Below are 288,358 nucleotides of genomic sequence, written 5' to 3' on the forward strand. Positions count from 1 at the left end.
AAAAACGTTGCAGGGGCCCCCATTATTAATTGCAATGAAAAAGTACAAGATTTCACAGCACGAGTAACAAGCATTGCACACCGAAATCGACATACTTCGTGACAACAAAATGAGCTATGCTAGAAATAGCGTAGCTCACGCAAATCAGTCGAATCAATAACGAACTCCAGTGAATTGAGAGATTTTGCACATAAGATCTGTTTTGCTGAGATGGTTGCTCTGGTAGTTGCAATTAATCAAGAGGAGCTTCTCAAATAGGCTGTCTTCTAGACAGCGTCCGTTCGGCCTCAGCACAAGACTCACGAAAGGAAAAAGCCTTTGTACCGCTGCAGACGAGCACAAGTTCGTGTTACAGTGAATAAATACCGCCTTCATAGCCGGATAGTCCAGCAGCGTGGCGAAATCAATTCTCGGATCACTTAGGTACCGAAGCCCTTCCGCCGTGACGTGCGTCTGTTCTGACCGTCGAGAAGCCGAAGTCAGTCCCCATCTTCGGAATCCTCAGACGTCTGGCCCAGTCGGCGCTGCGCCAGACGGTTGAGGCGCCGGGCCAGACGTCTGAGGATTCCCCTGCTCATATAGGTTGGCCGTAATTACCTACGCGCAATGGAGCCCAATATGTGAAAACTGCACAACTCAAACACTGCCTTCCTAAAATCACGTTCTTTGGGGGTGAGAGGATTTAAGCCCCCCCCAAGTCGCTCCTGCCAGCTCTCTAAACAGGCGTGGCAACCGGGATAGATGCTCAGAGCGCCCGATCAGAGACTACAGCAAGCACTCGTCGTCGAAAGGGTCACTTTTAAATAAAGCTCTGACCACCACCGATGCTACAAGCACCCATTTCAGCAAGCCGCTATAGGCGAAGTCAGCTCTGGCGTTGGGGAGCCTGATACCACAAAAGACCATGCTTGTAAATCAGTTAGGAACGCACCCTGACACGTTGAAAGGGTGGCTGAAAGCGCGACAAAGATAGCCATCTTCTAGTCGCTTCCACCGCGACTACGGGAACTGCTTTTGGAAGTGCCGCCGCTTTGAGAAATGAACTCACGCGAAGCGTTGCAAAACCACTGTTTAAAGGCGGTATCCGCGCGGGGAGTCACGAAATAATGGCTTGCCACCTGAAAAAAATTAAGCGTGCTGCACAGGCCTTGAGAGACAGGGGCTTTCGTCGGCAGAGGCCGACAACACTGCCTCCGCGATTCTACTGTCAGCGGCGTCGCGCCCTTTACCACATGGGCCATCATACAACGAGCTAGCCATTGTGTGCTTCAAGGGAAATCATCACCACCCCTCCCATTTCACCGAACGAGATACCCGTGTCCTGTATAGTATCGCGATGCAATCTATACATCGTAAAAGTATTTCACTACTCAGATACAAATATAATTTTCAAATGTATCTGTATACAGAAATACAGATACTCAAAAGTATCTCTGAAATACTATCGCGATCCTCCTGTATCGCGATAGTATCTTAAAGATACTTTTGGGTATCTCTATTTCTGTGTAGAAATACATTTGCAAAATGTATTTGTATTTCAGTAGAAAAATACTTTTACGATGTATCGATTATATCGAGATAGAGTGCAGGACAGGGGTATCTCGCTACTTTTTTTTGTAGGAATGACTTGGCGTGTTTCTAAGGGGGAGGGAGGACTTTTTTTTCCTAATCTAAGCAAACGCGCTCTGCCGGTCGGCGACACAGTGAGGGCGGCGAAGGGTTCCCCGCGCGCACAGAATGGCCCATGTGGTAAAATGCTCGACGCCGCTGACGGCATAATCACGGAAACAATATTGTCATTCTCTGCCAACCAAAGTCGCTGTTTCTCATGGCAGGAACAGCACCCCAAAATCACATGTATAAAAAGCAGAGCAAACACACGTTCATAGCATTTGTAAAACTTGCTCAACTGCTTTTTATACATGTGATTTTTTGAGCAGCAGCTGCGAATTCAAGCTCGAAAGTTGCGTAAGCTGTCTTACGCAATGGTTCATTGTCGAGATAAGTATACGACAACGAACGCCATGGGCACGCGCGATAACGTAGCCACGAGCGAAACGTGGCGAAAACGGGGTGCCAAATGAGAGCATTCAACCCGCCGGTCAGGCAGACTGGAAACAGAAATTTATTAGTGAAACCGACGCGTGCTCCATCTATCGTTAACTGCAGTAAACATATCATTTTCAACGCTTGGCGGCGCTGACCTCAGTCCAAGCGAGCCGAGGCCACACGTCGGAGCGTTCGAGTTAAAGGTGCTGACGGCTGTATCTCAGTATCTGTATTTTGATGCTCCCAGCACATTTATTTCGATGTCCGTATTCCGGATTACTCTTCCGCGTATCTCTGCCCAGCCCTGCCTTGTGGGTACCGTTATTTAAAATGCTAATATCGCGATTCTATGGCCACAATGTATGTTTCATAAACTCACTTAAGTTGCGGAATCTCTCCGATACGCAAGCAAGCGATGTGGATAAGTTTCACCTCTTGTGTGATGTTTTTTGTTTCCAGTGTCCGCCTCCCTCCCCCCCACCAAAAAAATAGGCGTGATATTCTATGATCTTAATTCACGGCATGCTTACGAAAGCTCAATATACATGACATGTGGTAACAAAGGTAAAGGGGCCGTGCAATACTTTTCCAAGATACCATCGAATGGCTTCATGAAAGGAGTTTGTTGCATCACGAATGGACCGGCGCACAAATTTTAGAACCCGTCAAGTAGGAGCGCAGTTTCAGAGACATGTCGCCCGTTTAATTGCTTTCATCGTCCCGACGAGGGCGCTCCAAGCTGAGCAGGGAGAGATGGGGAGAGAAGTCATCCCCTTGAGCACGTTTTCTTTTTTTTCTTCGAACGCACGGCTCTATGATCGCGAGCAGGCGTGGCGGCCTCGTGCCACTATGGAGCACACGATGCTCAAATCAGCCAATGGCCGTGAATTTGGTTTTGTGGCGCGGTCACTTGGGCATCATTGGTTCAAAGAAGAGGGAATGATTTCTAGCTGACTTTGAAAATTAATTGTAAATTCCAGGCCCCGTGCTGCGTGTTTGGCTCGTGTGTTCTCGGAATCCTCGACTACCAATTGGTAACGTTTTCTGATCATGCTGAATAAGTGTTGCAGGGCCCCTTTAAGCATGTATGACGAATGTGTAATGAAGGAAATGGTATTTGTTTCAGGCCACGATATCGCTGCTTCAAAATTAACAAGTAAAAACTCTTCCATCGCATACTCGGTGTTGGAGCAAATGTTATACAACTTAAATATGCTGGAAAATTGCAACGTTGTAAATCCGAAGCATGACCAGACTACAAAACGGTGCGTTGCAAAGCGTTGCCTGAGTGTTCAAGGTGGTCTATGAGAGCAATCTTTTAGTAACGCCATTCTTTCTTTCACAGGCGTACACCCTGCGGGCAACTTCTTATTTGGTGTTATTTTCATCTGCTCTAAACTAGTACTTGCAGTTAGAACACGAGTAACCCGTGCGTGAAAGCTTGGCGCCTGTCAATACAGCCTTTCTGGCGCGCACGGCGACGAGAATTACACTGTCTGGTTAGAGGCGCGAATTCGCGGTGTGGGAAGAAACCTATATAATTCTGCGCCGCGTTCAAGACGGAAGGGAGGTAGACGCGATCGGTATTTGTCGCAATCCATGCGCATTCATTTCGTGTCATACTGACTGCCTTTTGGGGCATTCACATTCTGAAGGGTCCCCTAGGTTTACTCTAGGTCTATCCGAAGTAGGCCTTAGAAGGGGGTTAAGGAGGGCTTTCTGCCACACTATGCAAGAGACTCACGCTGTGTGCACGCGCGGCGGAAAATGGCTGAACCCGTCGTTGCCACCTACTTCCGCCTGCGCTTCGCTTCCTTCCACGCCCTTTACCGGCGGAAGATGAACCGCCTCCTCGACTACGCGAGCAGCGCAAGGGGCTACACTCGCAGCAGCGGCATATTTAGGACAGCGAGGAAGCACGCTTGAAGCGGACGAAATCGAGGTTGCTTAAAGCGAAAACACGGCGCTCGTGAGTGAGCACGAGTGCGTTATTGTGAGGCAAAACGAAACGTCGACGACTGCGTATACCTAGTCAACAAGGATATACGGCCAATGACATAGAATGTAACCGGAGGTCAAGCATCGGCGCATGTCTTCATCGAACTGAAGGTTGCCTGGTTCTCGTGCAACTTGTACGTAGCTCATAGTGTTACGGTGGCACTGCTGTGTTTTCGCAAAGTTCTTTATCTTAGCACTGTGCTAAGGCTAGCTGCGGAGGCATTCCGTTGGCTTCACTGGTGTGGCGAAATAAAATGATTCGATAAATTCATGCGTGAGTACTACGCGCTTGTGCTGGAAGCAGAGTTACTGAGCTAATAATGCGCATGCATCATTAACTGGCTAACAATGCTCATAAGGGTATGCATATGATGCGCATGCGTTATGTGGCTCACCTTGTCATAATACCTCTTTCACAGAGAATTTTGGCCCAACACCGAGATAGTGAAGTTTCGAGCTATTCTGGTTTTGGCGTTTTAATGGAAGAGCGCAAAGATACGCAATCAAGAAGCAGCGAGTCCCGTCAAGCGATGTTGTGTAACAAGAAAAAAAAAAGAACTATATGCACTCGGACGCTTATCACAAAAAAATAATAAGACGTACGTAAGTTCGCACGGACGTTGTGCTATCGGGAGTAAGCACTGTACGAGAGAGCGTTGAAAACCCCCCGCGTTTTCTCAGATTGATTCTTATTCAGCGTAATGCCTCCTCAGGCCCCTTTCACAATGGTGTTTCACCTTTCCAGTCCGTTAAAAAAAAAATTCGGCAGATCCCACGCTTTGTGGGAATCGGTTTCATGCGAAGCAGTCAACGAGTACTTCTATGCTGTATTTTATGGCTGTGAGCCGAGCGTTACGGGGTGGATCGACGTGTTTTGGTAAGTGTAGTTTCTGTGTGCACATCGTGGGCTTCTCAGGCACGTCGACAACACTGGCGTTTAAAGGGTAACTTAGGTGCGACGTAACGTCAGCCGTCACATTAGAGTACATACGTCAGTATTAAATGCGAAGCATTTCTTAGCGAACCTCAGGCACTTTGGGCGTTTCTATCGACGTATCTATCTATCTAGCCGCCTACGTCTGGTCGCTCTCCTGATCGTCTCGATAACTTGTAATATACCAAAATTGGCACAGCAGGGGACCAGTATATGACAAACACGATTCACTTGTCATGACATGAATAACGCAAAATACCTGTCGCGTACGTCATGAAACCCTTTCTCTCAGTCACGTGTGGCACATACCCGCCTACCAGAGTTCATGTTATGCGAGTATGTGCCACAGGTGATACAAAGTCTCAGCCAACACAGCAACTGCGAACACCCACATTGACACGCAAGGAAAGTGATATCCACAAGAATTGTTGGGTTTTGTGTCCGAAAACCACGATATGATTATGAGAGACGCCATAGCGAAGGGCTCCGGAAATTTTGAACATCTGGTATTCTTTACGTGCACCGAGATCGCACAGTACACGGGCATCTAGCATTTTGCCTCCATGGAAATGCGACGCCGCGGCCGGTATCGAACCAACGACCTTCTGGTCAGCAGCCGAGCACCGTAACCGCTACACCACCGCGGTCGACGTAAGGAAAGTGAGGGAGCTGACGACTTACCACCCCTGGAAGACGCTCAACTACCATGCACTCGTTCACGTGGTCCGCAACGTGGACCAGGTTGATTACGCAAAACCCGGGGTGAATGTTTCCTACAATAAATCTGCCGAGAGAACCCGGCCTCTCATCATTAGCCGTGATTTCGGCATTGCTTTATCAAGACCCAACAACGCCTGGTCTTTATACTGCGTGAAAGACGGCCTAAATGTGGACAGGGCATCAAGAAACCTCGCTGCCATGTCCAGGACAGAAGGCATAATAGATCGTTCATCGTAAGAGGCATCCAGGATTTCCACCAGCTGTGCTATGTACCTCGTAATTCACTACACTGAGACCCCTCGTAGCCGCGATAACGAACGGGTCCGATTAACAAGTCTGGTCCAGCTGCTGGTGCTTACTGATCACGGTGATGATGACCTTGTTCAAGAACTGTCAAGAACCCCTTCTACACATACACACGGGTTCGTGAAACGTGCGCGCGTTCTCCGTGAAAACCGACAAGTATAACAACTGTAACGTAACTGTAACAACTCCAATTGTGACTGTAAATAACGTGCAGTGTGCCTGCGCGTGCCACTCGGCTGTGTGTATATCCAGGGAAACTTTCGTGAATGAAGCTTCGTTGCGAGCTACGCCTGTCCTGTGCATATGTGTTCCTTCTTTGTGCTGTTCGGATTCGCGCTATCCAGTATTGAAGAATATATGCACTACATCCAGCTTACCGAGTCCGGCGTTGGTAACACCCATGTTGCTGTTGGCATCGTTTCGCAACTTTAAACAACTGGTTACATAAAACACATGCGACTCTTCAACATATGAGTGTGCGTATACCACTTCCACATTTCTCTAGCGTCATTCCGTGAAGTTTCGCTCAATGTGAAAAATTACGCCACGGTCACCATTTCGCGCATGCTTCGCATAACACCGATTCCCACGGTACGTGGGATCTGCCGAATTTTTATTGAAACTAAGTGTACTTTATGGTACAATCATGTGAATATCATACGCAACTTTCTTTAATGTATTCTTCCGGGGTGGAGCAATGCTGCAATATAGCTTGCTGAATCATAGGAATACAGGGGTAATCTTTATTAGACTGCTATAAAAGCGGAGCCAACACTGGAACCATAGGCGTTAATCTGATATCACGTCTGTATAGTAGGAGTACATATGTGGCATTTACTGTTTTCTTTTAAAATTAGATAGCCAGCACGACAAGCACAATTCATGTTGCACCGTCATTACGCCTGCATAGGCTGTTTTTCAAAACCAGTTTATAGACCTGGCGTGGCTCTGTGGTAGAATAACTGATTGCCACGCAGAATGCTTGGGTTCGATTCCTGTTGGGATCCTCATTTTTATTCTTTCCATCCGTCGGGTCAGCACTGCCGATGTCGGTTTTTCTTAACGCTCGCGCATTTCAATTAACAATGTGTGTTGAAATGAATGGTTTGACGAAGCATCGTCTGGCCGGGAAGAAGAAATGAAATAACGCCGACGAAATTAAAGGTTTTATAAACATTAAAAAAAAAACGTTTCGGCTACCGTACGGTAGTCTTGTTCACAGTAAAGTGGCCCAGCGAAGACGGCTTATGTCAGTTTTAGAACGCTGCCGAGACACCTGGCGTACGCTGGAGGCAGACTTGCATCATTTCTGTTGGGCGTTTTTTTCGTAGTCTGGATAAGAAGCGATTCCAGATACTGACGCGAACAACAGTTTCCTTTGCGATTACGGTTGCCTTGGCCCAGTCAATGTCGTGATTACATGTAGCCACTTGCGGAACACGTGGCTACATGTAATCACCCTGCACTCGGGTTCTGTCTGCCGCGTGGCCTCCTGTGCAGGGGCTTCAGGGCGCAGATGGAAAATTGGTCTGGTGTCCCTCGCAAGCTCCATGTCTGAAAGAGAGCTGGTTGGTGCAGGGCAAAGCAGCCCCGTCGAAGCTGGCCGTGGAGGGTCTGGCACAGATGGACCATCGCGGTGGTGCCGAGCTAGGTCGCCGAGAGAGGGCTGGGTGATGCAGGGCAGAGCTGATCCGTTCAAGTGGTTCACATCGCGAGTCTGTCGCGGCAATGGGGAACCCGGCCTCAAACAGGAATGCCACTTGTACGATCGGGGTTCCCCAGGACCAAATAAAGTTCATTTCATCATCATCATCATCCATTGCATCCAGGCACGTTGCGTCACGCTTTCGTACCATGCCTCGGCAGCACCGGTCAATGGCCGCCAGCCATTTTGGTTTCAGGGCATGGCATGGCGGTCACGCATTGGTGGTCGCCAGCCATACATCGGCGTCAACTTGCAAACCCCAGAACTCCGATAGTTCCCAGGATTGTGTGCACAGCAAGAGAGGGTTTGACTATAGATCCCGACCACCTGCTTCTGTAAATTTGTACTAACCAGAGGCGAAAACAAGGAGAAACGATTTGAATACCGGCGGCCTTCTATCAGCTAGACAAGTCCCTGAAGCTATAAATCAATAAACTTGTGCGTATTGATGACTATCACGCTAACTTTGACATATTCTGCTTTGGACGTATCAAGCAATAAAAAATGAATTCTTTTTCAATGGTGCATGTTTTCTTTTTTTTTTCAGAAAATTCCTTGTGAACAGCAGTTTCGTGCAATGCTTGAATTGGTCCTCTTTTTGTGTGTTGTCTTTAACGTAACCTTTCGTTTAGGTACACAGTCTTGTACGCCTTCACAAGCCGTGTTCTACATCGCATGCTTAGGAAAATTGAACAGTGCTCCTATATTGCAAAAGCTCTTTTCCCTATCAGTTCTGTGTTTTCCACCCACGCAAAAAAATCGTAGTGTCAAAGTGCAGTTATCTGTGAGTTAGCATCATTACAAAAATGCAGACATTCCACGCACAACCCGAGCGGCAAAAGTGAATGACTGACGAGCACCCTGTCTGCCCTCTAGGTTTCATTGTGCTGCTCATGCGCAAGGTGCCAGCAGTGATAGAATCACGACTCTGATCACCTCATATATCACGGGGCTCCACTCAGTATCACCGCTCTGCCCGTGCTCCACCAACCCAGGTGTCGCCTATGAAAGGGTAGGTGTTTTTCTTTTTCCATCTTCTTTCTGCGACACATTGCGGACCACTCGTTACGCACATGATCTTCCCAGCCAAGTGTCGCCTAGCAACGGAAGCGTGGCTCTTCCTTTAGTGCTTCTTTCTGTGCATGCCTAGTCTTTTGTACTTCTTTAAGAGGCTTTATTATGCAGCGTACAAATATGTACTCATATGATGAGAACTTTCATAGAGGATGTCATATGGCCTGCCCTTTCCTGCATGCATACGCTGGAGCTTTGGAATAATTGTGCATGTCCCCTAAAAGGACGACAGTTGCGGTGTCCGCGGCAAGAGATGTACGTTTCCCTCATCGCAAGAAAAAGCACGAAACAATGTACTTTTGGAATTGGCTTAGAGCTTGCATGCATCATAACGTCACACCTTCGACCACAAGCATTGTGTCGTTCAAATTTGGTCTGCCACTAAAACGATAATTATGAAGAGCAGGTGATTTAAAGATATTCTTAATCATAAATTGTGCCATGTGTGTCAGACAAGTATCCTCTCTTGATCCAATTACGTAGATGTTTAAGCATTACAATTTGCATCTCGAGAAAACCGCGTTGCGGCTCTTGATATGCGCTCTTGGTATTATTGTATTTGTGCGTATGCATACATTTACACTTAGTGCGTGATTTTCTGATAATATCATTCAGCATTCGTATATAATATGCACATACGTACCAGCCAGCTACTTATTACGCGATGATTTCAGACATTTCTTTGGGTTTTGCGAGAAGTATGCAAAACTGAGTTAACGTGGCGTATGGCGAGCGGTTTGTATATCAATTTTGAATATACTCTACGCCGTGAGGAGCAGTGTTAATCCTCCGCGCACTTCTTTACCGCCTTCCGCAGCGTCCTTGCTTTGTCAACTTCACATTGCGTCAGTATCCGTGTTTCCATTACTCATCCCAATTTGAAGGTGAACGAAATGGCAAACAGCCCTATAACAAATAGACGACATGCATTTAATGTCACATAATGCATAGTTTTATAAGCGCGAATCACACAGTCAGTGGAAGTGCACGAGCAGGAGAAAAATAACTGAAGTGCACGCCAACCTATGCCTAAACTGCATAGAAGTTGGACCAAGAGAGGATTGCCTGACACGTACATCACGACACTGTTATAAAATCTCTGGTCTTCATTGGTATTGACGGGTCGAGGACATTTTAATAATAATCGCGGTTGATCATTACTGCATTGCATGCTAACTCCAAATCACCTCGAATATACGAATGCTTTGTTAGCTCTCTCTTCTAATGAGCGAAGGCGACGCGTTTGGCCTCGGCCACCGCCATTGTCACGTTCTAGCCCAGGTAGCACAAAACGGATAATTGACGTTTTATAAACGTTTATCCGAGACGATAAAAACGTTTAGAAAACGTCACGGAATAGAAGCTAAAGGTCTAGAAAACGTTTTGTATCTCGTCTGATGTCTGGCTAGAATCCGTTTTTAAGACCATCTAAAAAACGTTTTTAAGACGATCTAAAAAACGTTTTTAAGACGTTCTAGAAAACTTTTTAAAAACGTTTTAAAAACGTTGCAAAAAATCCCATTTTTAAAACAGATAAAAATATCCCATTCCATCGTCTTTGAAAAGACGTTTTCTAAACGTTTTTAAGACGATCTAGAAAACGTTTTAAAAACGTCGCAAAAAATCCCACTTTAAAAATAAAAATATTCCATTGCATCGTCTTTGAAAAGACGTTTTCTAAACGTTTTTAGGACGTCATGCAGGATCTCTTTTCTTTTAGCTGTTTTGTTTTTGCGCATGCAATTGTATTAGTGCACGTCTTTAGGAAGCCCCCTCTGTTATAGTAATTACAGTTACTTTATTCCGTAATTACTATTACACAGTGAGAGCTCAGTAGATTCACAGACAAAAGTGGTCATGTCATAATTTATTATGTAAAACAGCAACGATTCCTGTACAGCATAGAAACGTGAAAACCACCAAATGCGACTATGTAATATTATTCAGAAGCGGCAAAAGAATACAAAATATCACGGTAATTAAAATGCAGCTACATAGTATCCAACCTTCAAGAACACTTTTTGTTGCATGATTCATCATTCGCAAAATTGTTGTCAAACAACTAACAGTGCAATATGACAAAATTTAGGATCTGGCACAGCCATTCTGCAATATGTAAGCGTCGACTCATTAGCTTTACTTAATCAAACGCAAAGATGAAGTGAACAGAAATTGTCGAAAAGGGAATGTCGCTGAAGCCAACGCCTCGACAAGGGGACTAGTTTCCGTCAGGCAGGGGCGTAGCCAGAAATGTTTTTTTTTTTTTTGGGAGGGGGGGGTTCAACCATACTTTATATATGTTCGTGCGTGCGTTTGTATGTGTGCGTGTATATAAACACGAGCAAAATATAAAATTTTCGGGGGGAGGGGGTTTGAACCACCCAACCCCTTGGCTACGCCCCTGCCGTCAGGGCCCTGACGAAGACAAGCATTCATGATGAAACGTTTGCTCAACACTTCATCTTTCGCTGAACTTTTTTCTTGTAGGAAGGAGAGAGAGCGAGAATGAAGAGAGGATAGGCAGGGAGGTTAAATAGCGTCGAGTTTGCTACCCTACTCATGGGAGGAGAATGAGGGGGTAAAAATAGAGAGAAACAGACACATTTCACAACACACACACAGAGGAGTGTATCACAGGTGGTCACTCAGTTTGGTGCCTTGAAGTACTGCAGGAGGGCTCGTGTGGTTTTCTGGGCTGATCTGCTATGAAGACAGACTCCCAAGATCTTTCTTTCGGGAAAAGGCCGACCGTCAAGTCTCCTGAAGGCACACTGGAGAGTCCGGCGATGTGCTTGAAATAGCATACAGCGGCACAAATGATGATCGATAGTCTCCATGCACTTGCAGTTATCGCACATTGATGAATCTGCCCTACCAATCCGATAGGTGAATGAGAAGACGCTACACCGAGCCACAGCCAACACAGCAACACAACAAAAAGACATGGACAGTAGAAGTGGACAGGACAGCACTTACTCCTGTCCACTTCTACTGTCCACGTTTTTTTTTTTCAGTGTCCTTCACCCTAATTTTCCAAACATGAACGTAAACTAACAGGCCCAACTCGCCATCTTGCTCCAACACAGCATTCCAAGCAGGAAAAGAGGCATGCATCAAGCACCTGGTGTGTGCCTCCCTTCGTTTCAAAACAATCGTTCAGTAGCGCTACTTAAGGCCACAGTTAAAGGAAATCGTCTCCAATGTGTTGAAATCACTAAGAACAAAACAAAACTGCAAAATAATATTTGGCCCACTGAGCCAAGAATGCGTAATGAAAAAAGAACGTAAATTGCTTGCAAAATCACTGTTGCTGAAGTGTATTGCTCACAAAATGAAACTTTTAGGAACGTTCTTACAACATGCCTCTGTTGGAACATTTCTCACTGAAAAAAAATTTTGGAAAAAGCTCTGGCATCATTACAGAAGTAAGATAGACGTTGGGAACAAAAGGCGCCATTTTAGACGTTAGCTAAAATATTTGTGGATGCAGCATACGTATTTCAACGGTGCCCACTAAAGGAGTAACGGTTTCAGGCTTCGAAATGCACGTACAAAATTATCACAGCAATTATGGTCTCACATCCCTAGAGAGCACACAGTGAAGCTTAAATGTGCCATGGCTAGCAGAAAATATGAGCACTGTAAATTACAGCGACATATAACAAAAAGTTCAACTAAACCAACTGTAGCGCGAAAACAAAATGTATGAACAGAAAACTAATCGAAACGACCGCAAAAATTACAATGAATGAGCCACTTACTAAAATGAATAGATAAAAATTAGGAATATGAAAATACCAGCCTGATAAAAAAACATGATTCTTTTATGATGCCCAGTATTAGAAAATGTCAGGCTAAAAGAACAAATAATGTTATAAGACACATCACCTAAAGAAATTCGGACTCTTCCCCATTTTTTACTCATTAAGCACACAGCTGTAAACTCAGTATTGTCAGAGGCAGATCAGGGTATTGCACTTAGTACATCCCATTTCTCAGTGTCAAAATATCACAATGTGTGGCAAGTCAGACTGAACACATGGCTTCATGACAGGTACTTGATGGAAATCACTAGGCACATCAGGAAGTCTGCAAAGAACACTAAAAATAGCATACACACGAACGTTGTTGTGCCATTAGCAGCATGGGGCAGCGTCCCACGTCAAATATATTTTAGCACAATAGCCCTAGTGCGGTTTCTTGAAGATGCCGACAAACAAAGACGCTCAAAAACGTTAACTGCTTTACAAACTGTGACCTTTTGTTTTTGAAAGTTTCCAAGGAAAAGAGGAAAATGTCAATCTCTTTACATCCATCTTTTTTCATACTAAAACCTGTCAGTCAGCCCATCAAAATGAAGAAAGTAATAATTTAGTTGGTGTAGCATTTAATTCTAAACATCTAGGGCAACTACCATCTGCAATAAATAGTACAATAGATCATTTCATTATTTGTTAATATACCCATAGGACGGTGTGAAAAGTTGAAAACTCGATAACACCACACGGCGACAGAGAGCGAGCCTCTTATATTTAACCAGGTGCGTCTCTTAACATGTAGGGCAGTACCACCTGCAATAAATAGGAGAAAAGATCATTTCATTATTTGCTATTATACCTAAAATAGGACGGTGTGAAAAGATGAAAACTCGATAACACCGTACGGCGACATATAGCGAGCCTGCTATATTTAACCAGGCGCATAAGGCGCGCAAGAGAACCTCTTGGTTCTGTTAAGAGCTGCAGGCTTTACCGAGAAAGGAGGAGGTTAACAGAGTAGGGGAAACATAAATCAGAAGTCCGAAAGCGCATCGAGATATTCAAGGCAGCACTGAGAAAAATTCCACCATTTCCCGCTAAAGGGGCCCATGAGGCGATGCGAAGCCGGAGCACTTGCACGATCGCGTTCCGTTGGCGTTCGTTGGGCATGCTACCGGCCTCGCGTCGTGGAACGCGAAGAGAAACGCTACGCGCGTCTTGTCTTCCCTCTAGCTTGGCCGTTAATTCTCACAGGGTGAGCGGGGAACGCGGTCGACAGGTGTGCGAGAGGGGGGCAGCGTAGGAAAGGAGAGAGAGGGGGAGGGGACGCGCATGAGCTGGTGCTCATCGTGGCGTTGCGCAGGAGAGAATTTCGGCATGTCTAGCCCGCGTTTCAGAGGAAGAGTGGAAAGGGGAAGTGGAGAGAGGGAGGGGAGAGGGAAACGGGAGAGCGGGGAAGGGGAGAGGGAAAGTGGAGAGGGGAGGGTGAGTGGAGAGAGTATGCGCATGCGCAGTAAGGGTGATCACGCCGCACACCACCACCACCACCGGATTGAACTCCGCCATAAGATACTTCGCATCTAAAAAATGCCGAACTCCTCCTGTGAAACGCGTCTTTGACACTCATGCCCTCAGAAATTCGCAACTAACGGAGAAGCGTGACCAGCCTCTCGTTACATGCAGCTAGTACTGTGGAAGAAACCATGAACCAGTACGCTGTCGCTGCAAAGATTCTCGCATCCACAAACTTCAGTGACACAATAAAACAGATGACACATGCCGTAACTTCCAACAATGCAGTTTTAAAATTGGGTGCGCAAAGCTTTGCGTTCGTTCATCGCCATTGCGTATGCATTATACGCTACGTACATAACAAACGCTATCTGCGTATCCCATTGTAAAACTGGCTACTCCGCATGCGTCGCACGCCATCCTCTTGCGTACTCACGTTAAGTGGCGGAAATAGCATATGCGCCCAACGAACGCTATCTTTGCGTACCCCATTCTAAAACTGCTTCTTACGCGGCACACGTAGCTTAAGCTAACGTATATATTGAAGCTACCTCATCAAGCGGCCAAGAAAAAAAGATAGTCATTGTGCTGAAATTGGGTTAACAAATATACATACGGTTTTCGCTCATGTTCGTTCGAACATGGACGGAAACCATGACGTGCATTTACGTTTCGACAGCCTTATCATGTATGCTGAATAAATTCCGCAATCACGTACTGCTGAAACATGTCACACATGCAGCCCGTGATGCAACGGAACACGCTTTTTCATTTGTCATAGTTCTCAAATACTGAGCGCAAATGCAGTAAAAATGAACTTACCTTGAAAAATGACAGAAGCTCGTGGTTTACAGTATCCGCAAATCTGCAGAAAACTAATTGCACATCAAAGTAACCACGCCCGTCCCTCGAGCATAGAAGAAAGGCAGTTGCGAGCGCGTCCCGCGCGCAAGCTGATGAGTGAAGTTTTCCACAGAGAATCTTACGGGACTCTAACCGTCAGTCAGCGTAACAGTCGCTCCACACAGACATACTTGCATTCGGGTCCACAAGTCTAACACGCTGCGAAGTATAGTTTCTTCACAGCTGCGTTTATAGCCTCCACGAACCACGACACAAGCACGAAATATAGCAAAAGAGTGCATGACCGGTGAGCTCGACCGCCCATGCGAAATCGGCAAGTTTAACTGACATTGCAGAAGCAACGGCCGCGCGGATGGATACAGTGAGCGCTAAGGCCTTCGTGCGGAAGTTAGACGGTTATCGCTGCGAGTAAATTACAGTAAATTACGTAAAGTTTACTGGTTAACGAACTTTGATGTCTTCATTAATGCTGATGCAATGTAGACACCATTCGCCTTCATCCTTTTGCGCGTTACTTTCTTTATCGCAATGAGAGATGGCGTGCGCAGGCTCGAGTTCAAATTTCAATTGAAATTCCCAGAGTGAAACAAAACGTTGCTTCATGTCAAGATGAGTATATACACCATATGTCGCTCGATGATGTCACTCTCTAGTACGCACGTTAAAAAATAAAGGTGACTTAATCCCATTTGAATAGCACAGAGAGCAGTTAAACCTCAATAAAGCGAAGCTGGTCAAAGCGGCAATTTACTTCTTTATATAGAAACTTGTTTATATAGAAACTTCACAGAAATTGCTCCTGTGGTATCGAATAATACAACTCTTGCACGTCCACACTAAACGCGCTGTATAGGCCCGGTTCACATTTCCTTAAGTGATCTATTACGCCTTCCAAATTTGATATCAATAAGGGATCTGGGACTATCAGGTTGCCTAGGCACTTCTGAAGGTACTTCGAAACAAGCAGTTGCCATGAACCCACAGGAGCAATTGTTGTCATGTGTTAAAAGGTGCATTGATTTGTACAGTGATGAGTTTAATTTTGTTACCAAGTGTGGCGTTTCCGTGGTAGCCTTCCTGGAAATTTTAACGTGCTATTTTAATTCTGCTGTCATTGGTTTCCAAGACAAACGGTTCACAAAAAAGAAGGTATTTGCATAGGGTCTAGGGTGGCCCCATCCTTAGCCATGTGTTTCTAGGATGTGTAGATGGAGGCATTGAGCGGGACATAGAACGTCAGAACATGAGGATCTTCCATTACGTAGACGATTATTTGGTGCTCATAATGAGGGTTGGTGTTCAATAACTATGAATGAAATTTTAGAGCTGTTCAAGCAGGAAGGCATGGGCCTAAAGTTCACGCACGAGGTTCCGGAGGAGCAGAAATTAAGATTTCTTGATTTGGCGATCTTCGTGACGCCTGGTCCTCTATGTTGGGAATTTTGGCCACGCTCCGAAAAAGGCCTTCAAAATTACTCATCAGCCCACTCCAAAGTAGCAAAAGACGGCATCGCCACTTCATGCCTGAGGTCGGCTGTCCAGAAGAGATGCCGTCAAAGAATTAAGGAAAGCGTGTTTAGACAAGTAGGCCGGTTGGAGTGCGCCGGTTTCCCGGAACGTGTAGTATCCAGAACATGTGAAAAGTTAATCAGATCAATAAAGGCTGAAGGGAACGGCGACAAGAAAATCAAAAACTAGGGAAGCAACAAGAAAATAACTGTTGTACCATATGTGCATAAATTGTCGCAGGGGTTGAAGGACGTGGCAGGCCGGTTCGGTGTTAAAGTAGTTTTCTCTGTGCCTAATCAGATGGGACGAATATGTGCAAACGTAAGCAAAAGGGCAAGAGAAAGAAAAGGGAAGAAGATGGTAGGATCCGGCGTCAACCACCGATCTCCAGACACTGACTGCGCCACGGGGGTTGTGTACCAGCTTCCCATGTCTTGTAACGCGGTATACATAGGACAAACCGGAAGGTGCATCAATGTTAGACTAAGGGAACACGAGGCCAATTGCCGCACCGATGGCCTTTCACATATAGGCGCGCACTGCAAAGAGTGCGGGTGCGCCCCTCAATTCGAAAAAACCAACATCATCGCTAGGAATAATAATCAGACAAGTCGCGAGACAATAGAGGCTTTGAACATTCATAACCGCAACTCACGCATCAGCGTTCCGTCCATCGCCCTGCAGCAAAAAGAAATTTCGTATTTGAGCAGGCCAGCGTGATAAAACCCTGTATATTTTATCACCTTCGCGTGTTTTTTGTGTAAAAACGTGCATGTATATAAGTGTGCGTCGACGTGAATAAAGATCAGTTGAGAGTGCGGCGCCTGTCCTCGTGTACTCTTCGTTTGTATATCGTGTCCGCTACGCCGAGTTTAATCATGAACCCATACCAACTCGCCCAACTATCAGTGTTACTGGACTGAGCGGACCAAAGCAAAAATCACACACACGCACGCACGCACAAGCACACACACACACGCACGCACGCACGAGCACACACGCCGCACGCACGAGAACACACACATACACGCACACGCACAAGCACACACACACATGCACGCACGAGCACACACGCACACGCGCGCGCACTCACATACACACGCACGCAAGCGCGCACACAAGGACGCGTCGGCTCCCACACGGAAGCCTCGTTCACAAGTAAAATGAAAACACGTGTCCGAGTAGTTCGCTTTAAATGTGCTTGAATATATCACGCCGGCAGCGCCATTGCTCGTGTAGAGAGTGCGCGGAGTGGTCTGCATCAAGAGCGACTCGAAATAAAACAGTCGTGACAGTCATTTTTCTCTGGCGAGAGCGCGTGCCTTCCCCCCAGTCGATTGCATGTCCCCTGAAACGCGCTCAGCCAAAGCACTGGATTTAACAATTCATTTTTTCAGGTCATAAACGTCCTTTTGTGTGCGTGTATTAAATGGTTACCTTGGTCGGCGCAGTGCCTCGGGTTTTCTGCATTCAGCAACACAGGGAAGGATGCGTTGATTCCCTTTAAGACACTTGAAAGGCACTTTTAACGCCATTTCATTGCCTTTCGTGTACTTAATCTCTCACTGACATTCATTTCGGTATGGTATGGAAAAACTTTATTTAGGTCCGTCGGGGCGTGAACTAGCGCGTAGTGGGCCGCTCCCACGTCGGGACAGATAGGCCTAACCTGTCCGCCACGTCGTGGGCCCGTTGGACTGCCCATAGCTGCGTCCTGAAATCCGTAGTGCGTAGCGCAACATCCCACTTTGACGATGTAACGTTTTGAACCCGTAACGCAGGGCACCGCCAGAGCATATGATCTAAGCTGGCAAAGTCTTAGCAAAGCGCGCATGTGTTTGACGTCTGCATTTCTGGGTAAATTTTGTGCAAAAGTGCGGGACTGGGATATGCCCCGACCTGCAGGAGTCTGAGCGTCAATGCCTGAGGCCTGTTCAGTTTACTGTGCGGTGGCGGATACTTTCGCCTCCTCAGATAAAAGTTCTTGCAAAGTTCATTGTACGTCGTTGGGGGATCTTTGTTGGGGGATTTCGGTAGCGCAAAAAAATTACACACAAACACAAGAGAGCACACGTGGACAGGACTGGCGCTAGACATGAACTGACTTTACTGCAAGGAAACATACAAAACCCGTTGCACAGGGGTCCACGCGCTACATCACTCTACGAGGGCATTTTTTTCGTTAATGTGTGTAATTTTCTTTGGGCACCGAAATGAATGCCAGTGATCGCAACCAACTAGTCTGCATTACCGCCTTAAACCCTCACTCGTGCACTTTAAACTACCGCAGCTGAGAATGAAGCATGGCGAAAAGTTTAATTAGCCGACACTTTGCGTATAGACGCTACGCGATATCATCTACCTTGCGACCAAGGCGTGACAAGGAACAGCCCAGACTGCCATGGACAGGAACGAGTTACAGCGCAGTCAGAGCTCGCCTGGACAACACTGATCTGGGGCACTTTGTTGAATCCGCCTACAGCCTTTCACACCATGACTGCAGTCTTCATTGAGCGTGTTGAAGGTACCAAGACGGCCACAGCAAGAAAGGTTAAACTTCTTTCCTTCATCGCTTCTCACATAAACGAGTACGATAAGAAATGATCTTAGTCTGATGTTTCATAATATACGCCCAAACACCCATCTTGATAAGTCAAACGCCGAGCAAATACTGCCGATAACAATGCGTTGCATAAAAGCTTGACACGATTTGTTTTTCTGACTCGACCCATCTCGTACAGTAGCGTAAGCAAGAGCATGAATTCAGGTAAACACGCGACATAAACACATATACACAAGCAAATAACTTACTGAAAATAGATGAGTGCTTACCTGTAGGTCACATTTACTACTGTGTTCGGCCAACGTAACAACGGGTGCAACACACTCGACAATTGCCAGTCTCAGCCAAGCGAAGAATCAGCAATGCAGCTCGTTGCAACGGCTGCTCAGCGTACGGAACGTGTCCCTGTTGCCTTGCCTCGTGTCTGATTTGCAGCGGATCGCGCACCATAATGAGTGTCCTTGCTTACTGTATCACCAGTTACAGGCCGCTCACGTACAGAACACGATTAGACCCCGCACGTCACCAAAGCGCGGAGCGTAAGACATGGTTAATTGGATGAAACAAAGAGCAGCACAAACACGACTTCAACAACCGCACGAACCACCTCGCATTCGAATGCTCTTCCCGGCAAACGCCGAAAGTTTTGCAACACTTAGGAGAGATGACGCCGTGCCTGGTTCGATGAGGTTGAAGCGGCGCCTGGAGGACGCCACATTTGTGACTCACCGCGAGCTCACACATCTATCTATGCGCCATCACTGGAGCGGCTGTCGCATGCTATTTTGTGAATTTAGCTGCTTCTTTTTCTCTTGTGTTGGCAAACTGATAAGCGTATATGGTGCTATGTTGTGACCTCACGTTGGCTGTATTTTACGGCCACCTAATTTTAACGCTGAAAATACCCTAGACAAGATGACAAGGAAATTCTCATTAATTGTATTGAGAGTCCTAGAAAAAAATTTTCTGGCGCCACGGAATGGTTCTTCGATCGCATCGTTAGTTTAATTTTGTCGGTTGTCGCGTGCTCACAGTACTTTATCGTGTCACCTTTTTCAACCGCTGTTAGAGATGCTTCACGTGGTCAAATCAATTTTAAATGCAAAATGATGTAAGAGCAACTAAAGAATTTATCTAGCACAAACATTTCACCAACATAAGAAGGTATTTCGTTCTTGTGCTTCTGCCCATGTGTATGCGAATTTTATGCCACTTCTTAAATTACATGTTTCGGACGCGGGCTCGCTTTATTGAACTCCACGTTTAATTCATACCCCATCACCGCTTGCCACGGTATCCCGCAATGTAAAATCGCTGCTTCTATGATTTGCATTTCTGCTGTCAAGACCCGTTCTGTGTATGCATTATACGCTGTTCACTTGGTAAAGCCAGCCTTGTACAAAACAGACCGCCATGTGACGCAATGATTAATAAACTTCCACTCCATAGTTTGTGTCCCCTGGCGGATGAATCACTAAGCTTTTTATAAGTTACAATCTAAAGCATATCGTGGTGCTTGAGCCCTTAAAATGGCATGTCAATGTAACCTATATGTGAGAGGGATATGGAGAAAACACAAAGATAAAATTGTTGTAACAGCCACGTAACTTTTAAATTATGTTACTTGCCGTTTTATGCTGTCGTACACGTTACCGTGATTAGAGTGTACCCAGCAACGGCGAGAACAGACATTGGTCATTTAAATGCGAGAGCGTTAAGAACACCGACATCGGCAACGTTGACCCGACGAATGGTAAGAATAAATATTAGCACCTCAGCAGGAATCGAACCCAAGCATTCTGCGTAGCAATCAGGTATTCTACCGCAGAGCCACGCCAGGTCTATAAACTGGTTTGCAAAAACAGTCTATGCAGGCGTAATGTCGGTGCAACGTCAATTGTGGTTGTGGTGCTGGCTATCTAATTTTACAAGAAAGCGATAAACACTACATATGTACTCCAACGATACAGTCGTCATATCCCATTAACGGCTAAGTTTTCAGTGTTGGCTCCGCTTTTATAGCAGTCTTGTATGTGCCCTAACATTAGTTCTGACGTTACGTCAAACAATGTGTTGCCCTTTAAACACCAGTTTTGTCGACGTGCCTCGTAAGCCCATGATGTGCACACAGCTACTAAACTTACAAAAACATGTCGATCCACCTTGTAACGCTTGGCTCAAAGCCATAAAATACAGCATAGATGTACTCGCATAAACCATTCCCACAAGGCGTGGGATCCGCCGAATTTTGTTTAGCCAGCTGGCGTCACGTAGCACGTGATCTTCTAGCGACCGGACAGCTGACCAATAAGCCCTCGCATACAACCTGAAGACCTGCCGGAACACTCGCTATGAGGGAAGAAGAGAATTTTGAGGGCTGGTTTCTTTGTTTGATACAACCTTAATGGAAACCAACAGATAATTAAGCCGAGCGTCGTGATTTGTACTAGTTCAAGTACACTGTAGTCAATTTTTTTTTTGGGGGGGGGGGAGGGGGGGACTTGCTGAAAACCTTGACTGTTTGAGAAAAACGCCTATTTTGATTATTTATTTTTGGTCAAAACGCCTAGTTCAAATTGCGGGGTGGGAGTCCGGGCCCCTAGCACCCCCCTCCCCCTCCTGGCTACGGGCCTGATTGAAGTAATTATGACATAGGCGTGAAGAAAGTAAAGTGGACAAAACGACAAAATGAGGAATTCTAAATGGAAGGCGGCAAAGCCAGGCACTTATCAGCACCCTATCGTACTGTCCCGTGGTACCGTTGAAGAAGGCAGCAGTCGGCGGGTTCAAGACGAAACTTTATTCTGGCGAATTTGCGCCCAGGAAATGAAAAGTTAAACTACAAGCAATACACGCTGTACACTAATAGCGGCCAACAGAGCGTTGGTAATCGGGTCATCGGAGAAACGCGTCGTCTTTTGCACCTCAGTCATCGAACCTTCCAGAGTTATCGCTGGTGCTCGCGTAAGCTCTCGAATGCACTTGAACATTCGCGTTCTGCGCGTAATCTTAACGGAATGATATCAAACAACGCGAAGCTTCCCAAAAATTGTGGCCCAATCTGCGCCGAGCGTTGTTAACTATTTTTGTGGCTGAAAGCCGAATACATCAAAACAAACTTAGAAACGCGCGTGGCAGCATGATCACACAACAAAACGGTACTGTACTAGCCAAAAACCACCATTGCCTGCCCCATCCTTCTCCCCTACACACATACACATGTGCAAACTAACATCAAGAAGGTCTGGTGGTATTAAGAACATAAAATGCTTACTTGTTATGCCGCAACTAGGCTCTGAGCTTGCGCTTTTTTTTCTATTTCTTGTTTAATCTGCTTTAGACTTGTCAAAGCCGAGACATTCAAAGCCCGATATTTTTTTTATTTACTCATACTGTTGGCCTGTCGGCCGTTACAGGGTGGGTGAATAGCAGCACTTTTGCATGTTGTACATAAAAAATAGAACAAAAAAAAACACTTGAGAAGAGAAAAAATACATATGAAACCACACTACATAAGAAAAAAAAACACAAGCGTACATATAAGAAACCATACTACATAAGAAACCGTGCATAAAATACTACAGAAGAAACCATATGCGTACATAAGCCAAATAGTTCGTATATACGATCAAACAACACCAATTATACAATTATACAACACCATAAACACAATTATACATGAATAAACGAACAGCGCAACTGACAAGGACAAAGGAAGGTAACAACACACAGCGCAACACACAGCGCTGTGTGTTGTTACCTTCCTTTGTCCTTGTCAGTTGCGCTGTTCGTTTATTCAGTTATGACCTACCAACTTGCCCAAGTTTCCACGCTTCATACAATTATACAACAACATAAATACACAGTTAACGAGCGATGTAAGAAAATATAACCGACCATTGCCGTACAAAAACACACAGCCGTTCATAAGCGAAATAATCTGCACATACACCGATCAAACAATATAAAGCTAACAGCACAATACTAACAAATGAACTCACACAAACACAAAATAAAAATCATGCGTAAATGCGTGCGTCTTTATTGGCCTGCTAGGTTATTTTCAAAATGATCTGCACTGATACTTTCTCGCGTTATTAGTGGCAACTGATTCCATTCTTTAATGGTTCTCGGGAAGAAGGAAAACGCGTAACTCTTAATATGCATCTGAGGTATTTCGAAAGTACCATCTTTGCTTTTTCGTAATGCTCTACCTTGTCGTGCTATCAAGTACTGACTGCTATTGATGTTAAATTTGTTTTTAGTGAGAAGGTAAAAAAACTTTAATCTTGCTATGCGCCTGCGTTCAGCAAGCGTGGGCAAGTTTAGCAAACTGAGCATTTCGGTGACGGAATCTTTACGAGAGTATCGCGCTAGAATAAACCTTGCTGCTCGACGTTGAACTCTTTCCAGTCTCTGAATTAACCCTGACTGATGAGGGTCCCAGATTATACTGGCATACTCTAGCGTGGGCCGAACGTAGGTCAGATAAGCTGTTAGTTTTACTGACTGTGAAGCTAAACACAGTTTCCTTCGCAAGAACCAGAGCTTCTTTTCCGCAGTTTCGCATATTTTGCCAACATGGTAAGACCAGCTTAAATTCGTGGATATATTTACGCCTAAGTATTTCAGCACGTCAACTGTAGAAAGCACCGAGGAATTTGCTGTGTAATTAAAGTAGAAGATGTTATTTACTTTATTTGTTACACGCAATAGGACAGTTTTATTCTCATTTATTTTCATTTTCAATTTGTCGCACCATTCTTCTACTGTCCTAAGAGCGTCACTGAGCAACTCCTGATCTTCCGGGCTATCAATTTCTTTGTACAGTAGACAATCATCGGCGAAAAGCCGTACTGTGATTCTTTCGTCAATTTCAGAGGCGATATCATTAATATAGACTAAGAATAGCACTGGGCCTAATACAGACCCTTGTGGAACACCTGACGTCACGTTCAATGGCTTTGATTTAATGTGCTCTACTTCTACGTACTGCGTTCTGCCCCGAAGGTACGCGGTTATCCATTTTACTATTTGTTCGTTTATTCCCATAACTTCCAGTTTCAGAAGCAATTCTGCATGTAGCACTCTATCGAATGCTTTCGACAGATCAAGACAGATGGCATCTATCTGTTTCTTTTTGTTAACGTCATGGCAAAGTCATTAATTGTTTCAAGAAGCTGTGTTGTGGTGGAAAGGCGCTGTCGGAATCCATGTTGGTTGGGAAAAAATGTGTTGGCATTTTCAATATACGTGTAAATTGACTTGGCTACAACGTGTTCTAGGAGCTTGCAGCAAACGCAGGTCAGCGATATTGGACGATAGTTTTCAATGAACTGCTTATCGCCAGACTTGTGCACAGGTATAACCTTTGCCGTAAGCCAATCATCAGGTATTTGGCATTCTGCGAGTGACGTGTCAAATATAATCTTTAAGTAATGAGCAACCCATTCCGCATACCTGTGCAGAAATGCATTCGGTATCTCATCAGGGCCTACGGACTTTTTTACGTCAATATTCAGTAGTTGGGCCACAATTCCCTCATAAGAGACTTCAACGTCTGGCATTTTTTCCGAGCGAAACAATGGAGAGGGAGCGGATTCGACACTGGATTGTGACGGAGTAGAAAACACCGACTGAAAGAACTCGTTGGAAGAAGAAGCGATTACTGCAGGATCAGTAACCACTGTGTTATCCACTACAATGCTAAGTGACTCGTTATCCTTTTTCGACATGTGACGCCAAAATTTATCAGGAGACTTCGTCATGAACTCTGTCAGCGTTTCTTTGTAATATCTATTTTTGGCTTGTGTAATCATGGAACGCAGTTGTGCAGACAATTCAGTTATTTTTGCGCGGTCTTTTGTTACTTTGCGTCTCTGGCGGCTTATTCTACGCTTCAGTTGGATTATTTCTCTACTTATCCAAGGGTTCCGCTTAGCATTCCTTCTTTTCCGAAACGGTACGAAATTTTTGATACAATGGAAGATAATATCCTTGAAAGATTCCCACATGGCATTGACGTCACCTTGAGAATCAAAACTGTCCAGTGCAAATGACAAGTAGTCAATGATACTTGTGTCATCGGCCTCAAAAAAGTTGGGAACATTCGTAATCGCCTCTTTATGTTTTGACATTCTTTCGTTATGTGTTATGTCGACAAAGATAGCTTCATGGTCTGAGATACCCTTATCAACTGACACTTCGAACTGGTCAAAGCGCCCGTCAAGGAAAACCAGATCCAAAATAGACGGACTTTCCCCCGATTTTCGCGTACTTTGGCGAACAACTTGTGAAAGGTCATAGGTGAATGCAATGTCTAGGAGCAAATCGCAGTGTGCCTGCTCCCGACACTCTGCTGTGAACGTGTCCCAGTTAATTGCAGGTAAATTGAAGTCGCCGGTTAGGAGCAGCCGACAGTTGCGCTTTTTGTTTGCTTCTATGTAACTCTGTATCGACTCTAAGAATGAGAGGGGTGAGTTTGGCGGTCGGTAAACAGTACCGAGAAGGACTAGTGACGTTCCAATATGCATTTCACACCAAACACTTTCATGCCCTGCAATACCGCCTAGTGTTTTAAATTCAATACCTTCTTTCAATATTATTGCAACGCCGCCTCCTCGAGACTGTCGATCCCGACGCACTATCTTGTATCCGGGAGGTATGATCTCATTATCTTGAATCTCTGAACGCAACCACGTCTCCGTGATTGTAACTACATGAGGATCATAATTGACTAATATGTATTCTAAGTCTGCCGTCTTATTGACTATACTTCTAGCATTAAAGTTGACTATTCGGAATTCCTGATGCCCTCTCCATTTCGTTCAATCCTGGCTTGCTGCGGACAGCGCGTTGTTATTACGCCTGATTTTGACTCGACGGTTCTTTTCGTCGTCCCAAGTGAACATATCAGCATCGATGAATAGTTTATCATAATCAAGACGTACGCGTTGTCCTCGTTTTCGTTCTTCCTGCGCAGAATTCCACAGAAGCTTGCGTTTGGCAACTGTTTCCTTGCTGTAGTTATCAGCACTTTCTGTAACAGATAGACACGAGATCAGCCGCCACGGTGGTCTATAGTGGTTATGGTGCTCGACTACTCACCCGAAGGTCACGGGAGCGAAACCCAGCCGCATTTCCATGGAGGAGATATGCTTAGAGGCCTGTGTACATGGATTTAAGTGGACGTAAAATAACCTCAGTTCGAAATTTCCAGGGCCCTCCACTACGGTGTCCCACATAATCATGTCGTAAAACTCCAACAATTATTATTTCCTTGTGGCTTCGTGCTGCAAACGGGTGGTTGTCTATTTTCCCTTTCTTAACCCTTCCGCCACCTTTCCGCAGAACTGATTTGCAATTATTTAAACATGAGATGGGTAGATGCTTGATGTGTCGCAATACTGCTGCGGCCCTTTTCGCGCGCCCTTTACAGCCCAGCCGGTGGGTTCGCCCGGGTGGATATGTATGTCACCGGCTTGCGAAGGTGTGCGTTCACATGTTTGCCGCATACCCGCTGAGCGAAATGGGGGTGAAGCACGCCCTTTTTTGGAGATGGCAGGAAAGCCGGCAGAGGCGTACGATACAAGGAATGGAAAAAAAGAAGTAATGAAAAAGGAGATTCCTGGCACACGCTGAGCTGTGTAGTCCGGGCGTGGCAGGTGTTGTACCACATTTCGCGCACGGTATTGCGCTTCTCCGAAAGAATTTAAAAAAAAAGCAGAAACGATACTGACGATGTGATAGTGCTTTTGATGATATTAACTGCTGGGGTTTTACGTCCCAAAACCACGATTTGATTAGGAATGATACCGCAGTGGAGTGCTCGGGAAATTTTTACCCCCAGTGGTTCTTTTAAAGGGACACTAAAGACAAACCGGAAGTTGATCTTCGATGGTAGATTATCTTAATACGATTATAACGGTACCATTGTTACGGCGAGCAGAGCTTTCTTAAGCGAGAAAATAGCGAAAAACCGAAGGATGGGTGCTGACGCCCCATCGGCTTTCCCGCACTAGGCGCTCGTGACGTACAAGATCACAATCGCAGACGGGCCGCGATTGGTCGACAGTGATATAATGCTGCTAATAGAAACGCCCGATGAAACTTATCTTAAACATCCATAAACAGTACTCGGCACCTATTTAAGCCATGCCACTCAAGGAAGTACAAATTTAACACAAAACTAAAATAAAAAAGAAGAAAAAACGGCATGGCGCTGCGTGCGGCCGTGGTGGTTCCGGTTTTGCGCCGCGCACAGCGTGCATGCTTCGCCCACTTCGCCAGCGTCGCGCTCCAGCGTTGCAGTTTCGTTGGTTTCGTTGCGTGGCTTGTCAAGTTTAGTTTGGAAAATACCAAAATGACAGGCGCCGGTGTGCGTTGAGGTTGACCTGTCGGCAGGAAACCTTTCCTGCACTATTAGCACTGCACGGAAGCATCGAGCCCTGCATACCTGGAAGGTGCTTGGTAAACCTGGTCGAGTGAGCGAGGCGGCCTGTTGTCATGGCGTTACGCGGAAGCCTGACGGGGCAGTCGCGAACACCTCTTTCTGCGCGGCGTTGTGAACGTGAGGCGGAGGCGCTGGAAAGGTTCTCATCGCGCCAGGCCAGTTTTCATATGAACGCAAGCACAAGCGTTTCCAGGTGCTCGAGACAGTGGCCGTCATGGAAGATCTTCGAAGTCAACGACGCTTCGGACCACTCTCCGGACTCAACGCGTACCTCGTCGCCGGGGTTCTCGGAATCAAGTCGCCAAAGCGTGGGACTTGTACATCGTCATTGCGTGGTGCATTTCTAGACCCCATTGGGCACCTCGTCCATGCTCACCAGCGGATGATACGCTAAAGCGTTCTCCTCCCTGGAAATATCGGCTTGAAGGCAAGCGATGTGGACGACGGCGTGAGCCGGCTGTACAAACGGCCCAAGGCGTCGGCTCAAGGGCAGCGGCAGTGTCAACCCAACTGTATCGCTTCATGTGGTGCCGCGCGATAAGCCCCGTCGTTCGCAATGGCTCAACGCTATACACATGATTACACGGCAGAAAGAGCCAGAGAACCCGATGCTATGTTCTCTGCACTTCTCGCCATCGGATTATGTGTACAACCCTGCGCTCGGGAAGGCTCTTGGCGTGCTCAAAAGGGGAGTCCTCTCCCGATCAGCTGCGCCGTCCAGTCATTTCCGCCACAGGTGCCCTTGCAGGAGCAAACCAGCGTCTCGTTGAGTGTCGAATCCCACTTATGATCGCCACCGTAAACGTATACCGAGTAGGCGCGCCACTTTTTCCTCTTGTTTGTTTTTTCAGCTAGGTTGCTAGTAGGGCATGTAAATCATGTCCTACTTGACGTGCATGTCATGATAGTCGTGTTAAACCTGTCATTCATGTGCGTCGTACAGTCAGTCCACGCAATACCAATTTTGGTGTATCTGAGGCTAACGAACCGGCCGTCACAGTACGATGAGCGTGGCATGTAAATCATGCCCTACAGGACAGGCATGCCATGATTGTCGTGTTTACACCTCTCATTTATGTTCGTCGTACAGTCACGTCATGCAATATACTTTTTGGTGTATATCAAGCTAACAAACCGGTCACGAGTGCACCATGAGCGTGGCATGTAAATCATGCCCTACTTGACATGCATGACACGATTCTCATGTTAACACCTGTCATTTATGTTCGTCGTACAGTCGCTTCACGCAATACCAATTTTTGTGTATATCAAGCTAGTGAACCCGCCGCGAGTGCACCATGAGCCTGGCATATAAGCCATTTCCTACATGACATGCTTGTCATGATTGTCATGTTACCACCAGTCATTTATGTTAGTTATGCAGTCACGTCATGCAATACTAAATTTGGTACATGTCAATCTAGCGAAACTGCTGCGAGTGCATCATGAGCATGGCAAATATGTCATGCCGAACATGACGTGCGTGTCATGATTTTCATGTTACCGCCTGTCCTTTATGTTCGTCATACTAAATTCTTTTGTGATACCAGTTTTGGTATATATCCATTAATTAAACAGTCGCGAGTGCCCCGAGACCATGTCATGTAAAGCATGTTGTAAATGACATGCGTGTCACGATTTGCATGTTCGGATCTGTCACTTACCTTCGTCATACGCTCTTGTCACGCCGTACGAATTTTGGTATATATCAATTTAACGAAATGACCGCAAGAGCACAAAGACCGTGGCATGTAAATCATGCCGATCATGACACACGTCATTATTTTCATTTTATTACCTGTCATTTATGTTCATCATACAGTCATGTTAGGCCATAGCAATTTCGATATACATCCCATTAACGAAACGGCCAGGAGAGCACAAAGTCTTAGTCGTCTGATAGATCGATAGATAGATACGGTCAAAGTCGCAGAAGTTCGCTAAGAAATGCTTTGCATTTAATAATGTTCATTACAGAGGCTGCACTAAAGGCTGTCTTTTGGCAGCTGTAAGAGCTACATATGCTTTCCTACATGGATTGGGCCTGTTATAGGTGCTGCCTATCTGTCAGTACCAGTGGATTGCTGAAGCAAAAGGATTCTTTCCGGTGTCCTGCAAGTGGTACAACTGGCCGCAGTACTGGAATTGATAAAAGTGTGCAAGTTCATGTGCGAGGCATAAGTGTCGGTGAGTATAGTGCATTGGTCACAACTATATATATGTTTAAACTCTATGACATGAGAAAAATGTGTCTCGCAATACTTTCGTTCGCAAAACTTGAAACATTCATTCTCTTTCAGCATGACCAAATGGAAGCATTATGTTTTCAAACCCAGGTTGAGGTTATAGCTAGTATGTTGTCAAGTAATCATTGGCTTATTTTAGGAACATGAAGCTACATAAACAGGCTCCTGTCTAATTTCATTTCAAGTCTCTTCAATAAACCTCTGTCCATCAATAAGGTTAATGTTGTATCCATTAGGCCCAGTTTCTCCCACTGTTTCCTCATGGCTGGCAGCACTGGCTGCTCTGTCAGCCCAGTTCAGGTGACCATGCTTCCTCATTAGTGTGCAAGAAAAAAATTTGATGTTATATTAATAACATCACCATAATCTCAGAACTGTTGTGTTTGTGCATGGAAAAGTAGATAATAGTTGCAAAGTGGGCAAGGTACTGGTTCATTTTGAAAAAAGCAGTTAGACCAGGGGGGGGGGCAAGATAAACAAAACAGTGTCTTGTGTCCACTTTTTTTCCCTAATTCCTAGCTCTAAATATTGTTCCAAAGATTACACGTGCTGCATTGCTTTGAGGAACTCCACAGCAACCAATAATTAACTGCCTGAAACTTCTTTGCATAGCGATTGTCACAGCATACAGGCGTGCATTATTTCTGCTAACAGCAGTCTGAAGTTCATAGAATTCGTACAGTGAAAAATGTTGAGCTCATCAGTTTTTCCACTTACGTTTCATACTGTTATGATTGAAGTTTCATTTATAACAACCTTCTTGCTCTACGTAGAGTTCAAGTGAACCTCACTCTAAAGGGAAAAAAAAAGATGAGGGCCTCCAGATTAACATTGACGATGTGTCACCGACATCCACACCATAAAAGCGACAACAAGTCCCTCCTGAGACCAACTATATCTCCTCACCTAATTTATCACCTGTCCGGACCAATATGGACACCACTGGCTCCACATACCAACCATACAAGTCAGCTTGGACCCTGGACTAGGGGAGGATGACGACTAAGTGGGCTTTGATTATTTACGTTAGCCCGTGTTGCATAGACGGAATGGATGAAATAGAATTTCTAGGGGTGTGCGTATAGTGAAATTTTATCTCGAATCGAATAGTGCCGAATAGTGGCCAAAAATATCCAATACAAAAGATTTATCTAAAACTTAAAGAAAGGACAAAGAAATGAAATCTGCTTATGCCCTCGAACATAAAGCGCGGTGAGTAACTGCTACCGAATGCCTACAAATTGTCATGCATAAACACAACCTGTTCTACATGACCTGGCTTCAGATTCCCTCGCTGTGACGTTACAGTGTTTCCTGCAGTTGAAAACATGCGCTCACTGAGCTGCCCTTATTTATATATCTTATTTACACAAAACGTGTACCGCCAGTTACGGCAAGACAAAGGAAAAATGAGGGACTACGGTACGGTGGCAGCTTTATTACGCGCTTGTTCGGGACGTTTTCTTTTTTTTTTACGCTTTTATGGACGCGCAGGCATGTTGATAGAAGAGCCGCCATTCTAGTCAGCAGCGGCACTTCTAACCTCCGAACGGCTAATAGAGGGGGGTGCAGTAGCTATTCTTTTTTTTTTTTCCCTATGTCGCGTAACATGGCTCATCTCACAACGGTGATGTTGCGCTTTATCGTCATGAGTGCTCCGAGCTCAAAAATCTTCGGGCTCCCGTTCACAGCAGCATTTTAACTGCGTGACGGAGGAGTTTCTGAACGAGTGGTGTGCTGCGGCAGTGACGACTGCACAACGTGAACCAATTTGAACATATGAAGCCAATCGCTGAGGGTTTCACGGGCCAAAGTCAGAATGTTTTACGGCGCTTGAGGCATGCGCAACCAAACTACGCAACAAGTCCGTGTCATCGTTTCGAAAGCGAAGTTGTGAAGAGCTTGACAGTGCGGAAATAACATAATCTCCTTTAAAAATAAACATGCACTCCTTTTTGAACCAGGATATTGGTGAAAGTATTAACGAAAGTTGTTAATGCATTAAGCTGGGCTAGTTGGTATTGATTGCGGTGGTCCTGTCTCCTTCTATGTCGTCCTTTGTGTGTGTTCGCTAGCAATATGGAAGCATACTATTAATGAAAGGCCTGCTGAATTACGTTAGTGTTAGTTTTATACACCCTGCCCTAACAACGTGGCACCATTGGCCTTTGTCGTGTTTTAGATATTCGTCCTGTCTAATTATTTGAAACTTCAAATACTAGCTATTCGAAAGTTGAATCAAGCTATTCGATTCGAATTCGAAACTCGAATATTTGCACAGGCTTAAGAATTTCCCAACATAATACCCCTGTCACACTGGACGTTTTAATGTCATTCGAATGGAATGACATACGCACTTAATGACATTATGCGGCTGCTACACAGTGATATTTAATGTCATTAGAGGCGAATGACTTAAGCAATCAAATGAGTTCGAAAAACACATTCGCTGTCCAAGTCGAACCGAATGTATAGTCTGTACACCAGAGACTACTTAAAATTATGTCATTTAGTATTCCAAATTCGACACGCATTCGTGCTAACACGCAATTATAGTTTCTTTTTTAAAGGCGTCTGTGATTTTAACGAGCACAGGTGTACGGAAGGCTGTCGCAAAATGTTTTTACTCTCCACCTCAACGGCGTCTGGCCGCCGGCACTGTCGGCCATAATGTAAACAAACAGACGCCTGTGTGCATGTGTGTCTGCAGCGATGGAATGAACTCCACGAGCGCACTGGACCGAGGTGGAGATGTTTGCTCTCATAAGGCTATGAGAAGACAATTGTGCGCAGTTTCGTTGAAAGCTCTTTTCCCGCATGGACGCGTGCGAGACCGCGTCTTGAAAACGAACAAACGCGGAACGCTCTGAGTTTCCGTCAAAGCTCTTCTGGCTTATGCGCGTTCCTTGCAACGCTAAGTTTTATTTGCTGCAGCTTAGCGTCGTCGTTCAGCGGTACGGCCATGTCAGCCATTCTATCGGCTCTGGCTACTGGCTAAGCGTCGTCTTGGCTTATGGTGTCCAGATATCCTGCGATATGAAATTTTATCCGTGTTTATCTAGCGATGCGACTTCCCACATGCCTTTTAAAAAATAAAGAACTTCGTTTTCATGCCACTCTACATTTACCTCCCTCAACCTGCCCAGCCATTTTTTTCTGAATTATCGACATTGATATCACGAACGAATGACATTACTTTTTCCTGTGTAGCACCACCACGGATCGAATGGCATTCGTTGCGCCGAATGACATTCGAACCTAATGACATTAACACCTCCAGTGTGACAGGGGTATAAGTTTGCTTACAGTCTATTGACATCATACATGGATAAGTTTGAACACAGCCCTTGCATTCATATTGCAGGACCCAGGTGGCACTCAAAAAAAAAGTAAACAGAAGCCGTTGGTTGCATGGCATTAGTGCATGCTTGGATGGTAAGCAATATTGTCTGCAGGAGCATGGCAATCACACTAAAAGAAATAAATGACTGCATAGCCTTATTATGTAATTTTATGCATTAATGAGAATTCACATTTTTCACATTCTTTTTCAGACGGTGTGGATATGGAATACGCTCGGCCTTCGAGTTATTACATCGTCTTTTATACATGTCTGATGGTGCTCTTGAACCTCTGCCACACATGCCTCGCCACTGCCTGCACGGTGAAGCTTCGGAAGTCTGAGACTCGCATCACAGCAAGAGTCGAGTGCCCTAACACACACACGTACGCATGGTGATGTCAACCTCTTGTTGGCGACAAGCCAAAGGGGAACATTGACTTGGCCACAGCACTGCTGTTTTCTGGATTGAGTGTTGCCTCCAGCCTATGAATGATGCTTTTCATGGGTCTCCAAGCCGTCATTGAGCAATCTTTCTTTTGAAGTAAGGCATTTTGTTGGTATAGTTGGTTCATAAATTTAGAAGAACGTTTAAACTGCACGAGGAAGACGACACGTTAGAAACATATAACACGCACACACATGAAGTGCAGACTTTCAAGTGTGTTTATTTTTTAAAGGTAGAACATTTATAAGAGTTTACAGAGAGCAATTGCACTAATAATCAAACAGGCTGCGAAAATGCGGCAAGACCACGGGCGCGTTACAATTCCAGAAGGGTCCATCTTAGAGTGACCATCTAAGAAATTTATTTCTTTTTTTGTCTTTTTTGCGATGAAGAAGCCTTGATGACATCTTTCTGTTCTCGTTTTTGCCTTATAAAAGAATTTAGCTTTTTCCAGCTGAGGAAAACAGCTCATGTTGTCGCAGTTCTTGCATTTTAAGGCATGATTACTGTCCGAGCCAGTGCGCATGGATTGCTTGTGTTCCTGTGCGCATTCATTGAAGCAGCGGCCGGTTTGACCAATATACGACCGACCACAGGACAAAGGAATTTATTAAATATTATTTGAAATGCATTTGGTGTACTCATTCTTGTGGTCCTTTGTGCACGATCCTTGCTCGTTTTTTTCCTTTAGTCAGCAGAGGGCACACTCTTTAAAGTTTTCGTGGCACTAAAAATACGCCGCAAATTCCGTACCTTTCTCCTACCTTTTGGATGTGTGATAGGCAATGCAAATATGGCATGACGGCGTAGACACCGCTGCGGACTGGGCTCAGTGACATCGCCCTGATACTGCACCAATAAGAAGCCGCAGGAGAGATTGCACGGCGCACGCGGACGGTATCCTGGCCCTAGAGGTAAACCCTCGCTTCGTCGCGTTGACGCACCATCCTACTTCCGAGGCACTTAGCAGAAGCACCATTCCTTTTTCCTGAACGGAAAAAATACGTGGGCAGTTAAAGGCTTTAGCACTTACCATTCAGTACGGGTGAGTCGCGAATGAAGCTCTTCACCGACGACGTCGCTTGGCTGACTGGCCGCCTCGCTTTCCGTCGACGAAAACGAGGCTTCGCTCTCCGATGGCGTGCGCTGAACACTAGCCGCGCGAGCTCGAAGAAATACATCGCGCTCCACTTGGCTGAAGTCGCTGAAATATAAACCCATTTCCCTTGCGATGTCTTCGTTGCAAGGTTCAGCGGGTTCAGTCTGCACCGCTATCCATCGGACAGCCATGATGACGGAAAACACGGAAGCAGCGGAAGCCATATGGCGGAAGCAGTCGCCTACGCATGCTGTGACGTTTCATGGCGCCCTCTGATTCGCTGAGAGCAATGAACGCAGTGACGACACAGCTCCAGCGCCAAATTTCAGGCGAGTGAAATTGAGGAAAAGATATTTGATCTTTGATTACGAATTTCTCCACTAATAAGTCCTCTTTTTGCACCGAACAAAAACCTACACGCATTCTCCAATGCCCATCTTTCGTCACGTATTAACTTCGTGTTGCTCTTTAGTGTCCCTTTAACGTGCACCTAAATCTAAGTACACGGACCTGTAGCATTTCGCCTCCGTCGAAATGCGGCCTCCGCGGCCGGGATTAGATATCGTGACCTTAGGATCAGCAGTCGAGCACCAAAACCACTAGACCACAGTGGCGGATGAGTGCGCTTTAGGCGCAATGCTGAAAGTGGCCAAAGAGCGCCAGGCTGATATGTGCTTATGAAAATTTCTGCGACTAATGATTACGATCACCGAAAAGTCGGAACGATAACAAGAAACCAATTATTTGGGGAAAATAACAATACGGAAATGAAAGAACCCCCCTCCCCCGCCTTGAAGGGACCCTCGAAAGGCAAATGAAATGCATGAGAACCTTCCACGTGATACAAACGAAGGTAACATAAGATACGCGACCGCAGAGACAGCATTCTGTAAAATGAATCCTTCCATCCCGTGTACTGGCTATGCCAAAAGATGAAAGTCGGCTTTGCTAATTTCGCGAGCGTTCAGGGAAGAGAGGCGTTAGTCTTTTTTTTTTTTTGTTCGAAGGTTGCCTCGTTCGCTATTGCTTTAGCCGCATCTTTAACCGCATGATTAAATTTTGAAAAAAAATATAGTCGGCTACTACCTAAGCAAACGTTCCGGCTAATCCCACGCACTGTGGAATGAATCAATGTAATGCAATCATCTCAAGGTGCTGTTTGACCTGGATACAAGTGTTGCGAGGCGGACGCACGCCTTTGCGTAAATGGAGCAGTTGTGCGCGGTACCATGTAAAGTAGAAACTGCAACGATGCCTTGTCATTATGACATTCATGTCATGTCATACTGTACGGCATGACATGGTGCTACTGCGCTCCTCCTGCATTTCCCCAAATGTCAGCTAATCTGTGCCCACCCGGCGCCAAAGGGTAGTGCTCCGACTTTCACAAACGAAGCTAACTATCATCGCGTATTAGATTCGCGGAGCACATGGCAATGCTAGCCAAGCCAACGCAGATAGCGATGTTGCGTCAACTGGAGCTGGGGAGCTCTTCTCGATGTGTCCACCTTGTGTACATGTCCACTTCGGGGCAGCGGATTCAGTTAGTTAGCCCGGCATCTGTTGTTGAGGACCGAGCGGTCGTGGGTTCGATGCCCGTTGATGGAAGCTTTTTTCTTTGCCATCTAATCGTGTAAATTTTTTCGACGGCATTTCCGTGACGGAAATACGTCACTGAAGTCTTGGTGGACCCCGGCATAAAAGAATTTGGTGTTAAAACTGCGATTCAGTCCAACTCCAAAGATGTCGTTCAGCTGTCCTCTTCTTCTTTTCCCCGAGAGGCACACGAGCGCGTGAAGCATGCGAGCCGAATCCGGCCAGGTGCTCGTGCCACGATAGTCGCTGCGCGGCACTACGATACGGCGCGCAGTTTCGTATGCATGGTGACGGGTGCACCATTTGAATGCGGCCAACATGTCGCGGCAATATGATTCTGAGGGACGGCGTAGTGGAGGGCTCCGGAAATTTCAACCACCTGGGGTTCTTTAACGTGCACCTAAATCAAGTACAGAGGCCTCCAGTATTTTCGCCTCCATCGTAAGTGCGGCCACTGCGGCCGGGATTCGATCCCGCGACCTTCGTGTCTCTAATAACATTTGCAGCGATATTCAAGGTGCAGCGTGCGTCTACTCGCGGAAGCGTGAAAAAGAAGTCAATTCCTGAGAGAACACTTCGGTGTACTAAATAAATATAATGGCTTTTTTGGTTCAAGACGATAGTTTGAGGCGCAGATTTAGTGCAGCCCTTCCAGCACGTACGCGGCATTCGGTTAAACTTGAGACGCCTTGTCGGGTAGGTGAACAGCTCTAGATAACGGCGTGCGTTGCCGGGGCACAGCCGTGCACGCTTTTACCCTCGTTTTTGGTTGCTGTTTTCGGGGTTTGCCTGCATCTGCGGTGACAATTTGGGTTATAATCGAGCAGAATGAGCGTACGTGGCTCTGTGGGTGCTATGTACGGCGATTCTATATCATATGATATGTCTATTCTCAACTCATCGGTATTCACTGACTTCCTTACTCCACTCATCCTCATTGATACTCACCCAATTTCATACTCACTTATACTCACGCTCATAGGTGCTTATTCCTGTTTGTTCTCAGTTTCACTGACACGTCGGTACTCACTTTCATACTCACGTCTACTCACGCTCATGAGTACTCACTCACATTCATCCGTCATCACTCACGTTATACTCACGGCCCCTCACGCTCATCGGTACTAACTCACGTTTTTCTCACGTTCTCACACTCCTCGATACTCGCATTCAACTCCCGTCTACTCACACTCATCGGTATTCGCTCACGCTCACAATCACGTCCACTCACACTAGTCCATACCCACATTCATACTCACGTCTACTCACGCTCATAAGTACTAACTCACATACATACTCACGACTACTCACAGTCATCGGTAATCACGCACGTTATACACAGGGCAACTCACGTTCACCGGTACTCACTCACGTCCACTCACACTCGTCAATACTCACTAACACTCAACTCACGACTCCTGACACATATGTACTCACTCACGTTCGTACTCACGCCCACTCTCTCAATTGACCACTCGCTCACGTTCATACTCACGTCTACTCACAAGCATGGGTACCCACTCACGTTCATACTCACGACTACTCGCACTCATGGGTACTCACTCACGTTCGTACTCACGCCTACTCTCACAACTGAGTACTTAGTCACGTCTACTCATACTTATGGCTACTTACTCATGCTCATACTCATGCCTACTCACACTAATGAGTACTCACTCAGGGTCATACCCACGCCTACTTACCCTCATGAGTGCTGACTCACGTTCACACTCACATCTACACGCACTCATGAGTATTCACTCACGTTCATACGTCTACTCACACTCATGAGTACCCACTCACGTTCATACTTACCTCTATTCACACTCATGCCTACTCACTCCCGTTCATACTCACGTCTACTCACAATCATGAGCACTCACGTTCATACTCACGTCAACTCACACTCATGAGTACTCACTCACGTTGATACTGTTATGCCAGGGCTCCCAACCCAAACTTCCTTGCTTCGGCAAGGTATCAAGCTGGTAGAACGTCTGACGCAAGTGGCGCCAACATCGATACACTGTCTGATGCAAAAAACGTCAACAGCAGCGAGGATGATGCAACGGGTGCCAACCACGGCGGGAGTCTCATGCAACCCCTGGCAACTCCTGCGATGCGCCTGACGTAACGTGTGGCAAGCCCTCTCATCCACGGATCCGATTCCAGCCAGCGACCAACGGCGGTTCCTGATTGGAGGCTTAGAACTACTGGCTGATGCAAGGAATCAGTCAGGGCTATAAAAGAACCAAGCTGCGCGGAGAGGGAGAGCAGCGAACGAAGAAATCCCGGGTCGTCGTCGCACCTCAGTGCAAGCCCCATAAGCTGTCGGCCCCAGTGTCGAATATGTAACGCCTCTGTTTATATGTATATAAATTTGCCTTATCTCACCGTCGCCTTGTCCGCTCTGTCTATCAGCTCTGCGCAGAAGCAGCCGCAAGCTGAGAAACCCGATACCCAACAATACTCACTTCTACTCACACTCATGAGTACTCATTCACGTTCATGCTCACCTCTATTCACACCCCTCGTCACTCACTGATACTCACACTCGCAACGTTCAGATGAGTGTGGGCGAATGTGATTGAGTGTACTCATGAGTGAGTATTCCGAGCTATGCCTATGTGCCCATAAAAGGTTCAGGCTGCACTACTGCAGTGCGTATTGACAAATCACGTCAGCAGCAGGGTACCTGCAGCTCAATTCAAGCATCAGAAAAGCTAAGGGTGATGCAGAAGCAAAGATACCTAAATTTGTGTACGTCAAAAATTTATTTTAATGCTTGTCTAACCGAATGTACATGTACCTCTTCGAAACGCCTGCATGATATTAAAAGTAACAAACACACAAATGAGTGGTCTACTCTCTGGGGAGAAAGAAGTGAATGGTTTTCGAAGAAACCAGCAGGGTGAGCTTTATTTCCCGATGCACAAATTGGCAATGCACATCGCACTCTGCTGTGCTTTCTTTACTCCTATTGGGAAGCAATGCATTGCTGTCCTTCCACTGTAATGACACGAATCTAGGTGTATACTAGTATCTCGACAGCACTTTTTTGTGCTTCGGGTACCGCTGCCGAACAAACTTCATCGTACCCAGTCAGGGGCGTTGGCACAAATTTTTTTCGGGGGGTGGGGGGAACACCTCCTTGATCAGGGGTGCCGGGCAGGCAGGTGCGGTTGAGTGTCATTTTGTGCTCTGTATGCCATGGCAAAAAAAAAAAATCGGGGGGGGGGGGGGGTGCGCACGCGCCCAGTGTGCCACCCCTGGCTACGCCAATGTACGTCCGCTCAACTGTTTCCACCGTGAGGCCCTTTTGTACAAGGAATTACCGTGCGTAAAAGTACCATTATTAGCGAAGCATACGGCAACAAAGCGTAGAAATTTGCTATTTAAAACGCCTTGCTGGTCGATTCCCTGTTCGGGTAACACTACCTAGATTAATTGCTCGGGCCCCTGTCGGGCCCTATCTGCGGTTGAGCCGGGCCGGGCCGCGTAGGTGAAATATTTTCTCGGGTTCGGACCGAGCCGGGTTTGGGCGGATAAACTTGAACGAGTGCCGGGCCGTGCAGTGTCCTACACTCTAAGCCAAAAATGGAAAAAACGAGAGTAACTGCCGGTTTTACTCCTAAAGACCAACTGTTACTCCCCAAAAAGACCAACTGGAACAAGATGGCTGACATGGCTCAAGTTGGGGGAGTAAGCGTTTAGGGTTAGGTTGGAAGGGAGCAACAGAAGGACGAACGGCAACAGTTTCTCTCGGCGCGCAACCGCTGCTCTCCTGCAGGACGCACCCTGTATCGGTCGATGCATGGGCCACATTTTCTTGCGGGCTGGCATAAGGAAACTAGTTTTTGTAAACTGAACAGAGAGATACACACGCTAATAGGGACATTTGGCTTGTACGTAAACTTTTTAATGCTCCCGTGTTACCGGAACACATGTTTTAGAAAGGTTTTACCTCCCCGTACGTAAACGGATACCTTTACGTTTGAATAAACCATGAAATGTTGATGATAACGGCATTTAAATTATATTTGATTTATATAAGATTGTATAACCGCTGCAGAAATATCTCGAGGGGTTTTTAGCGTAGAATACCGGGTTATCCGACGATGGTGTCGCCATCTTGTGACGCTTCGTGCAACCATAGTCGTGGACACGTTTGTTTTCGCCTAGTGTTTTAGAGGAAAAAAAATTATTGAAAAGGTAACTCATTCGTAATAATGCCGCGGCAAGGCATTTACACCAGAAGTGGAACACACGATGTTTCTGAAATAACAATTTTTTGCTTGCCTGCTTCATCTTGTTCCCGCTAGATGGCGTCACCTATCCAGCCTGTCGGGGTATTTATGTCAAGGCTTCTCACGTTTTTACCGCTTCGGTATTCTAATTCTAGGTCACTCTAGTGACTCTAGCCGCTGAAACAAAGTGATCGCAATTACCGCTCGCACTTCGGCTTTTTTTCACTCGGCGGCTGGAGCCTCGGCAAAGCGGATATCGCGAGTAACCGCGAACGAATGTGGATTTTCGAGATAGGGCCGTAAACGTAAAGCCAATCCGGAGAGTAGTTCACGTTCTGTAAAGGCCCGCGTATGCGCAAATTCGTTCCGGCAACTCGTAACACGGTAACGTAAAGCTAAAAGCCCACAATACAAGCTAAAATCGCCCAATAAAAGGCATGGTTGCACTAGAACGCCAGCACCTGAAGCTGTTGTCGTCGCAAGTCAAATGGCGTGTTTACGTATAACATTTGGCATAAATATATAGCCTGAGAGTGTGGCAATAAAATGCGAAGCTTCGCGAGACTCCGTGTATACTTCGCGACAAACAAGCGGTTGAGAGAAGTACACAATTGATAGACTTTACATTTGCGGTTTTATGGTGACAACGAGACTGACAGCGAGCTAACGCCGCTGCCTCCCCTACCCCCTCATCTCTACCTTGTCACTGGCTGATTTTGGCGGGAGGACAGTTATCGCAATCGGGTCCGGTAGTTTGAATTTGTGTTTAATCTCAGAGCAAACGGACGTTATCAGCTCGGGCGGTGTTGTCTTTTCAAAGGGGAGGCGACTCTTCCGCAAAAAATAATGTTATTAATATTGATATAAATAATAACAATGATAATAAAGAAGAAGAAAACACACCTCCGGGCAAAAAAGAAAAAAAAAGAAAAAACTGGCTTTTAGCTAGCGCAAAGGGAGCACGGCAAAGCCTGTGTTTTCGCGAGAGACTCATTGCCTTGACGTTTTCAGATGTATACATTGTTACCTTCTATTCTCTTTCGAACATCACCACTGGTTCTGCACGCCTATACTCATTTCACTAACATGTCAGAACGCGCAACGACCCGTCGGTACCTACATAACCCCGTTTCCTTTCAGACGGCGCCGTAGCGTTTGGTGGCGCAGTGGTTAGCGTGCGTGCATGGTGATTAAGTGGTCGCGAGTTCGAATCCTGTGTGTTTGTTGCAATTTTTCTGAAATTTCTTTCTGAACGAGATGTCTGTGTATCATTTGTACATCCAAACAAATATGTGTATAAACCTCAATGTGCTCTAGAAGTCAATCAAAAACGAATTTTTTTTTCGGCCCAAGAAGAAACTAAGGAGTAACGGGAAGGAGCATCCGTTGCTCCCTTAAGGAGCATCAGGAAGGAGTAACAGTTGGTCCTCAAGGAGAGCAACGGTTCCTCCCCTTGCCGTTGCTCCTTTTAGGAGAGTAATGGGAGTGGCAAAGCACTTGCTCCCTCAAAGGAGGAACCCATATACCCCCGTTGCTCTCTTTTGGCTTAGAGTGTATCGGGAAAATGGGGGCAAGCGAAGCAAGGAGTAACGCTTTTCTCCCTCGCACTGCTCCCTCCCGTTTCCTTCCTCCACGCCGGGAATTGAACCTTCATCCACGTGCTTAGCAGCGCGACACTACAAGGAAATGTGGCAAGGTGAAATGTCAAGTGACCTCGATGAAAGATCGGACATCTGAAACGGCTCAAGTCCACGATCGCGTCAGTGATTGGTAAACAACGCGTTTGACCGGGGCACCTCCCGGGGCCGCATTTCTCGCCGGGTTTTACGCGTAATATGCCGTCACGATAATATGCAACTTATAACAGAGGTCGCTTAAAAAAATACTTCCGCAGCTGCCACCCACACCGAATACTTGGCATCTGCAGGCACACACAGCGTGCCCGCTCCTCCGTCCGTCCTTTTGTCTGTTTACTTATCCAACCATAGACTATGTTACGTAAGGCTAGTAAGGCATATGGGCGCCGTCATTATGGGCTGTTGAACGAATGTTTTCTTAATTTTTATCCCCTGACGCGAATTGATAAAGTCAGGAAACGCCAAATGCACCAACCCAGCAGTTTTCATGCGTATACACCCATCGTAACACTGTTCACTTAGTTGTTCAAGATAAAACATGGCAAGGTTAACAGCCCCAAAATGGCGGCAGCGAAACCCGTCCATAAAATAGTCTATTGGCTGAGTTTTTTCTGCAACGTTGCGACGACTGCTAGTAGACTAACTGACGCTTCAGCTCAGTCAGCGGAAAGGCAGCGGAGCACGCGCTCGCCTTCGTCCCCGTTCTTCTGCCTTTCAGCACGGTCAAACTTTTCTGTGATCGTATTAGAGAATGGTTATTGTCCCGACTAGGCACTTGTCCCTTCGTTTCGCATTACTCGCAGTTTTCATAGCCAACAATATACATCGTATCTACTGCCCCTTAAAAAAGCATGAAGCTTTTACGTACCTCAATCCACGATCTCTTCTTGGATCCATGCTTATTGTAACTGCGCAAAAAACGGACGGAAACACGAAGGGCGAGAAAAGGACAAACAAGCGCAGACTATCAACTGAAGTTTTATTGCAAGAACGAGGCAATATAAAGGGCAGGAAAAAGCGAGAGAGGGCAAAAAAAGGAGGAGACAAAAGGCACGTGGGACCAAATAAAAAAAAAACTATGGCCACATCAGGCATGGCACACCCGTCATACAAAACCAAGATAACTTAAGTCTTTATCATGTATGGCGACAGAGGGAACACTGAAGCAGGACTCAGAATTCTTTTGAATATGCGCAGCCTCAATTAGTTCTCGCGCTCTTTGGTTCTTATGCCGGAACAACACAGAGGTATCACCAAAGAGCGGAGTGCAGCCGCATTTCTTACACTGGGCTGCTAGATGAAGACCGCAGTGGCCTTTCAGAGAATTAAAATGTTCTCGAAGTCTAACATTAAGGCAGCGGCCTGTTTGTCCCACGTAAACACGTTTGCATGACAAGGGTATGGAATAAACAACACCAGTGATACAGGATACATAATTATTGACATGACTAACATTACATGTATCTTGCCGAAGATTTTGCTGATTTGCTATTCGTCTGTCTACTTTAGCGCATAATGTGGACAACTTGTTCCTGGCAGATATAACCACTTGTACGTCATATCTTGACGCAACCTTTTTTAGGCGGTGGGTAAAACCGTGAACATATGGCAGAACAGCAAATTTCTTATGCTCCGCCTTCTCATCCAAATCACATCCATCACCAGGACCTCTCTTTATTTTCTTAATCAACTTCTCGCAGACCTTTAATAATACGTCCCGTGGAAAGCCTGACTGTCGCAGTTTTTTCACCTGCGCAGAAAAACTGCTTTCAACCAAATGCGTGCAGGTTTTCTTCAGTGCAGAGGTAAAACAGGAGAGTGCAATGGCATTTTTTACAAGTTTTGTGTGACCTGATTTATAGTTTAGCAGAGGCTTCACAGACCAAGGGGCGTAGCACCAACAGACATGCATGGACGAGAACTGCAGCTGCAGATCCAAAAATTGGATACATTCGTCCTTTAAGTATTCCGAAGTAAACTTCAGGCCAAGACCACACTGCTCAAAACTCCTTAGGATGCCTGCCGAGATATCTTCAGTGCCCTTACGGAAAAAAAACAATATAGTCGTCCACGTAAGGAAAACTCTGATTATGGATGCCTGTAAAACCGGTTGGAGCTCCCGGTCAACTCTACTTAGAAAAATATCTGATAGAACCGGCGCCACGCTAGACCCAATCGAGACACCTTTCTTTTGCAGGTACACCTCACCTTGGAAAGAAACAAATAAAGACCCCAGGTAAAAGAACAAAAGTTCTGTGAAGGAATCAACTGACATGCCACTTAAACCTATAAAGGCAAGTTCATCATTGTGACACGTTATACATTCCTTCACTGCGGTCAGGAGGTGATTATGGGGGAGAGAATAAAAAAGATCCTCTACGTCAATGCTCAGTGTGTGCAGTGTGAGGAGTGGTACGCCGTCCCACCGGTTCTACAGGAATCGACTCCACAGACATTGGTGTGCTACCGCCGACCTAGCTACTGAGGCGCTCTGGAATATAGTCCGCCCGACGTTGCCTCGTCGTGAAAGGACTTCTGCTACAAACGGACATGTTTTCACTTTGGGAAATGCGCATCTACCGGACCAACACAGGCAGGTTCTTGAGCTAGGGCCCAAGTTTGCCTTTGAGCCTCGTCTGTCGAACGTTGACAAGGTCAGTCTGTTGCATGATATTTCCCGCCATGTACCAGAGGTTGAAAAACAGCGGTGTATTAGAGACTGCATGGACGCTATAGGTGGGACGCCAGGCAAGCCAGGGCTGACTTTTAACTGGAAAGGGATGGTTGATTTTTTAGCTAACAATGCGCTTAGACTACTTGTTTCTGACAAAGAAGGTCAGTTCGTTGTTTTGCTGGAGGGAATGTATTGCGAGAAGGCGTTACAGGCTGTGCGAAAGAATTTCCGGACTACGTCAATTAAGCCAACGGAAAGGAAAAAAACAAGCTGTCGCCCTGTTGCTGGATATGAACCTGCAGAAGCTTGCGCAGTCTGTAAAAAAGGCGAACAAATTGCAGCTTGAACTTTTTTACACTGCAAAAACGCACAAGCTTGGGATGCCTTTCCGTGCAATAGTCACGGAACGTGACTCGTGGCAGTATTGTGTGTCTGGTTTTTTGCAGACTTGCCTATCATCTCTATATATAGATGACCCATACGTTGTTCCTAACTCGGAAACGGTTGTGCAATTCTTGCGAGTTGACAACCCCGTTGATTGTGATGCCGTGCGCATTGACGTAGAGGATCTTTTTTATTCTCTCCCCCATAATCACCTCCTGACCGCAGTGAAGGAATGTATAACGTGTCACAATGATGAACTTGCCTTCAAAGGTTTAAGTGGCATGTCAGTTGATTCCTTCACAGAACTTTTGTTCTATTACCTGGGGTCTTTGTTTCTTTCCAAGGTGAGGTGTACCTGCAAAAGAAAGGTGTCTCGATTGGGTCTAGGGTGGCGCCGGTTCTATCAGATATTTTTCTAAGTAGAGTCGACCGGGAGCTCCAACCGGTTTTACAGGCATCCATAATCAGAGTTTTTCGTTACGTTGACGACTACATTGTTTTTTTTTCCGTAAGGGCACTGAAGATATCTCGGCAGGCATCCTAAGGAGTTTTGACCAGTGTGGTCTTGGCCTGAAGTTTACTTCGGAATACGCAAAGGACCAATGTATCCAATTTTTGGATCTGCAGCTGCAGTTCTCGTCCACGCATGTCTGTTGGTGCTACGCCCCTAGGTCTGTGAAGCCTCTGCTAAACTATTAATCGGGTCACACAAAACTTGTAAAAAATGCCATTGCACTCTCCTGTTTTACCTCTGCACTGAAGAAAACCTGCACGCATTTGGTTGAAAGCAGTTTTTCTGCGCAGGTGAAAAAACTGCGACAGGCAGGCTTTCCACGGGACGTATTATTAAAGGTCTGCGAGAAGTTGATTAAGAAAATAAAGAGAGGTCCTGGTGATGGATGTGACTTGGATGAGAAGGCGGAGCATAAGAAATTTGCTGTTCTGCCATATGTTCACTGTTTTACCCACCGCCTAAAAAAGATTGCGTCAAGATATGACGTCCAAGTGGTTATATCTGCCAGGAACAAGTTGTCCACTTTATGCGCTAAAGTAGACAGACGAATCGCAAATCAGCAAAATGTTCGGCAAGATACATGTAATGTTAGTCATGTCAATAATTATGTATCCTGTATCACTGGTGTTGTTTATTCCATACCCTTGTCATGCAAACGTGTTTACGTGGGACAAACAGGCCGCTGCCTTAATGTTAGACTTCGAGAACATTTTAAATCTCTGAAAGGCCACTCTGGTCTTCATCTAGCAGCCCACTGTAAGAAATGCGGCTGCACTCCGCTCTTTGGTGATACCTCTGTGTTGTTCCGGCATAAGAACCAAAGAGCGCGAGAACTAATTGAGGCTGCGCATATTCAAAAGAATTCTGAGTCCTGCGTTAGTGTTCTCTCTGTCGCCATACATGATAAAGAGTTAAGTTATCTTGGTTTTGTATGACGGGTGTGCCATGCCTGATGTGGCCACAGTTTTTTTTATTTGGTCCCTCGTGCCTTTTGTCTCCTCCTTTTTTTTGCCCTCTCTCGCTTTTTCCTACCCTTTATATTGCCTCGTTCTTGCAATAAAACTTCAGTTGATAGTCTGCGCTTGTTTGTCCTTTTCTCGCCCTTCGTGTTTCCGTCCGTTTTTTGCGCAGTTACAATAAGCATGGATCATTACCAACTAGCCCAACTTACCACTCTTCTGAACTCTTCTGAACTCTTCTTGGAGAAAGCCGTTTTGGGCGACTATTATTTTGGTCCAACTGTTTCGTTTTTTCACCTTGCAAACAATGCGCAGAACATGAGTGTTCTTGAATTCCGTCCCCAGCCTGTGTTGTGTTTAACGGCTTCATACAATATAAATAGCTCCTCATTTATAGAAACCAGTATCATATGCGTCATTTAACCTCAGAGCTGGGGTGACTTTTATTTTTATTAGATGTGACAGGGCGACACGACATTCTATTACCACCAATGTGATTTCATAACCCGTAAAAAACACCATAACCCGTGAAAAAATGCCAGGCCACGCATGAGTGTGGCATTTCTTCGAAACGCCTGCCTGATATTAGAACAAACACACAGATGAGTGGTCTACTCTCTGGGGAAAAAGAAGTGAATGGTTTTCGAAGAAACCAGCAGCGTGAGCTTTCTTTCCCGATGCGCAAATTGGCAATGCGCATCGCACTCTGCTGTGCTTTCTTTACTTCTCTTGGGAAGCAATGCATTGCTGTCCTTCCACTGTAATGATATGAATCTAGGTGTATACTAGTCTCTTGACAGCACTTTCTTGTGCTTCGGGTACCACTGCCGAACAAACGTTCACCGTACCCAGTCAGGGGCGTAGGCAGAAATTTTCTTCGAGGGGGGGCAGGGGGGACACCTCGTTGATCTGGGGTGCCGGGCAGGCAGATGCGGTCGAGTGTCATTTTGTGCTCTGTGTGCCGTGGCAAAAAAAAAAATCGGGGGGGGGGGGTGGTCACGGGCACAGTGTGCCACCCCCTGGCTACACCACTGCACGTCCGCTCAGCTGTTTCCACCGTGAGGCCCTTTTGAAGAGATGCTTTTCCACGAGGAAAGTCGAACACAGAGAATGCAGTGTAACAATGCTTTAATATAACACGTCAGAAGACCAACATTCATGATAGTGTCGTCGACAAGCGGGAACTGGTGGCTCTGGCAATGGCTATCGCATCCTATGGCATTGTCCGCTAAGTTAGATAAAGCGCCTCGCGGAATGTTGACAGGAAGGAGCCCGAGAAGAGTTGCCGCGCTGCGCCAAAGAGGCACAATACAGTGTACGCCATTAATCCACTTGCGCGTGATAATCAATGAAATTTATACTAAGCTGAAGCTGCTCATGCATCAATAGAAGGGTTCATATATGATATTGTAGGCACAATGGAAATAAAGATAGATGTTTCGTCGTACTGGGTTAGATTCCTGTTGGCTAATAGATAGAACCTCTGCATTGTGCGAAGCACGTCGCATGTGCGCAGTAATCTGCCATTTCCACTTAAAGGGACGCTAAAGGGAAAGAACGATTAGTAAATCTCCGTTCCCCAAAAACATTACTCGTACCGTAATGAAGCCACTTGGTAAGTCAGAAAAGGCGCAAAAATAAAGACCGCTTACGCACTCTGCACTAACCAGCAAAAGTTGGTTCACATGCAAACAGCGCAGAAATACCACGAGCGTTGTTTCCTACTGTTTCAGTGCACTAACCAGCGAAGCTGAAACATGCGGCCCCGCTGTTTATCACGAGCTATGTCTTCTCTTGCGGTTTTTGATTTCTCTATCACCACATTTAAAAGATGCGTGTTTCAAACTTTGCGTTTGGTGACGTCAGCTTAAAGGATATCAAGAGCCAAAGGGTAGCGATTCATGCTGCGGCGGGTATCATCCGTACACTTGGCGTTTGTTTTTAAGGGCGAAATCCAGAAACTGAAACTGGGCTAAATTTCACGGGAGCGTAAAGTGCGCCTAAGTATCTTTCATTTTTCAAACAATTGTAATTGAAATGGGGTCATTCCTCCGTTGTAACGTCTACTCAAAAAGGCTGTTTCGAATAAAAAATGACCCAAATCCTGCATCTGTTTCAATCAAACTGAGCCAGATCCATTAAACCAGCGCTGCGTGAACAATCGTGACCAAAACAAGCAACGTGACCGCATCCAACCTGCTTCATTTGTGCTTTCCTATCGTGCTTTCGTTCCACAATTAATTTTTCTTGAGTGAGTTTCCACTTACTGAAGGACATCATGCTGTAAGACAAAGCTCGAATATAAAGATTAAGAGGCCGACTTTCCTACTTCTTTCTGCCTTTTATTGTTTTTTGTCGAGTTTTGCGCTGCCGTATCATGTCCTTCCTTCGCTACAAGAAGGTATACTTGAAAAAGAAGACAACTGAAATGACGTTATTGGGAATTGATCTATTCCTTGAAGGAGAAGTGATCCCGAACGGCGCGGCGTAAAATGAGCTAAGAGCTGAAGCATTTTTTGAAGGCGTTAAGTAGGGGCCAAGAACAAGAAAACGCTGCCGGCATTCCAGAATGGTGCGCATTTTGCCTGGAAGGTCTACTCGCTCTACAAGGCTAGTCATCGCCATTAAAGCCGTGCAACAAAGGACGGCTCAAGGATGGAGTTCATTTTGTCGCAACATATTGCTACGTCGTTCATTCCCTGCGATTTAGACGTCTTTTACGAGCTAATTAAAGCCCAAATCAATTTTTCCAACCTATAAGAGCCACATCCAAATGTTATTCCTGAATACCGACGATAGTGGGCTATAAATATTTTAGCCGCAATATATATTTGTGGTATTCTGGTGACATGAGCACACTGGCAAAAAATTGTTGGAGCAGGCCCGACCATATTGTCAGTAGCAAAAAACTGAGCTTTTCTCAGCTTCAGTTAAAGTAGACTTGGCTCTTTTAGAAAAAACAAAAAACAACGCCTCATATATGCTGACAAAACCTGAAGATAAACGAGTGCCAGGGCGGATACCGTTCGAGGTAGCACATGCTAGCGTTGATTCCTCATCCTGCGCACTCACGGATCGCCACAGTTTTTCCAAGCAGCTTGGCTGTAAAAGGTTACGCCGCCTCGGGCCATGCCGCCATACGTTTCCACAACATACGCCCATACTATTCGTTGTCGCTAGAAATGGGTTGTGCCAAGGCAGCCAGAGCCTAAAGATGGCAAGTTTTTCTGATGCAGCGTGGCAAAAAACTAAGAAATAAATTTGAAATACGTGATTTTACACTCGTGTACCGCTGATGGGGATTCAGCGCGAGACTTAAAAAAATTAACTCTGACTTTACCTTTACCTTCTAAGAATAACAAGGAATTATCTATCAATCTCAAGTGATTTAATATTTCACTGTTGCGTTCCTTAAAAAAAAAAATGTTGTCTCGAAGCTTTAAAAAAGAAAGGAAAGCTACTACACGTCCAAAACTGTCGGCGTCACTAGTGGGATGGTGAACAGAGGCGTCAAATGTGTTTCGTCGCGTAGTAGGCCGTGGCAATAATGCAATAACGAAGGACGCCAACTGCTCCACAATTGATCCGAATACACGGGCTACTGAAAGTGTGTTGAGAAACGGCATCAAACGAACGTTATACTGCAAGCTTGAGTTGCCTGGGAGATTCTCATCAGAGGGTGAGCTTAATTTTGCTCGTAGATATTGTAAAAAGCGTATGGTACGCGGTGAGCGTCTTGACAAAGTGCAACCCGTGTTTCCTCTACTTGCACGTGTTTAAAGCTTTCATGTAGTAAACGGCCTCACTACTGGTAAAATATAGAAAATATTGAAGCAACGCGTGGAGCACTTGTCGCTGTTACTTTCGTGTTTTTCGCTTTTATACTGCACGCAACGCAGTTGGCATGTCAGTTACTCGGCGTCCTTGCACATACGGGCGTTGTGACGTCCATTGAGAAAAATAAAGGAAACATCCATAGTGGCACCACACACTGTTCGAGCACTATTGCATCGTTCACTGAACTATACGGGCTCCTTCTTGACGCCATTTGTGGCCGGGCTGGTAGTTTCCTGCTGCGGCTGCTTGGTGACGACGTGCTGAGTGACGCGGGGCGGCTTGTGTGATCCGGTGACATTGTCCCAGAACCAGACGATGGGCTTTTCGACGACCACGGATGCGACGAAGCCCAGTATTACGGCCACCACGAAGTTGGAGATGGCCGACATGAACTGCGCATTCCATGCGTTAGGCGAACGAAAAAGGCAAGGCAATCATGCAAGTTCACAACAACAACGCTAACGCGACCGGCCAATATATTGAGCTGCAGATAGAGCAGCAGATTCAAGTTTTCACATTTCAACTCTAAAACTTATTCTTTTCGACACAACCAGTACACCTCGAAGCAACGTTACATGTGATTATTGATTCGTTTACATTGCACCTCAACACCAAATATTTTTCCACGAAATAAAAGCTACAACCACAAATTCATTCCAAGCGTACTGGGCGTCACTATGCGAAGCAGCGAAGAAGGATTTAATACGACGATGGAGATATATTTCATTGCACACGAGCATGCCTCTATATCTTGGACACGGAGAAAATGCCTTGCTCCATGCGTCTGAATGTAAGGCAAAGTACCTCTGCTATTCAATAATCAAGTAGCATGTACTTTGAGCATAATTTGAAGCGTACTTCATTGGCTTGGGGTTTTCTTGTTGACATCTTACTAACTCTGCTTCTCTAACTTTAGTGAAAAAAAGAAATTGCACTTAAATTAAGAATAGTAACTTTCCTCAGATGCATCTTGTTTTCTCAGAAAAGAGCTCCCCAACTCTTAGGTTTCGCCTGCATCATTTCGCTCATGATTCGCAGCTATTTATTGGCACTGTGCAATTACAGACCAGTCAGTGAATTTTTAAACAACAATAATTAGCTTTCAGCTTAATCTAGTTGTTCTCCTCGGCAAAACTTGTGTCAGAAACAGCACACCGGCGCCCACGCCGCCGCGCTTCCTCACCCAAATGAAAGTGCTGAATTCTGGTGTTGAAAATAATCAGGCATACTTCATTCAGAAAGTGTACTTCATTTCAAAGCATAATCGAGCTAACCTTCAAATCCCTAATATAAATGGGCGTAGGCGGACACATTTTGGTGTTATCGCTAAGCGCGTCGCGCCATGGCTTTTGATTTTTCTCGGTTATGTACCCGGCATTGTTTTTTCATTGTAGACGATTTTACATAAAACTTAAAATTTGGGTGGATGTTACAACTTGTGTATATTTTTCTTTTTTATCTTCCCGCTTGTTTCGAGGTTGCCCGTGGCCGTGTATCATAATTTAAGGCAAGGTGAGCATCAGAAAATTCAGGTACTTACCACATGGAAATGGTCGGGGCTTAATCGTTCCCGGATGGTCCACAACTTGAGGTAAATAACGTATATGTGTACAACATAAATAGTGAATGAGATGCGGCTAACTGGAACTAGAGGTTTCCACGATAAGATGGTGTTGATGATTCCTGCATAAATAAACAACCATTAGGATTCTGCTGTTGTAATTTTTACCAAGCTCAACAGCGGTCACATGAAACATTTCTATGTCGACATAAGGCTTTCTGCATAAGAATGGAAGCTTGAGCGAGTTGGTATGCGTTCATCTTTGTTGAAACAGCGCTCACTAGACGACGACGAAGTAAAAGAAGGCACAGGACAGGCGCTGACTCGCAACTAAAGTTTATTAGGAAAAACACGCATATGTATAGGTGATGTGCAACAACAAAACAAAAAAAAACACCAAAAGCGAAAAAGACCCAAACAAGTCTCAAGCAAGTAAAAGCAAAAAAAAAAAACCGGTATCATAGCCTGCAGGTGCTGAAAAGGTACGAAAATTCTGCGTCACTCAGCGAAATCGATGGCATGCTAACACACTTATCTCCTTTTCTTCTAATGTGGAAGGCCTCGATCACTTCCCTTGCTACCTGCTCTTTATGATGCGATAAAATTCAGTGACACAAAGATTTTATCGCATCATAAAGAGCAGGTAGCAAGGGAAGTGATCGAGGCCTTCCACATTAGAAGAAAAGGAGATAAGTGTATTAGCATGCCATCGATTTCGCTGAGTGACGCAGAATTTTCGTACCTTTGCAGCACCTGCAGACTATGATACCGGTTTTTTTTTTCTTTTACTTGCTTGAGACTTGTTTGGGTCTTTTTCGCTTTTGGTGTTTTTTTTGTTGTTTTGTTGTTGCACATCACCTATACATATGCGTGTTTTTCCTAATAAACTTTAGTTGCGAGTCAGCGCCTGTCCTGTGCCTTCTTCGTCGTCGTCTAGTGAGCGCTGTTTCCACAAAGATAAGGCTTTCTTTCCACTGAGCTCTAGCTTCAGCAAGAGAGAACTTTTGAGAAATGAAGCAATGAGTAAAGAGCCTCGTACAGATGCCTTGTAAGAGCGTTTTCTCTCGCGAATAGCAGCAGTGAAAAATGTAAATTTCTTCTATGATGCGTGCTTCGACAAAAAAGAAGCGTTTCCATCAAATATAGTAGGACTCAACTCTTCAAGTGTCCACTAAGTGGACTGTCTCTCTCAGTGTCAACTGATCGGTCAAAGGTCAATGCCGGGGTTCACTGCAAGTGCCGACCCGCTTGCTCTCAAGATCGGGCCAACCAGAGCGCGCTGAAATGGACTGTCCACTCAATGGACACTTAGAGAATGCCGCCCATAACTGTTTGGTTCAGAGTAGGTGTGCACAAGATTTTGAAATGTTACAAGTAAATATCACTTTCGGTAGGTAAGGTGTTTCTCGAAACGGCAGCACGGAATCATACAGCATCGGGGATGTACCACGGCAGCTGAAAGTGAGATAACGTAATGACAGGAGAATTCGTTAATAGCCACTGGCAAACTTAATAACACGTTCACCTCCATAAAATAAGTAACGTTTCGACTGCAAGTAAGACCCTTTGAACCTCAATTTTTGTATGCTCATTTGGTGGATATTGGCAGCATTCACTATTGGTTAAACTTGATCCACCATGATTATAACTGATATAAAAAAAAACAGTGGGTTCACGTGGCAGAACCAAGATACGATTATGAGGCATGCCGTGGTGGGAAATCTTCAAAGAATTCTGACCACATGAGCTTCTTTCATGCACGCGCAAATTTCAGTTCGTGAGCGTTTTTGCATTTGGCACCCATTCAAGTACGGCCTCCTTGAGCGCGATTGAACGCACGTGCTCGGCATTGCAAATTCGCAGTCACTAGGCTACAGTGGAAGCTAAACGACTGAGATGCATTCCAGAACTGCACGTACATGAGGCACTAAACGTGTTGAGTGCATCCTTGTTGTCTTATTCTATTATGTTCACCACCACGTTGCCAAGGTCTTTTATAAGATCGCAGCATTCACAAATACAAATAAAAGACAGCGAGAGCGATTAGTCTCTACGGCAACCGTACTCGTTGTGTCCAATTATACGCTTTCTGTGTATTGAAGGTGTTGTGGTACATGAATGTATAGGTACCATTTTTCACAGCCGAGCTGTGATGCTTTTTCGTTATTCCGGTACGCGTTCGCACAAACTATCGTCATGAACGCCCTCTGGCTGCGCGTGCCACGAATTAACTCGGCCGGCTCTCCTCTTCATCTGCTGCTTCGCTCGCTGAAAATATGCGCCCGGCGCGCGCTTCCCCGAAGCGCCGATGAACGAGTACAGACAGAGAGAAATAAATAGAGAGAGTGAGAGAAAGATATTAGAGGAAAAGAGAAAAATTCTTGACGAAAAAAAAAATGCGTAACGAGGCGGGATTTGAACGCTGCTATCCACGATCCCAAGCGAGCAGCGTAACCTCTCGGCTATCCACCCATGCTAAAACAGAGCGAAACATAGCCTTGTATAGACGGTTTCGCCAGCGCTTACCGTTCTCTGGCAACATTGTGCGTTCACCGGAAACGCTCCCTAGAAAACTTGCTGTTCACATTGTTTTAGTGTGGTTTTAGCCTGCGTTGCAGGCCGCGGCTGCTTGTGTTTCGACGCTTTCTGCGGATAAAATTATTCCGATGAAGCGCTCGCAACTCGGGCACTTATCTGTAGCGCCAGGATGCAGTCTGCGATCCGCAACTAATTTGCTATCGCAAGTCAAAACGTTCTGTTTCCCGACAGATGAATGAAGAAAGAGCGCCTGGATCGCAGCGATAAGGCGACAAAAACTGAATTCCCACAAAGATTTGTTCTGCCCACTTCATCAAAGGCAAGCAAAGTTCAATGCATACTCAGACAATGCTCAGACGTTAGTCGAGGGACCCCAATTACACGGAACACGTCGGACGCCGTCGTCTGCCACCCATGCCAGATAGCTGCACTGACGCCTGAAGTGGATAGCAAAAAGTGAAAGCTGCCTAACACCGAAAACTCATCGCAAAGGGGTTTCTTCTAGTTGGAGCCTCATCAGTGATACGTACTGTTCGAAGCAGCGCTCGGGACACCACAGCAGCCGTGATCAACATAAATTCGCGACAGAGTGTACGTTGCGGCGCCCACGTTTTGTTGCCAATTGCAGTGACGCCGTTGCATACGCTTTTTATGAGAGCGACGCCTGCGAGTGGGTTCTGATTGGTGCGAGCAAATGACTCATCGACTGTCGTGTTGCCGCCAATAGACATAGTTGCACTCTAGATAATTTATCTTTTGGCTGGAGCGTGGACTGTAGATGTAGGCGGGTTAACTTGAAAGCTTAATACATGAATCCTGTGCTTGTGAGTAAGCCATGGTAGTTCGCGTGACACAGCCTCACCTGGCGTCATCACATAATGAATGCGTTTTATATTTTCTCAGTCACACGGAACACTTTGGATCACGATCGATTCCGATGGGCACCGATCTCTATCAAAAGTACTCGGCGTGACACAAGCCCAATAATAACTTTATCGTGACCTTGTGTGCCTAGACCAAACTACGTAAATATGGCCGCGGCTGTGACAGGAGACAGGTTTCTAGCTCTAGTAGAAAAGCCGAATCGCACAACTTCCCTATCCAGCGTATCAGGCAACTCTTCTCTTCGCCACTGCAGTTTCTGCTTGTACCTCCCGCACGACACCGTTGAGCTCCTTCATATACTCCCTCGACATCGCTCCAAACACATCTGAAGGAATACCCCAGAAAAAAATAGAGCAACAAACTCAAACACACCAGCAAACACCGCTGAAACCGTTGAAAAAGTATTGCCGGAAGTGACGCACCGGAAATCTTCTTGGGCAGACCGTTCGGCGCATGCCAGTTTGTTTACAAACAGCGAAACCGTCTATAGCAAGGGGGTGGGAAAGGGGAGGGAGGGTCAGGAGGAGGGGAGACACTAAAGCATAGCATAGAAACAAAGAGAGGAATAGAAAGAAAAGGAAAGAAAGACAGAAAAACAGAGTCAAAGAAAAAGAGAGAAATAAATAGAAAGCTAGAAATAGAGAGAGTAAGAAAGGGAAGAGAAACAATGTTAGAAAGAGCGAGAAAGAGAAAGAAATATATAAAAAGAGAAAGAAAGAAATAGGAACAGATAGATACAAAAAAGATAGAGAAAAATAGTGAAAAGAGAGAAAAGGAATGAAAGAGATGAAGAAAGAAAGAGAAAAAAAATTGGCCGCGTATCTGCATGCTTCGCTGCAAATGTCGTCGAAAGACGATAGTCTTCCGCCATTTATGTTTTGCCTTGCCTCAGAGAGCGCCTCCTCTATGTTGAATCGGCCGCATCTGGCTGGCATTGATAAAATAGAGGAGGCGTTGCGTGAGATATGGACGTCATCTCGCAGTGGTGTCGGGAAACATGAGCTTGTGCAGAACCCAGGGTCACTGCTAGGTGGCAGCACCATATCGTCGGCAGAGGGCTTTTTCATGCACAGCGTCGCATTTTCAGCACAGGCTAAGAAACACTAGGGTCTTCAGAATTACGTATCTATGTATTTTCTAGTACAGGAACACACCACGTAGTATTTACGTATTGATGTTGCGCCTCAGATACGGGGAATACTTGCTTTTTTGGTCGACAATCTTCACAAGTATTAACGCAGCTACCAGTTCAAGATGGCTGGGCGCTCAGCAAGTGGTTCAATTTTGGCCGGGTGGCTGAATCATGTGACGTACAGAAGGACAGAGAGACCAAAATTTCTGCGTTCAAGTATCCCAAGAAAGACTATCGTCTTTAAAACAAAAAGAAACAGAGAAGGCCGCCCAGCTTCTTTCGGGCTTGGCAGCACTAGGGCGAAGCTGCCTTCATTTTTTTCTGTATCGCCTAGTAATGTGGCGGAAGCCTGTGGCCAGCACACCCATTGAGGTTGACAATGTGCAATGTAGGCGTTTCTTCAATGCGTGTGCCTTCTGGAGAAAAGAGAATAGAAGCACAGAATAGACAAACGGAAGAGAGAGGAACAGAGAGAGAGAGAGCGCACCTTGCTAATTAGGAGCATGCTAATTAAAACCTCGCTGATGAAAACTATTCTAATTTACACCTTGCTCTAGGTCGGCCACAAGCTCCGCTGTTGGCCCAGCCTTGCACCACTAGTGAAAGGCTGTCATTGATATTTGTTACATGCTCTGACTGTTCACACTTGACGCTAGCACACAGTTCCCTAAAGCCGAGAGACATTACCTTAACAGCGACTTCAGTAAGATATAGTCGCTTATCTTTATGCGGCAGTAAAATTCTTCAGCGTCACACTCGTTTTTCACGATTTCATTTATTGTCGCTTATCCAAAAGCAAATACTGGGCATTCATACTGCACCTAAGCGGAAAGGCTACTTTTAAACATGCTGAATGTGCAATGTTTGCGCCGCAGCGGTGTTACAGTGATTACGGTGCTCGGCTGCTGACCCGAAGGTCGTGGGCTCGATCCCGGCCGCGGCGGTCGCATATCGACAGGGGCGAGATGCGATAGAGACCAGTATACTTGGGTGCACGTTAAAGAATCCAATATGTCATGCCTCATAATTATATCGTGGTTCTCACACAAGAAAGCCCAGCAATTATTATGATTGTTATTACATTGTTTGATCAATGCTCATTTCCTTGTGTTGTTCACCGAAGGGAAATACGTACCGATCTACAAGGTGTTTTTTTTCTTAAATGCAAAGCATTTCTTAACGAACCCAAGGCACTTTGAGCGTTTCTATCTACGTATCCATCTCTCTCTCTCTCTAGCCGCCTACGTCTGGATGCTCTCGTGATCGCCTCCTCAACGTAGTCTAGGCCAAAATTGGCATGGGAGGGTAAGAGGGTTTGACGAATATGACTGCCTGGTCATGACACGAATAACGTGAAAATCCTGTCGCGTACGTCGTCAAATCCTTTCCTCCAGACACGTGTGGCACATACCCGTATACCACGGCCCGTGGTATACGGGTATGCGCCAAAGGTGATTGACAGCTTATACCTACCCAGGAACCGACACCGGCAGCGTAGACCCGAATACAAAGAATAAAAATTAGGATCCCAGCAGGAATCGAACTCAAGTATTCTGCGTGGTAGTCAGGTATTCCACCACAGAGACATGCCAGGTCTAGAAATTGCTTTGGAAAAAGACCCTATGCAGACGTAATGTCGGTGCAACGTCAGTTGTGGTTGTAATGCTGGCTATCTAATTATGTAACAAAGTAATAAACAATAAACATGTGCTATAATACAGGTGTCATGTCGGGTTAACGTGAGTTGTGGTTCCAGTTTTGGCTCCACTTTTATAGCAGTCTAATAAACATTACATTTGTATTCCTATGATTCCGCAAGCTATATTCAAGCGTTGCTCGACCCCAGATGAGTACGCGAACGGAAGTATGATATTCACATCATCGCACTGTAGCATGCACTTTCTTTCGATAACACAGTCGTCTGCGAATGTGAGTGCTGATACTACGTGAGACCACACGTTATCTTTTAAACGTGAGTGTAGTCGGCGTGCCTGGTAAGCGCAGTTTGCACACACAACTGACTGCTTAGCATTAAACGGATTCCCACAAGGCGTGCGATCTGCCGAATTTTTTAGACAATACGGATTGTTTAATAAATATTTTATGACAGTCAGGCTCCTGTCGTTTTCGACAGGAGCCTGAATGTATGTCGAGACTGTATCTCGAACGGAAATACTTTTCTGCAGCTAAATTTTCGTTGACGTGACTAATTAACAAAAACTCGTTAATTACCTGCTTAGTTATGGAATTGAGTGGAGTTGTTTATATTAGAAAGTTGTAGTACATGATAATATAGGCATACCCAGTTTTTAAAAGTCACAAAAGTCGCGCGTGGTTCGGGACATTGATCATCGAACTTCAAGGGCGAAATCCATAAAGTTTCTGAGAATATTACCTAGAGGTAAATCTGGCGCCACCGTCTATGCGAATTTCCTAAGGGGCGCTGTGCTAATATGGGAATGACAGTATATGTGTCTGCGAGGCTTGTATTGGCTGGCGTTGATCGAAGCTTCGGCTAAATATCGGATAAGACTTCGCAAATAAAGCTTCTCTAAAACAAAACTTTTAAAAGCGGATCTCGTTCACGCGTATTATATTGTCATGGGGTTGTGACGTTGACGAAGGCAGCAGTCGGCGTGTCCAAGGTTAAAAAGTTTATTAGGAGCTGGCTCGTCAGGTTCTTAAGCTGGTGCAAAGTCCCTCGCCGTAACCGTAACCTTAGTTCCAGAGGTGACCGCTACAGGTGCAGCTCGCGCGAAAGAGAATCCTTCTTGTTCTTCGAGCGCCTTGATGATGATATTAACGCAGGCAAAACCACATATAGCATAGCTAACTGTAGCATGCGCACGCTCGCGCAAAACAGAAGTCTTATTGATCTTGCTCTTCGAGAGGCTTGACGATGATATTAATGCAGGCAAAACCACATATAGCAGTGCCAAATGTAGCATGCGGCGCTCGCTCCACTGCGGCAGTGCGCTTCGATACTGATAACATGAACGAAGAAGACAAGGCGGCAGAGCGTAGGGCTCGCAAGGCAGCAGCAGCAACGCGGGCTCGCCGCCAAGACCCTGCGGTGAGAGCTCGCGAGGCCGCAAACAGGCGTCAGCGTCGCGCGGACCCCGAGATACAAGCCCGCGAAGCCGAAGCAGCGCGGAGCGGTGGCAAGAGAACCTCGAAGAGGTACGAGCGCGGGATGCAGCGGCCAAGCGCCGAAAGCGGTCTCTGCCTGAAGTTGGTGGCGCCGACGCGCGCTTCAAGCGCGATTTCCTCAACCACACGTTCTGCCACAGCTGGAAGGTCTGCGACCGCTTCTGGTTCGACAACAACCTGACCACAATCGCTACTATAACAACGTGTCACATCTTTATATGACAGTAGAGGAACAGTACGGAGCATTCACGGTTTACCCGATTATCTCCGAGCCAGCTCTTCAATCACCGTTCACTTCGTGGATATGGCGTGATTTTTTGGCCGAACTTGTGGCCGGGAAACGGACAGTAAAACTACAGCAATGCGCATTTATAGCGACGAACAGAGCGTCGGCTGTCGATAATATGATCTGTGGTAAGGCGCGTCGGTATTTATATATGCGGCATCGAAGGTTCTGGCGTTCTCGCGAGCGCTTGCTAAAACTCTCCAAAAAACTTGACTATTCGCCTCCTGCACGTAATCATGACAGAATCATCTCACACAGTCGTGAACCTTCACGAACATTGGGGCGCGGTCTGTGCCGAGTGTTGCTAACAGCTTTTGCGGGTGAAACTCCAGAACATAAAACAAGAAGCGGGCGTGGCAATATTCAGAATAAAATTCCACTCATCTGTACGGCATAACGAAACGGCGAAAGAAAGAAATAGACGACAAACACTCGCAGAGTGAACGGTGGCATTGTCGTCTGCCTTCCAAGTTTAGCGGCCGTTTGTTACCTTTTCCGCTTCGTAAAATTCTACAGTCTGCCCCACCACTGTGGTCTAGTGGTTATGGCGCTCGACTGCTGATCCGAAGGTCGCGGGATCGAATCCCGGCCGCGGTGGCTGCATTTTTGATGGAGGCGAAAATGTTTGAGGCCCGTGTACTTAGATTTAGGCAGGGCTGGGCAGTATCGCGATACAAGAGTATTTCAGAGCTACTTTTGAGTATCTGTATTTGTGTATCGAGATACATTTGAAAAATGTATTTGTATCTCAGTAGTGAAACACATTTACGATGTATCGCCTGTACCGCGATACTATGCAGGACACGGGTATCTCGTTACATTGTTTTTTGTGTCGGAAATGAGTTGAGGCGTGTTTCCAATGGGGGAATGACATTTTTTTTTTCTTTTTTGTGCCAAGACAAGCAAAGGCGCGCCGCCGGTCGCCGACAGATAGGGCGGCGATGGTTTCCCCTCAAGCACAGTATGGGCCATGTGGTAAAGCGCGCGACGCCGCAGACGGCATAATCGCGGAGGCAGAGTTGTCTGCCTCTGCCGACGGAAGTCGCTGTCTCTCAAGGTCAGTGCAGCACGCCTAATTTTTTTCGGGTGGCAAGCCATTACTTCGCGACCCTCCGCGTGGTTACCGCCTTGGAACATGCTTTGCAATGCTTCGCGTGCGTTCAGTTTTCAAAGCGGCAGCACTTCCAAAAGCAGTTCCCGTAGTCGCGGCGGGAGTGACTAGAAGATGGCTATCTTTGACGCGCTTTTAGCCACCTCTCCAATGTCAGGGTGCGTTCCTAATTGATTACATGCGTGAAACGGTATTTTGTGGTAGCAGGCTCCCCCACCGCCGGAGCCGACTTCGCCTGTTGCGGCTTTCTGAAATGGGTGCTGGTAGCGTCGGTGGTGGTGAAAGCTTCATTGAAGCCGACAGGGTCAGACGGCTGACGTTTCCGAAATGGGGACCGACTTCGGATTCTGAACAGTCAGAACAACCCAAGTGAGGGCGGAAGTGTTTCGGTATCTAGATGACCCGAGAAGAGATATCGCCACGCTGCATGGCAATCCGGCTATGAATGCGGTATTTATTCACTATAACACGAATTTGTGCTCGCCTTCAGCGGTAGACAGACTTTTTCTTTCGTGAGTCTTGTGCTGAGGCTGAACCGACGCTGTTAGAAGACAGCCTATTTGAGAAGCCTACACAACAACCTTCTCAGCAAAGCAGATCTTCAAAATAAATGTGTGCTTTTTATCAATTCACTGGTGTTCATTAGTGATTCGAGTGATTTGCTTAAAGTGTGCTATTTCTAGCATACCTTAGTTTGTTCGCCAAGTATGTCGATTTCGGTGTCCAATCCTTGTTACTGTTGCTGTGCAATAGTGTATTTTCATTGCAATTGATACTTGTAATTATGTCATTATTACTAATTATGTACTTTGTCCGCCCCCCTCCACTGCAATGTCTTAATGGCGCTGAGGGTACTGTAATAAATAAATAAATGAACTGAACGTTTCGATGCGCTGTAACTTTAATTAGAACATTATGCTGCACTAATAAGTGTCTTTGCGTAGTATGAGCATCCTTGAAATAAAAAAAAGTATTCCAGTATCTGTATCGCTGTAACTGTATTCCGGAATACTTTTTTCGTGTTATTGCAAAAGTATCTCCGAAATATCCCGTTACGTTAAAGGAGTCCTGACACAAAAATTTTCGCCCCGCGTTTTTTTGCTGCAATGTGTTGCTGGGGGCCTGTTAGTCATAACACGGCACATCGTTTGCTGCAGCGCGCGACAGATAATTAATTACAAGCTCCTCATTACCGACACAGCCTCAGTTTCGGTTTGACAGAGATCCAAAAACGGCAAGCCGCCGGGTGCAACTATCACCACCTAGCGAGTGAAACGCTCGGTCACGTGAGCACACAGAACAGTGAGGCATTTCCGCGCGGTATGTCGTCGTCGGGCTTATCGTCGTCTGATGGCGACGATTTTCTTGCGGCGGGGATCGAAGGAATTTTCGACGTGTCGAATCACTTCATGTTTGACCCGCTGGCGAGGAGCGATTCGTCGGGAAGCGCGTCAAAACAGAAATGGCGGCTACGACGTCATCGTAACTTGTACCAGCTGCAACGGTTACGTAGGGGAAGTAGGGGGGTCACCTCGGGTCACCTCCGAGGGTGTCAATGCACTAGGTGTGGCCTATAATGCTGGATCGCGCTCGCGAACTTCAAAATTCATATAGAATACCTTCCAAGCTTTATTCGCTGCCGATATTTTGCAGATGGTACGCGCACGTACACGGGAATCGATCCAGCAGGCTATCTCGGCTGCGAAATTTTGTGTCAGTACCCCTTTAAAGGCAAATGTATCTCAGTATCTGTATTTTAGGCTTCCAATACATGTATTTCGATATCTGTATTCCGGAATACTTTTCTGAGTATCTCTGCCCAGCCCTGGATTTAGGTGCACGTTAAAGAACCCCAGGTGGTCGAAATTTCCGGAGTCCTCCACTACGGCGTTCCTCATAATCATATTGCCGCGTCCATATTTGTGTCTGACTATACGCTGGCGACGACAAGGAAGACAACCGGTGCGCTCGAGAGGCGCAGCGAAAAGGACTGAAAAAGAAGACGTTCTTGGCGGCTGCACGCCTTCAGCGCTATCTTGGAGTACGACACGCCGTACGCCTTTCTGAATAAAGCCCCTGTGTTTTATAACCCGCGACACTGGTGGAGGAGCTGGGCACCATCGCCTCATGATCGGTACTCCTGTGAGCAGCCCTGCATCCAGCCCGACGAGACCGCCACGCGTGGAGACGCCTGTACACCGCTCAAGCCGTGGCCTGCAAGGTCTGAGACCAGAATTTGGCCTTTTACAAGGACCCCCGCTGCCGACAGCCACCCCTGCTCAAGAAATGGCGTTTTCAAGGAGCCCTACGCAGGTAACGGTCCAGAATCTTCGGATTCCCGAACCATTTCACGGCCGCCCGAACGAAGATGCGGAAGACTGGCTTGAGGAGTTTGAACGGGTAGCGAAGTCGAACCACTGGAGCCCCGACGAGAAGCTCTTCCACGTATACTTTGCCCTTGAAGACGGTGCGAAGACGTGGTTCATAAACCGCGAGGCAACTCTGACAACATGGGACGAGTTTTGCCGTCGGTTACGCGATACCTTCGGCACCACAGACCGACGTGAAAACGCACAACGCCTTCTTGAGTCACGCATCCAACAGCTACATGAAGGCGTCGCCATGTTTGCCGAGGATATGGTGCGTTTGTTCCACCGCGCTGACCCCAACATGTCCGAGGCTAAGAAGCTAAGCCATCTCATGAGGGGCGTCTGTTTGTTGGTCTCGTGCGCAATCCGCCGACAACAGTCGACGAGTTTATCAGGGAAGCCACCGCAATAGAGCGGGCGCTGCAGCAACGGTACCATCAATGCGATCGCCGAGCCACCGGCGCACCTGCAGGTGCCGCAGCACTCACTGCGACCGATGAGTGCTCTCTACGCTTACTCATTCGGCAGATCGTGCGCGAGGAGATTGCAAAGGAGAACGCGAGGTGCACATCGCCGTCGCAAGCGCCGCAGCAGCAGGAGTTCACGGTTGCCTCCGTCGCTGAAGTCGTCCGCCAGGAACTTCGGCAAGCGTTTGCCCCTCCCGAGCATTACCCTGATGCGTCGTACCAGCCCAACGCATATACCTACGGTGACGCTGTACGTCGTCCATTGGCTCCAGAACTATCGTACCAGCCGGACGCATACAGCTATGCAGACGCTGTTCGTCGACCGTTGCCCATGCCCGCGCCGCAGTACCGCCAACCGCCACCTGTTGCAGCCTGGGCCCAGCAGGATCCCATAAGGCGACCTCAACTGCGTAAGACGGATATATGGCGCACTCCGGATCGTCGGCCACTGTGCTACAATTGTGGAGAGCCAGGGCACATTTACCGTTTTTGCCCCCATCGTCCAGCTGGGTACCGCGGAAGTGCACCTGCCGCTACGCGCCGACAGTTTTGTGAAAGCCGCGCCCCCATCGACGACGACCTGGCTGGCCGGCAGGAGAGCTCCGCTACCTTCCGGACGCGCTCACCATCCCCGGCTCGTTTTGCCTCACCGAGCCGCCGTAGTTTTGCTGACGCCGTTAGAGGTCGGTCTCCCAGCCCACGGCGGGGAAACTGAAAGCAGCGACCTCTGGGGGGAAGGTTGCAGGTCCTCGAATTGCCGAAAATCCCCCATCGTTGCCGAAACATGAGAACGACGAACAAGAAGATTACGCCGAGAAAACTGTGACTGCCGACCTCACCGTGACAATTGATGGGCTTGAAGTGACGGCCTTAGTCGAGACTGGCGCAGACTTTTCTATTATAAGTGAGCGACTGGCAGGCGAACTCAAGAAAGTCAGAACGGAATGGACGGGCCCTTATATTCGAAATGCTGGAGGCCATGTAATGACGCCTTCAGGCAAATGTACAGCAAGACTCACGATCGGGAATAGAGCTTTTGTAGCCTCATTCGTGATCCTACCGGAGTGCTGCAAACCTCTGATACTAGGAATGGACTTCTTAAGGGAGTACGGCGCCGTTGTCAACATACGTGAAGGCGTGATAACATTTGCCTCTAACAGTCCCGTGACCTCGGACGCAGACCAAGATCCCAGGGCGTTACGTGTGGTAGACGAAGACGTCTGCGTGCCGCCGCTGTCATGTAGTCTTGTTTCCGTCAGTTGCAGCGTGCAGTGTAATGAAGACGCCATAGCCGAACGTGTAACTGCCCTTCTCTTCCGTCAAGGTGTTGCCATCGCTCGCGGCATCGTCAGCTTAGTTGATGGCCGTACGGAGGTGCTACTTACCAATTTTACGAACGAGCGCCGGCACATTGGTAAAGGCACTGCTGTGGCATACCTCGAGGAACTCGACTACTCTTACGACTGCCTTGCTATGCAAGGGGAAGCAACGGCTCGTACAGCACCGGAGGCACCAGATGTCGACATCGGCCCAAGGTTAATGCCCACTGAAAGATGTCGTCTTATGGAACTTCTTGGCCGGTTCAAGGACTGCTTTTCCTCGACGTCACGAGTGGGTCAAACGCCGCTGACTAAACACCGTATAATCACGGAAGAGACAGCAAGACCCATCCGACAGAACCCATATCGCGTCGCTCAGAAAGAACGTGAGGTCATACAGCAGCAGGTCAAGAAGATGCTAGAGGATGATGTGATCCAACCATCAAAAAGCCCCTGGGCATCACCGGTGGTACTCGTGAAAAAGAAAGATGGCAGCTTGCGTTTCTGCATTGATTATCGTAAGCTCAACAACGTTACTATAGTGCCTAGAATATACTGGCTAGTGTGCTGAGCGCGCGCTTTGGCGTGGCCACCGCGCCGATGCCTTCCCACAGTCACCGCATGGCGGCGCTGCGACTCGCTAAGGTCCATCGCGCGTCGGCGGCTCCTGCGCTTGCGGCTGCGTAGCACGGCGCTTTCTGCTGCGAATACAGTGTTATTCGTTCCTTTTGACACACTCGACAGAACACTCGATCGGAAGAAGGAAATCTTAGCGGCAAATTACTGCCCGCAGAGAATCCTCAACTGGTTGGGCACTACAAAATGACGAAGGTTTCACACGTACCTCACGGTCGTCTGCTAGCTTTCGCGACTCTGTGCTTCACCACCAAAGCGAAGTAGCAAATTTAAAGTCACAATTAATATACTACGATACACCCAACTTGCCAGTTGAAAATAATCAGCTAAGGTTGACACGTTAGGTGCAAGGAATCGTGTCGTAAGGATGGCTCACGGCAATTTCGATCGCGATCAAGTCCGACTCGGATTCTTCGCTGCTACACGTGAACATTCGCTGGCGATAGCAGGGTGCTTTGAAGGGCCAGTTAGTACATCATATTATGTTGAAAACAGCGCGAAGACGGGACGAAGGCTAAGGAACAGCGCTTGTGTTGTTTGTTATCCTTAGCCTTCATCCCGTTTTCGCGCTGTTTTCAACGCAGCGATTTTACTCGAAGTCGATCCAGCCAACTGCAATTCGCACCGCTCAGTCGTGGTCATATTTTATTATATTAGCGGCGCATCACACTCGGTATGGTGCACTATCATGGACTTGCAGAGTGTATTATGCGCCGAGGTAGTCGGATCGGTGGCTACAATAATTCTCGCGAGCAGATATTTTACTCGGAGCAGGTGAACAGTGATCGCAAATTCCCGTGTAACGCTGGTATTACACAAATACACTTATATTTATTGCAGACATTATGACACTAGTTTTTGCACATTGTTCGCTTTCACAAACAGGATGAATATTGCACACCCAGTGCTGCAGATATCAGCATAGGCCCCATACTGTCGGATCGGTTGTTTCGATGTTTCTGCAGTTCAGCTGTGGCTACTGCATTGTTGTATCTACATGAGCAAGTCTGTAGTTAACAGAGCATCGTTTATACGCAAATGTAGAGTGGGGTGGGGTCACTTTCACTGTTCTGCGTTTTCCAGCATGACATCCGTATTTTCAAGACCACATGCCATGAACACAAGCCAGTCTCAATAGGATTCACTACTCATGCATTTTATCTGAAAGGTACTACTCACTTCACACAAAAAAAAAAAAAACATTACGAATGTGCCTGGAGCTTCAATTTCATTTTAACGGAAGGAAAGATAAGTGCAAAGAAACCGAACAAGGGTCATTAGTCAAGATCGGCATCTCAATTAGATAATTTCATTAGTCTAGCATTGTGATTAGCTGAAATATTGCCTGAAAAAATCAAGTGCAAGGCACCTTTGTGAATATGGGCTTTTGTTTTTAACCGCAATGAACTAACAGTTTAAGGCGGGATGAGACTTCCTTTGGTAAAAAAAAAATTCAATTTTGGGATTTCAAAATTACCTGATACAACATTTCTTTATCTTTCAGAAAATATATCACATTTGGGTAGTCGCCGTTTCAAAAAGGATTTTAGGTCCTTTTTCTTTGACACATTGACAGGTAATGCTCGCGTACCCCTACGTTATTTCTGCGTTTTTCTCAAAAGAACATTTTTGTAGTTTCTGTACCTTTTTCTCGAGAACTAGTGGGCTTAGAAAACAAACATTTCCACGTGTTAACTAATGGCATTTACATAACTGGCACTAGAAGCAGTAGCCTATGCGCATTTGTATTTTTTAGTATAAAAAGATCAGTCATAAGTGGCAATTTTCATAAATCAACAAACGTAAGAAAACATAACAAATCTAGTTTTTGTTGCACGCTCACAATTTTAGTTCCACTTCTGTAAAGCGTTAGTAGCTACCTTTGTGCAAAATTGCAATGGTCTGCAGTTGGCAGATCTTATTTAAAAAGTACATTAGAAGAAAAACAAACACAAATAAAAAATACTAAACAATTTTAAACCACTTTTGAGCTTTAATGCAACCTGCGTCTACCTTAAGATACCTCGCAAATTTTAGTCATAGCTTTCATTACCACTGCTGTACAGCCAAGCTTTGAAACTCACTTTCGAAGTTTCACCCTACCTTAAGAACTGAGAATATAATCTGAGTTTCACTATGAAAAATCCTACTGTTCCACAACTTAACCATCAACTTATCAAACATAAGTAATGTTCAAAACACACAACCCACACATAAATGTAAACAAACGCTCAACAGAAGAGACACAATATAAATAGTCATAATACCAGTTCTTAAATCAGCAAAATACAGTGAAAAATGTTAAACGGGCAGGGAAATACTCAAACAACTGCTTAATACAAGCATATTAGTGAAAAACCCGATCTGTACTTCAACAGAAAATGTGATACCACTCCGACACAGCGGAACGAAGCATGTTTTCTGCCTGCCCTGATGCTTCTCCCGTTGCATCATTACTCTTTGCAGTTCTCATTTACTCGTGCGTACACAAATAACAGCGCAAGCACGATAAAAGCAGCGCAGACGTCACCAAGAAAAATTCGGACACGAGGCACTAAAGCTGCGGAGGCCAAACCGGCGCGCGGCCTACACCTTTGCGACAAGCGTCGCCGCCTGCCGGCGAAAGTTGGAAGGCATCACCGGATCTGCCACCTCCTCCCATAGGAAACCCCCTCCGCTCAGCACACTAGCCAGTATATTCTAGGCACTATAACGTTACGAAGAAAGATGTTTATCCGCTGCCACGGATCGACGACTCTTTGGACAGGCTACGGCATGCGCGCTACTTCTCGTCAATGGACCTTAAAAGTGGATACTGGCAAATAGAAGTAGATGAGCGTGACCGAGAAAAGACCGCATTCGTGACGCCTGACGGGCTTTATGAATTCAAAGTCCTCCCTTTCGGTTTATGCTCGGCCCCGGCCACATTTCAAAGGCTCATGGATACCGTTCTATCCGGTCTGAAATGGAAAACGTGTCTTGTGTACCTTGACGACGTGATTGTTTTTTCGGCCACGTTTGAAGATCATCTAAAACGGCTGCTGTCTGTCCTTCAAGCCATACGGTCCGCAGGACTCACATTGAAACCAGAAAAATGCCACTTCGGCTTCGAAGAACTTCAGTTCCTGGGGCATGTGGTCAGTCAGGAAGGTGTTAAGCCTGACCCAGATAAAACTGCAGCCGTCGCAAAGTTCGCAAGGCCTGTAGATAAGAAGGCGGTCCGACGTTTCCTGGGTCTTTGTGCCTATTACCGGCGATTTATAGCGGACTTTGCGCACATCGCTTCTCCACTCACCCGCCTCACAAGGGAAGATGTTGCGTTTGTATGGGGCGAAGAGCAAGAAGCGTCGTTCAACGAGTTGCGGCATCGTCTACAAACTCCGCCCGTACTCGCTCACTTCGATGAGGATGCACCAACAGCCATCCATACAGACGCCAGCAATGTGGGCCTCGGCGCTGTTCTTGTTCAGTGCCAAGATGGTGCGGAGAGAGTAGTTGCCTACGCTAGTAGAACCTTGTCCCGTGCTGAGTCCAACTACTCAACAACTGAGAAGGAGTGTCTGGCTGTCGTTTGGGCAGTTGCAAAGTTTCGCCCGTATTTATATGGCCGCGCGTTCCAAGTGGTAAGCGACCACCACTCCCTGTGTTGGTTGACCAACATGAAAGACCCGTCTGGACGTTTGGCACGCTGGAGCTTACGGCTTCAAGAGTACGACATGACCGTAGTCTACAAGTCGGGAAGGCAGCACTTAGATGCCGATTGCCTGTCAAGATCACCGATTAAACCACCGAACCCAGAAGATGATGAATGCGCAGGCTTTTTAGGAGTTGTCGATGCGGCTGTCATCTCCCGGCAACAGCAAGACGATCCGGAGCTCAACTCACTAATCGACTTCTTGAATGGACGAGCCACGAATGCGCCGAGAGTGTTTTCGAGAAATTTATCAGCATTCTGCTTGCGTAACGGAATTCTCTATAAGAAGAATTTCTCATCAACAGGCAAAAGCTATCTGCTGGTAGTTCCGGAAATCCTCCGCAAAGAAATTTTGCAAGCCTGTCATGACGAAGCCACGTCGGGCCACCTCGGTTTCACAAGAACATTGACACGTATCAAAGAAAAATACTACTGGCCAAGAATAGCAGTGGAGGTGAAACATTACGTCCGAACATGCATTGACTGTCAGCGGCGCAAGGTACCACCGGTCAAACCCGCTGGGCTATTACATCCCGTTCCAGTACCGGAAACTCCGTTCGCTCAAATTGGCATGGACCTTTTGGGCCCATTTCCAACATCGGACAGCGGCAACAAATGGGTTATAGTGGCGACGGACTACCTCACCCGATACGGCGAGACCAAGGCGATTCCGAGCGGCACTGCAGCTGAAGCGGCCCGGTTCTTCATTGAGAACATCGTGCTGAGACATGGTGCTCCCGCGGTCGTGATAACAGACAAAGGTACCGCGTTTACAGCCGAACTGTTGCGCACTGTGCTTACGCTCAGTGGTACAGCGCATAGGAAGACGACAGCTTATCACCCCCAAACAAATGGACTTACGGAACGATTGAACAAGACTATCACCGACATGCTTTGCATGTACGTCGACGTGGAACACAAGAATTGGGACAGGATTTTGCCGTACGTCACATTCGCGTATAATACGGCACGCCAGGAAACAACGAAAATGACACCGTTTGCACTAATTCACGGCAGAGACGTAACTACGATGCTTGATGCTATGCTGCCTCATGACTGTGATTCAGAGACGGACGCCGCAGATTTCACTGAGCGCGCCGAGGAAGCAAGACAGCTTGCCCGCGTCAGAATAACTAGCCAGCAAGCACTTGACGCTCAACGGTACAATCTATCGATTCGTCACCTTTAAGCCCGGGGAAAGAGTCTGGGTTTGGTTCCCTGTACGACGGCGAGGCCTCTCGGAGAAACTTCTGCGCCGTTACTTCGGACCCTACAAGGTTCTGCGCCGCCTTAGCGACGTCACGTACGAAGTCGTCGCTGACGGCTCTTCTTGTTCAAAGCGCCGCCAGCATCTGCCTGAGACAGTCCACGTGGTACGCATGAAGCCGTACTTTTCTGAGTGATGTGACCGCCCACTCGCTAACTGCGCATCGACTGCTACTTCGTGAGCATCGAGACGATGCTCGCTCTGGAGGGAGGGTAATGCCGCGTCCATATTTGTGTCTGACTATACGCTGGCGACGACAAGGAAGACAACCGGTGCGCTCCAGAGGCGCAGCGAAAAGGACTGAAAAAGAAGAAGTTCTTGGCGGCTGCACGCCTTCAGCGCTATCTTGGAGTACGACACGCCGTACGCCTTTCTGAATAAAGCCCCTGTGTTTTATAACCCGCGACAATATGGTGGTGCTGGGACATTAAACCGTAGATATTATTAATAAAATTGTACAGTCTGTTCGGAAAAAGACTGGCACAAGTGACCGGTGGTCGGAGCGGAAAGATTACGACACGCGGTACTTTTTTTTTCGAGCACGCCGATATCGAGAGTGCCAAGCGCATTCCATTCCTCAAAGCAGGGGTGGCGGAAAGCACTCCAACAAACAGCATTTTCGGGGCACGATAGATATACGGTTGCTGGCAATTTCAGGGGAAACAAAGAAAAAAAAAATGTCACGTGCGCTTATGTCACCTAACCTTATAGGAAAATGTCACGTGCACAGCCACATCTGCCGATCAGCAATGAACAAGCGCTTCTTTAAGATGCCGGGACTTTGCGCCCTTATCAGCGGCACGCATGCTGGAAAGCCGTTGAAGCAGGCGCCAGGATTACACACGCTGCATTTGCCATGCGCGTGACGCGCGGTAGCGTTGGAAAAGCCACAGGGGGGGGGGGGGACAGATGGACGCTGGCCGAAAGAAGGAAGGACAGCCGAGCCTGGGGGCTTTTTGGCCAGGGTCCAAGGGATGCAAGGATGGTTGCGCGACGCGTCGGGCGTTTCCTCCGTGAGTGCTGCAGAGCGGGGCCACGGTGGTTTGGGGAGTCCGCTAAGGCGAGGCGTTGGCTCGTCTTCGATTGCCAGTTGAGTGTGAGTTCGTTTGCGTACCGGCCTTTATGTTTCGCGTCGTATGTTCCGTGGTTAACCGCCAGTCTGCGGGGATTGTCCGTTGCGGGCCTTTGGACCTTTTCATGTACGCGTTTGTGCCGTGATGTGCCGGCGTTCAAGACTTTTTGAGATTGCTTTGAGTCGCGAATTAATGCGGTCCTTGTTCCTAGCGTTGCTGGCTCTTTGTCGTACGGATTGTGGCTCACGGACCCCCTTGAGCGGAGGCGGAGGCCTTCGAAGCTTTCGGTTTCGGATGGGCCAACAGCATGATTGGGCTGCTTTTCGCCCACGGTGCAAGGATACTTTAAGTGAGCGAACGACGCGGAGGGAGCGCCTTGTTGGGGAGAGGCGGATAGGGTTCTCGTTTTCCGCGTACCGAGAAATAGAGCGCCGGACTGAGGACCGTGGCGGGCTGCTGGCAAATTCCGCAAAGCGCCTCCGGCACGTGAGCGATGTTTTCCAAGTCTGAGAAACCGAGTTATCGCGCGATGTAGACCACGCGACTCGTCGCGCGAACGGCCCATTTCGTCGCTCATAGCGTCGCTCGTCGCTGTGCAATGCATTTCCGTGCATATGGGGTTCGGCCTTCACAGTCCACGTTAGCCGTGCAGTGCACGCACTTTTAGGAGCTTGCTCTTTGTGTGCTGGGGGGCTGTCTCTTGTCCCTCCTGCTGTGTACGCTAGTTCTCATTGCTCCCGCAAGAGGCGCAGCTGTGCCCTCCGTTGATTGAAGGGCGCGCGCACTGCTCTCGGCGGAGCAGGCGCCCTTGAATCGTGCACTTGAAAAAAAAAATAAAAAAAATACAAAAAGAAACAATTATCTAGTTTGATAGGAGACCGCTAGAGGGTCGCGCCTTAGATAGCGCTCATTCTTGGCGCGCCTGCTTTCTCTTTTCTTTTCTTTTTCTCTTTTCGCTACCGCTACTCGTCATGAACACCAGCATCGCGAGCCCTCGCTGCTGCCGCCGCCTCGGTGCTGGTAGTAGTGTGTGCTTGCTGTCGGCGCTGGCGTCTCTCTTCGGCCTCGCGATGCCGAAGCTAAACGGGCTCGTCGAGAAGCGAACCCGGAGGCGGCACGGCCCCGCGAGGACGCAGCGAAGCGGCCGAAAACACAAGCGTACTCGAGATGAGAGCCCGCGAAGCAGAATAAGCCGTTATACCAAAAGGAAAACGCTCCCCCCGAGCTTATGTGATCCGTAAATGAGCTCTTGAACAAAATGTATATACTGCATCAAGATGCAAATTTGTGTATATAGTGCATCGATATGTAAATTATAAACATCGTGTATATAATGTGTATACACAATCGCACCACAACAACTCTCGTGTCACTTCTTTATATGATGATGATGATTGAGCCGCTGTACAGAGGATTCACGGGTTACCGGATTTAACCTCTGGAGCAAGCTCCTTCATCATCAATCACTTCGTGGATATGCTGTGATTGTTTGTCTTGTTGCTGCCGTTGTTTTTGAGCTCGTTTTTGAAAATGTCATAGTGGTCAAGTGTTCTTGCGCTGCGGAAGAATAGGCGAGTGCTTTGTGGCATCTCGCAAGAGCGGCTACAAATCTTGCAAAAAGAAGTAAGCGCTTTTCACGCCGCCAGCCACTACCGTCCTCGCAAGCTTGTACGCTAGGTATAGCGTAGCTTCTTCACAGTTACAGAAAAGTTTTACCTGAAATTTACTTAAGTTCTTCAAAAACAAGGACCCAATGGGACCGGGACGCTTCTTTAATAAAGTGAAACCAACGTTGGCATGCGTTTGTTCAATTCTCCTTTGGAAGTTTCCACAGAACTTCAAAGTTGGAGATCCGTTGCGGCATTTTAACACTAAAGTATTTTATGCCGGGGTCCACCAAGTACATCCGTCACGGATATGACGTTGATAAAATGGACGCCAACGGGTGAGAAAGAAAAAAACCAAGAAAAAGATGCCCCGCTGGAAATCGAACCCACGACGTTGCGGCCGCGACGGCAAGCGCCCGACGCCCTACCGACTAAGCCAACTCGGGAGATGCTAGACACGGCGCGAACGCGCCTTATATCTTTCACACATTCTCTTTGTAGAAATTGCGTGCTGGACGGACTGAAAGACGAAGAAGAGGAGAAGTGGGTCTGAGGCTGGAGTTCTGGAACTGTTCTTACGTACGCCATGTTGGGACGGTATCGCGCAGTGCGCTAATAAAGGCTGCAAAGGAGATTTCCCACAACATTTTGGTGCCGAAACCCGGGATCGAACCAGGGACCTCTCTCTTTCGCGGCGGGCGGAGCGGGGTGGTGCTGCCCTCTGTGAGAGGTGAAAAGAAGTAATGCTTCACGATCGACACTTACTAACGCTTACTCCGAGATTGTACGCTATATCGGAGGTCATGGTTAAAGCGTCTCGATACCAGAGAGGTAGACTGGCCGCGCTGGCGTCGCCGAGGCACGCTTGACGCAGTTACTTTCTTTGCCTTTGGCTTCGTGTTAGCGTGCGTCAGCTCATCGGAGTAGTGCAGCTTCCACGTGCACCAACGGGATTTCTCCGCCGCCGACGGCTTCAATTGCGAGAGCACCGACTAACAAAACTGCTGCAATATGCGTTGCAGAAAGGACGCGATTTCGACGGGCAAATGTCGTGCATTGGTGGAGCGAGAGCAGCGCCTGTGAGACAGAGGCGAGCGGGACGCACGCATTTGCGGCTCAGGCTACGAACCTCTACCTCACGTGTTGCTGAAGCGCAGTGTGTGTTATGTATGCATGAGCATAGGCGTCGGCCACCCATTACTAGAAAGCGCACACCGTGCCGTTTCTCTCCTTAATTGACGACGCTTTGAAGAAGTGCATACCGGGTACCAGTGTTCATTATGAGCTTGTTGATATCATCCTTACGCGGGATTCACGATTCGCTGTGTCCAAATATATGTTCACACCGTCAGCTACCACAACGGTTTAATCATGATCATGGGCGTTCGTCGTCGCGATTGAGACATGCTGTCAACATGGGTGCATCCACGTCAAACGGTGCTATAGCTGCCAAACACGAATAGACATTGTACAAGCTCTCATATATCATTACACAATAAGCAGTACTTCTGTGAAGACACGTTTCACTTTCGTGTTTTACCGATTCCTATGACGGAGGGATCAGCCATGTTTTCTATTTACTTTCTGAATTAATTTTGATTACTTGGAATCCTTAGGCGCGCGAGAAATCAAAAGAAACGGATTATTCCTGCGTTCCGCTCGTTTCGAAATGTAATCGCCCGGCAGTGAACGTTTGAAAAATGCATGTGCTTCGCCTCAGCGACCGTATCAGTTGATTGAACGTGATAATAGGGTGCTATGTTTTGTACTAAATACTGCAGGCACCGTTGCATTCGTCACTTTCGCTATATGCACACTGGTTAACTGGAAGAGCTGCAACAGTAGGCGCAGGCTCCGGCCGCTGTGCACACGGTGACGTTGCGTCCGCTTGAACGGGTCGTAGAGTGCCTCGATGCACGCGGTCGTCAAGGCAGCCTGCCGGGTCGAAGTTGGTAGCGCCATCTCTCGGGTTGCTTGCAAAGCAGAACTTAGTCGCGCAGCGGGTAGTCCTGGCGTTCGCTCACTTAAAGGGGCCCTGCAACGCTTTTGCGACTGTCTTATTTAGCGCTGGAATGCGTGTAGTAATGAATACCGAGACGAACGCAAAAAGAATTACGAAAATTTGTGCACCAAAACTGATGTTATTAGTCTTCATACTTCAAAACTCGAGCAGACGACGACAAGAAACGTTCCCTTTCTCTTTTCACTCTCCCGCTGACGTCAAAGGCCGTTTCCATACAGTTTCATACAATAATACCTAGAGGGGAATCTGGCGCTAGTGTCTACGCGGGCTCCTTGAGCAGCGCTTCAACCACCATGGGAATGATGGGATGTGCAGGCTTCGGATTTGCTTCGGATAGATTAGGTTCTCGGGATTCGCGAAGCTAGTTTGCCGAATGTAAAACAAAGCGATGTGAAGTTATCTCCAATTAAAACTTGCTTCATTCTTTTGTACGTAAAACTTATTGCAAAAAGTTTGCGTGATTGTGAGATGGAACTAATACCATGAAAAATTCAACCACCAGGGTATGCAGTGCTCTTCAATTGTGTTTCATATTTGGCATCACAATGTAATGAATTATTTTCTTTACAACACTTAAAACAAACGCGCTTGTGTTTCCCTCGAATGTACACATTACATTTCAGCTACTAGCCACGTAGGCTATTGGTCCAAATATTATGTAAGTATTTTTTGTATACAAGTCCTAATAAACTCATTTTGATTTGATTTGATCTATTTATGGAAATAACAGTACCGTATTCAGTGAGAAACAACGTATCATCTGCTGCGATGCCAGATGCGTCTTTCCAAGTGGTCTGCCCCCAACGCATCTCTCGTTTTGTTGTGAAGTCGAGACGGAGGAGCGTGACGGTGCGTCTACTTAGCTTCGCCATCGTTTTACAGTCGATTTCAGAGAGCTTTGACAAGTAGCGCTTATCAAAAAAGAACGGAAAGCAGCTCGAAATTTCCAGCGCGTCGCTCAAGCGCCAAGGACGCACGAAAAGAACACACACAGGACGAGCGCGAACTATCATGTGTCACAGCTCGACACTTGAAGCGCACTGCTCAAACATAAAGCAGGACGCGCGAAACGAATGAACAGGTACACACAGGACGAGCGCGAACTAACTGTCATAATTGTTGCTTTTTTCTGTTTGAACAGCGCGCTCCTTTCGCAAACGCGGCCGCTGCAGGGAGCGAAGTGACTTTCGTACACTCTGTGACTTTAGCGCGGACATCGCGGGGAAAGCACAAGACATACAACCCCAACAAAAAAAGAACAGTAGACAACGTTTACATGTGACCAGGTCGGTCTCGTCGTGTTGATGGGCGCGCGTCGCTTCGCTGAATAAGTATTAGATAAAAAAAAATAAAAACGAGTAATCATGTTCCTGTCGTCATGACAGCAAAAATCTTTAGTGAACGTGAGCACGCGAGCGATACAAGTTACAGTGTGCGGAAAATAACTTGCCCAAACGTAGAGCTCTCCGCGACTACGAAGACGGGAAAAAAAAACAGATGGGACGAAACGAAAGAAAGCTTTTTGCGCTTCTTTTTTGTTCAAGCAATACTTTCAACGTACAGTACGTACATTGTGTTGTCAGCGCAGGACTTCGAGCACAGTGATGCCTTAAACGTGAATGAATATGAGACGGTCGCCGTGAAGCAGGTTAGAAGCGCGCCCGCGGGGCGACGACTGGCCGCATGCCGTTTGCAAAAGTTTAACGTCACGGAAATCTTGTGAACGGCAAAATATTTCCTGCTGCACAAGGGATGGATGAGTCAGTAAGAGGTTTTGGTGACACACACAATGTGGCGGATGAGCAGTAGCCCGCTCAGGCCGGCGGCGGCAGCCTCAGCTGATTGCTCGGCGCCGATATCGTCGCTAGGCCTATACTGCTTCGAAGCTGCAGTGTAAAGGTATGTATACGTACGTAAAGAGCCGCCTACGCTTATATAAGAAGCTAAGCTTTGCTACCGCTGTTGCTGCTTTACGCTGCGTTCGCGATAATATCACATTTTGAAAAGAATAGGGAAATCCCGGCGGCGAAGTTGGCTGCGATGCCGGCACGGTCGAATTTTCGCCGTGCACTCCATGGCGCGAGCTGTAAACAAAAGTTTGGCTTGTATCACAGGTATCGTTCACGCTAGACACTTCACAGTCGTGGTCGCTTTTGATGAGAGGTCGGTTTAGTTGTCGCTATATATTTAAGCGATCTCTGTTTTGCCCGGAAAACACGTTGTGTCCAACCTGTCGCCGCTGGCGGCGATCGCCCCGACGAGGGAATCGAGCACACGTTGTATGAAGTTTCGCTGTCGCTGATCGGCACATCAGTAGCGCAGAAACCTTGTTATGACGCAATAGATTGTTGCTAAATTACCATGCATTATACACACGGAATTCACAAATACGGTGAACAATACGTTGAAAGTGCACCGTAGTTGCCGCTCCGTCCGACTTCGTTGACTGTCGCACACATTCCTGTCGGAGCATCACATCCTTTGAAAACACGTAAAATCCTAGTCCTTTTGCTTCAGGTTGCTGTTGTAGCATCTCAGCTTGCAGCACGTGAACCAAACGATCACGATTCATCCAAATACGGCCCCTAAAGCTCGATAATGCAGCTCGCCGATGCACCAGCTATATACAGCTGAAGATACAGAGTACTCTAAGTACCGGCATGCACTGCGGCAGCGGTGGCGTAGTGCAACTCGCGGTGAGATCGGTCTATTGCTATCGCAATAAAACGAGAACTCTACGCAATCTCCTGCACTGGCACAGCGCAGCGGTGAGTGCACGACGCTTTGCTAAGACTGTCAAATACAACCTGTAAAGCTGCAACGCGGCAGCAAACCAAGAAACCTAGCGGTATTCAGCCTCTTTGAACAATAAAGGCGCTGCTTAAGTGCTTTGAAACGCACCCCACTACCCACGCCTCGCGAAGAACGAAACTGAAACTGTAGAAAAAAAAACCGTAGACAGCTCGCTAGCTAGCGCTAACCAATCCGAAGCCTTTGCTTCCTATCATTCCCATGGTGGTTGAACGATCGCAGCGCCAGTTTCCTCTCTAGCTTATTGTATGAAACTCTATGGCCGTTTCCAATCACCACGCGCCTCTTATATAGGCATACTAGAAGTCTCGCCTCATGGTAGCCTTCCCGCAGTGCCTTACCACCGCTCTTTTTGACAGCGTTGCAACCACGGTTACGAGGAACCACGTGTGTCGCCTAGCAGACGGTCCCATGGTTTGTCGTGTAGTGCACGCAATAAGTCTGGATGATCTAACAAACCTTGAGCGCGAGATCTTGCGACGTAGCAATGCCCTGCATGTAGTGCCGTGTCAGGATATGCCATTATAAATTGAAAGTGCGTCGCTGAACCCCGCGCAACGCGAGGATGGCTCCAAGGGCTCGGACAAGGCGCTACCGCCCGATGACACGGAAGGCGTCGGTTGGTAAGCGTTTAGAATTTGTATTTTTGTTGACAGCATTGTGCCGAACTGAGCGTTTCGCGTTCAGCAGCTGCCGGTGTGGCCGATATCGCCAGACGCCGCAAAAAGCAAAACGCCGGAAGAGCATCGTTTGATTACCATTCCCACCAGTTCCACAACGCACCTATCCTCGTCTCCATTGTTTTGAAAATATATCATTCAGAAAAAGAAGTGATCTGTTTCTGAGAAAGCATAAAAAAGGATTTTTATTCTTCTTACGACTCAGTTACATGGCCTAGCTACCACCATATGAATATTACATGTCGCGTCAAGCCAATCAAAACGCACGGCCTTTGTCGTCACTTCCACATGACAAAACGTCACTTCCCATAACAAAAATAGCCGATGTCTGTAGCTATAGTCCGAAATCAAGGTAGTTTATCCGGTGAAATAAAATTATAACGCCTTCGTTTTCGGCGATGCCACTTGCGCAACAAGGTCGGCGCATTCCACAGTACCAGAACATGCGTTGAAAGTGACAGGCTTAATTTGTGTGGTAGGGCCCCTTTAAGTATTTCTTGCACCGTGTTTCCGCCGGACCGCAGGCCACCCCTGCTTTGAAAATGGAATGTGCTTGACCATCTCGCTACCGGCGTGCTCGTGAGCAACAGCGCCGCGTGTCGGGATTTTGCGGCGCCGGTCACTTGTGCTAATCTTTTTCCGCTGAGGCTGTACATTGACGAAGAAGCTTTCAAAGCTAAATAAAACTCGTTTCTGTGCAATAATAAAAAAGAAATAGCTTACTCCTTCAGCACGAAATCAACTATTCTGACGCAAGGAACGTATTGAGGCCACACTATATATATATATATATATATATATATATATATATATATATATATATATATATATTTATTCATTTATTCATTTATTCATAATACCTCAAAGGTCCCACATGGGACATTACATGAGGGGTGGGCGAACGAAAAAACTGGCGGGTCAGGTTAGGTTTCATGTCATGAAAGATGGTCCTCAATGGCAGCTTTGAATTGAGCAATGTCGGTGATGAGGGCGATATCGGATGGAAGGGCATTCCATTCTCCGGCAGTATGCAGGAAAAATGAACGTTGGTAGGTTATATATATATATATAAAGTCGTTTGACTCCTTTCGTGGGAGTCTTGACTTGCCACGTATCTCTTTAAAGAGACCCGTCAACTCCCTTTGGAGAGTCGTGTGACCCACAATAGTTCTCTTTAAAGAGATTCATATACGTGGCAAGTCAAGACTCCCCAAACGGAGTCACTCATAATCTGCTTTTTTCTTAGAAGGCAGACGCGTCTTCGAGGCGTCCGGGTTCTTTGTGAGCCATGCAATCCGAATCAAGTCTGAATCCGACACATAACAGCATTCCCATGCGTACAACAGCTCACAGCGCCAGTTTTCTCTCTAGGTAATTGCAAGAAACTCTATGGCGAAATCGAAACTGATCGCGCCCGGAACTCTACCGGAACACACCAAAACTACACGTGACAAGGAACACACGAAATTCGAATGAAAGCGTGCCGAAGCAGCATAATGATCGGGAAAATCGGCAAGGATTCTGAAATACACAAGTAGACAGCCTCTTGTTTGCATGCGATGTCTAGTGCTTGTCTGTTTCTTTCTTAAACTATAAAGAGGCGCCAAAAACTATTTCACCTGTCCGCAAGAAGGCGCGCCGCAGTATACAGCTGCCCTTGAGTTTTATTTCCCCAGACAAAGAAATCGGTTTTCTTGCGCACAATTCCAAAGAAACAGATAAGCACCAACATTACACACAAAAGTAAGGCGATGAGCTGGCTCAAAAGAGATGACTTGCAGTTTTTCAAGAAAAGATGCGGCCGCCGCGTGCCTTCATTCAAATTTTCGTCACTTCCTTGTCAGGGGTAACTTCGGTCTGACGTAGCAGAACGGTCGCGCTTCGTGCGCGCCATTGAAACTCGATGACGAATATCTCGAACTACGTGGAACTTTTGTGATTTCTAAAAAATAGGCATGCCATAAATCGGCACGCACTACAACCTTGTAATATAAACAACTGCCCTGGTAATTAAAAAGCTAATTAACGAGTTTTGTTAATTATTCGCAACAGTGTCATTTCAGCTGCGGCAAAGTATTTCTCCCTTGACGTGGAGTTGATGTGCGAAAACGACAGGAGCCTCACTGTCATTGGATTTTTATAAAAATCTGCATCGTCTAAAAAAACACCCTGTACAATACCACGATAAAACTGCTGCTAGCCAAGGCAGTCTATTACCTTTCTGCACTGTAGAATAGGGCTCATTCCACGGACCCGTTTTGGCGACAATCTCAAACGTACACAAAAAAAAACCGTCCTGATGTATTGCATTGAAAAGAGTGAATTGGAATTGCTAAAATAATTCGGAGAGAAAAAATTTTTGGTCACATGCAAAACTTCTGAATTTCGCAGAATGTCGTCTAAGTGTTATTCGTCATAAAATTTATTCTAAAAGTATCATTGCTCTTTTCAATACTAAATTTAATTGGTTTACATATTAAGGCTGGTATAAGGCTTTCAAAGCTCACTAATAATGCTGAAATTTTTCTTACATACACCCCTCCAGAAATTTCGGCAAAATGCTCTAGGTTTGGATTTTTCCCTTGTAATATTGCGCTATGTATGAATATCTGAGGAATGAATGATTACTACACGGGAGGTATATTTAGCGTTAAAAATAACTCCAGACCACTGCAGTTTCTCAATTTTATGAGAAAATTACGAATTTGAGAAAATCTTAATTTTGGTTCACATTGAGACGCAGTTTACACCATGTGGTGCTCCAATGAAAAATCAGCTTGATACCTCAATCGAAAGCAAATTAATTGTTATTTTTACGTAACAAGTAAATTCCCCATTGACGGCACTGGAAAACTTCAAAGAAGATGCCGTATGACCAAATGGTAAGATATCAGTCAATGGGGAAATTCAAAACTTATTTTCTTCCCTAAAACAAAAAATGTAATGATGAAACCTGGTATGTACGAAGACCTCTTTATTCGCTTTCGGTTAAGGTATAAAGATGATTTTTCGTCGGATTACCAGATGGTGTAAATCGCGTCTCAATGTGTACCAAAATGAAGATGTTCTCAAACGTGTGATTTTTTTGTAAAATCGAGAAACTGCAGTGGTCGGTCATTATTTTTTGCCTAAAATATACCCTCCGTCGATTAAGTATTTATTTCTCAGATATTCATACATAGCGCAACATTACAAGGGAAAATGGAAACATAGAACGTTTTGCTGCAATTTCTGGAGGTGCATATGGCAGAAAAATTGCAGTAATACTAGTGAGCTTCGAACACCTTACACAAACGGCTTCCCTTAATATGTAAACAAACTTTAGCATTGAAACGCCTTTGGAAACGCACCTGTCGCACTCATTCGTCGGTTCAACGCTTGAGACCCGTCGGACCATTGAGGCATTGAGGTTCTGCTCCCTGGTAAGCCTGCCAGCAACAACTTGCCTCTTAAGAAAGTTTCCACCTTTCTGCTACAGAATTAATTGTGCTAGCAGATAAAGAGGGAGGTTTCTGCTGTGCTACAAAAAGGATGTATGCATTAGAAAAGCGCATTGCGCGGACTGCCTCTGTGTTCAATCCTGATGTATCTCTGACGAATGTAAAGGCAAAAGCCAAGGAACTCAGATATCAACTTGCATTGAATGAACTGGCGCAAACAATAAGAAAATGCGGTAATTTGGCCCTTGATATGCTTTTTTCATGCAAAACTCACAAAGAGCAGTCACCCTTCCGCATAATAAATTCAGAAAGGCAAACACGGCAAAAAGCACTAGCAAGCTTCATTCAATAAAAATTGAAGCTATAAATGATTGATGATGTCTTCCTTATCCGAAATTCCCAAGAAGTCATAAACTTCATCAACCCTCATGAGTCGCTCACCCATTTTTCAATGGGTGTCAAAGGTCAATTATCTGCCTACTGTTGAACTAATTTCCTGCATCGAAGAAGGCATCGATGAGTTTGGCCCCATGGCATTTCAGAACACGTCATGTATAAGTGCTGGAGCTTTCTTTCTCTATACCTCAAATCCACCTATGTGGAATGGAATAAAATTTGTCGTCAAAGAAATGGTGCTTCTATAGGTTCATGTGTTACCCCACTTTTGGGTGACCTGTTCCTAGCAAAGCTAGACAGGGCTCTCAGCGAGCACCTTCGTAGTAGCAGTGTTCTCAAAACTTTCCGGTTTGTCGATGACTATCTCGTGATTTTGCAGTGCAACGCTGCTAACTTCCAACCTGAGAGCAGGAAAATGATCACACTGTTTGAAGAATGTCTATAGCTACTGTCTATCACACACGAAATCCTGCGGGACAACACCATTCGCTTCTTAGATCTACGGCTGACCTTTTGGAATGCTAAATGTACGAGCCGCGAGCACAAAAACCATTGTTGCATTGTACGTACATCATCACGCACAAAGTTAGTGAAGAGAAGCATTGTCCAGACATGTTTTTCCAATGACATGGAAAACTCTTCAAGCCATGGTGTCGCCGAATGCTCAGGTACGTCGACTCGAAGCAGCAGGAAAAGCTGCTCACGTCAGTAGCGGAAACGATCCACAGAAAGAAGAAGAAAAACCGCAGGGAAAATGTCCAGCAGCTAGAAATGGAAGCTGGTCGGCGAAACAGGGTTTCCGTCATTCCATACATGCATAAAATTTCGCACGACATAAGAAAATAGGGTCACACTGTGGTGTTCAAGTGGTTTTTTTCAGCACCACGTAAACTATCATTCGTTCACGTGTCACCTGCCCCATCAAGAAAAGAAAAGGCAAGTGCACCGTCAGGCCTCGCAAACAGTACGTGGAATGCACCTGCAATGTCGTATATCGAATCCCACTTTCAAGCAGGAGATGATATGCAGGTCAGGCGGGCAGGTGTCTACATGACCGTCTTCGTGAGCATAACAATAATGTACGCAATGCTAAAGAAGGTTTTCTAGCTCTTCACTGCCATTCCTGTGGATGCATCCCCTTGTTCGAAGAAACCAAGATCATCGTTAGACATCAAAACCAACGCACTCGCGAAATGATTGAAGCCGCCCAGATAGCGCACGAAGGCTCATCCTGCATCAGCAAGGCATCTGTCTGTCTGTCGTGAAAAGAATCGTCATTTCCAGAGGAGCACATGTGATTATGCCAAGAAATCATGTCACGCTTTTATGTTTTTTTTATAAAATTTCCCGTAACCTTTCGTGTGCCATATAATTTCAGTTGAAAGTCAGCGCTTGTCCGAGCCGTTTGCTTTTGTCCCCGTGTGAAAAAATCACGCTGTTTGCACTCCGGAATATTCTAGCAGCTCACCTTATCAATGCAAGAAATCAGCATGATCGAATACATTTGAAATGGTCGCCAAAATGGCTGAGACGTTTGGCGTGGAATGACACATACGTTATCACAGCAGCGAAGAAATGCCACTTGAATGCAATTCGTCTAGATAACAAGTTATGAAACACTTGGACAGATAAAGGTGATGAAGAGGAGCAGTGTGCGGAAACCAGAGCGCTCACCTCCCCTACCAATGGCGCACGCGTAGACAACCCAGCCGAGGCAGCCTGCCCACACCACGCGGTGGAGAGCGGCATAAGCGCTCGACCAGAGTGGACTCGGATAGCGGCCGTCCTCCCAGGCCACCGTCACCAAGTTGACGTAGGCGCCAGCCGCAACGCATGCTAGCCAGCCGAGCACCTCCAGGAACTGTGTAGGATAGGAGCGCAACTCTCTTGTTTGCAGCCAGAATTTATGACTGGCTGTCAGCATAAATGCTTACCACCAGGTTACCGATATTTCTATCACAAAGTAATGGAAGGGATTGAGTGTTGCTCCTCGAAGCTAGGTGAATTGCAGTACTACTACTGGTACGGGCGCCACCCTTGTTCGACAGACCCTGGAGACAAGCTAGAATAAATGGAATATCTTGACTGTAGGGGGCGGTGTGGTTACTACTAGCACCCAGGTCAATGTAATATCGGTCGAACTGGCGGACACATATCCGAAGACGGTGCGTCAGCGGCAGCGGTGGCACCGCGATGACGGCAGCAATGGCAAACTACTTCCTTACTCCTTGTGAAGATAACACCATGAGAATGACGGAATATTCAATCAGGAATAAGCTATGCGTCATCTTCTACAATCACACGGACGCTCGTTCAGCGTAATGCAGTGGTAAACTTGATTTCAACTCAAGTGCTTCGCGTTTCTTCGCACTCTTTCTGTGTACTGCTATTCCGAGCCTCTCATTTGCATTGTGTACAGGTGACGCTCTGTCGCGAAGATAGTAACGGGTCAGAGCATCCTATTTTCACGGGCAGGTACAGGTGGCATTAATATCTATCAAAAGTAGTAGCGGGATAAAGTCTTAATCGAAAGATTACAGTGCTGGCTTACAGGACCACATTGCTCCAGGCCACAGCCCATTACATAAAAAACCAGGGAACTGTAACGCACTCCTGGGGGCCATCCAAATCTGTAGTAGATATCACTCGCTAACTTCGCCCCACGATCTTCTATGGGGAATCTCTCGCTGGCGGTTTGCTGTAGTGTTTCCTGTTAGCTTGAAGAAATTTATCCGCATCGTTTGTTCCTCTAGAGCTGTCTTTTGTCTTACAACTAATCTTGGCGTTCGTGCTTGTGGTCACTGGTCAGTGAGCATCGCACGTTCGTTGGCAAAATACTTGGAACAGGAAACAAAAAGTAGTGTTCTCATAGTGCTAGTTCCTATTACTTATTTTGTTTTCGCACTCATGCACACTATGCTGCTTTCAATTAAGTCCAACGTCAGCGCAACCGCACACTAATGCGTTCAATGTTCGTGTGAATGGCGTCATGAGCACACATAAGTTGGACATTTGTCCCCGTGGTCAAAGCTCCATGCTCTGCTTCTCTGCCAATTCGCGTCTAAATGGGTTCAACTGGCCTTTATTACGGATACACTGTATGCTAGCGGTGGCCTTGAAATGAAGAAGGAAAAGTTGCCCCATAAAAACCAGGGCAACTTGACCATTCCTTGATAGTATTCCCGTGGTGCATGGACACGCACGACGTCCTTGCAGTAGCGCTTGTTGCCTTTTAACGGCTACCAAAACTGGAAGCACAATGGTTGCACTTACGGGTGGGATGCGAACATGCCGGCGATGGAGGTACAGGCAGGCCACCAGGGAGCCCATTATGTACGGACCGATGTGGACGTAGGGTCGGAAGTAGATCTCGGACAGCAGCTCCTTCGAATAGCTGTAACGTCATTCACAGATACCAGCACACCCAAAGGTATTAGGCCACACTGTGTCTAAATCGAAGTAAGTACAGTCCCGAAAGACGAAGGACCGTGTTCCAAGATATACGATTTTGCTTCTGCGCTGTACGTGCAAAACAAATTGTAGCCGGTTGCCTCATGTGCGCAAAACGACATTACAGAACATATTGATGCGCCAAAGTAATTAAATGTCAGGAACACGAATATGCGAGATAATATCACGAAAAATATAATGAGAACTAACAGTCCAAGAAAGTACAGGGGATGTTATGCGTAATAATTGCGACATAACTGTGAAGAAATTAAAGTGGCCGAAAAGATAACTTGCCGCCGGTAGGGACCGAACCTGCAACCATCGAATAAGACGTCCGATGCCCTACCAACTGAGCTACGGCAGCAGTAACCCACCCGTCCACATTCTCGGTATCATATATGCGCATTGAAACCCAGCAGTGTTAATCAGCGCCGCCCGTAGCCACAACGGCGAGTGTGGACCACCTTTCTTCTTTACGAGCTCGCAGTTGACGAATAATCCCTGGCATAATATCGGAAGGCCCGAAGAGGTTCGGTCCCTGCCGGCGGCAAGTTATCTCTTCGTCCATTTTAAGTTCTTCTCATTTATATCCCAATTACTACAAATAACATCCCCCACACCTTCCTTGGCTTGAATGTCTGTCAGTTCTCATTAATGATGTGTCTAACAAAGAAAAACGAGCCTTCGAAATTCCCTTTCTGCGTCAAACAACCCACATCATCTCATTTCAAATTTCATACCTAAACTGGCGGCTGATTACATTCGTTTCACAAAGATTCAGTCCTGTGAACTCCCGGTTGCAATTCGAAAATTACCATATCTGACTTAAACTAATTACTAAAAAAACAGAAATGGTAAAATTTTAATATTGGCCCGTCATAAACGTTTATTTATCGCTTAAGTCCGCCTAATGAAGCAATACAGCTCAATCTGCCACAAAGCAATTAAAAAGATAAGTAGCACAAACAAACAAACTAAAAAAGCACGCACGCGATTTGCAGGTGGATTAAAAGTGCAGTGCAGGAAACATGCACACGTTGCACTGCAATGCCGCCCTTGAGAAGCTACGCAACATTTCGCCGTTGAACAAGGATCTCAGCCAAACAAAGGCGAGCGACGCGCGAAAAATGCGTATATCAATTACTCGCTTGTCAACACGGACTGCCCGTCTACTCACAGGACGTCCTTGCCGAGAAGAAGGATGGCAGGCGGGTAGCCGTTGACATACGTGAGAGCACCAACCACCCCAACGCTTACAACTAGGATGCTGGCGGAGATGATGACACCCAGCCGGAGGTTCCTACGATAACGCCACATGTTAACTCGCAAGGCAAAACAAGCACTTCACAGAGCTCGTGGGTCCGGTAAGAGAAGACTTCCGGCAACCATGAGATATTATTATTGAATGCGTCAAGTCAATGCACGAAAACACAAATGAGATGTTTCTGGCTCCATATGAGAGCTTAAGAAGGCCTGATTCTTGCGCTGTCGTCTATAACGTCCTGAATTAGAATAAACTGCAATTTTATTTTTGTTCAACTCGCGTGATGCTTGCCTAAATACAACGTGGAGTTGTATTTGAAATGAATTCTACTGTGCCAATAACAATACGGAGCAAATTCAACAACTCAATTATCCCGTATTTCTACTTTTAAGGTATTTCGAACGCTTTTTGCTTAAAGGGGTGGTGACACCAAATTTTGAGGCTTTGAAAAGCCTTCTGTAGCTTCCTCTGTATGCAAGGACAGTCAGCACGAAGTACTGCACATAGCAAACGTTTAGAATATATTTGCATTCGCTTTCAAAGTGTTCCTAATGCTCATTCTCGCGATCGAGACCCATCGCTAGCGCGACTGACACTGACGGAACTGTGTAGGAAGTGTATGGAATGTTTTAGTGACGTCAGACCATATTAGAATGACGTCCAGCGAGCAGTGACCCACAGCTCCTCTGCACCAGGCAAGAAAGAGTGCATCGGCTACGAACCTACACTCATTTTTGCTCAGCGTGTTGCCGAATCAGCCAAACTTGCTCTTCTTTGCTTTAGCGTAACGGGTGCCCGTGCCGTAGCCGTAAACTTGAAAAGCCAGATAGGTGGGGCCACCTGGCGGCGCAAAGGTCAACCAGACAAGCACAAAATTGCTGTTGCAGACACCTAATATATTCTACTTCTCTGCTGGTGTAAACTCTCGGCAGCGGCGTAGCTTGAAATACGTTGCCTTTTATAAATTGTTTTCGTCACGGTCACTCAGCGAAAAGAAACAAGCGCGCCTATAATTGTGGTTGCACGAAGGGTCACAAGATGTCGTTACCGTCGTCCGGTAACCCAGTACTCCGCAAAGGGTTCCGCAATACCGGAATTCCGCGATTCCGCAATACCGGAATTCCGTACAAAACTCATATTCTCTATTAGCAACTTTTAGCAAGTTTTGAAAGCAACCGGATGGTTGCTCGCGTGCGTGTGCGAAAGAGAGCCGATGATGGAACACTGCGTGCGTCACCGCTTTGCGGGCCCACGTGTTGCGGGCCCACTGTCCAACTCGGCGCCCAGAAGCCGCAACCGAAAGCGTTCATATAAGTGTGGCAATATCAAATTATTTAGCGAGAATACAAGAATCTTGGAGCGTGTATCATGCTTCCTAGAGCAATAAGAAACGTCTTCAACAAAGAACGCCCAAGTAAAAAATTTGGTGGCACTACCGCTTTAAGGGGTGGTGCATCCAAATTCTGATGCTTTAAAAAGCCTCCTGTAGGCTTCCTCTGTATGCAAGGGCATTCAGCACGAAGTGCTGGACAGAGCAAACGTCTAAGGTAAAAATAGATAAAAACTAAGATTAGAAATAGATAATAAGATAAAGTAGATAAAAACTCTCAATGTGCCTTGGGTTCGCTAAGAAATGCTTCGCATTTAAAACCCTGCACCAACGTTGCCGACTACGTTGCGCACATGTTGAAACAAATTCACCAAAAGTTCATTGTTGGAGTTGCTGTAGTGCATTGATTATACCAAAAGCGCGAAAATGACATATACAGAGAAACAAACAGAATGTTAAGGCTTTAAATCTCCGCCACGGTGCTCTAGTGGTTATGGCGCTCAACTGCTGACCCGAAGGTCCCAGGATCGAATCCCGGCCGCGGCGGCTGCATTTTCGATGGATGCGAAAACGTTTGAGGCCTGTGTACTTAGATTCAGGTGCATGTTAAAGAAACCCCAGGTGGTCGCAGTTTCCGAAGCCCTTCACTACGACGTTCCTCATAACCATATCGTGGTTTTGGAACGTTAAACCACAGATATTATTTAACCCCTTGAGCAAAGCACGGCAGACGAATGTACGAAAACCCACGTGACCTACGCCGCTCATGACGTCATCATACGTAACACATATTAAAAATTTGTGACGTCATTGCATGCTTTCATACAATGACATCAGTTTACCTGGTTTCTGGCAAAGGTGGGTCGGAGGAAGCACTCGTTTAAAGGGACCTATGTGACTTCTCAGACAAGCTGGCCAAATTTTAGCGCAAACACGCGAGAGTGGGGAAACACTGGCGCACTCGCGAGCCGTGACGTACCAAGCTGCTTGGCTTGCAAGCACTCCGGCGAACTATTTTCTTCTGTGCTCAGCTGTGCATGCAATCGAGCTATTTCACATTTATTCAGTTTGGCAATGAAATTGAACAATTTGCAACGGCAGAATCTTTAAAAGAAGACGAAGGATTCCCTCCGTGCGGCACATGACGTCACACACGCCTTGGGAAAATGGCGGTCGCCAGAGGTTTGGGGGCTTTATAGCCGGAGACATCTAGGGCTTAATTTGCATTGAAATATCCTCTTAAGGTCCATCTTTGATGTAGGCCCGATAGACCCTTGTATTTTCGCTGAAAAGCGCAATTTCCTGGGTGACCGTGTGATTGCCCCTTGCGCGCGTTTCTCACACTGCGGCTCAGTGTGTCTTACTAGAACTCTCGTCCTCCACTGTAATGCATTACCATATGTGAAGCACGCTTTGGCCTTCAAGTGTTACACAGCTTTTCATCTCTGGGTAGGTCATATTTGCGCACAATGTTTATGCGAGATCTCTCTGCAATCTTGTTTTACTAAACTGTCGGCCGTCGGCCATTTTTGGTAAGGAAGTGCTACAGCACCGCACAGCAAGTTCTACAGCAACATCAGTTACTGACAAAATCCGGCAGATCCCACGCACTGTGGGAATCGATGTAATGCGAAGCAGCCAGCAAAGAGCTGCATACATCGCCTTGTTTGTCTTTGAGGCAGATGAAATCATTCATGCCATGGCATCTAGTTCACCATATATCGCATGTTTGCCATGCACGCATGCATGCACAATATGGTATATACCATGCCAATGAAACGTATATTCTGGTATATAGAATGCATGGCCTGTCATTTATGTTCATCACGCACTCGTGTCATGCCATACCAATTTTGGTATATATCCAGTTAACAAAACGGCCGCAAGCGCACCATGACAGTGTCATGTAAATCATACCGTACATGAAATGCATAACATGATTCGCATGTTAAGGCCTGTCATTTATGTTTGTCATACAGTCACATCGAGCAATACCAACTTTGGTGTATATCGAACGAGCGAAATGGCCGCGAGTGCACCATCAAGTGGCATGTAAATCACGCCACACATGACATGCATATCATGGTTTTCATGTTACCACCTGTCACTTATGTTCGTCATACAGTCGCGTCGCAAAATACCAATTTTGGTGTATATCAAGCTAGAGAAACGGCCGCGAATGCATCAGAGCGTGGCATGTAAATGATGTTGTACATGACTTGCATGACATGACTTTCATGTTACCACCTCTCATTTACGTTCGTCATACGGTCACGTCGCGCAATACCAATTCTGGTGTATACCAATCTAGTGAAACGGCCCCGAGTGCACCATGAGCGTGGCATGTAAATCTTGTCGTACATGTCATGCATGACATATGTTTTATGTTACCACCTCTCATTTACGTTCGTCATACAGTCGCGTCACGCAATACCAATTTTGGTGTATATGAGGCCAGCGAAGCGGCCGCGAATGCATCATGAGCGTGGCATGTAAATCGTGACATGCATGTTATGGTTTTCATGTTACCAACTTTTATTCATGCTCTTCATACAGTCACATCGCGCAATACCAGTTTTGGTGTCTATCAGTCTAGCGAAATGGCCGCGAGCGCACCATGAGCGTGGCATGTAAATCATGTCGTACTTACATGACTTGCACGTCATGCTTTTCATGTTACCACCTTAACGAGCCCTTAAAAATCATCTGCTTTCCTTCATTCATAGCGAGGGTCTCGTCCTGGCAGACTTAATGCCTTAAGGTAGTATGCGAGGGATTATTGGTCAGCTGCCAGCTCGTAAAAAGATCATGTGCTACGTGACGCCAACAGGCAAAAAAAGAGTGTTCCACACTCGCCGCGATTGGCGCTGACTAACACTCCTTGGTTTAAATCAACATATATACCCCAGAAAGTGGACGGGAGGACGACCGCCGCCGTAGCTCAGTGGTAGAGCATCGGACTCGTTATTCGAAGGTCGCAGGTTCGGTCCCTGCCGGCGGCAAGTCATCTTTTCGTCCACTTTACTTTCTTCATATTTATATTCTAAATACTACAGATAACACCCCCTATACTTTCCTTGGCGTTATTGTCTGTTAGTTCTCATTAATACTACCTCTCATTACGTTCGTCATACAGTCGTGTCAGGTAAGTTTTCGTGCATTCTTTCTTTTCAGCCGTTGTGCGTCTCTTCAGTTGTTAGTCGGCGTTTGTGGTGTCCTGACTTCTTTCTTGTGTCCGTGTTTGCACGCCCTGCCTTTTTAGAATGAATACTTACCAACTAGCTCAGCTCTCTGTTATTCTAAACCAATTTTGGTGTATATCAAGCAAGCAAAACGGCCGTGACTGCACCATGAGCATGGCATGTAAATCATGACATGCATGTTATGGTTTTCATGTTAATACCTGTTATTCATGTTCTTCATACAGTCACATCGCACAATGCAACTTTTGGTGTATATGAATTTAGCGAAACGGCCGCTAGTGCGCCATGAGCGTGGCATGTAAACCATGTCGTACATGAAATGACATGCATGTCATGATTTTCACGTTACCACGTGTCAGTTATGTTCTTCATAGAGAAATATCTCATCATACCAGTTTTCGTATATCTCCATTCATTGAAACGGCCGCGAGCGCCCCGAGACCATGTCATGTAAATCATGCTGCGCATGTCATGCGTGTCATGATGTGCATGTTAGGACCTGTCATTATGTTCTTCATGAACTCTTGTCACGCCATACCAATTTTGGTATATATTAAAGTAACGGAACGGCCGCAAGAGCCCTAAGGCCATGGAATTTAAATCATGCTGTTCATAATATGCATGTCACGATTTTCATCCTATGACCTGCCATTTATCTTTGTAACAAGGTCATGTTATACCACACGAATTTTGGTATACATGCGATTAACGAAACGGCCAGGAGAGCATAAAGTCGTAGGCGGCTAGATAGATAGATAGATAGATAGATAGATAGATAGATAGATAGATAGATAGATAGATAGATAGATAGATAGATAGATAGATAGATAGATAGATAGATAGATAGATAGATAGATAGATAGATAGATAGATAGATAGATAGATACGCTCAAAGTCGCAAAAGTTCGCTACGAAATGCTTCGCATTTAAAAGAACCGCACATGGAAGACGCTGCAGTTGAGTATATGAGTAACAAAGAATTCTCCCATTTGCTGCAGCATAGGCCCATTGTTAAAGGGATACTGAAGGAAAATGTGGCTTCAGATCTTTTCAAAATCACCCTACCAAGCACACCACTCTTAGCCGGGCGGCGACGCTGCCTTCAAGTCCTATAAAAGTTCGTCGTGACAGTTTTATAGGCCACTCAGGTCCTCATCGGTAAAGATGAACAACATTATGTTCTAAAGGAGCGAAAGGGTTACTATGGAAAGTTGGGGTATTTTTAATTAGTCAATGTAGCCTGAATACGAAACACAAAAAAACACTTTCAAAGGCAACAAGTAAAAAAGTTGGAGAAAAACCGAGTCAGATAGGAGAGTGCCGTCCTGTTTACGGCACAAAATTAAAGATACCGTGTATTTTTTATCTTTATTTTCTCTTCCTATAATCAACGCACTATAGCTAAGTTAATATGACCATATAATGTTTAAGCAGTACTTGATCAGACGACATTATTGTTGATTGGATTTGCACTCCTAGCACAGCATTTAGACGTTCACACGGAGCAGTCGTGAACAGAGCACTGCGTGTAAGTGAATTCAGTGATCAGGACAATGCGGAGCCTTCGCCTGAGGCATCTCTCAAGACCAGGGGTGCTCTTAGAGTTAAACCCCGTTACTATAGTACGACAGTTAATGTGATGTGCTGATCATTCAGCGCCCATGAAGGGCCGGTGGATAACCTACGGGAAGGGCCTTTCGTATATTTAAAATACCGAAGCTTGAGATTCTTGCCCGCTCCCTGGCATTGCGTTAGTACAGAGATTGGACCCACCTGCCCATCAGTATAGATGTCGCAAGCACAACAGGGAATATCTGGAGGTCAGCGCTGATGTACCAGTAGTGGGGTTGGCACTGCAAAGCGAAATGAATAAACAGAGCAGAAGTGAGCATCATAAGACGGAATAAAAGCCCCATGGAAAAGAAATCTTGCCGAGCAAAAAGTCGTCCACTGCGTATTATGTTGCCAAAGTCACGCAGTAGACGGGCCAGTTAAGTTAACTCGGTGCTAATGACTATGTGCAGTCCTTGTCTTTGTGTAAGCATGCTTGGAACAAAGACTAAGTTGTGACGTCACTAGTATACAACCTTTGTATCGCAACGAACCTTTATAAGGCACCCGTATGCAGCGTATTCATGAATAGTGCTGACGCACTGTCGCACAAATTCAACGAAATCATTTTGTGCGCAAGAAATGAAACGCACAGAAGAATATAGCTTATGCAAGAGATAGCGGGAGAGAAAGAAAGCAAATGTGCTGCCGGGCACGGAGGTTAGATGATGAAAAGAGAGATGATAGTAGAGCACAACGAAAGAGCGCGCTACATCGGCAAAGGTTTGTCCAAGTGGACGGATGGAGTGAACGGCGCCAGGTCAATACTGCAGTGCACCATGAAGCCAGACCATGATGTGCTCTCTAACGAAAGCGTGTCGGCGAAGCCCTCAACAGTTTATCATTGCTGTGACATGGCCACTGCTGTGAATTCACTCCACTGCTGCTGTGCAGCGTCCCAATTCTGGATGCGCCGCCTATATAAGTATTTTAAATGGCCCGTAAACAGGCTGCGACTTTTTTTTTTACACCCCCCAAACAAGCTCGCTAATTCGTACAGTAGACCGCGGCGATCACGTTTTTCTGAATATTACAGCGCCGCGCAGACCCTTCATTTCGGAAAACAATTCCCGCGCTTCTTTCCTACGCCTGACCCACGGAGAAAGCAGTGTTGTATGCGTTACCGAAAAAAAGTAACTAAATACGTTACTCGTTACGCTAAAGAAAAAGGAACGCGTTACCGCCCTGCGTTACCCATAAAAAAAGTTAACGCGTTACCGTTACCGAGAAAAAGTAACGGACGTTACTTCTGCCGTTACACCATAGTCAGAAATATTAATCAGTGCTTTTTCAACTCAGTAACCTACAATAGCAACTTTATAAAACTCCTATTCACATGTAACATTAAAGTTGTCGCCCAAGCAAAAATTTTACCCGAAATACTGATTAAACAAGAACAATTTGCACAAATCTGCCGTAACTTCGCAGTATTATAGTGGCCTAAAGTTACCTGTATAATTACGTGTGATGGCTTCTAACTGCGTGGCACATGGGGAAGCTATTTTTCGGAATGGGTCATTAAACACAAAGTGATCGATTTCATCACCAACGCTCTCCGCAATGAAAACACCACTGAACAAGCCTGCAGTAATTATGACGGCGTGCTTCTACTACCAAAATAAATGCGCAGATTTTGTAGCAATAAAAGAATGCTTAAATGGCATAAATCTGGGGAAAAGTATTTGCGCACATAAACAAGTTCTTTTTTTTCCAATATGACCTGTATAATTGCCTCAAATATTGCGACTGCGTATGTGAAAGTGTTCAAGGTCAGCGTCGCTTGCTCAGGATTTCAATAACCAGAAACAAAGGCGCAGTTGCAAATAACAAGAAGCAAAACTAATTTTGAATACGAAGCTTATGAACAGTGCTAGAGTATTGCAGGAACAGTTTCCTGATGTAACTACAAACTGCTGAATATACGCAACAGCTGCGTTTCAAAGCTTTAATCGGACAGCTTGACTCGTTTATTAGCTAATACGTCCGCACCTCGCTAAATAGGAGCTCGACGGACGCACTATATGGTACTCCTGTATTCACTTTAAGGAAGAGCTGGTGAGCGCGCGGAAAGCTTTCCTTGACGATGCCATGCGTCATCAAAGGTACCGAGACAGCCGCTCATCTTCAGTTGGCGATTAGGTTCAAAAGGCATTTCCGAAGAAGTCATCCTTCTTTGTGCTGGATCTCGGTCATCCTTCTTTGTGCTGGAAGTCGATGTCCTCAAGCCGAGCAGATCTCGACAGTTCGCTTTTGACGGTTACGAGCACCGCATAACGCTTCGCTTCATCGACATTCAACGACAACTTGAACCTCCATAGCAAGGTAGCCGAAGCTAAAGCAGATCTAATTAATACATTTCGGGAATTTGCTCCCCATTACAATTTCCCCTGCGCAAAAAAGGACCCCGTGCGGGGTCGTTTTGTCAACGCTTGGCGGGCCGACAGCAGTCCGCAGCAGCAACAAAATAACGTCGGGGCGAGCTCAAAGGAAGGCGCTCCTACAAGACGAATGAATTGTGTGTAAGACTGCGAGGATAATTGGAATGAAAAGTAACGAGTAACGTGACACCTCACGTTACCGAAAAATGGTAACGAAAGTACGTTACCCGTTACAGTTCCGAAATAGTAACGAGTACGTTACTAAGTTACTGAAAAAAGTAACGCGTTACCGGTAACGCCGTTACTTGTAACGCGTTACCGCCAACACTGGGAGAAAGAAGTATTTGAGGAGGAGAATCTCTCGGCCGCGGCAGCGCGCGAGGGCGGCGCGATAGCGTCACGGCGGAATGCGGTTACGCCGAATCACGACAGATGACGCTTTCGGCCTGTTGCCATCTTTTACACGGTCTTCTATGGACGCGACGCATAAAAATCGTGATAGCACCTCGTACATTGTCAAATTTCTAAGATTTCTGTCTGTAACATCAATCGGTAGATATGACAGATATTTTAGTTGCAGTTCCTAATCGATACTGCCAGAATTATAGGCCGTACAGCGCTTGAAACGAACTGCTAGTAGTGGCCCCTGAGCAGACGACGTCTATCGCCGCATGCACGCGCCCCTCGCTCCTCGCTCGCATTTTGTGCGCGCGCATGCGTAGGTGGCCTTGGGAGAGAAAGTTCCCTTCGCGATTTACTGGTTTCTTTCTCTTTGGCGCTCTCAGTCGCTTCCGCGCGTTGCGCCGGTGGCGCCCACTCCTCGATGTTTGCGCGCGCTTTTCACGCCGCGACAAAGGAGAGTGCTTTGCAGATTTCGACCAGTGCTTCTTCAGGATGGGGCGGAAATGTGTCGTGCCGAACTGCAGCAGTGGGTACGCGTCCTGCGAGGAGAAGGTAATTACTATCGAAGCTCCTAGTGACCCTGTGAGGTTGGAAGCGTGGGCTCGCGCCATACCAAGAAAAGACCGACAGCTGACGCCTCGTGACTACGTTTGCGAGAAGCACTTCTCGTACAGTGACATAGACGGGCGGCGCTATTATGGCGAACTTGGTGGCGAAGTTCTCCTTGACAAACCGAAACGGCCAGTGTTGTTACGAGACGCCGTGCCTTCAATCTTTCCGCGCGCTGTCCCAGATACCTGTCTGCTGTTCTCAAAAAAAGACAATGTGAAATTTCAACCACCGGGGGTTTTGTAACGTGCTCCTAAATGTAAGCACACGGGCCTATAGCATTTCGCCCCCATCTAAATGCGGCCGCCGCAACAACCTAAATCTGAATTGATGGCATGTAGGGTAAGTCCCATCATTCGTTGAAATAAATTATACCTAACTCATTGAGTTCACGTTATCAAAAATTATAGATTTCACGTTGTACCAAAAATATCACGGTGGTAATTTTCCTGTATGTGACGCCATTTTTCTCGTTAATTTACAGAAAAAACTTGGAGTGTGCTTGAGCTTCGCCTTTAAGAGTAGAACGCGATAGCGTAATCGGGCCCCGTGCGCATCGCCTTCTCATTTGCTAGCCTCACCGACACGGACGCCGACACCGGTATTTCTGCGAAACGGGCTCTTTAACGCTGTCGCGTTAAAATATGGAGCCGGCGAGGACGCACAAAAACACATCCATTCGGGCGGGAAGCGCGAACGGCGAATCGGCGACGAATGGCCTTGAACCATGCCTTGAACCGACGAGCTTAGTCGGAGAGCGCGGTGAGAGAGACGCGCGCATTTTTCCTTCTCCGCTAGCGGACTCTACCGACAGAGGGCGCGTGAGCGCTGTGCCCGATTTCGTGACTTTATTAGGATGCCCGAGCGAGCGCAGTTTCGCCTCCTCAAGAATTCTTGCTCCGTGGCCTGACCAATCCTCCTCGTACGCGCAGTAACGCACACTCAGCGATCGGCGAGTTTACGTAGCACTGAGCTCATCGATTGGTCTAAACCAGGTCTCAACAAGTTGACGTCAGTTCCCGTTCCCACCCACCGCTACGAAACTGCGCCTTGTTTCTTGGCCCTGCGGTGATGCGGTTTCGGCCACGCAGTTGTTGCACGCACTGCATGGCACCTGTACAGTGTACTAGAAGGGGGCAGTGGAACGAACGAAGCGGCCGCGCCGCATCTCAGGTGATGCTCCGACGGGCGATCGTAGAGGAGGCGCAGTAGTCACTTTGTACTGAAGCTGTGGAGAGCGTCTGCATTTGACGCGCGCGCGCCGCAGCCTACGAAAGCGTGTAATTGCGCGTTTTGAGCGTGTTTAATACATTACTGAGCTTTAATCGGTGTCTCAACGCCTGCTACGCGCCGTGGTGCACGAGTGAATATGCAGGCGTGCCAAAATTGCTCCGCGATATTCCCTGTTTTTGGAGCCTGCCGGCCCCCAAAGAAGGCGACAATTGGATTTTGCACCTAGCTGCTCACTGATTGCTGCGCGGTTTGCAAGCAACACTTCGAGCCGCGCTACACTATACATGACTACGAAGAAATAAAAAACCAGCGACGAAAGCCTACCATTCTTCTGCCGGCAGTCTCTACGGTATCCAGAGCGTTTATCCTTATATGAGCTCCAATGCGCTCGACTGTTTCATGAGTAACCTGAGTACAAATAACTCTATCACAACATTTATATTAGTGACGGCTGAGTTCTGCCAGTTTTGCTCTGTTTCTTTAATGCCGAAAGGCTATCTTGTTTCAACAGCGTGCTTCCGCGCATAGGCGTGCGCAGTGTCCACCTTCAGGGGGGGGGGGTGAAGTCGGGCGAATGTTCGTCGCAGCGCCCCCCCCCCCCATCCCTATTAATTCAATGTATGGGGCAGACTTTGCGCCCCCCCCTCTTAAGCGACTAGGGGGGGGGGCGGCCGCCCCCCTGCCTCCACCCCCCTTGCGCACGCCTACGCTTCCGCGGTTACTATGCATCGGTTATGCGACCTCTGAGTGCTTAAAATACCAGGAATCGAGCCAGCCGCAGGAGCCGAGCCGAAGGCGCGCTCCGAGGCACAAACTTCATGCATCAGGGCTTATGTCAAGCATCTTAAAATGCGCAGATGTAAATATAGCCCGTCGGTTATTCTGCCTAAATTCACTACAACCAGTTCTCCTTTTCAATGGACAGCTTAATATTGCACTTTTCCTGACCTATCGATGCCATTGGAAAAACTTCTTTTTCACAATGCATGTTTTGTATTATAATTTCGTTGCTTTATCTGTAAAGTGTCAAAAGTCAAGCCAGCAGGGGCGGTGGTGCTCTGCGCTTTGCGATATTATGTTTTTATATATATGTGCATATATATTTACACGCATAAATACGGGCAGTAAAGTCTCACCTCCCCACCCGGCGCCAATAACAATATCCATGCAGCGCCCCTGAGGACGACCGCTATTTGTACCGGTCGAGTTACCATTGACTTCCAATACCTTTCAGCCCTCGTAATGTCGAAAAAGTCACAATTACACAGCGCATTTGTAAAGATACGCACCGTACACATAGCTTCGCCAACGCACGGTAAATGTACGGCGTGCTTTCGGCAGAATATCAGCACACAGCTTTCTGTGCACAGTTAAATTCCAATAGAGCAGCTCAGTTACGCTGAATAAACTAGACGCCGAATCACCACGAGAAGAAAGCATTAAAACAAGAAATTAGAATAAGGCACGCCCTTTCTGTTTCCTCTGTCTCTTCGGGCGGTCGTTCGGCGTCTAGTTAATTGACAGTAATGTAACTAGCCCAGCAATGAGTTCGGCTCAATTACACCGAGATAGTGAATCTTCACGGTTGGTATCAGCCCATTTTCATTTTTATATTTTGCGTACCTTGCAGCAATCACTTCGGCTATAAGAACTGATTTGCAGTATCTCTCAAAGGCATTTATGATGCAAGCATCCATTAAAAGCTTCGAAGTTTCGTCGATCAAGGCTTACGACGACGAGTCCTACGCTTAATAATGATAGACACGCAACGAAAGCCGCATCAGTAATAGTACCGATTAGCCGGGTGCCGCCGACTCACCCAGCAGTTCTTGCGCGCGGCGCCGCGCGCCTTCAGTACCGCGCGACTGCAGCGCCGCCGCTACGGTCGACGCGGAAGGCATCAGGCGGCGAGGCGCATTCACGCCACTCGACAGTTCTAGTACACTCTAGCACCTGTATAGTGCCTAGAATATACCAGCTAGTGTGCTGAGCGCGCGCTTTGGCGTGGCCACAGCGCTGATGCCTTCCCATAGTCACCGCATGGCGGCGCTGCGACTCGCTAAGGTCGTCACAATGCAACAACATATGGTAGATGAAGGAGGAAATCAATTGGAAGGGTATGAAGCGCTAGGTTACATCCGAAAGATAACAGCCGATTCGTTTAAAAAGGTCGCCCAGGGGATTCCCCCGGTGAGTAAAAGTGCGCAAAGGAGTGCAACCGACGGAGATGTAGTACTAGAGAATTTCAATTGGAAGAAAGCCGAAGGAAAAATTCCTAGGCGCACTACACCGGGCTTAGATGGGGTTCCCGTCAGCCTCATTAACGAACTCGGACATAACACTAAAGAAGCACTGCTGAAAGCCGTAGAAAAGTGCTTACAGGAGAGTGAAATACCAGACAGTTGGCGAAAAAGTAGAATGAACTTAATCTATAAAGGCAGGGGAGAAAAGGATAACATTCGCTCGTATAGACCGCTAACCATTACATCGGTGCTATACAGGTTGGCGATGCAGGCAGTAAAATTAAAAATAGAAGCGTGGGTAGAACAAAATGATATTTTGGGAGAACTTCAGAATGGATTTCGAATCGACAGGCGGTTAGACGATAATCTGTTTGTTCTTACCCAGTGTATAGAAATATCGAAAATAGAAAACAGGCCCTTATACGTAGCTTATCAAGATATTACCGGGGCGTATGACAACGTTAATCAGGAAATTTTGTGGGACATACTGAAAGAAGTGGGCATAGGTGACGACTGTATACAGCTTTTGAGGGAAATATACCGAGAAAATACAGTTTGTATAGAATGGGAAGGAATAAGTAGCAAGGACAGCGTTGAAATCAGCAAGGGGCTGAGACAGGGATGTCCTTTGTCCCCGCTGTTATTCATGCTGTACATGGTGAGGATGGAAAAAGCGCTAGAAGGTAGCAACATTGGATTTAATTTGTCACACAAACAGGTCGGCACGATGGTTGAGCAGAAGCTTCCAGGTCTATTTTATGCTGATGATATTGTCTTATTTGCGGACAGTCAAGATGATATACAGCGACTGGCAGATATATGAGGAAGGGAATGTGAGGTTTTAGGACTAGGATTTAGTGCAACAAAATGTGGATTGATGGTATTCAGTGATCACGAAGACCATGCGGTCTTTATACAGGGCCAAAAAATACCGAGGGTAAGCGAATACAAGTACCTCGGAGCATGGGTAAATGAGGGGGATAGATATATGGAGGTACAAGAGAAAGCATCGGTAGCAAAGGGAAAGAGGAATGCTGCCATTATGAAGCACAGAGCTTTATGGGGGTACAATAGGTACGAGGTGCTTCGAGGGCTTTGGAAGGGTGTGATGGTCCCGGGGCTTACATTTGGGAACTCAGTGGTGTGCATGAAGTCAGAGGTACAATCAGGAATGGATGTAAATCAAAGGACGGCGGGCCGCCTCGCGTTGGGCGCTCACGGGAAGACGACAAATGAGGCTGTAAAGGGTGATATGGGATGGACAGGCTTTGAAGTGAGGGAAGCTCAGAGCAAAATGAGATTCGAAGAGAGGCTGAGGAAAATTAAGAACAGTAGATGGGCAGAGAAGGTTTTCAGGTATTTGTATAGAAAAAGCGTTGACACGCAGTGGAGAAAAAGAACTAGGAGGCTCACCAGTAAATATACGGCTAGCAGTGCGGGCGATATGGCAACAAGGAGCATTAAGCGGAAGGTCAGAGAGGCGGAGAGGACTTATTGGATGGCAGCGATGGAAAAGAAGCCGGCTCTGAGTAACTACCGAAAGGGAAAAAAACGAAATAAGGAGGGAAACGTTTTATGATAATTCAAGGGGAAGCGCTTTACTGTTTGAAGCAAGGTCGGGCTGCCTTAGAACGCGTAGATATAAAGCGAGATTCACTAACGAAGAAGAACAATGTACATGCTGCGGAGGAACTAAGGGAACGATGGAACATGTACTGATTGAATGTGGCGACATTCACCCAGGTATACGTGTGGGCACGAGTCTACATGAAGCCTTGGGTTTTAGGGACAACAATGGAAAGCTGAACACGTCCGCTATAGAAATAAGTAAGAGACGGTTAGAGTATTGGTGGCAGAAAATAGAGATAAAGAACAAAAATAAATAATGGGGGAAAAATAAGGTCATTCTTTCTTAAGAGGCAGAGAGATAGACCGTGAATTTATACTTTTTTTGGTATAATACATAGATTTAATCAATGTAGATAAGGTATTAGGCCAACATGAAACAAGGAAGTCTTTTTTTTTTTTTTTCTTCGAGCCTGGTGGCAGACATGTCACCGCCCCGTTACAAAGGGGACGCTCATAGCATCCATCCATCCAGCCATCCACCGCGCGTCGGCGGCTCCTGCGCTTGCAGCTGCGTAGCAGGGCGCTTTCTGCTGCGAATACAGTGTTCTTCGTTCTTTTTAACACAGTCGTCAAAACACTCGATCGGAAGAAGGAAATCTTATTGCCAAATTATTGCCCGCCAGAGAATCCTCAACTGGTTTTGCACTAGAAAACGACGAAGCGTTTCACACGTACCTCACGTCGTCTGCTAGTTTTCGCGACTCTGTGCTTCACCACCAAAGCGAAGTAGAAAAGTCGCAATTAATATACTACGACACACCAAACTTGCCAGTCGAAAACAATCAGCTAAGGTTGACACGTTAGACGCATCGTGTCGTAAGGATGGCCCACGGCAGTTTCGATCGCGATCAAGTCCGACTCGGATTCTTCGCTGCTACTCGTGAATATTCGCTGGCGATTTTACTCGCAGCACGGTGCTTTGAAGGGCCAGTTGGTACATCTTATTCCGTTGAAAACAGTGCGAAGACGGGACGAAGGCTAAGGAAGCGCTTGTGTTCCTTAGCCTTCATCCCGTGTGCGCGCTGTTTTCAACGCAGCGATTCTACTCGAAGTCGATCCAGTCAACTGCAATTCGCGCCTCTCAGTCGCGGTCATATTTTATTATATTAGCAGCGCATCACACTCGGTATGATGCACCATCATGGACTTGCAGAGTGTATCATGCGCCGTCAGATCGGTGGCTACGATAATTCTCGCGAGTAGATATTTGATCCGGAGAAGGCCGACAGTAATCGCAAATTCCCGTGTAACGCTGGTATTACACAAATACAAATATTACACACGCTGGTTTTACACAAATATTTCTTGCAGACATTATGACACTAGCTTTTGCGCTTTGTTCGCTTCCACAAACATGATGCATTTTGCTCATCCAGTGCTGCAGATATCAGCATATGCCCCATACTTTCGGATCGGTTGTTTCGATGTTTCTGCAGTTCAGCTGTGCCTTCTGCATTGTTGTACTACGTCAGTAAGTCTGTAAAGCATCGTTTACACGCAAATGTAGGGTCGGGTGGGGTCACTTTCACTGTTCTGCGTTTTCCAGCATGGCGCCCGTATTTTCTAGACCACATGCGGTGAACACAAGCCAGTCTGAATAGGATTCACTACTCATGCATTTTAGTTGAACGGCACTGCTCACTTCACAAAAACATTACGAATGTCTCTGGAGCTTGAATTTCATTTTAACAGAAGGAAAGGTGAGTTCAAAGAAACCGAACAGGGGTGATTAGTCAAGCTCGACATCTCAATTAGATAATTTCATTATTGTAGCATTGTGATTGTCTGAAATATTGCCTGAAAAAATCAAGTGCAAGGCACCTTTGTGAATATGGGCTCTTGTTTTTAACCGCAATGAACAGTTTAAGGTGGGTTTTCGGCAAGAAAATTCAATTGTGGGATTTCAAAATTACCTGATACAGCATTTATTTACCTTTCAGAAAATACATCACATTTCGGCACTCGCGCGTTCCAAAAGAATTTCTGGTTCTTTTTCTTTGACACATTGACAGGTAATGCGCGCGTACCCCTACGTTATATCCGCGTTTTTTTTCTAAAGAACATTTTTGTAATTTCTGTACCTTTTTATCGAGAACTAGTTGGCTTAGAAAACAAAAATTTCCACGTGTTAACTAATGGCATTTACATAACTGGCACTAGAACCAGTAGCCTATGCGCATTGGTATTTTTTAGTATTAAAGAATCAGTCACAAGTGGCAATTTTCATAAATCAACAAACGTAAAAAAAACAACAAATGTAGTTTTTGTTGTACGCTCACAATTTTACTTCCACTGCTGTAAAACCTTTATACAAAATTCCAATGCTTTGCAGATGGCAGGTCTTATTTAAAAAGTACATCAGTAGAAAAGCAAACACAAATAAAAAATATTAAACAATTTCAAAGCTATCTTTGAGTTTTAATTTAACCTCCGTCTACTTTAAAATACCTCGCAAATTTTAGTCATAGCTTTCATTACCTGCTGTACAGTCAAACTTCGAAACTCACTTTCAAAGTTTGACCCCGCCTTAATAACTGGGAATATAATCCGAGCTTCACTATGAGAAATCCCTGTTTTCCACAACTTGACCATCAACTTATGAAACATAGGCAACGTTAAAAACACACACATAAATGTAAAAAAAAAACGCTCGACAGAAGAGACACAATACAAATAGTCATAATACCAGTTCTTATGAGCAAAACACAGTGGAAAATGTTTAACGGGCAGGAAAATAATCACACAACTGCTTAATACAAAAATATTAGCGAAAAACCTCATCTGTACTTCAACAGAAAATGCGATAGCAACTCCTTGGGACGTTAAACCTCATATATTATATTATTATTATAACGATAGCAACTCCGACACAGCGGCACGAAGCATGTTTTCTGCCTGCCCTGATGCTTCACCCGCTACATCAATACTCTTTGCAGTTCTCATTTACACGTGCGTACACAAAGAACAGAGCAACCACGATAAAAACAGACAGATTTTGACACGAGACAGTGAGCACCTATAAAGCTGCGGAGGCACTAAGACGAAGACACACCGGCCAAACCGGCGCGCGGGCTACACGGATCGATGGATGGATGCTATGAGCGTCCCCTTTGTAACGGGGCGGTGACATGTCTGCCACCAGGCTCGAAAAAAAAAAAGCTTCCTTGTTTCATGTTGTTTCATGTTGGCCTAATACCTTATCTACATTGATTAAATCTATGTTATTATACCAAAAAATACAAATTCACGGTCTATCTCTCTGCCTCTTAAGGCAGAATGACCTTATTATTCCCCCATTATTTATTTTTGTTCTTTATCTCTACTTTTCTGCCACCAATACTCTAACCGTCTCTTACTTATTTCTATCGCGGACATGTTCAGCTTTCCATTGTTGTCCCTAAAACCCAAGGCTTCATGTAGACTCGTGCCCACACGTAATAATGCTCCTTGTTGCCATATCGCCCGCAATGCTAGCCGTATATTTACTGGTGAGCCTCCTAGTTCTTTTTCTCCACGGCGTGTCAACACTTTTTCTATACAAATACCTGAAAACCTTCTCTGCCCATCTACTCTTCTTCATTTTCCTCAGCCTCTCTTCGAATCTCATTTTGCTCTGAGCTTCCCGCACTTCAAAGCCTGTCCATCCCATATCACCCTTTACAGCCTCATTTGTCGTCTTCCCGTGAGCGCCCAACGCGAGGCGGGCCACCGTCCTTTGATTTACATCCATTCCTGATTGTACCTCTGACTTCATGCACACCACTGAGTTCCCAAATGTAAGCCCCGGGACTATCACACCCTTCCACAGCCCTCGAAGCACCTCGTACCTATTGTACCCCCATAAAGCTCTGTGCTTCATAATTGCAGCATTCCTCTTTCCCTTTGCTACCGATGCTTTCTCTTGTACCATCATATATCTATCCCCCTCATTTACCCATACTCCGAGGTACTTGTACTCGCTTACCCTCGGTATTTTTTGGCCCTGTATAAAGACCGCATGGTCTTTGCGACAAGCGCCGCCGCCTGCCGGTGAAAGTTGGAAGGCATCACCGGCCCTGCCACTTCCTCCCATAGGAAACCCCCTCCGCTCTTCTTCTTGGTGGTTCGGGAGGAAAAGGAAAAAGGCACCTAATGGACCTTTTTCAAGCAATCCCAGAACCCCCCGCGGGCGCGCGAAGCACTATGGGAATTGTGAGTACGGCGAGCCCGCCGGCTGTTCCGTCGCTCGCTGCTCTTTGGCGCCGTGGGAGCACCAAACGAAAAAAAAAAAAAAAAAAAAACGCGTCGCCGCTGGTTGATTATTATTAATCCTAAATACTACACATGTCTGAACGCACCTGCATGTATCTCTACACATGCAATGCGAAAGTAATGATGCAGTCAGTGTAGGTATTACCGAGCGGATGTACTTGATGTAGCAGTAAAACGGCACGCGCGAGTTATCACGTGCCGATACATGCAGTCAAAACGTGCTATCGCGAGCAATGTGAGCTGGAACACCGAATTCGTATTTATTCAATGATTACTTGTTCACAAGCCGCTATGGCATTTAATGCCATAGCGGCTTGTGATCGGGTTTAACCAAAACTGTAGAGAGGTGTTATAGTGTTCAGGTATACAGATGATTATTTGAATTTAATGGACAAGTCACGCGCTGTACAAAGAAGTGAGCACATTCTAAACGTGTTTATAGAAAAAGGGATGGGACTAGAATTCACTTGCGAGATGCCTTGCTCTGATAATTTGCAGTTTCCTGATGTATGCTTTTAAATTTCACTGCGGAGCATGTTTGCGGGTAGTATAGCCCGCGTTCAGCGAAATAGGTGTTTAATTTCGCGTCGGCTCATTCGAATATTGTTAAACGAGGAATTGTGATGTCATGATTACGCACGGCATTGGAAAAAGACTTGCGCACATAAGATGAGCAGTAGTTTCCAGCTGCAAAGTGATCAATGAGGCGGGATATCTAAGCTTAGTCGCATTAAGGTCGCAGGGGTCTGCGGTGGGCAAAGAAAAATGCGGTCAGAGGCATGCCAATTGTTTCGTAAATTGTGTAGGAGTTAACCGCCAATTTCTCTTTCTTGTGTCCACATGTACATCGGTCAGACTGGTCATGTATTAATACGCGCCTCAGCGAGCGCCGAAATTCATTGAATGGAGCCGTCTCATCTCGCATCGCTATGTCGGTCATGGAAATGTAATCCCATCTTCGAAAGCACAGTAATTTTGTACCATCAACGTAATCAGACAACGCGAGAAATTTCGGAGACATATGATGTGACAAATAACGCCACACTTTATGTCAGTCAACCTTCTTAGTCGTTACAAGACAAGGAATTCGACCTTATTAATCGACTGTAAACACGCGCCTTGGTTGTTTACTTTTTGTGACTCTTTATGACACGCGCAACTCCCTCCCATGTTTGTATATATGCTTTTTTTTTTCTTCACGCGTGCAACAAACTTTCAATTGTGTGTGAGCGCTGGTTTGTGCATTTCGTGCCTTGTACTGCTCCTTTCTTTTTTCGCTCTAAGTATTATTCCAACATGTAGTTATAGCACCAACGAAAATTAGTAGGCACTTATCGTTCGTTACATATATGGTGCGAGCAATGCAATGAATTTGTCTCATTTCCCCAAATGCCGAATACACTTTCTAGTGTACTCTTTAAATATCAGAACCTCACACTCTACTCGTCGACAGTGTTGATGGACGTTGATTCCAAATGCACCCGCGAATCATAGACCGTTCCTGCACTTCATAGGCAACCGAGTTGTATTTTTTTTTAATTTATGCCGTAAGGCACACTGGCGCAAAAAATAAATAAATAAATGGTGACGCTTCTGAGCCGCTCAACTGTTCCAACAGTGGGACAGATGGAAATCGTCGAGAGGCCGTCGCAGCTAAACACTGAAGTTCGTGACTGAATTGCGCAGTAACACGTTGCACCTTGCCAAATTTACTGTGTCTGAGAAGTCCTGGCACGGTGAAAGCGGAAAGGTACAGCGCGAGGCCTGCGCGCTCGTCGCGGCGGCTGCTGCGGCGTACACACATTTCCCATGAGCGCTTGCGCGCCCGTTGGGGCCTTTAGGCGACACGGTAGAAAGAAATAGGGAAGGTTGTGATCGGAAGTCGACAGGGGCCACGATAGAAGAGAGCAGAAGACAGGAAAGATTGGGGAGCCGGTCATAGGAGTTCACGGACGGGACCACGATTCAGCCAGGGGCACGATGCACGTCGGTGACGAGGCGGCGAAGGCCCCGCCGATGAGAGGCGCACGGCATGGCGGTCGAGGCAGCCGTCACGGTGCGCCGACGGCGAGAGGCACGAGCGCGTCCTGAACGGGCTAGCGGGGCATCGCGGGCGGCACGTCCGTCGTGCGTGAAATCCTCCGAACACTAGCCAGTATATTCTAGGCACTATAGCACCTGCACGCAGTTTGCCTTCCACATGAGCAACACGTGGAGGAAGCGTTGTTCAGTTGTCGGCTGCGAATCGAGCGGAGAGAGGGGGAATCTCCGGTAGCTCGGACGGGTCGCCCTTGCGGCGAGCAGGGTTCTCAACGCTTTTCTCTCGCGCCCCTTCGTCGTCTTGGAAAGCAAGCACACATTCCTGCTGCATTGTGAACTGTCACAAAGGTTCAAAAATAGCGAAAAGCCGAAAACTGCCCGTCAAGTTGCGGAGCACGTGCGACAATGTAAACAATAAACAGCCAGGAGCTGCAGCAAGCGGAAGTACATTGCAACCAGGGTTGCCAGGTCGAAAAGACAAAAAATAGCCACAAAATTGCAAAAACTAGCCAAAATGTAGCCAACTTGAGCCTAGGGCAATAAAAATAGCCAAAAGTAGCCACGCATGTGTGAAAATCTCACATCTTTAGTTAAATCCTAAGATTCCAGCACAAATTGTTGACTTTAGCAATCATTTCATGAATGATGACGCAGTTATCGCGCTGATGAAAACATTACTCTCTCTTCATGCGTGTTGGATGACTTTTCTTGAAATGACTAGAAGTTGCGACAATAAAAATGAGTCTACGCCATGATGAGTTCGCTCAAAATCTCAGTCACTGCATTGAAGCATAAATTGAAGCCACTGTCACAAAAATTTCTTCGGTGATGACGAATCCAGAGTCGTAATCCGTACCCAAGCCTAAGAAATGATACAAGCAGTTCGATGGATATCCTAGAAGGATTGTTTGTTGGGCGAGTTAGTACGACATTCTAAAGAGAGCAATAAAAAAAACTAGGACACAAGAGGCAAAGGCGGCAACACAAGCGCTCACTAACAATAGTTGTTAGTGAGCGCTTGTGTTGCCGCCTTTGTCTCTTGCGTCCTGGTTTCTTTTAGTGCTGTCTTTAGAATGTCGGATATCCTATTTCTAATGTCGATGAGTGCAGGGCGCCCGGAATCCGGAGCGCTTTCGATTCTTGTTCACTTGCAATTGCGGTTTGAAGCCGCGTTCAGCAATGGGTGATCTGCAAAATGACGCCCCTTGCAACAGTTCTCGCCCAGTCCCAACCACACATCCAAAAGCATTTCTTTTTGTGTGTGTGCGAAGCCTGCTTGACTGGCAGGTTATAAACGTGTAGTTATGATCGACCATTGACCCTTACGCCTACTTAGGCCACGGCGCCATTCTTTTCATCAAAGTTCATTAGGTCCGTAATCAAAATGCAAAATTCCATTTTCGGAGCTGGAAACATGCTTTCATTTCCATGTTTTGGCACCATATACTCGAGCACCAGCGGCTGCCACGTTATCAAATATTGATAATTTTGCTCATATCCAGGGGACAAGAAAGTAGCCAAAAAAGAGCCAAGTAGCCAATACGGTTTTTTTGCCGCCATTGGCCAAAAAAAGTAGCCAAATTGGCGCAAAGTAGCCAAACCTGGCAACCCTGATTGCAACTGATCCCGCTCGCCGGTGACGTCAATTGCTGACGTCGTGTCACGTTGCCGAAATGGGCGGAGTCACGACGACGGGCTACGCCTTCCCCTCCCTGTGGCGGAGAAGGGTGGCGAGGCCGCGCGAAAATTTGAAACCAGCTGAAACGGATGTTCTAAACCCTGTAACTTCCTTACTATAGCACGTACTCGCAAAATTATTGCGGCAGCATGTTCACATCGCAAAAGTGCGCATATTTCCCTTCATTATAATTTTTGGACCTCGGGGTTGTTTACTGGCCCTTTAACACAAGAGTGTTTTATGCCGGGGTCCACCCGGCATTAATGACGTATTTCTTAGCAAGGGTGGATCTTTGGCCTTGTTGGTGCGACATAATGCCACGTGCGTGCTATGAGAAAGACGAAGACGACAGCGAAAAGGCTCATACGCGTTTTACAGGAGCCAGAATGAGGAAAGAAGAGGAACTCGCTTGCGCGCGGTATTAAAAAGACCGACCTGCTGTTCTCTCGATCTTGGCGTTACGACATCTCTCTTGACGTCGCGACACTGGTGGAGGTGCTGGAGCCTGCAACCTGATGCAGGAAAGCCTTATTCGGACACGTACCCCCAGTCCGGAGACTCAGCCTCTCGTCACGACTCCAGTCCACCGATTCAGCCGGCGTCTCCTAGGCCTAAGTCCGGAGTTCTCGACTGTTCCTCCTCTTCCCAGCATGGCCGCTCCTACAACATCAGCGGATCTCCTTCCTTCCCAGGTGACTCTTGAGCATCCTCACGTGCCTGAAATCTTCCGTGGGGAAGCGTATGAGGATGTCGAGGACTGGCTCGAACAGTTCGAACGGGTCGCTGTGGTGAATCGCTGGAACGAACAACAGAAGCTTGGCCGCGCCTATTTCGCGATGGAAAATAGCGCTCGCACATGGTACGAGAACCGGGAGCCCACTTTCCAAACTTGGGCCAATTTTCGCCACAAGCTCCTCGAAACATTCCAGAGCTCGGATCGGCGGGATCACGCACAGCAACTGATTGAAGCCCGCGTGCAAAAGCCCAACGAAACCGTTGCCATGTTCGCAGAGGACATGACTCGTCTGTTTCGCCGAGCTGACCCTGACATGCCCGAGTCGAAGAAGGTGCGTCATCTGATGCGGGGCGTCAAGGAACCGCTGTTCGCGGGCCTCGTACGAAATCCGCCGACAACAGTCGACGAATTTATAAAGGAGGCGACTGTTATTGAGCGGGCACTGCAGCAACGATGCCGCCACTTGGACCGCCTGCCCAACCACACGCCAATAAGTGCTGCGGCTCAGAACGCTGCCGTTGGCGAAAGTTCCCTGCGACAAATGATCCGGGAAATACTGCGTGAGGAACTTCGGGCCCTCGGCGTTCCTTCTACCGAGCCGCCAGTTGCGTCTGTCGCTGAAATCGTGCGCCAGGAGTTGCGGCAAGCCTTCACATCGCCCGCGCCATGTCCTGAGCAGCGTTCGCTCAGCTATGCTGAAGTGGTCCGTCTCACTGCCGTATCACAGGGGACGAATGGCTTCTTGTGCTTCCTTTCGCACCCTGATTTCTTGGTTCTTGGGTGCGAAAAGAAGCACAAGAAGCCATTCGTCCCCTGTGATACGGAAGTGGTATATAAAATCCCACTTAGTTGTGGTAAAGCTTACATCGGCCAAACGGGCCGATGTCTTAACGATAGATTAAGAGAGCATGCGACCACGCTGGTGTCACAGAATGACGGGGCGCACCTTCCTGCGCATTGTAGGAAGTGCGGGTGCACAGCACTTTTTGAGGAGGCAGACGTAATGAGTAGAGCAAAGGGAAGTCGTGAAAGAGAGATACTTGAGGCGGACCAGATTAAGATTGCTGCAGACGCGTGCATCAGTGCACCTTCGTTGCATTTGACGAAGAAGGAAATGGACTTCCTTCACAGCAACTGATCAAATGTAGCACCTTTTAAGTGTTCTTAGATTGTAGCCGCATGGGCCAGTGATTCGGAATTTTTTTTGTGTATGACAGTGGCTGTTCTGAACGCGCTTGCGCATTAGCTTTCTTGGTGAGAAATTTTTTTAGAATAAGCTCAGTTGCAAGTGAGCGTCCTTTCTGTCGTGGTGTCTTTCTTTCTAACCAAATCCGCGCTCCCCTACGCAAGACATGTCGTTGCCATTATGCAAAAGCCGTTTCGCACGCAGGAACACCGAACACTATAAAACTCTCTCTATTGGTGCAGAAGAGAGGTAAGCTTATTCGCCGCTTATGTTCTCTTGTCAAGCACTGCGAAGTTGATAGCAGCTTACTTTGACGGCGCGATAATGATGCCCCAGAATTGCTTATAGACAAAAGAAGCGTCGGTGCAAGTGGCAGCAAGGGTAAACACATTTCTTAATAAAGGCGACAAAGTAAGCTCGGCCTTTTTAAGGCGAAAGCCTTAGATGCCTTATGAAACGCGAAAATTGACCGGCGTGCCCCGTCGGTGTCGTCAACAGGAGTGATGAGAAAAATCACCATCACGTCATGACGTCACCATATGACGTCATCATGACGCCACAGATCGCCAAATGTGTGACGTCATCATGACGTCATAGTGAAGTCACGTGACGAGACGTGACGTGATGACGTCATCACATGCATCTTAGCTTCTTCAATGGTGTACCGATCACGGAGGCAGTGCAAAACCAGGTGAGGTGCCTCCGATCCTGGAGGCAATGCAAAACCACATTAGGTGCAGAAAGCTTTCGGGGGTCGCGGCGCAGATCGACTGAGACGGCTTTGGCCTTCCAGTCGTCTTAGGTTGAGTGGTTAAGCGCATTACGTGCAGCACGAGATATCGCAAAGGAGACAGTGCCACCAGTGAATATGGTTCGTTTTGAGCTGGAATGAGACGAAAAAAAGTAACAGTTTCGCCGCAAGGGCGAACAATGAATGCGATAGGAAGAAATTGGAATGTCACACGAAGAACGAGAAGCAGCACGATACTTGCAGCGCGCCGCTGAAGCACAAAGAAGGACGCCCGAAAAGAACGCACAGGCATGTACAGGGCAAGCGTGAACTAACAACTGTCGCAGTTGTTACGTCTTTGTGCTTGAGCAACGCGCTGCAAGTGTCGACAATAGAGAGTTTCAGAATTGGGGCCCCAAGAAGCTTGGGGACCAAGGAGCTTGCGAGCCACCAGAGCGCATGCACAGAACCCAATCCACTCTTGGACTCTTGTGATCGTGTTGGCCAAAGACCCAAAAATCGAGAACTAGCGTGGGTCCCCAAGACGTCTTGGGTCACCGCGAGACTATGTAGACGCCGCGCGGGCCACGACGATATATGGCCCACGTCTCGCATTATTTTTCACCACGTGTGGCACCCTGTGCGTTTGCGCCAACGCAATTGCTTTTCACCCAGTTATCAAACTCTGCTGATCCTCCGAATGCAAGAGCAGCTTATCCAACGCAGCTTAGTGACCCAGTGTCTTGGGTCCCCAATTCTCAAACTCTCTAATGGAGAATCAGGTGCTCTTAGATATTTCTTCTTCTTTTAAACTGCTGCGCGTGGAGTGACCGCCTGCGTTTCCTGCCACACGGGGGCGTCTGATGCAAGGTGTGCCTGGTGTGCCTGGTGTTTTTTTTTTTAGATGTGAAGCAGCATTTGCTCGGGGCTGTGTCCGTCCTTCCATCGGCGTCACGGTGTGTACAATTGTACACATCAACTTCGGAGTCGCATCACGCACCGCGTCTTTCTTCAAATGGCCTGAAACTTAGTGTGCACATTCGTGCAGGCTTCCTGAGTGGACAACTAGCGGTTATTTAACTTCATTACGACGCTTATTGCTGCGGATGATCACTTTGCTAGAGACACTACCATGTTCGACGATCGTTCGACGTGCGACATCCCAGGACCGACATCAAGAGTATTTTTTTTTCTTCGCTCGAAAAGCATACTACCAAAAACAAACTGTGCATGCATTTTAGGCCTAATAGTTGATTCCTTTTATGCAAGGATTGAAGCTGACACTGACTGCAGAATATTTAGGTATTTGTTTACACGATGATAAACGTTAATTGCTGAAACTCACACAAAACGGCACATTCCTTCATTTTATTTCTAGGAATGTAATATTGAGTGCCTTCAAATCATGGCATGCAAATTTCATGCATTTGCAGACAGTGCATCACAATTCGTGACTGAAAGGGATATATATATATATATATATATATATATATATATATATATATTGTGATGACGAAGAGCGGCAACGGGCTTGGGCGCATGCTCGGGTAGCGCGAGGAAGAGAAGGACGAAGGCCAGAGAATAGAACAGCCGGCCCACGAACGGGCGTTGTCACCTGTTTCTCTCTTTACAATGGCGCAGTCGCGAAACACAGAGCCATCAGAAGACGTTAATCCGCCTGCCTCTATCACCCTTCGAAGCGGGCGACTGCTTTCGGACTCGCAGCCACTACATTCCGGGGAAGGCGTTCAGGCCTCCACGGCGGCTCAACCACAGGGTGGCGACTCCGAAATGACCCGTTTCTTGGACGTGTTGACGCAACGCCTCACCAACATGGCAAGCAGTTCCACTACCGCCATTGGATGCGCCGCACCTGGGCCGCTACCTGAGACTGCTATTCCAGAATTTCACGGGTTTCAGCACGATCCGACCACCTGGGTCTCGACCGTCGACTCTGTCGCCACGAAATACTCTTGGCCAGAGTCTACGAAGAAATCCGTCGCGGAAGGGCGCCTTCGAGGAGCTGCACAAGCCTGGCATCGTCTTCAGGGAAGCAAGTATGCCTCGTGGACTACTTGGTGTGCGGCCCTCACGTCCACATTTGCACCGCTTCCGGGCGCCTATGACACTCGCTTCATGGAGATGCGGTCGCGCCGGCAAGCCCGAACTGAAGACATTGCCGCATACATCTGCGACAAATTATGCCTCCTGCAAGCTTGCGATATTGCCTGGCCCTCTCCGGCAGCCAGACAGTATGTCATCGATGGCATATACGATTCGACGCATGCGGCCATCCTGTCTGTGCAGACAGTCCATCAAAGCATCGATGCTTTTATCCGACAGGCAGCAGAGTTGCAGGAAACTGCAAGACGCCGCGCTCCTGCAGTCTCCCCACAGGAACCCGCTACCACGCGGCGCGGATGCTTTTCCTGCGGGCGCTTGGGGCATGGATACAAGGACTGCCCACAAACGCCACGCCAAGCCATCCAGTTCCAAGCGCGGCCACTTCCGACTGTTCGGGTCCGCGTCGACGGCATCGGTGAACTCATGGCACTCGTGGATACTGGAGCCCAGCGAACGGCGCTGCTTCGCCGACACGCCCCAGTCACCCTCCAGCCTTGGACCGAGCCGCCCCTACGGGGCCTCGGCGGCAGCGTACTCCCTGTAGGTGCGGTGGACCTGCAGCTACACACCGAAGCCGGGAGCAAGTTACTTTGCGCCGTTCCCGTCTTCGATGACCTACCCGCTGACATGGTTCTGGGAGCGGACTACATCATGTCAGGTCAAGTGCAGCTCACCATAGATGGCGACGGCGTCCACATCCGTGGATTGACCCCGAGTACTTCTCCGGATAATAGCTCCCAAGGTGAGCCAGCAACGCTGCACTCAATCTCAGCCGTGCTCGAAAGGCACACATCACTTTTTGCTGATAGTACTGCGCAGCTCCCTGGCACTAGCTTATTAGAACATCGTATACCGACTGACAATCATCCGCCGGTGTCTGTGCCGTTACGGCGATATGCAGAAAGAGAGCGGGCCGTCATTGCCGAACAAATAGAAGAAATGCTAGCCGCTAATGTAATCAGGCCGTCTTCTAGTCCATGGGCTGCGCCTGTCGTTTTAGTCCGCAAAAAGAACGGTAGCCTACGATTCTGCGTGGACTATAGGGAGCTAAATAAGCACACCATACCCGACTCATACCCGCTGCCGCGTATTGACGACGCTATTGACACCATACGAAATTCAAGATTCTTTTCATCTCTGGATTTGAAAGCGGGGTATTGGCAAATCAACGTCGCCGAAGAGGATAAGTGCAAGACGGCTTTCCGTACGCCTTCTGGCTTGTACGAGTTTAACCGTATGCCTTTCGGGTTGCGAACCGCCCCAAGCACGTTCCAGCGGGCCATGAATACAGTACTGGGTTCGCTGAAAGACCAAGCCTGCGTTGTGTACCTCGACGACATCCTCGTTATCGGTGTAACTGAAGAAGAGCATCTACGAAATCTCGACGAAGTTCTGAAGAGGCTGCATGACGCTGGATTCCGCCTTAACCGGGAGAAATGTCAGTTTGGCATGACGACAATATCCTATCTCGGGTATACCATATCTCAGGACGGCGTGCAGCCCCTTCCTGAAAGAATTCAAGCTGTGACCGACTATCCCGTGCCAACCTGTATTAAACAGCTGCAGGTATTCCTGGGAATCGCGTCGTACTTGCGCAAGTTTGTCCCCAACTTTGCGTCGACAGCTGCACCGCTCACGGACCTGTTAAGGAAGGGAACTCAATTTCAGTGGGGACCATCGCAGGACGACGCTTTCCGGACCCTTAAACATCAATTGACCCATAGCCCTGTTCTGTGCCACTTCAATGAAGAATGGACTACAGAGGTACACACCGATGCAAGTCAAACTGGTATAGGGGCCGTTCTTATACAGCGTGACCCGCACGGACGTGAGCACGTCGTCGCCTACGCCAGCCGCAAACTGTCTGACGCGGAGCGCCATTACCACTCCAATGAACTAGAGTGCCTGGCTGTCGTCTGGAGCGTTGACGAGAAGTTCCGGCACTACCTGTTTGGCCGACAATTCACTATTGTAACGGATAACTCCGCTGTGGCGTGGATGTTCGCTAAACAGCACCTCAAACACAAGTTTGCGCGGTGGATAGTTCGGCTGCAAGATTACACTTACAACATCCGTCACCGCGCAGGAGCACAAAACCAGGTTGCGGATGCCTTATCGCGAAACCCAACCGAGGAACGCTCCCTGCAAGACCGCGAAGACTGGATCATGTTCTCCCAGGAAGAAGTTTCGAATGCCCAACGCATCGACAAAGATTTAGACACCATTATGAATTCCCTATCAGACACGGGCCGCAACGCCAAATTTGCTTTACGCGACGGCACGCTGTATCGTCGTCGTTGGGTCGAGAAGCAAGACGAACGCCACCTTTTGGTCATTCCTACCTCCTTACGTTCGGGTATTCTGCGTGCCATCCACGACACACCCGAAGGAGGCCACATAGGCTACCGAGCAACATTGCGCAAAGCACAAGAGCGCTTTTGGTGGCCGAGAATGGACAGGAGCGTGCGTTCGTACGTTGCAAGCTGTAAAGTGTGCCAACAACACAAACGGCGTCCGGGCTGTCAACCTGGATTACTAACACCGATTACGCCTCCGGAGACAATTTTTCACACTGTGGGAATAGACCACATCGGGCCTTTTCCAACGTCGGCAGCAGGCAACAGATATATTATAGTCGCGGTGGACTACTTGTCAAGGTTTATAGAGGTCGCTGCCGTGCCTTCCCTTGCCGCCAGTTGCGTCATAAACTTTCTGCGGGACCACTTCGAATGGAGACACGGCCTCCCTAAACTCATCTCCGACAGGTCGACCACTTTCCGCAGTCGTGAGCTCCGTACCTACCTCCGGCAAGCGGGAGTTGAGCATCATTTCGCGGCAGCCTACCATCCACAAGCGAACGGCCTGACAGAGAGGTCGAACCAGACGCTACAAGCTCGACTGGCACCGTATTGTACGAGCAACAAGCCCGGTGAGGCGGACTGGGACGAGCATCTCAAAGCAGCTGCATACGCAGTTAACACGGCGTTGCAAAGTTCAGCCGGAACCTCTCCCTACGAAATTGTCTACGGTCAACTACCAAAACTTGGCGCTACACTCTCCTTGGACACGCCTGTACAACTTGGACGTTCTGCTGCACGAGGGACACTTTGCCGCAAAATACGAACCGAGGCGCGCAAGAAGATAATGCATGCCCAACAGGAGCAAAAGCGACATTACGACCGCCGCCACTGTCGGGCACCGCCATACCGTATCGGCGATGAGGTGTGGGTGCAACGAGGTACACCGTCCCCTGCGAAGAAACTATGCGCGAAGTTTGAAGGGCCCTTTATTATTACGCAACAACTGGGCGAGAACACTTGGCGAGTGCGGTCCTCGGATTCTGACTCGCGCGCAGAAAGGAGGCGCAACAATTTTGCCGTGCATGTGTCGCGTATTAAGAATTGTGTCCGTAGAGACGTCTGAAGTGCCGAAATCTGCTTTTCTTTCAGAGGTGCACCTTTCGCTAGCGTGGCCGAGTGTGATGACGAAGAGCGGCAACGGGCTTGGGCGCATGCTCGGGTAGCGCGAGGAAGAGAAGGACGAAGGCCAGAGAATAGAACAGCCGGCCCACGAACGGGCGTTGTCACCTGTTTCTCTCTTTACAATATATATATATATATATATATATATATATATATATATATATATATATATATATATATATATATATATATATATATATATATATATATATTGTAGCGAAGCCTTTGAGATGAGTAATGGGTTGCGCTCTCTATAGCCTTCTAGTGGGTCGTCCTCTTTGGCTCTTCCCGCTCGCGCTCTGAGTTCGGGTTTTGCCTTGACTGTCGCCATTGCACATCGTCGCCAACTGCCGCCCAATAAACACCTCAACAAATTGGTGGAGAGTGCTGCGCTCCCATTCGATGCCCCTGGAGCTTAGATCCCGTACCCTACCAACTACCATGCATCAAGACGCTGCTCAGCAAACGCCTCCTCCCAAAACGACAACATGCTCCGGTGTCCCCCGCATCCGCGACCCTCCTATCTTCACCGGCGCGGATGGGACCGACGTTGAGGACTGGCTTGCGATGTACAAGCGTGTGAGCGTACCCAATAAATGGACGAAGCAGGCAAACTCGGCAACCTGGTTTTCTACCTCGCGGGTGTGGCGGGCCTGTGGTACAACAACCACGCCACCGATTTCCCCACGTGGTCTGCTTTCAAGACCGCCATCATCGACGTGTTTGGCCGCCCTGCCGTTCGTAAACTGCAAACCGAACAACGTTTACCTCAACGAGCTCAGCAGACCGTTGAGTCTTTTACGAGCTACATAGAAGACGTCCTGGACTTGTGCAAGAAAGCCGACGCAGCCATGCCTGAGTCTGACAAGATCCGCAATGTTATGAAAGGCATCGACGACGATGCCTTCACTATGCTGCTCGCCAAGAACCCTCGTACTGTGGCCGAGGTGATCACGCTCTGCCAAAGCTACGAGGAGCTGCGCCGGCAGCGGTTGCTGACCCGTCGACCTCCATCACGCGACGCTGATCTCGCAGGTTTGTCGGCCATTTCTGATCGGTCCACCTTGCTCGCCGAGATCAAGTCATTCGTGCGCGACGAAATTGCCCGTCAGTTCTCCCTACTGGCCTTCCCTCACCCGCGGCATGGTGAACAGCCGTCGGCCACGCTGCTGGCTCCCTTACGCCGCGCTATTCAGCAGGAAATCGCGGAGGTCATGCCGGAATACCACCAGCCCTCTCCGGCGCCTGCGCCGCTCAGTTACGCGCAAGTTGTAGCCAGGTCACCCCAAGCGATCCCTGTGGCTGTCCCACTTACTTACGCCGAAGCCGTCACCAGACCTCAGGCCTTTGAAGCGAGTGTGCCGGCTGCGTTTGCCGACGTCATACCTAGGCCACCGATGCAGCCCATCATGCAGTCGTATCAGCAGACGCCTCGTCCACCGCGTCCTGCGTCATGGATGGGACCTACCCCGACGAATCGGTGGCGCACTTCTGACAACCGCCCGATCTGCTTCGCGTGCGGTTGCGCCGGCCATGTCGCCCGCTATTGCAATCGCGTGCAGCCGCCTCGTGTCGCCTCAACCATCCCAGCCAGTCAAGCCGCCCGTATTACGATTCACTGCCGCCTATGTCACCGTCGTCTCGCCCAGCTCAATCTACCCACCGTTCGCTGTCACCACGACGCCGATCACTGTCACAGATGCGGCCACGTCCGGTCCCGCATGACCAGGAAAACTAGTCGTCGCAGTCCACGACGCAAGGGCTGCGACGCTATCGAACTGCGAAAGCCCTCAGCGAAGCCCATCGAACTGTTAGACGTGTTTGTGGACGGTGTTCGCGCATCGGCCCTTATCGACAATGGAGCCGCCACGTCCGTTATTGACGCCAAACTTAGCCGATTACTGCGAAAAGTGACGACGCCATTTCCCGGGCTCTCCCTCCATACAGCCAGCGCCCAAAGTATTCACCCTACAGCGGTGTGCACAGCCCGCGTCATGATTAAGGATGCTCTGTACGCTGTCGAATTGATCATAATTCCAGCATGCTCTCACGACGTCATCCTAGGATGGGATTTTCTCTCCCACCACGACGCCGTGATTCATTGCGCACCAGCCGAAATAGAGCTCTCACAATTCCCTGATCTGACGCCGGCTGACAGTCCATCGTCTGTGAGCAAGGTACTCGTCAAAGACGACACCAAAGTGCCTGCATACTCGTCAACGGCGGTATTCGTCTACAAGTGTTGAAGATTGGGCGAGTTGGTTCGTCGTAATTTAACTGGTATAGCGCATTACGGAGAAGAAGAAACGGCCGAGCAGACCGACACAAGAGGACAGAGCGCTAACTTCCAACTGAGCTTTATTGTGAAAATGCATCAAATGTGTAGACTTGCGCAAGCATACAAAAATCACCCTTACGCAACGCCAAGATTAGGCACACCATCGCACCGTCACACGCCACAGATTCATAGACGGTTTCCTTGATTAAGGAAGGCCACTTCATGTTCAGATAAAGCCAACGAAGGGGCGCTGATACATCTGATGCCAGCTCTTGCTATACAATGCGCTTCAATAATCTCTCGAGTGATTTGTGACGGGTGCTTTCTAAGTACTTCACATTGATCAAACATAGGGGAGCATCCACAATCGCGGCAGTGCATTCCAATGTGGCCCTGAACTGCTTTGTGAACATTATAATGGTGCTCTTTTAGCCTTTCATTAAGGCAGCGCCCCGTTTGGCCGATATACCTCTTACCACATGAGTGTGGTATCGAGTAAACCATCCCCACTTCACACGGCACAAACCGAGTTTTGTGCTTAGTTGAGCAAACAGTGGCGATTGATTGCTTTGCAAAGCCGCTGTAACTTATCAGGCGCCGAAAACACCACTTTCACACTAACCTTCTCCCCTATCTTTTTTTAGTCGGTGGGACTATCTTTTTTCAGTCGGTGACTCATGAGATGCCAATTGACAACAGCTTACGCTTTTTAGATTTGAATTTGATTTTTTCACCTGACCATGTGTGCTGGCTATATGAACCTAGAACTGGAAAACCTCTTTTACCCTATGACTCTTCCCATTCCAAGTTAGTTAAGCGAAGCATCACAAATCTTTGTCTCATCAACCCCCTTAGGAAATCATGTCATCATGTCATGCAGCGCAGCTTTGCAGCTCAAGCTGAAAGGCTTTTGAGTGTGCCGGGTACCCAGCTATCCTACTGGCATCTATAGCTGAAAAGCTATTAAAACAGATGAAAAAATGACGGGAACTCCGAGGCTCAGCCGGAATCTAAGGACCAAAAAAAAAAAGAGACCCGTGGTTTTGCCCTATGTGCATGACATTTCCCACCGACTAAAAAAGATAGGGGAGAAGGTTAGCGTGAAAGTGGTGTTTTCGGCGCCTGATAAGTTACAGCGGCTTTGCAAAGCAATCAATCCCCTCAAATCACGCGCCACTGTTTGCTCAACTAAGCACAAAACTCGGTTTGTGCCGTGTGAAGTGGGGGTGGTTTACTCGATACCACTCTCATGTGGTAAGAGGTATATCGGCCAAACGGGGCGCTAAAGAGCTAAAGGCTAAAAGAGCACCATTATAATGTTCACAAAGCAGTTCAGGGCCACATTGGAATTCACTGCCGCGATTGTGGATGCTCCCCTATGTTTGATCAGTGTGAAGTACTTAGAAAGCACCCGTCACAAATCACTCGAGAGATTATTGAAGCGCATTGTATAGCAAGAGCTGGCATCAGATGTATCAGCGCCCCTTCGTTGGCTTTATCTGAACATGAAGTGGCCTTCCTTAATCAAGGAAACCGTCTATGAATCTGTGGCGTGTGACGGTGCGATGGTGTGCCTAATCTTGGCGTTGCGTAAGGGTGATTTTTGTATCCTTGCGCAAGTCTACACATTTGATGCATTTTCACAATAAAGCTCAGTTGGAAGTTAGCGCTCTGTCCTCTTGTGTCGGTCTGCTCGGCCGTTTCTTCTTCTCCGTAATGCGCTATACCAGTTCAAGTACGGTGTTCGTCTACTGCGCCAGTCTCTCCGACACCGTTGCACTCCTCTCGCCATCTGACCGTGTTTCCACGAGGAAAGGCTTGTTGGTGCCTTTCGCGACCGTGCAAGTCACTCAGGGCAGCACGTCAATTTTTGTTATCAACCCATTTCCGTACAGTGTTACGTTCGTGCGAGGAGAATGTCTCGGCAGCGTGGAACCCCGCGAAGACGCACAAGTTATGGACGAACCAGATGACACGCACTGCCCCAGTTTCAGTACGCTCAGTGCTGTTACCACGACTGGTTCATCGCCCGCTGATGTATTTGCTTCTTCCATTGCTGACCACCTTACGCCGGTCCAGCGTTCCCAGCTTCTGGGCCTCTTGGACGAATTTCGCGCTTCTTTCGATGTTGCTCAAACTTCTCTCGGCCGCACGTCCACCGTTACGCATCGAATCGACACTGGCGCCCAGCCGCCACTGCGGCAACGTCCATATTGCGTATCTCCCACAGAACGCCGCGTAATCAACGAGCAAGTCGACGTACTTGCGCAGCGCAAACCAGGTTTCCCTGAATATGTCGTGGCATATGCAAGTCGTGCGCCTAATAAAGCCGAGACCAATTATACCGTCACCGAAAAGGAATGCCTGGCGATCATATGGGCCCTTACGAAGTTCCGACCCTATTTGTATGGTCGCCCATTTGATGTCATCACCGACCATCATGCACTATGCTGGCTGTCGTCATTGAAGGATCCTTCAGGCCGCCTCGCCCGCTGGGCACTTCGCCTACAGGACTACGATATCCGCGTGCAGTACCGCAACAGACGCCAGCATGCTGCCGCCGACGTCCTCTCGCGCTCCCCCTTGCCTGACGACAATGCCCCCTGCTTGGTACCTAACAATGTTGTTTCTTCCATCGATGTTCACACCATCGCTCTCGAACAGCGCAAGGATAAATGGATCGCCTCGCTGATAGATTTGCTCACTGATCCATCGGCAACACCAACCGCTCGCGCGTTGCGTCGTCAAGCCCACCATTCCGCCATTCGTGACGACCTACTGCACCGACGCAATTACAACGCCGAAGGCCACCAGTGGCTACTTTTGATACCCCGCAGTCTGCGTTCTGAAATATGCGAGTCCTTCCACTCTGATCCACAATGCGCGCACTCTGGTGTATCCAAAACTTACCACCGCATTCGACAACGATACTTCTGGCGAGGGATGTACCGCTACGTGTAGAAGTTCGTTCGCTCCTGCCTCGAGTGCCAACGCAGAAAACCTTCAACGCACGTGTCACCCGCCGGTCTACAACCATTACCTTGCCCTAACCATCCGTTCGGGCGCGTGAGCATCGACTTGTACGGACCACTTCCTCTGACATCGGCTGGTAACCACTGGGCCATTGTCGCTGTTGACCATCTAACGCGATACGCCGAAACCGCCGCCCTCCCAGCGGCTACAGCGCGCGATGTTGCCTTCTTCCTGATACACCGATTCATGCTGCGTCACGGTTCACCCCAGGCGCTTCTCAGCGATCGAGGCCGTGACTTCTTGTCGGAAGTCGTCGAAGCCATTCTCAAAGAGTGCCATGCTGTTCACCGCAAAACTACCGCTTACCACCCGATAACGAATGTCCTAACCCAATGCTTTAACCGCACGCTCGGCGAATTGCTCTCAATGTACGTCGCCGCCGATCACACCAACTGGGATGCCATTCTGCCCTTCGTCACCTACGCCTACAATACCGCCGCTCAGAGCACCACTGGTTTTTCTCCCTTTTTCTTATTGTATGGCAGGCACCCCTCGCACACAATCGACACAATCCTTCCATACAAGCCGGATCGGTCTGAGTGTGCGCCGATTTCTGCTACCGCCCGACTTGCTGAAGAATGTCGCGAACTTGCCAAGACGTTCACTACGCATGACCAAGAGCGGCAGAGGAGCATTAGCGGTGACAGAATCACTCCTGAGCCGACGTTCCTCCCTGGAGCGCTCGTATGGCTCTCGATCCTTACCACTGCACCTGGCCTCTCTTCAAAACTACTGCCCAAATACGAAGGCCCCTACCGTGTTGTTGAACGCACATCCCCTGTAAACTATCTGATCGAACCAATCGATCCATCCTCGGACATGCGCCGTCGAGGGCGGGACATTGTAAACGTGGAGCGCCTCAAGGCGTACCATGACCCGCTCATTGTGACAAGTTGTTAGGTCGCCAGGCGGCTCCCTTTTCCCACCCGGAGTAATTGTAGCGAAGCTTATTGGAACTCTGAAGTGGGTCGTCCTCTCCGGCCCCTTCTAGTGGGTTGCCCTCTTCGGACAGAGCGCAGCTCGCGCAGAGTCGGCCCCGCCTTGACTGTCGCTGTCGTTCATCTTCGCCGAGTGTCCGCCAATAAACATCTTTATAATTTATATATATATATATATATATATATATATATATATATATATATATATATATATATATATATGAGGAAGGAAGTGTCCTTGGATCCAGTCGAATCAATGCTTTGCGAAGTAGAGGACGGGCAACACGAAAACTTTTTATTAATCCGACGTTTCAGCCGGGGACCGGCCTTCATCAGGGAAGGCCGGTCCCCGGCTGAAACGTCGGATTAATAAAAAGTTTTCGTGTTGCCCGTCCTCTACTTCGCAAAGCATATATATATATATATATATATATATATATATATATATATATATATATATATCCGGGGCATGACGGCGATGGCAGAAATCAGCCGAGAGTGCCCATATAATTTCTATGGCAATAAAATTGAGGACGCATCAAGAGTAGAACGCGATAGCATAATCGTTCGCATCTTCTTCTCATTCGCTTGCGACGCTTCGATTCTCGGTGGACACCTGGACCGTGGCGCGAGTGAAGGATCGTAATGTTATCGTAGTAAAATAGAACTTCGCGCATAGGGAGATAATGACGGCCAGATTCAAGTGGTCGCAGCAATGCACTACAGTAGGTATTTCAATGTTGTTTCCAATTCAGTGACGCCGCAACACAGCAGCCGCCGCCAGTAGATATGGCTAGCTGTGCATGCCCCCAACTCCTGGATTCATAAATCACATGCGCTAAGCAGCAACAAAACCTCCAAGGACCATTCCTGGATACCTGTCCACATTGCGCTACTCCATAATCATCAGCTATAATGGGTGTGTTCCAATACTCAGGTCGCATTCGAATTCTCACGCAGCCAGCAAAATGGACAGCTTGGCGAAGACAGCGTCGGGGAGAAATGCGTAGGAGGCTACTTTGCTGTGTAGACAAGATGGCGGCAGAGCTTGGGCATCTCACCTGTATGTCAAGAAGTAGATGCTCTTTTGCGTGCCTAATGCAAGCAACCTTCAGTTTTTTATAGATTCGAAGACGAAAGGAGTAGGAATCAATTCTGTTTGTTTTCCGTAGCTCTCTCTTGTCGACGCGAGGTGGCGTCATATCGCGCAGACGTCATCAGGACTCGAACGACTCTGTCTCGATGCTGCCTTCTAAGCTGTGAGCGTAGACTGTCTACGATGCTGTCCAAAATTGGAACACAGCCATTTAAACACCGTACGTGAGACTGATCTGGCCTAAACCGAACCTGCGAACAATGGGTCTTCACCCTATAGCAGACCATGGGCCCAACCATCGAGCACTGCTCATGTATGCTGCCAAAACCGGCCTTAGTTTGTCCAAGCGCTTATGCACATGGGCACCGGTTTCAAATTTAGGAAATAAAGAGACGTAGGGTTGAGTGTATCTTGTAACATTGGCAAGCAAGCTGTGCTGCAACAATAGCATCAAGGGATCGCGTTCCCTTTCAGCTCGGAGCCGACTAAAATGGACCATACTTTTCGGAATAACGAATGGAAAGAAGCGCCATCTTTCAGATAAATAATTAATTGCTGGTGTTTTACGTGCCAAAACCACGATATGATTATGAGGCACGCCGGATTAATTTCGTCCAAATGGGGTTCACCTAAATCTAAGTACACAGGTGTTCTTTGCATTTCACCCTCATCAAAATGCAGTCACCCGCCATGGCTCGGAATTGTACCCGCGACCTCGAGATTAGCAACGAAACACTTCCGCTGACACGGCTGGTATCATCTTCCAGATGAGGGCTAGAGAAAGAGGAAAGCAAATGAAGCAATCCAAGTTAGTGGCAGCTCACCGAATCTGATGTATTACAACTAATAATAATAAACATACACACAGCAATGTTTTCACAGTATTTTGACGCGGTACCGGTCAAGTCACTATTTCTTCCGTCTAAGATCGGTCGACTAAAGCGTAGGAGACAAAGCCTACTGCAGACACCATGCGGACAGTAGCCTACGGTGGATGCCGTGTGAACCATTCCTGTACGCGCACGGCACGAATCTCTAGTGTGCCTAAAACCTCTCAGAATGGTTTAAGTAGACCCTCCGCAAGATCGGCCTTCTAAGGGAACTCGTATTCCAGTGACTACACGAGCACCACCAACTTTTGACACGTCGCGATAACTAGACGTGGTTCTCGTTTTTCAGCTTGCATCTGTCAGTGTGGCCTCGTTTCGTTGGTCAGCCGTCACGCCGTGCCCACTGGTGCCAATTTAGAAACGTTTTGAGGCATCGTTGATGCCTATGCAGAGATACCAACGTAAAATAGGCGTCTGATGTCCCATGAACAGCTGGCCAACATTTCCTATAGGTTTGCAGTTTTCAGATAAGCTTTTTTTTAACACGAAAGTGTTTTATTCCGGGGTCCACGAAGACTTTCATGACGTATTTCCGTCACGGAAATACGTCAGCAAAATGAACGCCATCAGATGGCAAAGAAAAAACTTTAAGAAAAAGTTCCGTTGTTATGAGTCCAACCTATTACCTCTCGGTCCGCGACGATGGCTGGCGGGTGTTTAGCCCACTGAGCTACCGCCAAACACAGAATGGAGGTTAAGTGAACGCGCCTTTTATCTTTCACACTTTCCTCTCGCAGTGATCTTGCTTGGTTGGATGGATGGATGCTATGAGCGTCCCCTTTATAACGGGGCTGTGACATGTGTGCCACCAGGCTTGAAAAAAAACAATACGCGCCGTTTCTACGACCGTTCCATTCGGCGTTATTTCCAAAAAAAGTCGTCAAAGCTTTAAAGGGACACTAAAGAGCAAAACGATTTTTCTCGTATTAGCAAAGTACTCTTTAACGATACCAAAAAAATTACACCATCTCCCGCTAAAGGGGACCATGAGGCGATGCGAAGCCGGAGCACTTGCACGACCTCGTTCCGTTGGCGTTCATTGGGCATGCTACCGACCTCGCGTCGTGGAACGCGAAGAGGAACGCTACGCGCGTCGTGTCTTCCGTCTAGCCTGGCCGTTAATTCTCACAGGACGAGCAGGGAACGCGGTCGTCAGGCGCGCGCGGCGGGGGGCGCAGGAGAGGAGAGATAGGGGGAGGGGACGCGCATGCGCTGGCGCTCATCGCGGCGTTGCGCAGGAGAGGGGCACACCATCTCCCGCTAAAGGGGACCATGAGGCGATACGAAGCAGCCTTTCGGCATGTCGAGCCCACGTTTCAGAGGGGGAGGGGGAATGTAGAGGACGAGTGGAGAGGATGAGAGGAAAGGGGGCGCTGAGAGGGGAAAGGGAGACTGGGGAGGAGGTGTTTGGAGAGGAGGTGTATGGAGAGGGTCTGCGCATGCGCAGCAAGGGTGGTCACGCCGCACACCACCGGCTTGAGCTCCGCCATAAGATGCTTCGCATCTAAAACACCACGCTTGCTGCGAGAAGACGTTTAGTAAGCGAGAAAACACGCAAAAGCAAAATGTGGGTGGCGACGCCACCTTGAAATTTCCGCACCATTCGCCGTGACGTCACATGTTTTGACGGTGTCTACTAGGGACTACGTAGTTCCTAAACGGTACAAATGAAGTACATTGTCCTCTGAGGGGCCCATAGACCTAACATACCAGGTTTGGGGTAGTTTTGTTGAGCCAATGGCCCCGAAATACGATAAGTACACTTTGAAATCCCTGACGTCACGCGGGGTGATTTCGGCGCGAAATTTAAAAATTATACTGTGAACTTGATTTTCTCCTCTATTATATACGTATGATGGCAAAATTTAAGACATTAGAGTTCTCAGAGCACAATTTATCGATCTAAACCGTTTCATTGTTTCTCTTTAGTGTCCCTTTAACACACCGCGAGGTGGCGGCTTTAGCCCAAGCCTCGTAAAGACCCTTTAAAGCCTCGCTCATTGAATCCATCCAAATCGAAAAATAGCTCTCCAACGCTCGCCTGGCTGTCGAACCGCGTTCCCCGCTCGCCCTGTGAGAATTAACGGCCACGCTAGAGGGAATACAGGACGCGCGTAGCGTTTCTCTTCGCGTTTCACGACGCTTTCAAGGAGTGTATATCGGGTATCAGTGTTTATTATGTGCTTGGTGATGCCATCTTTGCGCGGGACAGTCACTTCAACGTGACAATATGCGGTGCCCACGTATATAAAGAACTTCAGCTACCGAAAGGGTTAAACCATGATAATGGACGTTAGTAGTCGGTACGGAGGTGTGCCACTAGGCGTGAACGTGAGGGCGTCCGCATCAAGCGGTGCTATATCTGGCAAACAGGAGGCATTGTACAAGCTCTTATATACCAATGCCCTTTAAACAATCAACTACTTCAGTGACGACATGTTTCACTTTCGTGTTATACCAATTCCTATGACGGAGGGAGCAGCCATCATTTTTACTGTCGCTCCATAACGGTATAGCATATAAGGGCAGTTGAAACACAGCCCTTCTTTCACCGCCTATTGAGTGAATATAACAAAAAATACGCCCGGCTTCTAAGATGATGTGTCCAATGTAAATGGAACACTTGCGTGCAGGGCATGTCTGGATTTTGCTCTCTGGCAAAAGCTTAGACTTGCATAAGGCCAGCTCTGACTCTGTTTGACAGACTGCTGTCCTGCACTTGCACTTAAGGTGCAAGCAATGTGACAGGCGCTTATTGGAGCGTTCCTTTGAGCAGAGAAACGTACTGTGCATTCCAATGGGTGACATACCGATTCTGCGTAGGAGTAGAAATTGTGTATGTTGAGCAGCACGGACCACCAGGAGCGGTGGCAGTTTCCGATGGCCCGTGCCACCTTCTCGTTCCAGATTGGACCCGAAGCCAGTTCAGGAAGCAGAAACAACACTGTCATGCACACCGCAGCCACTGGAACCAACCTGCGAACGCGCACCGGTATGCTTAGCTACGCTGCTTCATTTAAGTGACGCAAGGCAAACAAAAAATGGCGCTTCGTCACTTGCTTCCTTCGAGCGCATTTGCAAACGATGTCGAGGGGCAGTATACTATGGCTTCAGCAATTTATTTAAATACATTTTGCCAAGTGTTGAAACCAAATGTGACAGAATCGAATGCTCGCGCGCGCGTAACAAATTAAAAGCAGTGTTTTTTTTTCAGAAAACGAAAATATGGCGCGCTCTGCGTCATCTTAAATTATCTAAGTTTGCTTGCTTGAAATATTAATATAACGCACTTCTTTTAGCTCGTTTGCTTGTGCGAAACGTGACAGACTCATAAGGTGATGGGAAATCTGATCTTCGTAAACATAGTAATAAAGAAGGTCATGACAATTAATATCGTTTGATGTGACTTCTAGCGTATACAGCTCAATCATCAAATGATTGGCATACATTCAAAGGCGGGAGGCTGAAATCGTAGTTGCAGACTCGCCTGGTTAAACATACATTAGCCGATTTGTGTCGGCGCTTGGGCGTGAATTCTGCGCTTCCACCAGTTTGCTTGTCCCTGGCTACTTCCTTTTCTCTCCGAAGGTTAAGTGAGGGTGGCCGTCACGACCCCTAAAGCCTCGCGATCATCGCGATTACACGCGATCATCCGCACGCAGAATGCCTTCAGTTATGTATGTCTGTCATACGAAATGAACGGTGCTGACTCGAATAAGAAATATGAGAAACGAAGTGACGTGATGCCACGCAGGGAAGCTGATTGGAGACATCAGTGCAGCTACTTGAAAGGTTAAATGACTTATTTGAACATATCATGGGTTGTGTGGCTGGTACTTATACCACCTCGTTTACGTTTGGTATATTAATCTTGTATGTTTAAGCGAAAGCTAGATATTTATGTCCAAGATGTCTTTGATGCGCAATGGCCAATCGTGAACCACGTATGCGAAGAAGTTTCTTAGTTTTTTCTTAGGGTCCTTCTTCTGAAGTGCTCTGGAAGTGTCGTCAAGATGCGGCTGATTACCAGATTAGCGTGAGATCGATGACTTGAAAGATCCATATACTTCTGACTAAGCATTTTTTTTTCAGATGCCATGCCGTCCTTTTTATAGGCATGTTTAGACGTACGATACTGACCTCCAGTAACGAGCCATAAGTTTGCCAAGGAAGTCGACCACGGGCTTCGTCTTGACAGGCACCTTGCACTGGTTGAAAGTAAGCAGGAATCCACTGGAAAGCAATAAGCCGACCATCACAAACGACTCACTTTTTATATACGGTTGCTCTTTTGTGCTCCTCATTGCATCATCTTCATCAGCCTCCACAGCAGGGCAAAGGCCTCTCGCCAATCAAGCCGGCCCTGTGCCAACCACGTTATCGCCACAAACTCCTCGGTTGTGCGATACGCGAGCACAGGGTTCCTCACCCCCCCCCCCTTCCTTAATAGGCAAATGTATGGGGCACCGCCCGAGCGCACGCCTGTGGTAGTAAGTAATCGTTGTACCTAAGACACTCCGTTTAACCAATGTGTCCGATTTACTTCTCGTTTTCAATGCATCCTTCGGCAGACATCTAAAGTCGCGCCGTATGAGCATAAACTTCAAGTCTACCACAATAACTATTTTTACGTGTTTTGTGCATAGTTTGATGCATTGCTCGGCACGAATAAGCGCTGCGGGGGCGAGACAGAGAAAGGTGCAAGACCTAATAACGTGCACAGGGTCACTTCTGGGCAAATATTTGTCGAGGCATCTGGTTGTTCGATAATTTCTCACTGTGTTTCATCTGGATAAAGCAGACGATTACGGTACCGCACTTGCAGCCTAACACCTTGTATAAGAGTGAAATTTATCTCATTGCGTACGATGAGATAGCGCTAGCTATTCGTATTTCGCTTCACGTTTCTCTTGTTAATGGGAACCAGCCGTCCTAGATGAGAACAAAAGCCCTCCACTGTGGCTCAGCGAGGGAGAGGGTGAACATGTGCGACTGAGAACGAGCTAGCAAGTGTGGTGAACAAAGCACGAAAGCGTCTCGCTAAGTCTACGGGTTGTTTTGCGGGGTTTAACGTTCCAGAGTTCACCGTGGCCGGGATCGAAACCGCGGCTTTTCGGTGAGCACCGCAATCGCTGAGCCACCGTGGTGGCTGATGTGTAATTAATCGAACAGTCATCTACGCGCCGCAGTTTGCTAAATTTTTAAATTTTATTTATCACACCTCCAGGACTAATACGGCATCATAAGGGGAAGTGGTTGTAAGCAAAACGGGTTAATGCAATGAATTGGAGTTAATAAAGCAAAAGAGTATGTATACAAGAACAACTGGCACCTAGATATACAACGTTAGCTATAGCGTTCGTGAATTGAACAATGTGACGAAAAAAACGTTCCTCTATTTATACAGTGTTAGCTACGACGTTCTTCAATAACTGGACATCAACAATGCTGATCGTCGAGACAGGAACGCAGTTTATTCTATGCAAGTGCGCGGTACAAATTAATGCAAGAAAGCGTTGGATATGTATGATGGAATGATGAAGACGATTTAGCCTGGCTGATACATGCGTTCGTTGCGCTACAGCGGTTGATGAAATATCACAGAAGAAACAAAACTGTTCGCGAACAGTGAAACTACGAACACCGACGCCCGTACTGATATGAATCAAATGAGTGGAAAACAAGTATGGTTCCTTCTCGATGCCATGACATGAGCACAGGGACCGGCTGAGACGTGGATGAAGGTGAGGGATGTACTGACCTGAGAAAAAAGAATGAGTCGACGCAGAGGAAAGAATTGATGACGGGCTGGAACAGCACGTTTGAAGCCATGCTCAGAATGTTGTTTCCAGAGCCTGCGCACATGTGAAAAAGCACAGGGGGGTCATCAACTTTTCCTACTCCCTCTCACGCGTCTTTTTTTTCTTTTTGTGATTGCTTTAATTCTTACTGCCAGAGTGAAGAAATGTGACACAACAGCAGTAGCGGCCTCCATCTGCATGTCGTACTCTCTCTTCGTTAATCTAACCGCCGTATTGAGAAACGTTACTTAACATTGAAGAAATGACAAGACTTCAACGGCCGACGTCATCCCAATTCCTCGTATTAACGAGCCAAAGGAAATGCAGTGGGCATTCTGGGCATCTTCATGCCTGGAGTGTCCTTAGACTTGGCCAAGTACTTGCGCCAGAACTCACTGCAGTTTTTCTCACGTTACGCCTGTCTGCGCACTCATTCAATGATCCATGTACCTCATGTGAATGAGGTACATGGTACATCTATAGACGCAGGAACCCCTGCGTCTATAGGAAAGAAATTTGAATGGCATCGTACCTTTTTCTACTAAAACATGAGCCAAAACGTAGTGAGACACAAAAGTCCCGCGAGCAATGATGATTCGACACATGTTTTATTGCGGTAGCAATTATATGGACAGTCTCGGCTGATTTTTGCCATCGCCGACCGCCGTCATTCACCGTATATATATATATATATATATATATATATATATATATATATATATATATATATATATATATATATATATATATAGCCACAAAGCCACAAAGAACTTCAGAAAAACCTTCCGACGCGCGGAATGGAACGGGCGACCTCTCGCTTTCCAGCGGGCGGCGTTAGGCGGTTACGCCAACAACAGTACCGTCTTTCAGCCTGCTAACGGCGAGCTATTTATATACACCATTTCCTTCAGCATGCTTTCTTATTCGCCACATAGATGGCGCGATGTGCGCGCGTTGCGCGCTTTAAAGATTATCGCTCCGCTCCTGCGAACGTCATTGGTCTTCGCCCTACAGGGCGTGGCCGCCTTCGTGCGCTTATCTCGAGGAAAGAAGGGGGCGGCCGGGGGAGCGGGGTGGGGTGGAGCGGGCAGTTGTATGTCTTGTGCTTTCCCCGCGATGTCCGCGCTGAAGCCACAGAGCGTACGAAAGTCACTTCGCAGCGGCCGCGTTTGCGAAAGGAGCGCGCTGTTCATACAGAAGTAACAACTGTGACAGTTCGCGCTCGTCCTGTGTGTACCTGTTCGTTCGTTTCGTGCGTCCTGCTTTATGTTTGAGCAGTGCGCTTCAAGTGTCGAGCTGTGACGCATGATAGTTCGCGCTCGTCCTGTGTGCGTTCTTTTCGTGCGTCCTTTGGGCTCGAGCGACGCGCTGGCAATTTCGAGCTGCTTTCCGTTCTTCGCGTTACATTCCAATTTATTGCTATCGCATTCATTGCTTCGCCGTTGCGGCGAAACTGTGACTTTTTTTTTATTTGGCGAGTGAAATACTTCTACGTTTTTATGCGAGGGTTGAAGCGTCGGAGTGAAGAGAAAGTTTTTTAGACAAACGATATATGCAAAAAATAATAACCGTGCGAGTAGCCCCGCCTTCTCGCCTGGCTTCGCTTCTCGCTGGTCACCTCACTGCAAGAAATGCAACATCATTGGCCGCTTATCCTACAATGCCTACTGCAAGCACAGTGGCCACTATCTTTTGCGAATTGGACAAGTACGCACTACGCGTCTGTAAGGCAACCCGCGCCTTGTTGACGCTGCTGCGGCTGATTAATTGCGCACTTTGTAAGAGGTGGGCCCACCATCTCGTTACGCGATCCACATGTGTGGACGCTTCTGCCACGCGACGCATTAAGGACACTCCTCGCACCACGTGACATAGCAATTTTTCCCGAAGCAGTGTCATGCACTGGCGTGGCTCTGTGGTAGAACACCCGCTTTCCAAGCACAAAGCCTGGGTTCGATTCCTGCTCGAACCGGAGGTTTTTATTCAATTACGTGCATTTACCTGGATTTTTCACTCACGGACAACGCGGATATTTCGCTCACAACCAGTGCCTCCGACGTTTCTGGGAAACGAGCTCTTTAACGCCGTCGCGGTTATAATTTACGAATTGATATGACGTTTTCCCCGTGCGGCCGGCCAACATGACAAACTTGCTTGCAAACAAGTCAACTACACGCCTGGAATGCATGGCAGCGGCTTACCTGTAATTTGCTGACGTCACCCTGATGGACGTATTACAACACCGGATGCTCCTTAAAACTAAGGCTGAGAGAAAGCGTTCAGCTGTTTCGTCTGAAAAAATGATTTTAAAATTTATTTCTGAATTTTACGTGACAAGAACGCGTTATGGGAAACACGGGATTGACTTTGGCGACCGCGAGGTTTATAAAGAGCCGCTAAATATCAGCACACGAGCGTTTTATGCATTTCGCCCGCATCGTATGTGCCTGTCGTGTCCGGCAATCAAACCCGCAGCCACGGGCTTGGTGGCGCAACACCATATTGCCACGCCCGCTTCTTGTTTTATTTTGATGTATTCGGGTGTGACCAGCAAGGACGGTTATCAACGCTCGACGCTGACCGCGCCGCTGTGTTCGAGAAGCTTCGCGATTGTCGTTGATCTCTTTGTTAAGATTGCGCGCAGGACGCGAATAGTCTAGATTATTTCAGAGCTTGCGCGACCACCAGTGATAAGATTGGAAAGTACGATGCGTCATTTATAAAAGACGGCGCGCCCCAGCCATGAGCAGTTTTTATCGACGGCCGACGCTCTGTTCGCCGCTATCAGTGTACTGTGTGTATTGCTGTAGCTTGACTTTCCTTTTTCCGGGTCGCCCAAATAAGGAGTTTCATCTTGGACACGCCGCCTGCTGCCTTCGTCGACGTCACGACCCCGTGACAATATATGTAACTAAGCCACCACGGAGAGTGAGCCATCTGAAACATTATTATTTATTGGGCCTTCTAATTGCCCACAGATCTGTTGTTCAAAAGTTTACTATTAAAATAATAATGAACAGATAGCGCTCTTGAATAAGAGTAAGCCCACCATGTTTTTGAAGAAGACGACGACGATGGTGATGCAGCTGCGCATGCGCCTGTAACCACATCTGTACATAGAGCATTTCACTAGGTAGGATTAGGCGCAAACGTGATTTGAGATTGCGGTCATCTGCATGCTCCTTAATTCCTACCACATCCCAAGGTTTTCAACTCGACTATGAGTCCGGGAGCGGTGATTATTAGGCTGCTTAGCAGTGCCGCAAATACCGTACCGTTTACACTACTGTACTACCGCTCCGTTTAGCGTGCCACGATCCGTTTTAATGGAGCGAGTTGCTCGATACGTACGTAACGTGATGAGCTGTAGAGAGCGGCAGGTCTAGCAGACAACCACGACGACATAGCGCTCCTGAACTTGCCGCACGGTAAAGCCGCACTGCTGCTAAAAACCTTATTATAGCATACAGCTTTAGTGACCGGAGAGAATAAAAGGAGATGCTCGTCGCCTCGCTTCGAACCCGATCGAGATCTTTAGCAAGCAGCTACGGCTCATTGCAGTGCGCTCAAAATAAGGGCAAGGTCGTACGGTAGGTTGTCTGCTCGGCGAAGGCATAGGTGTGTCCGACAACGATCCAGAAGACGTTGAACGTGCGGATGCCGTGAACAGCCTGCAGGTTCCGGTTGTGACGGTCATCAGGTGTCTTCACTGTGAGCAGCTTCTGGGTGGCTCTCAGGATGGACATGTCCACCAGCGACTGCACCATCGGCTCTGGGCCAATATGAATGAGAATACTTTACCGCTGCAGGGTTCACATGCAAGGAAGATGCACAGTACTCACGGAGTGAAACGCGAAAACTTGGGGCTAAGTAATGCGCATAATTTTGTTGCCACCGTCGTCAGTTTAGGTCATGTCGGAGTAATTTCGATTCGAAGCCTCATTATCTTTATAGGTCATCTTCTCACTTACATGACATGGTTAAAAAAAAGAAATTGGGGCCGCTACGCGCTAGTCCTTCCCAAACTTTGATACATATGGCTATCCTATGTCAGTATCATGCTTCTTTAGTTTCGCACATCGATCAGTATGGATTGCCCGATCAAGTCCCAATTGCCCAAGTGATTCTCCTCTTGTTGCGCCGAGGTCATAATTGGCATCGGTTAGTTATCGATCAGTAGTAATTGGTTATCGATTGGCTATCGATCGGTATTACACGTTACATGGTAGCATAGCCATGCGTGTCGCGGCATTTTCTGTGATTAATTGGGTATTGATTGGATATCGAAGAGTATCAATTGGCTATCGGTTGGCTATCGCTCGGTATTACACGTGCATCCAATCTCAAGCGAGCATAGCCATGCGTGTCGCGGCATTTTCTGTGATTAATTGGGTATTGATTGGATATCGAACAGTATCAATTGGCTATCGGTTGGCTATCGCTCGGTATTACACGTGCATCCAATCTCAAGCGAGCATAGCCATGCGTGTCGCGGCATTTTCTGTGATTAATTGGGTATTGATTGGATATCGAACAGTATCAATTGGCTATCGGTTGGCTATCGCTCGGTATTACACGTGCATCCAATCTCAAGCGAGCATAGCCATGCGTGTCGCGGCATTTTCTGTGATTAATTGGGTATTGATTGGATATCGAACAGCATCAATTGGCTATCGGTTGGCTATCGCTCGGTATTACACGTGCATCCAATCTCAAGCGAGCATAGCCATGCGCGTCGCGGCATTTTCTGTGATTACTTGGGTATTGATTGGATATCGAACAGTATCAATTGGCTATCGGTTGGCTATCGCTCGGTATTACACGTGCATCCAATCTCAAGCGAGCATAGCCATGCGTGTCGCGGCATTTTCTGTGATTAATTGGGTATTGATTGGATATCGAACAGTATCAATTGGCTATCGGTTGGCTATCGCTCGGTATTACACGTGCATCCAATCTCAAGCGAGCATAGCCATGCGTGTCGCGGCATTTTCTGTGATTAATTGGGTATTGATTGGATATCGAACAGTATCAATTGGCTATCGGTTGGCTATCGCTCGGTATTACACGTGCATTCAATCTCAAGCGAGCATAGCCATGCGTGTCGCGGCATTTTCTGTGATTAATTGGGTATTGATTGGATATCGAACAGTATCAATTGGCTATCGGTTGGCTATCGCTCGGTATTACACGTGCATCCAATCTCAAGCGAGCATAGCCATGCGTGTCGCGGCATTTTCTGTGATTAATTGGGTATTGATTGGATATCGAACAGTATCAATTGGCTATCGGTTGGCTATCGCTCGGTATTACACGTGCATCCAATCTCAAGCGAGCATAGCCATGCGTGTCGCGGCATTTTCTGTGATTAATTGGGTATTGATTGGATATCGAACAGTATCAATTGGCTATCGGTTGGCTATCGCTCGGTATTACACGTGCATCCAATCTCAAGCGAGCATAGCCATGCGTGTCGCGGCATTTTCGTGATTAATTGGGTATTGATGGGATATCGAACAGTATCAATTGGCTATCGGTTGGCTATCGCTCGGTATTACACGTGCATCCAATCTCAAGCGAGCATAGCCATGCGTGTCGCGGCATTTTCTGTGATTAATTGGGTATTGATTGGATATCGAACAGTATCAATTGGCTATCGGTTGGCTATCGCTCGGTATTACACGTGCATCCAATCTCAAGCGAGCATAGCCATGCGTGTCGCGGCATTTTCTGTGATTAATTGGGTATTGATTGGATATCGAACAGTATCAATTGGCTATCGGTTGGCTATCGCTCGGTATTACACGTGCATCCAATCTCAAGCGAGCATAGCCATGCGTGTCGCGGCATTTTCTGTGATTAATTGGGTATTGATTGGATATCGAACAGTATCAATTGCTATCGGTTGGCTATCGCTCGGTATTACACGTGCATCCAATCTCAAGCGAGCATAGCCATGCGTGTCGCGGCATTTTCTGTGATTAATTGGGTATTGATTGGATATCGAACAGTATCAATTGGCTATCGGTTGGCTATCGCTCGGTGTTACACGTGCATCCAAGCTCAAGCGAGCATAGCCATGCGTGTCGCGGCATTTTCTGTGATTAATTGGGTATTGATTGGATATCGAACAGTATCAATTGGCTATCGGTTGGCTATCGCTCGGTGTTACACGTGCATCCAAGCTCAAGCGAGCATAGCCATGCGTGTCGCGGCATTTTCTGTGATTAATTGGGTATTGATTGGATATCGAACAGTATCAATTGACTATCGGTTGGCTATCGCTCGGTAGTTACACGTGCATCCAAGCTCAAGCGAGCATAGCCATGCGTGTCGCGGCATTTTCTGTGATTATTGGGTATTGATTGGATATCGAACAGTATCAATTGACTATCGGTTGGCTATCGCTCGGTATTACACGTGCATTCCAATCTCAAGCGAGCATAGCCATGCGTGTCGCGGCATTTTCTGTGATTAATTGGGTATTGATTGGATATCGAACAGTATCAATTGGCTATCGGTTGGCTATCGCTCGGTATTACACGTGCATCCAATCTCAAGCGAGCATAGCCATGCGTGTCGCGGCATTTTCTGTGATTAATTGGGTATTGATTGGATATCGAACAGTATCAATTGGCTATCGGTTGGCTATCGCTCGGTATTACACGTGCATCCAAGCTCAAGCGAGCATAGCCATGCGTGTCGCGGCATTTTCTGTGATTAATTGGGTATTGATTGGATATCGAACAGTATCAATTGGCTATCGGTTGGCTATCGCTCGGTATTACACGTGCATCCAATCTCAAGCGAGCATAGCCATGCGTGTCGCGGCATTTTCTGTGATTAATTGGGTATTGATTCGATATCGAACAGTATCAATTGGCTATCGGTTGGCTATCGCTCGGTATTACACGTGCATCCAATCTCAAGCGAGCATAGCCATGCGTGTCGCGGCATTTTCTGTGATTAATTGGGTATTGATTGGATATCGAACAGTATCAATTGACTATCGGTTGGCTATCGCTCGGTATTACACGTGCATCCAATCTCAAGCGAGCATAGCCATGCGTGTCGCGGCATTTTCTGTGATTAATTGGGTATTGATTGGATATCGAACAGTATCAATTGGCTATCGGTTGGCTATCGCTCGGTGTTACACGTGCATCCAAGCTCAAGCGAGCATAGCCATGCGTGTCGCGGCATTTTCTGTGATTAATTGGGTATTGATTGGATATCGAACAGTATCAATTGGCTATCAGTTGGCTATCGCTCGGTGTTACACGTGCATCCAAGCTCAAGCGAGCATAGCCATGCGTGTCGCGGCATTTTCTGTGATTATTTGGGTATTGATTGGATATCGAACAGTATCAATTGACTATCGGTTGGCTATCGCTCGGTATTACACGTGCATTCAATCTCAAGCGAGCATAGCCATGCGTGTCGCGGCATTTTCTGTGATTAATTGGGTATTGATTGGATATCGAACAGTATCAATTGGCTATCGGTTAGCTATCGCTCGGTATTACACGTGCATCCAATCTCAAGCGAGCATAGCCATGCGTGTCGCGGCATTTTCTGTGATTAATTGGGTATTGATTGGATATCGAACAGTATCAATTGGCTATCGGTTGGCTATCGCTCGGTATTACACGTGCATCCAAGCTCAAGCGAGCATAGCCATGCGTGTCGCGGCATTTTCTGTGATTAATTGGGTATTGATTGGATATCGAACAGTATCAATTGACTATCGGTTGGCTATCGCTCGGTATTACACGTGCATCCAATCTCCAGCGAGCATAGCCATGCGTGTCGCGGCATTTTCTGTGATTAATTGGGTATTGATTGGATATCGAACAGTATCAATTGGCTATCGGTTGGCTATCGCTCGGTATTACACGTGCATCCAATCTCAAGCGAGCATAGCCATGCGTGTCGCGGCATTTTCTGTGATTAATTGGGTATTGATTGGATATCGAACAGTATCAATTGGCTATCGGTTGGCTATCGCTCGGTGTTACACGTGCATCCAAGCTCAAGCGAGCATAGCCATGCGTGCCGCGGCATTTTCTGTGATTAATTGGGTATTGATTGGATATCGAACAGTATCAATTGGCTATCGGTTGGCTATCGCTCGGTGTTACACGTGCATCCAAGCTCAAGCGAGCATAGCCATGCGTGTCGCGGCATTTTCTGTGATTAATTGGGTATTGATTGGATATCGAACAGTATCAATTGGCTATCGGTTGGCTATCGCTCGGTATTACACGTGCATCCAATCTCCAGCGAGCATAGCCATGCGTGTCGCGGCATTTTCTGTGATTATTTGGGTATTGATTGGATATCGAACAGTATCAATTGGCTATCGGTTGGCTATCGCTCGGTATTACACGTGCATCCAAGCTCAAGCGAGCATAGCCATGCGTGTCGCGGCATTTTCTGTGATTAATTGGGTATTGATTGGATATCGAACATTATCAATTGGCTATCGGTTGGCTATCGCTCGGTATTACACGTGCATCCAATCTCCAGCGAGCATAGCCATGCGTGTCGCGGCATTTTCTGTGATTAATTGGGTATTGATTGGATATCGAACAGTATCAATTGGCTATCGGTTGGCTATCGCTCGGTATTACACGTGCATCCAATCTCAAGCGAGCATAGCCATGCGTGTCGCGGCATTTTCTGTGATTAATTGGGTATTGATTGGATATCGAACAGTAACAATTGGCTATCGGTTGGCTATCGCTCGGTGTTACACGTGCATCCAAGCTCAAGCGAGCATAGCCATGCGTGTCGCGGCATTTTCTGTGATTAATTGGGTATTGATTGGATATCGAACAGTATCAATTGGCTATCGGTTGGCTATCGCTCGGTATTACACGTGCATCCGATCTCCAGCGAGCATAGCCATGCGTGTCGCGGCATTTTCTGTGATTAATTGGGTATTGATTGGATATCGAACAGTATCAATTGGCTATCGGTTGGCTATCGCTCGGTATTACACGTGCATCCAATCTCAAGCGAGCATAGCCATGCGTGTCGCGGCATTTTCTGTGATTAATTGGGTATTTATTGGATATCGAACAGTATCAATTGGCTATCGGTTGGCTATCGCTCGGTGTTACACGTGCATCCAAGCTCAAGCGAGCATAGCCATGCGTGTCGCGGCATTTTCTGTGATTAATTGGGTATTGATTGGATATCGAACAGTATCAATTGGCTATCGGTTGGCTATCGCTCGGTATTACACGTGCATCCAATCTCCAGCGAGCATAGCCATGCGTGTCGCGGCATTTTCTGTGATTAATTGGGTATTGATTGGATATCGAACAGTATCAATTGGCTATCGGTTGGCTATCGCTCGGTATTACACGTGCATCCAATCTCAAGCGAGCATAGCCATGCGTGTCGCGGCATTTTCTGTGATTAATTGGGTATTGATTGGATATCGAACAGTATCAATTGGCTATCGGTTGGCTATCGCTCGGTATTACACGTGCATCCAATCTCCAGCGAGCATAGCCATGCGTGTCGCGGCATTTTCTGTGATTAATTGGGTATTGATTGGATATCGAACAGTATCAATTGGCTATCGGTTGGCTATCGCTCGGTATTACACGTGCATCCAATCTCAAGCGAGCATAGCCATGCGTGTCGCGGCATTTTCTGTGATTAATTGGGTATTGATTGGATATCGAACAGTATCAATTGGCTATCGGTTGGCTATCGCTCGGTATTACACGTGCATCCAAGCTCAAGCGAGCATAGCCATGCGTGTCGCGGCATTTTATGTGATTAATTGGGTATTGATTGGATATCGAACAGTATCAATTGACTATCGGTTGGCTATCGCTCGGTATTACACGTGCATCCAATCTCCAGCGAGCATAGCCATGCGTGTCGCGGCATTTTCTGTGATTAATTGGGTATTGATTGGATATCGAACAGTATCAATTGGCTATCGGTTGGCTATCGCTCGGTATTACACGTGCATCCAATCTCAAGCGAGCATAGCCATGCGTGTCGCGGCATTTTCTGTGATTAATTGGGTATTGATTGGATATCGAACAGTATCAATTGGCTATCGGTTGGCTATCGCTCGGTGTTACACGTGCATCCAAGCTCAAGCGAGCATAGCCATGCGTGCCGCGGCATTTTCTGTGATTAATTGGGTATTGATTGGATATCGAACAGTATCAATTGGCTATCGGTTGGCTATCGCTCGGTGTTACACGTGCATCCAAGCTCAAGCGAGCATAGCCATGCGTGTCGCGGCATTTTCTGTGATTAATTGGGTATTGATTGGATATCGAACAGTATCAATTGGCTATCGGTTGGCTATCGCTCGGTATTACACGTGCATCCAATCTCCAGCGAGCATAGCCATGCGTGTCGCGGCATTTTCTGTGATTATTTGGGTATTGATTGGATATCGAACAGTATCAATTGGCTATCGGTTGGCTATCGCTCGGTATTACACGTGCATCCAAGCTCAAGCGAGCATAGCCATGCGTGTCGCGGCATTTTCTGTGATTAATTGGGTATTGATTGGATATCGAACATTATCAATTGGCTATCGGTTGGCTATCGCTCGGTATTACACGTGCATCCAATCTCCAGCGAGCATAGCCATGCGTGTCGCGGCATTTTCTGTGATTAATTGGGTATTGATTGGATATCGAACAGTATCAATTGGCTATCGGTTGGCTATCGCTCGGTATTACACGTGCATCCAAGCTCATGCGAGCATAGCCATGCGTGTCGCGGCATTTTCTGTGATTAATTGGGTATTGATTGGATATCGAACATTATCAATTGGCTATCGGTTGGCTATCGCTCGGTATTACACGTGCATCCAATCTCCAGCGAGCATAGCCATGCGTGTCGCGGCATTTTCTGTGATTAATTGGGTATTGATTGGATATCGAACAGTATCAATTGGCTATCGGTTGGCTATCGCTCGGTATTACACGTGCATCCAATCTCAAGCGAGCATAGCCATGCGTGTCGCGGCATTTTCTGTGATTAATTGGGTATTGATTGGATATCGAACAGTAACAATTGGCTATCGGTTGGCTATCGCTCGGTGTTACACGTGCATCCAAGCTCAAGCGAGCATAGCCATGCGTGTCGCGGCATTTTCTGTGATTAATTGGGTATTGATTGGATATCGAACAGTATCAATTGGCTATCGGTTGGCTATCGCTCGGTATTACACGTGCATCCGATCTCCAGCGAGCATAGCCATGCGTGTCGCGGCATTTTCTGTGATTAATTGGGTATTGATTGGATATCGAACAGTATCAATTGGCTATCGGTTGGCTATCGCTCGGTATTACACGTGCATCCAATCTCAAGCGAGCATAGCCATGCGTGTCGCGGCATTTTCTGTGATTAATTGGGTATTTATTGGATATCGAACAGTATCAATTGGCTATCGGTTGGCTATCGCTCGGTGTTACACGTGCATCCAAGCTCAAGCGAGCATAGCCATGCGTGTCGCGGCATTTTCTGTGATTAATTGGGTATTGATTGGATATCGAACAGTATCAATTGGCTATCGGTTGGCTATCGCTCGGTATTACACGTGCATCCAATCTCCAGCGAGCATAGCCATGCGTGTCGCGGCATTTTCTGTGATTAATTGGGTATTGATTGGATATCGAACAGTATCAATTGGCTATCGGTTGGCTATCGCTCGGTATTACACGTGCATCCAATCTCAAGCGAGCATAGCCATGCGTGTCGCGGCATTTTCTGTGATTAATTGGGTATTGATTGGATATCGAACAGTATCAATTGGCTATCGGTTGGCTATCGCTCGGTATTACACGTGCATCCAAGCTCAAGCGAGCATAGCCATGCGTGTCGCGGCATTTTCTGTGATTAATTGGGTATTGATTGGATATCGAACAGTATCAATTGACTATCGGTTGGCTATCGCTCGGTATTACACGTGCATCCAATCTCCAGCGAGCATAGCCATGCGTGTCGCGGCATTTTCTGTGATTAATTGGGTATTGATTGGATATCGAACAGTATCAATTGGCTATCGGTTGGCTATCGCTCGGTATTACACGTGCATCCAATCTCAAGCGAGCATAGCCATGCGTGTCGCGGCATTTTCTGTGATTAATTGGGTATTGATTGGATATCGAACAGTATCAATTGGCTATCGGTTGGCTATCGCTCGGTGTTACACGTGCATCCAAGCTCAAGCGAGCATAGCCATGCGTGCCGCGGCATTTTCTGTGATTAATTGGGTATTGATTGGATATCGAACAGTATCAATTGGCTATCGGTTGGCTATCGCTCGGTGTTACACGTGCATCCAAGCTCAAGCGAGCATAGCCATGCGTGTCGCGGCATTTTCTGTGATTAATTGGGTATTGATTGGATATCGAACAGTATCAATTGGCTATCGGTTGGCTATCGCTCGGTATTACACGTGCATCCAATCTCCAGCGAGCATAGCCATGCGTGTCGCGGCATTTTCTGTGATTATTTGGGTATTGATTGGATATCGAACAGTATCAATTGGCTATCGGTTGGCTATCGCTCGGTATTACACGTGCATCCAAGCTCAAGCGAGCATAGCCATGCGTGTCGCGGCATTTTCTGTGATTAATTGGGTATTGATTGGATATCGAACATTATCAATTGGCTATCGGTTGGCTATCGCTCGGTATTACACGTGCATCCAATCTCCAGCGAGCATAGCCATGCGTGTCGCGGCATTTTCTGTGATTAATTGGGTATTGATTGGATATCGAACAGTATCAATTGGCTATCGGTTGGCTATCGCTCGGTATTACACGTGCATCCAATCTCAAGCGAGCATAGCCATGCGTGTCGCGGCATTTTCTGTGATTAATTGGGTATTGATTGGATATCGAACAGTAACAATTGGCTATCGGTTGGCTATCGCTCGGTGTTACACGTGCATCCAAGCTCAAGCGAGCATAACCATGCGTGTCGCGGCATTTTCTGTGATTAATTGGGTATTGATTGGATATCGAACAGTATCAATTGGCTATCGGTTGGCTATCGCTCGGTATTACACGTGCATCCAATCTCCAGCGAGCATAGCCATGCGTGTCGCGGCATTTTCTGTGATTAATTGGGTATTGATTGGATATCGAACAGTATCAATTGGCTATCGGTTGGCTATCGCTCGGTATTACACGTGCATCCAATCTCAAGCGAGCATATCCATGCGTGTCGCGGCATTTTCTGTGATTAATTGGGTATTGATTGGATATCGAACAGTATCAATTGGCTATCGGTTGGCTATCGCTCGGTATTACACGTGCATCCAATCTCAAGCGAGCATAGCCATGCGTGTCGCGGCATTTTCTGTGATTAATTGGGTATTGATTGGATATCGAACAGTATCAATTGTCTATCGGTTGGCTATCGCTCGGTATTACACGTGCATCCAAGCTCAAGCGATCATAGCCATGCGTTTCCCGTGCTTTTCGCGCGGCGACAGCAGCATAGTTATGGGTTGCCATGGCGACGCGAAGTAACGTCGTCACTCGGCGAGGTTATTCCAGTCCACGGATTACGCCCGGCTTTACAATGCCGCTGTTCAAATTTTGCTCACCGTGCGTTATACTGAAACTTTTAAATGCGAAGCATTTCTTAGCGAACTTCTGCGACTTTGAGAGTATCTACCTATCTATCTATCTATCTATCTATCTATCTATCTATCTATCTATCTATCTATCTATCTATCTATCCATCTATCTATCTATCTATCTATCTATCTATCTATCTATCTATCTATCTATCTATCTATCTATCTATCTATCTATCTAGCTAGCTAGCTAGCTAGCTAGCTAGCTAGCCGCCTACGACTTTGTGTTCTCCTGGTCGCTTGGTTCATCGAATCTGCACCAAAATTGGTATGGCGTAACATGACTGTATGACGAACATAAATGACAAGTCATAACATGAAAATCATGACATGCATGTCATGCACAGCATGACTTACGTTCCACGCTCATGGTGCGCTGGCGGCCGTTTCGCTAGCTTTATATACACCAAAATTGGTATCTTGCGACGTGAACGTGTAACGAACATAAATAACACGAGATAACATGAAAATCATGAGACGCATGTCATGTACAGCATGACTTACGTGGCACGCTCATGGGGCGCTGGCGGCAGTTTCGCTAGATTTATATACACCAAAATTGGTATCTTGTGACGTGACTGTGTAATGAACATAAATAACACGAGTTAACATGAAAATCATGACACGCATGTCATGTACAGCATGACTTACGTGCCACGCTCATGGAGCGCTGGCGGCAGTTTCGCTAGCTTGATCTACCCCGAAATTGGTATTGCGCGACGTGACTGTGTAACGAACATAAAAACCACGAGTTAACATGAAAATCATGACACGCATGTCATGTACAGCATGACTTACGTGCCACGCTCATGGGGCGCTGGCGGCGGTTTCGCTAGATTTATATACACCAAAATTGGTATCTTGTGACGTGACTGTGTAACGAACATAAATAACGCGAGTTAACATGAAAATCATGACAGGCATGTCATGTACAGCATGACTTACGTGCCACGCTCATGGAGCGCTGGCGGCCATTTCGCTAGCTTGCTCTACCCCGAAATTGGTATTGCGCGACGTGACTGTGTGGCGAACATAAAAATACGAGTTAACATGAAAATCATGACACGCATGTCACGTACAGCATGACTTACGTGCCACGCTCCTGGGGCGCTGGCGGCCGTTTCGCTAGCTTGATCTATCCCGAAATTAGTATTGCGCGACGTGACTATGTGACGAACATAATAACACGAGTTAACATGAAAAAAATGACACGCATGTCATGTACAGCATGACTTACGTGCCACGATCATGGCGCGCTGGCGGCCGTTTCGCTAGCTTGATCTACCCGGGAATTGGTTTTACGCGACGTGACTGTGTGACGAACATAAAAACACGAGTTAACATGAAAATCATAACACGTATGTCATGTACAGCATGACTTGCGTGCCACGCTCATGGGGCGCTGGCGGCCGTTTCTTTAGCTTGATCGACCCCGAAGTTGGTATTGCGCGACGTTACTGTGTGACGAACATAAATAATAGGAGTTAACATGAAAACCATGACACGCATTTTCCTCAATGACATACAAGACGATGTATGCAGCTCTTTGCTGGCTGCTTCGCATTACATCGATTCCCACAATGCGTGGGATCTGCCGGCTTTTTTATGTCCATTTCAGTCCGTGAGTACTGCACGCAAACACCGCGCGTGTAGGCGGGGACAGTAGGGGTTGGGATATTATAAAGCACCTTGTTCCGTAGAAATAAAGGTGCAGCTATCCTGGCAACCATAAAAGAAAAGCATGAAACATTGCTACTGTTGAATTATAGCTAGCATGTGTGCGACGCTAAGCGCTTACAGGTGTCTCGCTGATTTACTGGTCATTTTGCTGCCTCGCAGTTTGTGCCAGAGTGAGTGATTCGAGAACAAAGAGCAAAGGCAGCAGATGGAAACATTTCGTTGGAAGTGAGTAATAAATTTCTCGTCTAAAAAGTATCACTCTTATATTCATTACGGGAAAATGGGATGCTCCTCAAAGGCGCTTGTCCAAACAAGCTCACCGAACGTGTGACAGTTTTTCTAGTACAGTGCCCTTGATACCACAAATATTTAATATGTGTTCGTGTACGTCCAATGTCTTTTCCATTATTACCTTATATTATACTGCATATTGTGATAGTCTTTAAGTATGTTGCTTTTTTTTTTCGCGATGACTGTCTCAAATTTCGTTCCCTGACTTTCGAATTTATACGGTGCGCTAATAACCTGTGTCGTGCCCTACGAGCTGCTACGAATGTTAAGTGTTTTAATGTCAGTGTTTTTGGCGTTTTCCTCTTTATGTCGCACGTATAGGAGCAAAGGAGTAGCCGGCACTTGTGTGGACATCTTTTTACGCACATTTAATTTTAAAAAATAAGCAGGTAAGGACTTACTTTTCATGTAGGCGTGGCACCTCCAGTTCTCGAAAAGCCGATAACCTATGTCGGCCATGGTGGCCAGCAGGATAATCACGAGGAAAAAGCCAATGATTGCTCTGTTCAGAGGGAAAGGCAGGAGAGGAAAAATGCACATTCCTATTTCTGCTCTACCAAATGGAAGGTGCGGTAAGGATCCGCGAAGGCAGTGGTTTTATTCTCCGAAGAAAGACATACATAATAGGGCAGGACATGCAGTGTGTCGCCCCGTGTTTGACACTCATTTCAAACGCATCGCTGATATTGAACAAAATAAGTTACATTGGAATCTATCGGAATCCTGAAAACGGCGTTAACTAAGAAGAGAGGACGAATCACTACACACTTGAGCATCTCGCATTGATGCAGCCTGTGAAAGGAGAATTGCATCGCTTATAGGGCTGACAGTCAGATAGCCTCACGGCTTTCACTCGCCGCCTAGCAACAACAAAAGGCGCTGGACTCGCTACTGTATGAGCAGAAAATGCGTAGTTGATATTTGTAGCCGATCCGAGGCAAACCGCAGTGTCACAGGGAGAACGAACAAACGTTAATGGTCCAGTGGGCCTCATGAGGTCAGTTATTTTACGTCAACCCGAGCTTTCTCCAGTGTAAAGGAATGAACACTCGCAAAAATATCGAAAGACAGCAGAACGCATCCGCTTACATTGCGGCTACCTGGTCTTTGTTCATCTTGTGGTCGTCTTCCCGAACTTGGCAGTTGAGCACCGTGGCGTTGAGGTGAAGATATGTCTTAACTGCGTGAAATGGGCATGCTTATCAATCGAGAAATCTGAATCATGAGAACGACAGATTCATGGCAAGAGAAGGCAAGGCGTGCAAGCACCGATTACGCATGCATGTTGTCTATTCAGTACGGGAAAACCTCGTAATTAACGCTAACTTATTCTTACAGTGTGCCGTTGTATAACTTTGCGAGTACACTCTATAAAGCCAGCAGATAATAAAGGCGAGGGGGTGATAGTTGTAGTTTCTTTAGCGAGGTGTAGCACTTATGAGGTAAATGTAAAATGAATGAAAGTGGGCATAAAAAAAGAGCGGGCCTACAACCTTCATAATACGTGTCTGCCAAGTGTTGGCAAAGCATCGCACGCTCGATACGAAAGTTGTGGGTTCGGTTCCCACCGTTAACGCGCTGTTTTTTCGCCTGCATTAGTTCATCAAAAGGTGTCAGCACTAGCCGACACGGAGGAGGAAGACACAACGGGACGAGCGCTAACTTTCAACTGAATGTTTACTCTCAACTAGGGGCGTGCGAATATTCCAGTTTTCAATTATTTTTCGAATAATGTTTGCTATTCGATGCGACTGGCACCGCGATTTCGCTATTCGAAATATTCATCTTCAGGAAAATAAGTATAATGGTTTCACTCGCTTAAAATCAAATCACAGGGCTTCTAAATAATGCGCGTAAACACAATTATCCTTGCGAACTATCGAAAGGTTAACAGCGGGCGCAACACCCTAACGCGACGAAGGTTTAGAATAGGGTACTCAAAGCTTTGCGTTAGCGTTTGTCGCCGCTGAGCATGCGTCGTACGCTATCCTCTTGCGGGCCCCCGTTAAGTGACGAAAACAGTGGCGTACGCAAAGAACGGTACCTTTGCGTATGCTATTCTAAAACTGTCTACCATTTTAGACAAGGTAGCTCTAGAACATCCACAGCGGCAGAATTTTATTCTCTGATTTACGCTTCATATGTCGACAGCCAGGTCCTCTTCGTTAGCTAGTTCTCAGTGAAGCCTCATTTTTCTGTTTAAAATGAATCAGCTTAGGAAACAAAGGTACGCTGGCGTACCTTTGTTATTATAACACAAAGGTAGTCTGCTCACATACGAAATACACAAGACATACGCCATAGAGAGAGATTTGAACCACAGCATAATGTTCCGGTTGCTTCCAAGTCAGGGCGAAACCATAGGAAACGGCTCAGCTGGTAGCAAGGTCGTCGCGTGACACATGCACAGCTGATAGCACATGTAGCGCATTAGGAGAATAATTTATCACTACTACCTGCACCGACGAGTGATGCGCGATGTATACGCCTAGTGTGCGCCGACGGAAGCGCCATAGGCGGCGAACTCAATCATTGCTCTCGGGAAAGGAAGCAGACGGCCGCCGTGGTTTCCTACGTCGTTGTACGTGTGTTTCCGCGTTGTTCACGTTTCCGTAGTGAAATAAGCAACGATCCTCGTATGTGTGGTGGCCGAAACTTCAAGGGATGTCGAATAACAATTGCTGTGGAGTGGAGTGCTCAAACACCTACAAAAACGCGCCCGGAACACGGTTTTACTCACTTACCGCAAGGCCTCCTGAGCAAGAGCGACGGAAGCAATGGATCGCCGCTGTTCGTTGGCAAAGACGAGCCGCTTCGTCATTGTGCGGGTTAACACGTCGCTTCTTGTTCTAATGCTTTCGTTCTGTCATATCGGTGCTCGCTGGATGCACTCGATCATGTTGACACTGGTAAACGACCAAAGTTATCCGCCTGAGCATGGGTTGGTTCGGTTCGACCGCCGTGCAGGGCACTTCGCTCAAACGTTTTATATTTCAGAAGTGTTGTAGTTCGGGCGAGTTGGTCATTCATGAACTGAGCTTGTACTAGCGCGGTACATGTACCGCGCTATTACAAGCTAAGTTCTATATTTATTATTTACAGAAACAGAAATGCAGCAATGGTTGACTTCAGAAAGAACAAGAAGGGATTGAGACGTCATCTTTGTAAAGAAAACAAAGCGGATATTCACCACGAGCTACACCTCACAGCTGGATCTTGTTACACTGGTCTGCGCGACGCACCTTTGATATTCACCGGCATGACGATTCACTCCACGCGGACGTTCGTTCTCCTCCGCAGTCGGTCATCACATCTCTTCTCGGCGACCCTCTTCAAAACTTGTCACTGTCTTGATACTTAACTCACAGCACTAGATCATCAAACAACACGTCTTCTGCGGTCGAGCGAACGATGCTATCACTAGAACGACATAACTTCATCGCCGACTAACTCCTCACTGACTGACACTGGCCCCGCGCGCTTCCTGCGCTTGCATTGCCTGTATCGGCTCGCGCCTTGGTTCGGGAAGGTGCGTATGATTCGTCTGTGCGTAGCACAGCGAAAGCTAGGAAAAGGGCGAGATCCTCTCACCGATTCGTCTGCGGAATCAGACGGCGCCGCTGGCTCGGCTTTGCTTTCTCAAATATCCCGATCTTTCGCGTTCGTTGGCTTTGTCGGTGGCGTCTTCTGCGGAGAGGGTAAGAGGCGCGCTGGTCGCTCCCGGCGCCTTTTTATACTTGTTTTTTCGATGCGCGCGCTCTGTCGCGCACGAACCGTCGGCGCCAGGCTTTCATGCCGTAGAGAAGAGCTGTAAGGTGGGCTAGTTGGTGTTGATTCATCTTCAAAGGTGCGCTTAGTGAACACAAACGACACAAACGAAAAAGTACAGGACATACGGCAACGAGCGCAAACTACCAACTCAGACAGGATACCGGAAGAAAAAAAAAACAGTGTTCATAAAGGAAGGCATCAAAGGCGCTACCCCTGATGTATTTAAGAAGCCGAATGAGCAATCTCTGACGAGAGTGGCCAGAACAATCAAAGAAAAAGACTTGAAGCTCCTGCTATCAGACAAGACTAACGCGTTTGTCCTCATCAGTTCGGACGAGTATTCAAACTTGTCCTTGCAATCTATCCTGAAGGTGTTTAAAAGAAATAAGACTGACAGTAAAAAGCTGGCTTGCATGAAAAAAGAAGCAGTGAAAACATGCGAAAGACTGGGCCTTACAAATCTGGGGAAAAGAATTAAAGAAAGCAAGGAAATGACCCTGAAGCCGTTTTTCTCAGTGAAAACGCACAAACCGGGCAACCCGTTCAGGACGATAGTTGAAGACAACGCTGCTTAGCGGGCTTCCTCCAAGTTTGCCTTTCTTCTCTCCCAGTCAACGACCCCTCAAAGTGATTGAATACATACGAGACAGCCCACCGGTGAACTGTTTTTCAATAGACGTCAAAGACCTTTTCCACAATATTCCGAGAAAAGAGACTGTCAGGGCAGTAGGGGACGCCATTGACCTGTTCGGGATTTCCAAGTTCCAGGACTTGTGCAAGTGCAGTGTCGCGGGTTTCCTCGAGCTTTTGGACTATTACCTGCACTCAACTGTGATAGCACATGAAGGGCTTTTATATGCCCAAAAAGAAGGTGTGCCAATCGGTTCTTGCGTTGCACCGGTTTTATCAGATTTGTTTTTGGCAGTGGGTAACCGTGAGATGTCGGATAGTCTGCGCGAAATTGGCATTATCGCATGTTTCCGCTACGTCGACGACTATTTAATTTGCACCAAAAGAACCAAGAAAGACACATTTACTCCGCAGAGTGTTGTCAAGTCATTTGAAAGGGCACATAAAGGGTTGGAATTCACATTTGAACTCCCAGTAGAAGGTAGATTGCAGTTCCTTGACTTGGAAATCGAAATGGGGAATCAACACACCTGTTGGTCGTACAAAGTGCGGGGTGAGAAAGGGCTTCTTCCTTTCGATTCGGGGCATTCAAAAATAATTAAAAGAGGAATCGCAACCACGAGCCTGAAGCAAGCCCTTGCGAAATCATGCAACCACAGGGTAGAAGAAAGCGTGGCAACTCAAATTAAGCGACTTCAGAGCAGTGGCTATCCTACAGGAATGATTACACAAATTTGTGAAAAGCAGATAGGAGAACTAAAACGCGACCCTAGCATAGCTAAAGTACCTACAGATAAAAGCAAGAGGCCTGTCGTTTTGCCATACGTACACAGCCTTTCACGTAGAATGAGGAAAATCGCTGCGCGACACGATATTAACGTAATCTTTTCAGCTCCGCAAAAGCTGAAAGGCTTGCGCAAAAAGGTCAATACAGGTCAAATGACCCATAAGTCAAATTGCGATGTCAAGCACAGAGACAGGTTCGTAGAGTGCACGAAAGGGGTGGTGTATAAGATACCGTTATCGCGTGGTAGGTCGTACGTCGCAGAGACGGGACGATGTCTTAATCTAAGGCTAAAAGAGCATCGGTACGCTTGCCAGCAGCTAGCAGCCGCTAGTAACTTAGCGGCACATTGCAAGAAATGTTCATGTAAAGCCTTCTTCGAAAGAACAGCTGTAGTAGCCCGCTCCGAAGATAAAACGGTCCGAGAAATTTTAGAGACTTTGAAAATTATGGAAGAAGGCGAGGAAGCTTGTGTTAGTGCCCCTTCTATCGTCCTTACAGCGGCTGAGGTAGATTTTGCGAAAATTACAAGCTAATTTTGATTCGATCTTGCTTCTTCGGATCGCGTTCCCTCCTTACCCTCCTTTTTCAGCTTTTCCTTTCTTCCGTACCCCCCCCCCCTGCTCATTATCGCCCTGCCCCGTTTGCTTCCTTATGAGCATCTGCGCATGCTCGTTTGACACACCCCTTTCTTGGGGCTACATTTGTTCAGACAATAAACCAGTTGGTAGTTTGCGCTCGTTGCCGTATGTCCTGTACTTTTTCGTTTGTGTCGTTTGTGTTCACTAAGCGCACCTTTGAAGATGTTTCATGCCGTAGTTCGAAATCGGCGACGTGCGCTTAGTTAAGCGCTCGTTCGTGGCAAACATCGTGCACAAGTCCACTTTCGTAGAGGCCCGCGCCTTTCCTGCAGCTGCCAGTGCAGAATTAGTTGTCTGACACCCGCACGAAGGGGAAATAGCAGCCGCGAACTTCATTCATCTCCTCACAGCAAGGCTGTGCAAAGCGCTGTCGTCTGCTCGGCTTCCCGCACGGACTCTCGGCGGCGCCCGCTAGGTGGCTAGCAGTGGCGCCTCTATAGGCGGTGCACAAGGCGTATACTGGATAAGCTGTGCTGTCCAAGGAAACTTGGTTTGCAAATGATGCAGCATTTATCCAGGCGTAGAAGTTAATATCCGATAAAGGTGAGCCGATGTGTATACACAGTCATTCATAGGCTACGGCTTCGCACGGCCTATACGAAGACCTTCCTGTATAAAATAAGAAAATGTGATGGTGCTACATGCTCATGTGGACAAGCTGAAGAAGACATAGAGCATATTCTTCTACACTGCAAAAATTATGATGCTCCTCGAAAGAAACTTTTACAAAAACTAAATTGTTTGGATAAACGTCCACAATCAATAGCAAAAATCTCAGGTCCATGGCCAAGAGAAAAATTTTAAATGATTGCTGCGCGCACAGTAGTGCAATTTTTGGAGAAATCAGAAATATAACAAAGTACTAAATCCAATAAAAAATTTTCCGCGTTATTTTGAACCGGTATGCTTGGCTACAATTTTTTTGTATTTTTGTTTTAGCAGAGAATTCTTTGTGAAAACCTAAATGTTGCAGTTACAGTGCAGCATTTAGGAGACAATTCCCAAGTGACGCCATCAGCTACGACAACATTTTGTGAACTCTTATGTTATGTGTGGACATTTCAATTCTACTTTGCGAAGACAAGCATTGTGCAAGAGGAGTAGCCGGCGCCACGCATTGGCATTAACCTCTCCTTATATACATTTTATAAAAAATAAAAAGTAGCTCGATCACTGCGCGCCGACTAGAAAATGTGCACCATAAAAGAATCGAGTGGACCTCGCACACTGTTTTCGAGAGTTCTAAATAAAAATGCATCTGCGCGAAATGTTACAAGGTGTTTTAAAACTATGGCGTGCCCCGATGTTGACCATCAGAAGAAGAAGAAAAAGGCAAGCACAATGCACCCTCATAGAAACTGGAACTTATTCTGCTGGCAGTTCATTTCATTTAGTCATCCAGTTTTGCTGGCTTTAAGGTCGCTTCTGGATACACCTCGATCGCGCGCCGTTTCAACGGCCGTTACCATGACAAACTCTTTCTACACGGAGCTACCTGAGAACGCCTGTAAGCTTGTCATCGAGCTCGAGATATTTTCCCATTTTCCGCCCGTCGAAACTTCTCCCAGTCGACGTGCAGCTGAAGATTTCCTTCCTTTGTTTGCAACGCTCATGGGCACAAGTTTCGGGTACGCCGAATAGACGCGACGTAGCTGTCCTCAGCGTGCAAAATAGCTTTCTTTTGGTATGAAATTTCATAACGAAAGGTTCGCGTCACCATTCCCACTTTGCTGGGAAGAAATCCCATGCATAGAGACCGCACTGGAGCTGTGTAGATGAATGTATTCACCATTTTGGAGTAATACCATTTCAGACGAAGTCAGACATATCAGCACTTCTTACTTTTTATTTAAGGTCGAGCTATGTTGAATGTGATGGACAGTTCTACCATCAGAAAGAAGGGGTTTGTATTGTGTCATGTCTGGCGCCCATTTTAAGAGACATTTTTTTGGCCCACTATGACAGACGTATCGGAGCATGTATGTCAGCGGTGAGGACCACCAAAGTCTTCAGATACGTAGACAATTACCTCGTATTGATTGACTCCACTCAAGATGTAAGTGATATAGTTCACATTTTTACTCATTTTCTTGACAATCTGGTGATAATACATGAGCTACCTCTTAATAATGCCATTCAGTTTGTAGACCTAAGAATTTTTCTGTTTGAAGATATGTGTGTTGGAATTATCACCCTCGTGGTAGCAAGATGCTGCTTCCGTATCAGTCACCCTACTCTCAGCTGGTGAAACGAGCACTTGCTAAGCTTTGTTTTGACAACACGCTTCGCAAATCATGCCTCCACAAGATGTCTAGTGGCTTTGATAATCAAAAAGAGCGCCTTTTGCTACCAGGTTACCCGGGCTACGTGCTTGTTTCAGTGGCAGAAATTGCGTTAAAAAGTTAGACAGAATGGCACATGCGCGAGCAGTTCTGATGGAATGAAAAAGGTCGTGCCGTACATGCAGAACGTGTCACATGCTTTAAAAAAAAAAGTTGACGGAAGGTGGACGTTCCGCTCCACAGAAACTAATTAGCATTTGCAAGGCCACAGAACCGTGAGCCAAGAGACGTGCAGCATGTGTGAAGAAGCACCTGTGTCCGTTCCTCTCATGCGTAAACAGTGCGGTGTATCGCTTCCTGTTTTCTTGCGGGAAAGTTTACATTGGGCAGCCGGGAAGATGCCTGAACGATAGACTGAGAGAGCACAAGCAAAAATTGAGCTGATATCGGGATGGTCACCGGTCTGTACATTGTAGTGATTGTGGATATTTATTAAAAGGGTGCACCGTTGTGTATAGGAATGCCGATTTAAATCCGCGAGAGATTGTTGAAGCCGCCCTGATAGCGAAGGCCCGTAATAGCAGTGTCAGCTCATCTTCGGTACCGCTGACTGCAGAAGAATTCGCCTTTCTGGACGCGGCAGGCTTCCATGGGCGTTGACTGGGCCTTCTTCCGTGTACGGATCTACTTGTACTTTTGCTTCTCACAATAAACATTCGTTGAAAGTTAGCGGTCGTGAAACTTTGGCCCGCGATACCCTCGATGATTGGATTTACATGTGAACATTTGTTCACCACTGCCGCAGCGCACCACTCGTTCAGAAACTCCCATCGTTCCGGCGCGCAGTGAAAACGCTGCTGTCAATGGGCGCCCGAAGATTTTTGGGCCCGGAGCACTCATGACGATGAAGCAAGCACAACATTACCGTTGTCAGATGAGCCGTATTACGCGACCATAGGGAAACAAAAAAAAAAGATGCTTGATCAATCCGTCATAGGAACCGGAATAACACGAAAGTAAAGCGTGCCCTTACAGAAGTAACTGAATGTTTACTGTACATTAATATAAGAGAGTTTGCACAACGTATATTGATGTCTGGCAGCTATAGCACCGTTTAACGTGGATGCCCCGACTTTGATGATTGGTGGTACATCTCCATCCCTACGACTGACGTTCATGTTAAATGATTACACAAAACCTTGTGGTAGCTGTAGTAGTTAAGGGTGAAAGCGTGATCAGAGAACGAGGTGTGATAGCCAGAAGAGCGTCGCATATTAGACGCAGAACTTGGTCGCCATCCCGCGGCATGTTAAAATGTGATTGAATACCACGGCCGGACTAGAGGGAAGCGCAGAGCGCGTCGTGCCGCCCCCCTTCTCGGGGCGAGCGCGTAAGCGGGGAACGCGGTGTAACAGCCAGGTGAGGCAGGCGCGCGTCGCAGAGCTATTTTAGGGGCGAAGCTCCTTAAAGCGGCACCCGTTCGTCCCCGTCGTAGTGCGTAACCAGCCTTAACGCTAGTACCAGATCTTGACCTCCAAGGTGGTGCCGGTGGGAGATTTCTCCTGTGCGTTGTTGAACAATAAAAAATTCGCAGCGTGCGCGTTAACTAAAAGCCGAATACTTCTGTCTCTCATTCCCCATTAGCAGCCATTGGCATGTTGCAGTAGGAAACGTTAGTAGAAGTAGAAGTGTAAGTGTTAGCTAAAAGCCGACTTCTTCTGTCTCTCATTCCCATTAGCAGCCATTGTTTACCTCCAAGGTAGTGCCTGGTGAGATTTCTCCTCTGCGTGATTAAACAATAAAAATTTTGTTCAAAACGCCGTTGATTGATGAAATAAACCAACGAAAGACGCCAGATGTTTTCTAAAAGCAAAACGAAAACACGCCAGATGTTTCTAAAGCAAAACGAAAAGACGCCAGCTGCTTAACGAAAGACGCCAGATGTTTCTACTCTCCTACGGTCCCCCCCCCCTCCCCCTATCTTGCCTCGCGGCGCAGCGGCGCCGACGCAGATAGCGTCGCGAGGCAGCGTCTTGATTGAAAAAACCGACCGCTCGCGCTGCACAACCGTTCACTGACCACCCCGTATATATAGGCACTGGATTTTGACCTCCGAGGTAGTGCGTGTGTGCGATTTCTCCTGTGCGTGATTAAACAATGAAAATTCACAGCGTACATGTAAAATTAAAGTGAGCTGCAAGTCGTCATAACTCTCATCGAACCTTTAGTATAAACGCGCCCGATCTCACGTCGGTGATGATGTACTGGGCAGAATTCACGGAAGATTCACGGTTTACCGATGAATCTCCGCAGCTTCGCCCACTCATCATCATTCACTCCGTGGATATGCTGTGAATTTTTTTGGTTTGGATTAGCGTGATACTATCAACCTCCTTGGATGCTATGAGGGAGGCCGATGCTTTTACGACGCTTGAGCTAAGATCGCCACCTCGCGGTGTGTTAAGGCATTAACAAAATTGAACTTCTATTAAAAAAGCGTCGAACGGGACAGACGTGTAACGCGTTGCACGTGTTAATCGCGGAGGCAACAGTAATGACGAATTACTTTGCTTTACCGCTCCCTGATGGCCACACCACCCTGCCGACCGGGAGAGTGGTAGATATAAAAGGCGCGTTTGTAAAGCTTCTAGAGTCTGTGAGTATCTGTTTTCAGTGACTCGTAAAAAGCTCTACAAAGATGTATGTGATGCTGTTCTACCTGTACCTCTATACCGAGCCATATACATTGGAGGTCAAGGGCAAGATGTGCTTAAGAGGGTGAAGAGAATGCAAGTGGCTCCTGCCGCGAAGTCTTTCTCTTTTAAGCTTCATACAGGTGCATTATCTGTCAAGGCATTTCAAGAAGACCGTGGTCTTTTCTTACCTTGGGGGCCAGATTGCCTCATCTATAAAAAACCGGAAACTATAGACCACGTTTTCTTACATTGCTGGGAAGGAGTTTATTTTTGGGATGTGCTTCAAAGGACGATAAAGAAGGATTTGCCGTTAGATCCACATGGTATAAGATTTCTGCCAGTGAATGATGAAGAGGGACTCCCTTTTGACTTGATTATGCTAATTGGCCTTCACTGTTTATGGCGGGCTCGCATGGCGGGGTTTTATTGCGATCCTGACACACGGCCCGCACGGATGTATTTTCGTGAGTGTATGACTAAGTTTGTGGAACTCCAGAAAGCTCAGGAGTTTGTACCTGAGTGGTTGCCGAGGGTAGAACCCTTGACAGCGCTCAAGGAATTTTAAATTTGTGTCTCTCCAGTAGGACTGACACAACTTTTGTCTTTTCTTTCATGGACTTATTGTTTGATGTACGTGTCTAATAACAGGCAATAAAGCAAAAAAAAAAGACTGTGGCGCAGTGGATAGCGTGCCCGGCATCTGTTGTTGTGGACCGAGCGGTCGTGGGTTCGATGCCCGTTCACAGAACTTTTTTCATTGCCATCTGATCTCGTAAATTTTTTCGACGTCATTTCCGTGACGGAAATACGTCACCGAAGTCTTGGTGAACCCCGGCATAAAACACTTTCGTGTTAAAAAAAAAAAAAAAAACTCGCGACCTTAACCCCCTTTGTTAGCCGCGAAAGTGAAGCATGTCGAACAGCTTGTGTTTCTGCAGGACCGTTTGTAGTCTTTCGGTAGGCGTCACTCGCAGCGTTATGTGAGCGAGGACATGAGCAGATTTCATTTCTTTGTTCTTTATTGCAATTTTCAATAAGATCTTTGTATTCGATATTCGATTAGATTTTCGATATTGCTGGCCACTATTCGGCCCTGTTCGATTGGAATTCGATTCGCGATGAAATTGCACTATTCGCACACACCTAGTGAATAGTGAAAAATTTCCCTTACCATCCAAGACGACCGCATATAAAAAGCTTAAAGTAGCAGATATTAGGAACACGCAGCTGAAGAGAAGATTGCATATAGGCTGCTGAACACCATCGATCTAAGGTTTAGCTGTGGCGTGTTTAATAGTGATGCAGATCTATCGATGATACTATCGATACTATCGATAGTTCAGTCACCATCGGTGGTAAAAAAAAAAACTACAGATAGCGCTATCGGTAATAAGTTTGATAGCACTAACCACAGTATAAAATAAGCCGCGCGAACTCATTGCAGCATAAACTTGGTTCCCCAAGTGTGCGGTAGCGGAGAAGCAGGCTGAAGGGCGCGATAGTTGACATGCTTGCTCCTTCACCCGAATTTTTGGCTGACACATGACAATTAAGTTTAATTGTACAGGCGTACAGGAAACGAGATCGTTACATTTGACGGTACTCTGCGGTTTCAAATTTATATTGTATTTTGTTATTTTAAAATAAAAATATCAAGAACTAGGTTTGGAAATTGTAAGGCGTAAGTGGTTATTATTAATACGAATGTATATGGACATATTCCTGCATTTCCCCTGCTGAAATAATTCTATTTCGTTAAAACATTGCCCGTAAATGAAGTAAGCTGAGTATTGCATATAGCAGGCTATCGCAAATGCTTTTGGGGAATATCGCTGGACAGTAATAGCTTAAAGGGACCGACAACTGATTTTTCTCGACCCATTTTTTTAAGGCGCGACAGGAAGCTCACCCTTCGCAGTGCTTGTAGCTGCAGTAGTTAATCCGAAAAGCACGTAGTTATTTTACAAGCAGTATTTTTCGATCTGAAAGGCTCTAAGCACGGATGTACCTTTTCTCCAGCAACGCTGAGAATTGATAGCGATGCCGCCAGCCCTTCTCGCGATTTGTGAAAGCTATCGTTGTTTTGCTTTCGCAGGAGTTCCTGTAACTATGCTTAACCACCTTTATTTAGAGCTTTTCAACTATTTTTGAAAATAACAAGCTCTTACAATGAGATGGTGTGGCATTGTGCACCTTCCCTGTATTTGTACCGTGTTGTGTGCGCATGCGTTGAAGGTTGCCTGCGCCTGTGTCATGGGTGGCTTGTCCCGGCGTCGTTACTCTCTCGATGCACGAGCCAAGCCAAGTCATCGAAAACGTCACTACGCATATGCGCGGCCGCGCCAAGTAGCAGCGGGTGTCATTTCTGAGACGAAGTGTAGGTAGCAAAACTATGTCGCTCAAAATCTTAGCGATCTGGAAACTGCGTGCACGGTTGCATGAGCACGCTGAAAAGTTGCTCAAGACGCGCTGAGGAGCATGCGATCATTACGTCACGCGAAGGCAGCACCAATTTATAGCATACTACTAACGCAGGCCTATATGTACATTTCTATAGAGTAATACCTTTTAATATAAAGAAACGAACAATACTTCAATACTAACGAAACAATCGTCGACCGCGTACAGCGATCAGCGGTCACATGGACCGGTACATCGGATCGTTCTTGTTTCTGGCGCCGGAGGCGCCACAGGTCATTTGTCGCGACTTTCAATTAAGAAATAAAAATATAAATCCACCTCTCACGAAAAAAACAGAGTTGATTTGAGTCAATGCGATGGACAATCTTTCCGTTAGTGGAGTCATCTCATTTCATGTTCTGGGCAGTTGTCGGTCCCTTTAACAATTCACAGCATTATTGATAGCAGTGTCGGCAGTGTAGTACTACCGACGGTACTGTCGATTGTACTATCGATAATACTATCGACAGTTTCTTTATACTATCGATAGCTTTAAAAAAACTATCGATAGTCGATTTGCCGATTGCTGTGTATCACTAGTGTTTAACAGTGCCGTTTTTTAGCTGTGCAAGTTTAACCGTGTCATATTTGAGAAGCAGTGCAGTCAACAATGATTTCGGTTGACCCTACTTGATGGAAGCAAGCGAGATCATTTTGCATATCGACACATTCCCCCATTGGCATCCTTACTTGGACTGATGAGTTTTTGCACATCTTCTGCTGTGCAGTGACTAGGAAGGCAGAGGCCTAAGCGGATGAACGTGTGGTAGAGGGTGTAGGACTTGCGGGCCAGGTACCTGAGAACCTGTTTTGGGTAACAAGAAATCACCTGGTCAAGTTAATTAAGGGCATATCAAATACAACAACAATAATCTTTTTGACTACACATTTGCCTTGACAGAGAAGGGACTAACACCCCTGTCCCACGGGCCAGCTTAAGTGCACTTTGAGGGAGTGCCTTTCCCCGCTAGTGTCATTCGCACGCTGTCACACAGGAACGCTTAGTGACACTCGCTGCAAAGTGCGCTTGACGGCAAGTGCGTTCGCCAAACTCACTTCGCTGCGACGGAGTGTCTAGCCTCGGTAGCAGTGGCTCGAGAATAAATAAGTGACTATATTAAGCCGAGTCGGTAGCACTTTTTCGACCATCGTTATTAGGGATATTCTTATGCACTGAAACATACTATAACTAAAAAAACTACTCCGCTATTCTCGTTCTCAAGCAGTTAACACCCACGACCGCCAGGGGCATGCCCAGCACGCGCCGTGCAATGAGCGCAGCCGCCGCGTTTGTACGTAAAAAATATTTTTAAGGGCTCAATTTAGCTGTAAAACATTAATACTTAAGAACCGCTGCCTGAAATAAGAAATATCTGTTCTGCTGCTTAAGTACCCATCGCCACTACCATCAATTTCAAAGTACACTTCCCTTTCTTGTGTAGCAGCGCGCAGCGAAAATGACATTCTAGGGGCGTAAGTGCACTCGCTCAAAATGAGACTAAATTTGCCAGTTGACCGGGGTATTAAGTGCATTTCGATGGAGTGCACCTTGCCGCTAGTTTTATTCGCACGCTGTCACAGGGTAACGCTTAGTGACACTCGCTACAAAGCGCACTTGCTGGCGAGTGCGTTCCCCACACTGACTTCGCCGAGACGGAGTGTTTAGCCGGCGTAGCAGTGGCTCGAGAATAGATTATCCGAGGTTGAGGTAATAGTATTCTTTAAACTATCTTTTATGTTATTAGGAATATGGTTATGCATTAAAACATATTGTATGCCTAAAATTAATATGCTGTTCTCGTTCTCAAGCAGTTTACAGCCACGGCCGCCAGAGGCGTGCCCAGCACACGCCGTGCAATCCGCATCCGCCTCGTTTGTACGCAAAGTTCGATTTAAGGGCTGCTTATAGCTCTAACACATTATTGCTTAAGAAACGTTGCCTGAAATTTATTTTATTTATTTATTTATTTATTTTATTATTTATAGATACTGTGATCTTCTACAAGATTTTGGCAGCGTGGTACATATATAAGTGCAAAAAACAGAAAAATAACAAGGGAAAACAATCAGTGAGTTTGTTCGCACATGCGCTTAAAAGAACAAAACAAACAGGCAAGTGACGTTATTCCAAAATTCTTAAAATCGAGCAGACAATGAGTTAGCATGAGTAAGAAAAGGGAAAGAAAAAGAAAGGCACGAAAAACATCTCAGCCAAACAAGAAAATCCTTCCTACTGAAGGTGCGATTCAAATTGCGATAGTGAATCCTGTGTCACAGTTTTATCGTGTCGTGAATGGTGTTACAGCTAGTGAGTGTCTGTGCCTGGTATTGTATCCTGACAAATATGCCAGAAGGTGGGACGTGTCGATGTTGTACTGACCGTTCATTAGTTGAAAAAAGAATTTTAAACGTCATACGCGATTTCGATGAGTAACAGCAAGTAAGCCACTTTGAGATAGAAGATTAGTGATTGAAGTGCATAACAAATGTGTGTCGCACTACATCGTCATTCTTCGCCATTACCATCATTTCCAAAGCACACTTCTCTTCCTCGTGTAGCAGCGCGCAGCGAAAATGACATTCGGTGGGCGTAAGTGCACTCGCTCAAAATGGCCCTAGATTTGCCAGAGTGAGCGCGGTATTCGGGCCATTCTGAGCGAGTGCACTTACGTCCCCCGAATGTCGCTTGGGCGGTGCGCTGCTACACGAGAAAGGAAAGTGTGCTTTGGAAACGATGTAGCGCGACAGGCATTTGTTATTTCAGGCAATGTCTCTTCAATAATACAGTGTTGGAGCTATAAGCAGCGCTTAAATTAAACTTTACGTACAAACGCGGTGGTGGCGGCCATTGCACGGCGTGTGCTGGGCATGCCCCTGGCGGTCGTGGCTGTAAAGTACCTGAGAGCGAGAACAGCAGAGTAGTTTTTAGTGGTGCAGTACTGAATTCGAACTATTTCCATCAGGAACCATACGTAGCATACACGGTCCGGCCGGCAAATTCTTATAGGTTGCGCTAAAATACACAGTGTACAGTACACACCTTGGTTATTTAGTATCACTACAGAGAACTTAGAGTTGAAATTTTCGCCCAGCACGTTTAGCCCTAAATAGATAAAAGAAAAAGGGAAAAACCTTTGCAGGAAATGTGTAACCGTCATTTGGTTTCGAATAAGTTCAATGTATATATATTGTTTGCGCAGCACACGGAGTGACAATGATAAGAGAAAGAGAAAAAAAAAATAGGTCACGCGTCCGCACTAATGCCGGATAGCTTGCGATTTGCCCGGTTTTCTATTCTTATAGAATATACACCAGTTAATGAGCAATTTTTCCAGTATTTTAAGAGAAACATTATTGTGAATTTGATAAAATCGTTCCCACAGGTACCCCACAGATCGAACTGTCGACAACATTTGCTCTCACGTGGAGGACAGTGCAGTGCCGTGGCTAACACAGAGTAAGCCGGCACATGTGCACGCATATGTAGACATTATGATATTACCGCACCCGTAATTACTTGTTTCTTTTGTTTCTACATGCTTTCCTGAATAATTTTTTATCAGTAGTGATGCCCCAACCAATGCAGCAATGAAATTTAGTAGCAGGCAGCCTACTGTTCAGTGATGCGCCGGACATATTGAAATTATTTCTGACATCTTTCTTTGCGAACCACCTTTTGGCCTGCAATACCGATTGGCTCGACAATTTCAAGGAAAGGTTATTCTGCCAGTGTACTGCCAGCATGTGTATGTCAGAAAAAATAAAACAATATCACTGGAAGACATTGTTGAATCAATGTGCACTGAGGACACATTTGGGCACAAAAAAAAAACAGAACGTTACTCCATGGCACAATGGATTGAGGAAGACGCTGCTTCAAATTCAATTTAAAAATATTGTCACTGAGATTTCCAACGTTAATTGACACAGATATGCTCTCCTATGGTTGGAGATGAGTGATGAAACATCGGAACACATCTGGTCCTCTGGCTAGTGTTGATTGAGAGGTTGTGAAATGATAATAGAGAAATGAAATGATAACAACCCTCACACTAGCGAGGGTTGTTTCTGTACTCACGCTGGTGTCGGGAAATCCGGCGGGGTTCACGATGACAGCGCCGTGTCGAATCACTTCTGGCTTTTGTGGAAGCGGGAACCGGACGGCGACCCCACAGTACTGTCCCCGGAAGTCCTCCAACCGCTTATCGAAGCGATTGGGGAATCTCAGGTCGAGACAGGTGTCGTAATCCCCCAGGTCCGTCACCGTGCCCTCCAGAATGCCAGCGGGGAGCTTGCTCGACGAATCCAGCACTGCACAGGGGAAGAGACGAGCCACAGGCAGGAAATGTGACTTTAATAAACGTTTAAACGAGAGATGAGCATGAAATGACGCTACAAGAGACGAATGACGCGGTAACTTCAGCGCAGCCACAGGGGCTTCATTTGTTTCCCGGTTTTTCGCAACGATGAAGAGACGAGCTCATTGCAATAAAATGACGTTATCGTTGAAATGAGTAAGTTTGGAAATTACTTTGTTGACGTATCTCGTAATGCGCCCAATTAATGATACATGGTTTGCCAGAAGTCCGAAAACTGGTCATTACGTTATGTGAAGAGCAGTGTACAAAATAACCAGCGCCATAGAACTTAATTTTTTAATGTAAAGATATCAATTTGTCGTTCCCGCTGCTGCTTAGTTACACCACGTCACGCGACTAAGTAGGTCTTACTAGTGACACAGCGAGGCGTGCAGTGTGCATCTAATATCCTGGAGATGTTTATTTCTTTCGTCGGTTTCATATATCTTATACTGCAGCAGCATTTATATGAACGCTCCTGTCTAATATTCACGCTCATCGTCAGCGTGACGCTTTCCATAAGGTGCGATAAAAGCCTATCTAATTCTGCGCTCTGTGTGCTATGCTGTCGGTTTGATGCCCAGCCGAGGCTTCATGCGCGCCATCCTCCGGCAGACCCTATGCTGGATGTCCTCCTCAAGTAGCCCGGCAGCTGCTGCGCGTGCTGCGGCTAAGGACGAAGCTCCCTCGGTGCATTCCCCATAGGGGTCGCGTAATCTCAAGTTTCGGAGGCGCGTTCAAGGGTACACGAAGCGTGCGAGATCGTGAAAGCGTGCTGGTGAATTCAAAGCGAACGTTTGCTGCAAGACCGATAAAACTACGAACCGTAGTGTAGCTTCTACTGAAGGTGGTTGAGTGCAGGGAACAGGAGGAGAAATGAAGGGACACTCGTCACATATACCACCTTGAGCAGTCAAGATGCCCCAACATGCCCACATCGTCACCCTTGTCGACTTAGTGTGATTGTCGCATATTCTTCTGCATATGTGTCATTGCATCGTTCTTTAGAGAGAAAGCACGACCGTTCTCGTATGTTCCATATACCGCCCCTGCACGGCCCTATAGGGCGTGTTGCCCTATAGGCGAGATTTCCGTGATTTTCATGACTCAAGCTTCCTGGGCAGTGAAGATCACTTCATCAATAGTGCTTGAATAATGCGACTTTTCAATATAATCCCTATGTCGAAACATTATACGTTCCTTGATCGAACACCTTCGCGTGATGATGTGTTAGAAATTGGAACGAAAAACGCGTTTATTAATTTGGAACCTTGGCGAACTCGCTCCAAAGGTAAGGATTGTTGTTGATGCTTAATCGTACAGCGTTTATTTCCAAACGCTAGAGAAAATAGCTATTTATTCAGACAGCCGTTTTCCGGCACGAGAAACGGCTAGGCGCGCTAAAAACTATTGAAGAAACCAAGCGCGCTATGTCGTTTAGCCATGCACGGCAATTGAAGAAAGCGCTGTAAGGCAAATCTGGGAGGAGAAGTACCGGAGACTGCTTCAAGACAGAAGAGATGGCTAGGGATTCTTCCACATGGCCCAGTGTATTCAAAGGCAACCCCGGAGAGTTTCAGTGCGTATGCAATAACATATCCTGCATCATTTCCAGAATACCGCGTTTCCAGGTACATGGAAGGCATTAGAAGTGCTGGTGGCACAATCTTGTTGCGCAGGTGTTGCGCACAGGACGCATATCTATTGTGAGGACTTTGCTAGTGCAAGGTTTCTTTTATCTTCGTCGAGAACGTTCATGCCTTAGAGTAACGGATGAACAGAGGACTATATGATGTCGGCATTGTACTGCCGTTCATGTTTCTTGTAATCGATTATGGTAAACACCAACGGCTGGCAATTCTGCAGGAGATATTTTCCGCACCTCCGTATACAAATTACCGAAACACTTAGACGTGAGCGGAAGCAGTAGCAATGTCGCGGCATGTTGTGGCGGTTTATTCAACAGAGCAGAAGCTGACTGGACCCCACATATTGACAACACGAGTCGCTATTAGGGCGTAGCTGCATTTTCTTAGAGAGACTGGCTCTTGAACCAAGCATTGTGAATGCGCATTGATAATATTTGAGTGCATTAGCCGGACAGCGCCGTAATGACTTTCGTAGCCCAAGGGCCGCGAACCCGAGATCTCCTCTGGTCAAGCTCCCTCTACATTCCTTTCTCTCTGTTTCTTCTTTAGTAAAAAAATCCCACAGATGGGAATCGGTTACATGCGAAGCAGTCAGCAAGTAGTCGTCTATGCCACATTGTTGGTTTTAAGCCAAGTACTACAAGGTGGATCGACATGTTTTTGTAAGTGTAGTAGTTGTTTGCACATCGGGGGATTACCAGACACGTCAAAACACTGGCGTTTAAAGGGTAGCTTACGGTCTGACGTAACGTCAGCACTCACGTTAGAGCACCTACGTCAGTATCATCACAACAAAGTGTACTTTACGGCGCGATGAAGTAAATATCCTACGTAACTTTCGTTAGCGTATTCCTCCGGGGTTGAGCAACGCGTCAATACAGCTTGCGGAATCATAGGAATACAAATGTAATGTTTATTAGACTGCTATAAAAGCGGAGCCAAAATTGACGCTAACCCGACATGAAGCTTTTGTCATAGGAGTACACATGTAATGTTTATTGCTTTGTTATAAAATGAGATAGCCAACACTGCAACGACAATTGACGTTGCCCTGACATTACACCTGCATAGGCTCTTTTTCCAAAGCAGTTTGAAGGGGCACTAAAGACCAACACGATTTTTCTCATACTCGTAAAGTACCCTTTCACGATACCAAGAACACCATGCTTCCTGCGAGAAGACGCTGAGTAAGCGAGAAAACGCGCAAAAGCAAAATGTGGGTGGCAACGCCACCTTGAAGTTTCCGCACCATTCGCCGTGACGTCACATGTTTTGACGGCGCCTACTAGAGACTACGTAGTTCCTAATCGGTAAAAATGAAGTACATTGTCCTCTGATGGGGCCATAGACTTACCATACCAAGTTTCGGGTAATTTTGTTGAGCCAATGGCGCCAAAATACGATTAATACACTTTGAAACGCGTGCCGTCAAACGGGGAGATTTTGGCGCGAAATTTAAAAATGAAACTTTGAACTGGATTTCCTCCTCTATTAATAAACCTGTGATGGCGAAATTAACGACATTACAGCTCTCAGAGCACAATTTATCGATATGAGCATATTCATTGTTTCTCTTTAGTGTCCCCTGAAGACCGGCATGGCTCTGTGGTAGAATGTCTGACTGCCACGCAGAATGCTTGGGTTCGATTATTGTTGGGACCCAGATTTTTATTCTTTGCATTCTTCGGGTCAATGCTGCCGATGTCTGGTTTACTTAACGCTCGCGCATTCAAATTACCAATGTGCTGTCTCCGTTCCTGGGTAGATATGAACTGTCCATCACCTTTGGTGCATACCCGCATACCGAGGCCCGTGGTATACGGGTATGTGCCGCACGTGTCTGGAAGAAAGGCTTTGATGACGTGCGCGACAGGATTTTCATGTTATTCAGGTCATGACCAGACAGTCATATTCGCCAAGCCCTCTTACCCTCCCATGCCAATTTTGGTCTGCATCATGTTAAGGAGGCCATCACGAGAGCACCCATACGTAGGCGGCTAAGCTAGCTAGCTTGATAGATAGATAGATAGATAGATAGATAGATAGATAGATAGATAGATAGATAGATAGATAGATAGATAGATAGATAGATAGATAGATAGATAGATAGATAGATAGAAACGCGCAAAGTGCCCTTGGTTCGCCATGAAATGCTTCGCATTTAAAACTATCGATGACTTCGTTTTGCGCATACATCGCTTTCGATTGCGATTCATCTATGCTAGGGGTCCAAACAACATCCTGTGGGCTACGACGTCTCAAGAACAACCCACGGTTGGTCCAAGTCTTCCTGAGGAATGTTGGCCCGCAGGTTGGCACCACTTGCACCTTCTTCCTGGGAGTCAGCTTCAGTGAACTTGCAAGATCGAACCACCTCGTTCTAAACAATGCAGACGAATCAAGAGGCGACCACATGCTCACTTGCCGGCGACATTCCGCTCCTGTTGTGGAGGTTATAGCATGATATCTATAAAATAAAAACAATAAACAAAGTTCATTAACTTCAACAACATACTACATTGCTGGGGAACTACCCGTGATTCCGTGACCCTGTCAGGCCGTATTCATTGCCCATGTCCCCAGAGAGTACACTTAGAAACACCGACAGAAAGTTAATGGTCGTGCCATCAGCGCGCTGGTATGGTGCCAGTGCGCGGAAGTGATGTGCGCTTTGTGCGCCAGCGGTGGTACCGGTTGTGCCAGTAGTACTGGCGGCATCGATGGAATTGATACTTGTGGCACTGATGGTGTGGGTAACGTTGATGTCGGCACGTCCGTGACGCCGGGTAGCAACGGTGTAGTATCGATACCACACAGCAGTGATAACTCTTATAGGCGGCATCAACGTGGGATGTTATCGGTGCCACCATCTATGCTGCACGACGACAAGGGACGAGTTCTGGAATTGTTCCCATTGCGACATCAGCTATCGTTCTGAGACGGTGCTGCGCATCTGGTCGAAGATGCTGTCTTTTGAGAAGCTTCGGTCGCATATGCTCCACTAGCTTTCATGACTTGGAGCGGTTGGATGCCCCGTTGTGTAGGGAGCCTATGTGCACCCTGGCACGCGAGAGCAGCAACCATAGTGCAAACTATTCTTGGAGAGCAACCGGTGGTCGGTCCTTGTTTCTGGCCTTTTTATTTGAAAACGTCACATTCATTTGGGCCTTCATTCTCTTGACACCGCAGTTCCTGGTCAGGAAGGTAGCAATGTGTTTTATTCTGGAGAGAACCTAAAGACGCCATCAACCATAGTTCAACTTGCTCATCTTTCGTCAATAGTTAGTGTGCTCCAAATACAAACATTTCCTAAAAATAAGCGGTTCCAATGACCCATCAACATGCCTCAATGAGTACAATTCCACTGCCAAGGACTTTGAAAACGTCTGCTAATATTCACATTTTCGGCCACTTCTCTCTGTAGTGCCTTCTAATGAGCGACAGCACGTCGGCAAGTACATAAAATAGATAATCTGCTTCTGTAGAAATACAATAAACACACTGAACAGGTGATCTCTCGTTTTGATTACGCATAGGACAGCGACAGACCGGTACTTTTACCACAATAACTAAATTTGAACAGGCTGATTCAACTTGCGGGCTGCCAGCTAAGTAACAGCCTAAAAACAAAACGAAAATAAATCAGCAAAATATATAAAATACATTTCAAAGGATCAGCTTAGTTTCATCAGGTTTAGGTTGACAACCTCGAAACGGCGCTTAGTTTTAACCTTCATGCTGCGTTGAAGCCGTGTTTGGCATTCATCAAAACACTGCCTAAACACTACGTTAAAGCAGCGTTTTAGTGAAGGCCAAAACAGTGCTTCAACGCAGCATGGCGGCGCTGCTTCGCCAAGTGCATACTTGCTCTTTTTCTGCAAGTGGTGCTCCTTCATATCGGATTGCGAAAGCTTTAGCATTGTACTGCCGCTGCCAGGAATAGAGCTCGCGACGTTCTATTGTGAAAGCGGTATCGAGCCGATGCGGAGGGTGGAGCTATTTCTGATGCGGAGTTCTGAACATGCTTGGTGCTTAAATGTTCCGAGATCTAAAGAAAAAAACTGCGTTTTTGGCACCTGTGATAAATAAAGTGGAAAGAAAAATGCAAAAACCACCCACACTAGCAGTCAATAGGAATCAAACAGGACGGGAACTAAGTATAGATTTGGACTAATACAGGCCTTGCCTGCCACTTGGCCGGAATGTAGAAGCAATTATATCAAGATGCCACAAATACGGTCGACCGAGGACATGAGCGGACCTGAGGCACTTGTTGTGGAGCTGCAAACAGACAGAAAAAATAAACAAATGTATGCATAGTCGGGCGACATCTCCGTTTAAGGAAACCAACCGATGACAGTTTATACGAAAGAGCCTTCTACATAATAATTGAATGAATCTTTTTGCAAGTCATTTAGGCCTGGTGCGATTTCTACGACAACAACGCATTAAAAATTTTAGTTAAATCACGTTATAGATGAACAAATCAAAACATTATGGCGCTTCACGTGGATTCGAATAGAAAGTTGTAGTAGCCTCGTGATAATATAACACAGCTTCATATTATGATGCGGCGGCAAGCGTCGCCATGTGGAGGTGGAATTGCTTCAATGTAGAGGATGCCCCTGGCTGTTACATTATGTGAGCGTAATAGAAAATTATTGTTGCCATTGGCACTGCCTGTAGATAACTGATAAGTGCGCGCGTCATTATCGTGACGACTTCCGAAATACAACGAATGGTTCCTTTTTCATTTTCGTCGTTCGAAATAATATAGACAAAAACAACAAGAGGACATACTCAACCTGACACGTAGGTGTGCAGTCTTATGGTGAGTCAATTTGTGCAACCTTCTGTTTTCTGTAAGCCTATATGTGAAAGATATATGATGACAGGGACAACGCATTAGACAACGTGTCGCAATTACACACACGACCAAAATATAAGCTGCAAAGGTTCGCAGGCTTGCTGATGATGTCAGAATGCTTAAGGGAGGGCAAGCATTGATCAATCAATCAATCGATCGATCGATCAATCAATCAATCAATCAATCAATCAATCATGTTTTATTTTTCGTCCTTCGTTTACACGATAAAACGGAAAAAAGGTGGCAAGAGAAAAAGCTGCTTCGTCGCAGCTTGACAGAGCTCCTGCCACCCGTACATAGGCAACATACAGCGCATACATAAGCAAAAAAATGAATACAGAATAAAGTATTTATCTTCTATTTACACTTGAACGGCCTCACAGAACGTCTGTGTAACACAATATAAAATAAAGGAATAAATACAAACAATACGAACAGTGATGAAACTAAATACGAACAGTGATGAACAGTGATGAAACGTGTTTCTTGAAAGCAGATTCGTCGGCACGTGCTTACTTGTTGTTCGAGCTGCGGTTTTAATCTTTACAGACTCCCATCCACGCTCCCTTCTTGCTCCTCTTAAAATTTCAATTTTTGTTAACTTGTTCGCTCGCTGCAGTCTCATAATGCGTCGTGACATTTATCTGCATTCATTGCAGCCGTTGCGAAAAGACCCAACGCTGCACTGGTACAGTTCATGACCGTGTAGAGCGCGAAGGTTTCCACGGAAAAGCGAGAGCATCTTCCCTCGACCATCATCGTGCTCCCCGAAAGCTGCGCGTCCGTAAGCTTCACGAGAAACGTGCGCGCGAGAAATAGCTGAGCCAGTTGAAGACGGACGCGTTCCTGGAAAGAAGTTAGCGGCGTCGTGCCTTGCACACGCCCGCCAGCAACGTCTTGCCGACCAAGTGGGCACAGGCTGTTCCTCAACGATGTCGTGGCGCAGTTTGGAAAGGCCATGGGCAAAAACGACAGCGTCCTGTCGTTCTGCTTAACGGCCAAGCTGCTTGCCCTTATTTGTGCATCAGAAAACTATCGTCGTCAATGGATATGTGCCACGGACCCCATCACTCACCACCGGTTCACGAAGAGACATAATGGGAGAAGAAACATAAAAAGACACAGAAAGCGGTAGAAAGAGAAAGAAAAGCAACAGAAATAAAGACAAAAAGAGCGAGACAAAATAGAGACACTGAAAACAAAGAGACCCAGCTTCAGGCTAGGCACAACCAGCGCGAAGCTCCCATACCAGGGAACGGGAACGGCGGCTGCGAGAAGAGCCCGAAGCGATGGAAGCCAACGACGACGTGCCCGAGAACGCTCGGTTCTGGAGTTTGGGCATCCGTGACTAACCTAGCTAAAGCCTAGGAACAAGCTAAGAGAAACGAGATTAAGAATCGTGCAGTTTCCCTGTTTCAAGCAACTTAGTGCAACGCTTCGCCATTGTTTCCTGTGCTTCAGCACGATATATGTTGTATGTGGGTCATTCCACGCCAACTGTCCCAACCAGGGCGCTCGACAAAAATCACTTTCGCTAAAAAAATCTCAGAAAATTACGCACATATAGACATTAGTTCTACAGTATTTTCCCAAAATATTCTGAGCGGCAAAAATATTTCGGGCACGTGAGCGCCATTTGAATTTCTCGATATGGTGGAAAACGAGGTACGAGAGAAAAATTCGCTATAAATAGACCGTTTCACGCATTCATTCGAAACTTGCTTTTTGTGTTTCTAGAGCATCGTGTTTTTATTATAGGACAGTTGCTCAGAGTAGCTTTATATTTTTCACTCCTCAGCGCAAATGTAAAATTGAGTAAATTTCAGTGTTTTCGGGAATATTTTTACAAAAGACGATTGTAGACCAAATACATCAAATATTTTTATAGAACTCTCCGTAAAACGTAATATTTCCTGAAGCTTTTGTTTTGCCTGTGTGCGGCGCACAGGCTCTAAAATAAAATCCTGAACTTGGAAAAAACGCTACGTTAAGCTATGTTCAGACGTCTGTAGCGCCGTAAGGTGGTCCAAGAAAAAATAAGCAGAAAAGCGCATATGATTGAGAATCATACCAACTTCGTCCACAGAAAGTTTAATCGAAGTAGTTTTTGTTTTAGTCAAGAAAACTTTTTTTGAAGTTTAGTCCCACCATTGCATTATTTTGCTATGAGGGCAATACAAACCGACTGAATTTACTGCATAAAAAAGGGGTAGTCTATTCGTAGCACATGGTTTTCAGTTCCTTTTATTAGTACTTTACAATGTGTATTACATATCAAGGAGATGACAAACAGAGGTAAAAATATAACAATACCAATGGCTTAGATGCGGAAATTCCCCAATAATGAATCGCATTACTTATTGCATTGTTTATGCACACCGGAGGCGGCGGCGGCGGACAATTACGCCACAAAAATAGGCTGTTGTGATTTCATCACAGCTGTAAAACCAGTGCATGTTACCAGGCAGACAAATTCTACTTTAACGAAAATCTGCTGCCGGCAACCACCCAAATAAGGATGTGAAAAATAGCTGGGAAAATCTCGTCCGAGTGTCGCGCACGACGGACGGAATGCGTGAATACGCGGCGCGTCGTCATATCGTGCGCCGTTTGTTGCGGAATACATAATGAACTCCGTTTGGATCCGCTATAAATGACCACGCTCACGCCTCCTTTCTCCGGTTTACATGAACTTTGAGACTTAACATATTTTGACGCCCATTTATTCTCAGAGCCGCATGCAATAAGTAACGCGATTCATTATTGGGGAATTTCGGCATCTACGCCAACGGTATTGTTATATTTTTACCTCTGTTTATCATCTTCTTGATATGTAATATACATTATGAAGTACTAACAAAAGTAACTGAAAACCATGTGCTACGAATACACTACCTCTTTTTTTTATGCAGTAAATTCAGTCGGTTTGTATTGCCCCCATAGCAAAATATTGCAATGGTTAGACTAAACTTCACAATTTTTTTCTTGGCTAAAACAAAAACTACTTCGATGAAACTTTCTGTGGATGAATTTGTTAAGATTCTTAATCCTATGCGCTTTTCTGCTTATTTTTTCTTGGACCACCTTAGGGTGCTACAGACGTCTGAACATAGGCCAATGTTGCGTTTTTTCCAAGTTCAGGATTTTATTTTAGAGCCTGTGCGCCACACGCAGGCAAAACAATAGATATTACGTTTTATGGAAAGTTCTATAAAAATAATTGGTGTATTTGGTCTACAATTGTCTTTTGTAAAAAAATTCCCGAAAACGCTGCAATTTACTCAATTTTACCTTTGCGCTAAGGCGCGAGAAATATAAAGCTACTCTAAGCAAGTGTCCTATAATAAAAGCATGATGCTCTAAAAACACAAAAAGCAAGCTTCGAATGAATGCGTGAAAAGGTCCATTTATAGCGAATTTTTCTTTCGTACCTGGTTTTCCACATTATCGAGGAGTTCAAATGGCGCTCACGCGATCGAAAATTTTTTGCTGCTCAAAATATTTTGGGAAAATACTGTAGAACTAATGTCTATATGTGCGTAATTTTCTCATTAGAGAAACTGATTTTTGTCGAGCGCCCGGACTGGGACAGTTGGCGTGGAATGACCCATGTACCCTTCTTGATTTCTGACTGGACACATGTATCGGACAAAGGAAGAGCGGCCCACACTAGTGATGCATAACTATCGGTAAATTGACTATCGATAGCATCGATAGTTTTCTTGAAACTATCGATAGTACTATACTGTCGTCAAGCTATCGATAGTGCAATCGCTAGTACCATCATTATTATTACTAGCGAAATTAGTCACGCGTGTTTATTGCTTTGTTTTGGTGTATTCGGGTTTCACCCACGAAGACGGTTAGCAACGTTTGACCGCGCCAAAATGTTCGAGAAGCTTCACGACTGTTTGAGACCATTCTGTTAAGATTACGCGCCGGACGCGAATAGTCAAGTTTATTGGAGAGCTTACGTGAGCACCAGCGATAACGCTGGAAGGTTCGATGACTGGATGTATAAAAGACGACGCGTTCCACCAATGATCAGAATACTCGAAGGTACACGACTATTCTCGCCGCTATCAGCGCGAGTTGCTTGTATTCCAAGTTTTGATTTTTGTGGGCACAAGTTCGCCCACATAAAGAGCTCCGTATTTCCCAGCCTTGCTGCAGCATTCTTCACCGCAAAACCACGTGACAATACTATCGACAGCAGCGTGAATAATTATGCTCTTGCTGGCCGGCCATATTGCCAAAATATTTGCGATAGCCTATTATCAGCTTCGCTTAATTTATGAGCGAAAGAAATAAATTATTTCCGCAGTGAAAATGGCGGAATATGTCGATCAATAAATTCACATCCAAAAACAACAAGTTACACCTTACAATTAACAAACTTAGTTCTCGATATATTTATTTTTATCTTGAAATCATAAAATGCAATATAAGTTTGAAGCAAGCCGCGAAGTTCCACCACATGTAACGCCTTCCTGTCCGTTACAGCCGAACAGTTCCATTTTATGATCATGTGTCAGCAAAGCACTCGTGAAGAACGCAAGCAGGTCCACCTTCTTGCCCTTCAGCCTGGGGCCGCATTCTCAAACGATTGCAAAAATATCGCCTTTGGTGCGCGCTGATTGGCTATTGGGCAAAACTGGAAAAGTGAGGGCGCCATCTAGTGTTTCCATCGACGTGACGGTGCTCTACGGCGCTCCTGACATGCCTGGAATAAACAAACACACCTTATCACCGTCGGCTAGTGGATGATAATTCTAGCATTTCAGTGACGTAGGCCGTAGCTTCTAGTATTCAAACCTCGGTGGATGAGCCTAGCATTTTTTACGCTGAAGCTTTCAGCGAGCATTACCTTGGGGTGTTTTCAGCACTCGTCCTTTGCCAGCGTGTGCTTTTTCGTGGTTTATCGCAAGCCGGCAACATGTTGAGATGTTGAGACGATATCGCTGTGGCGGCAAGCTAAGCTGAACTCCCCGAGTACACCGTGTTAAACGCTCAACGAAAATAATTTCGCACAAAGTGGCATTATTTAAATATTATACTGCGCATTAAACAATTGCACAAAAAAAAAAAAACGTTTAAAGAACTTTGAACACGTGCTATGCTTCAAGTAGCCACAGCCAAGGCTGGCTGCTGCGTAGAAGCCAGAATACGCTCGAAAACACCGCACTCGTACGGTACGCTCACCCCTGTGTTGCGAGACACTCGTAACAGCCACGGCCAGTGCAACAATGACGTCACAGGCAAGTGTTTCTTCAGTTATTGAACGCATCAGTTCTACGTCACCAAACGCGATACTATCGCCTTTCGCGATTGTTTGAGAATACGGGCCCTGCTCCTCCGGCTCCACTATGTACCACGCGCGCGGGGAACCAAGTTTATTACACTTCTTAGCGAACCTTTGGCACTTTGAGCATTTCTATCTATCTATCTATCTATCTATCTATCTATCTATCTATCTATCTATCTATCTATCTATCTATCTATCTATCTATCTATCTATCTATCTATCTATCTATCTATCTATCTATCTATCTATCTATCTATCTATCTATCTATCTATCTAGCCGCCTACAAGGGTTGACGCTTGGGCAAGTTGGTGTGGATTCATTTCAAGATGTTAACAGCGCATAGAACGATTAGGAAGGGACGAGACAACAAAGGTAAAGAGCGCTGATTTCCAAATGACAACCTTTGTTGTCAACGCATAGAACGATTAGGAAGGGACGACACAACCTTTGTTGTCTCGTCCCTTGCTAATCGTTCTATGCGTTGACAACAAAGGTTGTCATTTGGAAGTCAGCGCTCTTTACCTTTGTTGTCTCGTCCCTTCCTAATCGTTCTATGCGCTGTTAACATTTTGAAATGTAGCCGCCTACGTCTGGGTGCTCTCATTATCGCCTCCTCAACTTGGTGTAGACCAAAACTGGCATGGAAGCGTAAGATGATTTCACGAATATGACTGTCGGGTCATAACATGAATAACGGGAAAATGCTGTCGCGTACGTTGTCAAACCCATTCGTCCAGATACGTGTGGCACATACCCGTTTACCAGGGCCGTGGTGTACAGGTATGCGCCACATGTGATTGACAGTTTATATCTACCCAGGAACGGCGCTAACAGACATTGGTAATTTAAATGCGAGAGCTTTAAGAAAAACCGACATCGGCAGTGTTGACCCGAAAAATGGAAAAAAGAAACATTAGGATTCCAGCACACAGCCAGGCCAGGTCTGTAAACTGGTTTGGAAAAACAGCCTATGCAGGCGTAATGGCGGTGCAACGTCAGTTGTGGTTGGAGAGAGAGAGAGAGCTCTTTATTGAAAGGGAGAGAGTTTAGCCGGCGTGTGTAAATTCGCTGACTTGCTACTCTGCGTGGGGAAGGAGATTGGGGACTGAAAGACAAAGAGAGAGAGAGATAGGGGAAAAAAGGTAAAAACACAAACTGAGTTTTTTGTATCTTGGGCGGGGACGTGTGCTGACTGTGACTTATTACGTGCTCTCAAGGTGCCCCTGAAGTTTGCCGAGCTGACCGATGCTCTCTAATGGTACATTCGACTGGTCATCTTCGAGCGCTCCCCAGGCGCTGAAAAAAGCATGTAAAATAGCAACTAACCATTGCTACTAACATTATCGGGTCAAAACATGATCAGGAAGGAGAAAGATGACTTGCATACCTGCTTGTTTTCGTTGAAAAGGCTTAAAGCTGTTGAATTCAACAGTTTCAAACACAGTCAGAGCGCTCTCAAACGACCAGTCGAATGTACCATAAATATCTGAATAGCAGTTGTATCGCTTGCCTCTGTTGCGTGGCGCAGGGTAAAGGGCCCAAGACACAGTCAATTGATAGAGTTCTTTTGGTCAGCATATGCATGCAATGTTCATAGAGCGCACGCTCTTCGGCATACGCTCGGCACTCAAACAAAATATGCTCGACAGTTTCTATAGAGCCACAGTTATTACAGTACGGACTTTCGCTTTGACCGAAGCGATACCGTAAACTGTTTCCATAAGCACTGTTTAGTCGAAGACGATGGTACAGAGTTTCGAGATGTCGAGGAATTCTGTATGGGAGTCTTCTTCTTAGATGTGGGTTGATAGAGTAGAGTTGTGGTTGGGGTGCTGGCTATCTAAATTTACATTAAAGCAATAAACACTACTTATGTGGTCCTACGATACAGGCGTCATATCACATTAACGCCTGGGGTTCCAGTGTGACTCCGCTTATATAGCAGTCTATTAAATATTACATTTGTATTCCAATGATTCAGCAAGCTATATTGAAGCATTGCTCGACCCCGGAGGGATATATTAACGAATGTTACGTATGATATTCACATGATTGCACCATAAAGTGCACTTAGTTTCTTCAAACTTCAAACTTCAAATACTGACGTATGTATCCTAACGTGAGGGCTGAGGTTACGTCGCACCATAATTTTTAAGTGCCAGTGTTTTCGACGTGCCTGATAAGCCCACGATGTGCACACAGCCACTACACTTACAAAACACGTCGATTCACCTCGTAACGCTTATTTATTTATTTATTTATTTGGTTTGAATACATAGAAAACACGAAGACACAGAGGAAATAGGGAGGGAACAGGCTGACAACTGCCACCTAAAGGGGCACAACGCCTGCCTGCTCATTTGGGATAGGGGAAACATTAGGGAAAGGAAGATAGGGGGGAAAGAGAAAGGAAAGAAAATAGGTAAGAAAAAAAAACAAATAACACAGACGTAAACACGAATAAGTGGTCACAAGGAAAAATGTCTATACGCGCGAGGCCAAATCGGTATTTTTTAAAAAAGTAAGTAGGGCTCGATGGGCCTGGTCACGCCGAGCAGCAGAACCCCTCGGGAACAGGCAATCATCAAGGTTCGTACACTTTAGACCAATAAGTCCATATTCCTTGATGAGCAGTGCTCGCTGCATAACAAATGCGGGACACTCAAAAATTATGTGTTCTAGTGTCTCACAGGAGTCACACGACGTACATGATGGACTGTCTACACGACCTTGTCGGTATAAGCGCTCACGCACTAATACAGAGCCAACTCTTAGCTTATATAAGAGGGCTCTGTCACAACGAGGCAATCCACGGCCACGAATACGGGGAGGGAACAACCCGCGGCTTGCTACACGTTGGTCAGGGTGCTGCTTTAAAAGATGTCGGCGGATCAACAGACGAGCGTTGTCTATCAGGCATGAAATTTCTTGGCAGTCGCACTCGTTGTGGGCACAACTTGAAGCAACGTGATCGGCCTCTTCATTCCCAGCAATACCCACATGCGAAGGTATCCACTGGCAAATGAGGGACACCCCACTAGAAATAATATTTGTGGCAGATTTTACAATGCTGCATGTAATTGGACCGTCGCAGTCTTTTCTCAACAGTCTGCTAAGGGCAGCACGAGAGTCTGTGAGTATGACAACCTTTGGTGCTCCTAATTCTTCTCGAACGTATTTCAGAGCAACATCAATCGCTGATAGTTCCGCAGTTGTTGATGAAGATGGATGCGGTATGCGAAACACCCGTCTGATGTTAGTCGAAGGGCAATAGAAAGCTGCAGAGCCACCTTGGCCGTCGCTGCGTACAGATGCGTCTGTAAATACATGGAGATAGTCATCAAACTTTTCAAATAGGTGCGACTGGGCCAACTGAAATAGTGCCGAAACAGGCTGGTCAGACTTTTTATGTATTCCGGGAATGGATAGATAAATGGGGAAGGTGCACTTGTTGTACTCTTTCGGGGTTGTGAAGGTAGTGGAATCTTCTGAACTGCCGGCAATCGTAGTAAACAATGCCGCCATTTTCCCCATGCGAGATCCCGGGCGTTGAGTGAGGCGATTAATAAGTGCTTTACCGTCTGTTGCTCGGTGCAAACGCTCGATATGGTGCAGCGCTCTCTGGTCTGCCTGTAGCCTCAGGGGCAACTGGTGTGCTTCGGTGAGTAGAGGAACAGTTTGCGCCTCGCGAGGTAAACCAAGTATGATTCGGAGGGCAACACGGTGGTCCCGTTCCAATTGAGACATCAATGTAGGTGGCACGTTCAAGACTGGCAAAGCGTACATCAAGCCAGAGAGCACAGCTGACTGATACACCTGTAGGGCTGTCGTCTGATCACAGCCAGCGCCCCTAGCAGTCAGGGCAGCCACATACTTGAAGAGTGTCTGTGCTTTGCGCCTCGCGGAGGTAACGGCAGGCCGCCAAGACAGGCGATCATCGATAATTACGCCCAGGTAACGATGTTGTCGTACCCACTCTATTGGTGTATCTCCGATGTACAGCCGGCTCATGCTTCGTCGAGCACGTTGTCTGGGATGGTAAGCAATGGCGGCTGACTTAGCAGGCGAAATTTGTAGACCAACTTCTTCTAGGTACTCTGTAGTAGTATTCAGCGCTCTCTGCAAAATTCGGCGAAGACGCGGACCCTGCTGTGAAGGACCGCTTATCCACAGTGCGATATCGTCAGCATAGATTGCTATGCCTATTGGGAACTCATATTCTTGGGGTTATATACCTTCCTCTTGAGGGATAGTGGTAGATTACCATTCATGATTTGATAATGCTTGCCGAATGAGCCCCAACCCATCCTTATTCTTCTAGTTATTTCACTCTCGTGGTTCGGCTCCGCGGTTACTACCTGTCCTAAGTAGACGTACTCCTTTACAACTTCCAGTGTCTCGCCACCTATCGCAAAGCGCTGTTCTCTACCAAGATTGTTCCACATTACTTTAGTTTTATGCATATTAATTTTCAGACCTACTCTTCTACTTTCCGTATCCAGTTCAGTAATCATGAGCTGCAATTCGTCTCCCGCGTTACTCATCAATGCAATGTCATCAGCGAATCGTAGGTTACTGAGATACTCTCCATTAACTCTGATCCCTAGCTCTTCCCAATCTAGGGCCCTGAAAACCTCCTGTAAACACGCGGTGAATAACAATGGAGAGATCGTGTCTCCCTGCCGTACGCCCTTCTTTATTGGGATTCTGTCGCTTTCTTTATGGAGGACTATAGTGGCTGTGGATCCGCTGTAGATTTCTTCCATTATGTTTATATAGGCTTCGTCGATGCCTTGATTCCGCAGTGCCTGCATGACTGCTGATATCTCCACCGAATCAAATGCCTTCTCGTAATCTATGAAGGCTATGTATAGGGGTTGGTTGTATTCCGCGCATTTCTCTATCACCTGATTGATAGTATGAATATGGTCTATTGTTGAGAATCCTGTACGAAATCCTGCCTGGTCCCTTGGTTGATTGAACTCTAATGTCGTATTAATTCTGTTAGCAATTACTTTTGTAAATAGCTTGTAGACAACCGACAGTAAGCTTATGGGCCTGTAATTTTTCAGGTCTTTGACGTCCCCTTTCTTATGGATCAAGATGATGTTGGCATTCTTCCAAGATTCTGGTATCCTCCCCGTCGAGAGGCACTTCGTATACAGGGTGGCCAGTTTTTCTAACATAATCTCTCCACCGTCTTTCAACAGGTCTGATGTTACCTGATCCTCACCAGCTGCTTTGCCTCTTTGCATTCCCTTTAGGGCTTTCTTTACTTCTCCTGTCAATACTGGTGGGATGTCAGATTCCTCTGCGCTATTACTCCTTCTTACGTTATCATCCTGAATGGCTCGGCTGCTGTACAGATCTCTGTAGAACTCTTCCGCTACCTCAACTATTCTATCCATATTGTTTGTGACCTTGCCTTCCTTATCCCTTAACGCATACATCTGATTTTTGCCTATGCACAGTTTTGTCTTCATAGCTTTGAGGCTTCTTCCGTTCTTTAGAGCATGCTCAATTCTCTCCATATTATACTTTCTTATGTCGGCTACTTTACGCATATTGATTAACTTCGCTCTTACCGCTGCATCTTACCGGTACTTACCTACGGAGCAGAAACCTGGAGACTTACAAAGAGGGTTCAACTTAAATTGAGGACGACGCAGCGAGCGATGGAAAGGAAAATGATAGGTGTAACCTTAAGAGACAGGAAGAGAGCAGAGTGGGTCAGGGAACAAACGGGGGTTAATGACATCATAGTTGAAATCAAGAAGAAGAAATGGATATGGGCCGGGCACGTAGCACGTCGGCAGGATAACCGGTGGTCATTAAGGGTAACTGACTGGATTCCAAGAGATGGCAAACGCGTGAGGGGGAGACAGAAAATTAGGTGGGTAGATGAGATTAAGAAGTTTGCAGGTATTACGTGGCAGCAGAAAGCACAGGACCGGGTTGATTGGCGGAACATGGGAGAGGCCTTTGCCCTGCAGTGGGCGTAGACAGGCTGATGATGATGATGATGATTCTTGGGGTAATCGGCTTGGCAGTCCAGCAAGTACACTGTTAAAGAGAAGCGGCGTCAAAACGCTGCCTTGGGGGACACCGCATTTAACAGTGCGCGATTCACTTGTCACTCCTCCGATGAGTACTTTCATTTTGCGCTCCGATAGAAAGTTACGCACAAAATTAAGCAGTCGACCCGAAATTCCGGCAGCCATAAGTGCAAAAACAATCTCCTTATGTGGCACCGAATCAAAAGCTTGTTGCACGTCCAAGAAGAGCATATATGCAGAGTGCCTGTTTTCTCGAGCAGATTCAAGTGTTGATACGAGATCTGCGATGCTATCGATGGTTGAACGATGTCGACGAAAGCCGCTCATAACTTCAGGAAAGAAATTGAGCTCCTGTAGTCTGCCATCTAGACGAAACAGCACCATTCGCTCCATCAGCTTCATAACATTAGAAGTTAGTGATATGGGCCGGTATGACTTGAGGTGTTTTGCAGGGCGCCCAGGCTTTAAGATTGGTTTCACGATAGATGATTTCCATTCAACAGGGATCACAGACGTTCGCCACACTTTGTTATATTCGTCCAAGATGTAGTGATGGAAGCTCTCATCGATGTTTCGTAAGGCTTGATACGTAATACCGTCTTCACCTGGGGCAGTGCGGCGACATGATATGCAAAGCGCGTGTCGCAGCTCCTCGAGAGTAAAATCTACCTCGTCCATCTGACAGGCAGGACCATAGCAAAACGTTATGGTATCGGGACTTATCAGGGAGTCAAGGTCACCATTAGAGTTGTCTCTTGACAAAGGAGAAACAAAAAGATCGGCAAATTCTTCCGCGAGAATTTGCGGAGGCCGTCCGGTCGTTATGCACAAAGCTGCAATTGGATTCCTGCAGATATCAGGGGTTCGGAGAGCTTTCAGTATGCGCCATACACTTCCAAAACCGTTTGCCGCATTCAGCGAACTACACAGTGCAGCCCAGCTCTTTCGACGGAGTTGTTTTGTGTGTCGCCGTATGGCTGCATCTAGGCGGTTATACACCGTCCAATCTGATCTCAAAGCCATAAAATACAGCATAGAAGTACTCGCTGATTAAATTGAATTGAATTGAATCGAATTGAAGTTTATTGCCACATAGTTACAAAACATGTATATACAGCAAGGATGGTGGGATAAAAGCTGCATATAGGCAGCTTGACTGGTTCCACCTCCCCGTACAATAACAATACAATTGCTTCGCATGAAACCGATTCCCACAACGCGTGGGATCTGCCGAATTTTCCTGCTATGAGTTCGTGCTCTTGATTTTGTACTATGGATAGTACCATCGAATTTTCCACTATCAGCGATAGTATTTTTTACCATCGATAGTGCGATAGTGACTCAGCTATCGATGGTATCGATAGTTCTGCATCACTAGCCTCCCCCCCATATATATATATATATATATATATATATATATATATATATATATATATATATATGTGCACAGTGCAGTGATGGCCGGTCTGTCGCCTTAAAGAATGAGTTTTTCACCCCCGCCAAGCCTAAACAACCTTAGTATTGCAAATTTTCATTAGGACGCTACCATTTATTCCAGTGGCGTAGGCAGAAATCTTTTTCGGGGGGGGGGGGGGCACGGGCCCGGTGTGCCACTCCATGGCTACGCCATTGATTTATGCGATGCATAACCTCGCGACCATCAATGAGTCAGCAGTGCTACGAAAAAGTCAGGATTCGAACAAGTGAACTCAAGAACTTCACAGTGTCGAAGAACGCAATGAGTGATGATAGAATTTATTCCTACTCCACCAGGTACGAACAGTCGATCCTGGCGATGAAGAAGTCGAAACTTCTTCGACAACTGACGAAGCGTATATATACACAGAGTTAACATGAAATTGTTACATTATGCAATAATAATAATTGTTGGGGTTTAACGTCCCAAAACCACGACCACGAAGGAATCCGTAGTGGAGGGCTCTGGAAATGCCGAGGTTGTTTTAGCGTGCGCAGAAATCGAAGTACACGGGCCTCAAGTATTTTCGCCTGCATCGAAAATGCGGCCGCAGCAGTCTCGATTGGATTCCTTCGGGTCAGCAGTGGAGCACCATAACCACTAGACCACCGTGGCGGGTACGTTACATTATACAGTCCCTGCAGCACTCAAAGCGTTTTAGGAAGTGTAATAACATAAACGGACATTTAGGCTACTTGGTATGTACTCATCTTGGCGGAGAAGGCGCTCAGACACACACGGACAACAGAAAGCAACGACGACACTGTAGCATTACTGCAAAAAAACTGTAAAATGTTAAACAAAGTTATATATGTTTCATAATGCATGTGGCACTGTGAAGGGCGGCACCAAGAATATTTAACTGGGGGGCGGGGACGTGGCAGCACTCACGACAAGCGAGTTCTTTCGGCAAGGGGGCGGGGAAGTGACGCGTTTTGACTGTGTTTCGAGGGAGAGGAGGGGCAGGGCAACTTCAGAACGTTTGGGCGTGTTAGTTGTTCATCGTTCATCAGCAACCATAGCGCAACAAAGAACACGGGACAAGGAAGTGACCAGGACAAGCGCTTGTCCTGGTCACTTCCTTGTCTCGTGTTCTCTATTGCGCTATGGTTGCTGAAAAACTTGGGGCGGCGGACAGATGCCTCTGCCTCCCCCCCACCCCTGGGTGTCTTTTCTTTTGCCTAACACGAAGTGACTTCCCACGGTGAAAAGAACATTGTGAAGGGCACATGCCCCAAACAAAAAAAAAAGGGTTTACTTAAAAGGGCCAGAAAGTAAAGGAACCAAATATTGCTAGCGCAGCGTGTGACTTATATTTGAAATGCTTCTATTAGTTCTTTAGTTATTTTGCCATGCGGCTCTTCAGCAATTTTTCGGCGGTGTGTACATTTTATCAGAGCATCGGGACAAAACCACTATCAGAGGCCTTGATCGATGTGTTAGCGCACCCTCCATTATCATGACAGAGAAGAAATACTCCTATTTAATTCAAACGCTGCGCTGGTAATCTTTGGTCTTTGCTGGTTCCTCTCTTTTTTAAGTGTGTTTGGTGCATGTGTCTATCACAATCTTTTTTTCCCAACGTGGAAAGTCACTCCGTGTTTTATCTTAGGCGAGAGGAACAAAACCACGTGCGTTATACAAATATAGCATTTCAATGTTGTTTCTTTCAGGAAATTTGCAGTTTCGAGTTAGTGCCAGGCTTGTCCTTCTTTCCTTTGTGGACGTGTGTCTGAGCGCTTTTTCTACCAAGATATAATAACATACTTTTCACAAGCGTTGCATAAAGAGCGGAATAAAATAAACCAAAAGTGAACACTCCTTGAGGCAGACTTAATCTTTCCAGCTCAAAACATGACTGTTCTTCAAGACTCGAAAGAGGGCGCCTGAACGCATGGCTGCAGGAGAACACTTCCTTGGTTTCCGTAAAAGGCGGCGTTCCGGCGCCACCATACAGATTGTGTCAGATATACTGTGACCATAGTTGTTGCTCATGTAAAGAATTTCTCTCAGTGAAACATACATTCTCGATGGCTCTAAGTGTGCCCTCGCCCCGCCACGGTGGTCTAGTGGTTATGGCGCTCGACTGCCGACCCGAAGGTTGCGGGATCGAATCCCGGCCGCGGTGGCTGCATTTTCGATGGAGGCGAAAATGTTTGAGGCCCGCGTACTTAGATTTAGGTGCACGTTAAACAACCCCAGGTGGTCGAAATTTCCGGAGCCCACCACTACGGCGTCTCTCATAATCATATCGTGGTTTTGGGACATTAAAGCCCAGACATTATTACTAAGTGTGCCCTCGAACACTGCATGCCAAATTACGTGTGCCCTACTTGAGTCACTTTGATGGCGAAAAATAACATCGCACGCGCTACTTGAAGTTGGTAGGCACCAGCGCCATGGGATGCCACGTTAGGCTTTCGGTGCGGTAAGAGCAATTATGCAGCGTGCACGCTCGTCAAAGGGCCACGTTCTAAAGACTGCTAAAGAAACACGTATACGATTCTAAAGCCGATTCGGTGACATCTTCGGTCCCAGAAATGATTCTCCATAATTGCCGTCACTAACTGGCCCGACTCGGCAACCGCCTTGTCATCGGGTATAAGTTGCGTTCGTTATGCGGAAGACGCAACACTCGCAGTCAGCGGAAATCAGCCGTAATACAAACAACTTGCCACTTCCAGGTGGTTGCTCAACTCAGGGAAGCATTCGGTGCGATTGCCTGGCTCGTTTGGTTAAAAAAAAGTTAATTAGTCTAGGTTATGTAACAGCTTGCTTACTTCATCGAGAAGCATTTGGAAAGTTTACCAGAAGAGTGAAATGCAAACCATAGGGAAAGGTTTATGTACACACGGGCAGAATTCTAATCCCATTTGCTTAAACCCTCTGCAAGCATTCCCGTGGGGCGTTTCAGCAGATGCACATTTCCTTACACGCTGCTGTTACTATTTTGTTTTGATTTTTGCCTCTGTGCGGAAGGCGCTGCAGCGTCCAGTACATATCGTAAAGCACCACGCTGTACGTGCTCGTCGGCAGCGGATACCGGCTGACGAACGTCCAGGCTCGACAGTGTGGGGAGCTAACATGTGGTTATGCGCAGAACACCGGCAGCAGCTATAACCTGCAGAGTGCATGCGCCCGAAAATAAATAAACAAATCAAATGAACGCAAGAAAAGAAGCCAAGCGTCGTCGTCTTGCGGTTGCAGTAATAACTGTACGCTTGCAAGCAGGATGTCATCGTAGCTTCCTCAAATGTCAAGTAAGAGTTACACCGCGTTTGAGATTGCAGCGCAGACCACGACAGCCGTAAGAAACACACGGCTTTGCATTCATTGCCCAGTGCATATTTCCGGTATCAGTCTCCGGCACTTTTATTCTTCATTCTCTTATTACGATCACCACTCTAATTGAGCTCGCTTGGTCGTCTTCCATTCGCCGCACGTACGGAATCAGAGGCATGCGCCACCGAAAGCGTCGCACGAAGCACGCATCGAGGAAGGAAGGCGCGGGAACAGAGAGAGAGTGAGGCGTCGTCCAGAAGGAAGGAAGGGGCGATGGTGGGGAGAAAGAGCCAGCCCCTCGTCGGTTCCTCCAGGCAACTTCCTCGCGTTCGTGTTCTCGTGCAGCCAGAGAGGAGAGTGCAAAACACCGCTCTCTCCTTGTACGTACGAATATCTGGAGGAAGCCAGATGACTTGCGCGAGAGCGTTCGACGATGAGAGCCGTCGCTCCACCATGAGAACACATCGAGACGCGGCGGCAAAAAGGCGCGTGTTGGAGGTTATACGGGAAGCCGCGAAGAGAAAGTGCCCTCCCTCCTCGGAGCGACTAGGAGAGATAAACCGTGCTATATATAGAGCGCCTCGCATACACAGTTCGGCGCAGGGTGCTACCAGGGAGATGAAGAAAGAAAAACTGGGAGAGGAGTACCGCGACGATCGGAGCCGGCCGACCCAGTTTTATTCTGGTGTATTTCTTTGTTTCGCTCTCGGACCCGTTTGTGCGCAGATCGGCCCAGGTTGTTTATATGTTAGCTCTCTCGATATGCCAGGATAAAGCACCCTATATGAGGGCGACACTCTCACTTGGTATGCGCATCGCGCGAGCCCTTCGGAAAAGTACGCCCTCCGCCGCCTTTTACAATAAACGGGCCGGAGGACGCCATTCTCTCCGGCTGAAAGTCATGGGACAAGTTCGCCGCCGCCATTGGGTGGACGCGAGCAAGGCATACCCTTCCCTCCTTTTTCCGCGAACGTGAACTAGATCTGGCGATTGGCGTCGCCTCCCTCGCCCACTGCTGCCCGATGTGTGACAGCCGTGCCTTCCGCTCAGAACACATATACCGCACCACGTATCCACAGTCGCCAGGATCATCAATTGATTCATTGTTGACGGCCACACGCATCGAGACGCGTTGTACATAGGCGCATGGGTCTCTGCTGAAGCCCGCTGCTTAACGGTGACTCAACCAGGCTGACTCGAAGTTATCGAGAATCCCTAGGGAAACTCGTTCGCTGGAGGTTGACTACGCACTTTCTCAACATTGCCTGCAGGCAATGGATGCAAGTTTTGGTGACCGACCTAACAGGGAGAGCTCGCAAAATATCACGAAACGTGAAGCAACTAACATCACTTTCCATGACATTGCATAAAACCAAACTTCAGGAGGGCTCAACGAACGTCCTCTTTTAGGAGGAGCGTTGTTTGCTTCTGATGGAACTGGCCTTGCAAAGATTGCCGGCAAGCGCCACCTGTCAGACGCGCTACACTTCATCACGTCGAATAGCAACACGTTGGGTGCTATCCAAATCGCACCATTGACATTCCAACTCACTTTAGGAGGCGCTTGCTTTCCTGCCTTCGCGGGACGTCCCTTCCATTCGAGTGTGCAGATGTCTAACTTTACAGTCAATATTATTAGTGCCATATGCTGCGTTGAATTCAGAGCATTCTAATGAGATCTTCAGAGAACATAACAGTGCATAACGAGACGACAATGTGCTAAGGCATACATTGTACCGCTACGCTGGAGATTGTGCTGACCTTGTGCGAACGTGATAACTTTGTTTTTTGTCCATGATTCACGCAGGGGTGTTGCGGTGGAGACCACACTGATCAGCTTAAGATAACATCCGTAAACAATTTATTGAATTCCAGAGGGGCGTGCGAACAATTGAAACGTTCGAGTAACCGTATTCCGAATATTCTCCTATTGAGCTCCACAATACGAAAACTTGAATAGCTTCCGAGTATGTTATGTAATTGAATGCGCACGATTAAACAGAACAAAAAATGCGATAACTTTCATCCCATCCGCAGTAACATAACAGTGGACAAAGCACACCCGTTGTTAATACAGCCACACTTTTCCATTTAAACACGATAAGTATGACAATAAAATTATCAAGGCTCACTCTTAGGCCGTGCATTTTGGGCTGCACTATTACCTAATTTACGTCCATGTCCTTTAATTTGATTAAACATAAGCTTGTTTTACAGCAACATACTTCAACAGGAGCAGAGGATGCCGCGACTATTCAAACTACGAAAAAGGAGCATTTTTTTCTCTTTCAGTGAGCGATAGCCCTACGTAGAAGCAATGCATTTGTGAATTGGTCTCAAATGTATACACAAATATTAATGTTCTCACAAGGCAGCCTTCCTCAAGTTCATATGATAATTTATGACTCTGTATGATGTGACAAGCCCAGAGTTTCTCAACAGGTTGCTTGGCTTATTGTTCCTAAGTGATCCCTTTAAGATTTTGAAAGGCACACTTCATAATGGGCAGCACTGCAATAGAACATTTTTAACGTTGTGAATTACTACCTTATGAAAAGTGTTTAATATGAGAAAGACTGCGAATTTTTCGCAATCTGTTCGAGCAATTTTGTATTTCATTCTGGCACTATTGATTCGCATTCAATTCGGTCTTAAAGAGAGAAAAATGCTATTCGCACACCACCAGAATTCCGACGCGAGGCACGTCGACAATAAGCCATTGACTAATGCTGTTGCGGGGAGTCAGACTCTATGGACCATGCAAACTGGTGCATTTGCAGGGCGAACGCACTGAAACGATGATCGCAAGATCATCGCAAGAATTGCCGCAAGAATACACAGAAAGATGTCGTTGGTGTTGTCCTAATTAAACAAAGGCTCACTTACCGTTCTTTATTACACAGAAAAAAAAAACGCTGTACTAAGAAAGACGGAGTGCAAAATACGTAAAAGCGCAACTCACGCTTTCTTCCTTCATCCTTCGTCACTCGCGCTTCGCACGAGCTGCCTTGGAAAGTGCTTACAAGGTAGACGCAGCCCGCAAAGCACGTGCTGCGTCTACCTTGTAAGCATTTTCCAAGGCAGCTCGTGCGAAGCGCGAGTGACGAAGGATGCACGCACGTACTACTCGGTAATCATATACGTCTACCTCTGCTGTTTCAAGGTCACCGACTTCGTGACGTTTTTGCCAGCGCAATGGTCGGCGATGGAAATGACGCGGAATCCTTTCCAAGTAGCACTCTCTGGCACGTGTCATTCATTATATCTGGGGTTTAACGTGCCAAAACCACAATATGATTATGAGGGACGCCGTAGTGGAGGGCTCCGGAAATTTCGACCACCTTGGGGTTCTTTAACGTTCTCCTAAATGTAAGTACACGGGCGTCAGAACATTTTCGCCTCCATGGAAAATGCAGCCGCCGAGGCCGGGATTCGATCCCGCAAGTGTCATTCATTGCGACGAAACAAATGCAGCTGTGTGAGGCCTCTACAAGCATTACAACAGATGGGAGCCTAACGGCAAGGTTGTCCATATGAACATATACACTTGGAAAAACTTCCCTGCCACATCATGATGTGCCCAAGACAGTCCTGCGATTGTATAATTCTCCAAGCCTGCCATGAGCCATTGCTTGCGAAACGCGTATACCACTTTACCAGACTGTTGCTTATTCACCTATATGCATGTAAGCAGGTAGGGGGCACCGCGTATGCTGGGCACGTTGGTAGTCCATTTTTGTGAACGGTACAAGCGCACTGTATCACACAATGAAGGGACGCACTCACATAGCGCTACCTTCAACAATTTATTTTGTGATCTACTTAACATGAGCAGATCTACTGGGCAGAAGTAACAGAACATTACTAGGCAACACCAAAGAAATCAAATTCCTGTTCTGTCAGTGCGATAGACGGCATGCTTATGCACTTGTCACCCATCTTTTCAATCACGCGTGTAAGCTGACTGCTATTTCTTCCCACAACTCTGCACGTGTTGAACAAAGGAAGTCAACCGCACTTCTTGCAGTGAACTGCTACAAAACCACCTGCCACGTTTCAAACATTGTAATGGTGTTCACGCAGCCGGTCATTAGGGGCTTTTAGCATGTACTTTTTTACATTAACGTGTTACCTGATACCGGATGGAATCTGCGCATGCGCGGGTGTTTAGGAAAGTAGACTTTTCCGGAACGTAAACTACTAGCCGGATACATTTTACGCTTGCGGCGAAAGCTCGCGAATTCACATTCGTTAGTGGCTACTCCCGATATCCGCTTTTCGGAAATTCCAGCGACCGAGTCAAGATAAGCCGACATGTGAGCGCCAATTACGACCACGTTGGTTGATCCGCATTACGGAAGCTAGAGTGACCTAGGATACCGAAGCCGTAAACGTGACAGGCCCCTGAGAGGGCGGAGAGGTGGTGCCATCTAGCGGGGCCGAGATGGCAAGCATAAAATTGTTCGTGCATTCTACTTGCCTCGCAGCGGCGTAATTACAAATGAGTTGCCTTTTTAATCCGTTTTCCCTCAAAAACTCTAGGCGAAAACAGATCCTCGTTGCACGTCACAAGATGTAGGCACCATCGTTCGGTAACACAGTAAACCCCTCGGAGTACACGCTAAAAACCCCGACTGCGATTTTGCCGCAGCGGTGATTGAATCTTATCTAAATTTAATATACTTTGAATGCAGTTGTTATCATCCCTGAGTCGTTTGCGCAAACGTAAAGGTATACATTTACGTACGGACGTAAACGTTTACGTATGGGAAGCTAAAAGGTTTCCAAAACAAGCGTTCCGGTGACACGGTTAATGCAATCCGGTATTGCGGTGACACCGTAACGGAAAAAAAGTATAACTACAAGCTAAAAACCCCTATTCAAGCAGCGACCGGTTTGTCCGACATAGCTGCGACCACAATATCGCTGCACACAATGCACCACCCACAAAAAAAAAACAGGTAGAGAGAGCCTCACCTACGAATAAGTCAGTTAAAACATCCATACCAATCACTGTTCAGGAAAGAAAAACGAACTTCATTCTTAATAGGCGTGTAAGAACAGTGCATCCTTTTTTGTTAAATGAGAAGCATTTCTTACGAACCCAAGGCATTTCGAGCATTTCTATCTATCTATCTATCTATCTATCTATCTATCTATCTATCTATCTATCTATCTATCTATCTATCTATCTATCTATCTATCTATCTATCTATCTATCTATCTATCTATCTATCTATCTAGCCGCCTACGTCTGGGTGCTGTCGTGATCGCCTCCTTAACTTGGTGTAGACCGAAATTGGCACGAGAGGGTAAGAGGGTTTGACGAATATCACTGTCTGGTCTACATGAATAACGTGAAAATCCTGTCGCGTAGGTCGTCGAACCATTTCCTCCAGACACGTGTGGCACATACCCGTTTACCACGGGCCGCGGTGTACGGGTATGCGCCACAGTTGATTGACACTTATCTACCCAGGAACGACGAGAACACGCATTGGTAATTTAAATGCAAGAGCGTTAAAAAAATCCACATCGGCAGCGTTGACCCGACGAATGGAAAGAATAAAAATTCGCATCTCACCAGAAGTCAAACCCAAGCATTCTGCGTGGCAGTCAGGTATTCTACCACAGAGCCACGCCAGGTCTAGAAACTGCTTTGGAAAAGCACACTATTCATGTGAATTGTGGTTGTAATTTTATGACAAAGCAATAAACACTATATATGTACTCCTACGATACAAGCGTCACATCAGGTTACCGTCAAATGTGGTTCCAGTGTTGGCTCCGCTTTTATGGTAGTCCAATAACACTACATACTGCCTTTGTCCGTAAAGTTTCGAGACTGATTTATTTGCTTCTCTAGAAATGATTTCCCCAAAACAAATCTTGGTGCGTATGTTTAATAAAAAAATTACAGCATATCCACGGGTGAATGATGAAGAGCTTGGGCGAAGCTCCTGAAGCAATCATGGTTACACCGTGAAATGTTCAGTGGTTTCGCCCAGCAGTAATCAAAGCGATACGCCGCTTTGATTACTGCTGCGCTCGCTTGGCGGCAGCCTCTCGAGCTCGCACGGGGCGGTGACATGGTTGCAGACATGTCACTGCCCCGTTATAAAGGGGACGCTCATAGCATCCATCCATCCAAGCTCGGGATCCTGCCGACGAGCACGAGACGCAGCGGCCTTCCGCACCCGGCGCTCCTCGTCGTCCATGGTCCGCCAAGCAGCACGATCCGGCAAGCGCACTCCTCCACGTACGGCGACGATCAAGGAGAATGAGAGATAACGGGCGCAGCAGCCAATCTGAGAGCAGCGGCACCTATAACGCCATCTAGCGTGCATTCATCTAGCGTGCATGGATGGATGCTATGAGCGTCCCCTTTATAACGGGGCGGTGACAAGTGTGCCACCAGGCTCGACAAAAAAAAACCCTTTACTCTTCTTTTTCTTAGCGTTCGTCTAGTGTCTTTACTTCAATTAAAACTATTTTACTCCAGAAAAAAACAACAAGTTTTCAGCTCCGTTCTCTGCCTTTTACGGCAGAATGTCCTTATTTTTTTTTTCCAATATTTATTTTTGTCCTTTCTCTCTAGTTTTCTGCCACCAATACTCTAACCGTCTCTTACTTATTTCAATCGCGGGTGTGTTCAGCTTTTCATTGTCTCTAAAATCCAAGGCGTCATGTAGGCTCGTGCCCAAACGTACACCTAGGTGGATGTCTCCACATTCAATCAGAAGATGCTCCACCGTTTCCTTATCTTCCCCGCAGCACGTTCATTGTTCTTCTTCTTTACTGAATCTCGCTTTATAACTACCCGTTCTAAGGCAACCCGATCTCGCTTCAAACAGTAAAGCGCTTCCCACTGAATTATCGTAAAATGCCTCCCTCCTTATTTCATTTTTGCCCTTTCGGTAGTTACTCAAAGCCCGTTTTTTCTCCATAGCTGCCGTCCAGTAAATCTTCTCCGCCTCTCTGACTTTTCGCTTAACGCTCTTTGTTGACATACTGCTTACACTACCAGCCGTGAGCTTCCCAGTTCTTTTTCTCCACTGTGTGTCCACGCTCTTCCTATACAAGTAACGGAACACCTTCTCTGCCCATCTACTCTCCTTCATATTCCTTAGCCTTTCTTCGAACCTTATTTTGCTCTGAGCCTCCCTCGCCTCAAAACCTGTCCATCCCATATCGCCCTTTACAGCCTCGTTTGTCGTCTTCCCGTTAGCACCCAACGCGAGGCGTCCCACAGTCCTTTGATTTATATCCATTCACGATTGCACCTCTGCCCTCATGCACACTACCGAGTTCCCAAAAGTAAGCCCCGGAACCATTACACCTTTCCACAGACCTCGAAGCACTCGTACCTATTGTATCCCCACAATGCTCTGTGCTTCATTATTGCAGCATTCCTCTTTCCTTTTGCTGCCGAGGCTTTTTCCTGTACCTCCATGTACCTGTCACCCTCATTTATCCACACTCCGAGGTACTTGTATTCGCTCATCCTCGGTATTTCTTGGCCCTGTACTGACACCGCCTGATCACAAGGATCATTGAATACCATCAATCCACATTTTGCTACACTAAATCCTAGTCCTAGAGCTTCCTCTTCCCTTCCGCATATATCCGCCAGCTGATGTATATCCTCTCGACTGTCAGCAAATAAGACAATATCGTCAGCATAAAATAATCCTGGAAGCTTCTGCTCAGTCATCACGCCGCCCTGTTTGTGTGACAGATTAAAACCAAAGTTGCTACCTTCTACGCTTTTTCCATATTCACCATGTACAGCATGAATAACAGCGGGGACAAAGAACATCCCTGTCTCAGCCCCTTGCTAATCTCAACGTTCTCTTTGCTACTCATTCCTTCCCATTCTATGCAAACTGTATTTTCTCGGTATATCTCCCTCAAAGGCTGCATACAGTCGTCGCCTGTGCCCATTCCTTTCAATATATCCCACAAATTTTCCTGATTAACGTTATCGTACGCCCCAGTGATGTCTAGAAAAGCCATGTACAAGGGCCTATTTTCTATTTTAGATATTTCTATACACTGAGTGAGAACAAACAGGTTATCGTCTAACCGCCTGTCGACTCGAAATGCATTCTGGAGTTCTCCCAAAATATCGTTGTGTTCTGACCACTTTTCTATTTTCATTTTTACTGCTTGCATCGCCAACCTGTAAGTACCGATGTAATGGTTAGGTTTAACTGTTTAAGTGTAATGGTTTAACTGCGTACACATCTCTATGGGACAGTGCCATCTAGTATATTGTCACCCAACTGCAGTTTGCATACATCTCTATGGGATAGCGCCATCTATTGAATGATACGGGAGACGCGACGGCTGGGGAACGCGGATGAAGCGACGACCGACCAGGTGATGCTATAATTAGCTTCGCCCCTAAAATATCTGTGGCGTAACTGAGACGAGCAAGAAAACAAGACAGGGCTTGTTTTCTTGCTTGTCTCAGTTGCGCCACAGATATTTTATTAAGCTATGCACCAACTCACTGAGTCACTGTATATGCTACATTTACGTGCCAGCGTTGCGCATACGCCTGGCTAGCAACCGCAGTGCGGCGAAGCTGCACTCTCAGCTGCACTCTGAGCTATGCGGCGAAGCTGCAATCTCTCTACCCTGTCGCCGATCGACATGCTTGGAGTGTCGAAGACCGGTGATTAAGTTCACTGTCGATGACAAGTGTCAATCCAGTTCACTGCGGCGGCGGCATCAAAAAATACAAAAAATTGGCCCGAGCGTCAACTTTTCCGAAACGCATCGTTGCTCGCGGCGTTTGGAAGACAGATGCGCAATTCTGCTACCTAAGGGTAGCATATACAGTAACTCTAGCTGGTGCGTATGTGTAGCGCTATCTTTTCAGGCTAACCTGAGCTATTTATGTTAATTGCTGTGGCAGCCTCTAGACGGTACTACATGTAGAAAAATGCGTTTCCACTAGTCGGCTGCGCATTATACTGTGAGTAAATATGGAGAGATGGACGTCCAGATCGAAAAGCGTGTAAAGATAAAATTCTGTGTGAAGCTTGGCAAGACGGATACACAGACGTATGAGCTCCTTCGTGACGCTTACGGCAACAAGACATAATCGCGGGCGCGAGATTTCGAGTGCCACAAAAGGCTCGTTTCGGGGAGAACGTCGGTGGAAGACGACAGAAGGCAGGGGCGCCCTGCAACCTCATGGAATGAAAACAATGTGGCTCGGATAAGGGAGATGCTATAGCAAGACCGCACGATTACAGTCCGCATGCTATCGGATGACCTCGACATTAGTAAGACAACATGCCACCGAATTTTGCGTGAGAACTTGTGGAAACGAAAGCTGAATGCCAGACTTGTGCCGCACTCCCTCACACAGGACCAGAACGGCACGCGGGCATCAGTGAGCGCTGATTTGCTCACAGAGGCAGAGAAGGATGCTGCATTCGTCGACAGCATCATTGCTGAAGACGAAACGTGGTGTTTCGATCCTCAAACCAAGAGGCAGAGCGCCGAATGGCCATCTGGACAATGAAGCCATCTCTACGCAAGGCCGCCGCACACTGCTCTCAGCGTGACAAGCACAGCATTACTGTACTTCCCCATCCGCCATACTCGCCTGACCTCTGCCCATGCGATTTTTTCCTGTTTCCTCGCGTGAACAGAGCTCTAAAATGTAGCTGGATGGGAAGTGTGGAGGTCATTCAAGAAGCCACGGCAAAGAAGCTGACAGCCCTGCCAAAACAAGCGTTTTCTAACTGTCTGCAAAACCTCAAGAAGCGTTGGAAGCTGTGTATAGACTGCAAGGGAGACTGTTTCGAAGAGGTGCTGCACAAATGATTTCAATGTTAAACGCGTTTTCTTTAATGGGCTCAGTCTCGGAACTTTACGGATAAAGGTTGTATATTCATATGATTCAGCATGCTATATTCAAGCGTTGTTCGACCATGGTGGAATACGCTAACGAAAGTTACGTATGATATTCACATCATCGAACCGTAAGCTGCACTTCGTTTCGATAATACTGACGTGACTGCTGACGTTACGTCAGACCGTAAGTTAGCCTTTAAACGCCAGTGATGTCGACGTGCCTGGTAAACCCACTGTCGGCACACAACTACAACATTTACAAAAACACATCTATCCACCTTGTAACGTACGCTTGGCTCAAAGCCAACAAATGCAGCATATAAAACTACTCGCTGCCTGCTTCACATGAAACCGATTCGCACAAGGCGTGGGATCTTCTGAAATATTCGTTTTAACGTAATTGAACGCGAACCTAAAAGACTGACGCTTTTTGCAAGTATGTCGGAAGAGGCAAAACGTTTTTTCAATAACATTAGACTACTGATTTCTCTCAGTTAGCGATCTGTTCAAGACGCTGCAGTTAAGACCAAAATAACGAAGGTGTAATGAAGAAACTGCAGGCGCACCTCAGCCTTCGAAACTTATTCAAGCGAACTGCAGAAGAGAAAGTGAATACTAGATCAGCTGCGCTGGCTTATAAGGCTGTACGTGTAAGATGTAAGTATAATTACTCAAGGAATATTTTAATAATCGCGCAATTTCAATATTAAACAAAAGTGTGCGTTAAGCCAAAATACCGTCGATAAGATGCAATAATCTAGCATACGATGTCCCCACCCACCATAGGCAAAAGTTTTGAATTAGCAATCATGCCGTCATATAAAAGTATTGGAAGAATGAAATTAAAATATCGAATGTAAAATATACATCTAACACTGATAATATCACCGGTATCTCTATATAAATACCAAGGCAGTTGCTACCTTGTGGAAACATTGGCTCCAGCGACATTCCCCATTCAGATATTTTGTCATCTCTTCAAGCCTCGATCTTGTTTGGATTTGTACCGATCGAAGATGACGGAACATGGTCCCTGTCCTATAGTTTCCGCAGTTGCTGTGTTGACGAAGACGCGTCTGCTTGTGGAAACGTTGGCTCCAGCGACATTCCCCATTAAGATATTATGTCATCTCTTCAAGCCTCGATCTTGCTTGGATTTCTACCGATGAAAGATGATGAAACGTGTTCACTCTCCTATACTTTCCGCAGTTGCTGTGTTGACGAAGACGCGTCTGCTTGTGGAAACGTTGGCTCCAGCGACATTCCCCATTAAGATATTATGTCATCTCTTCAAGCCTCGATCTTGTTTGGATTTCAACCGATGAAAGACGATGGAACATGTTCACTGTCCTATACTTTCCGCAGTTGCTGTGTTAACGAAGACGCGTCTGCTTGTGGAAACATTGGCTCCAGCGACATTCCCCATTTCCCCATTCAGATATTATGTCATCTCTTCAAGCCTCGATCTTGTTTGGATTTCTACCGATGAAAGATGACGGAACATGGCCACTGTCTATACTTTCCGCAGTTGCTGTGTTGACGAAGACGCGTCTGCTTGTGGAAACGTTGGCTCCAGCGATATTCCCCATTCAGATATTATGTCATCTCTTCAAGCCTCGACCTTATTTGGATTTCAACCGATGAAAGACGATGGAACATGTTCACTCTCCTATACTTTCCGCAGTTGCTGTGTTGACGAAGACGCGTCTGCTTGTGGAAACGTTGGCTCCAGCGACATTCCCCATTCAAATATTTTGTTATCTCTTCAAGCCTCGACCTTATTTGGATTTCTACCGATGACGGAACATGGCCGCTGTCCCATATTTTCCGAGTTGCTGTGTTGACGCGTCTGCTTGTCGGAACGTTGGCTCCAGCGAGAGCTCCTTCTCAAGGATTTTATATCACTGGCAATACTAGTTACCTTCGCAGCGACGCTCTAAGCGAGCTTTCAGTCTAGATTCCTTTCCCAAGCAAATTGATAGTGGGTGAGATCTGTACCGCGAGTCTTTGGCGATTGGTGTGCATCACTGGGTAGCCTGCGCTCTATATAATAATTAAAGTGTTGCTACGTTCAATATGCACTTACTGGACACTCAAAGTCATTACTCAGCCAATTATCACTCTTTTTATTACAAATCGGTATCTCTATCAAATTCCGTTATTTATTCTTGATTATAGAACTAAATTTCATAATTGCGCGAGATTTCGAGATGCGACATTGAAATTCGTGCGCCAATTAACAAAGGTGTAAAACCAGTAGCTTGCTTAGATTTCAGGTACGTCCTTCGAAGTGTTTGTCCACCTTGCGATCGCCATGCCATCTCAACTCGTTTATATTTCATCCGTGTGCGCTCGTTTAGCAAAAGTGCGGGAGCTACTTTTGGCGTGTGTCAGGAAAGGTGTCTCTTGAAGTAGCCTTTTAGCCGCGTCACGTTTCCACGGTGTGAGGCATATTCTTATACTGTAGTTTCCTGCTTTGCGCTTTCTCCGCTTTGCTGTGCGGTAAGTTTCACGTTGCGGCCGGGCACTTTACCGCAGAGAGTAATAATGCTTCACAGTTAAACATTTCTGCTCTATGCAACAAAGGTTGTATACATACTCGTGTACAACAGAACCACTGCTGGCACCCCTTTCTCTAGGAGCGATGGATCAGGTCTTGCGTTGCATTGAGCGCGCAGCGATCCATCTGGGCTGACTCAGAAAAGCAGCACGGACCTACAGGCACTTTCGCCTTCTATGTGGCTTCAGTAGGCGCTACCGGAAATGTTTACCCGAGTTGATCTAAACGTCGCTTGCACTGAATTTCTCACAAAGAAAACAGTTTTGAACGTTCTAGAGACGCTGATCTCATGGAAACACCTCAGTTTTGTAGACATTGAGGTGCCTCTTTAGTACGTACTGTTCACGCACTATGCAGTATCACATCGTCCTTTATCACATATCCATATTCAGTATGTGGGGTAGCACGCTAGCAAACCTCCTGGCAAACCTCGCCAGTACTGAACAAATAACCTATTTTATTTTGATCTGTCAAGTGCGTCTCAAAGGTCAGGGGTTGTTTTATTCTTATTTTATTGTTACTTCATAAAAACACGCGCTTATTTATTAATTTCATTATTTTACTCGAGAAGTGGCACTTGTGGTTAGTCATGCAGACTATAGCAAAGAGCGGCGTAATCTGGCATGAGAGACAAATTTGGGAAATTGCGAGATGACTTTCCATTCGTAAATATGCTAATGAGGCTACAAACTTTCAGGAAGCATCGATGCGATGACCTGGCGTTGAGCAACTTTCCGCGTCTGCGTTTTGCAGGGTTGCAGTCGTGAGGCAGAGATTGATCGGAACCCAAGAACGATATCCTGGACTAGTCGAGAGAACAGAACCGTGGTATCTGCGCTACCGAGCATTCCGGCGAACGTCGGGCGGATGCTGTGTCTGAGCCTTTTTCGATATTTGGGCGTGTTTACATGTGCACGCTGAAGCGGTGCGCTGAACTTTTCTTTGCGTCCAGATATGAAATTGGTACCACAAGGACACTGATATCACAGAACACGCATAATGGAGTCATTGAATCTGATTGTAATTGCCCTCTACAGTAGCTACTTGACATGCCTGTTGTCTGTTAGGTGAATGATTAAACTGCGTCGCGACTGACACATTGAACAATATAAGGCATGTTACTCGCGCATGGATACTATGAAGCCGAATTCCTCATAAAAGAACAGCCAAGCTTTGCCGTACGGCATAGAAAATACTTTTGGAACACCGTGACAGATCAGCTTTACGCTCCGGTGCATGCGCGCGCTGGAGCCTAAAAAATTTCACTGATGACCGCTGTCTAGTATAAACTGCTGGAACAGAAGCAGTGCGCAAAGGGAGGGGAGCTAAGAGTTTGGGCCAGTTAGTCTTGGTGAGCGGAATAAACGGGACGAGCCAGCTGTGATCATCGCTGCGGCGATGCTTTCTAATAAATGTTTCTGGTAGCGCTTGACTCGTCTGTCCCGTGTACTGCACTTTGCTTTACCGAGTAGCTACGAGCCGTAGAGATTTGCGCGTAGCACCAAGTCTCTTCTGGCGTGTCCCACTGACCTTTGAGGGCGTCTATCCGCTTTGTCCGCCGCGGTGATTACGGCGCTCGGCTGCTGGCCCGAAGGTTTCGATGCCGGTCGCATTTCGACGGAAGCGAAATGCTAGAGGCCCGTGCGACGTCCGCGCACGTTAAAGAATACCGGATAGTCGGAGCCATCTGCTACGGCATGCCTTACAACGATATCATGGATTTGGCAGATGTTATTATTATTTGTGTTGCCTTATGTGTTCCGCATACGAACTAACATCTGCAGTTTGCCGTAACTGAGAAATCAGTCAAGTTTAATGCACTAATTCGGCTGAAACAGGTGATGCAGATTTGTAGTTTACTTTTAGCTTGAAAATTTTGTGCCCAAGAGCTGGCATGGTGAAGGTTCAGGTCAACCAGATGATAAGTGGGTATCAGACACCTCGGCTTGTGCCACGGGGCAAATATCGCTACAGTTATCTTTGGCATCATTTTGTAGATACGCCTGTCTCTCAATACTATCTCATATCCGCTGTTCACGTTCAAGTGATCCCCTAGATAACACGAATGAAGCGTGTCAATAGAACAACTTGCACGTGATTGTGTGTGTATAGGTACATCATTTTCTATTATGAGACGGTCGTGACTGATTTACTTGCAATTGATCTCTGCGTCCTAGAATCATCTATTGTGTCTGTGTTTATAAAGCGGCACTTTAGGCACATTTGCGAAATAGGCTCCAAGAAGTTTCTGATACCAGCTCAAGTTATGCTTTTACCAATGAATCTGTTGCTTCTGAAGCAGCCGATAGTTACTTCCGATTACATTCAAATAAATTGGTCACTTAATGGGTGACAGGTGTCAGCATAACATTTTTGTTGTTTTTGTTATTGTCGTCAAAAGCCGAGTATTTGGGAAATAATGTTTTGTCCTATGGCAATGGTCTCAACGTTGTCAAGAACAAGCTCACCTGCTTCGCTTATGTGATTTCGACAAGTGCATGGAGTGATTGTCCAAACTGTAACTTTGCCGTTAATTATGTGATCACGGGGTACACTGAGCTTCACCGCCGCAAATAATGAGTCATCGTAGTAAATGCTAGTCCTACGCACGTGAGGCCTGCGAGGTATTATTAAATAAGTAAATAAATAAGGCTTCCCGCTTCATCCAGGTGTGCACGGGTCCCTGTGGTGGATTTGTGGTTACGGCATTGCGCTGCTAGGCGCGAGGACGCTGCAGCTGCGGTCACGTTTCGATGGGGGCGAAAAGCGTGAACACCCATGTATACATACACTTTGGTGAGCGTTAGAGAATCGCAGGTGGTCAAAATTTATCACTCACTGCCTCATAATCCCATCTTGGTTTTCCGACGTAAAACCTCAAAGTTAATTTTTTAATTCGTGTACCGCTCTAAATAACATAAAAGTATAGCTTCGTACCATGAATGACATTTTTGCAATAGTGGCTATGAACAGTGAAACGTTACGCGGTTCTAGAACTTTCCATGATTGTATCGAGGCTTGGTGTCAGAGACAGGAATTAGCATCATCTCGCTCTTTATTTTTTATCTAATTAAAGCGCATTATTTCTTTTCGCAAACCACCGTACATGGGATGCGTGACAATGCGTCAAATACAACGTGAGCATATTATTTCGCTATAACACCGTGGGATAGCAGGATGTGATACTCGTTCACGAAGGGAACCAACAAACAAGGCTACAAATTTGTGCGCCAACTTCATTGCGGCGTACGTCAGAGCCTGTTGAGAAGTGTCACGCACAGGGAGAGACAGAAAGCTCTCTAATAAAGAACAGAGAATTCTGCCGGCGTACCTAAAGGCGCCTACATGCTACTCTGTATAGGGGATTGAGGACAGAAACGGTCAGCGTGATTACCCTGTCACCGGCGTTATTTATTCTTTTTTCTCCAAGTACAATGTTCTAGAAAAGCTTTCTAGAAGATTGCACATCGAAGACCAAGCGACAGCACGTCGTTACCCTGGTGGAGCCCGCTGCTGAAATTCCCGCGATCAAGATGACACTCACTTCTTATACTTTCCAGGTTGAGCTTTCGCAATCCTCCGATGACACGCAGCAGGGAGAGGAAGCAGTCCGTGTTGAGGTCGAGTCCGGCGACGAGCGTCGTCAGCTCGGGCAACAGCTGGTCCAGCGCCCCGTTGGTGAGGCTCGAGAGCTTGCGCTCGAGCACTTCCCAGTCGGCCTGGACATCGTAGACGGCACCGTTACTGACGCTGTCATGCGGCGGCTCGGCTTCCGTCACACCACTGTTGTCCACATCCTCGCTACTTCCACCAGAAGTGGCGATCGGCTGGGCCGTCGTCGGTGGCGGTGGAGACGCGTCACACGGCGCCACACCACCGTAGCCGGCGGACAAGAGTAGAAGCACGACGACGACCGGAGGGACGCCCCGGTTTCGAGGGCCGTGATTAGGACACCGCATCGTGTATCGACGGCGACAAGGTGCCGCGGCGCGCGGGCATCGGCCCCGGCTCGCTACGTGATACCCTTCGTGCTGTTGTGTGGGATGCCTCTCCGTCGCGCTGCGCGGAGCTCGTTCAAATGGGGCGTCACAGCGTGTGCGGCAGCGCTTTTAAAAGCGCGCCGCCCTTCTTTCCTGCACCGGGGGGCCGAGATGCGGAAAGCAGCGCTTTTCTTGGTCAAGGTGGTCTTCGCTCCCGGCGAGAGAGGGAAATGCCGCCACTCTGGGAGAGGGCGCTACGCTCGGCAGTGCATGCGTCGCACCTCTCTGTCGCTCAGGAGGAGAGCGCTGAAAGGAGCCTCAGTGGTCAGGTGATCCTGTGAATTGACGCCTTCATGGGAAGGTATATGGCGGCGCACAGAGAGCGTTTGTGTAACACCACGCCATCTATAGCAGCTGAGTTGGATGAAAACCGGGCCGGTGATGCATATACGTCAAGTTCAAACCACCGGACACGACTTTGCAACACTGCTTTCCGCTCGATAGCACGGCAGTCATGCGAGCCACCCTTCACCGCCGGCTGATATTGTTGGTAACGCGAACGAATGTTCACTGAGTGCGCAATGAAATAGTATCGGCAAAGGCACCATTGCCAAAATCGCTGCCCCAGTGTCCGTAAATCGCTGGTGGTTTTACGTAGTAAGAAACACCGTTAACGCATCGCAGCTTCCAGACGAATGTTTTCTATGTATGCAAATTGTAAAATGCGTGTGTAACAGATTACTGTGAAAAAAGACACGAAAATGTGCACCGTCAACTGAAACATTACTCGTGGAATCAGTGTTCAGCGCTCCCTACTTTTATATCAGCGGGATTCTACTCAAGGCTCGAAACGCGCGTGTTGAAAAAAAGAAAACGTTGGAGGGCGGGAGTGAAGGACGCAAAAAAGCACACGAAAAATTTCTGCGCCGAAGGTGTGCTTTGAGTCGGTGACGTTTCAAGAGATTTGCCGCTGCTATCGGCGCGTTACCTTGTAAGTCAAGGCGAGGCGCGCTGATCAATTAATGAAGCGGGAGTACGCGGAGTTAGATAGCGGGCGAGGAGCGGAAGCCGGTGGCGTACTTGAGGACCGAAAATTTGCCGCATCGACTTTGTTCACTCGGCTCTCCTATCGGCACTTGGGGGACTAGCGGAAAAGCGGGTGTTGCACGCCGGGACCCTTGGGAGTCAAAGGACACAGAAGCGTGTCCTTTGGAAATGGGCCGTAATTATTTTCATTGCCTCGTTTACGCATGCGGCCATCGCGCGCTGCGGGACTGTGAATTGCGCGCGGCGGGTTTGTACCGCAAGGTTATGCGTGCGCTCAGTGGAGAGGGAAAGCCTTGTGTAATTTGATAACGACAAACAAGTGCTCCCCTCGCGTTAAACGAGAGAAACTGACGGCAGTTCGGTCGAGAAAAAGGGGACGGCCACGTTGCGTGCGCTTTGTTGCCAAGTTACAAAACAGTTCGTCCTTCGATGAAACCTGGCACTAATGGGCGCTCATAGAGTGCGGCTTACTTCAGTGCTCTGCTTGCGCGTTCCCACATTCTAAATAGGGCGGACAGTTTTCAGCGTAACTGCTGTCCGTTTTCAACGGAGCACCATTTTGGGCAGCGACATTTCAGCGTCACATAACATAGCTCCTTTCCCTTCTATGTATGGCAGGGGCGTAGCCACGTTAGGGCACACCGGGCCCGTGCCCCCCCCCGAAATTTTTTTTGCCATAGCATACAGAGCAGAAAATGACACTCGACCATATCTGCCTGCTCGTCCCCACTACAGATCAAGGAGGTGCCCCCCCCCCCCGAAAAAAATTTCTGCCTACGCCCCTAATGTATGGCTATAAGAAACACCGTCGATCAGAAAAGGAGAACATGGCACCCTGGTTATATGAGGCACCTCACATACGGGAGAAAAACTGCTACCCGGTCTCTTAGGGAGGAGTTGCGAGATGAGCTGTGAGCGCCCTGTTGCGTTGCTGAAGCCTAGACGCTACGCTCACTCCAACAAAATTCAACAACTTCATTCAGCGTGTAAAGATGGCTGATTGGGTGAGTTAGGGATTCATGATACTTGAAATAGGAGCCCGCCACTTAAATGGGGACCAGTGGCGTATCAACTCGTTCACGAGTGGGGGGGGGGGGGCTGCCGTCTCTCACTCTGTCCGCCATGTATGTATATATATATATATATATATATATATATATATATATATATATATATATATATATATATATATATATATATATACACAGAGAGAGAGTCCTACATTTTCTCTGAATTGGACGTGATTTTTTTATATTCACACAGATGATTATATGATTTACTTTTCAAAACTCCTTTATTTCAAATCAAGGAAGGACCTGCACAAACAGATTGTACAGGCTGGGCCGTCCTATACCGCGACAGCACATCAGCGTTTAATAACATTTTGGAAATATTACCGTGAAGTTTAAAACTGCAGCCACATTTAACCTGTTCTTCATCTGAGCATTCCATCTGCAAACTTGACAGTCTCAGTTTGCCGTTGTAAATACGATGAGTATGAGGAACCTTCTACGATTCCAGTACCTTAAATTCTCACTTATTAAACAAAACAGGCGGCTGACAAAGCAAGGCACTTCGCAGACGTCTTCAGGATAAGCCAGGTGTCAATTTCTTTACTGTTAGAGCCCTCTAATATAAAGTCTTTCTAAAGAAGAAGACCAAGTTCAGTCGATTAATATTTAAGGAAATCACATTGAGCTGTTGGTGTATAGTCATAAGATTATGAATGACTACGAATTTATATACTAGCTGTCGTTCCTTGCAATCCTACTTTTCCCAGCTTGGTTGTGGTTTGACGGGAAAGCGGTGAAGTGGCCCTTTGCTCCTCCCCTTCGGCTCCTCCAAGTAAACAGCCTACGCAAACTGTGTAAGCTCACATTTTGTTTCAAAAGAAATGTAGGCGATTATAATGTTAAAATACCCCGCATTGTCCGCTTCCGTATAGGTCGTTAGCTGTTAATGATTGGTCGAAATTTTCTGGGTCATGCTCACAGCACCTGCTCGTAACACGGCGCAACAAATGACGCGCGAGTGATCCACCGCGTAATTATCACTTACGCACGACTGTGTAAAGAAAAGTAATAATAAACTATTTTCAATACAGCTCATATTGACTATTTTCATTGCGCCGGTCATTGGTTCTTTGCCATTCGAGAAAAATTTTCGGTGTGCCATAAAATCACCTCCGTGTTAGGCGACGTCACAAGTATGCGAAAACTCGCGGCGTTAAAATGAAGTCTGCACAATAAGCAGCGCATAACTGTGCTGAACAACAATTTCTTTCGGAATAGCCAGACAGTGTCTCTTTGTGAACGTAATTCAAGAAGGCTGCCTGCTAATCACATTGGCAGCGGCTACCTATAGCAGCGGGCGAGATGAATTCACATGCATAATAGACACTTTCAGTAATAGTATAACGATGTTAGCTGTTTTTGTGCGTATACAACTTTCTGTGAACTCATCGTTGCTGACAGCGAGGTAGAGAGAGAAATAAACATTATCAGGAACAGACACACTCCTTTGCAGGTGGGCAACCTTCTTAGTCCAGAAAACCGTGGACGCTGGTCATCTTCCTGGTCAGGTAGATCAAGTTACGGGGCAAACTTGAAAGCTGGGTTCCTAATGTGATCGACTACGCTGCCTTGTTACGAGCTGCCGCGACCGCTGCCATATGATAAGCAAGGTGAAGCAGGTTAATCGGAGTGGGAATCTTTCTTGGCTGTCCTCGCTAGGCACAATACTCGACACTGCCGCACACTCATCAACTCACAGTAGCTTGAATATTGAGCAGTGGCGATGTTAATCGTTTTCGAAGAAACTAAGTTTCCTGAAGAAAGAGAGCATTTCATCGGGCTGTAAAACATTTACTGGTTCCCGCCCGTATTTGCGTCGCCGATTACGTAAATTTCAGGCCAGGCAGAACAAAATAAAATCATGACAGATTGCTGTAATGTTATAGAGCCCCAGCTGAGCGATAGCCTCTTCTGCAATTCTCGAGCGCAAATACGAGAAAGCGTGGAATAGGCAGCCCACACCGCAGAGAGCCTACAGTGCATGACGGAGGACAGTCGTCACAGCTGAATCGTAGGACAAATTTTATTACATTATTGCTGTGTTCAAGTAAAACTTTGCCTGACTTGTTAGTTTCCCAGTCTGCCGCCGACAACAACCACTGTCGAAAGTGGGGGGGGGGCTAGATCCCCCCTCCCCCCCGGTAGATACGCCTATGATGGGGACTCGTTCTCTAGCCTGTCCCCCACGTGTAGGGTAGCCAAAGCTCCCTGCCTTTCTCCTTCTCCCTCTCTCTAGGAAGACACGCGCACACTACATACTCAAAGTTTATTCTTAAAGCACTGACATTTATATACCGACAGATAAATGTTCCGTAAAATATCCAATAAGAGAACACGAAGATAATAAATGAAACGATGATTCTAAACAGACAGGGCGTGCAAACACGGACACAAGAAAGAAGTCAGGACACCACAAACGCCGACTAACAACTGAAGAGACGCACAACGGCTGAAAAGAAAGAAGGCACGAAAACTTATCTGCGCATGCCCATGCAACAGGTGAACCTATCAATCCGGCACGCGTGGCGGTCTACGTGGAAGATAACTGTTAAGGCATTTGATTTCATCTTTATGCAAGTTAATCGACGGTTGGCTCGCGCATGCGCTACCACTATTCTCGATATGCCATGCTTCAATCATCAGGCGCGTTTCTTCATTTCTATGCCGGTACAACACTGCGCATTCATCGAATTTTGGCGTGCACTTACAATCTCGACAATGTGAGGATAGATTAGAAGGTGAGCCTCCTGTTAGCGATCTCTTATGTTCCAACAATCTCTGGTTGATGCATCGGCCCGTCTGTCCTACGTAGAAGCGGCCGCAGCTGAAAGGAATCTTATACACCACACTCTTCCTATCGCTTTCGAAAGCGATAGGAAGAAACGTGTCGTAGGTATACCGTACATTCATCGCCTATCTCACAGGCTAAAGAAAGTAGGAACTAGATACGGCGTTAATGTTGTTTTCACGGCTGCCAATAAGCTAGGTAAGATTTGTGCCGCTGTGCAGAGGAAGAATGAGGGAGTAAAAGACAAGAAGCGGACCGATATTTGTTTCGTGAAACACACCAACAAATTCACTGATTGCCGTACGAGTGTGGTGTATAAGATCCCTTTTAGCTGCGGCCGCTTCTACGTAGGACAGACGGGCCGATGCATCAACCAGAGATTGTTGGAACATAAGAGATCGCTAACAGGAGGCTCACCTTCTAATCTATCCTCACATTGTCGAGATTGTAAGTGCACGCCAAAATTTGATGAATGCGCAGTGTTGTACCGGCATAGAAATGAAGAAACGCGCCTGATGATTGAAGCATGGCATATCGAGAATAGTGGTAGCGCATGCGTGAGCCAACCGTCGATTAACTTGCATAAAGATGAAATCAAATGCCTTAACAGTTACCTTCCACGTAGACCGCCACGCGTGCCGGATTGATAGGTTCGCCTGTTGGATGGGCATGCGCAGATAAGTTTTCGTGCCTTCTTTCTTTTCAGCCGTTGTGCGTCTCTTCAGTTGTTAGTCGGCGTTTGTGGTGTCCTCACTTCTTTCTTGTGTCCGTGTTTGCACGCCCTGTCTTTTTAGAATGAATACTTACCAACTAGCTCAGCTCTCTGTTATTCTATGAAACGATGAAAAATAAAAAAAAAGATAACTACAACGCCTTGGCAATGCCTGCATTGCCTTGCAGAAAAAAAATTTGGCAGATCCCACGAACCGTGGGAATCGATGTTATGCGAAGCATGCGCAAGATGGTGCTTGGCGTAATTTTTCACATTGAGCGAAACGTTACGGAATGACGCTATAGAAATATGGAAGTGATATGTGCACACTCATATCTTAAATAGTCGCATATCTATTATATAACCAGTTGTTTACAGTTGCGTAACGATGGCAACAGCAACATGGGTGTTACCAACACCACAAGCGGTAAGCTGATATGTAGTGCTTATATTCTTCAATACTGGATAGCGCGAATCGGAACAGGACGAAGAAGGAACACAGATGCACAGGACAGGCGTTACTCGCAACTAAGCTTCATTCAGGAAAGTTTCCCTAGATATATGCACAGCCGAGACGCACGCGCAGACGTTCTGCCACAATTGCAGCTGTTATGCCTATACTTCTCCGTTATGACGGAGAACGCAAGCACGTTTCACGAACCCGTGTGTATTTGTAGAAGGGGTTCTTGACAGTTCTTGAACATGGTCATCATCACCGTGATCAGTAAGCACCGCTGGACCGAACTTGTTAATCGGATCCGTTCGTAATCGTGTCTATGAGGAGTCAAAGTGTAGTGAAGTGCGAGGTATAGTGCAGCTGGGGGAAATTCTGGATGCCTCTTACGGTGAAATGATCTGATGCCTCCTGTCGTGGATGTGGCAGCGAGGTCTTTTGATGTCCTCTCCACATCCAAGCGTTCTTTCACGCAGTATAAGAACCAAGCGTTGTTGGGTCTTGATAAATCAATGTTGAAGTCACCGGTAATGATGAGAGGCCTGGTTCTATCCGCATATTTATTTGTAGGAAGCATCGACGCCGTTTGTTGCGTAATCCACGTGATCCACGTTGCGAACCACGTGGACGAGTGGATGATACTTGAGCGTCTTCCAAGGGTGTTCTGTCTTCAGTTTCCTCACTTTTCTTGCGTCCGCCGCGGTGGTGTAGCGGTTAAGGTGCTCGGCTGCTGACTCGAAGGTCGCGGGTTCGATCCCGGCCGCGGTGGTCCCTTTTCGATGGAGGCAGAACGCTAGATGCGCGTGTTGTGTGCGATCTCGGTACATTTTAAAGAATACCATGGTTTCATAGCGTGGTTTGCGGACATAAAACCCCAACAAATATTATTATTATCACTTTTCTTGCGTGTCAATGTGTGTGTTCGTGGTTATTGTGTTGGTTGAGACTCTGTACCACCTGTGGCACATACCCACATAAGGTTAACTCTGGCTTACGGGTATGTGCCGCACGTGACTGAGAGAAAGGGTTTCGTGACGTACGCGACAGGTATTTTGCGCTATTCATGTCAGGACCAGTGAATCGTGTTCGTCATACACTGCTCCCCTGCTATGCCAATTTTGGTATATGACAAGTTATGGAGGCGACCGGCAGAGCGCCCAGACGTAGGCGGCTAGATAGATAGATAGATAGATAGATACGTAGATAGAAACGGCCAAAGTGCCTGAGGTTCGCTAAGAAATGCTTCGCATTTAATAATTACCCCACAGCATGTGCCGCATTCCAAGAACCCTGTATCCGGCAAGGCTACTGCATCACGACTGCGCATCGGACATGCGCAGATATTCTCGGCGCGCTATCGTGCGCCTATATAATCAGTGACTGAATAAACCGATCGTTCTTCTTGTTCTGGCCATCATGCTGTATCGTCGTCCTTGCTAGTTACATGGTGTCAGAAGTGGCCGCCGCGGACCGAAGCACGGCAGCAACGGCGCGGAATCGCCATGGACCTACTGAAGCCGCCGGAGCCATTGCGCCTATCGGGCAACGTGTCTGAAAATTGGAAGCGCTTCAAGCAAAGGTTCGAGCTTTTTCTGCAAGCAACGGCAGTCGAGAAGGCCCCGAGAAGTGACGCCTCGAAAGTGGCACTCTTGCTGAGCTTCGCGGGAGACGAAGTGCTCGACATCTTCAACAACTTTCAGTACGGCCCCGAAGAAAGCAAGGAATGTTACGACACGGTCGTGCAGAAGTTCGACGCCTACTTCTCCGAGGTGAGCAATGAAATTCACGAAAGATATGTTTTTCGTACACGAAGCCAGGCGGAGAAAGAACCTTTTGAGAAGTTTGTGCGGTACTTAAAGAAGCAGGCGACACAGTGCAACTTTGGGGATCAGCACGATTCACTGATTAGAGACCAAATTGTGTTTGGTACGAACAACCCAAAGCTGCGTGAAAGAATGCTTGCCGAGAGAGGCCTGACGCTACTAAAAGCCGAGGAAATGTGTAAAGCGGCAGAAGCAGCGGCACTAAGGAGCCTAGTTTGGAATAGGACGGAAGAGAGCATTGACGCCGTTTCAAGGGGCGAAACGGTGACGAAAAAACGGCAGCAGCGGAAAAAAAAGCAGAGTCGCGATAATCAAGATATTTGCTGCAGGAAGTGCAACCGCAAACATAAACCTAAGCAATGCCCCGCGTATGGTAAATTATGTCATTCTTGCCGCAAATACAACCACTTTGCAAGTTGTTGCCAGAAGTCTACCGCTGTTAGCGAAGTAGCTAATCTCGATGAGAATGACTTTGAGATTCTCGAAATCGGCGCCGAAAATTGTCGCAAGAAAGACTGGACAATCAAGGCTCGAGTAAATGGCAGAGAAGTGACGTTCAAAGTGGACACCGGTTCGCAGGCAAGCTTACTTCCATTTACAACGTACCGTAAGCTTGGATCCAAAGAAGCGTTGCAACCAACCGGGTCAGTGTTGCGCGCCTACAACGGGGGCGTTATTTCAAGTTATGGAACAACGTCACAGAAAGTGTCTGTCGGAACCACCGAGATAAGCGTGAAATTTTTCATCGTAAAGAATGGGCGCCAAGCCATCCTTGGGCTCGATGCCAGTGAAGCGCTTGGGTTGGTTCGACGTACGGTGGACGATGTCAATGCCTCGTCTGAGTATGAACTTTTGAAAGATTTCAGGCACCTGTTCCAAGGGCTCGGCTGCTTGAAAACTCTGTACAGAATGGTCCTGGATCCAGACGCGGTTCCGGTCGTTCAGCCTGCTCGCCGGGTTCCACTTGCACTTCAGGAACCTCTGAAGAAGGAACTACAGCGAATGACCCGGGAGGGCATCATCGTCAAAGAAAATGAGCCAACCGACTGGGTAAGCCCTCTGGTACTGGTGAAAAAAAAAGACGGTGCTCTAAGGGTTTGCATGGACCCCAGAAGAGTGAACAAGTATATCAAGAGGCAGCATTTCCTTTTACCCAGACGCGAGGACTTGGAAGCACGGCTAACCGGAGCTACTTATTTTAGCTGTTTGGATGCAAACGCCGGCTTTCATCAGGTGCCTTTGGACGAGAAAACATCAAAGATCTGTACGTTCTCGTCGCCTTTCGGCAGATACCGTTTTCTAAGGCTACCTTTTGGCATCTCATCTGCACCTGAGGTGTTTCAGCAGGCACTTTGTCAGATATTTGACGGTCTGCCAGGCGTGCTCATATATATAGATGACATCCTGGTCTGGGGCTCAACGAAGGAAGAGCATGATGAGCGCCTGGGAGCAGTCCTGAAAACTGCTGAAACAGCTGGGTTAACGTTTAATCCGCACAAGTGCAAGTTTGGCGTAAAAGAGCTACGGTTTCTGGGTGATATCATAAGTGCGAACGGCATATCCCCAAATCCAGGGCTCGTAAAAAGTTTGGTTCAAATGCCAGTGCCAACATGCAAGGCCGATGTTCAACGTATGCTTGGTGTGTTGAATTACTTTGGGAAGTTCGTGCCGCAGCTATCTGAAAGAACGGCCCTGTTAAGAACTCTTATCAAGGCCAGCTCTGAGTTTGAGTGGACAGAAAACCACGCCAAAGAGTGGAAAAGCGTCACGCAAATTCTGACCACTGCTCCCGTGCTCGCAATATTTGACCCACGACGGGAAACAAAGTTGTCTTGCGATGCATCGAAGGACGGCGTCGGCGCCGCTCTTCTGCAACGTCACAATAACGAGTGGCGGCCCGTAGCTTACGCATCTCGAGTACTGGCTAAGGCAGAAAAACTGTACGCACAGATAGAAAAGGAGGCTCTAGGAATTTGCTTTGGATGCGAAAAATTTCACCAGTTCGTCTACGGCCAGAAAGTCACAATTGAAACGGACCACAAGCCACTTTTGTCAATTGCTCAAAAGGAAATTAGTGACATGCCACCTCGCCTTCAACGGTTCTTTCTGAGGTTGTTCAAGTATGATTTTGCTTTGCAGTATATTCCTGGGAAGCACCTTGTTCTTGCTGACATGTTGTCCCGGTCAACTGCTGACAACCAAGACGAGGCTGGTGCTACTACCGACGTGGAAGTTCACGCAATCCAGCTTCTAGGTTACCGTGTCACAGAAGCAACGCAGAAAGAACTGCAAGCGGCAACGGCTCGTGACCGCTACCTACAGTCGGTGATCGCAAGTTTGTCGGTGGGGCTTCCAGTACAAGGTGAACTAAAGCCTTTTGAGCAAGAACTCTCATTTGTCAACGGAATACTTTTAAAGGCGTCGAAGGTTGTTATTCCGATAAGCATGCGACAAACTATGCTTGAAAAAATCCATGCAGGTCACCTCGGCATGCAAAAATGCAAAGAAAGGGCCAGACGCCTCGTGTTTTGGCCGGGGCTTAACGCTGAGATTGCTTCCATGGTGCAACTTTGTCCTACATGCCGCAAGTATGCTTACAAACAGCCCAAGGAAGCGCTTCAAATGCGGCCCGTGCCAGGTTGTGCATGGCATAGAGTTGGAGCTGATATTTTTTCGTTTGCGGGGGACTCGTACATCGTTGTCTTTGACGCCTTATCAAACTTTCCGGAAGTTCAGAAACTACCTGACATGTCGGCGCAATCAACCATCGCAGCACTGAGCGCTATTTTTGCCAGATTTGGCGTGCCCGTCGAAGTATGTACTGATAACGGCCCACAATTTTCCAGCCATGAATTTCTTTTGTTTTCAAGGAAGTACGACTTCACGCACGTCACTTCAAGCCCTCATTATCCGCAGTCAAACGGGCTTGCGGAAAAAGGTGTGCAGGTTGTGAAGCGCATCTTGAAAAAAACTGCAGATTCGGGCGACGACTTCTGGCTGGGCCTGCTGGCCTACCGCTCTACCCCACTGGAGGACGGGCGATCCCCTGGTGAACTACTGCAAGGAAGGCGCCTTCGCGCCAACCTCCCGGACTTCAGTGCGGTGACCGCAACCGACGTCAAAAAGCACAGCCAGGCCCAAGGGGGAAGACCTTTGCCTCCTCTGCAGAAGGGTGTCGTCGTGAGGCTCAGAGACGCTGCATGGTCCCGAAAAGCTCAAGTGGTGGGTTCGCCATATCCAAGGTCCTACCTTGTCAAAACGGAGGACCAGAAGCTGTTAAGGCGCAACCGTCGTCACCTACTTCAAACTGGCGAACGGTTCATCGAGGAAAGCGACGACGACATTGATACCAGCCCAGCGGACAACGTTGGTGGCCATCCGACAGTGGCAACTTCAACCTCGCCAGCCAACGGCCGACGTCGCGAAGTTCCGACGTCGGGCGACCCTTCGCCACCTGTGGTGCGTCAGTCAACTCCACCACCGACGCCAGCTTTGAGAAGGTCGACTCGAACCGTGAAGCCACCACAGCGTCTTCATTATGACAAGGACTTTAACCAAGTGTCTGATATCGTTTTTTGAAGTGCCATGTACTTACCACTGTTTCGGTGGGTGTGTAATTTCTTTGTTAACGGAAAGGATGTATCCGGCAAGGCTACTGCATCACGACTGCGCATCGGACATGCGCAGATATTCTCGGCGCACTATCGTGCGCCTATATAATCAGTGACTGAATAAACCGATCGTTCTTCTTGTTCTGGCCATCATGCTGTATCGTCGTCCTTGCTAGTTACAAACCCGAGCTCCTTATCTGACAGGGTAACTGAAGGTTTACTCACACAAGACAGGTGATCACGCGCTATGCTTAAACCTTCAATATTTATTCTTGGGTGGTCATCTCTGTGTTTATCAATTACAGTTGCGCTGGCAAGCTGTACCTTGAACCCACATCTGCTGACCTGTTGCGGCAAAAATAAAGAAAAATATCGTTCCCGTTACGTACGTTGCACGCATGCTCACATAATCTGCCATTGGGACATCTCACGATTCGATTTATATAACAAGCGCCACATGAAAGCTGGATATTGTAGACAACGCTACTGACACAATTAACAAACCGAGTTCTGTGCTTCGTTTTAGCACAGTCGTTTCTTGTGTCTTGCAGCACGCGTCAACTTTGCCAGCTGAGGAAGCTTATGTGCTGCAGCAAAAACTACACGCACCCCCATGCGCCCAACCTTTTTCAAGCGGTGCGTGATGTGATGCATGTACGGAACAACAGCAATTTTTTCACGGTTGCTGTTTTCCCGTCCGTCAACACCATCGTTTACACGGTCGTTGGCCTTGCGTTTTCTACGGATGCCTTCAGCCACGGAGACCAAGGCTGGCTCCGGATACCCAGCTGACTTAAGCTGGCTTCCATCGAATGGATTCAAGAAAGGTGTTTTGCTTCCGGGCTTGGTGCAGGGGACGTTAAAATTCAAATTCGCCGTCGAAAGAAGACCTCTCAGCCATTGTCAGAAGTGTGTCTAGTCTCCAACAAGACACTGACGTGCATCTCGAAAGGACTTGACGTGCTTCAACGCGGTACGCCTGTGACCAGCCATCTGTTAGGCCGGACCATAAACTTTCTAGTGACAATGAACTATGTGCGGTGCCTTCAGATAAAGAGGGAGGATTTGCTGTGCTTGGAAAAATCGTGAAAAAAGGACGGTGGACCGTTAGTTCTGTGTTTAACAAGTTCACCTTTATTCATCTAGCTAAAGTGAAGGCTAGAGCAAAGGACCTATGCCGGCAACGTGGTTTGTCAAGTTTAGTAAAGAAGATAGATCAATGTGATCGATTTGCTTTTTTTTTAGCTAAGGCACATAAGCCCGAGGTACCTTTTCAGGGTTATTGTATCCCAATGTTCTTCTTGGCAAAAAGCTGCAGGAGTGTTTTTGTAAGAAGTGCTGAAACTTTTTCCTATTAACACGATGGCGTTAAAGACCTCGTTTCGAAGAAGTTCCGGTGTCCGTATCGGCGACGTCTTTGGTTGTGAGCGTAAAATCAGCGTTGTCGATGAGCGAAAATTCGAGGTAGTTCCAAATAACGATAGGAGCCGAATGACGTCCGCACTTTGGCTTTCCTTGCAGCGTGGTTTAGGCCTCCACCGAGATACGAAGGCAGGCTAGCGATTGGAAAGGCGATACGAACACGGTCCGATTACGCTATCGCATCCTACTCTTTTACGTGGCAGAAGCGTACAATCGTGACAGGCGTCAAAACATGTGAATTGCGTAAGGAGTGGGCGTTTTAAAGGCCCACCCATTACAATGAGCTCAAGCATAATTAATCACCATTGTCAGCAACAGCATCCACAAAGTCTGCAGCTGCGCAGAAGCGCGTGCTGCCTTACGGATCCGTACACTCTAAAAAAGAGTATAGGTGACTCTATTAAATGCGAAGCATTTCTTAGCGAACCTCAGGCACTTTGGGCGTTTCTATCTACGTATCTAACTATCTATCTAGCCGCCTACGTCTGGGCGCTCTCCTGGTCGTCTCCATACCTTCTAATGTACCAAAATTGGCATAGCAGGGGATCAGTGTATGGTGAACACGATTCACTGGTCATGACATGAATAACGCAAAATACCTGTCGCGTACGTCATGAAACCCTTTCTCTCAGTCACGTGTGGCACATACCCGCATACCAGAGTTTATGTTATGCGGGTATGTGCCACAGGTGATACAAAGCTCAACCAACACAGTAAACGCGAACACACATTGACACGCAAGGAAAGTGATAATAATAATAATTATTGTAGGGGCTTTAATTTTGACCATCTGGTATTCTTTAACGTGCACCGCGATCGCACAGTACACGGGCATCTAGCATTTTGCATCCATCGAAATGCGACCGCCGCGGCCGGGATCGAACCCGCGACCTTCGCGTGAGCAGCCGAGCACCGTAACCGCTACACCACCGTGGCGGACACAAGGAAAGTGAGGAAGCTGAAAACAGAACACCCCTGGAAGACGCTAGACTACCATGCACTCGTTCACGTGGTCCGCAACGTTGACTACGTCGATTACGCAAAAACGGGGGTCAATGCTTCCTACAATAAATCTGCCGAGAGAACCAGGCCGCTCATCATTATCGGTGACTTCAACACTGATTTATCAAGACCCAACAACGACTGGTCTTTATACTGCGTGAAAGACGGCTTGAATGTGTACAGGGCTTCAAAAGACCTCGCTGCCACGTGCTGGACAGGAGGCGTCATAGATCATTTCATCGTAAGAGGCACCCAGGATTTCCACCAGCTGTGCTATACCTCGCAGTTCACTACACTTAGGCCTCTCGTAGCCGCGATCACGAACGGATCCGATTAACAAGTCCGGTCGAGCTGCTGGTGCTCACAGATCACGGTGATGATGACCTTGTTCAAGAACTGTCAAGAATCCCTTCTACACATACACAGGGGTTCGTGAAACGTGCGTGCGTTCCCGTCATAACAGATGAGTATAAGCATTAGAACGGTAACCCAACTGCAACTGTGACTGTAACGTACGTGCAGTGGGCCTGCGTGTGCCACTTGGCTGTGTGTATATTTTGGGGAACTTTTCTGAATGTAGCTTAGTTGCGAGTAACGCCTGTCCTGTGCATTTGTGTTTCGTCTTTGTGCTGTTCGGATTCGCGCTATCCAGTATTGAAGAATATAAGCACGACATATCAGCTTATGGCGTCTAGTGATGGTAACTCCCATGTTGCTGTTGGCATCGCTACGCAACTGTAAATAACTGGTTATATAATGCATATGCGACTCATCAGCGGATGAGTGTGCGTTGCCACTTCCACATTTCTCTAGCGTCATTCCTTAACGTTTCGCTCAATGTGAAAAATTACGCCACAGCCACCATGCCGCGCATCAGTGCTGGGCAGTATCGAAGATACATGTATCTTAGATACTATTTTAGATACTCTATGGGTATCTTGTATCTGTATCGCGATACGTCTCGAAAGACGAGTACCTGTATCTGTATTTCCGATACATTCGATAATGTATCGTGTATCTTAAGATACAAGATACTTCTATCGCAACACAACCGTGCGAAACAATAATCGCTGGCCAATCTCCGCTTCTCAAGGTGGTACTGGTGCCGCTAAGCGATCTCAATAAGTCTAAGGGCACTGACGTTATTTTATTTTTACGCCAGAGTCGTCCAGCGAGGGTAGAAGATCAGGAAGACAAGCGCGCGGACGTCTACGCCCAGCCCACGTACCTTTTGTTTTCTCGATCTCTTTGCTTTTTAGTTGCGCCACTGCCGCGACACTTGCTCTTAGCAACTGTCCTGCGCCGCGTACTCCACTGCGTGCGGCGTCTATCGTGCAAATTTTGATATTGCTACAGTGTCGATATTGAAGATTTTCTTGCGTCTTGCGTCTTGCTCCGTAACGAAATGTGATGCGTGCAAGAATGGGGTTGGTTTGCGTCGTGTAAATTTTACATATCAACGATTGGAAGGATCTCGTGGATGTAAGTTTGACTTGCATGCAATGAATTAACTTATATGCATATAAGCTTCTAACAACTTTAGCGCCACGGGTACTGAAGCTAGATCTAAAAGAGCAAGCATTTACCTAAGGGAAAATATCTTGGCGTACCGTATTTTTCACTTCCTGCTACATTTGTTCAAAGTACCAACTGCTACATTTGTTCAAAGAATTCATGAAATCATTATGTCATTATTTGCACAAGTGCTGTCTTAGCTGTCATTTTGCATCCCATACATTACCCAGGTCTCTGCACTGTTTGTTCGGTCTGGTCACTGCAGTAGGTCTTTTGTAACGCGCTCCCAAAATAAGATCTCTGCTTTATTCTTCTGTCTGCTTTATTTCTACTACTGTTAACACATTTACACGTTGCCAAGGTGATTTTGAAAACAAATATATAATTATGTGGGCGTGCTTGAGCATACAGTACAAAACGTTCTGCTTACCGCTTAGGAAAATAGCGAAATTGACTTTGCATTATAATAATGGAAATTATTAGAAGCCATCTTAAAGATATTAGGAAGGATATCCGAGAAACGTTGTTTTACTGAATGCTCCCGTTTACTCATGAGCGTCCCAACGAGCCGTTTCTGGCAATTTTCCATAGGCACTGAATTTTCTATTGTCTGAACAGGTAAGTTGACGATACTTCATGCTCATAGCTATTAAGGGCGCCCTCTGTAGTGTGTTTCTGTACTCATTCAATGGGAATGTTTGACACACAACCACCTCTCTATTTCGCTTATATTTCTTTTCCTCTTTTAGGCCTTCTTAAATATTTTTCGTATTACTAATCGCTACGTAATGTCAGCTAAAAGCGGCAATAGCGCCAATAGCGGCGGCGTCCTGCGACGCTTTATGCAACTGTACAATACGTCTGAGATGTTTCTGTGTTGCACATGTTCTCTCGTTGAAAAAAAAACATGCTAAAAGATTACAAGAAAATTCGACGACGCAAACCACCGAGAAGAAAAGGCGAAAGGAAAGAGCGTCAACTCGCAACTGACTTTATTCTTGCAAATCCACCGCAATATATATACCATGCCACACATGCGTAATAACACACCATGCGTCACATCCAACATTTGGCCAGTCTCAATGAACGAGCTAGTTCAGAAATCTGTCAAAAAATTAAATTCAGCTGAACGCAGTACCACCGACGTATCGCTAATACAGATGTCTTTTTTTCTTTTGGATGAGGTATGCTTCTAGCATCTCTCGCTCAATCACCTCCTTGCTTCTACCTAGAAGAGTGATATTGGCAAATCTTGCCTCACATCCACACGTGCTGCAGTGCATAGGCAAATGTGCCAAAAGGTTATTCTTTTATCGGAAGAACATGCTCCCTCGCTCGATCGTTTATGCATCGGCCGGTATGGCCGATGTAAACCCTTCCACAGGAGAGCGGAATTTTGTAGACCACTCCCGTTGCACAGGTGACGTAAGGCCTCGCATGCACGTTAGTGAGTCTATTAACAAAGATTGCACGTTAGTGAGTCTATTAACAAAGAATTCTTTACGCCAGCAGATAAGTAGAATATGAAAATTCATTGCAGTTTTACGTCATCTGCGTATACACCAAGGGTCTCAAACTAAGCTTATAGCCAGCGGGCCGCCGTCGCGAAATTTAGTTCCAAGGGCCGGGGCGGTGAAGATGGTGGGAGAGAGTTTCAACAAAATTACGATGTAAAGGAAGCCTTTCCCATGTCTCATATATAGGTCATTTCTGAAAGGGATTTGGAGTCAGGATTCGAGAAACATCGATACCGATGTACACAACGAGTGAAATCTGGACGCATATTGTGAAATGTAGAGTTTTTGTTCCATGGTTATATTTCAGCACATGGTGACCACATGTTCCTTACGAAAGGAATGCTTGAGACCAGTCATGTCTGTGCGGTTCACGGACATACTCATTTCGAAAATAAAAACAAATGGGATGAAAACGGTCATGAGTGTGGGCCGGGCCGCTAGCGAAAGGTCTCAAACCCCTAGTACACACCATGCATTGCACCCCCCCCCCCCCAAGAAAAAAAGAAAATGCTACCAGCGCTGCTGCTGCTGTACACCTGTCCGGATATACGGTATTGTGCAAACTGTCTTTTACGGACAAGGTAAAATTCCACAGCGGTATTTGCGCCGTCGTGGGAAGGCTTCTTATTGAAGTTATTGTGATTATACGGCTACCCGCTAGCTGGTCGGCAAGCTGAGCAGCGACTCCCATCAATTGCAAAAATAACAAGCAAGAACCGCTTTCAGCGAAGTGTATAAAGAACTGTCCTGTGAAGAAGCTAAAACAAACCCCAATAAGATATTTTGGAAGGAAACTAATGTACTTTGAGCAAGAAGGGCAGAACTCTTGAGATACTAACAGACATTTCATTCAAGTGAAACAAAATAGGTCAGAGTTAAGAAATTTTCAAGCAGACATTTTCGCACATTGGCGTTTGCTGCTACATTATATGGATCTTTAATAACAAATTTGATAATGTATCGAAGTATCTTAAGATACAATTGCCAAGTATCGTATCGGATACAATTATTGCGGCAGTATCTTGTATCTGTATCTCCAATACTTCTTGCCTGAGTATCTTGTATCGTATCGCGATACAATTTCAAAGTATCTTTGCCCAGCCCTGCCGCGCATGCTTCGCATAACATCGACTCCCACGGTGCGTGGGATCTGCCGAATTTTTGGAGAGGTCTGTTTTGCCACGTATACGACCCTCTTTAAAGAGTCATAGTGACTCACCTGGTCGGTCAGAGTGGGCGTGCTCTAGGAGAGTACCTTGACCATCTAGGAAGAGTGGAAGGAATCTTATCTGAAGGATCACATCACCACTTATGAGGGAGTCTGACGACTCTTGCGGGTAACACTCCCACGGGGTCAAATGACGCACACCGAAGCGTCAAGCGACTCCACCACTATTTTAATTTACTGAATTGACCCATTCTCTACTTTTGCGCAACTACAGTTTGAAATAATGAAGTATTCATTTTAAGCAAGTCCAATAATACTTGCTATTGTGCCGAGCGACTGCAAGAAATATACTTGAATTTAGCATTATTTTAATGAAACTCGTCAAAACTACACACCTTTTCAAGCAGAGTAATCCAGAAAGCGCGAATAGATGGTCTGATTTCCAATTAAGCCGTTGAGGTATTCCTTATTTACATCCTTGTATGAATATAGCCAACTAAAATGTGTGACAGTGATGTTCATAGTGTCATATGGTGCAAAAACACTGCAGAAATCGGCATCATGTTTCCATATTTATTCCTTATGATCATAAATAAATCAAAAAGTGGTGACGGCTGGAGGCATCAGACTGGTGACTTGCTATGTTGTCGCTCCTGTTCAGCGTGAGCGGCCATGAAAAATTGTATCTGAAAAGCAGAACGTGATATTGTGATGAGAAAACGGAATTGCAGTAAGAGTTTGCAAAACCTACGCAATAAGTGATTTACACAGACATAATGAAGGCTCACAACAAAACAAATGTAAAAAGGCATGGTAAGGTATGAAGTTTTTTGCTGTTATCGTGTAAAACACAACTTGCAAATAGTAGCTTTTGTAACACGTCACTTGGCGACAAACTTGCAGCACAAGATGATGTGAGCCTTTTTTAAACAGAAAACGAAATTGGTTTAGACTCCATTGAGTGGGTGCCACTCACCTGTTTTCCTACGTCGTGTTGTCCAACCAAAGCAAATGTAGGATCGACTGCCTCGTTGACAGGGCGAACGCCGCTGTTGATTTTCCCATCACGAGTGGTGAGGCGCCAGACCATAGCGACACCTTAGTTTCCCCGAGTGTGACTGTCAACTGGAGCGAAGAGGCGGGAGAAGCGATCCGGGATTCTGGGAAGGAGGAGGAGGAAAAGAAAAACGGAAGGACAGGGAGGTTAGCCAGTTCTCAGACCGGCTGCCTACCCTGTGCTGGGGAAAGGGGTAAGGGGAATAAAAGATCATAGAGAAGGCATGTTAAAAAAAGAAGAGAGAAAAAAGAGAACCACACACACTGATTATTTGTATTTAAAACCACCCTTTGTTCAAGGCACCGTTACTGTACACAGGTCTGACGTGTGTTTCGTTTTAAATAATTTCGCAACGAAAACAAATTTTCACGTAAGAGAAGGAGGAAACTTCGTTTCGCAATAGGCACTGGCTATGCACGTACGAAAGCACTTCTTTTCTGAGAAATCGCTTCAAAATTTGCTTTCAGAGTAAGTCCGGCTTTGCGCCGGCATATTCCAACACCCAAACGCGTGCTCCGGCAGTAAGCAGCACGTCGTGAGCGGTTACTGACCGCCCTGTTTTACAAACGTAACCCATCCTTAAATACTCAGATAAACATATGCGAGTACGAGTGCCATGTCATATTGAGACCAGACATGCCATATGCTAGAATTACCGCACATAGCTGCCACAGTCACGTACGTACACTGACTCGATTCTGTTATAACGTCAAACGTCATCGCAGATGTAGGCAAACCACGAAAACAGCCAACAGAAACGAGGGAAAAAAAGTGCACAGCAGGCGACCGCAACAACACGTGCCGTCGAATGTCTTGAGCTTTTCAACCTTAGCGGCGAGGCGTGTCCAACTTAAGTGACCACCGCGTACGTGCTGGAAGCATCGTACTATATCGGCACCTCAAACTACCGTGTTTGAGCCAACAAAAGCCATTATATGTAGTGCGTCTAAGCGTTCTGCAGACGGGCTTTTTTTACGTTCCCACGCGCGGAAGCACGCTGCACACTCAGGGTTGATGTAAATGTTCTTATGAAGTACACTAAGCCGCATCTCAAAACGACATCTTGCACCTTCAGCAGTGCGCACACAATGTGCGATAAGCAAAAAAATGACCCTTGATAATTGTTTGCATCGCTCATTTTATGGGAGCTTGTACAGCAACGCGCATAACGGTGTCAACTCGTTAACTGACAGATTTAGTTGGGCATCCGCAACAGCCCCGTGGGCGCAGGCTTCTGTTGGAAATGGCTGGCAGATAACTTCCGCAGAGCTGCTGCAGACGCCCAGGTAAAGCTGTATGATTAGTACGTACGAAAGCAGTACACTCACCGTTAACAGGCGCACGTTGTCCGTGTCTGCAGTCCGCAGCTCCATGAATATTTCGCCCTGCAAGCGTCACTTCGAGCACGGAGCCTGGCGTCACCGCCACCGAAGATACGCATCTTCGCTCGAACACAAAACTACAAGACATGCAGCTGACGCGACCCGCGCAACCAACGCAACGCATTCCGAAAGACCGAGGAGACTGAAGGAGGAGGCGGAACCGCCGCGACAGTCCGGCTCCGCCGGCGAGCCATGGCGCCACAAGGGCGCCGAAACGCGTGATATGTACTGTCGGCCGCAAAAGTTTGCGGGATGTGCAGCGCGTGGCGGAGCGACGGAAAACTGCATTGCTGCGTCACCTACCGGGATGCGGCGGGTGTTGAGGCTATCGGCCTCGGCGATTAGCGACGGCGCGTTTAGACAACGTGCCGTTGCCGGATCTAATCGCGGAGGCTGCGGCCGATAGCCTCAACACCCGCCGCATCCCGGTAGGTGACGCAGCAATGCAGTTTTCCGTCGCTCCGCCACGCGCTGCACATCCCGCAAACTTTTGCGGCCGACAGTACGGCGTATACGGCGGCGAACGGCCTTCATCACTGAAGCTAATCGAATCGCGCTTCAAGAGAGAACTCCTTCAGAAAGGAGGAGGGGAGAGGACGTCACTGCATCACAAATGAAGGCTTCCTTTCCCGCCGTAGAGCACGTGTGGAACACCATCGCGAGCGTCGCTCAAGCTCTGCAGGCCAATCGCTGCTCCGCACTTCCTACTGCTTTCACGTTAAGTGCAACTGCGTACATTTTTTTACAGCGCCACATAAGCGTTCTCTTTATCTAAAAGGGCTATCCTATCGTGGCCTGGATAGTCATGGTTCCCGCTCGTCAACTGTTTTGAATGTGTACCTGTCTGGCCTTGCTCATTTTGTTGCTCCTTTTTCTTGTTGCTGATACGGGCTGTATATTTACCGCGGCGTATGGAGCAATGAAACTCCAGTTTTTAGTCAGCGCCTGTGCCCTGTGTTCCTTCTGTCCGCCCTCGTAAAGTACGCTGCGTTTTTGCCTTGTATTCTCAGCTGGCAAAGTTCACGTGTGCTACAAGACCCAAGAAACGACTGTTCGAAACGAAGCACAAAACTCAGTTTGTTAATTGTGTCAGTAGCGTTGTCTAAAGATCCTGCTTTCATGTGGCGCTTGTTATATCGGTCAAACCGGGAGATGTCTTAATGACATTGCGTGAGCATGCGTGCAACGTACGTACATGGAACGCTGGTTTTTTGGCACAACATGCCAGCAGATGTTTACGCAAGGTACAGTTTGGCAGCACAACTGTGATTAATAAACATAAAGATCACCACACAAGAATAATTATTCAAGTTGCAAGCATAGCCCATGATCACGTGACTTTTGTGAGTAAACCCTCAATCGCCCTGTCAGAAAAGGAGCTCATGTTCTTGGAAAGCGGCACATGCCATAGGGTTTAACCATTTTCTGCAAGGCGATGCAGTCTCGCAAGCTGTGGCAGTTATATTTTAGATGCGAAGTATCTTAAGGCGGAGCTCAATCCGGTGGTGGTGTGCGGCGTGACCACCCTTACTGCGCATGCGCATACCCTCTCCACTCCCCTCACCCTGTCCTCTACCCCTCTCCCCTTTCCCCTCTCCACTTTCCCTCTCTTATACCCCTCTCCCCTCCTCCTTTCCACTCTTTCTCTGAAACGCGGGCTAGACATGCCGAAATTCTCTCCTGCGCAACGCCGCGATGAGCTCGAGCGCATGCGCGTCCCCTCCCCTTCTCTCTCCTCTCCTACGCTGCCCCCCTCTCGCGCGCCTGTCGACCGCGTTCCCCGCTCGCGACGCGTGTAGCGTCCCTCTTCGCGTTCCACGACGCGAGGTCGGTAGCATGCCCAACGAACGCCAACGGAACGCGATCGTGCAAGTGCTCCGGCTTCGCATCGCCTGATGGTCCCCTTTAGCGGGAGATGGTGCAATTTTTTTTATTTGTGATCGTTTGTATTCTTATCGTTGTGTTCTTTTATCGATGTTGTTACGGGACATTTATCTCTCGCTATATATATGTCACCGCTTACCGAATAAACTTGGTTGGTAGTATGCACTTGTCCTTGTCTTCCTAAGCCAATGTTTAGGTTACGCGTTCGTATTTTAACAATACCTTGATTTTAATGATACCTTGAAAGCACGAATAACGGAGACGAAACACATACATGACTGGCGCTAAACTTGGAACTGGCGTTTATTCGAAACGAACATCGTGATATACCCGCGCATCAAGCAACATGCGCACACATCATCCCACAAGAGGTTGCGTGGGTCAATCTTCAAACATGAAATTTGAAATCAAATCTATCGTTCGCCAAGGTGAGTGAAAAAAAAATAAGCCACTTCACTTTCTTTTAGCGCCAGAGATGGGCTTCATATGAAATTAAAATTATTTACTATCGTATTCTTTGCTTCGCCCTTGCGGCAACACTGTGCATTTCTTGTTTGTTTTGAATGTAGCGATGTCAGCAATATTTACGGGATGACATAGACTAAAGCCAAACTAGGCTAGCATGAAATGCGTCTTGTCACCCCAATCGAGCTATTGGCTCTTGTATAGACAAAACTGCATCGGTAACAACCGATTTTTTTTTCTGGTTTACGTCTTTGGTGTTCCTTTCTTGCATCGCTACAGACCACCTCAATCCCCTCCGATCTGACGAAGGAATGGAACCTTTCTAACTACTAATCAGTCTCACCCGACAAGTTCCCTTCCACCCATGTATAAGCATTCGTCCAAGCAGAAAAAATAAAAAAACACCTCATGGAAATGGCTACAATGACGACTTTAGAAAGACAGGTCTGCATGGCAAAGGACATCGAGGGCATCAAGTGCATTGAGTGCTGTTACGGGGGCGATAACTGGTGCTATCCAAGACAAACAAACGCGGCCTCACGCTGATGAGGGTCAAGGCATCGGTCATTACGACTGGGCGCAACAATCCTGCCAGCCATTGCTTGCACTCTGAAAGGAGTACGCGCCAGGCACCGGCGTATAATATCACCAAAGGCGAGAAAAATAACACACACGAGTGTGTGTTTGTGTGTGCGTGCACGCGCACATTCGGCGTGGCAACCAGCTCGCCGAAGACAACTTCCTTTCGTCAGGAAACGAAGCAGCTACACGGTCGGTGAGGTAGGCACACTGATTATTCGCATTGCCAAAAGCATCATTTCGAATATTTCCTCTCGAGTCACGTTCCGGCTCAAACCTCCCACGGTGTTTTTGCTGCGAGCGTCATCCGACTGCGCAAGCCCCCTCCTTCTCAGCCATATCTGTGCATCAAGGAGGAGGAGGGCGGCAGAATCGGCCATCCCGGCGAGCCCGTCAGTCATGTCGAGAGCGTCGCGCGCACCCTCAGCCGACCTTGCTTATTGATGATTTAGAAGGCACTTTCGCTGCCGAGATACGTGAAGCGTGTAAAGGAACCTAAGAGGATAAGCCGGGGACGTCGAAGAAGTCTTCGAGGGCCGTTCAGGGGGAAAATGCACACCTCCAACCTCATGCAGTCTTCTCTGTGGGCACCGGCTGCAGAGTTCTGTATGCTCCGCGCACACGAAGAACGCAGTCGCGCTTCCAGGATTAATGGCGACATGCGCCAAGAATACGCAGGCACTTACTTTTTTATCGGTTTGCCGCATGGTATGTAGCCTTCCTCGAGTAACGTTAGCAGACCTCGTAGCCTACGCAGTCAAAGGAAGAAAGACCGGGTCTCTTTGCACTGCGCGATAGCGCCTAACAGTTAAATATATCGCGTTAAAAATTATTTTGCTAACAGCGGACGACTTCACCATGCTTTCGTATGTTTCCCTTGTCATTGGCTGGTCACCTTCGCTAATGGTGTGTGCAGCTTTAGGAATGGCTCACGTTTCCTTTGGAGAACATCTCTAACGTATCAGGTTCTTGTGAATACGGGCCCAGGGCCCATATTCACATGTTCACGAGTTAGAATATCCTCGCATAACATTTTATTGGGACCTCCGGAACCATCAAGGCACGCGTCGCATATCAAGTGTATCCTACGTGGAAATAAAAAAAATAAAGCGTCATTGCTGCGGCTAAAAAAATGTACATATTGCAAAACAAAACTCCTGTGCAGTTACATCTCCGCACGCCTAATTAGACCAACGGGTCCACGTGCTAGAGTGCATGATCTCGCTTCCTCCCCTTCCTCGTGCTTCGCGCACGACCCTCGGCTTCAATGCGTGTGTGAGGTCAGCAACCTTGTGGTGTAGGACAAGTCTGCGAGGAAGCCGGCTGACGCAATTTTGCGCGACCAATGTGACTACCTGGTAGGTGTGTGCCAATATTGGAGTTTCAAATTCCAATCGCATAGTAACTAATCGAATAATTCGATTTGACTTTCGAATAGCTAGTATTCCAAGTCTCGGATAATTCGACAGGACGAATCCCGGGGGGGGGGGGGGGCTGAAGCTAACGCTAAAGTCGTTACAGTAGGCCTTTCGTTGAAACTTTCACTGATATGCGAATGCGTGTTCATTTTCAAGGAGATTGTGCCAATTCACCACGTAAAAAAAAGAAAAAAAAACATAAGAAAACTGTCAAGCCCTTCACAACTTCTTCCGAAACGAAAGAACGGACTTCTTGCGTAGTTCGGTCACGTATGCCCAAGGCGCCGTAAAACGTCCCGACTGTGGCCCGCGAGATCGTCGGTGATTGGCTACACATGCGAAAATTTGTTCGCGATGTGAAGTCGCCGCTGCACCACAGCGCCACTCGTTCAGAAACTCCCATCGTTCCGGCGCGCAGTTAAAACGCTCCTGTGAACGGACACCCGAAGGATTTTGGGCCCGGAGCACTCATGACGATGAAGCACAATATTACCGTTGTAAGATGAGGCGTATTGCGCGACCATAGGGGAAAGAACTAGTTACCGTAGCCCCCTCTGTTAGCCGTCAGGAGGTTAGGAGTGCCGCTGTTGACTGAAAGGGCGGCTCTTCTATCAACATGCCTACGCGCCGAAAATGCTGAAAAAAAAATCCCGTGAACAAGCGCGTATCACTCGCAGCAGTAACAGAGTGCTAGCAACTCTCTTCACGGGAGTAAACGCTTGTAGCATATTTCACTTCCTTTTTCAAGAGTGCTGGGAACTCTTTGCTGCACAGAGTAGGTACATTCTCTCAGCAGAGTTCTGGTACTCTGGTTGAACGACAGTGAACAAGGTCCCTCGCCAGAGTAAAGTCACGCTTATTGAAGGGAGTACATACCGTCTCTGCAAGAGTTGTATTACTCCGCCACAGAGTTTAACAGTGCTGGTTGGCCTGGAGTACATCATCTACCTCCAAGAGTAGAATCACTCTTTCTCCTAGGACTAACGTTAAAAAAGAAGACCGCCGTGCGTTTTCCACAACCTAACAGACAACATGCTAACTGAGAATGTCTGAAGCTTACGCCATATACACAGAATGGGCATCCGCTCACACATTGCAATCGTACATAGCAGAGCAACACTGAACCTGTACCGCTTGCGCTACGTACAACCACACGCACAGTAACCGGTATATGTACCCGTGCTTTTATAACCCACTTCTAGGGCCAGTGTCAACAGCTCTGATGCGAGTATTTAAACAGCAAATATACATATACTATAACACGTGCAAGTATCTGGTGATCCTTATGGACACTGTAGGCGCATCGACCTGTTACTTTAAAACTCCATATTATTGAACGCCGTTTTCATGAGAAAATTCCAAATATTAGCAGGGACTGTCATATCGGCTCAATGCAGTACATTCGCTTATGCCTAATTCTGAGGGTTGTAGCTATGCGCTGAGGAAAATTAGCGCAGGTCAAAAAAGAACCAACTGCTTCGTTTGGGATGAACAAAAGAACTAAATTTGTTTCGATAGGGATGCCCGTTGCCGAGCGAGTTCGCGATAGTACAAGGTTGCCAGTTGGTGAAAAGAAAGAGGCTGAACTTGGCAGTTTCTTCATACTGCACCCGGAATGAGCCTCTGGTCATTCGTCCGTGCATTCCATGGGGTAGAAAAGTTGAACTGGTCTTCTCAAAGTGGCTCCATTCGGCATGCGCACCACCCAGGCTCGGATCTTTCCATCACGTCCTAGAAGGACTTCGGCCACTTCTCCAGTTTTCCAGAGCTGCCTCGGCAGATGTTGTTCATGAACTAAGACGAAGGTTCCTTGCTTTAGTGCACTTGACGAATTCGGCACAGCGAAATGTGCCGATCGGAGACTCTTCAGGTATTCCTTTTGCCACCGACGCCAAAACTGGTCGGCTATTCTAAGGCGGTAGTGCCAGCGACGCGTGAGTTCACCAGGTTTCTGAACCACTTCAGCAGCGGAGCAGCTGTTAGGAAGAGTGGTTATTCTCTGACCTATCAGGAAATGAGACGGTGTTGAAGGTTCGGGTTCGCTCGCGTCTGTGTAGACGTAGGTCAGGGGTCGAGAGTTGATAGCTTCGAATTCAATTAGTATTGTCGTGAGCGTCTCGAAATTGCAGTAGCTGCTTCCCAAAACCTTCTTCAGGAATGTTTTCACGGAACGAACCATTCTCTCCCAAAATCCGCCCCACCAAACCGCTTTCTCAGCTATGAACTTCCAGCGGATCTGGTGGTTGAAGAAGAAATTCTGGATGTCTTCTCCTCGTATTGTGGCCCACAGTTTCTGCAGGTCCTTAGAAGCATGCTTGAAAGTCCTAGCGTTGTCAGAAAAGATGACCCGACAGACCCCCCTTCTCGAGATGAAACTTCGGAACGCCATCAGGAAGTTCGATGTCGACATATCGGTCACCACTTCAAGGTGTATTGCGCGCGTAAATGCACACGTGAAAATGACGATGTAAGACTTTCTGTTATTTCATTAATCTTTTGTGTTCAGCGGTCCGCGAAGTCTACACCTGTTACATCGAAGGGTGGCGCTCGTGTCACCCTTTCGCAAGGCAAAGTAGCGACTGGTTCAGTAGCAGTATGGCTGTCGAAACGATTGCACGTCACACATTTCCTTAGCACCTTTTTTACGATCTGCCTTTCTCGCACAACCCAGTACTTCTCCCTCAGTTAGATAAGAGTCTCTAGCGCGCCAGCATGCGGGAGACGGCGATGAGCTGCGTTGATGACAAGTTCTGTGATGGGATGCCTCGACGGAAGGACAATCGGATGCTTAACGTTGTAGGAAACGTCGGCAGCATTGAGCCTTCCTCCCACTCTTAACACGCCCTCGTCGTCGCAGAAGACGCTGAGATCACGTATCGGAGAATCACTTGGCAAGCGTATCGAGCGGTGAAGACATTGGAGTTCAATTTGAAAGGCCTCCAATTGTGTTTGAAGTATCATATCATGTCATAGTTATTTCAGACAACCAGTATACATAGTTGCCTAGGGGATCGGCGTAAAGGCAATAAAAGCCTGAGAAAGCGCCGATCACCAGCGTACACACATAAATAACAAGTCATACATGACATAACAAATACGAACATAAGGTGCCATCAAACGTCGAGTTTTTTCCACAAGTCAAGCAGTCAAGCAGTTTTCCACAAGTCAAACAAGTGTGCGCCTCTTGCACTTCCTCTGTCGTAAGATGTCCCTGGCGTTTCTCATTGGGATGCCTGGAGTTGTGAACAAATCGCAGTACCCAAGCGGTAACTCGAACCAGTTTGGAGAGGGAGCTCTATTTCTGCTGGGGTAATATGGGTTCCCTCACTGTCACGTTGTGAACTCGAAGTGTCTTTCTTTCCTCCTCTGCAATGGTCATGTCAGCGGTGTTTTTGTGACATGACCAGCAAGTAGATGGCTGTGAAAGCCAGACAGGCCCGTTCCACCACACTGGGCTTGACTTGAGTGCTCTCGGGGTTACTCCCCTCGTCAGGAGGTCGGCGGGATTTTCGTTCCCAGGACAGTGAGTGATTCCAGAGCTCTGGATCCGTTCGCTGCTGAATTTCCAGAACTCGGTTGGCGACAACGGGCTTCCATTGTTGCGCGGAACCTCGTACCCAATGCAATTCGATAGATGAGTCTGTCCACATGTACCATTTGTCGATAGGGAGACCAAATGATTGCACCAAATATTCCTTCAATCGTGCACCGATCACCATGCCCATCAGCTCCAGTCTTGGAAGAGACAACTTCTTAATCGGTGCTACGCGGGACTTTGAAAGAACGAGAGTCACCGCTGCTTCCTTGACTCCATAGGTGCGCAAATACGCACCTGCACCGTAAGCTTTGGGGCTCGCATCTGTGAAAATGTGCACATCTTTCCAGCTATTGCTGGGCAAGCTACCATATCGTCTTGGCACTGTTACGTCCGTTAAATAGTGTAGCTGGGTGTGCCACTGCGTCCAAGCTGCCTTGGCGTCTTAAGGCAGAGGAGCGTCCCACTTCAATACCCAGTTCCCACAGTGTTTCGAACATGAGTTTGGTTGCCACTGGGACTGCAGAAATAAGACCAAGCGGGTCATATATACGAGCTGATGCCTGAAGGATGAATCGTTTCGTGTCGCTGTTTCGATCTTAGAAATCCAAGATTGCCTTCATGGAAAACGCCAGATGATCTCTGTCCTTATCCCATACAAGTCCGAGGACTCGTGAGACACTTGATGTCGGACACTCAACGTAGCTCAGGGTACATCCGGTTCTTTCGTCGTTGAACAGTTGTTGCAGCTTCTTAGAATTTGAATTCCATTTGCGCAGTGTCATGCTTGCTCGATTCATGACGTCTCGCGCACCTCGGTAGAAGACTACAGCGTCCTCCTCTGTCTCCGCTCCTGTTATTAGGCCATCCACGTACAGCCTCTCACTGATAGTTTTAGTGATGCGTGAATCGCCCGCAGTAGTTGAGAAATGATGACGCACTGTGGCTGCGAGAAGGAACGGACTGCTTGTGACACCGAAGGGCACTCGTGTCCTTCTCCAGACTTCTATCACGGAATCTCGGTCTTGCCTCATGGGTAAGTGCTCATACCACAAGAATCGGAGGGCTTCGCGATCTGCCGGTGTCACTGAAATTTGCAGTAATGCCTTCTCAATGTCTGCACTGAATCCGATGTGGTGAATTCTGAAGTTAATCAGCACCTTCAGCAAGACTTGGTTCAAGTTTGGTCCTGGCTCCAGGGCTTCGTTCAGGGAGATACATCCTTTGTCGCTTGACGATGCATCAAATACGACCCTAATCTTGTTTGAAAGGCTACCAGGTCAGAAGACAGCGCGGTGAGGCATGTAGTAAACTCTGTTTTTGTCGTTATTGATTTCTTCCGGTGGAAGTCGTTCGGCGAACTCTTTCTCCAGGTACTGACAGATAGCCGCGTCATACTCGATAAGTGTCGCGTCATCTTTCAATAGCATCTTCGTGAGACTTGTCAAACGCTTCTGTGCGATCGCTTTGTTGCGAGCGAGATGAATTATCAGAGGTTTCCATGGTAATGCCACCTCAAGCGCTTGTCTGTTTTCTTGATCGATGTCGAAAACGTGTTGAAGATTTCTTGACTTTTTTGTTCGTTTGGGCACAAGAGTCAGTAATTCCGATGCCCTCCAGCTCCCAGAATGATTTCAGCTCGTTGGTCAAACATGTTGTGTCATCTGACACTCCAGCACGAAGAACTGCCGCGGTTGAGCGGCAGGCAGCTGAGCTACTGCAGGGAATGGCTCCTTGAAGCGTCCACCCAAAGTTGGTCTTCAGTGCAACAAGTGTGCCCTGCAGCTTCTTGAAGCCACCATACACCAACGACCAGTAATAGTCGGCACCGATAAGGATGTCAATGCCGCTTCTCGCCTGGTGGGCTGGTGCAACGGTGAAATCTGCCAATTCATCTATTTCCGCTTGCAGTTTTTGCATCATGTTCTCCGGTACTCGCAGCTGATAAGAACAGATTTCTGGTATTTCGAGAGCTTCGATGAAGTGCTCGTTGCGGTCAGACTGACCTCTTAGCCAAAGTTTCACTCTTCTGCGTTTTTCTTTGATAATGTTGCCTGATCATCCGAATGGGTAGATTGTGATGTCCTCTTCACCAATCACCTCTAGTTGCAGTTCGCGGGAAAGCTTCTTTGTGACAAAACTTCGTTGGCTACACTCGTCGAGGAGGAGGCGCGTCAGAGCTCTCCCTCGTCCTTCTGCCCATACTTGAGCCGTTTGGAGCAGCACGGTAGGCACAATTTTCGACTTCTGTTCCGCTGAAGAGTGCAACTCTGCGGCTGTGATCTCAGGCTGCCTCCAGGTGGGGTCACACATTTGCGACAGGTGTCTTCTGCCACAGTGCTTGCAACTCAGCCTTTTGTTGCGGCATTGTTTCGACATGTGTCCCTTTACGCCGCACAGGAAGCGGCAACCAGCCGCAGTGAGTCGTTTCTTCCTTTCATCGAGTGACATTTGTGCCTGACACTGGTGAGTCGTGTGATTCTTTGCATCACAAAATGTGCATGAATCGATCTGCTTCGATTTGCCCGCAGAGAAGAGCGAAGCCGCTGATCCTTTTGGTGTTTTGCTCTTTTCTTTATCTCGATGTTTTGAGCTGGATCCTTTTACTTCGCGATGGCCAGTCTGCAGTGCCTTCTCTCGGATCTCCACTTCGGTCTTGAGAAAAGCTCGTAAACTCTCGATGCCGATCCCTTCTTCTTTGCTGTCAGCGGAGAGTCCCTTGTGGTAGTTGACTACTAGTTCCGATGGCAGCATTCGCAAGAGTGCGCAGCACAGCAGGGCACCGTAGCCATCTGTTTTAACTCCGAGCGCTGCGAGAGAGGTTATGTTGCGCTGCAGATGGTCATAGAGTCGACGTAGGCCGATAGCCTCATGCTCGTTTCGTACCGGTGGGAACTCCAGTAACTGAGTCAGACGTTCTTGTATCAGCCCGTCTCGTCGACTGAAGCGCTCTTTAAGGAGCTCGATGGCTGTGTTGTAGTTAGCTCACGTCACCTGGATGCCGTCGATGGCCGATGCAGCCTTCCCAGAAAGTGACGACCGCAAGTACAGAAACTTCTCAGAGTCGGAGAGGGTGTCGTTTTCATGCACCACCCTCTCAAACTGTTCCCAGAAGGACTGCCACTCCGTGGAAGCACCGCTAAATCGCTGTAACACGAGCTTCGGTAGTTTAACGTGGGTCTGCGCAGCCCTCGGAAGGCCGTCGGTCGGCGCCCGCGTCGCGGCCATTTCTGCTTGTTTTTGTAGCGTTAGCCACACTTGCCTAGCTGGAGCCGATTTCGCGTGGATCGTCATGAGCCGTGCGCACATGCGCGAGGATCAGTGCGGAGCCGGGATCTCACGCGCTCTCCGCCACCGCCACGCGCGGCTCGCCGCTGCTGGTGGCGCAGAGCGAGAGGAGTGGCGTCGTAGCCTGGCAGGACGACTGGCTCCGGCGCACGCGACTCGCCGCTGCTGCTCTGCGCATTCGAGAGGGGTGACGTCGTAGCCATGGCGCGCGCAGCTATTCGCCTTCGCTGTGCAGTCGCCGTCTGACAATGCGCTGGTGCCGCTTGATAGCGCCTCTGACTGGCGTTTGCAGGTGGGTAACGCCATCGAGAAGGAGAGCGCAAATGCTGCTCAACGGCGCAGAAGAGCCGATAAGATTATCTCATCGGATTCCGAAGTAGTTACCTGGTAATTAGCGGTTTAGCGTACGAAGAATGAAGAAGCAACTTGACGTTGAGCAAAAACACCAGGCCTGCGCGGAAAGCGCAGCACAATCACAGCGAAAGCTGGAAGAGCGGCATTTCTAGAGCCCGTTATAAACTTTTTGTGGCTACTAATACAAGTACATTAGCAACGTACCCACTACGCCATAAATCATAATTTTTGGTAAGTTGGGAAGCACCCACCACGACGTTATTCGTTATGGGAACCATCGTTAAAGGCGCAACACCACACAACACAAGAGAAGACCAGACGAGCACAGGCGCAAACTAACAACTGATTTATTGAAGGCAGATCTCCAGGCATATATACCAACAGGCTGCGCAGGCGCAACGTCACAACAATCCTCGGAAAACATCAAAAATATCGCGAAAGAAAATCAATTTCAGCTTTGTAAAGCGCAATGGAAGTGTCGCTGACACACGCCTCACCTGCTTTCCTGATTAGAAACGCTTCTAACGTTTCACGAGCCGTTTTTTGTCTGCTTCTACCTACAATTTTTGCGCATCGGAAACGTGGTTCACAATTCGGGCATGTCATGCAATGGTCGACAAGATGGCTTCGCTCTTTGTTAATTAGATTTCTTGCGTGTTCCCTGAGCCGGTCATTGAGGCAGCGCCCCGTCTGGCCGATATATACTTTGCCGCAGGTCAGGGGAATCTCGTACACGACGTTGCTGGCACACTGAACGAAACGTCGTTCATGGTTCTTTTTGCAGCCTCCCTTTTCCTCCGCACAGGTGGTGCGACGGCTCAGCTGAGCGAGCTTCTGGGGGGCCGAGAAAGCCAACGGCACGTTGAACCGGCTAGCCACTTTTTTCAGGCTATGTGTGACCTTATGCATGTACGGCACCACTTCTGGCCTCTGGGCGCCCACCAGGGGCTTCGCGGCATCTGAGTAGCAACGGTGCTTCAACTTCTTAAGCAGCGTCTCAGCAACAGACAAGACGACCGACCCAGGGAAGCCGGCTGAAAAGAGCCTCCCCAATTGAAGGTTAAAACTATCCTGCACCTTGTGTATGCACGACTTCCGAAGTGCTGAATCTAAACAGAGAGTAGCGATGCCTCTCTTTACCGTTTTTGAGTGAGCTGAATTGTACGGAAGGAGCTCTTTTTGTGCACGCGGAGAGTACGCCCAGCAAACATGACTTTCGTTGCACGTCAATTGCAAATCTAAAAACTGAAGCCTACTTTCTTCCGGACGTTCAAAAGTGAAGGTTAGCCCTTTCCCATGATGTTTAAAATCTTCTAGCACACACTTCTGCGCATGCTCATATGAGGATGAGCACTTGTTAAAAAGAACTAAGAAGTCGTCCACATAAGGAAAAACTTTAAGGACCTTGCCATTGTTAGAAGAATTAAAACGATCGTGTAAAGAGCGATCGATGGATGATAAAAAAATATGACACAACACAGGCGCGATGCATGAACCAATACAGATGCCTTTCTTTTGAAGGTAAATCTGGTCGTCAAATTTGATAAAAGTGGTCTGGAGGTAAAATTCTAAAAGGGCTAAAAGGTTTCCTACTGACATGCCTGCGGCATTTTGGAAAGCAACCGCACCATTTTCATCAATGCAGTCTTTAACTGCGAGAAACAGTTCATCATGGGGCACCGCGTAAAAGAGCTCTTCCACGTCGACAGAAAACGCAAAACCAATGTCATTGTTGCCTTCAAGAAAGTTCACTACATCAACGGAACTTTTTGTGAGGAACGGATCAGTTATATCGAGGTAATTCAGGGTTTTAAGCAGATACTTACTGACGCAATGCTGCCACGTGCCCCGTTCGTTCACAATGGTACGAAATGGGGCATCGGGTTTATGCGTCTTAACGCTAAAGAAAAACGCTCAGCGCAGCACTATCACTGTTTGTGATATCTCGGGCGAGCTTAAGAAGATCTAAGCGCTTGCAAAGTTCTACTGCTTTACATTTAACTCTTTCCTTGCCTTTTTTCACGCAAAAGAAATTCTTGTTGACAGCCACAGCAGCTTTTACATGGTACAGTGTTTTGGGCAAGACAACGAAACCGCCTACCTTGTCTGCCTGCAAGACGCACAACTCATTGTCTTTAAAGAACTTCACCACACATTTCAAACTGTCTTTAGCACCCCTTGGATCCGTACTTTCTACATTCTTGGCGAGACAGTCAATTCCTTCCAAAAGACAGCGTTCACGATCTTCCTGAGGTGCTCTCTCTGAAATTCTTCGGTTCAAGGCTGCAAGTTCGTGGGGAGGCACACACGGTTCTAGTCCAAACTTAGGACCCTTCTCTAGAATGTTTCTAATATTGGAAGGAACTGAAGCTCCTCCCATGACTGTCAGGCTGCCGGTACGACGTTCCGGGTCCTTAGGCTTCGCCACAGCGCCAAGGATCCACCTAAGGTTGTAGCTCCACCAGAATTCCGTAATTCGCATGGCTTCCCGTTTAAGAGTGTGGAACTGCCTTTCCGCCACACCTCCAGGGTACCGAGTAAAGGTAGCCACCCTAAGCCAGTCGAAGTATAAACGCACTTGCCGCCAAAGTTCGGATCGTAAAATTTTAACCAGTCTTTTCACATGTCCCCACGAAGGAATTGACTGTCTCGCCAAGAATGTAGAAAGTACGGATCCAAGGGGTGCTAAAGACAGTTTGAAATGTGTGGTGAAGTTCTTTAAAGACAATGAGTTGTGCGTCTTGCAGGCAGACAAGGTAGGCGGTTGCGTTGTCTTGCCCAAAACACTGTACCATGTAAAAGCTGCTGTGGCTGTCAACAAGAATTTCTTTTGCGTGAAAAAAGGCAAGGCAAGAGTTAAATGTAAAGCAGTAGAACTTTGCAAGCGCTTAGATCTTCTTAAGCTCGCCCGAGATATCACAAACAGTGATAGTGCTGCGCTGAGCGTTTTCTTTAGCGTTAAGACGCATAAACCCGATGCCCCATTTCGTACCATTGTGAACGAACGGGGCACGTGGCAGCATTGCGTCAGTAAGTATCTGCTTAAAACCCTGAATTACCTCGATATAACTGATCCGTTCCTCACAAAAAGTTCCGTTGATGTAGTGAACTTTCTTGAAGGCAACAATGACATTGGTTTTGCGTTTTCTGTCGACGTGGAAGAGCTCTTTTACGCGGTGCCCCATGATGAACTGTTTCTCGCAGTTAAAGACTGCATTGATGAAAATGGTGCGGTTGCTTTCCAAAATGCCGCAGGCATGTAAGTAGGAAACCTTTTAGCCCTTTTAGAATTTTACCTCCAGACCACTTTTATCAAATTTGACGACCAGATTTACCTTCAAAAGAAAGGCATCTGTATTGGTTCATGCATCGCGCCTGTGTTGTGTCATATTTTTTTATCATCCATCGATCGCTCTTTACACGATCGTTTTAATTCTTCTAACAATGACAAGGTCCTTAAAGTTTTTCGTTATGTGGACGACTTCTTAGTTCTTTTTAACAAGTGCTCATCCTCATATGAGCATGCGCAGAAGTGTGTGCTAAAAGATTTTAAACATCATGGGAAAGGGCTAACCTTCACTTTTGAACGTCCGGAAGAAAGTAGGCTTCAGTTTTTAGATTTGCAATTGACGTTCAACGAAAGTCATGTTTGCTGGGCGTACTCTCCGCGTGCACAAAAAGAGCTCCTTCCGTACAATTCAGCTCACTCAAAAACGGTAAAGAGAGGCATCGCTACTCTCTGTTTAGATTCAGCACTTCGGAAGTCGTGCATTCACAAGGTGCAGGATAGTTTTAACCTTCAATTGGGGAGGCTCTTTTCAGCCGGCTTCCCTGGGTCGGTCGTCTTGTCTGTTGCAGAGACGCTGCTTAAGAAGTTGAAGCACCGTTGCTACTCAGATGCCGCGAAGCCCCTGGTGGGCGCCCAGAGGCCAGAAGTGGTGCCGTACATGCATAAGGTCACACATAGCCTGAAAAAAGTGGCTAGCCGGTTCAACGTGCCGTTGGCTTTCTCGGCCCCCCAGAAGCTCGCTCAGCTGAGCCGTCGCACCACCTGTGCGGAGGAAAAGGGAGGCTGCAAAAAGAACCATGAACGACGTTTCGTTCAGTGTGCCAGCAACGTCGTGTACGAGATTCCCCTGACCTGCGGCAAAGTATATATCGGCCAGACGGGGCGCTGCCTCAATGACCGGCTCAGGGAACACGCAAGAAATCTAATTAACAAAGAGCGAAGCCATCTTGTCGACCATTGCATGACATGCCCGAATTGTGAACCACGTTTCCGATGCGCAAAAATTGTAGGTAGAAGCAGACAAAAAACGGCTCGTGAAACGTTAGAAGCGTTTCTAATCAGGAAAGCAGGTGAGGCGTGTGTCAGCGACACTTCCATTGCGCTTCACAAAGCTGAAATTGATTTTCTTTCGCGATATTTTTTATGTTTTCCGAGGATTGTTGTGACGTTGCGCCTGCGCAGCCTGTTGGTATATATGCCTGGAGATCTGCCTTCAATAAATCAGTTGTTAGTTTGCGCCTGTGCTCGTCTGGTCTTCTCTTGTGTTGTGTGGTGTTGCGCCTTTAACGATGGTTCCCATGTCTGAACACCAACTAGCCCAACAGTCAACTCTCTTAAAGTTATTCGTTATTCTGCGGAGAAGCGAGGTACCATCTGTAAGGCATTATGTGCACTTTGTTGATGCGATGGTTGATGGGGATGAAGAATTATGGCTGAGCCCGTTGTAATGGGTTGGAAGCTTTAAACGACCCACTAGTTACGTAATTCATATTGTGTGACGCCCGGTCGTTATTTAACTGTCCCACCACGCTTTATAACATACGTTAACCAGAGAAACGGAGAGGGAGAGCGAGAGAGAGAGAGAGGGGGAGTTAAGTTTATTGAGAGCCTGAGGAAATGGATCATGGAGAGCCTTACGGGCTTCCATGGCAACCAATAGAAGTTTACTTGCGAGGAACCCACTACGCTATCAATCATCATAATTTTGGTGAAATAGGGAAGCAGCCACTATTCAATTTTTCGTCATTCTGCGGAGAACCGTGGTACTCGCTGAACACCTGTAAGGCATTATGTGCACTTTGTTGATGCTGTGGCTGATGACAATGAAGAATTATCGCAGAGGCCTTTGTAATGGGTAGGAAGCATTCAACAACCCACTCGTTGCGCAATTCGCATTGTGTGATGCCCGGTTACAGAATTCGCGTTTATGTGACGCCTGGTTGTTATTTTACTCTTCGACCACACTACATTAATATGTTAATGTGGTTCCTTCCCGACATGAAGCCTGTATAGGGTCTTTTTGCAACGCAGTTTCAAGCACCGGCATAGCTGCGACAATAAAGAAAAACAAAACCGGCATGGCTCGAAATAGAACACTGGCCTCCCACGCAGAGGGCCCAGGTTCGAACCTCGTTCCATTCTGGAAATTTTTTTCTTATTTCCTTTTTTTTCCTATTTCGTGCGATAGCGGCTACGGACACCGGCGGCGGCGGCGGACAACTACGGCGCCAAAAACGGCCGTTGAAATGATCTCATAACAGGTTTCGCTGTAAAATAAATATGCATGTGCCACATTATACGTATACCGTGTGTGTGTCATTGGAGCAGCAGTAAGCAGGGCAATTAAGCTAATCCTAGACAATCTGGAAAGCTCAGAATAATCAGCTGAACATTTGCTAACGCTACGTATATCCTGGCATAACCGAGCTAAGCCACTGCAATTTTTGTGCTTTTTGCTCTTCGGCTTCTTGGCTGAGTTTCGCTATGCATGCGACGATCCGGTCGTTGTACTCGATTGTTCTGATGTAATTTTGCTCCGCGTCTTCGTCAACAACTAGTGGTTCAATGGCATTGTCCACTTCGTTTAGTTGTATTTGGAGAGCACTTAGCCTGGCCGACAAGACGCTGAGAGCGCCGTCGTTCGCATGGCTCGCCAAGAATAATTCTGCCTCGGAAATAAGTTCGGTCCCCTGAGTTCTCAAGGCGCTCCTTTTTAGCTTGAGCCGGCCCATCCTGGCGTCTGTGATTCTGTGTTGCCTGGCATATTCGTTGCCTTGAGCAGTGGTGTCGGTTTCGGCTGGGTGTGGCGTTGTCAGGGCTTCTTGGCTGAAGCGCCTCGTCGACCGTTTCTTGCCCGAGGATCGTTAATGTTTTTCCTCAAGCTCGTTGGGCTGTCGACGTCTGTTGACCTAGCTGCCTCAACGGTAAGTTTGATAACTTCTTCCCGGGTTTCGGCACGGAATTGTGAGGAAAATTATCGCAGGCCAAAAAAGAACCAACTGCTTCGTTTGGGATGAACAAAAGAACTAAATTTATTTCGATAGGGATGCCCGCTGCCGAGCGAGTTCGCGATAGTACAAGGTTGCTAGTTGGTGAAAAGAAAGAGCCTGAACTTGGCAGTTTCTTCATGCGCTTACAAATATGGTTGCGACGATCTTTTAGCAGCGCTGGTCGAGGAATAATCCAGGACATTATGATCCGGCGTCTGATCTGATATGCGGTGGCGCTGCATGTATACGCCAGAAAAACAACGCCGCTCGACAGAACCATAGCACAAACGAGTTTCTGGCAATTCTTGCAGTTTCGCTTGCCTCGGCTACACTTTGATGTAACAGTGAGAATCTTTTGATGCTAAAATGCGCAAAATTCAACATTTACAAGCCACCTGCGCCGAGATCGGTCCATCCCAATATGACCCTCGTACAGGGCTGCCAGGTGGAAAACCCAAAAACTAGCCAGAAAGTAGCCAACTTGATACAAAGAAAGCAAACGTAGCCAAAGGCAGTCATGCGCGTTTGGAAACAACATAAACATTTTACTTTAAATGACTAAAGCCTTTCGGTGGAAATGTAAATAAGTAGACCACAAACCATTCAAAATCAATATTACTCAGATTAAAGCACAAATTATTGACTTTAGCAATATTTTCTTGCAGGATGACGAAGTTTCTTGCGATGTCGCAAAAAATGACGCTCCCTTCACGCGTGTTGCATCTTCTCTTAAAAGGACAAGATAAGGATAATAAGGATAAAGTATACGGCATGAGTGTACTCGCACTTTCTGGGACTGAAGCATACGCTGTAGTCACTCACAGGATCCCCTTATGCATTCGCCGGTGACGACATCTTTTGCTTCTCAGTCGATCCTTCCTTGCCCCTCTCCGGAAGCTGCCTTCGTGATCGGACCACCTTAGACCAAGCGACGATTTATCATGTGACGTCATCTCACGTCATGATGAGGTCACAAATTTTGCGGATCTGTGACGTCATGGTGACATCATAAGGTGACGTCATCAATTGATGATGCCGACGCCGCTGTCGACGATGGAATTTCGCGTTTGATGAGGCATCTAAGCCTTTTGTCTCAATAATTTCTTGCGCGATGACCAAGTCCGAGCAGTGAATCTTCTGGAGTCGCAGTGCGTACCTGATACTAAGAAATGAAAAGTAATTCGCCGGATATCCGATTTGTAATGTGGATGAGCGCAGAGCGCCCTAGTTGCGGAGCGCTTTCGATTGTCTTGTTCCCTTCGAATTATATGGTCTATAGCGAAGTTGAGCAAAACTGAGCTCCATGAAACTGTTTTCGCTGAGTCGCAGCCACGTATACCCAAAGGCCTTTTGTTTTTTTGCTCGAGGCCTGCTTGATAGGCACGTTGTAATCGTGTTGTTTTTTATGTTTCTTTTAGACCATTGACCCTGTTTAAGTATAAACTGAGCCATTCATTTAATTAAAGCTCTGCGTCAAGCAAGTGCTCCATTCAATTTTGGGAGCTGGAAGCACGGTTTGGCCATGTTTTGACGCCACGTACTTGAACACCAGTGACTGCGACGACACGAGATATTGATAATTTGGCTCAAATCGAGGGAAGAAGAAAGTAGCCAAAAAGTAGCCAAGTAGCTAAGAAAGACATTTTTTCTGCCGCCACCGGCCCCCAAAAGTAGCCAAATTTGCGCAAAGTAGCCAAACCTGGCAACCCTGCCCTCGTACGACTCCCAGCGAAGGTAGGCCTATAGCTAGGGCTCCGTGTTTTTGGATAAATCCGAAAAAATCCGATAAGCACTCGCCGGTAAAATTGTTCACAATTCGGATTTATCCGATACACTCCGGTTTTAACGGCCTATATGACCGCGTTCCGTTCTTTATCGAAAGGGCATGCTCTAAGGGGTCATTGATATTTCGGCCGGTTTGGCCGATATAAGCTTTGCCTCGCGCACTTTGTCATGCTGGGATTCCACTGCACCAGGACGTTGGGCTTCTTGGCAGCCTCTTTCGAAGCAAGTGTCGGCGGCACGCATGATGCCAAGTAGGGATCAATTATACCGGAAATACCTACATGAGGTCATTGCAAAAGTCATTGTGACAATATATAAGCTCTTCGATGAAGGACGTCGTAAGTGCCGGAACACTGCGGACGTCCGGCAGTGGTGGTACATGCGACTTTCTGCGACGACGAGCTTCCTGGACGTAGGATCCTCATGATAGACTTACAAGTAATTCAGCATTGTAACGGGATATCAATTGGCATGTTGATACAAACCGCTCTTCAGAAGGTTGGAAAGCCTTAGCCGAAGTAGCATGTGTTGTGCTCCGATTCAAAAGCTGAGAATCATAAACCGAAAGCAGCGCGCATCCGTCAGTTGCAGCAACCTATCTTAGCAGAACTTGCTGCTGGGCCAATAGGTAAATAACTTGGAGAAAAACCGGGACGCCTAAGCACCGCGCTCCTTTCATGTGCTTCTTCTTTCTGGCGGCGGTGGTGCTTAATAGTCGAGATTATTCTCGAAGCTAGTAAAGTATGCTTGCGTCTATTACAACAAGCTTTGATCTTGTACACGTAGGTGATTTGCATTCAAGTATTTCTGTTTGTGTGTATATGTGTCTGCGCGTTCAAACCTTCCAGACAAGTAATACTGAAAGACGAGCTAGTTGGTATGAGTGCATCGTAACTTATTTTAGCGCACACTGACACACGGATACAGAAAAGAAGGGTACACCACAAGCGCTTCCAGACAAATAAAAGACGCTTCGTATGTTCTGATGTTTTCGTGTTCAGATATCATTTCACATTGGAGTACTGAGAATAATGCAAAATGAAACTCTGAATTTCTGAGAATTAGGATTATGGAGAAATAAACTCCGATAAACGCCGAATTTCTGCCAAAAAATAAACTTCGAAAAACACCCTCCGACTTTCAAGAAAAATAAACTCCGAAAACACAGAGCCCTACCTAAAGCGTGCCGGCCGAGTCCGTCTACATGCGATAGGCGCTTCTGGGTTTAAGAATAGGCAATTCCTAGGAGTAAGAATGACTGTACAGTAGAGCTTCGGCATCGGTTAACCTGAATGGGCCATTGTTTGTTGCGTCCGGTGTCCGCACAAGGAGCGATGAGCATCGATGCGACGCGCTTTCAGAGAACGCACACAGGCCGCCACGGAAAGCCGACGGGGGGCGCACTCGCCGGTACTTCGCTCACTCGTATGTGAGAGCACACGCTTGCCAATTGGTACGCCTTGTTGAACTAACACCACGGAATACATTCTTGCGCTTTCAATTTGGTGTTTACCAATCGGTTATGTAGTTGTAGGCATCGATCGAGCCGCAAATCAGTACACTGCAACACGGCCGCTGTACTGGCATATTTATTTATTTATTTATTTATTTATTTATTTATTTATTTATTTATTTATTTATTTCCAAATACTGTTGGCCTTCTTGGCCGTAACAGGGTGGGTACAGTGAATTTACAGATAACACAGAACAAAGTAAGTGCAGGATAGTATAATGAAAAGAAAACTGTAGAGAAATACAGTTTTCAAAAACCAAATAAGACACTGTAGAAAAAAAATCATACAGACAGACATTGTGACGATGGTATAGTATGCAATATGGAAAAAAAAAGGTGCAGAATGTATTTTTGAACGTCATGACAATGTACGTACAACACTAGCAATAATCAATTTTATAACACTAGCAATAATCAATTGTATATTAGATTTTTAATTCGCTCTTCAAAACTTTCAATGCTCGTTGAAGTCAATACAGTCACTGGCAGTCGTTCCACTATTTTATCGTTCGGCGAAATAAAGAATACGCGTACACATCGAGACAGCGTTTTGGAACCAAAAACAAAAATTTATTGCTTGATCTGACGTTGCTGGTTTGCCTGGGAATAATATAAGGTCTAGTTTCAATATTAAAGTATCCTTTTGATAACAAAAAAAACAAAACAAATTTAAGTCTTGCAAGTTTCCGGCGTTGATCCAGCGTAGGCAATTCAAGCAACCGAACCATTTCAGAAACGGAGTCACTTCGATAGTACCGGGATAAAATTAGCCTAGCGGCTTTTCTCTGTGTTTTAAAATACGATTTGTCAACCTCAATTGGAACGGATCCCATATTGCACTGGCGTATTCTAGCGTTGGTCTTACGTAGTTCAAATATGCAAGCAGCTTAACGAATGGTGCTGCTAGCTTTAGTTTGCTGTCGCTTGCGCGAGAAAATACGTTACTCAATGAAGTGCGCGCGCAGTTATCGAACCAGATTAAAGTCAACATAAAACTTGCGCGTATGTCACCAGTGGAAGGAGTGACAGACAGCTCTTGAACTCGGCAGTAGCATCCGATTAACTGCCCCTGCGCCTCGGTAATTCTCATACTTTTTTGTCAGTTGTGAATTATAAAAGAAGGTTGGTGCTGTGGGCATTATCGGCATGTCATTCGTGGTCGGCAGCAGTTTGTTTGTGTATTGTGAAGACGCAAGTTTTAGTTGGCAAGGAAGATCGCGTCTGTCTTCAGTATATGACCCGTAAAGATGAGGCGAAACGGTGTGTTCTGTCTTGACTAGTCTCTGTACGGGAGAGCTGGTGTGTTGGGGTGTCGCACTGTACCGTGAGCTGTGCAGGCCCGCGACAGGATGTTCTGGAACGCGTGAAAAGGATGCTGGTAGCGCCAGGGGTGCGAACTTTTAAGTTGCACACCGGTACATTACCAGTAAAAACATGGTTGGACGATGGGGGATTATTCCTTCGAACACTCTCCTTTATTTGCAGCAAACCCGAGAAACGTGTTTCTAGACTGCAGGAGTGGGCTGTTCTCCTGGGATACAATGCAGAGAACTCTTAATAATATCTTAGGTTTAACGTCCCAAAACCACGATATGATTATGAGGGACGCCGTAGTGGAGGGCTCCGGAAATTTCGACCGGCTGGGGTTCTTCTGCGTGTACCTGAATGTAAGCACGCGGGCCTCAAACATTTTCGCCTCCATCGAAAATGCAGCCGCCACGGCCGACCTTCGGGTCAGCAGTCGAGCACCATAACCACTAGACAACCGTGGCGGGGCTACAGAGAACTCTTAAAAAGGAATTACCGTTAAATATGCATGAAACCCGTTTTCTTTCCGTTGAAAACGAAGATAGCTTACCTTATGACCTTATTATGCTCCTGGGCCTGTACAGGCTCTGCCAAACCCGTCAATAATGCAGACGTTGAAGTACAACCTGTGCGTGATTATTTTTACCAATATGTGTCCCTTTTTCTTGAAATGCAGAAAGTGCATATGGATGTGGCGGAGTGGGTTTCCAGAGTGGAAACGTTGTTGCGCGTGCCAAAGTTTTAATATGTAGTCAGCTAACAGCTGACAGGTCATCATTACACTACACTATTGTACTGTTTCTTGGTCTGTAATGATTATGTGGACATTCATATATGAGGCAATAAAAAAGAAAAAGATGGCGTCGAGATCTCTACTGGGGGTGAGAAGGTGGCGAGTTCGAATCCTGCTGGTGGAGCTTTCTTTTTTTTTAACGCGGATTTTTTGTATTGCACTAATGCTTTTACTGTCTACCTTATTCCAGTGGCAATTAGTTTGTGCCGTAAACTAACTTTTGGCGACGCGTTAGAAGTTGCCGCTTTTCAATGTTTCAAAGTTGGCGCTGCTGTCGTTTCAGAAATCAAAGGTTGACGATCAGAAAGCCTTAGTTTTGTTGTCATTTAAAGGGGCCCTGCAACACATTTCTTAGTTATATTGGAATAGTCTCATTATTGACGTATGACTCTTCACGAGTCATATGCCGCAAAAATTTTTCGAATCCGTCAAGTATAAGTGGTGTTACCAAATTATAGAGATCACGTTCCGCAGCTTTCTCCCTCAACTCAACGCCGCGAGCGCGCGGAAAGCTGCGCGGGTCATGAAGGGAGGGAGGGCGGAGGTGCGAGGAGGCGCCGAAGAATTTTTTCTTCATTTTTTTCTGTCTGGCGTCGCGGCGCAACCACGTGGTCTGTGGCGCCACTTCCGGTCGGCTCGCGCGGTCGTCGTCGAGCGGCGGAGCTCTTCGCACCGTGTATCGCGCGTGCTTGAAAACTGCGAGTCGGTTTGGTAATGTTGGGTGTGCACCTCGAACTGCCGTAATGTTTTCATCGCTCTGCCAACCATGAACGCAAACTTGCGTGCGCCTTTGGAACGAATGACAGCTGAGATGGGTTTCGACCCACACTCCGATACACCGCCTCGTCGCACTGCTCACGCTTGAATAGTATTCAACACGGCAAAGCTGCGTGCACCCTTCTCCCAGTGGCGGTACTTCGATGCTGTTTGCTCTTCGAATGCGGGCGCACATCGAGTGCGGGCTGACAACAAAGAGCTAAAGACTAGAAGAAAGGTGGGGCACCGGGCCGGCGCGGACCCATCCCCCGGCTGTCTGCAGCTACCGTGAAAATACGAGTCTGCTTGGTTGCTATGTCGCGGTTTCTCGGGAACCTGAGACTACGGGGAGGATACGCCGAGGTACGGCTCGATGACATAGTGAACAGACAGCGAACGGGACTCTTGCCATACAGCGAACACAGGTATCCTAAGCAAGCCGGCGCCAGCATTGTTATCGGAGAAATGCTGCACCGCTGCCTCGGTCGGTCGTGAGAACGTGCCGACGATGCAGTTTCCAGCTGACGAGGCAACACTCGAACGGCTGCCACTCTCAACGGCAACCGGCGATGGCCAAAAGCACAGAAATATTCACGATTTCGGCACTGCACATGGTGAAGAAAACGCAACCACGCAACTACGAGCAGACGAGCTGTCGGTGAGACCGGAAGTGCTAATATTAATGTTTGTTCGGTGTTTTAACGGCATAACACAATATAAACATACATATTATCTACTTATTGAACTCAAAATTAACAACGAAGGTAATAATGAGGGTGTTATCGTGATTATAACATCAGCCAATGGTAGAACTGCCGACAATCGCGTCATATATTGCGGACTAATACATCATTTGTCGAGAGAAGAGGGAGCGATTTTCAACTGACTTTGAGAATTTATTGTAAATTCCAGGCCGCTCGCTTAGCTATAATATTTGGCTCGCGTGTTCTCGGGAGCATCGACTACCGATTGGCAGTGCTTTTTGACCCTGCTCAAAAAGTGTTGCAGGGCCCCTTTAACACTTAATGCTATCCCATTAAATTGGCACATTAAAGTGACATCAGTGGCGTCTATGCTCGGAGGCTTACAGTTACGAGACAGTGATATCGCTGTGCGGCGCTGGTTAGATGCTGGCGCCAGACTGCTTCGTCTGCCAAGGACGGAGTGCCAGACCCGGTTCACGCGACGTCGGCGTGACAGTTGCATGGATTGGGAACTCCACCTCAGTAGCGGAGAGTTCACAGTCTCTTTTACTCTGCCTGCAAGGAAAGAGTAAGGTCAGCGGCTAACTCTCCACTACTCCTCCACGGAGTTAAAGGACTCTGGAGATAGTAATACAGTCGCTCTGCTCTTGCAGTACTCTATCTAAATCGATGAGTGAATAAAGCTGTCACCACGCCGTAGCGTCCCTGATTTTTCCTTTGTCTCGCCGTAACTGGTGGTACATGTTTCGTGTAAATTAGATAGATAAACAAGGGTAGCCGGGTGAACGCACGTTTTCAACGGCACGAAACACCGTAACAACACGGCGAGAGAGCCAAGCCATATGGAGCACTCACCGCGTTATGTGCTCGACGAAATGATCTCATTTCTTTGTTCTTTCTTTCGGTTTTCAATAAGATCTTTTGTATTCAATATTCGATCAGTTTTGCCACTATTCGGCATTATTCGATTTGAGATTGAAGTTTACTCTTCGCACGCCCTTAGAAAAAAAAGTAGGCCATTGAAAGTGGTACTGGCGCGCTAAAGAAAGAAAAAAAAAAACTGGAAAGGGGGGGGGGGGAGTGTAAGGGAGGGCCAGCACCAGGACCGCAATAATATGGGTCCTTCGGCTCTTCGACAGGCAACTACACCTAAGAACACAAGCATTTCTACATATCGCCACCACTGAAAAGCAAACGTGGCGATTGGGATTGAACCCGCAGGCTCAACAACGCTACGCTCTACAGCCATGTACCACGGTTGGTAGGCTCATGAGGGGTACTTATATTGGACTTTGTTGGTAGTGGGTCATGTCATAAGCTTTGTTGTAGCGCGGCAAAGGACAAGGACACCAGAAAGAAAGGTACGACGACACACAGCGCTAACCCAGTTCCGTAGATGCCTCAGATTTAAGAGGCCAGTGAAACTCGGTCATTTGGTCGCCTAGCCACATGTGTTTCCGAACCTGAATTTCCGCTGTGTGCGGTGCATACGTGCTGCGCAGCTGAGTTCCCAGGAACGCTCCGAAAAGGCGTGCTTGTCGAAGGCTTTCCGAACGCATAATCTCCAGGATTCTTGTCCTATAGGCCTGACTGGCTGCCCAGGCGGCGCTGCGAAAACGGTGCTAAAAAGCGCCCCCTACAATAAGTTCTTTGGTTTCGAGAAGTCAGACTGGCGGCCGCATGCAGCACTAAGCTCAGATGCGCAATGGAGCCGCCGCTGTCGGTTGTGCTGCGCTTTGGATCTCGGCCAATTTCTGGCGTAGCTGAGTTCTTCAGGCCAAGCGATCTGCGTAAACGCAAGAAGCTCGTCAACGTCAGTTATGTTTACGACGTGCAGGAGATTGAAGGAACCATTTCGGCGCGCTGCAACTCGCAAGTGCAGCGAATCTCATACGACGTTGAACTCGAGTTAAGTTTTACGAGGCATGCTCGCGCGATTAACGACAGTGCATAAACGAAAAGATTGCTGTTAAGAAAGCCGAAATGATTTGCATTACACGACGAAACGGAATCAAGAAAGGTCCAGTGACGAAGGCTAGCCGTCGGCGGCCCGAATGAGCGCATTCGCGCCGTGTGCCGTTTTCTGCCGCGTTCAGTCGCAAACACACTTTTTCCCCATGCACGGTCGTTTTTTTCAACATTTGCTTCTAGGGAATTCGTCAAATTCTGTCAGCGTGCGGTGGCGGTCGAGAAGCGACGGCGCGCAATGTTTACAGCCGGCCGCTGGAAGCAGCCGGCTGTAAGCTGCCGGAAAAATCGTAGGCACATACGCGGGTGACTCATGGCATCGTTTTTCTCGTTTCCCACGAAATGCCGGCTGCATATCCTCGTGATCGCCGTCGGCAGCCACGGCGTGCCATCTGGACTGCACACAGGGAATATATACATATATAAACGCGTGCACGCGCGTACGAAAAGTAATCAGCACGTTGCGTTGCAAACCACGTTTTGCTCGCGTACTCACTTCACGCGTCGGACGGCACGTATCCAGCGGTTCCGTCGCTCCACTTCGTACGGCTTTCAGGGTAACCAGTAAAACCGCACATTAGGATCCTTACCCCCATTTTTGAGGCAATTAACCTCGCAACAATAACGGCGGCGACCGCGCTTCAGAGCCGTCGCCCGGACCACCTGCTTTCGGCACGGTTTGTTGAAGCAGGGATCGCTCGTCAAACATGTCAGACTCTGCGGGCATAGCGGACAAGTTCCTGCGTACGTTTTAAGCACTTTTTGAGCCTGAAAACTAGGCGCCAAATTAAGTAAAACGCTCAAAGCAACTGAGAACTGCGTAACTCGCCGGTCGGCGTCCATTTTTGACTACCCAAGCAACTTCGGCGCACGCCACCAGGCTCCGCCACAGTACTCAAAACTCCAGCGCGTCAGCCCTATGTCCATTTCAAAGAATACACGGATCTCGTCAACAAGTACCGTGAGGTACTGCGTTGCTGACTTTCTTACGGGCCAGGAACGTGAACGAAACTTCGTAAACAGTGTACTCTATGTGTGCGCGTGTGTGTGTATGTGTGTGTGTTATGTGATTATCAGTGTATATATCGTAATCATCACCCAGCACCTAGTAGCACGTCAGTCGAAGAGCCAGGCTAACATCTCCAGCTTTTCATTAAAACATCTCTCTCTCTGAAAACAAGAAGACGGACGCCGTGTCCTTTCAGAGAAAACAAAAAAAACCGTGGGAGCAGCTCGCGATGGAATTCAATAGCCGACACAATGTGCATCCGCGGCGGCCAAACAACTAAAGAAGCGTTTGCGATATATTAGACGAGGACAAGAAGAAAGGTACATCACAGGACGGGCGCTAACTCCAACAATTTTTATTGAAACAAAAAATAGTTAGCGCCCGTCCTGTCATGTACCTTCCTCGTCTAATATAGCGCTACAATCTTTAAATAAGAATGTATCACCAACTAGCCCCGCAACGTGTTTTATTAGGCGTTTGCGACGCTTGGAGAAATTTTACCAGTACGAGAAAGTCTTTCTGCAATCGAGGCAGATATCCGCTGGACCTCTCGTGACACGGTCGGCTGCGAGACATTGACACGGTCACTGCTCACAAGTTCAAACGTGCCCACTCCATAGAAGCGCAATGCGATGAGCAGCTGCATGAAATGCGGTACAGGGAACGCACGGCTGTCGGTATTTTCCTGCAGAGGCAGCCCAGCGACCAGCTTCTTCACGGCACTTTTGGTAAAGCGGAAGCGACACAAAAATTTGGGCCCGTCGTTGATCTCCATCGGGTTCAGTCGATCCCTGAGAATTCGCCGCAGCGGGGACGCTGTGGCGTTCAATATTTCTTCATAGCGGTCCAAATATAATCAACGAACTGCGCAATGTTGTCCCCCGCCTTGTTGTGTGTCTACAAGGAAGCCTTAAGGTCATAAGCCTTAAAGCCTATGACCTTAAAGAAGCCTTAAGGTCATAGGCTACCTTAACAGAACCTTACTTATGACGGCGATAAGTACGAGGCAAGTTCCGCGCTAAGTACAAGGTTCGTTCTTGAAGCGCGTTAAGGGCGCACTTATGGTTAAGGGTGACATAGGCCCGTATTCACAAACCAACCTTATCCTTACCTTTTGCCCTCCTTACCTTTTCGGCACCTTAACGCGTTTCATAAGCAAACCTTATGCACCAATCCAACATTTCCTTAACGCCGTGAAAAGGTGGCTTTCGATAAAGTAGCCCGGTAGGTACCTTAAGGCGCCGCTTATGCGGCGCGCTGTGGCTGATTACGCAAGAAGCTTTACAATGTCATTAAAAAAAACAGGTGGCGTAGCGATCGGCGTCCATATGTGCAATTATCGCTGCGAGTGTTTGGCAACCATCAAAATTCCATGGAAGACTTGAGCCACTATGTGTTGCTGAGCAGATTCCGCTTGTCGATGCAAGCACTTCATGTCCCCTAGCTTGCCGCTGGAAACGGCCCCCACTACGTCGGTTTTCCCATGGCACTGCTCCTTCAGCTGCTGGTGGCGTTCTGTTTCTACGGCGCAGGTACTTTTCAAATTGTGAATGGTGACTGCCCCGCATTATTAAACGTGTGAAAAAATCAGTCAGGCTACGGCGCGAAAGCCGACGTGTTTCACTGCAGGATGGGATACTTTTTTACCCATTTTCCCCCTCACGTAGCCGCTGCTCGGTCCGCAGCCGCACGTCGCTGCTTTGATCTGCTCCCACTTTCTCGTGTTATCCTTCACTGACACCACGTGCTATCAATATTTTTGGCTACCACAATGCGACGCTTTCAAGTCGATGAGCAGCGCTGGATCTTCAGTGACATTCAATTTTCGCCTTTCTGTCGCACTCAGTAACAAGCGTATATATGGCCCACGCAAAAGCCACACACGCAGACGGACAAAAACCGCTCGCAACTCCACGCGCCTGTCAGTGCCCTCGTAGAAACCAGCGCTTCGTGGGCCGCCGCGTCCGTCTCCTCATGTACCGGCGTGTCTATGCGAGCTGCCGGTTGCAATGACAACGGTAAAACGTTAAAAAAGAAAAGGAGCGCGGCTAGACGAGGCGCGTTCTTACCGAAACTTGCACGGGTATGCGTTCCTGCATTTTTCTGATTGTTTTGAGGAGCATAAAGCATCTTTTTTTCTTGCTAATAAACCAAGAATGAGCCAGTAAAAGTTCATAGCTTCGCTCCCATGCTCTTTCCTTATGACAACAAGGCCGCCTTCCGTGAGGCTGCCTTAAAACCGAATACGGTGAGTTTATGAAACGCACTTTGACCTTTTGTGATCCTTACACTTTTCCCTTCCTTACAAAAGGCGAGCCTTATAGCGTTATGAGAAGGTTGGTTTTTGAATACGGGCCATAATGTCCTTATAAAGGCTCAGATAAAAACATGCGAGTGTGAGCGCCCGAACGACACCGAACGCACGTGGACGCCGTCTGCGTTGACATCAGACATAGCATATGATAAAGAATCACCGTACGTAGCACCCACAGAGCCATGTACGCTCATTCTCTTCGATTATAACGCAAAACGTCCCCACCGATGCAGGCAAACCCCGAAAACAGCATCCAGGAAAGAGGGTAAAGGCACGTTCACACCGAGCGCGGATCCGGAAAGAGGACGCGGATTATCCTCAAAAGCGGAAAATCTGCGGCCGCTTCTCGGGATCGCGCCCGGACCGATTTTCTCCGCGCGGAAAAGTTGGCCGCTTTGGCCGCAGCCAATCAGGGCCCGAGACGACGGAGACGAGTCCGTGCAAATGGCTACCATCATGGGCGAACCGGCTGTGGTGTACTCCGTCGAGCTACTGCTGGACACAATCAAGCTGCACCCGGTGCTGTACGAGAAACAGAACGGACACTCACGCTCTGTAGTACTGAAACCGTGCGAACGAAGGTGACGCAACAAAGCTTTTTCATGACCCATTTTATCGCGCTCTTGTAAGGTCGGCCGAACCCGGTACCGTCGTTGGCGGGGTGTGTTCCCTTGCGCCTTCCGCTTCTCTTGAATAGCAGCTAGAGAAGTGGCAAGTACAGTGGCAACCACATCGTCTTCTTCATCTGAGCTCATCATCTTGCTCCAGCGCGTAGTGGACGGCAGCGCGACAACGTTGACAATGTACAACAACAACAGAAATGCGAGCGCGCGCAGTATCGGCAGTATCGCGCAGCGCCGCAAGGTGGCGGCACGTGCACCGTGGATTCGTCGATTGTTCCTCCCGCGCGGCGGAGCGGGCAAAAAGCAACGCGCTCGGTCTGAACAGCCGCGCGCGCTCGCTGCCTCTCCGCTTCGAAAATCCGCTTGCGTGCTCCGCGTTCGGTGTGAACGCGCCTTAAAAGCTTGCACCACGGTGGCCCCGGCAACGCGCGCGGCCGATATTATATTATCTAGAGCTCTCCACCTTCCCAACGAGGCGTGTCCAATTTAACCGAATGCCGCGCACGTGCTGGAAGGGCCATACTGAATCTGCGCCTCAAACTATCGTCTTTAATAAAGAAAAGCCATTACATTTGTTTAGTACACCGAAGTGTTCTTCACACAGACTTTCTTTTTATTGCGATAGCAATTATATGGACAGTCTCGGCTGGATTTTGCCGTCGCCGTCGCCGCCGTCATGCACCGCATATGTATAAGTATGTATATATATATAAAAGCCCCAAAGAAAATAATTCAGAAAAATGCTTCCGAAGCGCGGAATCGAACCAGGGACCTCCTGCTCCGCAGCGAGTGGCGCTATCCACTACGCCACGAAACGCAGATCCTCCACGTAGCTAACGGCGAGCGTTATATACACAGCCTTTACCGCTGTGTGGACTCAGAGACGGCAGGCGATAATGAGCGTTTCTTAATTACCAGCGAGATGGCGCTAGAAGCGCGACGGGCGGACGGGCACATTTAAGTCGTCGGCGAGCTCGCTCGCTTCTTCTTATATTTGCGCAGGCAGAGCCTTGCCCTTCCACTGTCTGCTCGCGCGGTTTTCTCGTGGTGAGGGGAAGAGTAATGTTTCAAACTGTCGCCGTGATGTCCGCGCTCATGTTACGGAGCGTACGAAAGTCACTCGAGCTCAAGGGACGCCGCTAAACGAACAAACAGAAGATGAGCGCGAACTATCAAGTGTCACAGCTCGACACTTGAAGCACGCTAGTTTCCTTCGCTGCTTCGGCCGCCTTTGCAACAGGAGCGCTGTTCAAACTGAGAGTATCCATTGGCGAGCCTCACTTCGTATAGCATTAATTTCTTGCTATCGCATTCATTGCTTCGCTCTTGCGGCGAAACTGTGACTTTTTTCACGTTTCCGCGAGTGGACGCACGCTGCACCTAGAATATTGCTGCAAATATTATTAGGGCTTAAAGGTGAACATTTGACAGCGTTCTGTCTGGTTGGGAAGAAAATATCATTGAAAAAGTTACACTAACCAACCCCATATTATAAAAGTAAAAAACTTCTTTTACTTTAACAAACCCGACGTTTCGGGTCCAACTCAGACCCTTCCTCAAGGGTGACTGTGGGGCGCCAGAGCGCCAGAGTTTAAAAAGGAAGGAAAGAGCCTTCCCCTCTTTAGGTCGGGGGGTCACGCTTGGTTTGATTGACGTGCCGTAGTCCATTGAAATACACACTCGGCAGCGCACCTGCAGACCGGTTCACGTTGCCAGGTGTCGCCTGAATGTGCCAGGATTCCACAAAAAGTCGTTTGAGGTAATTTGCCTCGAAGTCGACGACGCGAGAGTTGTCAAAGGCGATGCGGTGGTCGTTCACCTCGCTATGCTCAGCTAGTGCACTCCTTTGTCTGTCGAACTTGCGGACGTCGTTTCTGTGTTGTCGCAGCCTCTCTGGGAAGTTCTTCGTTTCCCCCACGTATGAAGCGCCACAATCCGCACAAGGGATAGAATAAATCACTCCTTGCGCTTTTTCCTTGGGCGGTCTGTCTTTTGGGCGCGGGAAGAAGCGGCCGAGTGTGGAAGTTGGCTTGTGCGCAACTTTTATGCCCTGCTCCGACAGAACGCGTGTGAGCGCTCCGCTGGTGCCGTTAACGTAGGGAATGCAGATGCGGACAGGCCTGGGATGCGACGAGTCAGTGTCCTCTTGAAGGGGTCTGCGGGGGCGGGTGTGGCGGCGTGCAACCCTCTCAATGAAAGCTTTGGAGTAGCCGTTCTTTAGAAGGTCAAAAGACAGACCGCCCAAGGAAAAAAGCGCAAGGAGTGATTTATTCGATTCCTTGTGAGATTGTGGCGCTTCATACGTGGGGGAAACGAAGAACTTCCCAGAGAGGCTGCGACAACACAGAAACGACGTCCGCAAGTTCGACAGACAAAGGAGTGCACTAGCTGAGCATAGCGAGGTGAACGACCACCGCATCGCCTTTGACAACTCCCGCGTCGTCGACTTCGAGGCAAATTACCCTAAACGACTTTTTGTGGAATCCTGGCACATTCAGGCGACACCCGGCAACGTGAACCGGTCTGCAGGTGCGCTGCAGAGTGTGTATTTCAATGGACTACGGCACGTCAATCAAACCAACCGTGACCCCCCGACCTAAAGCGAGGAAGGCTCTTTCCTTCCTTTTTAAACTCTGTTGCTCTCTGGCGCCCCACAGTCACCCTGAGGAAGGGTCCGAGTTGGACGTGAAACGTCGGGTTTTTTAAAGTAAAAGAAGTTTTTTACTTTTATAATTCGTTGGTTGGTGTAACTTTTTCAATGATATTAGGGCTTACAGGAAACCACATTTCAAAGCGTCATATTGTGCCTTCAGCAGTGCAGACACAATCTGCAGTCAGCAAACAATCGCCCTTGATAATTTGTGGCATCGCTCAGAGCCTGTACAAAGACGCGCATAGCAGTCTCAACTCGTTGATTGACAGCGTTAGTTCGGCGTCCGCAACAGCTCGGCGAACGCAGGCTGCCAGCCATTAGCAATGGCAGGCTGCGTCCGTAGAGCTGTTGCAGACCGTCAACTAAACCTGGCTATTAACAGGCGCACGTTCCCCGTGTCTGCAGCTCTACACTGCATACGAAGACTAGCCAAATTGGGTGTTTTAAGGGCCACAATCCTCCTGAATACTACCTGCATCTAGACAGTACTCCCTTACGGTGTAATGACGTGGGTGTAATAACGTTCTGCGTCCTCTATTTTACTTCGTTTCAAAATTATGTGGGAAAAAGGAGGTAAATTCACTATCTGACGCCATTTGTCAAATGGAGTTCACGAACAAAAAACTCCCATCTCACGTCTCTGGCATGTTTTTTTATATTTTTTCCGAAGCTTTCTATAGTGCCTTCACTGCTAGCGGGCATGTACGCCGATGTGCGGGGGCGAGGGGGGGGGGCAGTAAAAGATAGAAAGAAATAAAGAAAGAAACTAAAAGGAAAAGCCTGAGAACCCTTGATGTGGCCTATCGGCACCGCACCCACACTCAGTATACGCTTGTGTACAACAAAATGGCTAGAAGCGGTATGCTTCAGAGCACTGAATAAAATCCTGTGCACAGATAGCCCAAAGAAAAAGATATACGCGACGCTCCTCGAGCGGCCCCTTTGAACGGGTTCTGTATGCGTTCCGAGAGGAAGCGAGAAAGCCTTTTGACCTTGGCGGCCCACCGCGGCCCGCCAGCCGCCAGCTCAAGAGCAAGCCAGACGAGGCGCTACCGAAGCGAAGCTTCACGACGCATGCGCGCGCGAAGAAAAAGAAAAGAAAACAAGAAAGAAACGCGAGGGCAGAGTCGTTGAGGTTTCATGCCGAAGCGGAGCCGTCGCGGTATCATATGGCACCTTGGCTGACGCCGCTTCTCAAGTGATCAGCTGTGTCGGCCGTGTGTGCGCGTTTTGTGCCTGCAGCCTCACTATGTTCTCGCCGCTGGATGTGAAATGCGCGGTTTGACGACAGTGCAATATGCCGCACTGCGAGCAGGGGCGGCGCCAGTGGGGGGCACGGGGGGGGCTGGAGCCCCCCAGAATTCTTGCCTGCCCCCCCTTTGCCCCCCCAAGATCGCCGAAAAGCTCACCCAAGGTAGGCGGTATGAAACAAAATGTCAAATTTCTGTCATAATTTGAAGGCAGGTGCATGACAGCAGCGCTGCTTATCCAAAGGACCATCTTGTTTAGGCATGACAGTTTATTGTAGGAAATTTCTTCTCACAAGCGATTGCCCACTCGCCTGTGATAAACAGGCGCCTGAAATACAGTGCGAACAGGCGCAAAAAAAAAAAATGCTCCGACTGATATAGATTTAGAAAGGGTCTACACTTTGCAGTCCGGTCTGCTTGCATGAACCAGCAAGTTCGTGCCTCGGATGCGAGAGCCTCTTTTTGAGGCGCCTTTCCCTCACATACCACTTCTGCAGAGAATAAGCTTCGCCCTGCTAGGCTCGCATAACCGCGAGCGCTGGACAACCCAAGACAGCAAGCATATACCACGGATACACGTGTCGTGCATAAGCGGACCAGAACGCAGACGAAGCAAACAGCGTGGGCTTGAAACCTTAGATGTTCATATACGGAGCCGATTCCAATGCCTTTCCATGCGAACTCCGCTCGGCAACTGGGCAGAGTTGAACCTTGGCCATGCGGAAATCCCAGGCGCATCACTGAAAAGCAGTATAACCGAAGCCAGAACACGGCAAGCGGGATGCGCGTGTCGTCTTTCGGCGGCGCCAATGCGGCACGCCCAATAAACAAAGCGGACAAACTGCCGCGGTGTTAGATTCGTTTGCTCGCTTTTTCTTACACCGTGGGAGTCTTTTTCTTACACCGTACTCGATCGCTAGCAAGCAGTGCTTGTGACGCAGGAGGAAACGCCAGCCCGTCTTGCCGCCACGCCAACGTGCGGTCTACCCTACAGGACATTGGGTTCATTGCCTCAGTATGTCGCAGAAAAGGTCCATTGCCGACTTTTTTTTCGACCTCGAGCAAGCGGGCCAAGCAAAAAGGCGTCCCCCCCCCCCCCCCCCCCGAGCTTTCTGCTTTAACAACCGAAGAATCGCGGACGCTCCAAGAACAAGAAAATTCTGCTCAGTGCTCCGTTTCGATTCCACTTAAAGAGACTGTGTGTAGCACCGCTTCTGACGACGCTTGCCCGTCCTCGCCGATGCATATGGACAGCGAATGTGACGAGCTTTCCGCATCGTGGGCAGCAAGGAATGAACCTGATTCTGCGACCGAATTCACCGCCTCTGTAGATGCCGACCACGCAGGCCAGTTGGACATTTCGAAATTCAAGGCAGAGCAACCCACACAGCCAATACTGAACCCATTTCCATCTAAGAAGTACGGCAAATTGAGCAGGAGCTTCAACTCGGACTGGTATCGCCTATTTCCTTGGTTGGAGTACAGCGCGCGGGCTGACGCAGCTTTCTGTTACCCTTGCAGATTGTTTTCAACTGGCGCCAATGAGAAATCTGCATTTGTCAATGGTAGCGGCTTGGGCTAGTTGGTAGGTCATGACAATTATTATAGCGCAAAGCAAGACGAAGACAAAAAGGTTCACAAAGACGAGCGCTAACTTCCAACTGGGTTTATTGTGCAGAACACGAAAATATATAGGTGGCAGAACCACGTGACAGAATATGAACAATGCAAAGAATACCAAAGACATACAAAGAAACCAAGGAAACATCAAGGAAAAGCAAAAAACAAGAAAACAAAAAACTATCACTAGTTGCGCGCGCCGACACTTTCCAGAAACCTTAATTCCTTCTCTGAGAGAGACAAGGAAGGTTTGCTCACGCATAAGTCTTGCTCACGTGCCATCTGCGCAGCCTCGACGATGATTCGGGTACGGTCATCTCTGTGTTTATACAGCGTCACTGTGTCTTGGAAAAGAGGCGCACAGTTGCAAGCAGTACAATGCTGTGCGAGGAACCCATCTTTCCCGTTTCTAACATTATTAGCATGTTCCCTTAGTCGGTCGTTTAGACACCTTCCGGTCTGTCCGACATAACATGCACCACAGGAAAGGGGAACCCTATACACAACTTCCCGCGAGCATTGCACATACCTAGTCCTATGTTTAATGTTACATTCAGCAGATGGCTGCTTCTTGAGGGGACTTGTTGTTTTAGCGAGACTTATTAATTTGCACGGTGCAGAAAATAGCACTCGAACGCCGGCTCGTTTCGCGATTTTCTTGAGTCTGTGAGATATACAGTGTCTGTACGGAACGACGGCTATCTTTTCACACTCTTTTGCTATGTTGCCCGGAGCTTGTCCTTTCTTCTGCCTTACTAGTCCGGAAGATGGACTCTGCGACAGACGCGATGAACGCCTCTGGAAATCCTGAAGCCATAAGTCGGGACACTTGAGCTTTGAAACTCTCATAAATACTGTGGTGGCACGACCTGTTCAAAGCATTCACAAGGCAGGTACGTGCTATGCCTCGCTTCACTAGCTTGCTGTGGGCGGAAGAAAATGGAAGCAATGGTTTCTGCGCACGTGGTTCGTAACGCCAACAAATATGATGTGCACTATAAAACAGCCTTAAGTCTAAAAATCTTAAACTGTCATTCTCGGGCATCTCGTGTGTCAGCAAAAGAGGCTTGAAACAATCTTCAAACATGCTTAGCGTTTGGGCGGACCAGCGAGTGGAACATGGAAGAATTACACTTCAGAACAACCAAAAAGTCATCCACGTATCTAAACACTTTGATGACATGCGTACCTTCTAGCTTTTTGAGCAGTAAAGTGCCCATTTTAGCCAACAGCAAATCGCTCAGTAAAGGGGCTATGCACGAGCTGATTGAAACCCCTTTTTTCTGCAGATAAATGCAATCGTTCATTCGACAAACGTGGAGGTAAGGTACATCAAAACAAGGTCAAGGAAATCGCGTGCACTGATACCCGTTTTTAATTGGAAATTCAATTCGCCAAAGGCATCTATATTATCCCTTATACACTCTAATAATTCATCGTGAGGCAGTGAGTAATATAGATCTTTTACGTCTATTGAAAAAAAGTGCACATCAGTTTGATTTGACTGTTTAAAAAATTCAATCAATGGCTGCGAGTTCTGGATTAGGAATGGGTCATCAATTGTTAGACACTTCAGATGGTCCTGAATAAACAAGCCAAGTTGTTTTTGCCACGTTTCTCTTTCCGATACAATGACTCGGAAGGGCATGTTCACTTTATGCGTTTTTGCGGAAAAGAACATACTGAGCCCATTTTTCTCGCTTTTACTAATTCGCTGTGCTAAGTTCTGTAACTCAAGCTTGCGACACATTTCCCTCGCTTGCGTCTTCACTTTATCTAGACGAATGTCAGTACAGCAATTAAAAACGAAGCTTATAGCTGTGACTGCCTTTTCTAGGTACAGGGCGTTAGGGAGAACGGCAAAACCACCCTCCTTATCCGAGGGCACGACACAAAGTTCATTGTCTCTCAGAAATGTTGCCGTCTTTCTGAACGGAAGGCTGGTACTGGGATGCTTACCCCGTAGGAGCACATCGACGCCTTCCGAGATGCATCTGTCCGAATCCTCTGACGAGGCGCGGCTGGCAACAGAGCGCACCATGGAAAGAAGCTCTGGAGGGGATCCCTTTCGGTCGACGGCGAACTTCGGGCCTAATGCGAGAGTATTATGCGCATAGTTCGGAAGAACGACATCACTGCATGTGTGAACCAAACCCGCACGTCGGGACTTGGGTGGGCACTGAGCACGAAGGCTAGGTAGCTGTCATGACCACAGTTTGTCTGCAGTGTGTTCGATTCGGTCGCAGTACTCTCTCCATCTTCGTTTCTTCACCCCCAGTTGAAGATCCGTTTGTTGAAGCTGGACGAACAGGGCGTCACGGTGCGTGCGTTCTTGTCGGTGCCATTCAGACTTCAGAATTTTGCACACCCTCACACCATGACCGATAGAAGGGTGGTAACCACCCTGTTCGTCCAGCTTCGAGGGAAATGTGTTGCGAGGGAAATGTGTCGCAAGCTTGAGTTACAGAACTTAGCACAGCGAATTAGTAAAAGCGAGAAAAATGGGCTCAGTATGTTCTTTTCCGCAAAAACGCATAAAGTGAACATGCCCTTCCGAGTCATTGTATCGGAAAGAGAAACGTGGCAAAAACAACTTGGCTTGTTTATTCAGGACCATCTGAAGTGTCTAACAATTGATGACCCATTCCTAATCCAGAACTCGCAGCCATTGATTGAATTTTTTAAACAGTCAAATCAAACTGATGTGCACTTTTTCTCAATAGACGTAAAAGATCTATATTACTCACTGCCTCACGATGAATTATTAGAATGTATAAGGGATAATATAGATGCCTTTGGCGAATTGAATTTCCAATTAAAAACGGGTATCAGTGCACGCGATTTCCTTGACCTTGTTTTGATGTACCTTACCTCCACGTTTGTCGAATGGAACGATTGCATTTATCTGCAGAAAAAAGGGGTTTCAATCGGCTCGTGCATAGCACCTTTACTGAGCGATTTGCTGTTGGCTAAAATGGGCACTTTACTGCTCAAAAAGCTAGAAGGTACGCATGTCATCAAAGTGTTTAGATACGTGGATGACTTTTCGGTTGTTCTGAAGTGTAATTCTTCCATGTTCCACTCGCTGGTCCGCCCAAACGCTAAGCATGTTTGAAGATTGTTTCAAGCCTCTTTTGCTGACACACGAGATGCCCGAGAATGACAGTTTAAGATTTTTAGACTTAAGGCTGTTTTATAGTGCACATCATATTTGTTGGCGTTACGAACCACGTGCGCAGAAACCATTGCTTCCATTTTCTTCCGCCCACAGCAAGCTAGTGAAGCGAGGCATAGCACGTACCTGCCTTGTGAATGCTTTGAACAGGTCGTGCCACCACAGTATTTATGAGAGTTTCAAAGCTCAAGTGTCCCGACTTATGGCTTCAGGATTTCCAGAGGCGTTCATCGCGTCTGTCGCAGAGTCCATCTTCCGGACTAGTAAGGCAGAAGAAAGGACAAGCTCCGGGCAACATAGCAAAAGAGTGTGAAAAGATAGCCGTCGTTCCGTACAGACACTGTATATCTCACAGACTCAAGAAAATCGCGAAACGAGCCGGCGTTCGAGTGCTATTTTCTGCACCGTGCAAATTAATAAGTCTCGCTAAAACAACAAGTCCCCTCAAGAAGCAGCCATCTGCTGAATGTAGCATTAAACATAGGAGTAGGTATGTGCAATGCTCGCGGGAAGTTGTGTATAGGGTTCCCCTTTCCTGTGGTGCATGTTATGTCGGACAGACCGGAAGGTGTCTAAACGACCGACTAAGGGAACATGCTAATAATGTTAGAAACGGGAAAGATGGGTTCCTCGCACAGCATTGTACTGCTTGCAACTGTGCGCCTCTTTTCGAAGACACAGTGATGCTGTATAAACACAGAGATGACCGTACCCGAATCATCGTCGAGGCTGCGCAGATGGCACGTGAGCAAGACTTATGCGCGAGCAAACCTTCCTTGTCTCTCTCAGAGAAGGAATTAAGGTTTCGGGAAAGTGTCGGCGCGCGCAACTAGTGATAGTTTTTTGTTTTCTTGTTTTTTGCTTTTCCTTGATGTTTCCTTGGTTTCTTTGTATGTCTTTGGTATTCTTTGCATTGCTCATATTCTGTCACGTGGTTCTGCCACCTATGTATTTTCGTGTTCTGCACAATAAACCCAGTTGGAAGTTAGCGTTCGTCTTTGTGAACCTTGTTGTCTTCGTCTTGCTTTGCGCTATCATAATTGTCATGTCAATGGTGGATACAGTAATTGGGAAAAAGCCCTAGAAAAAGACGCTGGTTTCAGAAAGCACGAAAACTCACTCGCGCATAAGACTTGCCAGGCATCGTGGGTTTCCTACACGCAGATGAAGTCGGGAGGGCAAAGCAAGTCAGTTGCATCACATCTCAGCGATGCGTACTCCAGGGAGGTGCAGGAAAATCGCCTCTATATAGCAAGAGTTGCAGATATATTGCGATTTACTGCCGTTCAAGGAATCGCTCAGAGGGGCCACGATGAAGGTGCCACAAGTGAAAACAAGGGAAACTTCGTTGAGCTCTTGAACTTGTTTGCTAAATATGGCGAAATTGTAGCAAAGAAATTGAAGGGTGGAGCAGCGAACGCGAAGTATGTTCATCATTCGATAGAAGACCAGATTCTCGAAATTCTCAGCCACATCACATTAACAAGTATAAAGGAAGAGATAAAAAGCTCCCAGTGCTTCGCACTTATCGTCGATGAAACCAAGGACCTAAGCAAGACGGAACAGGTATCACTTGTAGTAAGGTACTACGTCAGTAGAACTGTCTTTGAGCGGTTCCTTGGATTCCGCAACGCTGAGCAATTGGATGCAAGGTCGCTCCTGAGCTACGTAAAGGAAACGTTGAATCGCTGCGGCATTGATGCTCAGCTTTGCATTGCTCAAACATATGATGGTGCGAGTGTCATGAGCGGTACCTCAAGGGGTGTCCAGGCGCTGTTTAGGCAGGAAGTGCCGCAGGCAGTGTATGTACATTGCATGAACCACCGCCTCAATCTTGTCATCGTGGATGTCTGCAAGGCGATAAAACCGGTTAGGGATTTTTTTTCTCTCTTTTGGAATGCCTCTATGTCTTCCTAAGTGGATCTGCCGTTCACTCCATGTACGTAGATGTGCAAAAAAGGTTGTCTTTGTCAGTGACAGAGCTGCAGCGTCTCAGCGATACACGATGGGCCTGCCAGATAGCGGCTTGCAGAGCTGCAATGAAAAGCTTTCCTGCAATCCTTGTATGTCTCGCCGAAGTCATCGCTACAAACAGCAGGCGGGCAACGGAAGCTAGGGGTCTGCTTGAGCAAATGAACTTCTCGTTTCTCTTCCATTTAAGCCTATTTACCAAGGTACTTAGCCGCCTTAAGGTTCTTTCGCACCTATTGCAATGTAGAGACTGCAATCTTAGTCAGGCATGCATCATGGCACGCACAGTCATTGACGAGTTCTCCGAAATGAGAAATTCGCAGAGCGCATTTGACACTGTGTGGGCGCAAACCTGCAGTATTTCTGAGAAGAACCGGGTGCCCCAAAGGGAAAAGCAGAGAACGAAGCGTCTTCCGCTCCATTTGGAGCAGTTTGTATTGAGTGAAGGACGGCCCGTTGAAGAAGAGTCTCCAGATTCAAAGGAAACATTCAGAGTCAAAGTTTTTCTACCCGTTTTGGACCACCTCATTGCGGAACTGACTGGGCGGTTTACGGAGAATAATGATGTACTCTGCGGAGTCAGCGCCCTCCACCCCCAGAGTGAGAATTTTATGGACATCTCCTTACTCAAGCCTTTCGCTGAGCACTATGCATGCGACATCGACAGTGTTGAAGTCGAGTGCAAGTTGGTAATAAAACTTCTTCAGCGCATCGAAGCCGAAAGGAAGTGCAAGATAGAAACATTGATGCTATAGATCTAGAGACCTGGTATGGTGGCGCCACTGCTCCAGCCCTCTGTTGGGCGAGCGGTGCACTCTTAGGTTGGGAGAATACGTGCGCGCCCGAGCGCGCCTACATGTTTCAGCGCGGCAGTGGCGGTTGCGGCGGCAGCGTTTCTTTTAGAACAGCAATCTTTGTTCGCCTTTTTGTGCATAAGTACACCGTGCTGACTCACGCTGACTTGTGTTTCACGTATCCGTGGAAAGGCAGCCTGTCAAAAGATATCATAGCGCTAGCAGGCACGGACGAGAAAGACACAACGGGACGTCCCGGCGCGATGGTGGAAGCGCTAGCGGACACGGACGTCCCGTTGTGACTGCTAGCGCTTCAACCATCTAGTCCAAAAAACCACTTTCTTAAAGCCGGCCTCTCCGCGACTCTGGACGGCATTCAACTAAGTCCCCCCCCCCCTTTTTTTAACGAACATTTGTGGCCCTACTGAGAACGAGTAAGAAAAACGACAGGATAAAGGATAGGATCTCTCGTTTATCTCCCTCGTCCTGAGTTACGCCACAAATATTTCTATGCACCAACTCGCTGAACGTACCCGTTCAGCGAGTTGGTGTCACCCGAGAAAGGCAAGAGACGTCTTCATCCCGCTCACTGCTGAAAACCAAGCTATGAGCACACCCTTCCGCAGAGAGAAAAAAAAAACGCAGCTGCGTGCAGCAGTAACGAGAAAAATGCCAGGCCTGCGCGGCAAGCGCAGCACAGTCACAGCGAAAGCTGGAAGAGCGGCATTTCTAGAGCCCGTTGTAAACTCTCTTGGGGCTACTAATACAAGTACACTTGCAAGGTCCCCACTACGCCATAAATCACAATATTTGTGAAATTGGGAAGCACCTACAACGCCATTATTCTTCATTTTTCGCAGAAGCGAGGTTCCAGCTACACATATGTAAGGCATTGTGTGCACTTTGTTTACGTGACGACTGATGACGATGAAGAATTGTGGCTCAGCACTTTGTAATGGGTTGGAAGCTTTAAACGGCTCACCAGTTACGTAATTCGCATTGTGTGACGCCCGGTCGCTATTTAACTCTCCCACCATGGAATATAACATACATTGACGTGAGAAAGAGAGACAGAGAGAGGGGGGAAGAACTTTGTTGAGACCCTGAGGAAATGGATGATGCGCTCATGGGTTTCCTTGGCAACCAATGCAAGTGCACTTGCGAGGAACCCATTACGCTATAAATCATAATTTCTGTGAAGTAGGGCAACAGCCACTATGCCATTTTTCGTCATTCAGCGGAGAGCCGTGGTACCCGCTTAAACATGTAAGGCTTCATGCGCACTTTGTTGATGTTGTGCCTGATGACGACGAAGAATTATTGCAGAGCCCCTTGTAGTGGGTTGGAAGCATCCAACAGCCCACTCGTCGCGCAATTCGCATTGTGTGACGCCTGGTTACAGAATTCGCGTTGTGCGGTGCGTGGTTGTTATTTCACTCTTCTACCACACTAAGTTACATATGTTAATGTGGTTCCTTCTGGACATGAGGCCTGTATAGCGTCGTTTTGCAAGGCAGTTCCAAGCACCGGCATGGCTCTGAGGTACAACACTGGGCTCCCACGCAGAGGGCCCAGGTTCGAACCCCCGTTCCATCCAGGAAATTTTTTCTTATTTCGTTTTTTTTCTTACTTCGAGCGATAGTGGTTACGGACACCGGCGGCGGCGGCGGCGGCGGCGGACAACTACGCCACCAAAAACGGCCGTTGAAATGATCTCATAACAGCTTTCGCTGTAACAATTAGTGCTGCTACGTCCCTTTGAAACCGCACTAGGAGCCCATCGGACCACACACACCATTTCGGGCCGTGCGAAGCGCCATGAATCTCTTGTTGGGTGTCGTCTGCTAGAAGAGCGCGTCGACGGCTCTTGCGTAAGCATGACTGCGAGAAGGAACCATCGTGTGTTGTTCTGCGGTTGTCGTAGGATTGAAGATGTGGACAGGTGCTTCAATGAGTTGTTTGTCGCTTTGCTCGAAGTTGTACGCGAGTGGTACACGTTGTGCGGCATGAAAGAAGAAATTCCTGAACGCGACGGAGACTTCCCACATCGTCAAGGAGCGCATAGTGCAAATGAAAATCGTGGACTACGACGTACGAGTGGCGATGAGCTTATTATTATTTTTTTGTTTCTCTCCAGGGACGTTGCAAATGCGTGTCTGTTTCCGCACTGACTGCCAGTGCTCGCCGTTCGGGCAGACACGACGAGATCACGCGTCAGAGCGAAATACGCTGGCGTTTTCTAGACGGCATGCAGCCTGCTCCTTCTTTATTTCTCTCTGTCCTGCTATGTCTGTGTACACAAATCAAAGAAATAATAACAGTTGAATGAAAGTGGGATCATTTATGGACGAAGTTCGACGAGTTGTTTACACGCCGCTCAGCTCTGGTGGAAAGTTAACTTCTTTTATTTTCGTGTAATTTCTGTGGGAACCGGCAGAAATCTACAGGCGGTCGTTTGCCAACGGTGTTCCTGCAGCTGTTGTGACAGCCATGCACGCAGCAGTAAGAGAAAATGCCGGACTTTAGCGACGCGCTTACCGTCCCGGCGCGCCCCCGAGCAACCGGCTCCCATCCTAACTTTTCCGCTGCGTACGGTAGGGGGCGCTGTCACCTCGGCTTGAAACAGCAATGCACGAGGCCTATTGGTGACTGTCTTGGGAGAGTATAAGCTAGCCTTCCACGAACTGCACAAGCTAGGTGTTATTGCTGTGACGATACAGGCATCGTCATCATCTTGCGAGCGCACATTTTCATGCCTTCGAAGACTGAAGACTTATCTTCGCAGCAGGATGACCAACAACCGTCTGAGCGACCTATCTGTGCTTGCGGTCGAGCGATCTCTTTCCAATAAGATAGATCTTCAGCGTGTTGTTTACATGTTCGATGCTGCGCACAGTAATCGACGTATACGTCTACACTAATATGCTGGCATAATGAAACCCTATTGTTCCTTTGCAGTGCATTCGTGGGAAAATTGTTCGGGCACGAGCACATAGGAGTGAAACCTATACCGGTATCAGAACACCCGCTTCACCATAGAATAATCCCCGCCGTGGTTTGTGGTGTGCTGTCACAGCGCAGGCATTAGAACCTGTGGTAGCGACGAAATCTTCGAGGACTTTCTTGGTATTTGTCCCCGCTTTGAAACAAACTGCAAAGGGTGCTGTCCGAGGCTGCTTCGATGGCCTAGCTTGTCTGATGAACAGTGTATAGTCGGAGAGCTGACATTTGCGTTTGCGAAAGCTGGTGTACTGTATAGCCAGATGTGAAATGACTGACATGCCTATGGTGATCTAGTTTTGTAAATATATCCTCTCTTTATTTTTGTTATTCTTTTGCTACATAGCTTTTTGTTATTCTTTTCCCATTTCCAACGCTTTGCACGACCAAGCGGCGCAAGAAGGGTGTTTTAACGTTTTATTGCGATAGCAATTATATGGACAGTCTCGGCTGGATTTTGCCGTCGCCGTCGCCGCCGTCATGCACCGTATATGTATAAGTATGTATATATATATATAAAAGCCCCAAAGAAAAATAAGTCAGAAAAATGCTTCCGAAGCGCGGAATCGAACCAGGGACCTCTTCCTCCGCAGCGAGTGGCGCTAGCCACTACGCCACGAAACGCAGATCCTCCACGTAGGTAACGGCGAGCGTTATATACGCACCCTTTACCGCCGGACGGACTCAGAGACGGCTGCGCTTATAGGCGTTTCTTCATTACCAGCGAGATGGCGTTAGGAGCGGGACAGGCGCATTTAAAAGTCGTCGGCGAGCTCGCTCGCTTCTTCTTATACTTGCGCAGGAAGAACCTTGCCCTTCCGCTGTCTGCTCGCGCGGTTTTCTTGTGCTGAGGGGAAGAGGGATGTTTCACGCTTTCACCGTGATGTCCGCGCTCATGTTACGGAGCGTACGGAAGCCACTCGAGCTCAAGGGACGCCGCTAAACGAACAAACAGAAGATGAGCGCGAACTATCATGTGTCACAGCTCGACACTTGAAGCACGCTAGTTTCCTTCGCTGCTTCGGCTGCCTTTGCAACAGGAGCGCTGTTCAAACTGAGTGTATCCATTGGCGAGCCTCACTTCATATAGCATTAGTTTCTTGCTATCGCATTCATTGCTTCGGCCTTGCGGCGAAACTGTGACTTTTTTTTTGTTATCTAGCGCGTATTTAGGAAACTTGGAATTGATATGAACCTTACTTAGTGGTGTTAGTTATCTCTGATGCTGTGAGATTACTCTTTAGAAACTATATAGTGATGTAAGGTTAACTGGTGTTATTTTATTGCTGCTGGTTACCTGCTTTATTTTCTTTATTTGGTACTGCTTTTTGTGTATGCGCTGTTCGATGCAGTATATAAATTTTCATTCTATTAGCAGAATCACTGCTGTGCAAACATGCTAAATATTAATTTTTATCTTACTGCGTTGCTCGAATATCTTATTTACACTGACGTGTTTAGAACGTGGGCCTTCAGCCTAGTCAAGCTGCTGTTAACATTTCAGCCACCGAGCAATTGTATCCTATTGTGTTCTCGAAGATTGTAGTGAATGTACATAAATAAATGTTACATTTTGCTTTTCACATCCTTTGATTGGTAGCTGACGCAAAACACAGTGAAGGGGAACAGCGCAGGTACCGACGGCTAACAGGCACAAGACAAACGCAGCACTGAGTTTCAACAAAATGGATATTTCGCTTGTGCACAGCTGTACGTAATTTGGCGAGTGCCTCGATGATTTATCTTGTAAGAGTTGACTCAGACCGAGAAAAAAACTTGCAGATAATATTTTATCTCGATGTGAGCCAACTCCTCAAGTCATCAGATGATGTAAGCTTACATGTAAATCATCGAGGCAGCCGCTGTCTGGATGACTGGTGGGAGAAATTGCAATGAACAGAACCGTTGGGACTGAGCAATGACTGGCATCTATTGATCATGCGCGGCCTCGATATCTATTACGTTGCACTTACCTAAGCAGAACACCGTATATGTTTATTGGAGCCTTGAGCGACTGAAGGAAGCGTATGTGCCATCTAACGAGATTTTATATCTCGGACATTGCAATCTAATAAGTGAGGCGTTTATAAAACAGGAGAGGAAAGAGGAAGGGAGTAAAACATAGTGAAAACACAGCGCATAAGTTCCCCACCTCCCTGGCCCCTCCCCCGAAGGAATTCGCTTTTCGTGGCTGCCCCCCCAGTAAAAAAATCCTGGCGCCGCCCCTGACTGCGAGTGAGATAATCGCGACGGCCCGTCGACTCAAGCAAGCGTGACGCTGTGTATTATCAAGCAGATGATGGGCACTCTGCGTTCTCGGCACTGTCAGGAACAAAAATGGTAGGAAATACTTATGTGCTCTCTGTTTGCGCGTCTTATCGTTGCTCAGGCACCTCTATGTGTCGTTCAGCACACTTCGTCGCGTGAAAAGTTCAGTGAAAAGCAAAGAAAAAAGTAATTAAGATCACATAGCGACGATGTGTGATGCGTGTTTTTGGAATTCTTGTGAATATAGCTCGTGCTTCGCACGACCAGTCAATCGACGCACGATTGCACTCTGAAAAAGTCGTTTGCACGATATAATTTTCTTGCTTGCGAAAGCATGAACGAAGCAGAATGCTTTCACGGTATATACACTAAAGCAAAAAGAAGGCTGCGGGTATCACGTTACGATGTGGTGAAATGTGTATAAAGGCCAACTTAGTATTCTATTTATTCTGTTCTCAAACTTCATTTGTTTCTCTTGATCCTTCGTCTCGGAGTCAACTTGTGCGCGTTGACGTGTGACATATCCGTGCACTCTCGTTTTGCAGCATCTACCTTGGATACTGTGAACTACCCTGAACATCCTTGTGCCGCCATGCAACTGTGAGAACCCACCGAAGCACAGATTGTCAGCAAGTGAGAAGACTTTTCGACAACAAGTCTCCTGAAATACCATATTAAAGTATATATGCACTGTACCTTCATACATATGTATCAAGGTACAGTAAAATAGAATATCTAGCCACATAAACGTCATAATCTGGATTCATTTAGCTGGAAAAGATAAATCACGTTAAAGCGATATAATGAACGACAGACATCTGCTAAGTGACAGTGTGTATTGTGAAGTGCATGCATTTTATAGCATTGAATGAATGAACGTTTATCCCAGCAAAATACAGGAAATGCGCCTTGAGCAAAAAGCTACAATGGTAGCTTGAGAAGTGCATGAGGAACTGTTGAGCAAAAAAATAAAAGACAGAGCAGCAGAAACAGGTGCACATTCAAAGGCAAAACACATACGTGAACTGCATAGTGACAAAATCAAAAAAGGTGAATATTTGCGCTAGCGAAAACTATGAAAACCAGAAAACAGTGAAAACAGAAAACAATGAACAGCCGTTGGACGGCATAAAAGCAATGCAATTTCATTAGTCACATATCAGCAGTGGAACTTGCGAAGGTTACATGTGCGTATTCTTAGCCATTAGGAGATGTGCAACACTAATTTAATTGCATTGATACAAGTCAGTTGAATCTGTTTTGAACCAAGTTGTTGAATCGCCTTGTTTATTCCCTCTCGCTATTTTGCTGTTTTGCATTATGCTGAGATAGTTTTTATGATCAATACACAGTATTATGACTGCTAACAAACTCTGACAAGGTGAAAGTGCTGTTGTTGTGTCCAGGCCTTAGTTTATACTGATTAGAAGTGCATTGTTTTACAGCGAAAGCTGTTATGAGATCATTTCAACGCCGTTTTTGGCGCCGTAGTTGTCCGCCGCCGCCGCTGCCGCCACCGCCGGTGTCCGTAACCACTATCGCACGAAATAAGAAAAAAAAAGGAAATAAGAAATTTCCAGGATGGAACGAGGTTCGAACCTGGGCCCTCTGCGTGGGAGCCCTGTGTTCTATCTCAGGGCCATGCCAGTGCTTGAAACTGCGTTGCAAAAAGACCCTATACAGACTTCATGTCGGGAAGGAACCACATTAACATATGTAATGTAGTGTGGTAGAAGAGTAAAATAACAACCAGGCGTCACACAAACGCGAATTCTGTAACCGGGCGTCACACAATGCAAATTGCGCAACGAGTGGGTTGTTGAGTGGTTCCAACCCATTACAAAGGCCTCTACGATATTTCTTCGTGGTCATCAGCCACAGCATCAACAAAGTGCACATAATGCCTTACAGATGGTACCTCGCTTCTCCGCAGAATAACGAATAATGTCGTGGTGGGTGCTTCCCAACTTCCCAAAAATTATTATTTGTGGCGTAGTGGGTACGTTGCTAATGTACTTGTATTAGTAGCCACGAGAGAGTTTATAACGGGCTCTAGAAATGCCGCTCTTCCAGCTTTCGCTGTGACTGTGCTGCGCTTTCCGCGCAGGCCTGGCGTTTTTTTTTGCCATGAATCAATACTAAGTTGCCCAATTCCTAAACAGAGTAGCTGCAGTTGACCAACAAGACCTTACCAACATTCACACCCCTTTTAAAGTGCACTTGTAATGATTACTTTAGTTACATGAAAAACTACCCTAATGACGGTAAACATGACAAGAGTACACTTCTGGTGTTGTTTCGTATTTTTTTACTTGCGTGTATTTTTCGCCCTCTGTACACTAAGTGAAAAGCTCACAAGGAAATACTAGCAGTATCTTGATTTTGTATTATATTTTGTGTTTTGTCAAAACGTCTGCAATAAGGATAGTCAAGTGCCAGTCTGGTTAAGACATTCGTGGTTAAGACGTTCATTTTATGGATGCAGAAAACTTTTGGGCTTCTTTTTGTATCATTTTCATCAATACACTTCTGCAAAAGCAGCAATAGTTGCTCGCCGACCTGTTTATGCTCAAGACAGTCTATTGTGGGCATGAATGTTGGCAGGATTTTGTCTTGGGGGGTGCAAGCTGGTGTAATATAGCGGCCGGGTAAGCGGGAGAGCACTGGTGTAGCCTGGGTGAGGCCAAGTGCTGGTGTGTCTTTAGGGGGGCAAGTGCCTCCTTTGGAACCCCACGATTGCGAGAACACTCTACGGTGCCTCACTATACACTATGTAGAACATCTCGTACATCCTACTGCATTTGAGAAAACACTGGGATTGAGGCTGAGTGTTATGCACAATTCTGTGTGCAACCTTTCCGATATCGTGTGCATTTTTTAACTTTCGCATTGTGTTGAAAAGAGACTGAGTGGAGCCAGCGTTATTCAGCAAACTTAAGTTCTAACGGGAGAGTTGAGCGAGTTGGTGTATACTCGTCGTTAAAAAAGGTGCGAAAAAAATCACAACACAGAGAAATCAATGGGACAGGACGACGCGCTGCTAGCAACTGAAGTTTAATGGAAACCATAGAAAGATATAAACACATAATACGAAAAAATTACAAGAATAAATAATCACACATCCACAGAAAGTGCACGAACATGACTAAAAAAGCCAAACACGGGCTAAACTTCAGTTGTTAGGCAAAAACCAGTCAAAAAGACGCCGGACAAGGGGAAGAAGTGACACACACAAGGACTGGACTAGCAACTGTGCTTTATTAGCTGACAGCACCTCCCAGAAGAACCACGGCGCATGCGCTAATCACGTAAACCCATGAAGTCAAAACCCAAAACAAGAAAAAGCAAAAGCAGAAATTGGCCTACATAACGGCCAAGAATCTACCGCCAGAGTGACAGGAACTCGCATTCCCTTCTGCAGTAATGAAATAGACGTACTGCTTACACAATCATCGCGGTGCGTGTTTATATGATAAGCTTCAAGGATTTCGCGCTCCTCCTTGCCACCCCCTCTACCTAAAATCTTAACATTGGAAAACAGCGGCATACAACCACAGATCTGGCAGTGGCGGGGAAGATTAGCCCCGTCTGACGTGTTCAACGAATTGTGGTGCTCGCGCAGTCGTTCATTCAAGCATCGGCCAGTTTGGCCGATGTATACTTTTTCGCATGTTAGCGGAATCGCATACACAACATGTTTCGCGCAGGTAGTGTACTTGGTTTTATGCCGAATAGAACACACCGGAGTGCTAGTGTTTCCGCGAGCGACACGTGAACACAGCGCAGAAAGTTTGCAAGGCGCCGAAAAAGACAACATCTACGCCCTGTCTCAAAGCAACTTTTTTCACATTATGGGAAACCTTATGTATGTAAGGCCACGGCCGCTGGATAAAAAGCGCACGGGTACGGCCTGCCGCGTGCTCCGAAACCGGCGTGACGGGCCTAGTTTCCCGGACCACCGCCGCGGCGCCACCAGGGGGGGACGGGTTTCGCGGACGCCCGCGGGATCACATGCGCGGCGCGCTTGCGGCAGTTATGCTTGAGCGCGTGCGTCTTCATGTTACGCCCGAAATATTCTCCTAAAATCCATCTAGCGTGTACACATCAGTTAATTACCGATATTTCTTGTAATACTTGCAGCGCTTGGGATTTTTTGTTCTTGCCTTGCCCAAGATGCAACTTCGCGCACCAATCGCTTTTTGCGGAAGTAATCGCGTGGGCATATTTTTCTGGTGTCCTAGAAGACCACAACTAACCAACCTGGAGGCGCTGCACCTTTCCTAATGCATCGAAATTCTGTATTTTGGCTCTGAGTATGCTGCTTCAGATTTAACATTTCATTTTGAAAAAGTGATCTCAGAAACTGCAGCGGCCACTGTTTATTTGACACAAAATAAGATAAACTTCTTCCTTCTTCCAAACATGTTTATAGTACACATACGATACGGCATCGCATGCAGCTGCCATGAAATAATGCTTATCATAATTATTGTGTGACCATCTCATAGAAGGAGATTCGAATCACTTTGAAATTTCAATGACACATCTTCAATACTGACAATTGGGCGAGCTGTTACGGATTAATTAATATGAAAACGGGTCAGACGGAAAGAGTGATGAAAAGGGCCGAAAAACACACGAACACAACTGCTTGCATTCCTGCGGTTTTCAGTATTTCTGTCTCTTCTCGTCACGCCGTTTTTCATGATCGTGTAACGAATTCAACAGTGAACATAAAATCTGGACAAAATGTGAGAAGTTAGTTTACTTATTATGAATTCAGGGTTCATCCCTGCTAGCTGCAAACGGCGGCTTGTTGCAAACACCACCTTCCCGTCTTCTCTTATCTCTCGTTTTTTTCTAGTTCCCACCTTTCAGCCCGCGGCAACCTTTGCCATCGGTTCCGGTTGTTTCCGAACGCTGTCGCGTTGCGGTGGCGTGCGTTGCCCCGCAATGCCATGTGGTACTGATGTTGGTTGCCATGAAAAGCACGTGTATTCCTTTTATTCAGAAAGTTGGGTTGTCTGTGGTCATTAGCGATACGGGGCACAGACTCAAACTTACCTCAGCGAAACATGCGGAGACAAAAATGTGCAGAAAAGCGGCTGTTGGGCGACGACAAGATTTCATTTCAAACAAATATACGTGGCAGCCACACACACATTGCGAGCGACTCACAGGGACAAAGTTAAGGTGGGTCGCTTTGACAGCTATACGGTAAACAAAAAAAAAAGTGGGGGAGGGGGGGGGGGGTAAACGCTTCTTTATACTTGTCTCTGTTTCTTCTTATTTTAATTATTGTTTTGTTATGCCCTCCAGCTTGTGAGCCCAAATTTTGGCTTCCCTGTCTACTTCCAGTCTGTGCAGGCCATAAAACCTTTCGTTTTGGGTCCTTTGATGTTAACCGCTGTACAGGCACTGGCGAATCTTCGTTGCACACCAACGTGATTGTCTTCTGGCAGTCTCCATCATCGGCCTCCAGTGATCGGCCTTATATATACATCAATTTGATGACATATTGCCCTGCTAAGAACTGTCAAGAAATTTGCAAGCCACTTCTAATGAATATATATTTCCACAGCCTTTTCAACAAAGTTACGAGGAATGCGTCACTATATTTGTAGAATTCGCTAGTATCAAGCATCCGAAGCTGAATTACTTCTCGGCACAGTATCATGTATCAGACATCATGAAAAAGATTCAACATATGTTTTTACGTGCACTTCCTGTGTATAAAGAACCATGAACGTGTATTGTCAGATGTTTAAAATAATACCTGTCAAGCATTGTCAGCTAAGAAACTCAAAGGTGCTGAAGAAATGTCACGGAAATCAATATGTTAAAAATAACAAAACGACGCATTCATTACACGCACATAAATATAACAACCACTTTTCACACATTCAGCGCCATATAATGTTGCTACGCGCATTGTGGAATATTCTTTCAGACGCAAAGCAAAAAGTTGGTCCTGAAAAAAAAAATGCCGAGCACGGCACGTACACGGAATTTAAGTGGCTATTTAACCAGATTACGCGAACGGACTCAACTGAATGCATATGTCATGACTGCGATAGATGAGATAGAAAAAAAACCGCTTAGACAGCTGAGGGAGATCGCTGTTGTGACCACCACCAACTAATTTGCTGCGGCTGCTGCCCCAACGGAGCCGCCGGCACCCGTTTTCCTTCCCCGCCCCGTCGCGCCGCAGCGGCCGCAACTGCAACTAGGGCCAACACGCGCTCTCCCATAGAAAGCCGCCCGACGCGGCAGGCCGTACCGTGCGCTTTTTCATCCAGCGGCCGTGGTAAGGCATCACTACAACACTCTTGCGCTGGGAATCAATTGGTTCTAGACGTCTATTCGCCGGCCTTTTCACCTTTTGCAGCAGCGTTTCTGCTACAGCTGTCAGGACCTGCCGGGGGAAACCCGCTGCTTCCAAGCGCTCAACCTGACAGTCAAAACTCGACTTAACGCAGTGGTGGCACTCTCTTCTGCAGTGCATTACGGAAGCAGTTACTCGCGATCCCTCTCTTAACAATTTTGAGTGCGCGGACGAGTAGGGTAACAAGGATTTCTTGCTTCTGGGAGAAAAGCACCAGCACAAATGTCCATCATCCCTAAAAGTAAGCAAAAGATCCAAAAACCTAATGGAATTGTCCACCGGAAGTTCATGAGTAAAAGATAGGGCGTTAGAGCAACCTCGGAAGTAACTGAGAACTTGTTTTGCCGCCAGTGTGACGGTGTCATTAGATGATAGCTTTAAAATGATCAAGAAATCATCAACATATCTAAAGATATGACAAACACGTGAATCATGAAGAGAGCCCTGAAGCAGTTTGTCAAACTTGGCTAAAAATATCTGGCAAAGAATCGGTGCTACGCACGCCCCAATACAAATTCCTTTTTTCTGTAAGAACTGCGAGCCATTGAATTCCAATTGAATTGGCCATTGAATTCCAATTTCTTCTTCGCTGGGTACCTTTCTAAATGTGCATTCTTCCGGAAGCCAGGCCATTAAGTGTGTTAGCACCATTGCGCTCATCACCTGCCGAGCCCGAGTTCTGTCCCATTGCATCAAGGTAACCTCGGCCCCAAAGGAGCTTGTTGCTTTCTTCGGGTTATTGGAGCCTTCTTCGGGCCACTGGAAGCGTATGACCAAGATCTGGAAATCAGAGTGCTGGAGACAGGTGCGGTTCCTGCATGATTGTCTTCGATTTTTGTGCCTTTCTGGGCATAGTGACTCCGCTGGCGTCCGTTCCCTGCAAGAACATCGTCGCATGGCAAGCCAAGCTACTGAGGTGTTATGGCATCAAGTGCGGCGGTCTTTACCCAAGAAAATACGGCCACAGGTCCACAGTGACAGCGTTACCTTTCTGGAGGGAGCCTCGGTACCACCAGTTGTGAATAACCTTCTTCAGAAGGGCCCCAAGTTCAGCTTGGAGCCAAGAATCAGTGGGCATGAACTTCTTGCGAGTGTACGTCGTGTAGCTCAGTAGGCTGAGAAGGATGAGCAGCAGCGTGTTTTGTCCGAAGGAGTCGATGCTCTCTGCAAAGGTGTCGACTGTCGACCCAAGAAGAGCTCGGGGGCGCTTCACCGCGTTGTGAATCATTTCGTTGACAACGACCTCACGCTACTTGAAGCGGACAAGGAAGGGGGGTTCGTGGTTCTTCCCACGGGAAGCTTTGGTAAAAAAGCCTCGGAAGCCATTGCTAAGAATTTCTTGCCTTCACAACACAAGCCTTCAAAACTGAAGTCCTCTGTGGTCAGCTTCCTAAAGGAGCACAATCTGGTTGCCTTGTCACAGAAGGTGAGTTCTTGCAAAGGCAAACTACTTCGGGTGTTTTTCACCGCAAAAACCCATAAGCCGGATTGCCCGTTGAGGGCTATTGTGACAGAGGCGGATACGTGGCAGAAAGTTGTGGGCCAGTTTCTGCAGCGCTATCTGCGATCCTTGACCTTGCAGGATCCTTACAGTGTAGCGAACTCCTCTGGTGTTGTTGAGCTGCTCAGGAAAGGATTCCCAGGCGCCAATGGTGCGTTCTCTGTTGATATAGAGGACTTGTTTTATAGCATCCCCCATGGTGAACTGTTTTTAGCTGTGCGTGAACTGATTGATCAGAATGGTCCTGTTTCCTTTCAAAATGCCTGTGGGTTGTCCGTTGACGCGTTCCTTGAACTGTTAACTATGTATCTTTCTTCCACGGTCGTGGAATTCAATGGCTCGCAGTTCTTACAGAAAAAAGGAATTTGTATTGGGGCGTGCGTAGCACCGATTCTTTGCCAGATATTTTTAGCCAAGTTTGACAACCTGCTTCAGGGCTCTCTTCATGATTCACGTGTTTGTCATATCTTTAGATATGTTGATGATTTCTTGATCATTTTAAAGCTATCATCTAATGACACCGTCACACTGGCGGCAAAACAAGTTCTCAGTTACTTCCGAGGTTGCTCTAACGCCCTATCTTTTACTCATGAACTTCCGGTGGACAATTCCATTAGGTTTTTGGATCTTTTGCTTACTTTTAGGGATGATGGACATTTGTGCTGGTGCTTTTCTCCCAGAAGCAAGAAATCCTTGTTACCCTACTCGTCCGCGCACTCAAAAATTGTTAAGAGAGGGATCGCGAGTAACTGCTTCCGTAATGCACTGCAGAAGAGTTGCCACCACTGCGTTAAGTCGAGTTTTGACTGTCAGGTTGAGCGCTTGGAAGCAGCGGGTTTCCCCCGGCAGGTCCTGACAGCTGTAGCAGAAACGCTGCTGCAAAAGGTGAAAAGGCCGGCGAATAGACGTCCAGAACCAATTGATTCCCAGCGCAAGAGTGTTGTAGTGATGCCTTACATACATAAGGTTTCCCATAATGTGAAAAAAGTTGCTTTGAGACAGGGCGTAGATGTTGTCTTTCGGCGCCTTGCAAACTTTCTGCGCTGTGTTCACGTGTCGCTCGCGGAAACACTAGCACTCCGGTGTGTTCTATTCGGCATAAAACCAAGTACACTACCTGCGCGAAACATGTGTATGCGATTCCGCTAACATGCGAAAAAGTATACATCGGCCAAACTGGCCGATGCTTGAATGAACGACTGCGCGAGCACCACAATTCGTTGAACACGTCAGACGGGGCTAATCTTCCCCGCCACTGCCAGATCTGTGGTTGTATGCCGCTGTTTTCCAATGTTAAGATTTTAGGTAGAGGGGGTGGCAAGGAGGAGCGCGAAATCCTTGAGGCTTATCATATAAACACGCACCGCGATGATTGTGTAAGCAGTACGTCTATTTCATTACTGCAGAAGGAATGCGAGTTCCTGTCACTCTGGCGGTAGATTCTTGGCCGTTATGTAGGCCAATTTCTGCTTTTGCTTTTTCTTGTTTTGGGTTTTGACTTCATGGGTTTACGTGATTAGCGCATGCGCCGTGGTTCTTCTGGGAGGTGCTGTCAGCTAATAAAGCACAGTTGCTAGTCCAGTCCTTGTGTGTGTCACTTCTTCCCCTTGTCCGGCGTCTTTTTGACTGGTTTTTGCCTCAGCGTCATGTACCAACTGACCCAGACTTCGACCTTATTTCAGTTGTTAGTAGTGCGTCATCCTGTCCCCTTCGTTCCTATGTGTTGTGGTTTTGTTTTCGCGTTTTGTTTCAGCTATAAACTTAAGTCCCGGCTTTACATGTGTGGTCAAGTTTTATTCAACTTCATGACATATCAAGTCCTAGGACCCAATGTGCAAAGCCACCAGTCACTCAATATAGGAAAATTTTGTTCACTCCATGTGATTGCGAAATTCCAAATTGACTTCGCTGCCGTGATACTTAGAATAATTTTCATTGGGGAATTATGCATAAGCCATAAAGTGAGGAATTAAAGATGCAGAACTTTTGAGTTGCAGATGGCACTGGCTGGCATGAAAACATGGAAAACATAGCTGTACTAATTATGCATATTTGAAGTACTGGTACATTGACGTCATGTGATTATGTCGGCAAGTTCGCAAGCACACGTCCAGAAATTTACGATGATTTTCAGATATCTGTTAGTAAATATGTACAGCAATATATTAAGATAACCTTGTAATTTGTGGGCATTGCTGAATGCTTTCATGAATATTGGTAAGTGGACCTACAGTCAACACCACAGGTCTATTTTGGTCGTTTCTGCAGGAAAATTCACTGCACAATCATGTGCGACATGTTTGATGGCATATGGCGAACTAACGCAACAGAAACCGTACAACCTCCCTGTGTTCACGGTTGCATATTTCTCAAAAGTGATGCGATCCTTTTGTACTAATTTAGTTGCCTTCATGTGTAAGCTGACGCCAAGTTTCTCGGGTATACCATTTCGTTGGATGCTACTTACATACTGGCACGCTGAAGTGCACATGTCAATGTGCATTATGATATGATTTTACACCCTACTTTCGTGTTGCTTTACTGCTGTGATTTATGTATAGTGCTCAGGTTCTAATGTATATGTTGTTCCACGTGTTCAGTATTTGCAGTAAGTTGTGTGCGCCACGACAGAAATATATATATCCTTACATTGACATGACACTGGTACTGTTTTGATTCCAATAAAATATTGCAGCCACTGGTTCTTGTATCAGTTGAAGTATGACTACTTGTCGTGCATAGAAATGAAAGAAATGAACTTGTGCATGCAAAACAAATTGCTGAAACACTGTCTGCTCAATATAACTGCTTATGTTGTATTACCAAACAAGTTTAACAGATAACTGACGCATTATAACACATTGTAGAGGACAGATAGGCAACGGAAAGTTAGCAGAAATCACAGTGTTTCTAACGTAGATTGGGTGATCTTTCATCCATAGTAGCACAATAGAAGGTGCCTGTTGTATAAATAAGTTTAAGATAATGAGCAGGTGGTCGAAGGAGTACACATATGATACAGTTTTTTCCAGTTTTTTACGTATTTGCCACAGTCCTCATGTTTCTGTGTTATGAGTGTGAACTTCATAAATGCGAACAAGCAAACCTGTCTGCTGCCGTGAAAATACCATACTAGTAATTGGATTGGATTGGAAAAACTTTATTTACTTCCTGCAGGAAGAATTACCTTCCTGCAGGAAGGTAATTCGGTTATTAGGTTTTCCGTTTATGTGGACGATTACTTGATTTTTTGTAGTGGTAAGGACTTTGAAAAGGCGGTAACTTCCGTGAGCGAAAAATTTGAATTAAATGGAGGAGGGCTGCGCTTTACTAATGAGGTGCCTCAGAATAATGGAATACAATTTCTAGAGATTTCGCTAACGTTCCAGAAGAACCACGTGTGCTGGCAGTATTCTCCTAGATCTTCGAAACCGCTGTTAAAATTTTTCGTCGAAGCACTCGAAGGTTGTTAAAAAACGGCATCGCCATGTCTTGCCTAAGTCAGCCTTCACGAAGTCGTGTGAGCACAAAATGAGTGATAGCTTTAACGCACAGGTTACACGTCTTTTAGATGTAGGGTATCCTCTTGATGCAGTGGCCACGGTCGCTGAACGTTTAAAGAAGTCTATTGTGTTTACGTCCTAGCATGGTTGCAGAAAGCGATAGGAAGAACGTGTCGTAGGTATACCGTGCATTCATCGCGTATTCTCACAGGCTAAAGAAAGTAGGAAGTAGATACGCGTTACTTTTTCACGGCTGCCAATAAGCTAGGTAAGATTTGTGCCGCTGTGCAGAGGAAGAATGAGCGAGTAAAAGACAAGAAGCGGACCGATATTTGTTTCGTAAAACACACCAACACATTCACTGATTGCCGTACGAGTGTGGTGTATAAGATCCCTTTCAGCTGCGGCCGCTTCTACGTAGGACAGACGGGCCGATGCATCAACCAGAGATTGTTGGAACATAAGAGATCGCTAACAGGAGGCTTACCTTCTAATCTATCTTTACATTGTCGACATTGTAAGTGCACGCCAAAATTTGATGAATGCGCAGTGTTGTACCGGCATAGAAATTAAGAAACGCGCCTGATGATTGAAGCATGGCATATCGAGAATAGTGGTAGCGCATGCGTGAGCCAACCGTCGATTAACTTGCATTAAAGATGAAATGAAATGCCTTAACAGTTATCTTCACGTAGACCGCCACGCGTGCCGGATTGATCGGTTCGCCTGTTGCATGGGCATGCGCAGATAAGTTTTCGTGCCGTTCTTTCTTTTAGCCGTTGTGCGTCTCTTCAGTTTTTAGTCGGCGTTTGTGGTGTCCTGACTCCTTTCTTGTGTCCGTGTTTGCACGCCCTGCATTTTTAGAATGAATACTTACCAACTAGCTCAGCTCTCTGTTTATTCTAAGGTAGTAGGTAGTCTTCGAGTGTGGAAAGCGACTAAATCCCGAATATGAGGTATATACAGAACCACTGTATGCCGCGCTAAAGCGTGGCATTGCGAATAAGCGTTAACTACGGAAACAGATTATCGTTCAGCCGCGCAGAGCGCGCTGCTGCCGTGCGTGCCGCTGGCGACAGTCCGCGCGCATTAAATGCACTTAATGTAGGTGCGTTACAATGACCTTATAAGTCGGGCATCTGCGTGTGTAACGTCATATAAGAACGCAGGCGGCTTTCCAACCGCTCAGAACACGCTGCCGTCTCTGGACGTGTGCAGTTCGCGGCTGCAGAAATAATTAAAATTGCTCCACAGCAAACGCTCATGGAATGCACAAACGCTCGCTCATCTGAAGATACCTTTGCCACGCTGGTATTCACGAATTTAGGGCGAGCAAAGTCTTGTCGATATATGGAGAAGCACTCAAGAGGGCACATGTTATAATTTTTCTAGCGGCACGACACGATGAACCGTACAATTCGGAGCCGAAGTGTTTACGTCGGTCTGCATGACGCCCCACAAATTATGTATTGACCTTGCGCAAGCGCAAACACACGCCGATGGTGCAAGAACAGAAGTTCAGAGTTCCGCCGATGGGTTACCAGCCGCTTTGTACATACATACATTGGTACATATATAAGCACACGAAAAAAGCAATCAAGCAAGTGGTGGCGCTGTGGTGTAAATGCTGTGGTGTTTGCTTTAGGTGCGTGTGGTCGCGAGTTCGATTCCTGTGTTATGCGTACTTGTATGCAAATGGCATAATTGTGCATAAATTTTGGATGTCTGTTATGTATTAGTGATGAAGGTAGCGTAAATTGTCCGTGAAACGCTAATATAGTGCCTGAAATACATTTTTTTCATTTTGCAACCGCTCTTGCGCCTCGTATAAAAGGAGGCTGTAAAAGCTCTCAAAAGAGGCACAAGAACTCTCAATGCGCTCCGTTCAAGCCCTCAAAATGAGTTAAATAAAAACACCAAATTTACCTCCAAAAGGAGCCTTTAAAAGCTCTCAAAGAAGCGCAAAAACTTCCAATGCGCTCCGTTCATGCCCCAAAATGAGTTAAAGAAAAACGCCAAATTTACCTCCTTAGACTCTGGTAGTTCCGTGTAATCACTCCCTTAACAAAGGATGTAAATAAAGCCTCCTTTTGAAGGGGGTTTTGCGAAGTACCTTAGGATGCACGTATGCGTCGAGCCCGAAACTCCCTAAAAGACTCAAACCCGTTTGCAGAGTGGACGAGATAGAATAGACACCACGGGCGCAAACTCACAACTGTTTTATTTGAAATAACGAAATGCACTTTTATGCTTTATCTTCAAGAACACCGACGCCCCCTACGAGATAAAACAATAACGTATTCAGCAACCCTCCTGTCATGAAAAGAACATTTAAAAAACGCCAGGCCTGCGCGGAAAGCGCAGCACAGTCACAGCGAAAGCTGGAAGAGCGGCATTTCTAGAGCACGTTATAAACTCTCTTGTGGCTACTAATACAAGTACTGTCGACCGCAAAAGTTTGCGGGATGTGCAGCGCGTGGCGGAGCGACGAAAAACGCATTGCTGCGTCACCTACCGTGATGCGGCGGGTGTTGAGGCTATCGGCCGCAGCCTCCGCGATTATCCGGCAACGGCACGTTGTCTAAACGCGCTCGCTAATCGCCGAGGCCGATAGCCTCAACACCCTCCGCATCACGGTAGGTGACGCAGCAATGCAGTTTTCCGTCGCTCCGCCACGCGCTGCACATCCCGCAAACTTTTGCGGTCGACAGTACATTAGCAACGTACCTCCTACGCCACAAATAATAATTTTTGGGAAGTTGACATTATTCGTTGTTCTGCGGAGAAGCGAGGTACCATCTGTGAGGCCTTATGTGCACTTTGTTGTTGCGGTGGTTGATGACGATGAAGAATTATGGCTGACCCTTTGTAATGGGTTGGAAGCCTTAAACGACCCACTAGTTACGTAATTAATATTGTGTGACGCCCGGTCGTTATTTAACTGTCCCACCACGCTTTATAACATACGTTAACCGGAGAAAAGGAGAGCGAGAGAGAGAAGGAATTAACTTTATTGAGAGCCTGAAGAAATGGATCATGGGAGCCTTATGGGCTTCCTTGGCAACCAATAGAAGTACACATGCCAGGAACCACTACGCTATAAAATCATCATAATTTTGTGAAGAAGGGAAGCCACCATGCAATTTTTCGTCATTCTGCGGAGAACCGTAGTACTCGCTAAACACCTGTAAGGCATATGTGCACTTATGTGCATGGCGCCAAAACGGCCATTGAAATGATCTCATAACAGCTTTCACTGTAAAAACAAGAGCAGTGTACCAGATTCCTTTCAGCTGCGGCAGATCATATGTTGGGTAATCTGGAAGGTGTATCAACACCAGGTTGAGGGAGCACGACTCCACTTTACGTAGTCTAGCACGAACACATCTGGTGGATCATTGCAGTTCATGCGGTTGCATACCATTTTTTGCGGACACAAAGCTTCTGCCAACAGACAGGCAAAAAATAAACAGCGAGTAATTGATGCATTTAATATTAGAATATGGTAGAGAAGTGTGTAAGCCAAGCTTCCATCACGTTGTACAATATGGAATTCAACTCCTTGAAAAGCACGTGTACTAATCCTGCTACAGATGTGTGAGGTCAGCATCAAATTTGGTAGTCGTTATCTTATGTTGTTTTCATCACGTAGGCTTACCGAATACGCTTATTTGTTTTTATCATATGTTTTCGGGTCCGCCTGCGGGGGGCGTCGGTGTTCTTCACGATAGAAGTGCGTTTCGTTATTTCAAATAAAACAGTTTGGAGTTTGCGCCCATGGTGTCTATGTGTATCTCGTCCGTGTATGTGTTGCGCAAAAACAGTCGTGATATATCTATGATCGCGTCGATAGCGACTGCGGCTACTGCGGGTGAAAACTCCGACAAGCAGATGTTTCGTTTCGCCGCGTCCCTTCAGAAGTGCGCAGTCGTCATCCACTATAGTGCATTAGCGAGCCAGGTTTATACAGCAGCGGATGCTGTGCCGAGCAGTTTTGTTTCGACTCTGGGCGCAGGCCGTGCGCACGCCTTCGGAACTGTGTCGACGCTATGATGGTGCCCTAAATTAGCGACCACGCATTCCTCCACAGAAGATGCGGCACTCAGTAGCTTCGTTTTGACTTCAGATAATGTCACGGAACTCGAACATAGTGGAAGCTGTCGAAGGTGAAGAGCTTCACCTGCAGTCCGTATGCTGGAATAAATTCGCTTGCGACATTATTATAAACGAACGATCATGTGCCGATCATTTTTCCGGCGAAAAAGTTATCGTCACGTGCTCGTGGTGGTGGTGGCGGTACGTAATAAGGAGAGGGGCGGGGCCTT

General features: G+C 47.0%; 3 protein-coding genes and 1 non-coding gene across 7 annotated transcripts; 3 read left to right on the forward strand and 1 right to left on the reverse strand.

Annotated features, from left to right (window-relative positions):
* Positions 1–47,720: 47,720 nt before the first annotated feature.
* LOC119389764 (nose resistant to fluoxetine protein 6) lies at positions 47,721–204,927 on the reverse strand. 2 transcript variants are annotated; one of them, XM_037657150.2, is made up of 15 exons: positions 204,332–204,925; positions 165,438–165,670; positions 162,050–162,164; positions 149,185–149,275; positions 148,497–148,597; positions 136,075–136,257; positions 132,446–132,539; positions 130,825–130,917; positions 129,495–129,660; positions 93,891–93,970; positions 87,498–87,620; positions 86,144–86,264; positions 84,545–84,731; positions 51,966–52,108; positions 47,724–50,817 (listed from the first exon to the last, which is right to left on the reverse strand). In XM_037657150.2, exons 1-15 carry the CDS (start codon positions 204,744–204,746, stop codon positions 50,611–50,613), a joined length of 2,352 nt encoding a protein of 783 aa, XP_037513078.1. In that variant the 5' UTR covers positions 204,747–204,925; the 3' UTR covers positions 47,724–50,610. The 2 variants fall into 2 exon arrangements, with proteins under 2 accessions (XP_049269684.1, XP_037513078.1); XM_049413727.1 differs by lacking the exon at positions 136,075–136,257 and having other exon boundaries at positions 47,721–50,817; positions 204,332–204,927.
* On the forward strand, positions 91,845–91,916 carry Trnat-cgu (transfer RNA threonine (anticodon CGU)). Its single transcript has one exon. It is a non-coding gene; the product is annotated as a tRNA-Thr (tRNA).
* Positions 204,928–212,138: 7,211 nt separating the features above from the next.
* On the forward strand, positions 212,139–216,425 carry LOC119389770 (uncharacterized protein K02A2.6-like). Of its 3 annotated transcripts, none has more exons than XM_049413746.1 (3): positions 212,139–212,610; positions 214,804–215,026; positions 215,642–216,425. In XM_049413746.1, exons 1-3 carry the CDS (start codon positions 212,344–212,346, stop codon positions 216,241–216,243), a joined length of 1,092 nt encoding a protein of 363 aa, XP_049269703.1. In that variant the 5' UTR covers positions 212,139–212,343; the 3' UTR covers positions 216,244–216,425. The 3 variants fall into 3 exon arrangements, with proteins under 3 accessions (XP_049269703.1, XP_049269688.1, XP_049269695.1); XM_049413738.1 differs by adding an exon at positions 213,524–213,714 and having other exon boundaries at positions 212,544–212,610; positions 214,804–216,425; XM_049413731.1 differs by having other exon boundaries at positions 212,143–212,610; positions 214,804–216,425.
* Positions 216,426–255,746: 39,321 nt separating this feature from the next.
* On the forward strand, positions 255,747–270,297 carry LOC125759396 (uncharacterized). Its single transcript, XM_049418151.1, is given in 3 exon segments — positions 255,747–255,848; positions 266,486–267,350; positions 270,014–270,297. Coding segments are annotated over 3 exon segments (1,251 nt in total).
* The last annotated feature ends 18,061 nt before the right edge of the window (positions 270,298–288,358 follow it).

Source organism: Rhipicephalus sanguineus, chromosome 1 (genome assembly GCF_013339695.2).
Source record: "Rhipicephalus sanguineus isolate Rsan-2018 chromosome 1, BIME_Rsan_1.4, whole genome shotgun sequence".
Classification (NCBI taxonomy): Eukaryota; Metazoa; Arthropoda; class Arachnida; order Ixodida; family Ixodidae; genus Rhipicephalus; species Rhipicephalus sanguineus.

Bases quoted from the DNA above. Each gene is read 5' to 3' on its own strand.
- LOC119389764 (XM_037657150.2), bottom strand. From the start codon at position 204,746: ATGCGGTGTCCTAATCACGGCCCTCGAAACCGGGGCGTCCCTCCGGTC. The intron at 129,661-130,824 runs GTCAGTATCGTA...GCGCGTTCGCAG, and splicing joins CTTATGGCTCGTTACTGGAG to GTTGGTTCCAGTGGCTGCGG. The intron at 52,109-84,544 runs GTGAGCGCTCTG...TTATTTATGCAG, and splicing joins GTGCGCCATTGGTAGGGGAG to GAATCATCAACACCATCTTA.
- LOC119389770 (XM_049413731.1), top strand. From the start codon at position 212,344: ATGGACCTACTGAAGCCGCCGGAGCCATTGCGCCTATCGGGCAACGTG. The intron at 212,611-214,803 runs GTGAGCAATGAA...TTTGCTTTGCAG, and splicing joins TCGACGCCTACTTCTCCGAG to TATATTCCTGGGAAGCACCT.